Raw genomic sequence first — 288358 nt, 5'->3', positions numbered from 1 at the left:
CAACTGATGGAACGGCTTTATTTTATGTCTGAAGCAGAATTTTACTGATTTAGATTTTAGAATTTTTTTGGAATTTTTGGGAATTTTTTTGCAGAATTTTACTGATTTTTTACTGATTATTTATGATTTAGAATTTTACTTTACTTTGTAGAAATATAAACTGCTATTTGTGTGAAATTTTGAAGTTTGCGTAGCGAATTTCAATCTTCAAAATATGAACTTGAAACTTTTCTATCAAATTAAGTTGTAACCATCACGAATTAAACATAAGACGCTACTGTCATCCCACCCCGAAGGGAAGGACATTGAACAAACTGAATGACTCTGTGCGAGGATGAGATTGAAAAGTGAGAAAGTTTGGGTTAGTTATTTTCCCCAGCCGTCAATCTTAATGATAATAATTTATAGTATTTTTATGTTCTTTTTATTATTGACTTAAAATTACTGTCTTGATCGCGATTTTAATATACTTATGATTGTAGTAAAGAGATCACAATTTTTTTCCTTTTTCCTTTGATTTTATTTTTAAGTATTTAGAATTTTCTGCGAAGATATCTTGATTTAAAAATGATGCTATTGCGATTTCAGATTCAATGAAGACTCTGAGGTCAAGGAGCAGTTCCCCCGCCAAAGTCTGTAATCCAAGAGTAGAAGTGACATTATTTGCTAAAGCTTATAAAGGGTAACCCTTGTATGTACAGTAGTTTATTTGTTATTGTTTTTTATTTTTCATTATGCCAGATTTTAATGCTATAAAGTACCACTCTTTCTGTTACTATTACGTAAATGTTTTCGATGATTTTTTTTCACATAAAGCCCTGTTAGCTCCAAGTATATTTTTTATAGTGGCTTAAAATTTGCTGATTTTTTGGGTATGCTTTAGTTTAACCTTACTTTGATTTTTAGTATTATAAATGTTTTTCCTCGTAATATTAACAATCCTTACACGAGCCATCCGGGAAAATTTTCTTTTGGAAATGGGATCTGTCTGGTCTTTCCTATAATTAACTCTAGTTTCCTTTTTCTTCAACAATGCTTTCGAAATGACGAATTAAGGAAGGGTAAACCCAATAACTTGAATTTTGATAAATGAACTACTAAAGAGCATGTAAGGAAAAAAAATGGGCAGAAAATTTAAGTGCGTTTTTATAGATAATCCATTTTTGGATCAATGGCAATTGTTAGGAGCTTTTTTACAGAAGACGGTTACGATTGCTTCAACTGCGCTCCAGTGCAAATATTCGGTCGGGACAAAATGGTATTCACTTCGAAGAACATAAAAAGGAAAAAATATCATTTTCGGAAAACTCTTAACAGGTTAAATCTTTTTTCAGGCAAATATATATTTCATAAATACGCCAGATATTATAGATATTCTCCAAGAATAGTTTTTAAAATACTTCAAGAGGAGCACAATCCACGCGCTCGAAGCATTTTTATCGAAATTGGTTTAGGCTTTTTCAATTCTGTCAGCTTATCAAATTTCACTTTCTTATCCGATTTTATAATCGGGCTTTCGTTTCTTTTCTTTTATTTGTGCTTGACTTTAGAATTTAATTCTAGGATTTTTACACTCGATTAATATTCTTCAGTTGTTAAAAATTTTAAAAAAAAAGGTGCAAAACGCTGAGTATGAAAGGATATACCTTGCTTCTTTCTAAGTATTCTTTCTCAGTCATTCAATTATAAATCACCTGCAAATTAATAAGAAAAGAAGTTGAACCTAAACACTTACATCTCGCCTTCTTTATCCAGACATCATTATTTATTTTGTATAAGTGTCATAATACCAATTGAATGAAATGCACGCAGCATAATCCAATGCATTACTTGAAATCTAAAATACAACCCTTGAAATACCAACGTTCTAAAAATAGAGCATTAGATTTAAACTATTATTCTGACTTTAAAATTTTATAATAAAATCTCGAATTGGATGAGTATGAGAGAGTTATATTATACCTTTAAAAGCTTGTAAGTGTAGCGTCGTTTTCTAAAAATTAGATTTTTCGTAAATTATATAGTTAGAATAAAACTTTACAAATTATATCAAATTCATAAAAAAAGCAAATATGGAAGCGACACCAAACTAAATGTAAAAAAGTAATTTATAATGTAAATTTTTAATGCATAAAAAATAATATGATTAAATTCTAGCTCAAATTCCATTTTCCATTTTTGAAACATTGCTATGTAAACAGTTAATTATTCTTATAATTATAGCACCGCTGTTATTGAAAGAATATAGATTGCTTTTTTTTATTAAACAATAGTATGTAATCAGAAAATGCTAGTCATATTGATTCATCGAATAGTTGGTGATTGAAAGTAATCTTTATATTAATTTACCAGAAGATAGGCTCTATGAGTTAATTTTAATCAGTTTAATTTCTTCGGAGTAAGTGTTAATTGTTGTGTATTGTCTTTTCGAGTTAATTGAATTTCTTATTGTATTTAAAAAGCTTATTTCTAAGGTTTATATTATAAGACATTGCTTGAGGTGCATTTTGTTTTGGCAGCTTTTATTATAATGTGCTTCGAATTAGCACGGTTGAAGACATTTTTTTTCGATGTCAAGGTCACAAGATAGGCTCGAGATTTCGAATACGGCTTTCTAATGTGACAACATCAATACAGTTGACTAATTTAGAAATTGCTTTTGTCGTTAACTGATAAAACATTAAGCAAAAACGAATGTACTTACCATACAATATTCATCTGAATAGAACGTTTTATCTATGCAATTATGTGCAACTTTTAAAAACAAATGTAGCCATCGCAGTGTTTTGAACCTTTCAATGAAACACTACCTTTTCAGTGAAACGTTCTCAATTTACAAGAATCGTTTAATTAAAACAACACCAATAAAAATGAAGTGTAAAGTTTTAAACACCACAATAATTTATTTTGACAATTAAAAATACAAAAAAAAACGTTCAATTCAATCAAAATTTACAACGTGCAAATATAATGAAGAATTGTAGTCTTAATAGAACTTTGCTATGACCATTTACAATAAATCTTAGTTAAAATACAATTTCCGAATTAGTTAAAGTCCTATGAGATATTCTATATAACTTTGGTTTTTCTCAATTGAAATAAATAATGCAATTGCAAGTTAACTCGCCATCGGTAACAATGTTTGAGCATAAAAAAACTAGTTCCGGTCAACAATGTGTTAACAATAAAATATGGTTTGTTTAATACGTGAAAATATTCAGTTTATGTGGTAAAATTTAGTATTTTTATCATGATACCTTAGAGTATGGCATAAAAACCATGTATTCGTTTATATTTACTTTACAATATTGTATTTCTTACTAAATCTGCGGTAAGAAGAACTATGATTTTGTGAACAAGAATTTCAGGTGAACCATTACAATATGAACAAAAAAAATAACAAATGTTTTAAACACTGTGTAGTTTGCTTCTATTAATCACGATTATGTTTTCTCTACTAGAAATGTTACTACAGTGAAGTACATAATTTTAGCAGAGTTGTTTCCTCTGTGTGAGCTTTTAATATATATCTTCATGTTTTTTTTTCTTACATTTTCATTTGTTGCTATGCGTGTGGTTATGTTTTTTTTCGTGATACAAATGTTCCCATGCCTTAATTGAAAAGTTCTGCTTTAGTGGATTTTAACTATAATAATGATATTAAAGTGCCTTTATTGCAGCAGATAATTGATATACAAAGTGATTGCCAACATATGACTCCGTGGAGAGCATAACGGGCATGGGAGCATGAAAAAGAATAATGTGCTCAGTAATATTGTTAAAAACGACTGTTCAGCTTTTACGGTTACGCTTACAGTGACAGAAGATTCGAATTTCTAAATGACATGGCAACACCTATTTATTTATTTATATATATTATATTTTGTTGAAACTTGATCCTCACAAGGGAAATCTGAAAGAAGAGCAGAAATGATATTTCAGTATATAAAAGTAGCATCCCGCAAAGATGGAGTTTATTTTATAAATTTTTATCGAGCCAGAGATTAGGCTTTACTTAACACTTTTTAGATCGGAACAGTGGTTTATTGGGGCATGTTACTTTCTTCATCACTGTCTAGCTTTTCCAACTCCATTTTGAGTTCTTAAAAGTATCACTTTTCGATTACAAAGCGTTGGTGTTAAGAAATTTTAAAACTCTGCCACTTCAGCCTTAATCTTGAGGCTCGATAATCATATTAATAAAAACAGTTTTTTACACCATTGCTTAGTGCCTTATAATACTTTTATACTAAGCTTTATTCAGTGCTTTCGAATGTTATGCTTATTTGGAAATATGTTGACGAAGTCATTTACAATTATACTGTATTTACAGTACAATTATGTATATTTGCAAGCAAGGTATAAGTCCACATTCAATGGGCGTATGGCAAAGTACAAATGCATTAAAATTCAATTTTGTGGCAAATACTACAAATTGGAAGTTCTTCATTAACATTCAACTTGAAATTATTTTATTTTCTAAGTTTTTCATAGTACCAAAATATCTAACTAATAATTCTATTTAGTCAACAATATATATATATATATATATATATATATATATATATATATATATATATATATATATATATATATATATATATATATATATATATATATATATATATATATATATATATATATATATATATATATATATATATATATATATGACCGTATGAAAAATTCATAATTTGTGCAAAATCAGTTGGAAAAATGGTTATACATCTATAAACAATGTTCTTTTTTATTCCCATCTGGACTTGGTAAAGTTTATGATGTTTCATGAAGACCTAGTTTTATGAAATTTTTTTAATTAAAAGCCTAAATTTGCACGCATATTTTTGTTTTTCAAATTCTACATATAGCATTTTCTTAGAAAAAATCTATCTCCCTACAGGAAAATAATGTTTTCTAGTTATTACAGTAAGTTGAAATTGTGAAGGTTAATTTTTTTAATATTTTGAATGCAATTTATTCAATACATAATAAAAGCCCAATAAGTATAGCTAGGTATATTCAAAATATTAGCTAAAATGCTTTTAAGTGCTAATTAAAATCACCTATACCTTGAATATTATTCAATTTTTCGAATAATATTCAATTACGAATATTATGCTTTTTTGAGGGTGCAATTTATATGAGAGTATTGATAAAATAAAATACTAAATATTTTATCATTACTCTCATATTAATTACTAGCGAGAACTTCAGATATTTAGTTAATTAGAAAAGGAATAAAGTTTATCTGATTACAAATTAACTTAATTTTAATATAGAAAAGTAAATTTTGTTTATTCGTCAGGCTCCAGTTAATATTTCGTAATTTAATTATTGTGTAAGTTTCAAAATTTACATAATATCTTTAGTCTATATTTGTTTGGTTCATAAAATGTTACACAAATTCCTTGCTAAGTTTTGTTTGTGATAGTGCTATTTTAATAAATGCATATTTTTTAAGATTAATCGATTTTTTTTAAATAAATGAGAATGTGATAAAATAAAAAATAATTCGATATATGCTAAACTATACAGAATTAAAAATGTTTATAACATCTGAGAAATAACTTCAACTATATCTCGAGAAGGCATTTAAATATTTTTATTTTCCAGGAAGTAAGTAGTACTACAAAACTAAACATGAAAAAAGTTCAAACTATTCAGTATATGAAAAAAACAGGGTTTTTAATCAAGATTTTAGTAGTTTTATACATAAAAAAAGGTTTAGATTTAAAAAAAAATTTGCGAATAAAAAATTGATGGAAATAAAAGGATGCTGAGAGTGAAAATAAAAGGGAAAAACTGTAAAGATAGATTTCAAAGATAAGTATAAAGAACTACGAAAGAAGAAAAACACACGGGAATTAAAATTAAAGTTTAACTTTCAAAACAATGAAAGAAAAACTAACAGTCAGAATGATCTAATATTTTATCTCAGTATACATGACGATATGGGAATTTATTTTACAGAAAGAGAAAAATAGTTTAAAAGTGGATCGATATAAGATTCTCTACTCCTTAAACGATGCTTACGATATCTTCAGAACATGAAAAGATATGGAAACTTGTTTTACAGAAGAAAAAGCAGTTTAAAATATGATCGATAGATGTTACTCTACTCTTCAAACAATGCTTGAAAACGATGGTTTTGAAAGATATGCTAATTTTTAGCATATCTTTTAAATTATATTTCTTTTAAATACCGAAAATTACATTTCTGATTAAAAGGCGGGCAAGGTACATTTTCTGTTTTTATGCATGTGAGATATCATGAATATAATTGAAGGATCTGGCTCTACATATGAAGCTGTATTGTAAAAATGAATATTGGGTGACTAGGTTCCCCATCTTTTATCCATCCCATCTTTTCCCCATCCAGGTAATTTTCAAGACGCACGCCTATTCTTTATTAAACTTTTTGCAATTAATTTCTTTAAAAGCAGTAATTATTTAACATCTTAAGAGGAGTACAGCTCCATCTATCCGTAAATGTTTGAACTATTTTTCTATGCGAATGGAATTAAATTACTTCGTGTACACTCAATGGAAATATCTCGACATAACGACCAGTTCTCCTTTTTCATAACCTTTTAAAAATTAAACTTAAATTTGAATTACACTAAATATTGCACATATTTCTCATATTTTATAGTTTTAAAAGATAAAAGGTAGCAATAATTAAGGAAAATAATCATATGCTGTATAAAAATTGTTTTATGAGGAGTAATTAATCAACGACATATTTTTTTCCATAAGTTCCTTAAACTTTTTCCTTCATCAGCATGACAGTCTAGTACAGGCCATCAGAGCCGCCTGAACGAGTCATTTCCACTTGGCTCTATCAGACACTAGGTTTCTCCATCTATTGATGCCCATAGTTTGAAGATCTGATTCCACAAAATCAATTCATCTGGTGGTTGGTCTTCCCCTTTATCGGTTGCCTGTAAACTTTCCAAAATTCAGCTTCTAAACTGGGTCACTATTATCCTTTCTATAGATGTGACCTAGCCATCTTTTTCTAAATTTAATAACTTAAATTATGTTTCGTTGTTTAAATTTTAACTACACTTCCTTGAACTGTACTGTTAGAAACAGTGTCACAAAACTGTTTTCAAATTTTGCGCAAATTTGCTGCGTATTGTTTTAATTTGCTGCAACCATAACAGCATGAAACCATATTTTTTTAACCATATTCTTATAGAATCGAAACCATTTTCACTTGAATATAGCGATACTTGTTCTCAATTTTTAACTAGGAAAAGAAGACACCAATTTTACACCTGATTAAGGTTATAACAAATTTGCATTATCTATTTGTTCGATATTTCGATATTATGGTTCAATGTTGAACTTATTTTTCAGAGGTTGTGGAATGAATCAAACAGGGACATTTTATACTGAGTTTCACATCACATATAGTTTTATTAAAAAATAATACAATGTGAAAATAACCATTATTTGATTTGTGCGTTGTGTACTATTCAATATAACTTATGCATTTTGTTTTCAGATTTTCCTGCAGGTTTCAAGCTGGAAAATTCCCTGTCCAGTGGTAATCTTGTTATGGTTTTCTTAATCTTAGAATCCAGTTAAGGTTTTCTTAAGGTCTAAATCAAAAGGTTTTTTGTTCCATATTTATTATACAGATAATAAAGAAACACCAGATTTGTTTCTTAAATTTAAATTTTATCGATACCGTAATTATTAATACTCAAATAGTTAGATTAAAAACTATCAACAATGTCCTATATATCTTATAATTTCAGTTCTGACGATATTGCAATGAAACAGCATTGCAATATCTCGCTACATATTGCATTGCAATACGTAGCAAACTGTTAAGTAACACCCGCCATTTAGTAGTTTTGGGGAAAATGTATAAATTCGTAAGTTTAGTTTTGGAGGAGGAAGGAAAAAAGAGTTTCATGGGGGATAAGCTTAAATATTGCTATATGAGCAAATTATGTCTTGTTTTTTTTTCAATGCTTTTTTAAACATTAAATTGAACAAAATGAATGCATATATATTGGACTGAGAGTGTTAGAAGTTATCCACTATATATTGTAGATACCTTTTTTTCAAGATTGCTCAAAAACACATGCATTGTAAAACATTCGTGAATATTTTTCTGAAAAACTGTGAAATATGGGAAACAATGACGCGAAAACATTCGAATAGACTTCGGTACTCGGAACAAAAAATGTTCCGAAAACTAAACGCAGTAACCTCGAGCTGACAAAAGATTAATATCAAGATGCAGTTTTGTTTAACTATGTAATCCTACTAGTTGTAATAACTTTGTCTGGTATCATTCCATTTCAGCTTACTAGATGTGTTGGACCCGTTAATAGGTGAAATTTAAAAATAATTATTTTTATCTATGAAATCCTTATAACATCTAACTATTCTTTCAAATTGGGTTTATTTTTATTCAATTTAATGTAAAATAAAAAGAAATATATAGGAAGCTATACATCATTGAGAATGGCCTATGCTTTAGTTTCTCTCTATCAACCTAAATACTACCTAAAATGTTAAGCAATTTTTGACAAATTACTGAGAGGAAAGTACCTAAAAGTTTGCCACTTGGCGCAACTTTTTTTTAGATTATTTGAATTATTTTTACTGCATTATAACAATAATTACAGCATTTAGTTCAATGGTTTGATGCAGTTCAACTAATACGTTATAACATACAAAGTGACAACCTGGTTTAAATTTAGTAACAATTCCTATATTTTACTTACGTTTCATAAAAAAGGCAGCAAAGAGGTCAAAACAATATTTATTGGTCACAAAGAATTACAATTCGGTTTATATGGAATCAGTTTTTACACATATTTCTACCATTTACATCAATGAAAGTTTATAAATGGTATGAAAAAAACGATATTGATTTTACTTGACTTTCATTTTGACCACAAATTATGCAATACTTTGATCTTCCAAATCTCTTAGAGTTTACATAAAAATTACAGGAGGCTTCCAGCATAAACGAAAAATGTGTTTATATAGGCAGTTTCTTGAAACTTTGCTTTTCCTACTGAAAAAGTTTAATTTGGAATTACGATTCCATTGTTAAACTAGTAAAACGTTTTCTCTTTCCCATTATCTTAACCTTGTTCTTTATGACTTCATTATATTATCAAATCTCAGCGTATTTTTATAGATTTGGTTAAAAATAATTAAATTTGATTGTATTTATCTAGCAAAGGCAAAAACGACAAGATTTATTTACCTGCTTGTTTACTTACATCATTAAAATTATATAATTATTTTATGCTATTGTTCAAAAGTTATTTAATTTTAAACTATATATAATGCAAAACTTTCAAAGGATAAGTATAATATTGAAATATGCAGTAGTGTTCGTTATAAATATATTCAAATATACAATAAGAATTAATCAGATATCATTCAGCACTTTTTAAAAGTTTTATATTTTCCTAAAAGATGTACTATATTGAAATTCTATCTTGTTACAGATATAATATAGGCTAGAAAATATATTAATTATAATATATTTTAATGTAGACATGTTAATCTTGAGTTTAATTGCATTTTATTTTATTAGCGTCGTGGTATTTAAAGTAATTTGATAATTTTCAAAATACATTGGAAAATAAAAAAAATAAATTACTAACTCTATCTTAAGATATATAAGATGTAATATGAATCAAAAAACTTTTCATGGTTGCATACTTCAAACCTTAAGAAGGATACTTTTTAAATTGACTAGCTGAACATGTTCAGAAACAGAACATGTTCTTTAAAGCCAACCCTTCTTTGTCACATTAAAATACAATTCATCATTCATTATCACTCTCTTTAAATACTCAACTTTAATCGTGTTCACATTTAATATATGCATATTAGTCAGAGGATGTTAGGAATTTGCATAAATAAATTCACTTTTAATAAGAATATCAATAAGATGCTCATATTGTTCCCTTATATATATACATAGCATATTCTTTGAAGACAAATTTTGACAGTTTTAGGAATGTTCGTCAAATTTATCTACATTATAGGATGGAAAATAATTATCTGCACAATAGAATGACAACGAAACTTTTTCATTATTTTTTTTAAAGGAAATTGCATCTGCCATCTAGATTTTGACAGATTGGTCATCAGATTTTGAGCTATTTTAGTGACCTATAACTAATTCATTGTTTTCTTAATTATTCTAGCCAACATCAGTACGCTTTAAATATAAATTTTGATTCTAAAAATAAATTTAATTCGACTATTTGAATGACAAATCAAGTTGCAGTAAAGTTTTTTTTTTTTAATTTCTTCAAAGAAGTTTTAATTTTAAAACAAAAATGCATCTAATTACAACCGTTAAATTTTTAAAGCGATTCTTAAATTTTTTTTTTAAAGTTACCATGTGGAAAAAAAACATTTGATACCGTAATGATATTACCATGTACATAAATACAAAAAATAGAATACTTAAAAATGTTTATGTACCTCTTCATTGGGAATTTAGATACGATCATATTCTTTAGAGCAGTGTAACTCCTCTAATCTCAATTTTAGATACACTGTCAAAAATTCCGGCACTATGGGTGCATCATCTATAAAATATTATACCATAATTTTTACAGTAATTTTCCTATAATTAAAGTGATTCAGCAATATAACTGTAATCATTACTGTATATCAGGCTTTTTTTCTGTGGCTATTGTTTTTTTGTTTTGTTTCATCAAGTTTTTTATTTAGTGGCATTCCGCTAAAAATGGAGTTTATGTACAACGTACCAGCACCTTGAGTACCGGTACTATGATTGGGTTCGAAATTTTTACTGTATAGATGAACTGATAAGAATTTTTTGATGCTCAATGGACAGTAACATAATCTCCCCCAGTTCAATTTTTAAAAAAAGTATTGTTATTTTATGATAAGACATTTTCTCACTCAAGATATCTTTGAAAATATACACAGATAAATACTGAGATGTTTCGCTTAATACCTAGGTTTGGTTTGGTTTTGAACACTGCTCCATCACTATTGTTTTATATTGACATACCAGGCTTAGTATCCGCATTTTGTTGACCTGTTTTTGAGTAATGACATCCATGTCTCGATACATACTTTTTTTTTTCTTTTTCGAATAATGACATACTAGGTTTTGAAGCTACATTTCATTATTTATGTACTTATTACTTCATCACCTAATTTGGTAACTACATCTGGTCCATTCTTTTCGGATACTGTTTAAGTTCCGCTGTTCACATTGACATGCTGTTAAACACTGACATATCCTGAACAGTGACTACATTATGTTCACTTTTCTCATGTCTTATGTAGTATAGTTCTATTTCTGGCACATTCTGGTTACTTCCAAATGGGACATTAGGTGAACCATTAGTGTATTGTGTATGCTCTCCACTACTTTGTTAATTTCTTAAAGTGACGGAAACATTGTATACTTTGTATTTTAAAAATATCCAAAGTTGCGAAGATCGACATCAATTCTATCTAACAAACACAGAAACATGTAGTTAAAAATGTCATAAATATGGAAGGGTTTTTAAGTGGATGATTCAATAAATAACATATAAGCTCATTAGGAAGAGGGAACGTATTTCAGATATGGAATATAAATAGCAACCACACGAGGAAAAAGTGAATTACAATATAAATAGGAAACATTCTCAAGGGGCGGTCTCAAACTCTTACAAAATTACTTCAGGGAGAGTCGAACTACATAGCCATAGCCATTCTATTCACAGGTTTAATTGTGATCGCCCCCTTCAGCCATCAGGTGATGAAAGTAGATCTAGCATAGCTGACGGAAGTTGTACCTGTTCGACTCAGAGCTCTTTGTACCCTCTTCTTCTGGGTCTTACCGCACATGCAGGTGAGAAAGGCTGCCTTGAAGCTGTTTCTGAAGTTAGCACTCAGGAACCCATAGACGCAGGGATTTATGCAACTGTTGAAGTAAGATAAGAGATGGAAGGCTGTTCTCATGGGTTTTAAATAACCGTAATTGAGTCTATCGAGGATATCGAAGGAAGTGAGGACATTGGTGATGAGAATCGGTCCCCAACAGATGATGAAAAGAATCACAACAGCCACTAACATTTTTATAACCTGAAAATGATACAAATTTTTAAAAAATATTTATTCCAGTCAGTGACTTATGCTATGAAATATGATACATTGTATCCCATTCAATTTGTCTCTCCTAGTTCTCAACTATTTTATTTAAACTCGTCGTTATCATTCCTTGTTAGTGAATATTAGGTAATGAGTTTCATGCTTATAAGAAGATAATTACAGCAACCCATGCCCGGTGAGCCCATATAGATGCCTCATCACGCGAATCAGCCTCGCCCAGAGCGAGTGCTAAGCAATGCGTACTTACATTAGATACAGAGCCCAGAGTCACACCAGATATAAATAACCCCAATCACCTCGACAGGCTGAGAGGAGACCCATGAGCAGTCCAGCCCCAGATTCAGACCCACAGGGCGGTAGCACCAAACCGACAGCAGAGAGACAACTGCCACATCGCAATCCACTGAGCGCCGTCAGACTGGAAGGCCCAAGAACCTTCTTTATTAATAACAAAATAATTAAAAAGCAGTTGAAAATTATTATAAAATTGAAAAACATTAAGGCAATTGAGGAACCAATGGACTGCTCACAAAAGATGGAGAAAGTTTTACTTGTATTATAAGTTTATGTTTATAACATTGGAATCATAAGTCAGATTCATAAAACGAAAAACAAGGTTAATTAGGCTATACTTACTTAGATAACTTTGTTAATAAAATTAATCCGTATTTGCGATACATGGAAAGGAATATCATAAAGCCCTTTAATTGTTTGATCAATCACAGCCTCTCAAAAATGTGAATCAAAAATTTTGTGTTGATATTGTGATCTATACAATTTTGAAACAATAAGTAATTCAACCAATTAATATTGACTTGAGTTGTTTGAGCCAAAAGCAAATATTCTATTCACTAAAAATTTTACCTTTTGTAACAAATAATATGTTTTGCTTTTTTTTAACTAACAACATTATAAAATTAAGCGAGAAGCTGCTGGAAATAATCGAAATAACCTTGATTTATTTTCCTTTATTTATATTTATATTTCGGATGATACACATAGAGCTAAACTAATTGCAGAAATTTAATACTATAAATACTTGCTTTAACCTCAAATATTATTAAAGTTATTACTGGTAATACGAAAGAAAATAAGTTATTTAAATGAAACAACGCATTAAGTTGGTAGCTTTAACAAAAGAATTATATAAAATCCCAAGTTTTTAATTTAGGAGAATTTAATATCGAGGGGAAACATTGTTTCAAATTTATATAATTTAATTCATATATTTTATAATCATTTTTCTTTCGCTTGAATTAAATTAAATCAATGAATTAGGAAATAATTTCGTATCAATTAAAAATATACTGCGTATTATTAAAACTTGATATATTTTTAATTGATTTTTGATATTCCTTTTTTTTTTAAATTTTTTTTATACATTACCCTTAGCTTACCTGTTTGACAGTTGTGTTGTCCGCTTCTAACTTTTGAAGTTTTGGCTTTTTCATTTTAACGTTTGAATTGTTGTAAGTCAAAAATTGATTCCTTGGATGAGTTTCCTTTAGGGCTATTTCAGTACCAGGCCTATAATAAAACAGATTATGAAATCGCGAATTATGAATTCGAAAATTCAAATTGGAAAAAGTAACAAAAATTTAGTCTTTCAATAACTTATATTTTTTTAAGATATAATAACATTTATTCTGTTTTCATGAAATTACTTTGCTAGCATACCATACTATAATGTGGAGTTATATACTGGCTCTGTAGTAAGAAATTTATCAAAGGAAGATATGTTTTATTGAAAGGAACTAGTAATAACCTATAATAAATAAGTTTTTAATCATTGGAAAAATAAGTGGTTAATTGCTTAAAGCAAATGCAGAAATTTTCATTTTCAAAAACTTGCCTTTTAATGTTTAATGACTTTTCATAGTAGTAAAGTAAGGAGGCTCACTTTTTGTTTTTAAAAAACTGACCATTTATTTTAAATTTTAGGTATATATGCAGATTTATTTTTCATATGTATGTATATTTATATATAAATGTAAGTATAAAACTTAAAATAGACTAACAGTTTTCTAAAAATAAAAAATGTGCCCACCCTGATAATGAACCTGTGTTCGCACAAATATTTTTATATGAGAGATGAACAGAAAAGATCCTTGCAATTATTCCACTGTGACAAAAATACTTTTAATGAACAAGGCATTTTAAACAACTTTATAGGCTGTTAAGAAGTAATTTAAGCTATTAATTTAAGCTATTAATTAAGCAAGCAAAAGTAGTTTATATATATTTCTGATACATTTTTGATACTTGTTAGTCTTGGTGTAATTAGAAAATTAATGAAATATACTTGCACAATTATTTGAACCTAAAAGGGACATTATTGCAAAGTTTCTTTTATAAACATTTATACAGCACATATATAGAAATAAAATTTATTGTTATGCGTTTAGCTCTCTCTTCATCAATTTTTCTTAGATAGTAAAAAGCTTTATTAAATTACGCTTTTCTTCGAGCTTTCATTTATCAATTGAAAAAGAATTTGAAAATTTAAATGTTCAGTAACTAATATTAGGTAGACTGGAAAGTAATGTCGTTTCGGTGCATTTGATATTTGTAATCAAGATTTTATTTTTAATCTATAATCTATTCACCCTCGTTAGAAGCAACCTTTCAATGCCTGATCGAAAATAATCGAAATGGATCGAAAAAAAATTATTTGGTTTTTAGGACTAACGAATATTTAATGTGCCGAAACGACATTAATTTCCGGTTCCCCTAATGCTTTTTAATATACAGTCTTATATCAAAATTAGAATGGCAATTTAAATAAATATTATTTTTATGATAATTAAATTAGTTTTGAGATTACGCATGCGTAACTTACATTTCACCTGAGACCATGCTTGCTCTGTCTTTCATCACTATCCATAATTGGTGACATATTTTAGAATACGCGAAACCCATTATTAAAGAAGGAGCGATGAGAATTAGAAGCATCATATAGACTTCATAGCTTCGCCAAAGCCATGGTTGATGCCAATTACGAACACACCAGAATGCTTTGTATCGTTCTCCTACTTCTATATGAATCTACAAAAATAATTCAAAAAATTATCATCATTGCAATTTATATTTTTTTGATATTTTATTAGGGAGCCAGAAATGCATTCAGATAGAATGTGAAGAAAAAATTTAAAATAAAATAAGCATTTTATTAAATTTTACAGTAATAGCTTATAATAATAATTATTTTGCATAATAGTAATAGCCTAATGACTACATGACTAGTAGTTATGTAGTAATAGCCTATAATGATATAATTGTGTATACATGATAATTATTTTGCTTCTGAGAGATACTTTCTACACTGACCATGCTTTTAGATTCTATTCCACCTACTCCCTCTGTTAGTTTACCAGCTTATAGTGCTTGTTGATCGGACTTTATTTCTCTAATAATAGAGTCATATATTAACCCCTTCCTTCTCACTCCCGTGAAAATGACGGGGTGAGTTTTTGCTCTCTATTTCTCTCTCCCGTGATATTGACGGGCTGGAGTGTTCAGTAGTAAATCGGCAATAAGAATAAAACTAATTCATTTATTTTGCCCGGAAAATATTTTATTTCTCATTTTACTCACCAGAAAGCAGTACCAGGATAATTTTTAAGGTAGTTTATCAATAGTTTATTTTAAACTAGATTTCATCACTAATCGAATACGTAATACAAATACAAAAGCCAAAAAATAGGCACTTTTATGACTGTTTTCTTGAAAATTTACCGATCGCTAAGGGGTTAAAGAGATCTTTGTAACACGGTGAAAGTTTGCTTGCAGATTACTCTTGTACTTTTCAGAAATTATCTAAAGCAGGTTCTTTAACCACAATTATTAACTTCTTTGGCTTTCTAATCGTTTTATTGGCGAACACGACCAGTATATTTCAATGCTAATTTTAAAAGGTATTAAATATCCAAAATCTTTAAAAAAAATTTAGGTTTAAGTGTATTGTAAAAAAGGTTTTTAAGAATTGAAAAAAAAAGTTCCAAAATAGATTAGAAACTAACAATAGTCAAATTTAAAAATTCCATGTATTTAAAATTTGAACAGCATATACTCATCATTGAGCCCACTGCAAAGTCTCAAAAGGGATGTAGAGGCAGAAATATGTGAGAGAGATGTTCGTTGGCTGCCAGTAGGATTCGAACCAAGGACCTTCGTGTTCATAGTAGGAAGCTTTAATCATCATAGTTGTACACCTCAGTTCAGGACGAGTTATTGCATACATGTATCATTACATACATATCTTTCGTTTAAAAGTTTTTAAAATGAAGCAAAATAAAAAAAAAAATAAAAAAAGTAAAATTATCCAGATCATAATTTTCAAATTGCAATGGACCACTGAGATTGAAAATTAGCATACCATAAGATGTCACTGCGGCGGCCACAATATTAAGCTTCCTAACTCTCCCTGAACTAGACTGTATATCTACGGTATTTAAAGCATTCTTATAAGAACATGTCTCATACATATTTCTCTTCTCATCCCTTTTGAAACTGTGCTTTTTGCTCAAAAATGAGTATATGTTGTTTCGATTTTGAATACACAGGGTTTTCAAACTTGAATTTTATTTATTTCGATGCCATTTTGAAACATTTTGGCTCAATTTTGAGAAACCCTTTCTTACAGTGTAACTCCAATTTACGGTAAAATTTATCAGGTAATTCAAACATATTTTATTCATACTGAAGATATATTAATTACGAATTATAGATAATAATTCTCAATTAAATCTTTTGATTAAGTAACATAATTTATAATTTAAAAAAAAATGAAACATAAAAAATATTCAAAAATCAGCTTCGTGTAGCTTAAAAATCAACAAAACGAAAATAACTATGCTTAAATCAAAATTTTCGGAATTCTGACGATTTCAAAATTTAAGACTCTTATAAAAACTATCAATTTTAAAAACATTTTGAAAAATATGAAGGTAATAAAAATTACTGGTAGTATACGAATGATATAGTTTAATAAAAATTGCACGTGTTTCTTTAAATCATATGAAGAATTGCTGAATAATAAAGTGAATGTAATTAAGAGTATCTTCAGCCTTAGCATAATTCCTAACTATTTCAAACAAAGCTTATAATTTACTGTTTTCGTATTGTTTTCCATCTTGAAGTTCACTTGTTTTCGATGAATTGTTAAAAAACTCAGTCTCCAAACTTAATATCTCAATTTAAGACATAAATTCACTTTAAAAGAATTAAATAACGAGGACTTACTTTCAACATTATATAAAAAATTTAAGTTATGAAAAGCTAAAATCTTTTAAATAAAATATGATGCAAAATTAAAAAAAAAATAATCTTGAAGTAACCATAACCCAAAGCGTGGTTATTTTAGGATCATGCAATTACTTTTGCATTCGGGAAAAGAAATGTTTTCGAGAATCATCCTTCCCGAGTTTTAAAAATGCAAATTACTTTCTCTAAAGCAGCTCAACATAATAATGCAAAAATCGTACTTTATTTATTTCATCATAACAGAGAATTATTTTAGAGAACTATTGTTGTTTGCCGTGATATGGAATGAAAAATGCATGCTCGAAATTGGGAAAAAATACATTTTTGCACATAGAAATATTTTTGTCATTGTTATGGATCTTTTTAAAATTTGATGAACACAAACAAGAAATAAACATGCTGGGTGAATAGATACTATAAGAAGCTTTGAAACAGCTTTTATATTCGAGAATTTAGATTATACAATTATACATCACATGCCATAATAATTTATATCCTGGAAAAGAAACGAAAAATATAAGAAAACATTTCAATATATATATATATATATATACTAGTAGGCTGCCCCCCTGCTCGCTAACGCTCGCCAACCCCCAAAAAATGCTACGCAATCTTATATGGTTTGCTTCGCAAACCAAGCTCGCTTCGCTCGCTACTAACTTAGATACATTGCAAATGCACAAAATTCTAAGAATTCAAAAGAATCATTCAAATCCATATAAAAACTTTTTTTTTAAAAAAAATTACATCTTTTTAGTAAATACTAAGTCATTAAAATAAATTTGAATTCAAATAAATGACATGCAATTCGTTAAACCTATTAGAAATGTGCTATAGTATAATTTGTGATATAAATCAAAAATCGTCAAATAAATTCGTAATATATAAATTCGTGAAAAAAAGCGCTTTCGATAAAATAATAAAATAAAGATCTATCGACAAAGACTACTCATTTCTTCCTAGCTTAATAGTATGAGATTGCAGCAGCTGATGCTCTCTGGTTACTTCAGTTTCCGTTTTTAAAAGCGCTATATGTTGAGCCACCTCAACTAGATTTGTCATGTGACATTTTTAGCGGCAATCATTGGTCGATTTTTTAGCGTTGCCATTCGGCGAGTTGCAATGAGGTTTTTTTCGTCGAAGTGTAAGAGAAATAATAACGTAAACAAAACAAAGCAAACGTTGCCACCGACGGAAAAGAAATACAGCCAAAATTTGGGAGCCACGTAAGAGAATTATATATATTAGATTATTACATTATATTATTTAAACAAATTTGATGAGTTCACAACCGTGATTTAATATTTTCTTTTACGAAACGGGCGGATATATTAAATATTAATTTTGCTTGCATCCCATTGTCCACGAAACTGATAGCTAAGTTCTTAAGCATTTAATAGATCCCTTTAACTGTAATTTATAACAGTATATAAATGTTATTTTTACAAAGTAATAATTGTAAAAAGGTTAATAAGCCTGAGGTTAATAATGGCTGAGTAGTAGAACTTCGCGCTCCCGTGCCACAGGTCCTGGGTTCGATCCTCGGGCCGGGCAAGGTTGTCTCAGCCTTTCATCCCTTCAGTGGGTCGATAAACGAGTACCAAGCAAGCTTGGGAACTAAACACTGGGGGTTTTGCGTTAGGCTGACCATCTAACCGAAACATCTGCTCCTGCACCCCAGAGCCCAAGGGCAAGTAAACTGAGATGGGCACAGTAGGCCCTGGCCCTCTTTGGGCTGTCGTGCCACTGAGTTTAGTTTAGTAAGATTAGCCTACATTTCTAAATAACTTTATCTTAAAATGTAGCGGGGAATTACATAATAATAATAAAACAAAGCAATTCTCTTAGTTTTAAACTCTTGAATTAAAAACGTAACAGTAGCAGTACAGGAAAATAGCCTTAAATTAGGGATACAAAAATATTTACAGAAAGACAATACTTGTGTGACTTTTATTAATTTTGTACTGATGATAACTAAAATAATATGGAAATGAATGAAGGAAAAACTGGATCCTACCACGTGATTTTATGGCCAATAAAACTGCATGGACAACAATGGAAAACTGCGACACCATCATTAGATTTTTATATATAGTAAGATATATATATATATATATATATATATATATATATATATATATATATATATATATATATATATATATATATATATATATATATATATATATATATATATATATATATATATATATATATATATATATATATATATATATATATATATATATTATTGTTTTCGGAAGTAGTGTCATTTCAGGAGATTAAACTACGCATGCAGCACCAGTTTATTTAAGAAATGCAATTATTGCTAATATTATCAGGCAGTTTTGTTTCTTTACTGCCAGAAAGGGCAAAAATATGTCAAAATAGCTTTGAAACAAATATAATCGAATTCGAAAACTCCATGTACTTACTTTTGAGTACAGTATGAAATATAGTTATGAAAATTATTGTTATGAGCTTATAGTCACTTTTTAGCGAAATACAGACTCAAAAGTGATGTGGAGATAGAAATGTGTAAGAAAGATGTTCGTTAGCTGCCGGCGGGATTAGAAACAAGGACCTCATGGTTCATAGTAGAACGCTCAAACTACCATAGTTGCCTATCCCGGTCTAGGGAAAGTTGGGAAGCTTTAAATAGTGGCCCACCGCAATGAAACAACATATATTCCATTTGCTTGAATTTTTTTTTTAAATGAAGCAAAATAAGTAAAAAGTGAGATCGAAATTACCGATCTATTGTCTAAGCCAGTGGATTCCAATTTTTTTTCAGATACGGACCCCAAAATGATCGATCTTCTTTCAGCGGAATCTCGATATTTAGAAAAAAATTTATTAGTAAATGTTGAAAAGTACTAATCAACTGAAGAAAACTATTTTTTTTAATATTTAATAAATTAAAATTTTAATTATTATTTTTAAGACATTTAATGGCTGGATAAAGAATTAAATTTTTTCATGGTATAATTTTAACAATACTAGTCTCATTGGATTTTGTGTCAGACGGTTGAATTTGCAGACCTAAAGTGGCATCTAGTCCAGCTCATAATTTGATTTTATTGTATACATAAGCTGAATGTTGTTCTAGATCAAATAAAAATCAAAAAGGACGAAAATGAACGTTGAGAATAATAATCACATCAATATTAAATGACAAATGGAGAATTAATTGGACAAAAATTTCATTACAGAGTTTAGTAACTGATAATGCTATCCTAACTCTCGGTACCCGTGTAACCTCGCAAGGATTCCGCGGAGCACCATTTGGGAACAACTTGCCTTGAAATTGGAAATTACTATGTCATGATGTGTCATTGCGGCGGCCGTTGTATAATATTTCTTAACTCTCCCTGGACTGGGGTGGCTATGGCGGTCAAAACGGCGTACTGTGAACTCAGTGGTCCATGATTCGAACCCAAAAAAATATATATATATATACTAATTATTTTGATCTGTATTTGTTCTACTTCTTGTTTTGTTGATCCTACTATTTAGAACATTCCTAACATTTGTTGAAATCCATGCTTTGTACATAGCTCAAGAAGGTTGTCCTCACGTCATTGACGTATTACTTGTAAAAAATAAATAATATTTTGTGGAGCAACAATTAACTGTAATGATTTTAATTTTTAACGATTTTAATAAATGCCACGGGTGGGGCTTTGGTGGTTCCTCGACCAAGTGTTACTTTTTGGACCTGTGGTGTGGTGCTCTCCTGAGGGGCTTATCACGGCGGCAAGTTGATTTATTCCGTATACCTCACTCCGGGGTGGATCGATGCAGATTATCTTTGCTTCGAATCCCGCTCAAAGCTAACAAACATCCCTCTCACATATTTCTCCCTAGATATCATTTTTGAAATTATGCAATTTACTCAAAAACGAGTATATGATGTAACAATTTTCTAATCACGATGTTCAATAATGATAACATGAGCATAGCATTCAAACTCATCTTTATTTGACTTGGAGTTGCTTTGTCACATTTTTGCTCAAGTTTAACAAAACCTTTTTTACTGTGTAACTTTTCAAAAATACTGAATGGTTAAATAAAAGACAAAACTCTTAGAAAAGGTTGTAAAATTGAGATAAAATTATTTTACGATTTGACTTTTTAAGTGTAGAATGTATATTGAAAAATGGGGAAAAATTTAAAGGTAAAAATTTAAAAAAATTAAAGCTCTTTACCGTTTTATTTAAAAACATTATAACTCTAAAATATATTAATTTTTACATTTGTTTTTTAGATACAATATTTTGTTTATTATTAAATATCGTGTTTTATTCTCAGTAGATAAATATGCGCGTCTAAATTTCAAAGTATGCAAGGTAATTTAAAGAAAATTAATAATAATATTGATGATACAGTAAGTACCCATTGCAACCGTTTGTGAACATTAAAAATACTGGACATTACTGTATAACTAGAAAATGTAAAGGGGTCAGTTTGTCCTTTTCTAGAGCGTTTGTGCGTCGATCAATTAGACTTACATAAACCTACCTAGGGCTATTGGAGTACCTACCAAAATACCTTAAAGGCCTTAGACTTACCTTAAAAGCTTAAGACTAAAAAATTACGGTATAAAATATTGGCACTCAGGATGACAGTGTAATATACAATAAAGTCCGCACTATTGGAATGTTAAGGAAGAAAAAATCTGATGCTGCTTTTTTGATGTGATTTTTATACAGTCATATTTCCTGTAAAATCACTGAATCACTGTAATTAAATCGCTATCACTGTCAAAATAGAAAATATTACTTTACGAAAGAGATTTGCGAATGATGCACCCAAGAGATCATTAATTTTTTCCATAATTTGAACCGGAATTTTTTACAGAGCACTCATTTCCCCATCCGTCATTCTAGGAATAGGTTTCTAAATACAGTGCACAAAATATGGACCATCCTGAATAACTATTGATCTAATAATCAGATCTTCACGTTCTGGGAATCAATCTAAATGGCTCAAGAGGGTGATCTCAAATATGCCAATTAATAAGTGCAGACGATATTTTAAGCTACAAAATCAGAAATAAAAACATGATTTCTCTGAAAAAAGATAACTTTTTTGACATATTTAGATTTGTGACTCTCAAAATATAGGGGGTAGTCACCAACTAGGAAATATGGTCCAAATAGTTTGGTCAGGAGAGCAGTTCAAAGTTTTGACCCGTTAATGTTAATTTTACTTCTTGCATATTTCACTATACCTCGTAAACTTTTTAAGTGAAATTTGAAAATTTGTGAGACACAATTATAAAATTAATTTGTCTAAAGATAATTTCTTCGCTAAAATTAACATTCATTAAATATTTATTATTTCATTTAATAATGGTTGAAAAAAATTTGAATTGTAAGGTATACAATTTTTTGCATAATTTTAAAGAAAATAATTTTACATGGCAAAATACTAAATGTGAGCAAAACCGGTCGAATAGTTCCTGAGAAATGCAACTTTAAATATCAGACTTTTTTATTATAACGAAAATTTCTTATGATAATTTCTTTTCTAAATTCTATGATGATGTCATATCAGTAAAGCTGAGTATATACATAAACCAAAAGTGCTGAGCAATCATTCTCTTCACTGGAATGGAAGTTCGACTCCCAATGTGGACATCACTTTTTCCCTACATTCTATATAACAACAAGCAGCTTCAACTTCATACATTCTTAAATTAGTGAATCTAGACTACAGAAACTCGCAACTCTCTCAAGCAGGCATTAAGAGCAGCATCACAGCTCTGGTCATCACCATCTGACTCACTGGGGGACTCTAATACTATTAATTTCTCACATTAGATGGCACCACAAGTTTAACAAGCTGATGCAAATTCTATGACTGTATAATATTTGAAACATGATTCAGTCGCAATTGAAAGTTACTGACTTATTATGCAAATAATACTGTTCTCACGGGTATGGCTTATGAATTACTTAGAAAGGTTATTCCAGTTAATTCCTGAATGGTTACTGACTCTCAGGTGGGATAGTATTGATTTTTTTTTCACCAGAAAAGTTATCGGTATAAATTGAGCACTGCAGATAATATTATAGCAACATTTCTGAATTCTTTTAACAAGTAGTGTAGTAGACCTTTGCACCTCACTGCGCATTGTTAAAAAGTCTACTTTTAATAGAAGTAAGCACAAACTTTTCCTTTTGTTTTCAGGCTTAAAATATATTTTCCATGGGGAGCAAGCACAATTTCTGAAAGTTTTATGCATGGTTCTTCAAAGCATGCCAACAGTTTCCACATAATAGTTTTCAAAACTTTTGTTGTTAGATAACACAATGTTTCCTTAGTGTTTATTGTGTAGTAATTTGGTATACTATAGCCTACGTCGCAGGTTGTGTTATTCCTACTAAATTTAACCCATGAACGGCATTTTCTGCGAGCCTAACTTTAAGCCACAAATAAACAAACGAAGTGTTTGATCGCTTAAATAGCTGTTCGCCAGATTTTATTGCATTATAAAGAAAAGTAATTGATATTCGATTTTTGATTAATAATTGATTTATGTGGATAGTGGCATTTATGTGGATAGTGGCATAGAATTTAGCATTGCGTCATGGTAAATGTTATTCCTACTAAGTGGAAGTAGTTGTGTTTTTTTTTATATTATACCCAATTGCGTGTCTATTGCATAGAAAAAAAATTTGGAAGCAAAATAAACTTTGAAGAACAGCTTTGTGGTTTAGGAGTTCAATTTTATTATGAATTCAAAATAAAATAATGAATTTAGTTGAAATATATATTAATAAATAAAAAGTTACATTTAATAGGAAAAGTTAGTAGAAGCATGGTGACTAATTATATCTTGAAAATTAATGTTGAAGTTAGATCGTTTTTTTTAATATAATTCATGATAAAAACAATTTTTGTTTCTCATATCACACATTAAAAGATGTAATTTATATAAACGCATTTTATAGAAATATTTAAATTCGTATTTTAGTTAATAATAATTTCTTTAAAATTAATATTATGTTGTTCTTCTGTAAATAATAAAAACTCTCAGTCAGTTTTCGTTTATTTATTTTGCGCAGGAGATTCCAAAAAATGTAATATCTATAAACTACTTTTTTAAAAATTTGCTATTAATTATTGTTAACAATAAATGATAAACTTTACATTTTAAAAATTAACAAGTGTTCTTTTTACCAATCAAAATGAAAATGAGATACTAATTACTGAAGAGACTTCTGATTAGAATAAAAAAATACGTTGTGTACGAGATTTTTTTTACAATATTTATATAGAACAAAACAACTTAATTTTAAGATTGATGATATGTAACATGGTGAAAAATAATATTTAAGTTAAAAGTTAATAACCATTTGTAACTTAAAAAATGATAGACCAGTATATATTTGAAACTTATTATCTGTTAAGTCTTGGATCTATTTTACTAATGTTGAATGAGCAAAATAAAAAACGTGAACAACGCAATACTACTGGCATGCTTCTTCTAGTGACTGAAACTTTTGCTTCTCTGCTTCTCAACACTTTAATTTGATGTAAAGTTACTTATTTGCTTTCTACAAAACCCTTTCCAGTTCTAATCAGTATGTATTGTTAAACCCTGTGCATCTAAATAAAACTTTTTGTATAATTACCAGCATTTTTAGAGATAAGATAAACTAAGATTTTTCAAAGCGCATGTAGTTACATTTTGTATTTCCTTTCTCGCTGTGTTCTAGCTTTGTTAATTTATTTATAATCTTTTTTTCTATTGTTTACTGATAATATATATTTTCATGCGTATTAGAATTAATTTATAGGCTAATTGGGTTTATTGCAAAAACATTTCGTTTATGAAACAAGTGCATTTTTAGTAACATATTCGTGCTAATTCTTTCAAGCCATTATTAATTTTAGTTTTTTGCTTTCAGTTTTTGCCCGATAATTACAGTTCTGTTCCTAAAAATGTATTTAGTTTATTTCAACACTAATTATGATTGCAACTATGCAACAATGCTTTTACTCTGTATAAGAATATTATAAAAAAATAGAAATATCGATTTTAAAATAATTTGTGTGATATGAGTGTTTAAAGTAAAAAACATGCATTTGGAAACTAGGTGCCATTTAAAAAATATAGTGGACAGTCTTATCAGATACGTTTCTTCAAAAATTAAGCTTAATATAATGAAAACGTAGCAATTTGCTAAATAACAGTAGTGCTGACTTTTAAAAGTCAATAAATAATGAGTCTCTCCCCTGATTGCTAATTTTTATCTCTAACTATAGGAGAAATATACAGAAACATATTGAGTTTACAATTATTTAAATGATCATCCTCACAGATGTAAAACTATTTTCTTGTGAATAACGATAAACTGCTTACTTTCTCTGAAAAGCTACTCCTTGAATTTAAATATTTTTTGATACTTTGTTTGAAAGTTTCACGCCTCTGAATTGGGTTTGAAATGAGAAGGATAAAATTAAATAGCTTAAATCCATTACATACGTTGCGCTAAAATATTAATTTTTTCGACGGCTAACAAATAAAACAGACTTCAGAAAAAAGATTTAATAATCCTGGTTAAAGCTGAAATATTAGTTTTTAAAGTAATTCACTCTCTTTCAAACGCTCTACAAGTAAAGCTAGAACTTTAAAATCAAGGTAAATAACAGAAAACGTAAATCATCATTATTTTGAAAAACTGAGCTCCTACTATGTGTATGATTTAAAAGGCTATGCTACTAGACTTCTAGAATTCCAGAAAAATCATTTTTCTTCTTCCCTACTTAAAAGGAACCCTGATACTCTAAAAGAATATGTCGAATATTTTATGAGAAGAAAATACACAAGAACTTGAATTTGTAACTTTTGCAAAGCTTCTGAAAGTTTACTGCGTGCACCCAGGAAACTTTAAAAATGAATGGAAGAGTTACCTAAATCATTCCACTTTTCCAATTTAAATTTTTATCAGTCGCAAATCATTGATAATTACATTTAAAATTTTAAAAATAAAGTACAGTTTTTGTGCTACTTATATATTTCGTTTGGTAATAATATTTGTGTAATAAGTGCTGAAAATAAATTGTTTTCGCAACTTCTGCAAATGGTGCGATTTAGGAACCCGTTTTCAAAATTTGTACCATCTGCTATCCAAATAGTACCAGCCATAAAAATAATGAGTAATTATGATTACATAAATAATTAGACAGTGTGTAGCAAAACGAGTTGTTTAATAGCATAATAAGTATTACATTTTCGAGATGTTACAAGTGTAGTTACTTTTAAATAATTCCTTAGAACGTTAATGGTTCGTGCTGCTACGTACTACGAAGTTAAAGCATGGATTTAAAAAACGCTGCTTGTTAAAACTATCTCTTATTTGAGCCAAAAATCAAGTATATAATTCTTAGGTCTTAAGAAATGGAAGAAACTGGTTTGATTGAAGCTATTAAAATAAAAGGCTTTAATCGAGCAGATTGATCTATTAAATCACAATGAAAACCAAGAATTACCATATCGCTACTTGATTAAGAAAAAGTTTCATATTTTAGACGTTTTTCATCACGTATTTCTTCCTGCCAAAAAGAAAAATAGTTTAAATCAAAAGGTTTTTAAGACTCATTGAATTTAATGAAATAGTTTAATTTCTTTCTAACTGATTCACGCATAGATTGAGGTTTTCTTCTGTTGAAAAAGTAATTTTAATTAAAAATTGACTGAAAAGAATAGTTGTATTACTTATTATAGACCTCTCTTATTAATAAATTATATACTTCACTCAGGAGAACTAGTTATCGGGAGAAAATTTTTTCAAAAATTGTTCTAAGCCACTTTTAAACAGTTTGGAGAAGTACAGCTTTAATGACTTGAAAATCAACCTATTCAGTAGTTGAAGTTGATATGTAAATCCTAAATCGTTCCGGCACAATTTAGGACTGCACACAAGGCACAGTTTTTAAAACGTTAACAAAGTGTTATTCCAAAACTCTTAAAACAGTTATCCAGCAGAGAAAGAAGCAGACGATAACAGAATAAGTTGCTTCACAACTGTATAATACATTTAATAATCTATACAATACTTTAGTTCTGCTTGATCCTTACTCAGATTGCTGAAAAATTTCATAGAAAATTTGCAAAACCAATGAACTTAAATCAAAACTTAACACAAATATCCAGCGACTTGATTTTTCTGCTTGGAAATACATTCTGCTGGGAAAAAGCAGAATGTTTGAGCGATTTTTAAGATGCGGGACTGAAATTGCTCTTTTCACCCACAGTCCAAATTTTAGGACACTAGCTTAAATGGCTCTAGAGCGGAACATACACACAAAAACAAACTCATTATTTTATTATCATAAAGATTTGAAATTACAACATTGAAAATTTTACCTTTAATAGTATATTTTTAGCTATAAACAATCTTCTGGTGTTTTCTTTATTTATTATTTTTTGTTTCTGTTTCCCGCTTTGATTACTTTTTTTTTATTTTTAAAAAATGCACTTTTTTTTAAAAAAAAAAAGATATTAAAATATATATGCTACTGTAGCTACTCGAACACATAATCGAAAAATAAAATTTTATATTCATCTTAGTTTAAAAAAACTGCAGGAGATGTTGTTCAGTCATGTATGTACCTTAAAAAAAACTCAATCGGAAAAAAATTATAATTTGCTTCATCACTCAAGAAAAAATGATTTTTAATGGCCTTAATAGTTGCATAATAAATTACTTTTTTTAAAACCTTGACGTATTTAATTATTTTGAAGAAATTTTATTTCCGAATTTTACAATCTTTTTTCTGCTAGAGTGGTCTACGCTTTAAAACATTGCACTTTTCAAGTCATTTTATAAATGTTTCTATGATTCAGGATAAAAATAGCAATTAGGTAAAAAATGTATAAAAATTTAATCGCTTTTATGGAGAGGAAAAAAATAACTGCCAATACTGTTCACACATCTTTTTTTATATTCATTTGAAATGTATAAATAAATTGTCCTGAAGATTTCCTAACTGGTGAAAAAAATATTTTTTTTTCTGTGCATGCACAAATGTTTCATTTTTTGTTTTTATTAAGTTATTTTCCATTGAATAAGAGATACAGATCAGCCGGTACCATCTCGTCTGAAAAGCAAGAGTAGTTAGTACTCAATGCTGACGACACGCCCCACATCATACCGTTTGTCACAAAATCATGATCACAAACTGGGTTCTTGATGAAAAAATACCAAAATAAACTATTTGCATCGAATGTAAGAAAGAATGGATTGTTTCGAAAATGGAATGCTCGCCATCAATTTAAAATCATTCTGAATTTTAAACAAGGCTTAAATGTCTTATTCTAAAAATTATTAATTTCATAATTCAATACATTTGAAAACGAAGAAATGCATTCAAATTTCTTTCCTAAAGAACCCTATTTTTTGTCGAAAACCTAAAGATAAGTTAAAGTATCATTAAGCAAAAGACAGAAGTAAAACTTTCAGAATCTTTGAAAAATCTTTTTTGAGGAGGATATTGTTTGATCCGTAACTGATAAAAACAAAATAAAGTTCTACTTTAGGTGAAAGGAAGCGATGAAAAAAAAAAACTTCTTTCTCGTTAATGCGACATAGATAAAATGTATGTAAGATTATTCTGGGCATATATCTTACAACAAACATCAAGAAAATGATTGATCCTGAAAGAAATTAGCTGTCGTGTCCCAAACTTATAATCTCTATGTAATATGAACTATGCAAAATAAATTGTCTTCTCAAGAAATAAATTTCCCTTGGGAGATTTTTTTGTTCTCTGTAGTGATTTATTCTGTTTTGTACTCTTTACAAGGCCCTGTTTTATAAAAAACATATAACTTAATAAATCTTAAGTATTATCTTAAGTTATAGTGAAAAGGAATTTTCCTAGATTGTAGTGCAAATGTCATGCATTGGAATTTTGTGTATAAAAACATTTTACATATTCCATATTTGAGAAGATTTATAAGAGCATCATATAGGAGATCACTTTTTTTTTCCATTTCATCTTTATTATTGATTGATTCTTTAAAAAAAATATGCTTCTTAATAAATCTGCCGCATATGTATACATTTTATGTATTAGTTTAAATCTAATAACTGCTTTTTAATGCCAAATAAAGAAAAGTAACTATTGAATTTAAATTTTGCGTGACAGAATAACGAACAATAAATGTGCTTTTATCTGTTTAACCCATTTGCAGTTCTACAAAAATTGATTTCTTTTTTAACTTTTAGATTTATTGATATTAATTATATGCAAGGATAGGTGCATCTAAAGTGATTAATTTTAAGTAATTAATTATATTTTTATAGCTAGTTGCAGAAGGAGGAGCTAAGGTTGAAAAACACAAATTTTGTTTCCGTGATAATTACTTATCTCATCCACAGAGTATTGAAAAACATCTAGCTTGTTTCTACTATTATACATTTAAAATATTTTATGCACTCTCAGAAATAAATATCTCACTTTTGATTGTTCAGCAATCTTTGAGCTGTATTTCGTTAATTTTGAGAATTATTTCGTCACGTAATCACGAGATTCGTGACAATATCAATTCTACGAGTTTTTCTTCTTTTTTTTTTAAACAAGTGGAATGACAGAAAAATTCTTTAATTTTCACAAAATTCGTTATCTAGAGGAAGTTACAAAGAAATTACTGAGAGAATATACCAGGAAATGCATCCGTCAAAAACGAAGAAAGTTTCGGGAAATTTGAGCATACATTTTTTTTTGCAGTGTAGGCAAAAATTTAGCATATAAATAAATTTAATAATTTAATTTCTGAAAGTTTATTTGTCTTTTCCTCAAAACTTACTTATACTCGAAATCTAATTTCATGTGCATGTTATAAGTATGTATAAATAATATTCATGTTGGTTCATTTTGCATTTAATGAACCACAAGCAAGTAATTTTATTTTAAAACTTAAATCTTAATAAACCATAATCATTTTTATGAAAAAATACATATTCTCTTTTTATAAATCTAGGTAAAAAGCCATTTTGTTTTTTATGTAGATTTTTTTCGGTGCATGATTCTCTATCTGGATATAATGTATTTATGAAACTGTGGATCCTGCTTTACAAACACTGGCGAAGAAGGTCACAATAATATTTCTCCCTATACAAAACATCTGCAAGAAGACCAGCAGGAATCTCATTGTATTTAATGAAATTGTTAAACAGTGGCATGGGCATATAAATATATGACTATACTTAACACTAAAGCCCTTGGTATGGGAACATTCGATAGAGGAAACATTATCAATTAGCTGTAATGAATTTTTGAATTTGCCTTAGGCATGTATTGAAAATGATTTACTTATAAATCGTTACTGAAATCATAAGTCTCAACACAGCTCAAAATTTGGTTTGCAAAAATCTATACAACTCATAATGTGTTTTTAAAGAAAATTGAAACAGCTCGAAATGCGTGTTTAAGAAAGTGGATGTGGCTCAAAATGTATGCTTACGAAAATGTATAAAGTCAAAAAAATGAGTTTACAAAAGCCGACACAGCTAAAACTGATTGTATTACAAATTTATTTGGATCCATTAGTTTATTTTTGAAGTTTTTTTTTCTAAAACATGCATTTAAAACTGCTTCTTCTTTCCTTAACAGCATTTCAAGATGTGTCCATTTTCTTAAACACGTATCTTGAGATGTGTCCATTTTCTCAAATACACATTTTGAACTGTGAAAAGACTGAAAATCTCATCAATAAAATGTTTCCCGCTGTTTTAGGGAAATTATTTTTGATGATAATTATAATGATAAAAATAAAAAGTTCAAATCCGCCTATTTTCATCGCACTATTTGAAAAGTTTCGCAAGCAATTTTAATTTTCTTGAATATTATAAGGTTATTGATGTATATAATTAGTCTAATGGGTTACGATCTTTTCTCTTTTTGAGTATTTAGGGTATTTTGAGAATGATGGTTTTTCGTTATGATTATGTAACATTTTTATTGGTCCATAGAAAATATAATGTAAGGTTACATATGGAATGGAAAATTGGTCAAACGACCTCTAAGAGTTTGCTCTTCTTTCAAAATTTACAATGACTGTTTGTCATAAATCTGGTTGAATTTGACTAATGCAACGAATAAATTCCTTCTAAAAAAAGGAATATTTTTAGGCTTGTTGATATAAAACATTGACATAAACAATAAAAGGAAGCAAAATTTGATAATGGATTTGAAAAAAGATCTATTAAACTTGAAAAAAATTACGTGTAAACTGAAACTAAAGAACATACAGTACAATAAGAAACAATAAATTAGAAGTAGTTTTACTAGTTAACACGATATCACGATAACATCACATCCTAAAGCATTTCAAATTGGAAACGGCTCTTATCTCTCTAGACTGTTTTATATTTTTAAAATTCGATATAAATATATAACATTTATTTCTGACAACTTCTAATACTTCCCCCCACTTAAATTTTTCATTCATTTATTGAGTTTTTGTTACTTTTTTACATCGTTAAACGTAAGTTTTTAAAATTAGAATCTCGAGAGAGAAAAAAAATACAGCACTGGAAATAATTGTCATTAATTAAAGCAAAAAAACTGAATTAAAGTAACTGAACAAGCATCCTAAATTGCAGTAACTTTCCAATAAATTGTAATTTAATTAAGTATTTTTCAATTATTCATCAATTAATTATTCAATTATTTATTTAATTAGATAAATAATTTAATTTTTTATTTGATTTAGTATTTTTTGATTATGCATTAATTAAATTATGAATTGATGAAATTAATTCATTGAATTTAGTTATATTAAAAAATTAATTTACTTTAATGATGAATTTAATTAAATTAATGAAAATGACTGCACGTTAAATTCCAACTCTGTTGTTGCAATTTAGTGGTCAGTATGGCTTTGTTTGGACTGTATGGTTTTGTTTTTGAACGATATGTTTATAAGTTGATTATTCTTGAACAAATAATTGAAACTAAATTTATTTGTTCCATCGTACATCTTGTACATTTTTTAAAGTTTTACAGTTTTCAACATCAAGTTTTTAATAATCATTGTAATAAAGTTACGAATTGAATATCCGAAACAACAGCTGCGGTACTTAAGATTTCTAATTATATAGATAGGTATATTTAATAGTCTCTTGAACTCTTATACTCTTATACTAGTAATAAAAGATGTATGGCAATTGCTTAAAGTAACAAGTAAGAAAACTTTTCTGAAGAAACATATAAAATTGCAATAACTGTTGAACGGATTATAGTTTCGAAAAAAATACTTGTGTTATGTTCGCACACAAAAATGTTCCTTTTAGCACACCAAATTTCACCTCTGAAATTGCAATTTACTACGTGTTTGACAGTTGATAATTATCAAACTATTTAGTGAGCCCATTTTGCATCCTGTACATTTTTTGTACATCATATTTTTTAGTTTTTAAGTTACTAGTTTTCTTTTTTTTTTGCAACAAAGCAAAATTTACACAAATCTGGAAAATTATATATTATGAAACCATATTTCTTTGTTAACTTTATAAAAGTTATTACCAAAAAGCTTCGGTAAAAATTACCGAGCCTTATAGTGTTCCCATAGAGCCAAAAACGCAATTAGTTTTGCCTTATCCTGTTAGCTTAAAATATGCTTTTTTCCAGTGCTACGTATTGTTGAACACCCAAAACAGTGATATGGTAAAATATCTTATAAAGGTAAATAAATAGTGCTCACTTGTGCAAATATAATTGGTACAGCAGTAACGAACGAGAGAATCCATATAACTATGATCAGACGTCGTGCCTGACGCATTGTGCATTGGTATCTGGACTTTACAGGATGCATAATGGCATAATATCTGAAAAGGTAACAGAAACTTCCTAAAAAAATATTTGTAAACAAATTATTTGAATATTTACTTTATGCTGGATTGCATACCTCTATTACGGTTTAAATATATTTTTTGTGTAACACAATGTATGCGAAAACATAACTTGTGCCTAAAATTCTAACTAATGTATGATCTGAAATAATCCGTGATTACCACAATAAATAGTAGTTACTTTGCTGTTGTTGTTTCATATCATATACAACAGCTAGAATAGTTCTAGTTTGTTACAAACTTACATAAAGTTCTGAATCATTAAAAGAACTTGGGTTAAGAACTTTGGTTTGGTTTTTAAGATTTTCTGAAATTGAATATCATTTATAATAATTTGTTGGATAAATATTCATCTTTTATGGTTAACATGCACTATTTTAAAAAGATTTAATTAGGTAAGACAGAGGTAAAAAGAAGTGGGAAATAATTGTATACAATATTTTGTAATTATTTCTTTAATGAAAATATGACCATTCAATATAAATTGTGCAGGTAATAAAATTGATGAAAATTAAAAGAAAAATCTCAACTATGAAAATTAGGACACTTGATTTAAAGTTCAGAATCATCCAACAAACTGACATGAGTCATGAAAACTTCTTTTTTACTAAACTCCAATTCTGTTTTCTTCTTTAAAAATGTTATAAAGCATGGATTAATTCGAACAACGATATAAGAAAATTTATCTTAGGAATACTTTTGCTTTTATTTCTACTGTGTCACAACAAACTTTAACAGGAGGTAGGGAACATCACAGGGATTCAGATCAGATCTGCAATACTGCAGTTCTTTGAACTGTCAGGACTCGCAGAGGAGTATGGAAATGTTACGTTATAAATTTTACGTTCTATAATTAGGCAACATTATACAAACAGCGTGCTGGTAGATATGAAAATGATGTACGGATTGAAAGAGGGAAATGCACGAGCAGCAGATAGATTTTATCGTGGAAACTGCTCACAAAGAAATGCAACGGACACCCAGATGTTTATTAATTTGTATCAAATTTGTTTGAATATTGATCATTACGTAATGGCGGGTCGCAAGTGACTAGAACTCCCAGCATGGAACAAAATGTGTTCGATACCGTTCAAAGTAATCCGATTACCAGCTGGCGAGCGTTTGCAGTTGCTGTAGGAGGATCTCGAAATAATGTTCATCTTGCTTCGCAGCGTGAAGTATTACTCTTATACCATCTTCAATCCCTGATCCCCACAGATCATTCTGCTTGTGCGTTTTGCACAGTGGTATCTTGGCCAATGTTGCCAAAGCGTACCTTTCCCGTCCTTAGTACGTTTTATTTACGGAAGAGGCGTACTTCGCGCGATATGGTGTGCTCAATCATCACATTGCGCATTTATGGGCGTGATCTGATGTCGTCGGCGTCTTCTTAATTGGATCTTACTTGCTGCCATTACCTCTAACGTCAGCAAATTATCTAAACATTTTGCAATTGTTTAATCTTTTGCCATCTCCCCATTATGGCTGATGTGTTTTTGAACATTTGAACCAGGTGTTTGGTCACTGTAGGATTGGACATGGTCACCCGGTTTTCCTGGTCACCAAGATCTCGTGATTGAAGCAGCATGCATTTCTTTCTTTGATGTGCACTGAAAAATGGCTGTGTACGTAACACCTGTGGATTTCGAAATGGATCTGGTTGTAAGAATCATCTGTGCTGCTGAGGATATCCAACAAAATTCTGGTGTATTTGAGCGAGTCCGCCAAACCATGGTCCAATGGTGTAACTCATACATCGCTTGCAATGCTGGAAACGTTAAACTTTTTGTGATACTGTCACATATCAACTACCACAGCACTTGTAATATCTTTGACAAATAAATATTTCAGATCATCTCTGTCTTGTGTCTGTATAATCTACCTGCCATACCACTTTCCCATGACGTTTCCGACCATGGGTTGCTACACAATTCTTAATACATGTGATGACCTCTACCTCCCTTTAAAGTTTGTTCCAATAATCCAATTGTCCCAAAATCAATTATGCACCCTATACGCGTTGATAAATCGAGCATGACTTTCTTCAGTAATAATGAACTTTTGTATGCTCTTTATTGTTGGCCTCTAAAATAAAAGCTCTTTTTCTGGACTTCATTATTGTAAAACCAACTTTTATAGCGGTGTTTCAAGCATTTCTTTTTTGTTTTGCAGTCTATCGTAGCATAAGTAATTTTCAAAACAATATAAAATTAATATACAATTGCGGTTGTGTAAAAAAAAAGGAACCGTTCTCAGGGTTAAGCATTGACACTGAGAAATGTTATTGTTCATAGAACCATCTCCATTTCCATACTTAGATCATGTTTTTTAGCTTTATTCACCATCTAATCAATACTGTTTTGTATTTTTTGCACTTTTTATTATATTAAGTAGATTATTGACTATTCTCTGTTGTTTACTGTAATTCGTAGCTAAATTTGTACAAAGTTTATTCTTAACTTAAATAATTTATATTTACAATAAAAAATTGACCCACCTTTCGACACTCATAGATGTGAGAGTGAGAACGGAGCAAATTGCAGAGACGTTTTGCACGTAGTGGACAAATTTGCAACCAAATTCACCGAGTGCCCAAGAGTAAGAAAATAGTTGTCCAAACTGAAATATATGTAAAAAAAGCATTTTTATTTTAAGTTATGGCTTTTATAACAAGTTTATATAAGTTCGCTCTTAAGCTAAAGTAATTTGTGATCATTGATTAGCTTCTATACTTATCGTTAATAGCTTAATATGAATTACTTTTTTTATAGTTAGAGAATGTTGTTGTTCTCAATGCCACTTGCCATATATCAGTAAGCCTGCTCAGAGAAACCAGGAGACTTTAAGGCAGAGGATGCGTTTCTTGTTTTTCAGTGGTGCCATCTATGGTCAAGAATAGGATTTCAGCCACATACACAGCCTGTTTAAAGAGTGGGACCATTCATACTTCTAGTAATTCATCCACAGATCGCAATTTGGACCTGAACCAGAGAGCGATCAATCACCAATTCAGTACCCTCTGATGTATGATTTGTTATGGGAACATGAAGGACTTTGTGATCCTACAGATTTAATGTACAGACTTCCTCATTAACTACACAGGGTGTCTTCGGCTTTCAGGGATAAAACTCACAACCTATTGGACACGGGCCCAACGCTTTACTAACCAGGCTGTCCCAGTCTCATACTTAGGAAATGAAAGAAGAAAGGATCGATAGAAGAAAGGAAGCGATTCAGTCAGTGATTGGTTTAATGAAGGGGTGAATGAATGAATCAGAACTTTCGTGAATCAATGGATGAGTATCTTCGTTAACAGCCGAATAAATTCAGTAGAGAGCTACGTAATGAGTTAATAAAAAAATCATGTAATAGGTGCACGGAAGAAATTGGATGTAATTCAGAGCAGATATAATTAGGTACTTAGAAAAAACAGATAAAGATTAACAGAGCTCGTGATTTTAATTTTATATTAAAACAACTGAAAATCTGAGGGGCAAAAAAACTGTTAACAGATGTGATTAAAAAAGTTCTAATCTCATACCAGCTTCCATGAAATAAAATTTAAAAAAATGAACTGAATTAATTATTTTCTGGCGGAGAAAGTACATTAAAAATTCTTCACTCTTGGATAAAGTAAAGGATAAGAGTAAAATAAAGAATAAATCTTTTATCCTTTACTTTACTCTTTTTTTTTACTAAATGTGTGTTAAAGAGAACTATAGTCCTGAAAACCAGAATTTCAAGTAAACAGTCGCCATATGAGCGGAAAAATTACCAGATGAAGGGTATAAATATCGTATAATTTGATATTATTACCGAAATGTGTGGTTTTTTTAAAAATTTTATTTATTAATTTTTGCCAGAAATCTGACGAATATACTGATCTCTAATTTTACCAGAATTTTTCTTCATGCAGTTTCAAAAGCTTTTATAGTTTTAAGAGTTTTTCGTTACTAGGGCAGATAATTTTTTGTCCAAAAAGAATTAGGGCACTAACACGGACACAAAGATTCCTTTAATGTTTCGTCTTCTAAATTAGCTCTAAATTCAGAAGCTCATAAGTATGAGCAAAAAATAAAGCGTTTTTCATATATGACCTTATTGATCCTACCTTAAGGAAAACAGAAGCCTTAAAATAATATTTTCCTTGATGCAATACTTTCCTTTTCCGGCAAAATGGTTTCAGTTTCCAACCTCCTGATTTAAAAGTATTTTTTCTTCGTTTCAGCATGTATATAGTAAAAGAATTTATACAAGAAAAGAGAGCATAACAAAGAAAATTAAGAATAATAATTTTAAGATTTATTTACTGTGCATAAGCTGCAAGTACATGGACAAGTAATAACAAGTAAAAAATTTAAAGAAAATATGAAACAATATTTTAATATTTTTAGAAAAGAAGAAGAAAAAAATTATAGAAAGCACTCTTTTTTGAAGATATATTCGTGTGGGCTGATGATGAGATTGTATCCTTCCCCTAATTTGCTTTCTGACTTTAATTTTCTTATTTTCAAAAAAAATTAAATATATTTTAAAATAGCTTTGTTTTGGAGTTTTTTTTCTTCTTTTTTTTAAAAATATTTATATTTTTTCCCATGTCCTCTTTTTCTCTCGCTCTCTCTCTCTATATATATGTAAATATATATATATATATATATATATATATATATATATATATATATATATATATATATATATATATATATATATATATATATATATATATATATATATATATATATATATATATATATATATATATATATATATATATATATATATATATATATATATATATATATATATATATATATATATATATATATATATATATATATATATATATATATATATATATATTCCAATTTGTATTATTCAAGTATAGAAAAAACTTTTGAAGTTGAAATATTTTCATAATTTGCACATTTTTAAGGTAGATAGTTGTTTCTACTTATTTTAGAAAAAATAATGTTTTACAGTTTAAAAAACGTACTTGGATTTTATAAAAATATTCTTTTGTGAAATATATCTCTTGCACTTTTTGGAAAAATATTTCATACAAAAAAGTTCTATTTTGCTTTTAGCCTTAAGCAAAAATATGTTCTTTGGATTTTTAAATTAAATCTGCCAGAATATAGCATTTTGAATATAAAAGATATTATCGAAACCAATTGTAAGGGATAGGAAAAAGTATATACAGCTCAATTTTTATAAATATATCTTCCTTCTAAAGGTTTTTCTGCAAATTGATGTCAGAAGTGTATACATTAATCATGAAAAGAATCTTACATTATTTTCACCTTAAGTGTATTGATTAGATAAACCTTAGAAAGCGAAATATTTCAGAATATTTGAATGGGAAATAGTTGATTTAATTTATGAAACACTTATTATAAAAGTATTACGTAACTTTTCAGAAAAAAAAAACAATATTATAAATAATCTTTCGTGAAATATCATTCAAATATTATTTGAGATTTGGTCCCCAGATTCTATGTAAATAAAAATTGAACTTTGATGTAAATGAAAAATTCTAACACGTCAAATGAGATGATTGTATTGTTTTTCCTGAAGGAGATAATCACAACGATTCAGGGAATAGAGCAATTTCCTCCCATTTAGGTGAGCAGGTTCGAATCTCAGCGTTGGCTGGAGGATACGAATTCCTATATATATATATATATATATATATATATATATATATATATATATATATATATATATATATATATATATATATTCCAATTTGTATTATTCAAGTATAGAAAAAACTTTTGAAGTTGAAATATTTTCATAATTTGCACATTTTTAAGGTAGATAGTTGTTTCTACTTATTTTAGAAAAAATAATGTTTTACAGTTTAAAAAACGTACTTGGATTTTATAAAAATATTCTTTTGTGAAATATATCTCTTGCACTTTTTGGAAAAATATTTCATACAAAAAAGTTCTATTTTGCTTTTAGCCTTAAGCAAAAATATGTTCTTTGGATTTTTAAATTAAATCTGCCAGAATATAGCATTTTGAATATAAAAGATATTATCGAAACCAATTGTAAGGGATAGGAAAAAGTATATACAGCTCAATTTTTATAAATATATCTTCCTTCTAAAGGTTTTTCTGCAAATTGATGTCAGAAGTGTATACATTAATCATGAAAAGAATCTTACATTATTTTCACCTTAAGTGTATTGATTAGATAAACCTTAGAAAGCGAAATATTTCAGAATATTTGAATGGGAAATAGTTGATTTAATTTATGAAACTCTTATTATAAAAGTATTACGTAACTTTTCAGAAAAAAAAAACAATATTATAAATAATCTTTCGTGAAATATCATTCAAATATTATTTGAGATTTGGTCCCCAGATTCTATGTAAATAAAAATTGAACTTTGATGTAAATGAAAAATTCTAACACGTCAAATGAGATGATTGTATTGTTTTTCCTGAAGGAGATAATCACAACGATTCAGGGAATAGAGCAATTTCCTCCCATTTAGGTGAGCAGGTTCGAATCTCAGCGTTGGCTGGAGGATACGAATTCCTTTCCCGGTTCACACCGACCACAGTGCTGACATAAAATATACTCGGTGGTAGAGATATCAAAGTCTGGAATCCAATTGCCATCATGCTAACCACGGAATCTTTTTGTGGTTTTCAAGTGCATGTAACGCGAATGCGTGTTAGTTCCATGAAAAAGTCATCCACGAAGGTTAGTTTGTCTAAATTTTTGGCCCAGGATTTCGCTTGTGTTTTGGATAGGGTTCAAAATTACAAGGGTACGGAGTTAAATACTAATAATCACAAGCTTAGAATTCTGTTGATTTTTCAGCGCTGGTTATAAAATAAAATACATAAATTAGGGATCGGAAATTAATGTTGAAGTAAACATTAATTTCTGATCCCTAATTTATGTATTTGATTTTACTAATAACATCAATCCCTCTGATCCCTAATAACATTAATTGGGTGGAAAAAAAAACCTTTTAGATATCTAATAAATCACTGTTCAATAAGAAGGGCAAAAAATACCAATACCAGTTTAATTGTTAGGGAAACAAACGTGAAATTATAATGCGATTATAAGAAACACCTCCCAGTTTCATCAGGTAGACAAACAGCCGTTGATATTGTCAGTCTCATCTTTATCAATTGTGATTCATTGGATTCCGATAAAGTTTTCGCTTATTTCATCAATTAAAATCTAATTTACAATTCCTAATCATTGTTCAATTCTGAAATCATTTATGATGAATTTAAAAAATATCTGTTAAAGATGGACGTTTCGGAATATGTTGCAATTTTAAGATATTCTGAACAGTTTTTTAATTAAAATTCCTTATTTCATTCATGATTTTGTTAGATTATCATTAATCTTAGTTCAGCTCGCATCAAGGCAATAAACATAAATTTATTTACAAACTTTATAAAACACATAGCTTTCATGGGATAATTTGTACTTTTTCATGCGTTAAATAGATAAAAAATAACAATAGTTTTCTTATTATTATGCTATACGTAGGGGGGAGTGGGGTCAATTGTAGCAGGGTACGATTGTAATAGAGCGAAAATTTCGAGTGTCGGGTTCTAGATTTGGTTCCTAGGTGGCGCACAATGTGTATCTAATAAATCTACATGTACACCCCTGCAGGCAACCATTTTTATGTACTTTTAAAAGAGTTACGTCACAAAATATATTTTCACGCTACGTAAGTACTTTTTTGGTATTAGAATATTATATTGTAACAAAGTAATTTTGTTTAAACAAATAAAAATTATTAACCGACTATGTAAGTGGACACCTTAATTAACATTTCAGAAAAAAGATTAGTTTTTTTAATTAACTAGCATTGTTTTTAACAAATGAAGCTGAAATGGCGTCTTGGGGACGATTGTAACAATAAGTAAAGGGACGATTGTAACAGCTGAAAATAAATAATCTTATGTTTACAAACCATTACTTAACTCTTTAAGAACCACCAATAGTTTCCTATATCATTTATATTATGTTGCACGGGCATTATTTTATTTGTCACCTTTCACAGCATAAATTAAAATTTTTAACCCCTTAAAGTTAAAAGTTTAACCCTTTAGGTCTATGCTCATTATTAATTTTACGCCTAAAATATCACTACTATTTTGATCAATAAAAAAATATATCACAACTATAATAATATGGAAAATTAATTATGTTTCAGTTGAATTTATTAACTGTTACAATTGACCCCGTAAATGGGTACAATTGTAACAAGTGCACGACTGTCAGAAATTGTTAATAACTAATATAACAGCATTCTAAATAAGGTATATTTTTTTTTCTAGTAGAGGATAGTCTACTTTACTCGTCTGTCAATTAATGCTAACAATATATTGGATTTTTTGTTAGTTAATAGTTAAGTAAAAAATGTTACAATTGACCCCACTCCCCCTTACAGTGCGCAGAAAAAAATATGACCTGCAATACTTATGTTTTAATAATTAGATTTTCATAAACTAAGTGTCTATCTTAATCGTTCCTGGAGGTGACCTCTAATATGCAAATTAATCTGCTCTTATTATTAATTTAGTTCCGAAATTGGACACAAAGACGTTCTCTCTTTGAATCAGCATATATACCTATATATATGTAATATATTAACGCATATTTCATGTGTTACAAATAACATAATATATATTTCACAGATTTGGATTTTTAACTCTTGAAGTATGGGTGGGGGGAGTAGGCCACATTCTGGAAATTATGACCCTTAAAGCTTAATTCAGGAGAGCGAGTGAAAATTGGTTTAATGATAAATTCAATTTAAAAATTGCATTTACTGATGAAACCCATTTACCCACAGATAACTACACTCAAAAAATAATTATATTTAGTTTTTTATTGTTTAATTTAATAGTGGAGTAATGGGAAAAATTTACCTTGGTGTAGGTCTTTTTGATGCAGTTAGTCCACATATGTGCTACATGGAGCGGAAAACCATGAAAACCTCCCATCGGTAGGTAGGTGGCTTGGGTACTCTATCTAACCAATGATGAGTCAACTACTAGGGATATCTTACGTCAGCACTGTGCTCGGCATAAGTTGGTATGGACCAGCCATAGCTGGGATTCGAATCCGGGTTGCCTTCTGAGTCGCCATGGCTCGCACAGTTAGCTTATAGTTATCCTAAATTACTCTACATGCTGTAGCCATTGTTTGGAATTATGACCAAATATAGTTTCATTGTCCATAAATTTATGATCCAATTACTTCGAAATTTTATCAACTCCCATATTTTGAGGGAGAAGAGTCTAAATTTATAAAAGATATCTTTACATGTTTATTCAGAGAAAATACGTTTTTCGTGTCTGATTGAGAATCTTATTAATAGTTGGCGCAAATTATTTACCATATTTGAAGTCACCTCCTGTAACCACTAAGATTTTCGTTCATTATGAAATTCCCTGTAAAATGTTAGGATATCTTTACAACTTAAATTGTTTAAATAAATTTTATTCTCCAAAACAAAAACAAAATATTTTATTCAAAATTGCATGAATTTTATTTTTTAAATTTAAAAATTAAATGTGCATTTCAGTTATAAAAATTGCTTACCTTAACTGGTACGCATATAATAACCACCAAAAGATCTGCCGTTGCTAGAGAAGCTAAGAAGACATTGCTGATGGTTCTCATCCTACGGAAACTCACCACCGTGTATATAATTAAGATGTTTCCAATTAATCCCACGACCAGTGTTATTCCATACACAAGAGCCACTGGTATGAGCTCATCCAAGAAATACATGTTGAAAGACTCGTCTCGGTCATAATCCATGTAACCACTGGAATTCTTGAAATCACTCGCATTTTCGCCAAAGACGCTTAAGTTCATATCTGCAGGAGGAAATTCATAATGCAAATATTTATTAAATATTACTGAAAATACCTTTCTGGATATTTTCATCTTAATTATCCGGTAACTGTTATTTTGTCTTGTAAGTATAGACTAATATTATCAACGAAACACTCTGGTTCAGTTTTATTGCGTGATTAAGAAACAGATCCAAAACACCAAATTGTTTTTTTATTAACTGTGTTAATGATAAAAATGTTAAAAGTAGCTTCTTTTTCGATTTTTTTACAAAATTTGTCTTTTTTTATATAAATATGGTAGAACATTTATGCAGGTATTATAAATACTGATGTTTCTTGGATAAATAAATTACAAAAAATTTGAAACAAATGTGAAACTAAGGGAAAAATTAAGTGTAAATAATTTTAAAAAAGAACTGAAAAATTAAGTGGAGAAAAAGAGTAAAATTGTAACAAATCTGAAAAAGTAAACTTTCAAGTGTTGAAGATTAAAAATTTAAGCATTGACAATCGATAGATTTAAAAGGCTAACATAAAACTGAATTTCCAAATTCGATCATAATTCAAATCATAATTCGAAGAAATAATCCAGTTTTTTTCTTCTTTTTTCTCATTTTGCATTTGAAGAAAAGAAATGAAATGAAAAATTATTACCCTTACAAATTCGTTGGAATAAAATTCAACTTGGTACATTTGCAAAACGAAAGAATGTGCTTGAAGGTAAATAGAACGTTTCAAATTGTTAATTTTCTTTTATTTATTAACAAACTAATGCGAAGTAATTTGTTTAATACAGTGATTCAAATTTCATTTTCAGATATCAGCCATGTATTAGTTAATGATGGCAAACATAAGATCGACATTACTTATAATTAAAATAAGCTTACTTGTTCTAACTTAGTCCTGGGGAAAACGAATAATTACGTTGATCTTGTTTGATAAATTCAATTTATTTTAATATAAAATTGTGATTTTGGTATTTAAATATATTAAATATGCGTATTACTTTTCTCAATAATGTAGGACATTTATAGATGATAAACAAATAAGTTTGCTTGTCCGAATGCTGTGGAAATGTGACGCACTTTTGGTCTAAGTACGTGCACAATGAAATAAGAATACGAGACCGTTGTGTTTCAGCAAGACTGAACTCGTCTGTAACCATCACCTGATGTGAAATGTAACGCACTTTTGGTGTAAGTATGTGCACAAGGAAATAAGAATACTAGACAGTTGTGTTTTAGCAAGATTGAACTAATCCGTAACCACCACTGGTGTAAAGGCATGCTCATTACATTGAGAAAAAAATAAGGTTAAATTTACCATATGAATATGGTTAAATTTACTGTGTATCTGCCTCTATAGGAATTTTAAAATCTCGATAATTTTCACTGAAGCGCTTTGGTAATTACTTAGAAAAAATAACAATAACCATGGTCATACAATTTATAATTATCATGCCTTAGAGCAATGGTTCTCAAATAATGATCCGAGGAACTCTAGAGTTCCGTGAAAAGGTCATGGGGGTTCTGTAAGTTAGAACTTTTTTCTTAACCAGTAAGAATTTTTTGAAGCATGCAATAGGTCTGTATCCGGAAAATAATCCATTTTTTGTTTAATATTTTCGTAGAATTATTTACATAATATTGCAATAAACTTTAGATAGGAAATTTGAAAAGATATAATTTTTTTTTCAAAAAACAATACATTGAATTAGTTGCTGAATGATATGCTTTTTAAAATTATTGCATCAGTATTTCTCACTGAATTTTGAAATTCAAAATGAATTATCATAATTCAAGAATAAAGAATTATTTTTCGAGATAACCTTTCTCACAATTTATAAGTTCTTTTTCAAATATTATAATTCAGCTTAATTTTATACAATTTTAATTTAAACTGTAAAAGCTACTAGATTTATACAACAACAAAATAGAGTTTCGGCAAACTTGCAAATTCAACTGCCAAACATAACTGAACTTATTTATGAAACAATAAAATAATTCATTCACATTAAAAGTTTTCGAATTAATTTGAAGTTCTTCTTTTTGTTTAGCATATTTACATCTGCTTATAAACATTAATTCAAAGTCAGGGTTCCATCAAAAGAATTTTGATTAAGTGTTCCGTGGCCGTTAAAAAACTGGAACTTTAGAGTATGTAAAACCATTTATTCTACTAAATTAACGTTTCAGTTTTGTATTTTAACTGATGAGTGGAAATAAGAACTACAAGTTTGAAATCCAGAATTTCCGCTAAACTTTTCCCATATAAAAGAAAAAAATTACCAAACAAATGGTTTAAAATACCATGTATTTTGGTTTTATTAACAAAAATTACGATTTTTTTTACCACAAATATAGTACTGTAATTTTACCGGATATTTTTCTCCGAGTACCTATATTTAATCAAACGGATCATCTTAAATTTAGTGATACTGGGAAAGCTAGTTTCCTAGTAAAAAAACTTTTACAGACATGTTTTTTTTTTCATTTATGTTTCATATACAGATATATTGAAGAGACTTAAAAATCTAATTTAATATCCTTTAGTATTACGATATATCTTTGCCATGTTAAACCATTCACCATGTTACTTTGAAATATGTTAAAAAAAAGGTTATAAGCCTTAATATTAGCTAATGAAACGTTAAAAAAGGTTTTTTTTATTTTGGTGAGCCAACCCCTTCGACTTTTCTTAAAAAATAAGTATACTTATTTTTTATTAATATTTCTACTTTTTTCCATAATAACCTAGCTATTTTAACATTTTCTATGAGAGGAAAGAAAATATGCAAATTTGTTTTTATCATCCACCAGCATATCTTTTTTTCGTAAAAAGAGAGCTTTCATCAAGATCTCAAGAAAAGAGCTAATGTAAGGCTTTTACAAAACCCAATTTAATCATTTTTCTACTTTTTTTGCTTAATGACTAACTTTCGAGAAGGTTCTGCGTTTTAGGTAGTAAAATTTGCTCTCAAAAATTTCCTCATAATTATACTATCCTTCAAAGAAGTTATGTCACAATCTTCTTAATGTTGGAAGTTTTCATTTTTTGATATATTTAAAGTATCAGTTGAAATAAAAGCTTAATATTTGCTATTTGAGATTGTGTTTGTATTGTAATTTATTTTCCATGCATTTAGAAAAGGTATTATTTTAAATTTAGAAAGTAAACTTTGAAACTTCGATTTATTAAACGCAAGCAATTATTTTCACAAGCAATTAGTTTTATTTTTACATATATGTATTAACAACACTTTTCGTATGGGGACAATTGGATTTTTATATTTTCTCAATTTTTGATAATTTCCTGTTTGATGATATTTTTCTAATTATGGATTTCAGTTCCTGACAACGATTCTTTTCTTTTTTTCTTCGACTTCAAGACTTATTTCTGATAACAATTGTCTATGACATTTTGCACACAATTACAAAATCTGTTTATCTAAAGCTTGCAAAATTTATTTTTAAAATAATATTTACAATTATTGGATTTTTGGTTAAGATATTGAATACATTGTTTGTTAGAGATTGTTTTGTTTTCTTAATACTCCTGATTTAAAATCTATTATTATCACCGTTGGTGATGTAGTCGATTGGATGCAATAAGTAATCACTAACAATAATCCAGCCTAGAAGACTAATACTGAGTTAGTAGAAGAATACGATTTGATTTTCATAAAGAGGATATAAATTTTGATTATTAATGAATTTTCTCCATTTTTGCATTATAAAGAGAGGAAAACTCCATAATTAGGCCCTTATAGCCCCCAAATAGCCCTTTAGAAGTAAAATCAACTAACTCGTTTCGGGGAATTAGTGTCTCACTATTAAGCCTTTTTTTTTTCTAATCCATTTGCAATAGATTCTATGTTTCATGGTTTAAAACAATTTGAAACGTTTCTAAAATATTTACGAAATGTTTTAGAAGAATAGATAAATAAAAGTTTCAAATAAGTTTTGAGAAAAGCAGATTTTTCTAAATATTAGGAAAGTACTTTCTAGAAATCGGTATTGGTAATAAAATTTGAAAAACGGTATCTGTATAAAGTAAACATTTCCAAAACTCTATTTTCAAAATTAATCTAATGCTAATGATAAGTAGTTATATTAAGCAAAATGCACACTTTTGATTAAAATAAAATAATTACTTATACTGCTAAATAATTATTTTGTCGATGGTGATAAAACAACAGAATAATAAAACCCGAAAAGACTGAGAAAGGCAAATTAGCATAATATTTTGGACAATAAACATATTTTATATTACAAGAAAGGACAATACTCTACTATTGTCCTTTATACCCTTAGCTAGTATAGTTTTTGCGTTTTTTTTCTGTTTTTCGTCTTTTTTCCCTCTCGGCTACAGGGGTTTTTCTAGTTTTGTTTCTCATCTTCATTTTTTCCATTTTTTGTTGGAAACTTTCAGTTTTATATTTCTAACCACTAGTTTTTTCTTCGCATTTACAACTGGCAAGTCTTGAAAATGGGCACCTGTTTTATTACAGTTTGAAAAATATCGACTATTATAACCTATTTAAATTTTTTTTGTAGCGAATGAAGTTTTAATCTTTTAATATTTGCAAGTGTATTATAAAGAACCATTGGCAGCAAGATATCTCAAATTGCATGAAACGACCTTATTTTTTTATTTATTTCGTCAGTGTCGCATGTTGGCCATTTAAACTTGTTTTTAAGGAGCTATAAGAGTTTTGCACAATGGCCATTTTTTACTATCTTTGAAAGTTGCATACATTGTCCATTTTAGCTTGAAGTTTTTAAGTTACCAATGTTTCATACGTTGACATATTTATCATATTTTAGCTAAATTAAGAAATCTTAAAAGAGTTGGCTAACTTATTTCATTTTTGGTAAGTTATTTTCCTTGCTTTTGCTCACTTACTGTAGTTTCAAGCATTTGCAACTTTCATAAGCTTTTCTTTGTTGCAAAAGTATTACACACTTGTAATTTTATCATGCTCTTTATAACTTACGAAGGCAATGTTCAGAATTTATGGAAGTTCGAAGCTCGACAATTACTTCAGGAATCACTGATTATTTTTAAAGTACTATTGGTTTAAAAGAAACATTGAAAACGCTATTTTGTTTGAAAGAAACATCTATAAGAAGAAGTTTAAAAAACGTTTCACTACAAATTATATATTCTTCATGTACAAAAATATACAAAAAGAAAAAGATACATAATACACAGAAAAAAAGATAGAACATTTATAATTAGCATCATAGCAAAGAAACATTTATAAGTTTTAATTTCTAATTCCCTTAATCTATACTTATTATTACTAAGTTACATACATTACCCAAACAAAATTTTTTATTATTACACATTTTGCCTTAATTACATTTATTATTATATAATGTTATTATATAATGTAACTAAATAACATATATTATTATCACTTGCGATAAATAAACTGCTATATATTTATAACATAATATTATTAAAAATATAGGATGCATGAGAGATTACTAATAAGAAAATTAAACTAAGATTATATGAAAGAATTATAAGAAAAAAATAATTACCTTCGTAATCCATTTTCACTTATAGGTCTTATTCTCCAAACAACATTTATTGCCGTTATATTGGCGCAGAATATGCTGCAAAAATTATTTTGTATAGAAAAAAGAGAAAAAGATTGGTATATCTATCTATAATAAACATAGCATGATATGCATAGAATATCATACACATTTTATGACTAGCGTTGAACAGCAGACCTAATTCTGATTTTACGAATATCCCTAGCAGCAAAATAACTTGGGCCGATCTAAACGAATCTTGCCTTAGTAAGGGTTCATAGGGCCGTTATTTTCCGATATTGACCCTATATATCACCCGATATTTTACAGCGGCTTCACAACCAATATCGTCCCTATAAAGAATCGTAAAATTGACCCAATATTTTATATTCTTTATACTCCCCATATAAGTCCTATAAAGGCAGATATTGGCCCTATGTAGGATCAATATAAAAAAATCTAGACATCCCAATATTGGTCCCTTGGTACATTTTCATATGGAATCCATATAGGAAAAATTTTGTACCCAACTTGGGTCGGGACAAGGTAAAAATGTTGCTAAGGTCATCGAAGAAAAAAAATCAAATGCATAATAAAAAATTGCATCCTGCATAGAATATAAATTATTTATTTTACAATTCTTTGGTAGAATTCGCCAATATTTAATTTTCATGTGTTGCAGAGAAGGCTTTTTGTTAAAATATACGTGGTCAGAAACAGATAAATCAATTTGATATATTGAATAAGTTTGGCCTTTTGTACAATCTCTTTTTTTCAAACAAAACCTCTTCTTCATGCCATTCATGTTAAGAAAGGAGGGAAAGTTTCAGAAAAGAAAAGAAGGTCGATATGTCTTTCGAATGAAATGGATCTCTGTTTTGAACTTGTTGGTTGGCCACTGCTTGTCCGTGATTTTTTCCGGGAAAAAAACTGTGATACGGTTTTTGTTTTCAGAGTATTTTTTCTTTATTTTGATAGAGGCTATTGAAATTTCTTCGATATCCAAGAAATTTCAATAGCCTCTATATCAAAATAAAGAAAAAATACTATATATATATATATATATATATATATATATATATATATATATATATATATATATATATATATATATATATATATATATATATATATATATATATATATATATATATATATATATATATATATATATATATAATTAATAAATAAATATTACAATAAAAATAACAGTATAATATTTTAAGGAAAAAAGACATATTTTATGATAAATGGATTTTACTGACTATGAATCTACGTAATTTAATCTCTAAAATTTTACAGTACTTAAAAAATAATAAGAGGAATGCTTAACCCTTTGGGGACGGGTGATTCAGAAAAGCATTCTTACAAAATCAGGATCAGTACGTAATTAAATAAGAAACGGTAACTTAAATGTAGTCCTTTCTGATTTGACAGACTTACTTTGCTTTTACTTTAATTATTATTAGTTTAATCATATATATAATCAATGTTAATTCAAAGTATAACTAAATAGTTTTATTTTGAACAAAGTAATGGTGAATTAAATGAATCAAACAGTTATAACTCCGCCCACAAATAAACTGCGAAAGAATTACTTTGATTACCAGTTTTATCTTTTTACCCTGATTGATACGGTTTTACGCTGGCACGTATTTGTGACAGTCGGCGCGAAAGGGTTAAGAAAAGAACTACCCATAACAAGTAAAAGCATCAAAAAAATAATCTACCTAATTTGGTATGAATAGTACTAAGCTATTTGGAAAAAAAATACTATTATAAGATACAATAATTAAGTATAAAAATATGATCTGTATAGTAACTTATGTTGTTTTTTAATTTGTACTACTAAAGTAAAATCATATATTTTCTGAATTTTCTAGGCTTTTCTTTGCCAATTTTTTTAATGAAAATTATAGAAATCACATTATGACATAAAACAAATCTCTACACCTGGTAAGGAGATAATCCAAAATATTTTTAAACAACTGGTCCGTTAACTTAAATTTAATGGTATAAATATATGTTTACAATTTATTATGATTCTACATGATTTTAATATTACATTTAAAATTAAATTAATTTTTGAAGTTTAATTTGATTCTTTTCAACTAAAATAAAAACATTATTAATTCAAAAATTAATTCGAATCTTTAATTTTTTAAATCAGTTAATTTATATTAAAGTAACCTCTTGCTGTGCTAAAAGTACATTACTCTTTCGTCGTTGGTGATCAGGGTCAAAAATCTGAACTTTTTTTGAAATAAATCCTGAAATTAATGTCTCATGTGAATTCTACTCTATATTAATCAAGTTTTAAAACAAAAAAAAAATTAATGCTGAGTTTCATTAAACATATTTTTCTGTTTAATAAATACTGAAAAAGAATAGAAAATAAAAATTCCCACAACTCGATAAAAAAAACCTGTTTCCAGAGAAAAAGTAAAAATTCATGTATTAAAGATTTCGTACAATCCTTATCAATTATTTAAGAAATCAAAGCTAACGAAAAATTTCGAAATTTTCATCATAAGCTAGCAAAGAGTAGCACTTTGCAATAATTATGTTGAACAAATTAAATAGAAAATAAAAAGCAATTTATTGGAACTTTTCGAAGATTAAGAAATTTTTCCTTTATAATAATATCAAAAAGAAAAAAAGTAAAAGAAAAAAAATTGCATCTTAAAAATAAGGGAGAAATTCTTAACAAAAAGTTTTGAAAAAACTAATCGATATAATCAATTGATCAATAATCAATCGGCCCGATCGCAATCGAAAGTGTCAAAAAATGCAATTCAAATACTAGGTGGGGAATGAATAGCAATAACTTGCAAAAAGAAAAATCATCAAGACTTGTGTGAATTTAGAACTTCATAATCCCGAGTCAAAAAAGTGCCTACACTAATGCGAAATTCGAATTTCACATGTTGAAATAGTTATGTATAAGATTCAAAAATTTTTAATTTCAAATTATTTTGTTTAGTAAATCATATTATATCGAGCACGTCAAAAAGTAATTACTCAAATTCCTGAATTTAAATTCACATCATAATACTATCGTACAAGAAATACCTCACTAGAATCCGCAACAATAATTGCTAAAAATAAAAAATAAAAACAATCGATTTTTCAACAAAATAAACAGATAAACCAAGAATGAAAAATACTTTATAACGACATTTTCGAATGAATTTCATGGATTTTACTTTAAGTGAATTTTACTATTTTGCAATTAAAAAAGAACAAATTAATGCATTTTTATTAGTACTACTATAATTTTAAACTTGAACTGTTACACAAGCTCATGCTTTAAAAAACTTTTATTTTTGATATTATCTAACAAATAGGCAAAAGTTTGAAATTCAAACGTCGCAAATATTTTTTTTATCTCAAACTTAAAAAAGAATACAAATAAATTATTTAGATTAAAATAAATGAAAAATTAATTTTTATTGTAATTATCTGATATATGAAAAAACGGAAGCTGAGGGAAATAGTGGAACCCACAATAAAGCGGAATCCTTGTTTCTTAGGGTTAAATCCGGAATATTCAGACATAAAAATTAATTTATTCTTGTAAAATTTTAGCTTTTTAAATTTTGTGATAATATATAATACTATTTTGATAATGTAGAACAATAATTATTGTTATACATTATCAAAGAACTTGTTCGAGTATTGATAAAAGTATAAAACTAAAGTTCTTCAGTCAAAATAATTTCAAAAATTTGTATTTGGAAGTTTTAATATTTTCTAAGAATTATTCCTAAAATTAAATTGAATATATTGTATTAAATGCTATTCTCTTAAAAATAATAAGTTTTATATAATGTAATATATTATTACAATAAACAATGAGATGCAATGTTATATGATACAATACAATAAATTACATACAATATTAAGTTACTCATTTTAACAATACATAATATGTTCCGTAAAGAAATAAAGTCTGGTCACAATTGCTTCTTAAATTTAACGTATGATTCAAGACTTTCTTATACAGAATTTCTTTTTTCCTTTTTTCGACTCAATCCGCAGTCTCAAGGACTTACAGGTATGCTTTTTTTTTCTTCGATTGGAACTACTTTCGAGAGCAAAAAGTAATTTTGAAATAGTTCTGTTCTTTAAGCTTTCTTTAATCTTGTCCACCCAACTGCAGTCTGAATCTTTCCTAGCTAACTTTTATGTAATTTATAGACCTTAACAACAGGCTATAAAACAATTGGGTGTTTATTGTATTTATTGATGTTTGTAACTTCACTTGGTCTTTAACACTAGAAAGACTGAAATACCTATATTGCCTGTATTGAATGTATAAAAAAATTTGTTTAAAATAAATTTTTAATATTTTTTATATTATTTGCAGTTATATGACAAGCTATTAGCAAATATCAACAATAAAAAAAATTATATGTTGTACAAAAAGTCACAAAATTCTAGGAAATTGTGTCCTCACTGTTTTTCGAATTAAAAAGCAGTCAAAATGACTTCCTTGGGCAATTTAGTGTTAAACTATTATAAATTGCATCGTATTTTTTCCTCTTTTAAGTGGATGTTCTTACATTAGTAACGAAAATATTTACTATTTACACATAATTAATACTTTTCTTGAACGAAAAATGAACAAAAATCTTTAAATAAGTACAAACGAAACTGATGGTAAAAGAACCTTTACGCTAGCATTCAAATTATAAGAATTTACACGTTGAGTCGTTAACCTCCATAACCACAGTGCAGATTTAATAAAACGTGGTAAGGAGAAATAGAAATAAAATAACTGTTCAGCAATTATGATATATACGCATGCCACTTTTCACCTGTACAGAGTTCTAAAGTATGAAACAGTCGTTATTGCATCATAAAAAATGGATACTCAAATATTACGAAACTTCCTTCACTTTAGATTAAACAGTTTCCCGGTATATGATCCGAGCAAAAATTTCGTCAAAGTGACGAAATGACTATCATGCTGTGCACCATGTAGGCAGATCAACATCGCCCTAACAACGAAAGAAGAACAGATGGAACAAAGAGATTAATTACATCCATGCTAGAAACAGAACTCGAATCTTACTTGTATGACCACTCATTTACTTGAGTGTTCGCGTTTCGTTACAAATCAAGTGATTCACAAAATAAACGAAATACAGTACAAGGATTGCTGAATCGTCAAAAGTGAGAGTCTTATTTCTGAGAGAGGGAATCGAACAGAATATAAGTTATAAGGTCATATTGGTAAAAAGGCATTGAGATAACTCTACGACATATGATTCCCCTCCTTCAGAAATGTTGCTTTCTGGCCCTGGAAAATTTTTCTAAAAAGGATTATGAGTTCTAACTACCATTTTCATAGCATCTTAGATATACTCCATAAGTTTGAAGTATGAAGACTTATAATTGATCATCTGGTGAATATTTTCAATTTCTTGAAAATCATTTACCATATGTGGCCACGGCTTGTTATTTATTCAATCAGGATCAATTTTCCGCATGAGATGCAAACATCGATCTCCTAAAATGCATTTTCCATACCTTAGAGTCCCGCAGTGAACTGATCGTTAAGACACGGCTCCCAGAAGATCACCGAAGTCAAGCATCACTGGCTGCGTCAGTGTGTGGGTGGGTGACCACTTGAATCAGTCTGCGTAGGGACCGAGAGTGTGTGGTATTGGTCCTCTTTAAACTGTTCTACCGTAAAGTGCTCGACTTTGAGTGCAGATCGTTGGGCTACCGAAGCGGGGGTGCCATCCTCTCTGCAGAAGATCAAAATTGTGATGGCTTGTCTTCGGATCATCCTTAGGGATGTTTCCCAGACCGTCGCCAATAGCTCATTGTGCAGCTCTAGTGTGACGTAAATTAACTACTACTACCATACCTCAGACTAGGCAAAGTGCATCATTTAAAAACATGAAGGGGAGCTGGGTCATTCAATGTAAGACCAGCGCATACGTCTACAGTCAAAACGTTCAATTTTTCAGATTTTTCATGTTAACGGGTTTCTGTTTCAAAATGATTCATACGTTCATATGAAGATTATCAGGGATCCACTATTTGCAATACAATATTCAATAAATTGATACTTATGAAAGCAAAAATTTGATGGTCTGTTCGAGCTTCTCGTTGTCTCCCCTTACGACGGAAATTATGAGTCAAACCTTTTGCTAACATGCCCCAATTTCTTCTTTTAAATAGCTAAGGATGATATTAAAATGAAAATAGGAGCAATCATAAATAAATATTTTAAGGTGGATTAACTTAAATAATTTAACTCTGATGATATTTGAAGATACATTTGTGCTAGTTTTAATTTAATCTAAATGTCTTTAAGACATCTTAGCTTTTAAAATTAATTTTAATTATTTTGAAATGTAATTTATGTTTCATGTTACCATGTTCTTATTCCAAAATAATATTTCTGAATGTTACCTGCTCACTTTTATAACAGTCACTCATTTTTAATAACTTTTGCTCTAGGAAATACACAAACAATTCAGATGTACGAAATTAGTTTTCAACGGCGTTTGAAGTGTTTTCCAACACTGCGGCTCCTTAGGTAGATTAAAAAAGTGTCTTATTTAATGCGGATGTAGAGAATGTTTGGTTAGTTTTAAGCTGGAGCATATTAAATATTATTTAATGTAAAGATATGTTATATTTTTTTTCTTTTCTCAATTTAAAGACATTGATAAAACATAAATAAATTCTAAGTGATGGTACTTAATTCGTAGAAAATAAAAATGGGTATTAGAAAATGGGTGTACTTCTTGCAAAATGTTCGAAAATCTGATACTATTATTGAACACGTCTTCTTTTTAATGCATTAAGTATAAAAATACTTTTTAAAGCTATAGATGTATAGCTTTCCTCACAATTTTGATTAGTGATTAAATTATTTGTAATGAGCTTATTTACTATTATTAACGGTAACTTATTATTTACTTCTTTTAGCTATAAAACACTTACATGAAAAAAAGTGAAATCAAATTTAAGTCTTTTAATTGTTATATTTATAATATTGAATATTTCTTCGGAAAATGCCAAAGAAATTGCATGATTATTCGCAGTTAAAGAATTTTAATTTTAATTACCTGAAATATTTTTTAAATAATTAATATTAATTTCTCGAAAATTATATAATGATATCTTTTAAACTGATTTCAGTTTTATTTTCAAATTCCTCATAAACATATTATTTGATGAGGAACCTGTGTGGTATTTTTTTTATTTTCTAAAATGAAACAACATGCCATTTTATGCCGACAGGCACCAATTACAGTTCAATGAGTTTTCTAATTATTTTGTAATTAATATTTAAAGTCGCACGATTGAACACGTCCCCTAAAACGCAGTTAGTTTTCCCACCTTGGCTTATGACGTCAGAATATAGCACCAATGCGACTTCCATCACCTTTTGATACAGCAAAAGCACGTGTTGCACCTAGTAGAAGATTTGATAAGAATTATCGAAAAGAACTCCAAGTACTTACAAGTATTCTTTTATGCCACGTTGCATTAGCTTAATATTTAACACACCATATAAAATATTTTTATGTACCAAAAGGCGAAATATGAGAGGACTGATGCAAACATAAGTCAAAATTTTTGACGATTTTCTATTGATGGACCAACATAATCTTGATGGTAGCCATCAATAATTCCATCATAAAACATATTTTTTAAGGCGACAAACATTAGTAACCATCACTCTAATGTAGGAATTCGGACTGATTTATGATGGTCCAATATAAGAATAGCAACTTGTTTTGAGGGCTTACTTATGTTGAACCATTAAAAATTTCCATCATAGTTTCCTTGAAATCAAATGTTGGAATGATCATGAATCACCATTACCCCCATGTAGGAATTCGAACTGATTTATGGTGCTCCAACATTAAAAAAATCACATTGTTTTTTTGGTATATTCCTGAGAACCAACAAGATTTCCCATTAAACTGTCATGAAAATGTATTGTTGGAACCAGCATGGACCATCACAGATCATCATGGATTGTTGGTCCATGAGAATCAGACTTTTCTTGATGGTCAACCATCATGGTATTAAAGTAGAATTTTCCATCATGAAATGATGGAAGTTTGTTGGCATATCAAAAACCATGAACACAGAATGGAAAATATTGGATAATGGTGACCATCACATGATGTTAAACCATCAAAAATCTCACTGAAACCAACATAGACCATCAAAATGTTTTGATGGAACCATCAAGAATCATGACTTGGGAAGTCATCAAACGTGAGGACTAAAACGAAAAAAAAAATCACGAACTGTCCGAAACTTTATTATTTTGTTACGAAGATTATTCTACAGTACTCAGTTATATTTTAAATTTATAAGATTTCTGTCCTTTGAAGAAGCTTCTCTGAAGGAATCATTCATTATGCTGAATTAAAATGTTTATGAAACGCCCGTTAGGTAACTCCCTTTTTCTTTTTTTGTTCTTTGAAATGAAGGGATTTTATTCTTAAAGAGTAATCGTGTACAGGTTATTAATTTCTATCAATATTTTTTTCATTAAACAACCTATTTCATTTCGTTCAGCTTTAACTTAACCATCTAAAACATATGTACTTTTGTTTCCTACTTTATAGAGATCAAAATTTTAGAGTTAAAAATTATTCATCTTATTATTGTGCAGTTGGGAGGGGAAAAATTAAAGACAATTAAAATAAAAAATGAAAGGGGCTTAAAATTGATTGCAACTCTTCTAATAATAATTGAATAAAATATTTTCTAAGTGAATAATAAAAAAAAAAATAAGAGAGACATTTTTCCAAGACAATTATTGTAAATTAATTCAATCGAAACTTTTTGAAATCTTATTCATTTTCATTTCTTCTGTGTGCTATCAAACCAGCATGAAATTTTTTACTTTAACAATCCATACTTTAATGCATCTTATAAAAAATAAACGAACATTAATAAAAAAAATTATTTGCTTCAAAAGTTATTGAAGAAAAGTTAGAAAAGTAGCTCCATTTTTTTTTTCTTTCTGCATTTGCCAAATTATTTTATTTTGTCAAATGTTTGTACGTGCTGTACAGACATTTTCTCTGAAGGAGGGGAAGGAGAACGAAACGCGAAAAAAAAACAATCCTCAAAATATTTCAAAAATCTCGTTTCAAACTTGTTTATGTAATTTTTGAACTTTTTAAAAACAATTGAAAAACATTTTCCAAAATTTATTCACTGTTACTAAACCAACAAATTTCGAAACAAAATTTTCATTTTTAACAATATTTAAATTTTAAAAAGGAAATTTTAAAAATTATGCTTTATTTTTATTCTAAAAGAAAAAAACAGCACTTTATTTACGTCACACTTTAAATTCTTTAAACTTTCTATTTTATTGAACCTGCACACATAAAAATAATAAAACACAATAGCAATTTTTTCTTTAGTTTTTAATTTATTTATTTATTTTTTTTAAGTTTTGTATTATATTTATTTTGCGAATTGCATCTTGCAAACATATTTTAGCTTATAATAGCAAAAAATTTTAAAATACAACTTTCGTGTCCAGTTTATTACTTTAAATAAATTAAATATTACACCTAAGAAAAATTCTAAATCTTAAAAATGTCCATTTCCTATCTGGGATCAAACCATTAGGTAAAAAGTTTCAAAACAGTTCTTATTTCTATGTATAAACCAATTTTCTTGCAACACTTCACTATGATAAAATTGATATTTTTGAATAAAAAATTACATTCTCAAATTAAACAGCCTTATCTGTCTGTATGATATCAAAAAGTTAACAGAATTTTGTCAAAAATAAATTCCATTGTAAACAACATCACTTCACTCTACGACAAGCTTCGTTTCGGCTAATTCCGTTAAGCCAGGATGTGGATTCTGACGTCATCAGCAATCCCCGCCTCTTTTTGATTTACTTGAAGTTAGTTTCATTTTAAGCTAATTTTAAGTTACGATTACGAAAAATTCAGGTCGATTTTAAATATACTGAGTTGATTTCGAGAGTTTTAAGATATACACTATTCAAAATAATCAAGATTACGTGATGACCCTACACATGCAGATTCCTCATTATTTGCATTTTGTTTTGAATGATTCACCCCACACTCTCAGAAATGAAACTTTCAAATTTGACGATTCAGAAATTCTTAAACTTTATTAATTAATCGCTGATATTACATTAATTTCGAAAATTATTTCGCCACGAAATCACGTGATTTGTGACGAAGCGGGAATTCTCAAATATATGACGAAAATGAAACTCGAACTTTATCGTAGTGCATTGACAGAGATAAATTAGAATCGTGAAACTAGGATGATCGAAAATAATGTGGCGGGACAAGCTGACCGTTCTGTATGACGATCAAGAAGTTGGCTTCGTTCTAGAAAGATACAGAGTTCGAATCCCACTTCAGGCATGGGTGTAATTTATTCTATCTGTCTTGTGTTCTTAAGGCGACATTGATACAGTTATATGGTTACATGGTGCCAACGTTAAAGTGGTAAGATAAAGTTGGATAAACTAGGCATTACCGGTTTTTTTCTTACAAATAAAGTGGATTAACAAAATTTTTCGTTAAAATAGACAAAATTCATTCCCTCGAAGAAGGGACGATACTTATTTCGATTCTTTGACGAAATATTTGTTCAGAGCATATACCAAGAAACGGTTTTGTCAAGAAGAAGAAAGCTCCGTGAAATTCGAGAATCTTTTTTTTTTTTTTACAGTGCAAACCGCTTAATATTTTTTTTTCTAATGGCACAAATCTATCACTTAATGATAATTAATATATAGTGAAATAAATAAATATTTTTAATAAATTACTGCACTATTGCATTTCGGATTTACATACAACATATAATTTTTTCACTGTATAAAACGCAATGAAGAAATAGTAAAGAATCACCATTTTTTTAAATGGGATGAAAAGAAATAATTGATCGATATTATTGAGTCTTTACCAATAAAAATTATTTGTGGAAAATAATACTCCTAATATTATATACTACACGTAAAACTTTAAAAAAATTAGTATTGAAAAATTATATACTGTCATATAAATGTCATTAAAATGTTTCGATTTCTCAAAATTAATGCTAGTTATGCGCAATTTAAAATATAATTTTAACATATTTCTTATCAAAGCACTGAATAAAAAGCATATTTAAATTTTATTGTGGCAAATAGTATTTTCTTGTTGACAAATAGAACTTGTCGTCTCATATTTGGAAAATTTGCAGTGACATTGCAAAGTTGCAACCAAAACATTACTACACAAACTATTTAAAGCATACCTGCAACAGCCTGTTTGGAACCAGATCATTGAGATTAAGACTCCATAACTTCATGACCAACGGCAACACGGCGCACAAGTCTTCTTTATTCTCCATTTTTATGCTTTTTACTTTGAACTTTTTCCTTTAATTTGAAATATGCAAAGAAATATGCCAATATCAGTTATCGAGCCGTGGTGGCTCAGGGAATAGAGCGCTCATCTTCCAATAAGGTGAACCGGGTTCGAATCTCAGGTCTCACCGGCCACAGTGTTGATGTAAAATACCCTCAGTGGTAGACTGATCACAGGTTCGAGTTCCACTGCTATTAGGCTTATAATAGGAGGTTTTTGTGGTTTTTCTCACAGTGTGATGCAAATACTGGTTAGTTCCATCAAAAAGTTCTTCATGAAGGCAAATTTCTCCCCATATTTGAACCAGGAGTTCCTTTGTCTTTTTGATTGGGTTCAAAATTGCTGGGCTACGGAGTCGAACATTAGTAGTCGTGTACCCGAAAAATTGGGTCTGCAGTTTAACAATGATTATAAAATTAAAATAAAGTAAAATATTCAATATATAACAAATTTATAAATAAAAAGGCAAACTTAAATTATAACTTCAAATTAGATTGTTTTAGTTATATAAAGCAGCTATCCATTTATAATGACGTATTCAAATAAACAATGCTGTAATAAAATTTTAAAGAAAAATGTGATACTTGTGGACATTTAAAGTAGGATACAGAACATTTCGTGAAAATTGTGTTCGATTTTCAGATAAGGAGGTAGATATATTTCGATAAAATAAAATCCAAGTTTCGTGATATTTGAAAGAGAAAATAAATTACCATCATTAGTGTTTAGGCAGAACATTTTCCTTAATATGTTGCCCCTTATGTCAATGGCTTTAGTCAGCCAATTTGAGGGACAGTAATTACTCGCATTGTTACCTTAGTTGTATGAGTGGACACTACTGTTTGACTACATGCCACTTAAAATTCGACAAAAGGAAATGAGGCAGAAATCAAACAGAAGTTGATGCTGAAGATAATATTTAGGAGATTGACTTCGAATACAAGCATTTGTGTTAGGTTTTTACATTATTACTGCATTTTAGTTTATACATTTGTTTTTAACGAGAAAACGGGGAAATTAACATTCATACTTAATGAAAGTTTTAGCTGAGGATCTAATGAGGAGCTTTACAATTTGTCACATAATACAAAGTGTCACATGATACATCAGTGTCACATCATACAGTTTCACATCATACATTTGTCGCATCATCAGCCGACCGGCCCGTGTAGGTGGCAGGGAATTGTCCTTGCATCAGAAAGGTTCTGGGTTCGAATCCCGGGCAAGGCATGAAGGTTCTTTCCTTCTCTGTCCTATCTGCCCTCACTGTGGGAGCGAAGTTGCCTACCTAATATGGTGCCCCTAAGAAGAGAGGCCAACAAAATCGTTCTGTGTATGCCTGAATTGACGGATGTTAACACAGGTAGGCATTGGAAGAAAAAAAATATCACATCATCATACATCATAGCAGCCATCTTAATTTACTGTGAGGGTGCAAGGAAGAAACATTAATAATTGTTCAAGTATTGGGAGAATTTGCCTTCGTGGAGAACTTTTTTATGGAACTAACCCGCCTTTGCTTTAGATGGGCAGGAAAACCACAAAAACCTGCCACACATAGTCTGACTGAAAGGGGACTTTTACCCATGATCAGTCTACCACTGAGGTTATTTCACGTCAGCGCTGTGGTCAGTGCGAGCCAGGAGCGGAATTCGTATGGAACAACTATCGCTGGGATGCGAAAGCGGTTTACCTCAGTGGAAGTTGAATGCTCTATCCCCTGAGCTACCACGGCAAGCTGTGTACGGTTGTTGGAAGTAATGGTCAACTTGTCCTGTTGCCATTCCTATGCAGCATTCAAGGGCGTATTTTCCAACAAGATATCGCTCGTCCTTATACTGCTTTGTAATCCAACCTGACCTACAGAATGTACAGGATTTTCCTCTTAATTGCATTATCTTGTGATCTTGAAGTATTAATAAATTAAATATGTTAGTCAGAAAAACGCATCGTCAAAATTTCCGTACTCTACAATAGTTTTATTTGGGTTTTCTGAATTTTTTTCCTATATATATATATATGATCGTTATAATATATATATATATATATTTATTAATACTGATACATTTGAAATAATACATAGAGACAATCATATTATTTTCAATGTTTCAATGCAGACGTAGATGCTTTTTATCAGTTTCAAAATTGTTTTTTTTTAAAGAAATTCTTTTCTTTGCTTATTAAGTTTATTGAAAGAAAATTTAACGAAGATTTTTATGTAAATTTACTGACGAATTTAAAATTGATGATAATTTCATTGCGTATTTAAATTTGTCAATGATTTTTACGAGAAGTTCAAAACTATCTTGAATACGTAACAGTTGTATAAAATAAAGTATTTAAAAACTTAAAATATTAATTTTAATAATATTAGATTTTGAATCACAAGTAAAATGGGATGTAAAAATAACTTCTTACGTTTAACTTCTAATAACTTCTTTATAAAGGAGCATATTCTGAGATTATACGCTACTTTATAATTGCAGTGGTCACTGTTAAAAGTGGGTATGTTAGAAATCTACCCTTTTGAGAAGAGAGAAAAACTTTGTCAATTGTGAAAGATAGTTTTAATTGTTTCCAAATTTTCAGATTCTCTTCTTTAGGCAGTCTAGAAAATTACTCGGTATTATTTGGTAAAAAAAAACAAAAAACCTATTTTCATAAAAATGTTACATACACCCTTTTAACATTGACCGTATTAGTATTAGTAGGTATGTTGAAACTATTCTAGATTATTATCAGCTGTTTATTATCAAAAAACTATCAGCTGTTTTGATTTCGAGTAACCCAATCTATCTCATACTATATCTCAAAAACAAAAAATAGAATTTAAAATATTTTTTTAGAAGTAATTAAAAGTCAATTCAAATTGTTATTCCCCTTTAATTAAAAATCCCTCTCGACTTTCGACGCTTAAAGCTCCCGATAATTTATCTTTTCTCACAAATTCGTTCAAGGAAAATTTTCTAAGTGAACTACCATTTCGTCAAATACAAGAAATTGCTACCATTATTTGTTTGAGATTACGAATTTTGTCAAAACCATTGCACAGTTAGAATTTTCCTTCTAAAATTATCGTAAAATAACCGGCAGCAGTCTGTATTTCTAATTAACTGTAAAGTTAAAATTTTTTTGCCTTTAACGTTTTGAAACCGTTTACAACAAGTATAGTTAAAAATAACATGAATGCAAAATTATATAGTTTTTTTTACCATTTACAAATAGCACGGTTTCAAAACCACGGAAAAAGAAATTTAAATGGACATTGGAAACAGTTCAGCAGATTTATGGTTCTGCCATCTGTGCGTTATTGAGAATAACGTTTTCTAATAAACCATCGGGAATTGGAGAGTGCAGGACGTTGGAAACGCTTCATGTATAAAAGCATATGTGGAAATATTGTAGTGTCAAAGTTAGGAATCGAACATCCGTTGTCTCGGCTCAGAGATTCACAGATTAGCCCTCTCAGCTACAATATGTATCCAGCTGTTATGAACAGAGTGGCTTTATTGGTTGAGCCGAATTGGTGCGATAAAATTCTGGTTGCTAGTTATTGCTCTGGTTTATTAACTGTTCACCCTGTTAAGTGAAAACAGTTAATAAACGGTTTTTCCCATAGTTTGAAAAACATGTTATTTATGGTTATTTGACTGTTTTGTTAGAACGTGGAAAAACAGCAATTAAATAAATTAATATTTAACCATTTTCTCCGAAACATTTTTAACAGTGTAGATTAAATGTTATAAATTGACTAACACAAATAACAAGAGAATACAACAAAAAATTAAAAAAGTTGGGAAAATGAGTAATAATGAGATATTGTTAAACAATGAGAGATTTAGTTCAGAGCATACAAAATGGTAATCAGAGTTTAAAGGTCAAATTGGTAGACGAAAATTTCTTAAACTCACTTTATTAATAGATTGGAAAAGTCAATAAACATAATATTTCTCATGTGTATTGATGACGCAAAATATCACATTCTCTTAGATAAACAAACAATCAACAAAAGTTTATTTATTTTAAATAATTAATAATAAAATTTTATTTGTTTAATATTGAATAAAGGCATTTGAAGAGAGATTTTTTTCCTCGCATGTGTTAACCTACGGGGAATTTACATGAAAGCAATAACTAGATTTTCAATTGATAATTAAAAAAATATATGTCTTTTTGTTTCGGTTCTTAAATTGAATTATTCCTTCAAACCTACTAATCAAATCTTTAAGTAATGAGCATTTTTAAAAATATTAAATTTCTTCAAATTTAATTTTTTTTATCTTAGTTTAAAAAAAGTATTTCAATAAACAGAATGAACTAAAATTTGTTTTATAATATTTGTTAGTTAGTTATTTAACAAGACGTTATTCAAAGATTATTATCGAAAAAGTTGAATAGCTTCTCTTTCTTCACTGATAGGTCAGATTAGAAATTTATATACATTATCACGCATTCAAAACTATGCATTGAAAATTTCAAAACAGAAACATGTGTTATTTTTCCTGTATTTCCATATTTTTAGAAATAAAAAATTTTTTGAGGAAATATTTTACAGTATTTTATAAATTTGTTAATTTTTTATTTTTCTTAATAAAATAATATTTATGTATACAGCACAATAATCAAATGAGTGATAATTAATAGACGATCCCAATACAGTGGGCTTTTTTTATACTATTTTTCCGAAACGTCGATCCAATAAAAATATCAAAAAATTCACTGTTCTATCTTAACTTTAGAAAACACTTTGTCATTTCTTAATTGGTGGTACAACTTTCAAATTCTGCAATGCTTCAAATATATATATATATATATTTAGAAATATATTTTAAGGGAGTTTTATTATAGCATTTAATTTAAGAATTGTTATGTTATTTTAGTAAAAGTCAAAAAAAATCGGACTAGGCACGATTAAAAGCTTTTGTTAAACAAGATATTTCCAGATAAATCCTAGATTGAGAATGAGCATTAATATCTTTCGCTATAACAAAAGATAAGAATAACGCTGGTCATAAAACATTAATGGCCCTATCGGATTAACCATTGTTCTTTAGTTAAGATAAGTTTCGATTAAAAAACGTTCTATAGAACACTTAAATGCTATTATTTGATCCTCGAATGCTCCATGGATAAGGCAATGGCTTCAGCTTTGGACAAAAAAAGTAAGGCAAAGTTTTTGTAAAATATTTATTAAATTGTTTTTTTAAAGTTTTATAAATTGATATAAATTGTGAGAAAGAGTCAGTTAAAGCATAGTGGATGCAATAGAACGCTAGCATATATGCAATATTGCTTTTAGCATTATTGATGAAAAATTGAAAAGTTTTCACATAGTTGATTAGTTTGACGATGAATGTGCTATAACTTCGAAAACAAAATTTTTGCTTACAAATTTTTTTTTTAAATCAGCAGAATCTAAATCTAATCAAAACAATATAAAAAGAAAAAAACAAACTACATAAAATAAAGAAAAATGTTTTACGGGAGGACAATTTTGGAAGAAATTGAATAGCTGAATAGTATAAATAAAATCAAAGTTTTTCTACAAATGAATGATTAGAAAGCGTATAAATTAAATAAATATCCAACTTTTGCAAAAGAAAAAGCGAATTAACTTTGGCTAAAATAATCTTGGGCGTTTCGACAATGCAGCAATAATGATTTAGGTTTACAAAACAAAGTTTAAAAAAAATATAACCAACACATATGAGCATGCTCAATTACCAAACGAACATTTCGGTCTACACTGTCAAAAATTCCGGATCAAATTATGGTAAAAAATGAAAGCACTGTTGGTGTCGGTACATTTTTTTTACTGCAAATTTTTTTTCGCTATATTTTTCGGAATATGTTACGGAGCAAAAAATCTGATGTACTCTAATTTTTACAGTAAGTCACCGTAAAATCACTGAATCATTCTAATTAAATAAATATTGCTATAAAAATAACATATAATATTTCATGGTATAAATGAACTTTACGGTAAAATGGATTTTAGGGATGATGTACTCAAAGTGCTGGTAATCTACTTCATACCGTATTTTGATAGAGAATTCTTTGCAGTGTACAATGGTACATAAATGATATAAAGTGTAAAAAAAATAGTAAATTAGCCGGAATTATAAAAGAATAAAAATTTAATAAGACTTTGATTTTTAATGAAGGGGTAACACTATACATGAAAAATATAAGAAATGTGTGCTATTTAAAATTGCAAAGTGAAACAATATGTAAGGTAAAAGGTAAGTTTTTAAAAGGAATGATTACTGATTACTGATTACTGGTACTGATTCAATTAAAAATCAAACGTTTTGACGCTAAAAGAAATAAGAAAATATTTTCGAAAAATTGCTTTTTTTTCTTGATATAATTTGAAAAAAGCTAAAAAAAAACATCGCTAAATTAGCGAAAGATAATTTAACATATAATGCTGTATATTTACTTTAATTTTAATTATAAATTTAAAAAATCAATCATATTCTTCGATAAAAACTATTTACAAAATGTTTTAATAAAGAAATAAAATAATAAAGCTGTTCAAATTATTATTTCTGAATACATCTTTAAAAACAATTATATTATTACAGATAACCACCTAAAAACTGAAACTCATAAGTTAGTGAATATCACTTAACAGTGAAAATGGATTATATGAAATTATTCAAAGCTTTTTTTGATAAAATATTTTAGTACTCAAAACCAGAATATTTTTGTTATGTTTAAAAAAATTATAAATGTAATAGAATTTCTTATACACTGGTGTGCAAAACTTAAGCAACAACTTCGTTTTTTGTCATATTTCTACATGAAATCATCCGATTGACATGAAATTTGAATATGATGTACATTAGCTGATGGGTGTTACCAGGAGGATACTGTCGTGTCGCAAGACGTCTCCCTAATTCATCCCACACATGATCTATGGGATTTAGATCTGGAGAGTAAGCTGACCAGTCCATTCGTGTGATATCTCCACTTTCCAGTATCTCTTGAACATTAGCAGTACAGTGTGGCCGGGCATTGTCATCCATAAAAATGAAGTCTGGTCCAATGGCCCCTCGGAACAGACGCACATGGGGTAGGATTGCCTCATTGCAGTAGCGGTCTCCAGTTACAGAGCATCGGCCGAAGATCTGAAGCTCAGTCCGCCCGTTCAACATAATGCCATCCCAGACGACAACTCCAGGACCACCGTAACGATCTCTTTCCGCGATGTTATGGAAATGAAATTGAACTCCTACCTCTCTCCAGATCAACTGACGTTGAGAATCGCTTGTAGCACTAAAACGACTCTCATCTGTGAAGAGGACGCGACTCCATTGATGAGGTGTCCAGGTTTCGCGTTCTCTGCACCACTCAAAACGGTGCCGCCGATGGCTAACTTTTAAAGGTATGCAGCGTTCTGGACGTCTAGCAAATAAGCCACCCTTGTGGAGGCGTCTGGCGTCTTTCGTCCTGTGGCTGTGCACAGTTGCTGAGATATGGCGCTCGTTGACTGAAAACGGTTTCTTTACGCCTGGAGGACAATGTAATGGTCATCTCTTGGTGTTGTTTTCATTGGACGGCCACCACCAACCTTCCGAACAGCTGTACCAGTAGTTTTAAAGGCATTCCAAGCACGAGAAACAACACTCTTGTCGATCCCGAACTCTTCTGCGACACTGGTCACACTGCGCCCCTCCTCAAGCTTCCCAATCATTCTTCCGAGAGTAAAGTCGTCTAAATGATTTCTTCACAAAACAAGTCACTTGCGGCGAATGTCTTTAACTACGGTGCTCTTCATCCTTTTATCACAGCTTTGACCTGTGCGCGCCGACCCACAAGGTTTACGTGCTCTTACATCACCTACGACGTTTTATTTCTAAAATTTGCACACAAATAATCTTTCTACTGAATTACGTGCATATTATACTGCAATTTCACGGCTATCTTATACTTTGTTGGGGAGCTGTGGCCGTAAAACCACTTGTTGCTTAAGTTTTGCACACCAGTGTATGTATAATTGGCTGAATTTTTTTAATAAGAACTGTATGAATGCTTCAACAATTTCAAGGTTGATATACAAATGACCATTATTATACGAATGACCTAATAAAAATGGTTCTTGCTATTTCCTTTAATGAATTCTATGAGAATGCATTTATATTGTTTAACTTTATTTTTTCCAGTAAAAATGTCTCAGAGCATTTTTAGACTTGTAAAACCGTGATTTAGCACCCTATCGTCTGCTTTTATGATGATATTATGTAATTGAAAGTGGCATCACGTTTTGAGATTCTTGATAATGAAAACTTTCTAAACTGTCTATGAAATTTAAATCATTTAGGTATACATCTTCTAGATGTTTCTGATTAGTTTAAAAAAGACGGTACGTGTTCCATAACCAGCTGATTTCAGTAACCAGATTGACATTTATGCATTGTGTGCATGTGCGATGATTCAACTTGTATTAACAATTCAATGAGTTGATTAAAAAAATTGCAAATTAAACAATATAAATTATGCAGATTTGTGAATTCTGAGAAAATATAATTGGTGTAGAAATAAATTGTTAAATACGCCATTCCACAGGCAGTGAGGAAAGAAATAGACAAACAAAAACTCTCAACATACACTGCGCGAAAGAGACATAATTTAAAAATCAAAAATGTATTAGAGCTAAGTTTGGCAAAGATATTCATTTCAAAACATACATAACTGCCTCTCCTAAACTTTTATATTAAAAATGAAACAAGTTTTAAAGAAAGTTTCATATAACACTTAAAGCTCATTTTTCAGTTTTTTCTTATAAACACAAAGATTTCCTAAAATCCATAAATATTCGATTGTTTTATTGAAATAAACAAGTAAAAATTACATTATGAATTAACGTATAAAATAAAACATTTAATTGCAATTATAATATAATTCATTTTAACTCAAAAATAATCAAAATTTAGCACTTACCTATCCACAAAATTTGAGTTATAGAATGAAATTTTTCACAGAAAAGGAAAATTAAAAACTAAGTATAGCCTTCTAAAAATCACCTCTATATTACGATTAGTGAAAAGCATTAAAAATTTAAACTAAATTCATGCCCTTAAAGCTATTATATACGTAACAATGCAGGTTCGCTTGTAAATTATCTGTAATCAAATATATCGACTCTGATCATTAATAAACATTGCGCTCATGAAAGCTATCTTCAGTTCGGTCCCTATATTATTTCAGACCCAAGACGATTTTTTTTTTTTTGTCGAATCTATCAAATTCAACCGATTTCTGCCTTCTCTGTCTGTCAATATCTGACAATACCGGTCATCTATCGAAAGCAGAGAGGATTACGCATTCTTTGACTAAGGTCACCAGCCAAAAGTAGAGTAAAAAAGATTTTATTTGGCATTGGTCGAGATCAAGCCTGGAAAATTTGTGTCCGTAGCCTGATGTTGATATAACTAATATGTACCCGAAGTAAATAAAGAAGCATTTTTGTAATGGCTGTCACAAAGAGGACGGTTTTTGAAAGCCAACTTATAAAAAAAATAATTTATTTAATTATTAATTAATTAATAATTAAAATTAATTAATAATTAAAATTAATTAATAATTAAAATTAATTAATAATTTATTATTTTAATTAAAAATTAATTAAAATATTTAATTTATTAGAAATTAATATAAATAGATTTTTTAATGAATTAGTTTCAGTTAGCATGAATTTGAACAAAAAAATAATTTTATCAATTTACATTCTACTCTGATATTTCTTTTCATAATATTTTTAAGTAAAAGTATCTTTTCTTAAGGCAAAGAAAAAAAGAAAATAATTAAAAAACATATTTAGTTGAATTGAATAAAGGCCAAAGAAAGAATCTGACCATAAGAACTGACGGTTAAGTCTCTAAATTTTGCTAACATTTTTCAGAGTGTATAAATCAATGGAAAAAATCAATCTCGAAGTATATAACGTGTAAAAAAGAAATAAAATTTAGGCATTGGATTTAGGTACGTTAATAATATTGAAAAGAAATAATTATAAGACCATAACGAGTAATACTTATAAAATGACATTTTTCATCTCAAAATTAAAAGAAAGGTATAACTCATTTATACTCTGCAATTATAAAGTTTAAACTAAAATTATTTTAATAGAAAAATATAGAATTTATCAATTTTTTTAAAAAAAATCCCTGCAATTATATACTGGGAAAAAAAGTATCATCAAAAATACCGGAACCAGATAAAATTTACGAGTTTCTGACGCTATTGAAACACCAAAAAAGATTTGCTTCGCTTAATCACTTTGGTAATGATTTTGGTAAAATTGACAATGACATATGGTTTAATAATATGGAATTAAAATTGGTAAATGTGATAAAATTGGGTAATTTTATCATGATAGCTAGGAGCACGGCATAAAATCCATTTATATGGTCAAATAGGCTTTTTTTGTATTAAAAAATAAATATAGTTTTGTATTAAAAATACTAAAGGTGTAGTAATAATTGCCATAATTTTAAAAGCAAGTAAATTCATATTTTTTCCAAATTATTATTAAATATATTCCTCATTGCATTTAAATAGACCATAATATAATAATATGCATGTTTGTTCCTAGTTTAGGTGCAATTTAACATTTTAAATCTTTACATTATTTTACTTACTTAAGAACTAAGGTCCATCCATGTGATCCTAAAATTATTAGACTCCTGCCAGTATAATTCATTTTTTCTTTATTTTATTATTACTTATGGCAGCAAAATGGAAAATCGACTTTCAAATATTTTTTCGCTATATTCCTTCATACTTTAGCAATGAAAAGGTTAAAGTAATAATCTCAATAATTTTCAAAAAATTATAATGCAATAATAAATGTTTCAGACAAATTTTTTAATAAAAATAATTTATATATATATATATATATATATATATATATATATATATATATATATATATATATATATATATATATATATATATATATATATATATATATATATATATATATATATATATATATATATATATATATATATATATATATATATATATATATATATTCATATATATATATATATATATATATATATATATATATATATATATATATATAAAACAAATAAATCGAAGCACCAAAAAGGAGTTGTCCGATTGGAACGGAAATTGGTGGATAGGAGACAATGTAAAGAATAGTAAATAATTCAAATTTCAGAACAATTGAATAATTTATTTTAGAGTTACAGTAACAAGTTCAATAAGGTGTTGACCCGCCTCTAGCCTGGATACAAGCTGCCACACGGCGTGGCATAGACCGATAAAGCTCCCGGAGCGTCTCTTGCGGTATTTCCTGCTATATTCGATCCAATTGTCGAACTGAGGTCATCAACATTCCGTGCCAGATGCAATCTCCTTCCCATCATATCCCAGACATGCTCCATGGGAGAGAGATCTGGTGATCTGGCAGGCCAAGAAAGAGTTTGATTAGCTTGCAGACAGTTCATAGCAACACGTGCCGTATGTGGTCTGGCATTGTCTTGCTGAAAAACCAGACCTGGACGCTGCAAAAGGAACGGTAGCAAAACAGGTGTTAGGATGTCGTCGACGTACCACTGTGAAGTATGTGTACCTCTAAAGACGACCAAGGGGATCCGGCTGTCAAGGGAAATGGCACCCCAGACCATACTGCCTAGTTGAGGGCCGGTGTGGCGTGCAATAGTGAAGGCAGGATCCCCCCCCCTCTGCCCTGTGCGCCTCCAAACACGTCTTCGATGATCGTCAGGACACAGTTGGAAGCGGGATTCGTCGCTAAAGACTATACGTCCCCAGTCGGCATCATTCCAGCCTGATCTGTTCAAAACATTCATGCACGCGAAATTTCAAAGCAATCGGATGATTGCTTCTCGGTGCGTCGATTTTTTTGTATATATATATATACATATTTGAGACTTGAAAGGTGAAGCATTTGAAACGAAAATAAACTATATTTTGATTAAATTTCATGATGCATACAAAGTTTTTTTTACATCTCTAGATTGATGTTTTACAATTGATAGTTGAGTAATAGTATACTTTATCATTTCTCTCAATAGCCATTTGCATCAGATTCAGTAGTTAGAAGCACTTCATTAGTCAAATATATAAATTCAGTTTACTGCTGTAGCAAATCACCATTCTTCATTATGCAAACGCAAGATGATTCTGGATGTGTATCACCATTTCTATGTCGACAATTCAGTTCTTCATGCCATGAATATTCCTGATTAGTTCTGTTTCTACAAACATATTTCGTGGTACTTTCAACTTGACAGCTCAGTGCTGTGAGAATAAATATCGGCTTGCACAACTATGTTCTCAAGTAGCAAACGTTTTATCGCGAAGTCGACAAATTCTAAATATCCTTTGCGCATGCTTAAGAGCTGCATTTTTTTCTATTATCAAGCAATAGTAAAATTTTGTATTCAGTTTTGTTTTGTTTTGTTTGAATTAAATTGGCTGTAAAAATTATGTATTGCTCACTAAATATTGGCACAACTAATATTTTTTGCAAGTGATACTTAGCAAAAGATGATATTCAATAAGTTGGAAAAATATTTTTTTATCAAATATTAGTATCGTTTTCTAAAAAATTAAATAAATTTAAGCAAAAAACTTTGCCCATTTTTTTAAATAATGAAACTAAATGTCTAAATAAATTCTTTAATCATGCACATTATTATTTTTTGAATGTCAAAATACGTGAAAAATATACGACAAATAAAACATTTATTAAAAGTTTTAACTATCACATAAAATTAGGAAATAAGATGAGCTTTGCTAACTATTTTCTTCTACATTAACAAAGAAAAATAAAATAAAAACGTGGAAGCATCTAAGTGGTAATGCTTCCATTTTTTCTAAATGGTAGTTAAAGAAATTTGACAAACATACTAAATAAATGCACTGTCGAAAATTCCAGATCAAATTATGTCAAAATGTCTCAAAATCCGTTTTTAGTCACTCTCAGGGTTCATTTTCAACCCTCAAGGTCCATTTTTACCGAACAAAAAATGGAACATGCAGTAATTTTTACATCAATAGTTATTTTAAAATCATAGAATCACAATAATAAAATAAATATTACTGTAACATTTATGGTGCAAAACTTTACGATAAAATTGGATTTATGGATGCTACACTGAAGTACCAATACTGTTTATCGTAAAATCCAATTTTTGCAGTAAATATTCGCTGAACAGAAAATGGGAAATGCAGTGATTTGTTCTCAGTAATAATTATTGTAAATTCCTTGAATCCTTGTAATTAAACAAATATTACTGTAAAAATTGTGGTATAAGCACTGTGTCCAGAGAAGAAAAGTATTTACATTACTTTCGAGTACAGTATTTTTGACCTCGATCCTTGACACTCGATTTATAGAACTAGTAAATGTTGCAAGTTTAGCACTCGATTAACTTTTATAATAGTAGCAATCATTTTTCTTATTACCTTAACACAACTAATATAAAATAGCACTTCACTTTTGTGTATATTATGGTGGAGGAAAGTGTTGTTTATTAAATTTTCATTCATCTATAAGTTATGGGTTTGGCTATGGGTTTGATTTTGGTGAGATGAGTCTGCTTACTCTAGCTCCCTAGTTCATGCTCTTAACAAGACTTTTGTCCTTACTTTTTTCAAGTGCAGAATGAGGATGATGGCCTAGAAATAGGTTAACACAGCCGTAATTAGCCATTTATTTGTTTACTGTACTAGTAGATAATGTAGGTGCTTTCGAGAAATGGTCAAAGTTCGTATAAGCAAATTCAATGTTTTTATTATATTGAAAGATTTTCCAGATATATATTACAAGATACCTTTTTTAAAAAGAGCCAGCAGTTAAAGTTTTAACTTTGAACAAAGGTAACATAATCTTTAATTTAAATATATTTATATTTTTATCACTACCATTGCACATGTTTAGAGGGAAAAAATGGTAAACTGTTCAATGCCTCATCATTTGACTAAAGGTGTACCCAAAGAACACCATTAAATGCATTCTATAATCTTTAAAATTTTCATTGCTGTTTAAAAAATCATCTTTATGCAATGCACTTCTGCTGTTGGCTTACTTAAAAATTAACTTTTCCTATAATTTTTCAGCAAATAAATTAATAAAATAATTAAAACAAATCGAAACAGTAATGCAATGCAAAGATGTAAAATAATTGCTCGATTGAATAATTTGCTGTAAATGCTCTTCAAATTTTGGAAATATATCTGCTAACAACATAAAAATACTATTCTGCACACTTTTAAAATGTATTTGTACTGCCTTATGCCAATGTAAATTCAGTTTTATTTGGAAGAACTAAAGTTTTCCTTAACATGACTTCAGGCCAATCGCTGTCACTTATCTTAGAAACAGATTTTTTCTTAAAATTACATTTCATCGATTTTCGCTTTCATTATCAGATGGCCTGAATCTGCTAACGTTTCCGTTTAACTACATCCGTATAAAATTTTTATCGATAAATTCACATAATCGTTTTGCTTGTAGAAATGTTGCAATTTATGTTTCTACTTCAGAAGTTTTATCCCTTTTGAAGTAAATAAACTGCTTAAACAATACATAACTATTTTTATAAATATCAAATATAAATATTATTTGCCAATTATCAGAATGAAGGTATAACGTTGCTTTTAAAATCCGTGATAATTTTCCAACGGGGCAATTAAATTTATGCACCTTACACAGATTGATTTTTTTAGTTTGATGAAAAAATAATTCATTGGATAAAGCAATAGATTATTTTTTTTAAAAAAAGATTGTGAAATTGCATAAATTGTTTTACTGTTGAGTAGTATTTAGAAGTAATCAAAACTTTGAAAGCTTAAAAAAATAATGTATCAACTGAATCCCGGACTCCGAAAGGTTCGTTACTTTTTACCGAAGTACTTTGGTAATGAAAAAAAACTAGTACTTTGAAAAAAAAACTAGCAGGAAAATATTGTTTTATAACATGGGATTCAATTTTGTAATTTTCTCATGATACTTTAGATCTGGGCTTAAAAGCCATTTATTCGGTAAAATATACTTTTCAATGTAGTATTTTTTACTAAATTGTGGGTAAAAATAAGAATAATTTTGAAAACCAGTATTTTCGGTAAACTGATAGTATATGTACAGAAAAAAATTATCAAATGAGTGATTAAAATACCATATTTTCTTTTTCAATTCCAGATTTATGGTTTTTTGTCACCATATGGTTTGATTTAGGCTCATATAGTACTGTAATTTTACCAGAATGTTTATCTTTGTGTATAATTATATTGTTACAACAAGGAAAAGAAAAACAAAAATTAAATTGCTGAAATATTAATAATATTGATTTTAGTGATGAATGCTTTTCGATTGAGGAAAGATTGTAATAAAGTTGGAAAAAATAATCGAGTGTAACTATTTAAATACAACTTCAACTATAACTTAAAAAGTACTTAAATATAGTTGATTTAAAATATATAATTATTTTGCAGAGAAATAAAGTTTGAGAAATAAAGCCTGGAGAAATAAAGTTTCTACTACTTTCAGTTTATCTACACAATGTTTAATTTATTTAGGATGATAAAGCTCATATAGATTTAAACATAAAACAAAATCACGAAAAGAGTACAGGTTAATTAAAAAAAACTTATAAAACGCATTTTTCGATACACTAAGATAATACTTTCACACTTTCGATACATTAAGCATGTTATTTTCGTTACAATACAGTTTTTACGGGTAAACAATTAACACATTTCTATAACTAAACTTTTTAATTCAAAGTTTATTACCACAATCGTACATGTAATTGCATTCCGCATTTATTTTCAATTCAATATTGCAAATGTAGTTGTGTGGTAATTGCATTTGGCAAAAAGTGTAGAAAATACAGTACTATAAAGTAAATAGCACAGAAATCTAGTTAAAACTAAAGCTTTTACCAATCTTAGTCTACATTAGAAAATGGTATTTATTTTGCTAGTGTTATATTAGGAGAAATAGAAAAAAAAATTTCTTTAGCGTAAAAGTTCTTTTACAGTAAGAAATCCAAGAACACGTTGCTTGAGTAAATCTAATAAACAAAGAGAGAAGTTATTTCTTTGATTGATTTCCTCAGGTTTCTTTCTACTTTTATTTTCTTTCTTGAATAATTGATACAATGTCTACGGAAATTCTCAGGAACTTTAAGAAAGCTGATATATTATGTGGAAAACTCTGTTTTGGCAAACTTGCACTTTTTGATTTGAAGGTAGTAATTTAACCAGCAAGTAGTTAGAGCATTGACAAACACAATGTTTTTTAAAATGTACATTAAACCACATGATTCGGTTATCTGACGTAACACTATCACGTGCAGCGTAATATTTAGGCATTTGTTTCGTGTTATTTCATAAATTTGTCTGTTCTGCGAGTTTTGAGCCTTCCCAAATTTCTTCAATTTTGGAGAAAGTAATTGCTTTACAGTTGTTAATCGTTTAACAGTTGAGAAGCAATTATTTTTCGAATTAATAATAATTTTTACCAATATTCCATAGATTTCTTTCAGAAAATTAAACGATAACAAAAGAGTTAAAATCTTAAAGATTAGTATAATACAATTCACGATATTTACAAACGTACAGACTATGAATGTGATTAGATATTTCTACTTTAAAGGTATCAATCAATTTCTAATTTCTAAACCTATGTATTATGTAAATTTTTATTTGATGGAAAGTGACAAAAAATACTGTTTGTGTAACGTTGGGAAATAATTTGTCTTTAAATGAAATGTAAGTTTCTAAAACATTTGGATGCAACCAAAAATCGCTTATTCACAACAACAAGAGAAGAATTCTTCAACTCTTCCTTCAAGATGAAAACCAATTAAACTTTTCAGTTTGTTTTTGAACGGACAGAGCAGTAAGAAGCGGGCTTCGAAAGTTTTGGTTCTGGGAACCTACCGAATGGGTTGCGTCTTTGCATGTACTTCAATTTTGTGTTGTTTCTGTGTGGCCTCAATTTTGATGGGTCCCGCAGTGAACTGATCGTTAAGACACGGTTCCCAGCAGATCACCGAAGTCAAGCATCACTGGCTGTAGTCAGTGTGCGGGTGGGTGACCATTTAGATCAGTCTTCTTAAGGACCGAGGATGTGCGGTATGGGTCCTCATTAAACTTTTCTACCGTAAAGTGCTCGACTTCACGTCCAGGTCGTCGGGATACCGAAGCGGAGGTGCCATCCCCTCTGTAGAGGATCAAAATTGTGATGGTATGTCTTCGGATCATCCTCCGGGATGTTTCCCAGACCGTCGCCAATAGCCCATTGTGCCCTAGTGCGACGTAAATGAACTACAACTTCAACAACAACAATTTTTATGGTTGTTTCAAAGTTTTAATAAAAACACATGTTTTCATTTTAGACATAACACATGTTACAATAACTAAGTTTCGATTTCTCAATATTTCACAGCAAACATTTAACTAAAATGATAGTCTAAAAATAAGAAAACATAATTAAAGAAATAAAAAGCTTGTTAATGCATCATTTTATTAAAAAAAAAGAGAGAAAATATTAAAATCTTTAGGGTAGGACGAAAAATAGTAAAAGATAGGTGCTTCTTCATCGCGATATTACTCACCATTCTCCTAAAATTTCGATTCTAGCCTTCAGATTTTTGATTAAAAAGTTTTTTTTTTATCAATATGGCTGTAGTAAAAGAAATATATATGCAAAGATTCTTATTAACATTATTTTCATCTGAAATCCACTTTTTCAAACTCTATTTATTTATTTTTAAAAAAAGTAAAAATAAGATGCTAAACATTCTTAAACACTTAAAAATAATAATATTCTAAGGAATTGGTGTGCATTATTGCTTTTAAAATGCAAAAATGGTAAACAGGAAGATTAATCTAGTACAAAAACTTTATATTTAGTTAAACGTTGACAGTGACGTTGTAACAGCATTCTTTCTTGGATGCCTATTGAAGTAGAAAGTAATCTCGATTCCAAGTAAATGGTGAAGCCCCACAGTTGACAGTTTGACTGTTTACTAGGCTAAAAATAATCGAAGTAGCCAATGAAAAGGATTTTCTCTGAACTGTCGCTTTTTATTAGATGAGGAATTCAAACTTAAGACAAATAGACTAATGAGATAAGCTCACTAATATAGTTAATTTTAATTAAAATATACCACATAACGTGCTTTTTTGCTTGATAATTAAAAATATTCCTTTGAGGCCTTAAAGTTAAAAATATCTAGTTATTGTGTTTATAAATATATTCAAGAAAACGTTATTTAAACAATTTGTAATGCTATTAGAGTAAAAGCGCTTGAATAAGATGGTTATCATTTAGCAAAACAGTAGCCTAATTTCGACAGATGTGTTCAGAGTTCAAATGTGTCATATATAATGTGTTCAAATGTGTCATATATAATTTTTACCATTTTTCGCTCATTTTTGGGGTTTGGAAAATAAAAATATAGGAGTAGAATGGATTTTTTTAAGGATATAGTATATCCTTCGATTAAAACAAGAGATGGACTAACTTGGCACCTAAATTAATTAAATTTAGTTTTATTTGGTTGAATAATCTAATCTGTGAAATTGCCAGGACAGGTCATCAGCTAAAGAAATCTCTTCATGATGCTGCTGCCAGATGAAATAACTGTTAACCCCAGTTGTTCGCTCTAAGAGTGAAATCAGTTTGTAATATAAACATAGAAGTGCAGAGTTGCTAGACCAGAAGTTTACATCACTTCAAGATTTAGAGGGGTAATGAAATAACAATTAAATAATCCAATTTTTTTAAAATTTCGTTAACAAGCTAGAAAATCGTTACATCATTTATATTTTTAAATTATTTAAATGTAGTGGTGTTCAAAATTATTTTACGTAACATAAACTGAAATTCGCAGCTTACTCTTTGGATAAAATGCAGGAAAGCTTTATTCATTTTGATGTAATTCCTAAAAGTAAAAATAAAGTGAAATGAACGAAGAATAAGAATTGCTGATTCAAGAGAACTGAAATAAAGTTAATGAATGCTGAAAAGAAAAAGTGACTTTAGTATAAGAAGTGGCTGAAACACAACTTGTAATCACCCAATGTGCCTCGATTGTTGCAGATGTCATGGTTTATTAATTCGCTCAGAGAATAGATGAACCATGACGTTATACTATTAGAAAAAGTTAGTGAATTTATATTTTGAACAAAGGGAGCAAGGAGAAATCTCTACAGATTTCTAACAATCATTATATATTTTATACCATCTTATCATGTATCTAACAATAATTATTCATTTTGATTTAATAGATTTGGAACAAAAAGATAAGAAAAGTTATAAAATTTGTAAAATAAATGGGATACTCTTTTACGAAACCAATACGAAAAATAAATTTTAATAATTAAATAACATTTTATCACATAGAAAAAAAATTTAAAGACTGACATTAGATAAGATATCATTAAGGTAAGGCTTTTGCAGTTATCTTTTATTTGGCAGGTTTCTTTTATTTACAGATATTCTATATTAAAACAAAACATTTTTCAGTAAAGTGATTTTTTAGCTGCAGTTTAGCCTTCTTTCGAATAATTCATATGCTATCTGATATTTTCTGAAATTATAATACTTTTTTTTAATAAAAACAATTTACCAGGTGTCTTAATTAATTATTAACGAAAGGTACAAATACACGATCTGCCGTAACTAGACATCATTTCAAGAAACTACATATCTTACCAACATAACTACATGTTTAACGAAGTTTCAAAGCTAATAGCAAAGTTGCTCAACAGATGGCGCTGTTAACTAGATAAATACTATCAAACATTTTATTCAAAATAATCATTGTTTTAATTTTTTTACACCATAGAATCTGATAAAAAAAGACACACAGTAGCAAATATTTTAACTAAAATGGTCTGACCAACAAAGGAAAGTACTATTTCCCAGTTTTATTAGTGCTGTTTAAGACGCTTAATTTCCTATCTTATTGTGCAGCAAAAAAACTATAGCACTTTGAATTATGAAAAGGGGTTTTAAGAAAATTCTATCTCTTTAAAAAATATGATTCTCTACAAAATCATGAAAATTGCGATCGTCGCAAGACGATCACAGGATATCTATTAACAAAATGGTTGCTGTCCATTTTTTTCTTGGAAAAGAAACTTTATTGTGTTTTCATCTTGGACATCTTTAACTGTTAATCCTGAACTGCTCGATACAAAATTCTGCAGACATATTTAAATGCAGCTCATACACATTCTGTGTGAATTTTTTTGATGACTGAATAGACATTGAACAGCCAATCGAGATCAATATTAACATTTTCGGATTGGTTCAATGATGTTTAAAGGAGGTTGTAAGCTGCATCATACACCAGTTTCGGATTTACAAGTTCATACATGAAATATGATTTGAAAGCTAGCCTTTTTTTTTTAATTTTACATGAATAGTGAATGAATAATTTATGTTGCGTGGAAGACAGTCTATGGTCTTGTGCGAGTTATTGGGGACGTTGATAATGGATCATTTTATCCCTAACTGGTGATCAATACCTAGTTCTTGTATTTGCATGAAAGGGGTTCGGAGAGTCAACATTCATTCTTCGGTAGGGTTCAATTCTTTGAACTATCTTTGGTACTTTTGTGAGGGACGGGCTTCATGCCTGCGTTTGCGAACGGAATCTTTTCGTTTTTCCGTTTGTGTGTAACGCTTAAGGTATTCCCGTCTACGATCTTTGGTGTTTTCAGCCTTAACAGTTTAGGCCTTGACATCGTTTTTTTCTTATTTCAGTTCTAACTTTTGGGTCATGTCAATCAGTTTGGACCCTCTTTATTTGTCATATTCACCTGAATTAGTATTGAAAACGATCCAGTTTGAACTGTAGGTTAGAATTTCTGATTCTTAATTAAAACAATAAAAACAAAAAATCGTTCAAATGATGAAATTTTTTTTTTAATTCACAACTCAAGAAGTATTTATGGGATATCCTTGGTCCCATATTTCAAAAATAAACTCACCAACTTAATGCATAACAAAATTAAAAGTGAAAAAAAGGAATCCTAAAAAAAATTATGAAACAGCAACGGTCGCTATAGCAACGCATGCGCACTGTTTACTATTACTCTTGATTATTGTAGCTGAAAAGTGAGGACGCGATGAAATGCAAACCAAGACCTATTTTGCCAATTTGTTAATAATACTGGAAGCAGGATAAGATAAATTATTTTGGCCTTTGAAATTCAGTTCGAGAAATATTATCTCTTAAAATTTAAAGGAGCTAATAAATTTGACAATTTTAATTAAAAAACTGAAGCTGCACTTAAAACTGACATGTTTTTACAGGCTTGTTCATAACCTAAATTTAATCTGTAGGTGCAACCCAATTTCTGTAATACAAGTAATTATACTTGTCTTAAAAAACAATGAAATCATTGTTCGCGTTACATAACTTATTAAATTTAGACATTAAGAAACGTGTTCTATATAGTTTGGCGACAAAACAATAAAAGCAATCACATTTAGGAATTTAACTTAATTTATACTTTGATTTTGTAAAGTGTGTTGTTTTTATTGTATATGGAAAAAATACTGTCATTTTTTATTTTAAAAATATTGTCACTTTACAGAGTAATAGACAAATGGTTACTTTTTTCCCGGTATGGGACCCTAAAAGACCAACTTCATGAGACTTCATGACTAATGTTAAGCAATTGTGATTATTTAACCTATAAAATATTGTTAATTATTTTAAAAATATTTAATATGAAGAACACATATTTTGTATCGCATCATTTAATTAATACAAATCTTGAAACTAGATTGTTTGAATAGTAGAATTCAAAAATATGAAACAGAATCTACAATCGTTCTGATTTTGATTTTAGTATGTATATAAAAGTTGAAGATAAATAAACTGAATTATGGTTTTCGTTGAAATGAAAAAGAAAAAGTCGAAAATGTGTGCAACAATTTAGGAAATACATTTCTTCGTTTTAAAAAAAAAGGGTTATTTTATAGTAAATAGAAAGAATTTGATGCGAAATACTAATTGCAATGTTTTAGAAATGAGAATTCTTTTACGTACTTCCAAAAAAATTGTAATAAAATATACATTTTAAATTTTGGTACTTCTTTAAGAACTTTAAAAAACTGGTTAAAATACTTAATAAAAAATGTATAATTGATAGGGTATAAATTTTGAGCACGTTTCTAAAATTATAACTGGTTAAAAAAAAGCTCTAATTCTCGGAGTCTTATAATCCTTCCACAAAATAAAATATTTTACCGTAATAATGGATTTTATGGTAAAATGAATTTTATAAGTACTGCTTTCAGGGCGCCATTTCTTTCTTCGTAATTTTATCTGGATTTTTTTACAGTGCTTGGAACAGAAGGGTTTTACTGCATAGCTTTTAACTACGGATGTACTAGGCTCATTCAGTGAGTAAATTTCCCTATTTTTTTTTTAAAAAAAAGAACTCATACTTTCAGGAACATATTTATTGGCAACAAGTACAGCAACGTTTCAGCTATTTTTCCACATAGCCACCACCAGAATTGAGACACTTGTCGTATCATGGGATCAACTTTTGTATCCCTCTGTCGCCTGTAAATGGAACCAGCGTGTGACAGACGTCTTCAGCTCTTCATCGTTGCCAAAACGCTCACCGCAAACACATTTCTTGAGGTGCAAGAAAGCATAAAAATCGCTGGGAGCAAGATCAGGGCCGTAGGGTGGATGACCAAACAACTACAAGCCGAATTCCGTCAAAACAGCTGCTGTACGTCGAGCCGTATGTGAACGAGCATTGTCATGGAGGAGCACAACACCTGCAGTAAGCATTCCACGCCTCTTGTTTCGAATGGCACGTCGCACTTTCAGCAATGTTTCTCAGTAACGGTCAGCGTTTACTGTTTCACCACGTGGTTTCATTCACAGACGGCAGAGTTCTACTACAGAGGGATAAAAAAGTTGATCCCATGATACGACAAGTGTCTCATTTCTGGTGAGGGCTATGTTGAAAAATAGCTGAAACATTGCTGTACTTGTTACCAATAAATATGTTCCTGAAAGTATGAGTTCTTTAAAAAAAAAATAGGAAAACTTACTTTCTGGATGAGCCTCGTAACTAGGCTGAACCAGGAATATGAAGTATTATTAACAGTCTCGGAATGACAAAATTTATTTTTAAAGTTTTTTTTAATATTATAATTGTGAATGCATGAATGATTATTCAGAATGTTTCTGACTTATTAATATATATTTACAGTTTAATAAAATTATATGTTTTATTTTTACTAAATTGACAAACACTATTAGTTTTCAAGCGTAATAAATCATAGTCTATATTTTAAATAAAATATCTTACTTTATTAATTAGCTTTATCCCGCTAGAGCAAAAAGTATTAACTATAATAGACCATTAGTGACCCTAAAGGACGTTACCCGTCAATCAGGAGCAACGTTGCTATTGTGATACTCCATTCGTGTATAGTGAGGGAGCCTAATATGCAACAGTTTAGTTACTTATCTAGTTGAATCTTGGTTGAATTTATAATGGAATATTTTTTAAACTAAAATAAGTTTACATAATTTTAATAAGTCTGAATTCGCAATAGATATTCAAATTTTGAGAAATTTATATTTTCGTAAAAACTTAAAATAGAAATTCAAAATTCTATAATTTTGATTAATTATTATTTCAAAATACCTTTTAAAAATTAATAATAGTAAAATTTTATTTTTATAAGACATACGGTATATTTTCTTACAGGTTAAGTTGAATTTATAAGAAAATTACTTTCAAAAATGCACAAATACAAGGTAAAGGTTTAATGTAAATTAAACTTGAAAAATGCGTAGGTAAGTGTCCCCGCAAGGCTCAAACTTGATAAATGAAATAACATGACTTTAAATGCATTGAAATTCAAAACTCTATAATTCTAATTAAATTATTAATTCTTAATACATTTTAAAAATAAATAATATTATAATTTTATATTTATAACTCGTACGGAGTATTTCTTTGCAGCTCTAAAGGAATTTATAAGAAAACTAATAATAAAACTCTAATTTTATTTTTATAAGGAATGCGGAGTATTTGTTTGCAGATCAAATAGAATTCATACGCAAGCAATTTTCAAAAATCAGAAAAATACAAAATAGAAGTTTTATGTCATTTAAGCTTGAAAAAATGCAAAGGTAAACGACCCCAAAGATTCAAATTTGATAGATGAAAAAAAAATGACTTTGAATTAATTGAAGTTCAAAATTCCATAATTCGAATTAAATTATTAATTTTAAATACATTCCAAATAATAATATTGTAATTTCATTTTTATAAGACATACGGAGTATTTCTTTTCATATCAAATGGAATTTATAAGAAAACTATTTTCAAAAACAACATAAATGCAAAATAAAAGTTTAATGTCACTTAAACTAGAAAAATGTTAAGGTAAACATCCCCGTGGAATCAAATTTGATAGATGAAAAAAATGATAAATCGGAGGAGTGCATGTTCAAGAAAAAATATTATGTTTTTAGAAGTTTTAAGAATCGAGAACTTTTTAAACAAAAATTCTTCATCAATCATTCCTTCTAATGGGTACTTTCAAAAGTTTTAGAATGCTCCAACGATTCAGATTTATTTCTTAAGACTACCATAAAAAAATTTAAAACTTTAAAGATGTTACGCATCCAAATTAATATTAATCTTCAGTTGATAAAGGAATTAAAACGTAATAAGAGTAAAATAAAAAACGCAATAAGGAGTAAACTGAATAGTGAAATATCGTTTTTTAATAATCTTTAGTAAATAATGCAATTCCTTCCTCTAAATCCAACAATGTAATGCAGAAAGAAAAAATCAATTGCAATTAAAGTAAACCATTTATAACAATACTGAATATGCAATAGTTACAAGAAGAAAGAAACTGGTAAACTACCATATTATTTGGTAATGACATTTCTGGTAATAAAAAAACTGGTTAAAAAAACCAAAGTGTACGATACTTGAATCATTCATTTAGTAAATTATTTCTTTATGTGGCAATAATTCACCAGAAATTCTGGTTTTCAAAATTCTTATTATCTGATATTTCGTAAAAAATAGAAACTGAAAGTAAATCTGAAAGTCCATTGGCTTTATGCCTCGAAAGTCCACGAAATAAGTCCATTGGTTTTATGCCACTATCAAAGGATTCATGATAAAATTACCTATTACAAAATCATATATTATTGTTATTTGTAAAATCATATTAAAATCATTATCAAAGGCGCTTTAGTAAAAATTATTGAGATTTTAGGTATTTCCATAAAGCCAGAATCACGGAAAATTATTTCTTATTCTAGTAGCTTTGACCATTCTTTTTTTCTCAGTGTATGATTTTCAAATTTCTGAATGGACATTAGTAACATGAATCTCACTTAACCACTTAACGATCGGTTAATTTTCAAGAAAACGGTTATAAAAGTGTCTATTTTGCCAAATACACGTATTTGATTAGTGCTAGTATCTAGTTTAAAATAAACTAACTATTTACAATTACCTTAAAAATATCCTGGTACTGCTATATGGTATGTAAAATGAGAAATAAAATGTTTTCCAGGCAAAAGAAGTGAATTAGCTTTATTCTTATTGGCGCATTACTACTGAACACTCCAGTCCGTCAATATCACGGGAGCGAGAAATAGCGAGCGAAAACTCCCCCCGTCATTTTCACGGGAGCGAGAAGGAACGGGTTAATATTCTGAGAAAAACCTATATTCCTAAAACTCAATAACACTCTGTAAAAGGGCTGAATTAGTTATTTTTCAAAGGTAACTGCAATTATTCCATATGGGAAAATTTTTTTGATAAATTATTGCTGAAAGCAATACCATTCAAAAAAATGACTGAAGGACTGGTTTTTCAAGGATAAGGGCATAAGTTTCAGTCGCTTTTTCTCTCCACAGATACTTTAAAAAAAAATAGACAAAATGCTTTGGTACATTTTCGAAATTCAAATAAGCAACGAAATTTAATTCTTTACTTACACAGAAACAATAGCTAATCAAAATTCAGATGATTGACAAAACCGGTTACAAATTGCAATGTAAAATTTGAAACTTCTTGTATTAGTATTTGAGACAAAAGCAACAAAAAAAATCAATTAAAATTATTGCCCGTATCAATTTGAAATAAGAGATTTTCTGCAAATTCAAGGTGTAGAATTTGATAAATGTGTGAGCATAAGTAGTAAGTGCATTAGTTTCAAATTTCTAATTTTTATTTATTTACCAGCTATGCGCCCTTTCTTCGTAACTGGAAAAATGTCAGTAATCAAATCGGTTATAAAAAAACTACGAATCCGTGAAGGAAACTGAAAGGTACCTTTGGGTAAAATCCTAGAATAGCCCTCTTCTTCACAACTTTTGAAATATCGCCAAGTTGGCGATTATTACTGAGATCAACGTTGCTTTTTGATTCTTAAAAAAAATTAAATTATAACAAATTTATTAAAATACTTTTAATAGAATGAAAAAATAACTTACCTATCCTTTGAAAATTAAATAATACCGGTAATAAATGAAATAACGACTAAGGAATGAAATAATAACGATGATTCTAACAGCAAGAGATCAGATGCATAAATGGCGAAAAAATAAACCATTTTACCTCTTTTCTAGCTCTTTTCGCAAAATTAAATTCCTAGTGCACTTTAGCATCCAACTAGAGTCTCGGTGCTGCCATCTAGTGTGGCAGAAACCAGACGTCTAATATAGCATGGCCAACGGTATCTCACTCATTGTGTGGTCCTGAAAGAGTGGACACCACTTCCGGAGAACGCACTAGGTCTGCTCATCGGGAAGACTGATTGTGCAGCTCATAGGAAATAAAAAACAACAAAAAAAAACCTCTTTTCTAGCGAAATCCAACTTTCTCGTAGGTATACACTTCAAATAACCAATCAGGTTTAAGAATTTCGGTAGTTTAATCGGACGTTCAAAGTAATCAAATCCGAATACCTAGTTTGGCGCGATTTCAAAAATTTACTTGGCGAGATTTAAAAACATCGCAACAGGGTGAGCTATTCTATAATTCACTCTACCATTGCAATTAAAAATACTAAAATAAGTACATTTTGTATTCATTGTTGTTAAGGCCAGGTTTCTTAGGACAGGACGCCGTCAGCTGGAAATCAGCGCTAACCTCTGATTGATCCATTTGTGAGTTTGATAGTATACGGCATCGAACGCTCATCTTGAACTACAATTGCCGTCCAACTCAACTGCAGTTGGATTACAACGTGACGTTAACCACAGAAGCAATGGCGGACAACATCCAACAGCACATTGAAATCAGCAGGGGCGGATCTACTTAAGGGCTTTATGGGCTGCAGCCCAGGGCCCCGTGGATACAAAGGGCCCCAGTCCCCCCTGAAAGCAATAGGGGATATTTTGAATTTTAAAAAGTACCTAATATTAAAAAAAAAAAACTATTATAAGGTTGGCTACCCTGAGATCAATCAACCCAAGCATGCGCGTGTCTTTCGAACAGAACGGGGAATTCCCCGTCGCTAGTTTTTCCGCACTTCTGTTCTCGTCATTGAAGTGAAAAACTTGTTTAGTTTACTAATAAATGATAACTTGAAAGTTATAAAGATCGGACCTTTCTCTAAAAAGAATTATAAATCATGCCTTTTTTGTTTTTAATGTATTTTTTCAATACTAAATGAACTTTTTAATCGATTTTTAATGATAATTTGTGAATTACTACACTCATTACAAAGTATTAAAATTTGACGAAGAACAATATTACATCGATTATCTTGTTTCCTGCTAATTACCAGAAAATTATCAAGTTCATTGTTTATTTTCAGAAAAATATCTAAGTCTTATTTTACAATATGTCCGGTAGAAAATATAAAAGTGGAGCTGAGAAACTGACATTACAGCTAGATCGAGAAAAGAAAGAAAGAAATGCGCAAAAATTGAAACTTTTTTCAGATTAGAACATAAAAACGAGAATGAAATAGCCACAAATTTATTAATAAGCGAAAAGGAAGGGATCTTATCCGAAGACCCGAAGAGAATCTATTTGAAGGGAGCAGAAAATCGCAACACCAGGAAAAAAATACAAGTGATGAAAATGTACAAAGTCTTGACTACCAGCAACCCTCTGATCCCTCTGAAAACTATTTTGGTGTTCAGCAAGAGGACGGTAATACCGAGGTGGAAAGAAATTTAGAGAATATTAAGTTTGAGTTTGAGAAATATGTTGACGTGGGCTTGTGGCCAGAATTGTTAAATAATGATTTTATTAATGACATCCTCTCACATGAAAAAACTGACTTTCAAAATAAAGATCCGAAAAATATATATTCAACTTCAATAAAGAAATACAAAGAACAAAACAGAACATTTTCAAATAGGTATTTCATTAAGAAAATGAAAAATGGTCAATCTCTGGAAAGATCTTGGTAATATTATTCAACCAGGGATGGTACTGTCTTTTGTTTGACTTGCAAACTTTTTTCTAAAATCCCTTCTCAATACACAACCGGATTTACTGATGTGAAACACATAGGAACTTGTTTAGAAAATCATGAAAATTCTAATGAACATAAGAAATCAATCTTAGTGTGGTTGACACCAAAAGAAAATAGATCTGTCTTAGACAAGCGGCTTCAGAAGCAATTAAGAAAAGAAACGGAATATTATCACAATGTCCTAAAACGTGTTATTGCAGTGGTCAAATTTTTAAGTATAAGGGGCTTAGCATTTAGAGGTTCCGAGGAAGTATTTGGTTCTCCACATAATAGTAATTTTATGCGTGCTCTGGAGCTATTGGCAGAGTTCAATCCATTTATTCGTGAACACATTGAAAAACGAGAGCTGCGACCAAAACCGATAATATCGTATTTATCAAAAACAGTATATGAGGAAATAGTTGAGATTATGGGCCGACAGATTAAACAAATTATAACTCATATAAATAACGACGTCACAAAGTATTATTCAATTGTGATGGATTCTATTCCAGATCTATCTCACAATGATCAACTTGCTATTGTATTACGATACTGTTTTCGGGGAAAAGTGTATAAAAGATGTGTATCCTTCATTAAAATTAGTAGTCATACTGGCTTATATTTATTTAATATTCTACAAGACTTTTTAGAAGCAAATGGAATGCTACTGGATAATTGTAGGGGACAATCTTATGACAACGCTGCTAATATGGCGGGTCACAACAATGGTGTACGAGCACTACTAAAACAAAAAAATAAATCCGCGGATTATGTGTCATGTGCTGCGCATTCCCTTAACCTAGTTGGTGAAGAATCTGTTAAGGTTGCAACCGAAATTGTGAACTTTTTTGTAGTACAAAAAATTTACGTTTTCTTTTCTACTTAGATCCATAGGTGGGAACTGTTAAATCGTGAAACAAAACTCAAATTTACGTTAAAAAGTTTAAGCCAGACCAGATGAAAAATAATTATGATGACATTATGAAAATTTTCGAAAGTTTCAGCGAAAATGAGGATGAGAAAGTTGATTTCCGGAAAGAGGCACGAAATTTATTCAATAAAATGTAAATAGCGAAATTCGATACTGCAATTTTGATTATTTATTGGGAAGAAATTTTGGGGAGATTTAATTTAGTTAATAAAAAAATACAGAGTCCTGATTTAGATATTTGTGAAGGCAACAAGTTAATTGTGTCATTAAAAGACTTTGTGAACAGCATAAGGCACCATTCAGATCAGAAGCTAAAGGAATACGAAGAGAAAGCTGAAATGTTAAGTACTAGTGAGGAAATAGACTACAATGACAAAACAAGAGACGCATTACTCCAAAATTTTCAGATAAGTCTACAGATAAATTCTCAGTATACAGCTCAGAAAATTTAAAAGAGACACGCTAAACGCTGCGTTAGATAATTTGATTATAGATTTAATAAAAAGGAGTTAAGTCTATGAGATGTATAGCAAGAAATTCAAATTTTTATTGTATTTTCAAGACAAAAATATGGAAAACATAGATCTGGAAAGTGTACGTAATATTGTTGATTATTATCCAGAAGACGTAGACAAGCATTTAGTGAATGAGTGCATTCAGTTAAAATCTTATTTACTTCAGTCTAAGCCAGAGTCTTACACCTCTTGTAGTGAAATTTTTATGCTAATTTATGAAAAGAAACTCGTTGATGTTTTCCCAAATTGCTGTACTATCTTAAAGGTTTTTTTAACTTTGCCAATCACTAGCTGTGAAGCGGAGAACTCTTTTTCCAGGATGTCATATATAGAAAACAAATATAGGACAACAATGTCAAACCATGGACTAAATCATTTATCAGTTCTTTCCATAAATTGTGATTTAACGAAGGACTTACAATGTGATGAGCAAATAAAGGAATTTGCAGCACAAATATGCAGAAAGATTGCTTTATAATTTATATAACATAACTACTCACAACATGTCAATTTCTTTTACAATAATGTTGTACAGTTGCTGTTTGTATACACAAATAAAAATAAAAAATACACAAAATTATTTTATTGACCTATTTTTTTCTATATACTTATCTACATCACTATAGAAAACAGTTTTTTGACAAAATGGCTATTAGGGCCCCTAAGTAGTTTCAGCCCAGGGCTCCACAAATTCACGATCCGCCCATGGAAATCAGCCAAGATTTTGATTTTGACATTAAACATAGCTTTTTCATTAAACATAGCACTCTTCATTTAGCTCAGCTATAATGTGTTTTTTCTTGGACAAAGTCATTATTTGTTCTCTTAAACACTGGTCGGGAAAAACAAAATCAATACAAATTCAAAATAAATATTTGTTTACATTACTAACGCATGCACAATGAGAGATGTCTGCGTTGGACCGACTGCTCACGCTGAGCTAACAAAAAAATATTTTTTTGACGTCAGCTCTACGTCAACTTTTCGCTGACCCCCAGATAAGGCGCTTGTCCTAAGAAACCAGACCTTTAGTTGCCATTCTCGGTAACTTTGCATAAAAAGAATAAGCTTAACACGCATTTAAATATTCCTCCGATTTTAAGAGAAAGATTAACAATATTCAGTATCATTTGGCATGATGCTAATTTTCACCGTCAACCTATAGTAGCAAAATTTACCACAATAAAATAATTTTCCGTTGCTTGTTCCTTTCGAGAAAGGTAAAAATTCTATTACCATAGTACCTACATTAGTTCTTAATAAAACTGTACCTTTTAAAACAGCACCTTTAGTTCTAATCACAAATTAGAAAACTTATTTGGTTTCAATGTTAGTTTGGCAATTTTCTGCCATCCAAGAAATTAAAAATTACATTTTCTTTAATTTCACTTTGTTCCATAATTTCAATTGTCGTTGAATTTTAATTATGTAGTTTAACAGAAACGCCTTCAAAAAGCATCAATATAAAACAAAATAAGCACTTGTTATCAATTTAGGGAATCCAATTTTGGTGATTAACTCCCACAAGCTATAAACTTGATCATTGTGCTTGCATGTTATAAAGAACACTACTTTTCAGATTAAAAGAGCTGTAGGATAGCAAACAACAGTGATATTATCTATTAAATTTTAGATAAAAAAAAGACAAAACAGAATCGACTGGAGTTTAATTTATAACAATAGCTAATGCTAAACCAATGAAAAATGCATCTTTTCAAACGTCTCTTCTAAAGGATATAATAAGAAATTATAGTGAACAATTTTTTGGATCGACGGCTAAACTTCCCAATTTACCCACTGACGAAATCTTAGTAATCTAACAAAAGCGCGTTTCGTATTATAACAGACACATACACAAACACGATCAAGTATTTTCTTTTATTATTACAGACTAGTTGAAAGCTCGTTCTTCGTACTAGGTAAAATATGTGAATACTCAAAAAATCGTTATTTATCAGCTCCACAAAATAACACAAAAATTGAAAGAAAAAGATAATTTAAAAAAATAAAATAATTCTTTTTTTCTCCTTTATAGAGTCTATAGCCTTTACGATATTAGATTAAGCAAAATCACTTTAAAATCACATAAGCAAAATCACAAGTTCATGCTATCAAAATCAATCGAGATAAATATTAAATATATTCAGTTTAATTTGTAATTAAGCTTGCAGTTGCTCAAGACTACCTTATGATAGTCAAGAATAAAGTGGCGATTTTCTACCTTTTCGGGGAATGCGAAAGCATTCTTCCGCAGTATCTATACTAAAATTACACAATATTGGTTCAGTTTTAATGGTTTCAAACTATACTAATATAATACTTTGTACTTTGATTAGCATACTGGGTACCAATTAAAACTGCTGAGTTGGCGAGCAGGGGGCGCAGCCCACTAGTTTTTTATGTTACTCTAAAACTAATTAGTACTATTTATTCATCTATTGTGCTTTTTAGCTCATAGATTAATTTTTTATTCCATTTTACAACTATTGGCAAAATTAACTAAGCATCATTTTCGTTAATAAAGGATAAACAATATTGATTTTTAAATTTTATTTCAATTAGTAGACATAACTCCAATTGATCGACCATCATGGGCTTCAGTATTAACATGACGATATTTAAATTTTTTCTTGAAAAATTTGCATTATTTCTCAATTAGTTTTGCTTCTCAGTAGATAACTGAAACGTCCACGTTCATATTCATCCTTCAGTTTATCTGATGTAGCGAAGGAAAAATATTTATATATAACAGTACGGTTACTTCAAATATTTGATAAACTTGAACCATTTGTAGTTTCACTTGAAACGTTAATGGATAGTTCTATAGCAATGACAAATTCAAGTTTTTAAACGTCTCTCCTGAAATATCTCATTTAAATTTAGATTTTTTAGAAATGGGGGCTAAAGTTACCCTTTTCACTTACTGTCCTAATTTCAGCACGCTGGCACAAACAGAGTATATGTAGAATGCGAGAAACATTCACTCAGAAACAAAACTCTAAATCATGAATTATTTGACATAAAGCTATAGAAAATTACCCTTTACTAACTGTAAGAAAGAGATTATTCCCTCGACCTATTTAATGAACTAATTGCAATTACTCAGGTTTTCCTTTTCATACGTAGCATATTATAGGACAACTTTGCAAGATTTTTCCCAAATTTTTATTCGGGAGCATTTCGATTTTTTTGTCCCTTGGATGTTCGTTCTATGCTTATAGTGATTCAAGTAAGTTTAATTTGCTTTTTCAAAATCCAGTGCCTGTCTGCTCAGCTCAGCCGTTTATCATCCTTATATATATATATATATATATATATATATATATATATATATATATATATATATATATATATATATATATATATATATATATATATATATATATATATATATATATATATATATATATATATATATATATATATACCCGTCTACCCTTTCCTGTGAACTATCCGACGACCAAGTGAGATGAAATTTGGCGTGCTGATATTTCGAAGCACGGGAAAGGTCACTGTCAATTTTAGAACATTCTACTACAAATTATTCGAATGGGATGAGAGAAAAACGAGATTTATCAATGGATTAAAATTACGCTTTATTAAAAATCAATAACCTCACGATTCTTATTTTTGCTTACAGCTGCAAAGAATAGAAACTTAGTTCCAACGAGTAATGTGAGTAGTCTTCGTGGCTAATAATAGTGTCACCGAATTAATATCTTGAAAAGTATTTTCATATACAGTATTTTAAATGCTATGTATATTCATTCTAATATATATATATATATATATATATATATATATATATATATATATATATATATATATATATATATACGTATATATATATATATATATTATTCATCATTTAGAACAAATATGTGAATTTTTTGGTTTAGCAAGTCTACGACCTTCGTCAACATTGACATTTCTTTTTGTTAGTGAGGAGGAGTATTTGCAAAACTATCCAGCCTAATCACTATAAGTCAATCGACACCTCAAGTGTGCAAAAAAAGAGATATACGTGCTTCAGAAATATCCGGGCAAAGGAAAGAAAAACTGAGAACCGATAATCATTTGAGTACACACTACTCCAGCTCATTTCTTTGAAACATCTGAGCAGTGGGGAACAAGAATGCAAACCGATCGAGAACGCACTTCTCCATCCAGACGATGTCAATATGCTAATTTAAATCTTAGTGTCCAATTTATGATCCAATTTATTATTTATTCGATATAGTCTCCATCTAATCACCGGCATAGGAAAGATTGATAAATTATGTGCGAGTTGCAGTGCCCATAAATTTAAGAATGAAGCAAATGGAATTTGCTGTGCTAGAAGACAAGTGAAAATAGCAGAGTTAATTTCACCGATCGAGCGAAATAGGCGTAATAACAATGATTTAATTAAAATAATTAACAAAGTAGCACGAAATATTTAGGATGCAAAAGAAAGATGAATTAATGCATATATTTATTAAAAATATTTTGAAATTTTGGTTTTAATGCCATTTTCTTCTTAGTGCAAACAATAAATTTTAACAATGGTAACTGATTTAACTGTTTAATTTCTAAGTATTGTAGGCTATTTTCTTAACGTGAAAATAGAAAGGTATTTGTGTCAAAAACTTCAGCCCATCAAAGTTGGTATTGGTTGTGGTTTTGTTTCAATGGCTTTAGCGGTATCATTTTACTCTTCTTTTATTTCTTAAACTGACATTACTACAAGTTTAATCATTTTCACCAACTGATGCATACACGTCAAGCGCACCGTTTAAAACTTTTTTACCTAATTGTGACCCGTTTTGTTCTTTAGCTTCATGCGTTACTGTTTTTCTCTCTTAAATATCAACGTTATGTCTGAAGATTATAAGATATTTTAATTTTCGATCTATTATGGCCAACATCTAAATCAAATTAGACTTAGTTATCTACTTAAGCTTAGCAATACGTTTCAATCTTAGCAATACGTTCAACAAACTGATTATGTAAATTTTTATAAAAGGCATGTATGTTTTCAGTTGCATAATAAAATATTTACATTTTCGTAAACAAATTTATATAAATATCTCGATTGTATAAAATAATTTTATAATATTTAGCTTCTGACCACTTCAGTTTTGTTAAGCCTTGTTAGAATTCTTATCAATGTTATCTCTGTGATGTTTAAATGCTTGTTAACAAACTAATTTCATTTTAACTGCTTGAACTACACTAAACTTCGAGACAAGACGTGCCTAACTTATGCACCCGAATGTTCGCGAAAAGATCCTAAGACAAGAGAGACAGACAGAGAATTAGAGTATAAGAAATTAGCAGACAATAAATAAAATACCTATTCATATAAAGAAGAAACACAAGCCCATTCAGACGTTCTTGTTTAGCCCGAGATTAAGACCACGAGTACTGCTCGTGATGTTCATGTTTGGCCCGAAATGTCGATTACGAGCCAGATTCGTCATATTCATGTTTGACATGAAGTTAAACAACGAGCTTGACTTGTGATATTCAAGTTCGGCCTAAGATTTTCATCACGAGTCAGATTCGTGAAAATAGAGCAAAGGGTTTAGAAATATTGTGCATGTTCTAAATTTATAATTCTTGCTTTTCACCGAAAGTAATCTTACTGTAATTATAAATTATTTTTAATGTTACTAAATATGAAAAATAGTAGCAGCTGCTTTACACCAAGTAGTGTAAAGGAACTTTTTCAGGTGTTTCACTTCACCAGGAACTATCCTTTGTTTTGGTGCAGGTGAGCATTTAGTGAAGCACCATTTGGATGTAAAGTAGTTGCCACCTTTCTTGGTGTGGTACATGATTTTTTTTTTTTTACATTGGAAAGAAAAAACCACGCCCAGTTGCTAATGCAAATTATTTAAAAAAAAAACAATCAATAAGAAAAGATTATGATCAGTTTCATGGAAACGTGGAAAATATTGATAAAAAAAAATAGATAATCTATATACAAAATACAGATAATCATTTCTATAAAAATACTGTCGAATAAAATTGAGACGCTTTCAGTAGGATAAAACATGGTAGTTATTTTCCGCAACATCCTAAGCCAAAATTTCTGGAAGATTGAATGCATGGTCTTAAATATAAACGATGTAAACATGAAGCCTGTAGCTTTGCAGAGAAACATGATAGATGTTTTATTTGTGATTTTCTGTTCCAAAATATAATCAATTGACTTTACGATAAGTTCCAAAAAAACGCATCCCATTTGTTCATTGTTTAGACTTTTGTATTTTCTGCAGTGTAAGAGGTTATAATATTAGTTTGTTGCTAAAACTATATATTTCTGCTGGTAAATTTTTTCATAATATTTATTTGTATAAGCTCTTAGTAGACTTTCAAAAAAAACTTATTTATTCTCTAAAATATAGTTTTTTTAATCAAGTAATTTTTATTTTTGAAGCTAAATGGCTATTTTAGCAAACAAATAAATATTTAAGCAATTTTATTCACGGAGTTTTCATCGAAACTAAAAGATATCATAAAAAATCAGTTTCGACTTATTTTCCCAAAGAAAAAATAAAGCAAAGAAACACAAGTAGAGGTTTAAGGCTGAAATGGATCCCTGGTTTGAGCAATGATTATTCATAAAGATTTTTTCTTGTATAATTATTTATTTATTTAGAAAATTGATGACGGATGTTCAACTGAGTCGTTCATTAAGTTCACTAATTTAACAATATGAATATTAGGAAGAGGACAGTAACAAAGAAACTAAAAAAATAATATGAGCTTTAAGGGCATAAAAATCTACCAAAAAGCTTTAAACATATTACGTGGCGTTATTTATTTCGCTTTTTTAAAGACGTAAAAGTATTGCTCGTTGGAGCAGACTTATTAAAATGTCCAACGAAAAATGTAATAAAAGAAAGCAAATTTGATGAAATTTATTTTTCTTATAATTAAAATATTGGTACACTATTGGGATATACATATTTTATTCTACAAATCATAATTAAAAATACATTTCTATAATAAGAAAATTTTTAATTATCCTTTCGTAGAAGTTTTCATGTCAAGTTTTCTGAGAAAATTGAATTACTTTTGAAAGTGATGTTATCTTAATCGTCATATTTTATTAAAAAAATGCGTTTGCGTAAGATGGAAAGCTATCGAAAACAGAATTTTTATATTTACTTTATACTCATCGATGCCATCCTAAAGAGAGCATAATGTAATAAATATATACAAATAAGAAAAAATAATAATAATGAAGAGACGATTTACAATTGTCTATAAATAAGAATGTGCGTATATATAAAACATTTCATACATTTCTTCACAAAATTCTGATTAACAACTTTAATGACAAACTTATTATTAACTTATACAAAAATATTTTATGAAAAACAATGAACTATTATTATTCATGTATAATAACTGATACTGAATATATACTTCTTTCATTGCGTGTGCTCTATCAACATAAAATCCTAAACATATATTTCTTAAAAAATTTGCAATGAAGTTTAAGGATTTAACGTTTTATTTTTTACTTTTAAGGTCAAATATCACGAGCGAGAAATTTTTTTTTCCTGATGATATACTATAAATATGTTTTTTATTTTAAAAAATTAAGAAAGTATATTTAAAACAGTTTATAAATATAAACTGAAAAGTAAATTTAAAGCATTATTGCGAAATTCCATAAAATTTAATTTTCTGAATTCATAAGAATAAACAACTTGAGAATAATATAAAAAGTAAATTAAAAGACAATATTTTAAATCGAGAAAAATATTTCCGCCATTTAAACAAATAACAAATCATAACAGCGATTGAAGTAATATTACTTTTAGTTTCCTTATAATGAAGCAAACACGGAAGGATATATCACATATTTTTCCTAAAGGTAGTTTTATATATAAATGTAAGTATCAGTAACACAAAAATTAAAATAGCATATAAATTAGATTCTTACTATACATGAAAAAAAATTAAATTGAGTAAACATTCAATGAAATGTAATTCAGCATTTATGTACGCATTTTAAAAACAGCGTAACTTCCGCAAACTGTTAAAATGAATATCAAAAACAATAAGTAATTTACTTACACTTCAGTTGAAAAGAATAACAATGTCACTATTTTTACTAAAATTGATTTGCATAAATATTTAAAATAAGTCCGATAGCAAATAAGATTTATAAAAAAGCGATAAGAAGTAAAAAAGTATTAAAAAAATATAGTTCTATTTACATCATATTCAAATACAGTATAAATTTCAAAATGGCAGAAGAAAATGCATTCAATGTAATATTTAATTAGGTTAAGACATGATCAACCTTTGATCAGTATTATGATCAGTTTCATGGAAACGTAGAAAATATTGATAAAAAAAGAGATAATCTGTATAAAAAATATAGATAATCATGCATTGAAAGTGTACTAAAAGAAAAGGACTCAAACATTTAAATTGTGTCAAAAAACTAAAATAATTTGTACCTTAAATTTTGACAATTATATTTCTCGCTATAAAGTAACAAGCATTATTTGATATTAATTTTAAAAGAAAATTTAATTGAGTAAAAAACATCTGCACAAAAATTTTCTTCTTGCTTAATTAAATTGAATTTTGCAAAATTACTAAAATAATTTATGCCTTAAATTTTGAAAATGATACCTCTCTCTAGAAAAATAAGCATGATTTGACATTAATGATAAAATAAAATTTTATCTGGTTAAAAGGTGCAACACAAAAAATTGCTCCTTGTGAAATCAGAAAAATTGTATAGTAAAAATAATTATGCAATTTAATTGAATGTATACTTAAATGAAATGAATAACCAAAATTGAATTAATTAGAAATCAAAATAATTTTACAATAAAATTTATTGTATAATCAAATTGTTTTCTTTAATTTTATTATTCCATGAAAAATTCAGAAATTTTATAGTTTTAGCACAATTTTAAAGATTTTATTGCACATTTTTTAATACAAAATGCATTTGTAACTTGTAAAATTAATTCTTATAAACAAATAAACACTGAGTACATATTTTTTAAAAAATTAAAAATTTTTATTTTCATTAAAATTTTTCTGTTTTGTTTCGTTAAATATTTTTGCGCTTGCTATGGCTGCAAAATCTGTGTAGTTGAAATTTCGCTCTAAACACGTAATAAACAAATGAGTAATAGTTAAATAAAAGTGTACTATTAAATTGAAATAATTAAATAATAATTTTTAGTAAAATTAAACTTGATCAAATTATTCCTTTAGTTTTATTATTCCATTATAAAATTCAAAAATTGCATAATTTCAGTAATTTTAAAAGGTTTAATTACACATTTATTATTCAAATATATCTTTTCAATTTGTATATTTAATTTTATAAACAAACAAACATTAGAAAAAATTTATAAAAATTTTTTTAAATATTTTTTTTTAATATTTTTAATAAGCACTTCTGCTCTTGCTTTGGCTGTAAAATTAAGTCTATGCAATTAAAATTTTGCTTTAAACGCATAATCAACAGATTGAGGTTGTTCTTCAAATAACCTAATTTTTTTTTCTTCAAAAAATGGAATAAAATGTTTTCTCTTAAGCTTTATGAAATTTATGAAACTAGCAAAACTTACCAAATTTAGCAATAAATCTGCATTTAAACTAGGATTTTTTTTCTGAGGAGTTGATTTCAATTTTCAGAGAATAAATGCTTTTTTATCTTTTTTGGTGTCAACCCGCTGCCTGTTAACTCTAAAAGTTAACTGAAAACCGCGCACAGTTAACAGATGAAGCGCACAGTGGATGAATGAAAGGAAAAGCAAGAGCGCAGGATCTTAAGAGATGTGGACAGAGTGGGAAGCTTTTCGTCTCGTTTAGTCCACCCCCGCTTTTCCCACTCTTAGAAGTTCAGTTGAAAGCGCTGCCTGTCGTGCAAGGAAGACAACAAAAATATGTTTCCTTTTTATTCTTGTTTCGCTAAAACATTTTTAACATTTTTTCTCGGGTTTGTGGAAAATGCATTGTTGCTGTTAATGAGCGAAAGAAGAAAGCCGGAAGCAATTAATTTAAAAATTCTAGTAATTGTTGGGGAGATTGTAATTTTCCTGTGAGAAGTTTTGTTGGAATTGGATTTTTCCGTCCAAGATCATCATTCTTAAAATACTTTCAAATCAGTTTATTTTTCTTTATATGATTGATTTTCATTAAGATTTATTTAAATCTTTGAAGTTTGAGGACCATTTAATGAATTTTTTATTTCGATGCGTAATAAAAATGAATAATATTCAAAGTAAATTTCTTTTTAACCTTCTGAACTGTTTGAAGAATAATTAATGTCAGTGTTTCAGCACTTTCGTTCATTTTCATTTATTTATTTATTTATAGTAAAAAATTCATTGCGATTGAAAATTTCTAAAAAAAGGAAGCAGGCATGGCAGCTATTATAGAGGCAATAATTTTTTTAGAAAAGCTTTTTTAAAATCGGTTTTTCCCATTATAGAATGCTAATATTATGTTTTTTCAATCCCCTTTTTATTTTTAAATCAGTTTCAACTTTTTTAAGTAAGAAATGTTTATTTGTTAAAAGTTGAAATGCATTTCGAATAATTGTTTTAAATTTTAATTCTCAATAATATTTTCAAAGCATTTTATATTAGACTTCATCTTGTTGTCCTAAAAATTGAAAATAATTCTTGCTAAATTTCTTATTTACATTCTATATAATTCAAAGAATTTTAAAATGTCAATTTATTTTTAAAGTTTTTGTCGATACAAATTAGACAACACTTTACAAATTTACTGTTACAAATTCAAAAATAGTTTTAAAAAAGTCGTTGCTTATTGTAAAATGTGCATGAACTGCAGAAATATTGCAACTTTCATATGTTGAGTAGTTCTGAAAGATAATTATTATATTAAAGAACACCATATTTAAAAACATATTAATACTCTGAGAAAAAACATTTAAGTCAAAATTAACAGAATATGGTAAAATATACCATGTTTCTGGCTCTATGGAAACACCAAAAAGATCGACAATTTTTACCATTGCGTTTTGTTAATAATTTTGGTAAAACAAGCAATAAAATATGGCTTTATAATATGTGATAAAATTTAGTAATTTTATCATACCTTAGAACAGGGCATGAAAACAATTTATTCAGTTATTTTCAGCTTTGTAGTTTTCACTGAAGCAGTGGTAATAAAAACGATAAATTTGAAAACCAAAATTTTCGGTGAGCCATTGAACTGTCATAAGTAAACAATCTGTACAAATATATTATTTAATCTTTTTTTTTAATTTTCAATGCCTACCACATTTTGCAACTATATTATCATAAAACGAAATATATGCCATCGTAATACTTATAAATCGGTATTGTTGATCTCTTTTTCGTGTGTACCATATAGGTGGATCAACGTCACCCCAACAGCAGAAGAAAGACAGATAGAAAGGAGAGAAAGAAAGAAATTGCATCCATGCCCGAAGCGGGATTCAAACCCTGGAATTTCCTGTTATGAATCAGCTCCCTGGCACAACACAGCACGGCCGGCTGTTTTGTTTAATCTAATCTGTTCCATTTTATTTAATCTGATGATACATTTATCAGACTCTATTTAATTTAATGTCAAATCAAATCTTCAAATCAAATCAGTATCTTCGAATCAAATCAGTAAAAAATCAAATCTTTTAGGAAAGAATTCGTTTCTCTTGAAAAGTTTAAATAATGATATTATTTAAACTGTTATTTTGAGCTCTTTTCACTTTATCATTAGCCGATTTATCTGATCCCGAAACTTTGTTAGGTAAGCACAATAATCTGCGCTTTGTCATTCGTATGTATAGAAATATGCTTTAAGGCATTTATGCACTGTACAAGCAATATTTATGGAAAATGAAAGAGCTGTCAAATAAAGGGAAAGATAATTCCTAATTTAAATAATTTAAGCTTTCATCTTAAGCCAGAGACGTGTATAGAAAGGCCATATATCTATTTTAATAAATAGAGGATTAAATCTTACACAAAATATTTGAATCCCTTATTATTAAGACAGACCAAAGTTTAAAATTTTAGTTTGTGATGATTACTCATTTTTCGACTTGTTTAAATAAATTTACAATTCTTCTTAATAATTAAATTTTTATCAGGTTACATAGATTTATTTAAGAACATACCTTATCTAATTTTATTTTTCGATCTTAATGTCATAAGATATAAAAAGTCGATGTAGTTGGAATTTCAATCAGTGTAGTACGGGATTTAATCATGTTATTTTCTGTTTGGAGGCTTTTATTTTGATTTTAAACTGTAATTATATTGTCTTTAACTGTATTGCTGAAATGAAACTAGTTTTAGGTGTGGTATAACTAAACACATGGCTCCTGTGCCTGAAATTTATACCACTAATTTATGTACTGAACATTATTAACTAGAATAAATCATGGTGTTTTGTAGTTTTCAGCAATGAAATACCAGCTTGAATCCCATGATTTAATGTTTAAAATTTATTTCTCAAAATTTTCATGAAATATTTGGGATTAGTTATACTTTTTTAGTTCCTAATGACAGAAAGCTAAATTCAACAATAGAGGCACAAATATCATGAAAATCTTAAGATTTTCTTAAATTGTTTAAGAAGACGTTACGAAAATAATTATTTTACTTTAACTGGAACATTAAAGGGAATTGAGTTTCTTTTTTTCTTCATATTTAACACTAAGTGATGAAGAGATTATTATACTGTTAGTATATATATCGTAGACGAAGTTCTCATGGGAGACAGGAAAGTAATGTCAATTTCGGTGCATTTGACATTTGTTATCAATATTTTATTTTTAATCAATAATGTATTCACACTCGTTAGAAACAACCTTTCATGCCGAATCGAAAATGAATCGAAATAGATCGAAAAAAATTAGTTTTTAAGACTAACAACTATTTAATGGGCTGAAACGACATTACTTTTCGATCCCCCTAATATCACTGAAATTTTGCATCTCGCCTGGCTTAATGAGAAAGACTTCAGTATTTTCTAATATGCTAGATATTTTTGGTTCACTATAACCAGCCCCTTTGCTTTACGCTAATTACTGAATTTAGTTATGCTTATTGCAATACATGTTTAATAACGCAATTTAACGCAGACCTTCGTTACTTACGGTCGCAACGGTCATTTTCTTATCACAATCTGTCGGAAATATCTGAGCATAATAATATGATAAAGCGTAATGAGTGATTAATTGATAAATTTACGAAAGTTATAAGAGTTCTTTACAGAGCTGTTTGATAAATGTTTAAAAACTAATCAGTATCGTCCTGCAGTAGTAAAAGTTATAGGCTATCTTTGTAAGTTGTTGACTTTTTCTAGTAAATTTTCAATCGGTATAATAGTTCAGGAATAATTTGGATTTTCTTAAAACGACTTACTTTGTATTTTAAATTATGAAATATGCGCTTTATAAAAAACATTCTACAATCCTTAGTATAATAGCACTGATTCAAGTACTGAATTCGTATCATAAATCGGAATGTTTTTATTAAAATTTCTGTGTAAAATTTATAAAACAGATGATAAAGAAAAATTTTGAACGGAAAATAAAAGCAATAAAAATGTTTTTGTTTGAAAGTGAAAGAATAGAATTCTCGCAATTATAATTCGTTCAATGCATGTGAAATATCTTATGGCAGGTTTTTCTCAAATTTACGGTGCTTTAAAACTCACCTTTTAAAATTAAAATTCTTAATTTAGTGATCTTACTTACACTCTGTAGAACTAGAAGCTTTATTATATTGCTAAAAAAATCCAATTGTCATCATAGTGCTTTTTGTAATGAAATTGGAAGTCTTCAACCTTCATGACCGACCCCTTGACTGACTACAGGCTGCCACAGAAGAAGTTCTTCTTAACTTGAATGCAGCGATGTTTAACAAAATATCTTTAACACTTTCATGGCGGCAATGACGCTGCTTTGTCCCAACCGCTACGCTTAGAGTTGAAGCATAACGCAAATTCCTGTAAGACTTGTTTACTTTATTTTAAAAAATAATATTCAATTGCAAATAATAACCATATTTCTTTACATAATAATGGAGCACCTCGAATATACCTAGAAGAAGAGTTTACTTATCCGTCGCGATAAAAGAGCTAAATGTGGAAGTCACTGGAAAACAACTGCAGATGGTCCGTCACTGAAACTACGAAAACTGCTGAGATCTGAAGACATTTCGATGCTAGAAGTTGCAGAAGTCTCACTGGGAAATGAACGACCACCCAATTTACACCGAAGAGCCATTGCATTATGACCACCCTGCTAATATCATGTAGGACCACCTTTATCCCTCAAAACTGCTAGCACCCGCCGTGGCATTGATTCCACAAGGTGCTGATAGGTAGTCTGAGGTATCTGGTACCAAGCTCTCACCAACTTGTCCTGCAATTCCCTCACATTGCGAGGGGGTAGCGTGGCAGAACGAATTTGGTTTTCCAAGTAGGACAACAAATTCTCTATTGGGTTAAGGTCAGGTGAATTTGGGAGACAAAACATGACTTCAAAGTCACTGGAATGTTCCTCGACGATTCGACCCTTATGACATGGTGCATTATCCTGTTGGTAAGCACCATTCCCCGCAGGAACAACTGTTGCCCTGAATGGGTGAACCTAGTCTGCAAATATATTCAAGTAGCTCACAGACTCCAGGTACTGTTCACTGAGGATTATGGATCCTAATGTGCCCCATGAAAACACTGTTCCAGGGCGAGAGACCATGAAAATCAGGGCGAGCCCATTGTTATAGATGGAGGTTGTTCATAATGTAATGGCTCTTCGGTGTATATGTGTCAACCTATATCTTACTCCTAGTGACTTCCACCTGAATGAATGCTGTAAATTCATATCCAGGTTTCTCTTTCCAACAAACTGCTGTTGCAGCCTGATTCCATTCCTATGCAGCAGACATATGTGATAATAGTACAGAGAAGAAACTTTTTACATAACACATTATGTGTTATAATACCTGTGGTTCTAAAATTAAGAAGTAGCTTTGATTTTGCTAAATCCTTTTGCAATGTATCTTTTCAAGTAATTAGGCTTTTTTTAAACTTTCTTTCCGAATGTCATACATTAATGTTGAGTTGCTTATGTTGAACCAGCATCATTTAAAATCCACATTTTATTAAATTTAAACTGATCTTAATTTTGTGTTGATTTGACTAAAAGATTTTGCTAAGGACGCATGTAGTCATAGCATACATTTCTTTACAGGACATGCACACATGAGTGCCGGAATACATATTTTCAAAAATTAAGTAAATTGATTGAAATAGAGAGTCCGAAAATTATGCATTATAGTAATGTAATAGAAAGTACAGAATAGTACGAGATTAAAACAAAGACGTTAAAATCCGAAAAGTCATTTCCATTTAGAGAAAAGAGAATTAGTAAGCAGTTCGCAGTAAAGTAACTCAGTATATCGGAACTTGGAGAAATTCTTTTCAGAAGGTAGTCAAAATTCATGCCACAACTCTGCAATGTTCATAACACGAGATCTTTAATTTTTAAAATAAACTAATGGGGATTTTTTTTCAGACCTCTGTAAAAAGCATTCCTGAAATTTAAAGGTTAAAAGTATCGGTATTCAGGAAGTCCTGACTTTGCAATGATAATTCAATGTTTGCAGTAGAACTTTATGTTAGAAATTATGCTAGAAAAAGAGAGAAGGACCACTAGGTCGTCAATAGGAATTAAACTCAGGACGTGTTTAACAAACTAATGCACTAACTCCTAAAACATCCCCATCGCACAGTTTGCCTTCGTAATCGATAAAATTAAGCCGGAAAACAGATAGGGAAGAATATATTATCGTCTTTTTTCAATTTTGTCTGGTCTATTTTCTCTCTACATTTTATTGCAGAGGTCAAATACTGGAGACTATATTTTAAAATTATATTAACGTCAAACTTTTTCCAAATTTTTTTGTAAGGCAGTGCAAGTTATGATACACAGAGAAGAAAATTCCGGTAAAATTACTCTAAAGTAATTTTAACCTAATAAATGATTTTCATGCCATGCTCTAAGGTATGTTAAAATTAGCAAATTTTGCCATATTTGCTAAATTTAATTACCTTTTTTTCTAAAACCATATTTTGTTAAATTTATTAAAATCATTACCCAAAAGCTTCGCTAAAAATTACCTATTGTTTTAGTATTCTCGTAGAACTAGAAACACTGTAAAATGTACCATATATTGGTAGTTTTGAAAATACTTTTTTCTTAATATATGTCCAGCTGCTGCACGTTTATGCAATGTATGGTGCAAAAAATTAAAATAAATAGACTAGCTTAATATATTTCCATCAAATTATCAGATTTTCTTGTATTTAATGGTCTACATGATTTGAGTGTCCAACTTTAAAAATGCGTATCAATTTGTGTTGAAAAAATGATAAGCAGCGAAATAAGAAATAAAAACGCATTTCTCAAAATAAGCACTTCTTTACCTAATGGATTTGAATCTTCTACCACCAAAATATTGAGGATATCATTCTGAAAGATCCGATAGATTTGAAATGTTATATTAACATTAAGGGATCAAAACTTTAAAATGACCGCTCCTCTAACTAAACTATCTGTCGAGATTGAGGCTATCTCCTTTTATGTTGGAGGTCAAAAATCTGAATCCAATGATAAAAGATCTATTTATTCAGATAAAATACATCTTTATTAACGATTTAACTCTAAATAAATTCTGCTTTAATTCATTAACTTGATTAATGTCAAGACCCCAAACCAATACCATTGCATGATAGTACAAGAAAATTCATATAAAAAACTATTAAGGTGTTCCGTTTCCTTAAATGCGCAATATACTCTGTTGAGTTAGTGAGATTTTTTATCAAAGTTAATTACTTGCAATTACTACTCATTGAAAAAGGGATTTGGACTCGTACCAGCAGAGCCTTATAAGCTTAGAACAACAAAACAATCTTGAGACGAAACGGACAATAAACAAAAAGTATTAATGCTAACGAAGGATTTACGCGTCTAAAGTAGCATTTTTTATTTATGTATTATTAAATGTTTTCATTGCATACTCATTCACATGTAGACTGAAATCCCACATTGCAAAGGTGCTCCCTTTATTCCTTGAACAAAATATTTTCATTATATTGTGAAAAACGCTTCTATATCTTTGAAAGTAAAATAGCAAAAAAATCACCATCTATTTATTCGGTACCTTCAGATGTCCTTTCAACTCAAACAAAATTAAAACACACTTTTCTGCCACGAATTCCGCCAAAAAAAAATCTCTTTTAAGAGAATTCGTTGCAACTGAAAAATACAAAAGTTAAAATCCTTCACCCCATACATTTTCTTTTCATCTACTCAATGGAATAGAAAATTGATTTCCATATGTAGCTTTCACAGCTCATCATAGACGATTCACAATCTGAAACTATTCTAAACTCAGAGAATATAAGGAGACGGGGTTAAACAGACATTCAACATTCAAAATGTATGAATTGTTGTTACAAAAAGAAACGCAGTATTAAAGTGATATTACATAGAGATGCACACGAAGAAAAATATTAAAACTTGAATGAAAATGTATTCTTTTCTTTGACGTAAGAAAAGAACAGAATTGGTTTTTTTGTGAATAGGGACTCTGGTAGAAAATGCACGAAAATTATTAAAGAATTTTAAAATAAACATGTTTTTTTCATTTAGTATAAAAGGAACGAAAAACGAAATCTGGTACAGTTCTATAAATTTTGAGTCAATTTCTCTCCGTTTTTAATAGTTTTTAAACTGTTAGCACAAGAAAGACTGAAACTTAGTATATACTTATATTGCCCGAAAGCAGTCAAAATGACAGGATTGTAAAAGAATAACTAATGTGTACAGAAATTTGCTTAAAATTAATTTTTATTATTTTTTGTATTATTTACAGTTATATAACAAGTTATTAGTAAATATTAACAATAAAAAAATTATATTTTGTACAAAAAGTCACAAAATTCTAAGAAATTGTGTCATTATATGCATTATTGTTTTCCTGATTGAAATTTAAAAGCAGTCAAAATGACTTCCTTGGGCAATCTAATGTTAAAAATATTAAATTTCATTTGCTGTATCTCATTTTGCCAACATAACCTAGTATAACAGAGATATTCATTGGTTATAGTGCATTTCTCCGTTTTGTCTGGGTTACGTAAGAGTTTAATTAAATATTTAATAAATAGATGGCAGCACAATTTTTCATAACATTAAACATTTTGGCGCAGGTCGAAAAGCTACATTGTGTATATTTTTTACAATCGTAATACGACTAATTGTTGAACATACAATTGTGCAAAATGAATTACCTTAAACTCTATTACAGATACTGTGGGAACACCTGAACGTCATTTGGACCAATTTAAAGCTTCATTGTAGTTGTAATAAATTTGCATGATATTATGAATCAAGGATTCAATTTTATGATTCATTTCGAACTTTTTATTCTAGTAATACGCGTAGCAATTGCAACTATTTGAAACGCTTCTGAAATTGCTGTGAGATCTTGAAGTGAAATGTCATAATTTGCAGCTACAATACAGTGAATTATTATATGAATCTTAATGTCCTTTTTTTTTATCCAATTTCAAAAACACTTATGTTGCTTTGGAGTTAGAATTGTATATGTTTACATAAAAATTCCATCCAGTCATAAAAAAACTCTGAAATAAAAAAAGACATAGCGTCGATTTTACAAAATAGTACCATTTTTCATACTTTTTATGCAATTAAAGACATTTCCTCATTTAAACAATCCTTAATATATTTTTTGGGGTTTGCCATAGAATTGCCGATTCACAACAAACCAATTCTGTTGATTTCTTGCGTTAAAGAAAAGAATACATTTCCATTCATGTTCAAATATTTTTTCATATGCATCACCATATAATACCACTTTAATAAGACGTTTTCTTTGGCATATCTACAATTCTTCCATTTTGAATGTTGGACGTCTGTTTCACCCCCCCCCTTCTATACTCTGAGTTTAAAATAGTTTCAGATAGTGAATCGTCTATGATGAGCTGTGAAAGCAACATATGGAAATAAATTTTCTATTCCATTGAGTAGATGAAAAGAAAATGTTTAGGGCGAAGGATTTTAACTCTTCTATTTTCTAGTCACAACGAATTCTCCTAAAATGGATGTTTTTTGCTGAACTAGGGGCATCAAGGAGTGCTTTAATTTTGTTTGAGTTGGGAGAATATCTCAAGCTGCTGAATAAATTGCTGGCATTTTTTTTCTTCTTATTATTCTGCTTTTAGTGGGATAGAAGCTTTTTTTTATTATTGAATGAAAATATTTTGCTAAAAGGAATAAGAAGAAAGCACCTTCGCAACGTGTGAATCATTTCTACATACAAATGAGTATACAATGAAAGCATTTAATAATGCGTAAATAATGAATGCTAATTTAGACGTATAATATTTTGCTGTAAGTAAAATATTTTTTCTAACTCTCTTTCTTCCCCTTCAAATAAATGTTTAACAAATGCTTTTTTCCGTATTTCTTTTCAGTGTCTGATATAATAAATTGTTTTTGATTTTAACGATAATGATAATAATTGCTCGATGTTTAATACGTCTATGTTTTACTTTCTTTCTATAGTTAGAACTTCAGGAAGAACGTGTTTTTGAGCTTTCTTACTTAAAATTCGTCTCGAGGTGTGACTGTCATTATCAAGAGGTGTAATTTTTTTTCAGTGTATCTTTATTAAATGGTACCGTGATAATTATCAAGTAGGTATAGGTGTTGAGTTCTACTTTCTTAGATTATGTCATCGTTAGATTAGTAATGATTCTTTCGTTTTATTGTTCTTGATCAAAAATTTTATTTAGCATATTTAGTGATTGTCATAGCATTGATTACGGATGTAAATATTTATAGACGAGAGTTTTTTTTTCATTTGGCGTGATCGTAGATCTTCATTGGATCATCTTTTCATCGTAGATTTTTTTCGTCAAAAATTATAATCAGATTTACAATCTAATTGCAATATTTAAGTGCTCAAACATTTTCTTTTATAATGCATTTTTCAAAAATAAAAGTGCTTTTCTCAGCCATTAAATATAATCTATTATGCTTAAAATTTAATTATTTCGCAATGTAAACTGTCTCAGCGAAAACTCTATTGCTGTTGCTTGGGACATACCTCATGCTACAATCAGCAATCACATATTTGAATGAATTTTAACTCAAAAACATTGCATGTTATTTTAAGAAACGAAGGTAAAAAGATACACATTGCAAATGTGTAACACAAAAATTCAAAGCTTTCTGTTTAAACTTGATACATGCAAACATTATTGACTCAAGTCTTCATGGAATGTTTTCATATTCGATGTAGACTTCTACATTGAATTTGCAAACATGAATTTGAGAGACTCATAGTATTCCTAGTATAGTATTTATTGCAATAATAATCGTAATATTCAGAGGAATTTCACTGTTGTGTCCCGTAAGTGGTGTTTGAAATTAATTAGTATATTCTTCTAAAAATCTTTTGTAATTATGTCTGTGCGCTTAAATATTTTTAACAAATGTTAATTCATAAAACAAATAATTCATAATGTAAAATTCATAAAACAAATAATTCATAATGCAAAATTCATAAAACAAAAATTGAAAATTTTATAAATGATTTTTTAATAAGAAAGTTTATTAAAAATTACTTGAATGATTTTTTTTTAAAATTACGATAGTCGGAAGTTAGCTCTTTTTGAAAAGCAAGAAAAGAAAATATCTTTTCCACCAAAATATATGCATCAAATTGGGATGCCATAGTTTAAGTTTCCAATTTTTAACATGTAAATTGGAATAAATAATAAAAGTATTCTAATAAATTAAAATAAAATATTTTTATCAAATATGAAATTTCCCATATTTACAAGAATGTAACAGAAAATATATCAAGATTATTAAAAATGCCTATTCCGTACCTTAGCACATGTCCTGAGGTACCTAAAATTACAACCACAACTAGGTTTGAACAAAATTAATGAGCTTTGAAAATGAAACGTTTTTCTTCAATAGGCTGTAGAGACTTACCTCTACATTCTGCTATATTAGAAATAGAGCGAAATTTTAAGCAATCTTGCACTGTATGGCCAACGATCTGCCGGGAAAAAAACCATAGCGTGAGCTTTGTGGATTTGGTAGTGGTCCGGAAGCTAATTTACAATAAAGCAACTTTTAAAGACTTTTTTTTTTTAAGATTACTCCTCTTTTCTGTAGTTGTTCGCATTTGTAATTCAAGCTTTTATTTCTTTTCAAATTTGTTACCTGAACTATACAAGATCAAAAATCAAGCTTCTTTTCTTATTTAAAAAAATGCCAAACAGGTGACAATGAACAGGTCATTAAACACAGTTGAATTGAGAAATGGAAGCTGGGAAATCCCCCCTCTTGGGTTGCAGCTGTGACCACATTTAAACATTCAGATATTACTGCGTTTGCACACCTACACTGTTAGAAATTTCTTGGAAAAATTGTTAAATAACAATGTTTAATTTCTATTTTAGTATATTCAAACAAAACAATCAAAAAATTATAAATAAGATGGTATTCAAACTGTTTAGTAATAAATTGTTTATTAACTGCATTCACTTATTAGGGTTAAACAACCAGAATTTTATCACATCAACTAGGCCAACCTAATTCCATGCAGTTCATTTTGCATGGAATTCCACTTAATTCCATGCAGCTGGGTACATATTATTGCCGACTGAATGGGAGTTTCAGTCCCAGCGTTGGCACCGCAATATTTCCGCTTGATAACCCAAAGCCCATTACCTAACGGAAAACCTAGCTAGAATGTCCAATTAAATTTCTTTATCTCTGTTTTGAAACCATGCTAGTTATAAATGGTTAAAAAAATTCCTATAGTTTCGTATTCACTGTTTTTTAACCATACTAGTTATAAACGTTTTTAAAACCTTAAAAGTAAAAAAATTTCTTCTCAGTAAACATTACGGTTGATTGGAAGGAGAAACTTATACCTGTTATTTTACCATAATTTTAGAATGGAAATTATAACAGTGTTTTAATTTGATTAATTTGGCATTGAAAGTTCATTTCAATGGTTCTGCTAAAGTTTTAGAGTGCAAGTACTTACATTGTATTACAAGACCTTTTACTTTTTACTATTTTTAATTAATGTAATGTTTCAGTTGTTGACTTTTGCCCCAATCTCTTCTACTTTTAAAAGGCGAAATTGCTTAAATTAATGCTAATTTTGCTATTAAGTTTTTAGGAGTCGTCTTTGTCCCGAGGTACAATAGTCTTAATGAATTTTAATTTGTTGAATAATTTATTGAGATCCTTTGCACGAGAAAAAATACTGAACTAGCTTTCATTTGTTATTGTAAAACTTTAAATTGGTTTAATATTGAAAATGTCATTATCAATGCGTTTTCAAAGACTGCAATGATATATAAATACATAATTGAGGTTTTTTAAAAAAGTATATTTAAGGTATTAGGTGAATTGATATCCAGATAGTCACTTAAAAGTGCAATATTATCAGATGATAATTGCAATATCATTCAATAAAGCACGAAAACTAAAATTAAAGAAATAAAAGCTTTATTTTAGACAAATAATCTTTACTGGTATTTTTTCATAATAAATACTAGACATGGATTCGTAAGTATATTTTAGATAAAATATAAGAAAATCAAAATTTTAAAAAATTGCATTTTTAATTTTTTCTCAAAATCAATATTTATTATTCTTTGATTTACCATTAAAAAGTTTAAATAATGTACTATTGTCTCTAATTAAAATTTTAAAATACAAACTTTAATGAGGTAGTTAAAGAAATAAATAACTTATTATTAACTATGAAGAATGCTATTTATTTGTATGATCCGAAATTTAATCTATAAACTGAGGCAATCCTCAGAAAAAATTCTGTGATATTATCTCTGAGACCGTTTAATGATTGTCTAATTATATACTTTCCACCTTTGAAATTACATTTTTAATCTTAAATTATTATTAAGAGATAAAACTTCTTATCAGTTAAATAAAAAATTTACCCATACTACTTAATCATTAACGAGAGAAAAAAAGCCTTATCTCCTCTTATTATCAGAAACCAAATTTTTTTCCTTCATCCTTATTTTTAAAAACAAAAATATAACTTGATTTTCAGAAATGCTGAAAAATAGATTTTATAGGGAAATATTTTATGAGGTAAAGTGAGAACCGTAATATACTTTGTTTGCTGATTATAAAAGTAAGCGTCATATTACTCTACTCCACATTTAGAGATTTATGGCTCTGGCTTTATAATAAATTCGATTCGAAAAGAAAGTACTTAGTAGATAGAGAAAACTATTAAATGTTCGTTTGGACTATTTCTTAACTATGGCAAACTATTAAAATTCCTTATTTCAGAGGAATTCTAAATCATAAGTCGAGTTTAAATAAAATATACTTTTTCGTTCAAACAATTTCGAATTAGTTTTCTTATTTTAATATTATTATTTATGTTTATAGAAAGCACAGTTATATTTATGTAATTGCATAATATTTTAAAAGTTATTTTTTCTTAAAAACGATATATTTTTTTTAAAATCGTAAAAGCATTTAATTTACTTTACTATTTTCTCAAATACATTTATTATTATATTTAAATATGCATTTATTATGCTCGGATGCACTTTTTAAAATACAATAATTTGAAAATAGTTGTAACTTTTTAAAAATTAGTTTTTCAAATATATTGCTTTTTTTTCTTGTTGCAAGAGGAATTTTCTTAAGCTTTTTTCTTTATAGTATTATTTTCTCAAAATTAGAAATATAATAGAGGTTCGATTTATGATATTAATATAAATATTAAATGCTGAATTTTATAAATGTGCATGTTGTTATAGTGAGCTTGATGAATATATTCTGCTTTATTTTAGATGCCTTTAATCACAATTTTTTTTTTTAAAAAAGTGTATAAAAAATTATTTAACTCTTCTTTATAAGAACCAAAACAATCTTCTAATAAGGTAAAGATACTTTGAATGAATTATAACTTTAGCGACACGCAAATATTGACATAATTAAAAACTCAAGTACTTCATGAAACTGTACTCGTGCGTTTACATAAAATATTTAATTTTTTAAGTGGCACGGTAAAAATCATTCTTATGAAAGAAAAAAACTTTGCAATATAATATTTCCAAGCAATATTTTGCAAAGCTATTGTTTGTTATTACTCAAACTTTGCATTGAATTTCTTTTGATAAATGATTGTATACGTGCTATTCAAAGAATATAATTTGTAGAGAAAATAAATGCATGAAAAACATTATCGAAAGTAAACAAAAGTTTATAAAAGATATTAAGATTGATTTAATCAAATATAATAACTTAAGAAAATTCAGAGAAAAACCTTCAAATTTCTGCTGAAACTTATTTATAGTTTCTTCATGAATTTTAATAAAATTAAATTATAAATAATATTTCATTTAGTCAACAGTTTATCATATTTAAACTGTTCAAAAGAAAAAATATAGATAATAAGCAAAAATTTGAGCTACGTTTTCCATTTATCTATTTCCTATGTACTCTTCTCTAACTATCTTCTATATAGATCTATATTAAGTCCTATGTATCCGTCTTGTGCCGATTACATGACTCCATCTGTACTCTGAATACATTACTTGTGCTTATCAAGTAACTCTGGATATACTCTAAGTCAGGATTAATCATATCAAATGTGTTTACTGATAATGTACTAGCTTACAGGGGGTGCTCACGGATTATTTCATTGTACCATATTAACATTTGCCGTTATTACTTACTATTTGTCGTTATTGAGAACTTAATCTGAGTTTGCATAACGCAGATTAAAATAATATGCGATATTCTATGATATGTGTTATAGCAATCAAATTCAATTTGATTAATTCAATCTAGTTTAAATATTCTTGATCGCTGGATAATATCCAGCATTAAATAATTTCAATTATAAAATCATTTTAGTAAAAAGCAGTATCAATTTTGTTTGAAGTATTCACTTTTAAAAGAAAAAACTGCAAAATATTTATTTTGTATCCTATATCAGGCCAAATAATCATTTTCCACGTATCATGAGTGTTTTTAATTTATTTTTGATATTATATTGGATTACTGCCAGCTTGTATAGTTTAAATCTGCTAATGTAATTACAAGATATTTTACATAAAAGTGAAAAAGACAAATTGTTAAATATTAATTTATATAATATAGTAAATAATGATTCTTTTCATATTTTATGTCAAATATTAACAGATTCTAGGATAACAGTAATTTTTTTGATGTTATCCCGTATTCATACAAACACTGACCTTTTATCCTGCAACGTTTAACATTTTACGTATGCAATTAGTATGTTTGAACTGTCTTATTATTTTGAGTAAATTCGTATTGAATACATATTATTTTTTTCGGATTAAAGCTATTATAAAAAACTGCCTCCTAAAATTTTAATTACCCAGAGAAAAAATTTTCTGGTAAATTTACGGTAATGTATAGTAATTACATTTCTATTAAAGGAAACAAACATAATTCTCGTTAATAAAACCACTACATACGGTATTTAAGCCATTCATTTGGTACTTTTTTTTCGTTCTTGTGGTAACGGTTTACTGAAAATTCCAGTTTTCGAAATTATAGATCTTTTCATTGCACACTTAATAAAATTTACGAAACTGAAAAGTAAATAATGGTTTAATCAAATAAATGGTTTTTATTCTACTCTCTTAGATATCATCATAAGATTACCAAATTTTATCAAGCATTAGAAAAATGTTTTTTATTGTTAATTTTACCAAATTCATTACTAATGCACTTCAGTAAAAATTACCGAGTTTTTGGCATACCCATAGAGTGAAAAACGTGGTTAATTTTACCCTATTCTGGTAGTTTTAACCATACAATTTTTTTCAGAAAACGAAATTTAACGATTTAAAACTCACATTGCATGAAATGTTATTACTGCAAGAATAAGGCAAGGTTCTTCCAACAAGCAAGCCATATCACTCCTCATTACTTTATTATGGACCACAGTTTGTTTTACTTTCTTAAAATTATAGAAAATGATTCTACGTAACCCTGAGGATAATACTGTAGTGCAGCATTAAAACTCGTATGATTAAAATATTTTAGTATAATACTAGGGAATCCCATCCTTTCTCGCTAACGCTCACTAATCCTCGAAATTGATTACGCAGTTTCACTCAAACAGATTCTTGATCTAAACTCGCTTCACCCACTTTTTACTCCATAATCGCATTTAAAAACTTAATTTTTATAGCATTGCATATTTTATAGTTTATTGTATTACATACTAACAACCACACAATAGTTTGAACTTAAGAAATGCTGCCCAAATTTACCAAAAATTATAATACTGTTAAGTACTACTTATCCGTGAATATTTATAAAAGTATGAAAAAAAATTATAACATAATTCATTAACTTATTATATTCCGAAAAATATAATATATAATTATATTATATATATAATAAATAATTATATTATATGTATAATATATAATTATATTATATGTATAATATATAATTATATTCTAAATTTTATTGTCAGTATTATCCATATAAAATGGATAAAAATTTCCAGTATCTGGAAAAAGGCATTCAGTTTTCACTTCGAGCACTTGTTACTTCCGAAGTGTTAATTGTAATGCGCAAGCGCTTATGTTATGCGGGCGGTTTTGTTCAGTTTTTTTATTCATTGTTTACGCGCCAAAATGCCATAATAAATTTCAGATAATATATGTATTGCAGTTAAATATCAACTTTAAAATATACCCAATAGCAACAAAATATAATTTTTTGAATTAATATTTATGATTAGTTAGACACATTCAATTTTTAGCACTTTAACGCAAATATTGGATATTGGATCAGTCATTTTGAATTCTAGAATTTTGAACTCAAACCTTAAAGTATTAATCAGTCATACATGAAACTCTTATTTTATTTTATTTTATAACTGGCGTGTAACAGTCAACACAATTCATAGTTTTCGACTATCAATATTCAACTTCGCTGCCTTATAATTTTGAACACAACCCAGAAGACAAAGGAATTCCTGGATCACACATTGGGACAAACAAGCATTCGTGGATGACTTTTTGATAGAACTAACCTGCATTTGTTTTACACGAAAACCTCCCATGATTTGCTCGATAGCAATGAGATTCGAACCCATGATCCGTCTCCCACTGAGGATATTTTACGTCAGAACTTCGCTTGGTGCGAGCCGGTAGCAAAGTTTGTACCAACCAGCCACAGATGGGATTCGAACCTGGGGCACATTATTGGGAGGAGAACATCTCTGCCCCCTGAGACACTGTGGCTCAAGAAACTCTTATCGTGATAATTTTTAGAAAATATTCCTGAATATATATACATATAAGTATGTTTCAGACAGATTTCCTTGACGAGTTGGGATTTTATTTTATAACCAACATTGTACAGCCACCACAATTCTTAGTTTACGACTATCAATGTTCTATTCCGTAGTCTTGAAATTTTGAACCCAACCTAGAACACACGGAAATTTCTGAATCAAGCATTTTGAGAAACTAGCCTTCGTGGACGATTTTTCGATGGAATTAGTCAGCATGGAGAGAAAAATTTTGAAACATATGTTACAAGGAGAGAACATTTTTGAAAACCTCCCACGGTTAGCCCGGATACAAGAGAATTCTATCCCATGATCCGTCTAATACTGAGGATATTTTGCTTCAGCACTGTGGTTGGTGCGAGCCGGGATCAGAGTTCTGTCTCCAGTCGGTCCTGGAATTGAGACCTAGGTCATGGCATTGAGAGGGTAATGTTCTACTACCTGAGCCACCGCGGCTCCAGTAACACTTATTGTGACAATTTTTAAAAAATATACTTGAAGCTGAGCATATAAATATGTCTCAGCCAGATTTACTAGTGGAGTTTCGATCACTGTGACCCCTCTACCTCTTATCGCTTGCCAACCTTCTGAATTTCTAACACTGTTTTAGTCAAGACTCTCACTCTTTTAACGTGTAATCGGCCCACTATGGGACAGATTACAGATAACGCAAGCAGCTAGATATTGGAGTGGATTGATATTCGATTTTCAGAAAATATAACTTCACAAACTTAATCAGTCAAAACTAAATTGGAAATTTAAATAAAATGTGAAGGATTGTTCATAATCAGATGGATAATCAATTGAAGAAACTTTTATTTCCGTGATAATGATTTTCTATAAACGAAATTAAGCGTTTTGATAAAAATCCTCAATTTTGACATAAAAAATCTTATACAAACTATTGTTTCATTATATTTGTATTAGTGGGTATGATCCAGGGGGTATGATATGATTCGCCAATCCTCGGAACTGCATGGATTCTTTTTAAATTATTTTGCGATCTTAGCAAGCTTTGCTTGTTCTTTATCAATCCTAAAATTAAATTCATAAAAATATGTTTAAAAAATTCAGAAACAAATTTAAATTACATAAATATGTTTCGATATCAAAAATTTTAATTTAAACCGAATGAGAGTTATTTCTTTTTTCATTTCTACTTATTCATTCTCTTAATTTTCTTCTGGCATTAATTAATTTTAATGCCAGAGTAAAAATATTAATTGCCATCAAGAAAAAAGTGTTACTGAAATCTGCATATGTTTAGAATAAAAATTCAAGTTCAAATCGAAAATAAAATGAAAATTCAAAGCGAAGCATTTTAAAGGTTGAGTTGTGCTTTTACTCTTTACTCAGTTAAAAATATGTTTAAACTCTGAAATTCAACCTGGAGAAAAATAGACTTTAGAATTACATATATTTATCATGAAATTCATATCTTAAATATTAAAAATGGAGAAATGATTCCTTGCATATAGAAAGGAGGAAATTTCTCTGCTAGTAGTATTTGCTAAACTGAATTACGGGATTTAAAATAAATATAAATATTTTACTATGATTTAGAATAACCCAAAAACTAATGACTGCACAAAAAAATTAACCTCAGAATGATCCTCAAAAAACTCGCCGGAAACTTGCAAGATTTCATATTGTTTTAGCAGCAAATAGTTAAAAGCATTCTTGACGAAAGTTCCTGAAATAAAGGTGATGGTGACTAGAACCTTTTCTTAACATAAAAAGATATTTAATTAATTTTTATGCTAATTTTTGATTTTCATTATCATCAAATTTTCAAAAATAAGGCACTCACTTGGTCGTTAACAGAAAATCGATAATCCAACTGGTTACAAAATAGTTTAAACTTTTTTTTTAATGGCGGGAACTTGGAACTATTGTCCATTGGCCACAGAAAGTGTCAGAACTGCTAACTCTCTTTTCATCACCCAGTGGGCACCCGTGGCCAAGCCACGGCGATGGAGCAGCGTCGCCCACGTCACGCTACCACAACCCGTTTATAGGGCGGGTCACATTCACACATTCACACACAAAGGAGAAAGGACGTAGAGCACAGATAGAGAGAAAGAAACATCCATGCCTTGACCGGGATTCGAACCCAGAGCCTTTCTGATGCAAGGACAGTTCCTTGCCCCCTACACAGGCCGGTCGGCTAAATAGTTTAAACTTCAAAACGTTATATTCATTTGAAAATCGTATAGCCAAGCAGATTTCTCAAAATTAAAGAAACTTGTTCAGCTCACTATTGCCCGGCAAAATAACTGAGTTTTTTTGTTTTCCACTGACCCTACGATTTTTGTTGCTGATATTTCTCTATGAGTGAACTAAAAATTACTAGCTATTGTGGATAATTCTCCCTTTTCCATCTATAAAGAAGCATTCTATTTGATAAAAGGAGAATTCCCCCAAACATTTCAGGCTACAGTTTTACAGTGCTGCGTCTACACGTATCATGATACATTGGCACGTATGGTGTACGTGCTGCTATGTAAAAAAGTAGATTCGGATTCGTATAGTTACTTAATATAACTAGTTCTATATCTACACTGTATTTTATCAAATTTATTTTTCTACATTTAATTGTCCTCAAATACAAGAAAATAATTTTTGTGACGACACATGAGATGAAAAATTTTTGTTTTTAACTCAAAAATTCAAACTATTCTCTATTTTTATCATAGAAATAAATAAAATGTTTTCAAACATTTCTAATATCAATAAAATTTTCAAAAATATGCATTACTTCAAAAATATTAAGAAAATATTTAAAAATCTGGAAAATTAATAATAAATCCTCTAGTCAAGCGAGTTGTAAATCCTCTTTATATCTATTTAAATTATTCACGTTCGGTATTATTCAATATTATTTTACGCCAGCGTAATAAGAACAAGAATTAAATAAGTTTTGTTTCTCATTTATAATATTTAAATTAATTTTAAGAAATTGTGCTCAAAAATGGATAAAAATAATTGTTTATTTTATAATTAGTGAAAATTGTTCTTGGATTTTATAAGAACTTCAATAAATTTATCTCAAATACTCGTGCTTAATGATAGTTTTGTGATAGTCATTCTTTTTTATTTTAAAGTAGTCCTTTCTTTTGAAATAGTCATTTTTATTCTAAAATTTTCAATAAGAATATTTTTTTCTTTCAAGAAACTTAAAAAATTTACAAACATTTACACAATTTCAAAATTTTACCCTGTTAATGCAAACTAAAAAAATAGAATACTTATATATATATATATATATATATATATATATATATATATATATATATATATATATATATATATATATATATATATATATATATATATATATATATATATATATATATATATATATATATATATATATATATATATATATATATATATATATATATATATATATATATATATATATATACAGGGTGGTCCCGAATTCATGGTACAAACTTTAATGGTAGGTACAGGACATTGTAACAATGATTTATTGTATAGGAATGTATAGTCGCAAGTGACGTGGTGAGGCGTAAACAGGGGAAATAAAAGGAAAGATAAATGGAGTGATAGGTTGGTATCATTGCCGGTAGAGGGTAGTAGATGTCTAGCCGCTGTTGAAAATGATGCATCGCAGTAGGGAAAAGCGCCATTCACAATTGTGCTGCCGTAGACGATGGGTGACTTTACGTATGCAGAAAAAGCAGACATGCATTACATGTACGGCAGTGCAAATGGTAACGGCAGAGCTGCGTTACGAATGTATCGCGCGGAGTATTCTCTTCGACGGATGCCGGATCATAGAATTTTTCAACGGTTACATCGTCAACTTTGTGAAACAGGTGCGTTCGACGTCAACAGACATTACGCTGGTCGATTAAGAGCTGTACGCACTCCAAGGCTGGAAGAAAGCATCTTGAACATTGTGGCTGATAGACCCGAGTCAAGCACAAGAACTGTTGCGCGTGACGTAGGTGTGAGTCATCAGACTGTATGCAGAGTGTTAAACGAAAATCGCTTACACCCCTTCCATTTTCAGAAAGTACAAGCATTGAATCCGGCAGATTATCCTCTCCGCGTGAACTTCTGCCTGTGGGTGATGCAGCAATGTGCGTTGCAGCCGGATTTCGTAGGTGATGTGCTATTTACAGATGAAGCGACATTTACACGCAAGGGTGTCTTTAATGCCCACAATTCCCATGTGTGGGCAACCGATAATCCACATGCAACGCGTCCACATGTGTTTCAACAACGTTTCTGTATTAATGTGTGGGCTGGTATTGTGAACGACTTTTTGATTGGCCCATACTTACTACCCACGCGACTCAGTGGCGGGAGCTATCTTATTTTTCTGAAAGAAGTGTTACCACAACTGCTGCATGATGTTCCGATCACCATTCGTAACCGCATGTGGTTTCAGCACGATGGGGCGCCAGCACACTTCAGCATTGATGTACGGAATTACCTGAATGCCACGTTTGGTGCTCGATGGATTGGGCGTGGTGGACCAATCCCTTAGCTACTCCGATCTTCCGATTTATCGAGCCTCGATTAATTTTTATGGGGACATCTAAAGCATCTTGTTTATGAGACTCCAGTTGACTCAGATCAGGATCTCGTCGCTCGCATATCTGTAGCTGCTGCAGGTGTGCGTGAAATACCAGGCATCTTTGAACGTGTACGCCAATCGCTCCACCGTCGCTGTCAAGCATGTATCGCTTCTAGTGGATGCAATTTTGAACACTTACTGTAAACATGACACTTGTCAACAACGCTTTCCATAAAATCTTTGTTTTTCCTTTCGTCCGTTATTTCTCCTGTTTACGCCTCACCGCGTCACTTGCGACTATACATTCCTATACAATAAATCATTGTTACAATGTCCTGTACCTACCATTAAAGTTTGTACCATGAATTCGGGACCACCCTGTATATATATATATATATATATATATATATATGTGTGTGTGTGTGTGTGTGTATGTGTAAAGTGGTAACAGAGCATGTCAAAATGGTATGAAAAATATTTCGTGTTCCAGAACTTAACCTTCATAAATATCCAACATAGAACAAAATTTGTTTCATTTAACCTATAGCTTTTTACTAAGATATTTTCCTAAGCAGATTTTAATTTATCTAAAAAAACATGTTTCATTTTAATTAAATTAAGCTATTCTAAACACAGTAAACTGAATTAAATTTCAGAACTTTTAAGGATGTTTTCTTGTGTTGTTTGCACTCAATGAATAATAAATAGACACGAACAAATGGTCTCAATTTGAAATGCAACAGTGTAAACAAATAAAAGTTTTCAACATTTCGATTTTTAGAAGCTGAATGTTATTTAATGTAACGAGAAAACTTGTCTGTAGAAGTTACGGTTGAATTCATAGAAATTGCTTAAATATGCGCAGATGATTGTTTCGTAAAAGGAATTCTTAAATATACATTTGTAAATGACAAATTAATTTTAGTTAGTGTTAGGCAATAGAATGACTTTATATTTGCCATGGAAATGTTCAATTGAGAAATAGTTAAATTAGTAATAGTCAGCAGTAAACAAATCAAAGATCATTTTACAATAGTTAAAGAACATTTATAATAGTTTGTCAACGAAAAAATTATAACTAATGTTATGTGTTAACTTATTTAGATGATTTATGGAAATATACAAGCATAAATCGAAATAATATTTTCTAAATATTTATAATACATATAATTGTATAGTTTACTACAGATATTTAATACTCGCTGCGTCATCCAAACAATACGTTAAATCAATATTTCTTGAAAGTTAAGTAAAATTTTGGATTATTTAATTCTCATTGTTTTCCACGTAATGCAAATGTGATCAAAAATGGAAAGAAAAATATTTTCCAGAAATATAATATACTTCTCATACTGTTTCTATTTAGAAGCAATATAGTGAGCATATTATATTTTGATGTAAAATAAAATAAACGAAGCACTCTGAATGACTTTTGATCGAATGATCTGATTTTCACGAACTGAGACTTAACACCTTAACGATCGGTTAATTTTCAAGAAAACGGTTATAAAAGTGCCTATTTTTTTCTGACATCCAAACATCTTGTCCTGGCATCTAGTTTAAAATAAACTAACTATCTGAAATTACCTTAAAAATATCCTGGTTCAGCCATCTGGTGAGAAAAATGAGAAATAAAATTTTTTCCGGGCAAAAGAAATAAATTAGTTTTATTCTTATTGGCGTGTTACTACTGAACACTCCAGACGGAAATTTCTCGGGAGCGAGATATGGAGGGCAAAACCTCACCCTGTCATTTTCACGGGAGCAGGCAAATTTGTTCAAAACCATCTCAACCAATCTAAGATCTTTCACTTACAGAAATAAAACTCTCACTTTTGACGATTCTGCTATTCTTGAACTATATTTCATTAATTTTGAGAAAAATTTCTTCACGAAACCACTTGATTAGTGACGAAACGGGAACTCTCAAATATACGACACGAAATGCATCCTAAACTCGAAACTTCCTCATAGCTCATTGCGGAAGACTTTTAACTAAAATAACGAAATTAGATTAAATACTAGACGATTGAAAATAAATTGAGGAAGTAAGCCGACTGGCAGGTATGGTGGTTAAGGAGATGGCTGATACCAGGAAGATCCTGGCATCGAATCTTACTTCTGGTTTGGGTGTAATTTATCTCTCTCTTCTGTGTTTCTGTGTTCTTGTTTTGTTAGGGCTTTGTCTTTGTTTTGTTAGGAAGACATTGATTGATGTGTATGGTGCCCGCAATAAAATGGTAATTAGAGAAATAAAATACTTTAGACACGGCAAGGTTTTTTTTTCTTTGTAAAAAATAAAATGATGAAATATTTTTTTAAAATTTTGATGAAATTCGTTTCCTCAGAAAAGAGACAATAGTTATTTGATCATTTTGACGAAATATTCGCTTCGTGCAGATACCGGGAAATAGGGGTTTCGTCAAAAACGTGAAAATGACATTTGAGCATCCATCTCTTACAATATGTTTACAGAATGGTGGTTGGAATATGTTGGTGATGTTATTGTTTACAGAATAAAGCATTGCCATCATATTTTAATCCTTTCGTTTTTTATTTCAAAAATATTTTATTGAAAAAAAATTCGCGATAAATGTATTTCGGGGGGGAAATAAAAATTTACTTTCCATGTGGCGTGCAAATTACCAGTTAAAACAATGCTTTCCTACTAGTTTTTAAAAGTAGAAATTGATTTAAATTATTTGCGTATCATTCAAGTGTTGCCAACTTGGTAGAGAAATATCTGTAATTTTTGATCCCCATAAAACAACTGCGCATATAGATAACAGCGGGATTTGTGTGTACCTATAGCAGTTACAGTTGTATTTACTTTAACTGCGTGTTGTATAGATGTATCATAAGAAAATTAATCATTTTAATGTCATTTAAGAATTAAACACATACTGCTAAGCAAACGTGAAGGCATAAAGTTTCAAAATAACTCGACAAACATATTGCATCAAGATTGTTTTCACGAAACTTTAGTAAATGCTTGAATTTATTAAAAGTCACGTTTAGAATTCAAAGTGTTCCATTATTTTCTAAAGAGCTTTAGTAAAAGGCAATAAGAGGGCATGTTCACTTTGGCGTCACTTTTAAACAAATGAATTTATTGATGCGCGGAATTGAGCCAACAAATTTAATTTTCAAGATAGATCCCAAACCTTCAGAGTTTTAGTTCTTTCCACTTCGTATAAATAAAATATAAAAAAATACTCGTAGCGTTGAAAATATTCTAATGTCAGAAAGTATTGCATGACTGAAGATGCATGTTTAAAAATTTATTTCTTTTAAAAAAAATCTTTTTCTCTCTAAATAGATTCAGTATGTGACAGTCTGACTTAAAAAAAGTTGTCTCAAAATTTGTATTTTCCAAAAAATGAGGCTTTATTTTGAAGAAAGAATAAAAATTTTAAATTTGGGAGAATTGCATATATTATTCATTGATAATATGTTTCAAATAGGATGTATAAATGTTGCGACTCTAATTACAAATATTTCTTATTTTCTAAAATGGCTTTTTGTTCAATTTTTATACTTAAAATGTATTTCAATTTGCTATAGTATTTTCTATTCATTAATTATTATTCTGCGCAATAATACTATTCGTAAGATAAACTACTTTCTATCTTTACGTTTCATTTACTCAGTTTCATATAAGTAGAGGGTTTATCCTGCAATCCGAATTCTTATTATGTTTCACCTAGCTTAATCACTTAAATTTCTACAAATCGTTTCCTGATCTACACAAGAGAATATTTTCCTCTAAAATATTATTTCACCTAAGATATCATAGCCAATAACATTGCAGTGATGAGAACAATGTTCAATTAATTTTTAAGTAGCTAGTGCAATAAAATGAAAATGAAAATCAGAGCTGAATGAAATCACAACTTTTATTTATTTTTGGAATGCTGCAGATTACCATCATATTATCACCAGAGAAAATTTATCATAAATTGAAATTTTAACAATTGACCCTCTAGCTGAAATGCTCAAATTTTAACTGAAATATATGTGGTAATAATACAAGTTCAAATTGTTTCTTGGCAGGGAAAAGCAGAGTTTATCGTAATTTTATTGACAAATGAAATATTTTGGAAATCATACTTCCTAATGCTTTCTGCCAAAGTACAGTGCTGAAACCATAACTGGACACAGGATACTGAAACTTTAACTGCACAGTACACATTAAAACCATACTCCACGATGTGCCTTATGAGTGCCATATAGATATCTCTTAAAAGGACAGCATCGGCTCCCCAGTCTTTTCCCACAATATATTTAAGTATATTTAAACGTTTTCTACGCTTTGAGAAAATATGTTCTTAGTGCTTGTGGCTTGTCCATTCAGGATCTGAAATATATCCGAGATGTTTTAGGTGTTTTTCATAAGCTAGGTTTTTGCTATCCATCTTTAATTTTGACTGATTGTTGTACAATATTTTATTGGTGGTAAAGAAAGTGACAATGTACTTGACAGGATTGAAGCAAAGTTTGAACTCCGAAGCATAGTCTGAAAGTCCAAAGCAAAGTCTGAAAAAGCACAAATATTTTTGATAGATTCCCCTCCATTTTAATCAAATCATTTCCAGAAATCCATTGAATGATTTCATCAGCAAGCAGGCCCCCATTCTCCTCAGTAGGAGACGTTTTCTCTATGTCTTCTAAATATAAAGATAAGAGCGTAGGACTGAGGACTCCCTGTCCTTGCTCAATTGATCCAAAAGTTCTTATTAAGCTTTACTTTGATATATCTGTGATCTGGGAAGACTGAAATTCACGCCAGGGTATTACCACGAATATTGGAAGTGCCATGTAGCTTAATTAACAACTTGTGCTTCCATGCTCTGTCAGACGCTTTCGTAAGATCTGAGAGAGCATCAATTGTTAAATCTAACAGAGCGAAATGTTCTGGAAGAAAAAAAGAATTTTATCGACAGTATTATGGCCCCTCCTGTAGCCAAATTCACATGGCATCAAGTTCTTGCTAGTAAAAAAATATTGAATTCTAAGTTGTATTAGTTTCGCTATGGTTATCGCTAATAATTAATAAATATTTCAACTATTATTAGTACAAATAACTTAAATAATCATAAAACAATTACAAACTATAGTTATAATACCCAAAGTATGATTTGTCAGTGTTTACTCTATTGTTTGAGTTTTTATATGTTGCTAATTAACTTTCATTTCTAAAAAAATTTTTTAAGAAATTCCTATGCAATAATTAAGTATTATTTTACGAAACATTTAATTAAGATCTTTATCAAATGAGTAAAAAAAGTTTTTTTCTACTGAAGCCTGTTATTATATTATATCACGTTATGGAATAGATTATTTTCTAAAAAAAAACTTTTTTTTACATAATTCTTTAAGATAGGATCATTTATAAGTAAAGCCTATTCTTCTTAAAATGTTCAAAAATATTTCTTTCATCACCTAATTCCTTTCATTAATTACGAACAACATCACAATAATTGATTTCTTCAGACGAAATAGAAAACTTCAAACCAAGTTTCTGCACTGCAATAGCAGCAGTAACAATAGCTGATTATCCAGCAGAATACATTTATTGTTTCACATTCCTTTACAGAACTTTTATTTCATTTGAAAAGCAATTCCTTTAAAAATACCATTACAAGACAGTCAATCAGGAGGATAGTTACAGGAAATTAAAAATAGGAATAATTAATTGACAACACTTCTAGCTCATTTAGGTAGTTTTCAGATTATTTTAGTCTATTCTATCACAAGTAAAATCCAACGTTCTAAAAGGAATAATACTTAATTTATACAATTTATTGGTTTCGAATTTTATAAGCTGGGAATATGGTTAATTTGTCTAATTACTTTGCGTAACCTTTGTATAACTCATATTTAAACAAGAAAATTCCAATTCAATGGTAAAATGGGAATTTATTATAACAAGTAATATTTGTTTAGTTTCTAAACTAAATGAGGAAATTTTCGTTTTTTAAAAAATAAAATTTTAAACTGTTTTGTGAATTAAAATGAAAGGTTTATTTGCGGTGTTTGCTAGATAATTTGCACATTTATCATTCTTTTGAATGTTTCCTATAATATTTTCTGTTTGCAAGGAAATAACAAATCATGTTTGAATTCTAAACCAGATTCTCACATCTGCTATGTATGTGTTAACAATATCAAAATTTAACTGTCTTATTTTGAATTTAATGCATTTTTAAGGAAATATGAAATGATATTATGGCCTTAATATTAATTTAATTAATTAATTTATTTATGTATTTTATCTTTTTGGTTTGGGATAATTTTGTGCCCCATACGCATTTCATAGTTACGTGGTTACATTGGTAGTTGACGTTTGGCTCAGAAACAGTTTTAAGTTGCTATACAGTTCCTCTAAAATTAATCTGAAAATTTCCTTAAAAAATGTTATGAAGGTATTTTACCTTATTTTTAAGCACATTATTTAAAATTATTCGAAATAAATTGTTTTTAACAAAAAATTTGACTTTAATCTTTAATCAAGTTACTGGCTTAAAAATTGGGGGAAATAATGTTTAGTTTTTCTTAATTTATTTTCTTTACAAGGCTTTAGAATTCAACTCATGTATCCTTTATCGTTCCTTTATTCTTTCTTTACTTTCAAGTAAGAAATTTGTACTTTTATTTTAAATTTTAAATCCAGTAAAATGACGCCTTTTTCGTGACCGATCGGTCAGATTGACAGCGTTGCTGACTGTTGAAGTATAATTTTTCTCCGCTTTTGGAAAATTTGGGAAATTTTGTTGAATTTCTCAGACCAGAGTCTATTTGTCCTCCACCACGACTTTCTCTAAGAATATGTTCCAATGTTTTATTTTAATTTAATTGAAACTGTAATTCCATTTTCTTGTTTATATTTTGCTCCCTATTGGGTCATAATTTATTTAATGTAAATTCTCCAAAAAAGAAGCAATATTGACTGAAACTTGTCTTCTTTGGGAATTAAAAGAATATTATTTTATTAATATCCTCTTCTATACATTAATATTATTCTTAGAAATGAAAAGATTGCTTTTTTTTTAATTATTTTTCTTCCATTTGGCACTTGAAATGGTAAGGATGATCGAATGCCAAAACTTGTAGCATAAATAATATTTCCTACGATGGTGAATCAATAGTTTGATTTTTGTGAAATTACTGTTTGTTTAATTAGATAAATTTGAATCCTTTGTCGGCTGGAGGAACAAATGTAAATTATTTGCCTATTTGGAATATCCTAGGTATAAAGTACTGTTTTTTCTTATAAATTAAAATTAACTATTGAATTTCACAATTTTGAATATATGTGATACTTTTATTAAATTAATTATGTTGAATAAGATTTAAAATACATTTTAAAGACCAGTTTACTCACAGGTCTACCATCCGTGATTTTTCAGCCTTCAATGTGACTATGAAATTTTTACATAAATTCTATCGATACTTAAAAAAAAGTTTAGTCTTCAAATATTGTAAAATTTTGAAAGAAAGTCTTAAAGTATTTAAGGGGAAAAAATAAAGTTCCAACGCTGTATGAAATGTTTACGTAAGATTTGAAGTTATTTAAGAAAATGCAAGTTTTCAAAATAAATTCGTATTTTATTAAGAAATATGAAGAAAATTATTTTTTAATATCCATAGAGACAAAGACTCAAATGGGAGCCTGTATTTTTCATTGCGGATTCGGATTTTCCAGAAAAGTTTCTTGGTTCCCAGAATTGCAAAATGAAAATTGAGTAAAAAATTTTTAAAATAGAGATATTTTTTTATTTGATATGTATTTTTCAAGATAATTATAGCAAAAAAAAAGACTTGTTAAATGTTTAGAAAAATTTCTTTAATGACACCAAAATGAACCGACTCCTCATAGAAAGGAGAAAGTCATCAGAAGGATTAGTTTAGTAGTTCAACGTAACGAAACATATAGTATGAATAATGGTTGAGGAGGGAAATAAATATGTGTAACTAAAAGGGTTTGATCATCAAATATATTTTCCATATAAGTGCATACGTATATGATACCATTTAATTTTGATCATTTTAATTCTAAATACACTCAATCTAATACATGCATAGAAATAAGCAGAATTTTGCTCAAGAATTATTTTTTAATATACCATAAGGATTTAAATAACGAAGCATTCACTTAAAATACAAATTTGCATAATTGACAAGGGAATTATATCATTCTTACAAACGATCATTATAAAGTTTAAACAGCAATTAATTGCATTCAAGACCACTGCACATTTGACACAAATATTATTTATAAACACAATGATACCTAAACTAATTGTTCCATGGTTTTCTTGTCATTATTGTGCTCTAGGGACCAATCATTGCATAACAAGTGATTCGTAATATAAATAGCTCTTCAAGGAATTTTATTTCAAATGCTGATACTTAGCATGAGATATATTGCCTCATTAGTAAATTATTATTTCCATTTTTCTTTAAGTTCAGCATAAAAAGCACATTGCAAGCTCATCGTCATACATGCTTTTTGCTAGCTACTGTTTATTAAATTGTGATTTCCTATTTATTTTTCTCTCTTGGGCTATTAGAAACCAATCATTTTATTGCATTGTGATAGTCAGATTCATGATTAAAATAAGTTTTATTTTTACAAAAAAAGATGTATAAAATCTTTGGTAAATAGCAAAAGGAAGAGAATGCTTCGGGGTAAAATTTTTAAACTAGTATAATTGAATCAAAATGGAGCATTGGAAATCGAATAAAATATTAATTTTTATTATGACAATCGTGACTTTTCCCCCATGTAAATATTTTCTTTCCTGCCGATTCCATGCCATGTGTGCATAATGTATTCATTCAGTGTATATAATGTGTGTGAAATGCACTCATGTATAATGTAAGCATCAATAATCACTTTTAATAGTATATTTGTCAAAAAGGAAGTCAATTGATTTTTTTCATTATGGGTCGCATAAAAAAGTTATTTCAAAAAACAGTTGCTTCAAAATCTAATTGATATTGATGCAACATCAAAGCTAAAATTGAATCATTTGAAATTTGCCACTGGAACTAGCATTTAGACTCGTTGAATAACATCAAATGAAATTCAGTAGTACGCTGCTACAAAACGATAGAATTTTTCTTAGAAATACAGCAATTTTGAGGCAGGCACTGAATATTCGTTCCTCACCTCGTGTTGCTCATTTAACGTTACCCAGTGGGCACCTGTGAATCTAAGTCACGGAGGGGAGCAACATTACCCACTCCGCACTGCCACAGATACCCATTTATAGAGTGGGCCACATTCACACTTCACACAAAAGAGAACAGCACACACACAGAGAAAAATCCAATCCATTCAAACCCACAACCATTGGCCTCAAAGTTGGGCACGCTGACCGCTCGTATATCTGCCCGCCGCAATTTTGAGTCTTGGAAGTTTAAAATTTCTTACTTAACTATTCGAATTTTCTAACTACCCTTTTATCGATTAAATTTAATCAAACATGATAATATTTACATCTTTGATAATTAGTTTATAAATTATTATATTATACTTGATATGATTGCTTTAATGCAGACATATGAATGTATATAGCAATATTTATTTCTATTTTTTTTTGAGACAATAGTTGCATGCAAAAGTAATATGTTATTAAAAAAAATGGGCACCAATCATTAGTTCCTGTAGTTTTCGATATCTTGAGCAAAACTTTTTCTTGTGTTTTGGTTATTCCCGACAAGAACTATTTAATATTTGAACTTGTTGCTTATGATTCAAATGCAGATTAATCTCATGTTAACTGGTATTGATCATTAATAAGTGACATAAGCAAGGATTTCCATTTTTATTCACAGTTAGGTAACGCCCTCGTTTTTAATACATATTGCTATAAAACTTTCATGCGCATTGTAAACATGGAAGAATCACTTTAATTGGGAACAAAACTCAAAGCAATGAAATCGGCAGTCACGAGAAGTAAAATGATTTTTAAAAAAAAACTCAAAGACACGTAGGGCCATTCTATGACCCTAGTAACTGATAAAACATCTATTAGAGGCTTGAAAATTCTAGAAATTCCTTCCAATTATTCACATCAAGCAGATAGGAATGAAAATTCAGCTACCAATAAAAAGTGATAACCATGTGTCTAATTTTTATCAATCAAGACTTTAAGGAATGCACGAAGTCAAAAATTGACTCTCACGCACCTTCCGGGTTGAATCAATATTATTCTATGAGTAGGGATTAAGACGAAGGGGAACGACGCTTAATTTTAATGTAAATTTATGTGTTTGATGTGCTTTCTTTTTCTTTTCAAATTTTGCTAAAATTGAAATTGTCCTTCTTGGATCAGATAAACGTATCTACTTATACAACTCAATTCATAAATTTTCAGAGTTTATATAAGCTTTGTACTGATTCTTTCTTAAAGAAAATCTCTCATGTTAAAATTTCCACTCGATTTTTTGTCAGATTTCAATAATATTAGAAATTTCGCCGAATGCATGGCTCAAGTTTTGCTCACATTGATCCAAGGTATTTGTCAAACAATAATATGACTTGATCAAATAAGAATTTGAAGAGCAAGAACTCTAAGACTTTAAACATAGAATTCTTTTCGATCTAGCCCTGCATTATCTATTTCATTTTTTGAATCCTCTCATTGGTATAAAACAAATCAAATTCTTTCATTTGAACTTAAGCATGCTTAATGTGCCTGCCGTCTGATTCTCCACATATTTTGTCATTGTGACATTAGACAAGGAGATAGTCAAGACATTTTTACTTGGGAAAAGTACATTAAATGCACACAACGCATTTTTTCGAAAATTTTCTATAATTGAAAGGCATTTCAGAGTTTTTAGAATTTTTATCTATCATGCAGTTAATCTGAATATTATCTTTAGATTTTTTACTTATTGTTGAAAAATCTCGATTGTTGGCAATTTAGGTTTGATTTTGATGTTATTTTTATGTCCATTCAATTCCAAAATACTTTGAACTATGCAAGTAAAATAACTTATTCTATATCTTTTAATTTGGTGCATGGAAATATTTGCTGACCATTCATGTAACTACCTTCACACAGAGGACAGGCTGCTGAAGGTAATCATGACCTGTCAACATTTAAAAAGCAAGCAAATCTTTTTCTCGGCAAATTGGGGCAATTTCTATTTTCCATTTGAAGAAGACACTCCTTACTTTTTTCAGCATCTATATTGCCATAATGAAGATTGGTAATTGTTTCTGTCAGTGCTTTATAATTTCTTACGGGAAGAGGAGATTAGTTTTGTGGCAAACTCAGAGCTGATTTAGCAAGTGGGTCTGCTTCCTCGATACCAGGAATCCCGACATGGCATGGGATCCATTGAATAACTCCTTTTTCCCTTTTCAGTAAGATTCCTAATAGGATTTTTACACAGAATTTTTTCAAAGGAGGAAGAGGTTGAAAATTTCAATTTATCAAGGCCTATTTTCCCATATTTTTTTCTTAATGCCTCAGCAGTAAGAACCACTTCAGAAATTTCCAAAATCAAAGTTGAATAATACCTCTACGAAATACCTCCATACGAAATACCTACTAATACTATACGAAATATCTCTACTGGATTTTTAAGTTGAAAGAACTGACAATTAGTGCCCTCATTTCTTAAAGCGGGATCAGCTGACCCATCGGTATAGACATGGGGTCACTCAGGTAGTGGGTACCTTTCATGGATAGCTGCAACAGCAAATGATTTAAGTTCCATCTTCGAAAAAAGTAATTTTATTACAAAGGAGAATCAGCTCAAGATTTATCGCATCAGATTTAAAATGGTTAGTTAAAAAAATGTCATTGAGGGGTTATCTAACAACAAGGAATAAACTCAAGCCTTCACTGATTTCAACCACATCGTGAAAAAAGTAGATTGAGACTTTTATCTTGAAAAGAACTGTCTTAGAATTGTTTCAATAATGATCATTACTTAAGAGCAACTTTCTTTTGAATATCAGAACTGGCGTTTACATTGGAGTTCAATTTTAGTCTGAAGCTCCATTGATTTTATAGGAGACAATTTCACTGCTCCAGTAATGAAACAAACCAAACAATTTTGTGTAATGTCAAGTTTGAACAGAACGTTTTTCGATGTGATAGTTATGTGCTTAGAACCACATTCAAAGATGGGTCTAACCTAAGAAATGTAAGAATTAGGGAGAACATCTTGAGACGCACCCCAGGTAACACCAGAATACCTCTTCTGCAACTTAATTCTATTAAAAACGTTCTCTTTTGTCTTTTTGAAAAGGTTATTCCAAATTAGTTCGGAGTCTAAAACAATATTGAAATTAGTGGTATATTCCGTTCCAAACAGAGGATGATTCCTAAAATTTAAATAAAAGGAATTCTTTTTTGTATCATCGTAAAAATCTCAAAGGTAGATTTCTTAGGATTGACCAGTATTCTATCTGCTCACTTTGAAAGTTTGATTAGGGCCTTATTTACTGATATTTCAAGTTTTTGTGTATCTGAGACTGTTGTCCACATGACAAGATCATCTACCTAAAGCCAAACCTGGATCCCTTTCCTTCTACCAAACTCTCCTAAAACATCATTAATAATATTTTACAAATGAAAACTTTAGAAAATACCTTGTTGGAGACCATTTCTTGTGCGTCCAAAACCAGATTTTACATTTCCATTCTAAACTCCAATAAATCTTTCGATGAGAAAAAAAAATTAAGGCAATTAAACAGGCAGCCAGTGACACCCAGATTAAGTAGTGCATTAAGCAACATGTTTTTCCAATTTTAATTCTTCTCAATATTTGAAAGAAAAAAACACGGCCATCGTGCTTTGTTTTAGATGGAAACCATTTTTCACTTCTCAAAAAATGCTCAGTGATGCTGCTATTGTTTTTAAGCCCAACTTGCTTCTCAGACATGTAACTCTTTTTCTCGAAATAAAGTTTTACCCTATCAACCACTCTTCTCTTAAACACTTTACAAAAGTGGCTTAATCGAAAATAATACTGAAACACCTCTTAACTCAGATAGCACTTAGAAGCCCTTGCGTCGTCTTTTAATTACATTTGTTAACATCAAAACAACTACTCATGAAAGCGCTCCATTTGCGAAAAACCTTAAAAGTACAGTACGTAAAGCCATAATACACTTTTGACAGGTAAATGATCAAATGTGAACATGACTTGATGGGCATACAGTATAGCAGTATCAGTCGAGGAGAAACTTAATCGTTTATTTTGTTAGTTATTACTCTTTTCGGTCTTAATAAAACATTAAATAGACAAATCTGTCAAACTTTATTTTCATATTATGTTTTTATAATATATTTCATATTATATATTTATAATAGTCTTGGTGTTCGAAAAAATTTTTTATTAAATATTTTTATGGCAAAAATGTTACGCCAGATGAATTTGGCTTGTGTTAACAGAATTGAGCTCAATAATACTTAAAAATATGTAAAGATGAGTGTAAATTTCATCACTTATTAGTAAAATATTAAAAAAGGATGAAATATTCTTAAATGTTACCTCTTTTTGATTTTTAACTTTGAAAAATCAGCGTAAGTAAAAAAAAATTCTGCTACATATTACAAAAATTGTTTTTTAAAAAATACATTTAGTCTTATAATTTTTTTTTTTGAAATTCTATTTCAGCATTCATAGCATTAGCAATCGATGGAAAATAGTTTTCCAGCCACTTTTCTCTAAATAAATCGGTAGAAAACATAGCGCAAGAGCACGTCAGTGCTGTTTCGCTATGTTTTCTTTTAAATGTTAAATGTTTAGCAAAATTTGTACCAGACACTTGTATAATTCATTTTATTTTGAGAGATCAATCTTGACTATAATTTCTCAGGTTCTGCTATTGCTTTTTCTATTTTTATGTTAAGATTACATACAAAAGTGATACTTCTTAAAAGTTTCAAACACTTTGCGTTTTGATTTTATAACGGAAGAATATCCTTACATATTTCAACGTTATCCCAAATTAATTTTGTTTACGCAGTCAATGTTTAGCTTTGAAAAATTGAATGTATTTTATTTTATTTAACGAAAAATTATACATATTGTTAAATCTTCGAATTTTTTTTTTTTTGAAAAATACTGAGCAAGAGCGAAAACACGTTTGAAAGATAATTAAATTTCAAAATCATCTTAGTTAAAAAATATTGGTTGTGTTTATAATACACATTACAAACATAAGAAAACAAAACACAATGTAAGAAACTTAACAATTACGCTGAGAGATTTTCCCATGTGATTTTTCTCTCTTTAGTTGTGATGATTATTTTGCCTAACTTTTCCATTAGTTTATTGCATTGGAAGCGTGGGCATCATAGTGGAAACTTCAATATACTGTCTCTATGGGATTTATAACCAAAGGGAAAAGGCTTTTACCAATAAAAAAAGTTTTTGAAAAATATAATTTTGAGCAATTTAACAGAAACAGGACCATTTTAAAATTATTCAGTTTTAAATAGCTGGTTATTTTATCTACAACAAGAGAAAAAACATTCAATCGCTTCTGCTCATCAATTCCCTGATGACTTCGCGAATTTGTTTTCTTTTCTTTGCACAAAACAGCAAATTTCCTTCAAAAGTAAATAATCATTTACATTTTTTAAAATTTGTAAAGTTGATTGTGAACTTTTGTCACGCTCACTCTTTCCGTCCCTAAACATTTGTTTTACGATAGCGATAGGATCCCTTTGCAAATTTATGTAATTAATTTATTATTATTTAAAAAAAACACTTTTGTGTCTGTCTTTTTGAACAAATTTTGGAAATAAATACATCCGTAGTTTGATCGTTTAACTTTCGAAATAGGCATACTATAATGATATTTCTCATAATTTTGCGTTTCCGTACGTAAAGTTCAGCGTTTAACATTGAATTTTTTGTCTCTCATTCTGACACCAAGCTTGATCAGTTTTGTCCAAAAGTTTTTATGGCAAATATTCCGAATAAAAATGCTCAATATAGAGTTGTATTGTTAAGTACTTATTTTATATTCCCTTTGTAAATTGAATTTGTTAAGAAAACACAGCTTAAAATATATTAAAATGTATAAGTAGTTCATTTTTTAATGAAGATTATCCTGCTTGCGTTTAGATGCTTAATAATTGTAAACCACCTAGTTCCAAGTAAAATCCTTCACAAAATATCGCATTTAACAACTAGTAATTCAAATGTCACATCTTTATTTAACAAAAAAAGGAAAATTTAAGCATCACTTATCGTCCAAATTTATTAAGGCAATCGTTAATGAATGAATAAAAAATAATGCTGGTAAATGCGGTAATAATAATTAAAAGAGTCACTACTTTTGATCATTTTTTTTTTTTTTTTTTTAATTTTCACACTTATTCAAAATCTAAAATTTGACATTAACGGAAAATAAACAAAATTATCTGAATCTTCAGATGATTTATAGACTTATGTAGAGAGAACAACGGTTTCAAACACTTAAAAAATCGACTATTATAGTTAGGTCAGGTTTGTTGGTCAGGGTCATCATGATGGATGATTTGATCTACCATTTACGTCCCTGAAAAAGGAACTGTGGCTGATTTAAGCATAGGAGTTAGATCTTGGGACCTCTTCTGCCTTTTTTCGTTAGCCTACCCAATAAAAAAAGCTATTTTGGAAGCAAGTTTTAGCTAATTTTTGACAAAAAAATCAAAATTTTGAAGTTTAACTCGCAACGTTATCCCATTGCAGGAATTCGTTAGCCCATCAAAAATTTTGGTTGCCTAGCATAAAAAAAAATACTATAGCAAAAACAAACTTTAACACACCAACTCACGCACCAAAAATTATGGCCAAAGCAAGTTTTAGCTCATTTTTGACCTAAACACCAAAATCTTGAATTTTGCTTTTAAACGTTAACCCGTTATAGAAAATCGCTAGCCCAACAAGATCTCAACGTAGTCAACCATACTCTATCCCAAGATCTGACAGTCAAATCTCACCGTCAGTTATTGTTGATCTTACTTCTGCATATGACCAAACTCCGATGGTACCTAACGATTGCATCACTGCTGGTACTTCAATTTCTCCCAACGTAAATGTTACAAGTATGCCTCAGACAAAGTTAGATATCGAACGCTTTCTTCAAATTATCCAAAGAAAACATAAATTGCAGCAATCGCAATAAAATCATTCTCCCTCATGAACCAAGAATGGCCTGTGTAAATGCTATCCGACAAATAAGGAAAATAACATCTGAGCAAGACACACATGGCGTGACAACTTCTACAAAATCTCTAGCATCCATAGAGAAAATTGATCCCAACAGAAAATTGATGACATCAGACGAAAACTTGACAATGACTCAACTAACGATCAATCCTACAATTCATTAAACCAAATTGATGAGAAATTAAAAATCATCAACACAAGACTTGAGAAATTAGAGACGTGCTCAATGGTTAAAGTTGACGTTACAAAGACAAAATTACCACCCAAACCTATAATCGTTAAACCACAAGAAGATTGCACCACTAACGAGATTATAGAGAAGCTCATCCAGGAACAACCAAAATTACCAATCAAAAAAGTATATAAAAACAGCAAGATGCTAGAGTTCAAATTCCATAATACTCAACAAAGAGAAAAAGTTCTAACAACGTTACATAAAACTGGTTTACAATATCAAGAGAAGGATGTAAAGCTTTTCTCACTAATCCTACTAAACACTCCCACGACTTTCACAGATAACGAGATAATTGACGTAAAGATAAATGGAGATTTTAATCCAAACTACGATGTCATAAAACTAACTAAACACATACCCCATGAAAGAGACAGCACAAAGCGTCACATCATCATCAGAGTCAACCACAGACTTTCCACAACACTTCTAAAGCTTCAAACTTTTTTCACTGGACTTCATAGGGGCACCATCAAAAAAAGACTAGCATTACTCAGGTGCAGAAAATGCCAAACAATTGGACACCATCAAAACTCCTGTACAGAGTCTCATTGTTATTTAGAGAAATGCGGCTACGAAGGCCATAGTGTTGAAAACTGCACAGAAAGGGAAGAATATTGCATAAATTGCCATTCATCTAACCAAGACTTCAACCTAAATTTGAACTGTCACCACAGAGCCTCCTCATCATCCTGCCCAACTTACCTACATGAATTGAAGGAGTTTTGTCAATCCATTCAGAGTTGAGATTCCACTTTTTAACCGTCGTCAAGCATCTAGCAAACCAGGCAAACGCTTGGAAATATACTTTATAAAGCTAAGAACAGATTTCTAACATCTTCGCCCTTGTTTCAAGGAATTTATTATAATTTTTCGCCTTATTATTAGATAGTTCTAAATTTTTTTTCTTTCATTCTTTCTTTACGCATTAGACAGGGAAAATTCATTCTTTCAAGCCGAACAGTTGGTAATCCTTGAATGCATTAAATATATTAAGAGCACTGAAAACTTCAATAACAATGATAGTTATATCATCTGGTCAGACTCAAAAGCATCAATATCATCAATACTTGATTTTGGCACAAATAAAACGAATTTCTATTGATATTCAACAAGAACTTCAACACACATCAACACAAATTTCCTGGATTAAAGCACACAGCGATAGAGTAGGTACCCGTTATTAGGCTGGAGAGATCAGGACTAGTGACCAAATCCTGGGCTACATGGTTAAGGGTTTTTCATAACCTAGATACATGCTTAGGACTTGGAGGAAAGAAAAAAAAAGCCCAAAAAATTTTCGTCAGCCCACTCAGCGAAAAAAGTTATGACCAGAACAAGCTTTAGCTAGTTTTTGATCTAAAGACTACACGTTTTAATTTCTTTGCCTAGCTTTCGTAGTGCTAAAGTTGGCCCAGATTATATTTTAACGGATATCATGTCGACAATTTTCTAGATTTTCCAGATCTCCTGTTTACATTAATTAGTTTTATTTTGAAAATTACACTCACAAAGAGAAAATATTAAAAAAAAATTCCTTACAAATTACATTTATGATTTTTTTCCCCATTAAATATTTTGAAATCAAATAAGTAGGTAGGTAAAAAAGATGGTAAAAATATAAAAAAAAATTAGTAACAACGCCATAACGACATCTGATTTGAGTAGATTTCAAATAAAATTATAAAAGAGTTAATAAATTCCTTGTGGAAAAGTATCAGGTATATTTTTATAATTATTTGTAATTATTTTGTTGTCATATTTAAACTTGAAATCAAAGTAATTTATCCGAACACATTTCACTACAGTTAAATTTTTGTAGAAAGCATCTGGTTCATACGAAAACTCTTTTAGTTGTTACAAAATCAATAAAATATATCAGCAAATTTTTTCCAATTTTATGAATTTCTACAAGATTAACGAAATGAGACCATAAAATAAATGTTGCTTGAAAAAGAGTTAATAATTAAACCTACTTTTATTACTTCTTTATAATTTTTTTTCCACATCGCATTCGTTGCACAAATAAATATCCCACAAACGGTCAGCCACTTAATTTGGAAGTGAACCGCTCCTAAATTTATCTTGTTTCCATCACCTAATGGCGAACCCAAGTTAATCAGAGAAGTTGAGCAAGAATGATTGGACAATCCTTAATTGATACGCTTTTTTTTTCGTTTTTTTATTTGTATTACTAAAAGGTGTTTCAGTGAAGGGAGGATCCACTAGGAGTAGAATACCAACCTAATACATTACTCGTAGAAAATGGTGAGATAAACAATCTTCTTTATTTTGATTGTATGTTAACCTACAGATAAAGGCAAAAAATCTTAATGTATGGAACAAGAATAAGTAAATAAACTAGATGTGTTTTTTTCTCATAAAATTAGGCAATTTTATGAAAGTTGTCGCAATGCCTAATCTGTAAAACTATGTTAAGTGAAGGTGAAGGCCATTTCCATGGTCATACGGCAAAATTTGAGATTTTTTAAAACTTAAAAACAATGTATTTGCTTTTTCTTACATAGGAATGTTTGAAGTAAAAGATGGCTGTTTATTGACGATAATAAAATAAAATCCTAACAGAATGAGCCTTGGTGGCTCAGCGAATAAAGCACTCGCCTCCGAATGAGGTGAATTGGGTTCGAATCCCAGTGATGGAATAACAGGATTCCGCACCCGGCACACACCGACAACAATACTGGTATAAAATATCTTCAGTGGTAGACGGGTCATGGGTTAGAATCCCTTTGTCATCAGGCTAACCGTGGGAGGTTCTCGTGGTCTTCCTCACCATGTAACACAAACGTGGATTAGTTCCATCAAAAAGTCTTCCACGAAAGCAAATTTCTCCCAATACTTAATCCAGGAATTCCCTTCTCTTCTGGATTGAGCTCAAAATTACAACACTACGAAGTTGAACATTGGTAGTCGTAAACTTAGAATTGGGTTAACTGTTCAACGACGTGGGTTGAAATAAAATAAAATCCTAATAGAATAGACTAGAGAGTGGTAGAATGTTTGAACTCTTAATATTAATTTCACTTCTTTTATATTTTATCATATTCGAATTTTTAAAATCAAATATTTTCTGCTAAGAGATATTAAAATCATTTATTCAAAGAAGTTACGCGCAAAAAAAATCTAAGTAAAAAATCTATTGTTTTTAATCATTTATAATTATTTACTTTATAATTATTATTTTCTAATTACTTATATTTCAATAACGCTCAAAAATATTTTTTATTGTGACATATAACATTTTTGATATCATTTTTAATTTTACTTAAATGAAAAATTTGAAAGCTAAAACGGAATCAGTGAAATAGTTCAATAGTCCATGATTAAGAAAATCAAATTGAAGTACATTATTTTTAGCAATTGCCAGCGCGTTGAAGGGAAATTAGGATGGAGCCTAAACTTTCAACTACTCGTTTTGCCCAGAATTTTCAAATCATATTTTCTAGGTAGAGCACTGTACATTTAATATTATGTATGTACATAAATCACTTAAAAATAATAAATTGCACCGCAGAGTAGAAAATTAAGGAACATTTTGGCATTAATACTACCTTAAAACGCAGTCTTAATATTTTAGAAAGGTGCTATAAATTCTTAAAATGAACTTGTGATATTTTTGATCATTATCAAACATGAAATATGTATTAAACTTTTTTTTAAATAAAGTACCTATAGAAGCATAACTATTTAAAATACTTCACACTTAAAATATTTTATTTAATTTCCATTGATTTCAGTTCTTATAAAGATATCCTGAACAAACATTTTCAATTCTTCAACTTCTCAATCATTAAACCCCAAACATTTTTATTTCCCAATCATAAACATAGCTTATTTTGCTGTCAAACATCTAAAAGTAACTTTCCATCATATTTAGTGATTATTAAACATCATTCATCATCTCCTCTGTCATCACGGGAAGCTTTTTAATTTCCCCTTTCATTTAATGAACTGATCTTGTTGCAAATATTTCGTTTACATTTTAAATTTATATTAATTTTTAGAATCTTATGAAAACAATCAATCACATATTGTTTCATTCTATTTTATAACGTTGAACGACGTTTCCAGATGCGGAATTCGTATCCACCCGCCATCACTGAGATTCGAACCCGGTTCACCTCATTGGAAGGCGAACTCTCTATCCCCTGAGCCTTCACAGCTCAATCATATATTTTATTTTACTTTATAGCCATCGTTGAACAGCCGACCCAATTTGATGGGTTTACGACTACTAATGTTCAACTCCGCAGCCTTGTAATTTTGAACCCAATCCAGAAGACAAGAGAATTCCTGGATCGAGCATTGGAAGAAATTTACCTTCGTAGAGGACTTTTTGATGGAGCTAACCCGCATTTGCCCTACATGGAGAAGAAGACCACAAGAACCTCCCACGGTTAGCCTGACGGCAAGGGGACTCAAACCCATGATCCGTCTACCACTGAGAATATTTCACGTCAGCACTGTGGTCGGTGCAAGCCGGATGCGGAATTCGTATCGTCTGGGATTCGAACCTGGTTCGCCGCATTGGAAGGCGAACGATCTATCCCCTAAGCCATCGCTGCTCAATTACATATCATTGTAATAATTTGCTTTTATTTCATTTAATTGGAACAAGAGAAGAATTACTTTGATATTTTTATTTTATGATATAAGTTTTAGAAAGCAGTATTAAGACCGTTTACATATTGAATAGAACTACATTCTGCGTCTAAAGAAAATCGATAAAAATTTAAGTCGAGGACATTCTTCAAACATTTTTCTTCTTCCGAACTTGTTACAGAACTGCAATTTTTTATTTCAGTTTATTTTGCTCCATTTAACGACCAAACAATTTCATTCATTGTGTGCTTGTTTCGTTGAAAAGCAACAATGTGTGCATTTTCACTCGGATTCGAGAAAGCTCTTACGATTGAAGTTCTTTAAATCGAATTCTGTTTTTTTTTTCGCTTCTTGAAAATGACACGGTTGAAGTTTTAGAATTATAGAGCGTATGCTACCATCTTCCAGTGTAAAAGGAAAGTAGATTCATTTATAGACAGTTAAATCTATTACTTCCGTTGATCATTATTATTTTTTGTAAAAGTTTACGAAATGTTAACAATATTAGCTCAAAATAAATAATATCTCTATGGTAGGAAACAGTTCATGATGTTGGTGATCTATGACAAAATAAAATTTAAAAATTTAAATAAACTTTACACAAAATTGTAGTCCATAAATATTTTTTTTTGGTATTGTACAAAAAATATTTGCAGCATACCAAAAACTTATAAATAAAATTTTAAATTTTTACCTTACATTTAAAAAAAGTACTTCAAAAAAAATTCCGTAACGTTACACATTATTTCCATCGCCTTTCCGAGTTTTTATTATATTTCTCTAAAAAACATTTTTCTTTGCAAAAAATTTCCTAAATTCAGTATTGAACTGTAGTGATGCTGTGTGGCCATACCTCTGCATTATTATTTTATACTAGTGGGTTGCGCCCCCTGCTCTCTAACGCTCGCCAATCCCCGAAAATTGCTAAGCAATCTTATATCGTTTGCTTAGCAAACCAAGCTCGCTTCGCTCGCTGCTAACTTAGGTACATTGCAAATGTACAAAATTCTAAAAATTCCAAACAGTCATTCAAATCCATATAACAACTTTTTCTTAAAAATTTTTTTAGTAAATACTAAGTCATTAAAATAAATTTGAATTCAAATAAATGACAAGTAATTCGTTAAACCTATTAGAAATGTGCTATAGTATAAAATCTTAAGATAAAATTTCTAAAGCGCTTTCGACAAAATACTAAAATAGAGATCTATCGACAAAGACTACTCACTTCTGCCTAGCTTAATAGTATGATATTGCCGAAGCTGATAGTGTGGATTTCGGAAGAGATAACATTTAGTGAGAATGCTCTCTCTTGTTATTTCCGTTTCCGTTTTCAAAAGCGCTATATGTTGAGCCATCTCAGCTAGATTTGGCATGTGACATTTTTAGCGGCAATCATTGGTCGATTTTCTAGCGTTGCCATTCGGTGAGTTGCAATGTGGCTTTTTTAGGTCGCCGTGGAAGAGAAATATATATATAGATTTTTTTTTAATATCTTAAACTTTATATTGCATTTTTCATACATTAGTAAATAAACCATTGACATCAATAATTTTGTTTGTTAATTACATCTCTAGGTTTTGTGGTATTGTATGAAGCCACTTTGCTCCTTGAATCAGGCAAAACACTATAGTCAGTGGTTTTCAAGTATCATCCTCATGACAAGCTGATTGGATGTTCGACTCTTACAATCTTTTAATACAGAGAGATATGAACAGAGCGACAATATTTAGATGAATATTAACTAAGAAACATCAAGAAAATTTCGGTCAATGCCACGAAACTTAATGACTAACCTCATTTGTGTATTTTTTGAGAGGTATGTTATGCGATTTTATAATTTGCCATACTAGCGTCACTTTTTATATTCATAATAGTCAAGTGTAAAGTAGTCAAAAAGCCTAAACTATAAAATTTCATGATGGATCTACATACCTTCAGTCTGATGGCAGGTTAAATATTACAGAAACGTAGAAAATGTAGATTAATTTAAAAATTAGCATTGTCAATTTCAGCTATGCATAATTTTTCTGCTGCTAATTATTTTGATTAAAAAAGAAATTATGATGATATTTTAACTAAAGCTTAATACTAGATAGCAATATGAAAAATATTTCTTTCAATTTTATATTCATATTCCCAAAACTATTATCGTTCCCTATTACATTTATATGACTTTTAATTAAGTATTATATTTAAAGTATGTTTAAATTGTTTCAATAAATAGTAACAGGAGGGAAATATTTTAATAAAAATGTAATAATGTCACCATGATAATAAATGTAATAATATAGAAAAGTAAATGATACTACCTATTGGTAACAACAATGTAAGTGCTAAAAATGTGATGATATAAAATAACTATTCGTTGTTGTACCTTTGACTTACGGCTGGTACATCTGATGATCCAGAATATCATGCACCATTAAGTAAAGGCAAATGGTTAAACATGTTTCAACCTTGGTAACAAAGGGAAGGTGATGCAGATTTAGTCATATATTTTATTCTTTTTTATTTTATGCTCCATATGAAAAAGTGCTTAGCTAATATAAAGTTATTGCGCAATAAATATTCTAATTGCAGCGTTTACAAAAAATTATTTTGATTGTTTGAGTTAAGTCAATGAAAAAAAAAAATTTTTTTTACTAATAAGAAATACCCTTTATTATGTAAGCATTTTTTTACCTTCGATTCAATACATCACGTGTTAGAGAACTCTATAAATTTTCGCCATTTGGTGTGAATCCTTTATTTTATGAATAACAACTGTAAAATTTATCCAACTGCACCCGTTTTACAGTTTTAATTTTATTGCATTTTCATAATTTCACGATTTCAGAAAGAAAAATTGGAACATGAAATCGAATAAACAGTTTCATTTTCTTTTTTAAAAAAATTGTAACTTCTAGTGTATCTTATGTATGCTCGTAAAATTTTATTTCAAATGTTCGAAAAAACATAAGGCTATATTTATTCGCAAGATGAGAAGATGAGCCATAGATTCCTCCAAAAATATATGATTTTAAAACTTCATAGATTTTTCCGTCTTTTTTTAGGTAAAAACAGAACAGAACCGTTTTTGATCCTTTGTGCATATTCCAAATATGCTCAAAAAAGGTATTTCATCGAATGTTTGAACATTTTTGTATCAGAAAAGCTTCAGCAAAAGTCCTATATATTTGTTTTAGACATTTCCTTGGAATATCCTTATTGGAAAAGTTCTTGCATTTGGTATAACATCCTTGAATAAAATGAGAACTATGTATTTGAGAAAAGAATTACAGCAGAAAGAGAAGATGAAATGAAGTTTTGTTTGAAAAAAAATTGAGCCAGTCCTGGGGGTGATTCGTCTTTTTCATTCTTTCACAAAAGATTCTATATCTATATAATAGTACTATATCCCATACATAAAAGAGCATTTCATACACCCTTTACTGGGTAATCTCATATAAAGGACTGGAGTGAAAGTTTTTCGTCTTCCTACTGTCTAACCTAAATTTAGTATTGAGCAAAAAAAACTACATAAGCCAAGACAATATTTTTATTTTTCAAAACATATTTTTTGAAATAAATATAAATGTCAAAGTCTCCTAGGTTTTTAACACATTTTTTTTCATTCGAAAGGTATATTCATAATAGACAACAGTAGCTGAACAATTCTTGACATTTAAACGTAGTTTAGACGGTGAATACATGCAGGTAATATTCTGTGATTAATTAAAAGCTAAGAATTGTCAAAACTAAATTAAACGAAAATTTCTCCAGTCAGTTAACAAAATGGAGAGTCTATGCCTATGTAAGGTTGTTATCTAAGTTTCGACCCCGTCAGGGCCCCAACTCATTCGTCTCAGTGGTGAAATATTAAAATAGCCGAAGCTCATATCAATTTAGGTATAATAAAAAGGAGCAATGCAATATTAAGATAAACAAGAAAAATATGTACAAGAAAGTATGTATAAGATATTTACAGAAAATAATCTCAGCTCCCTCTCTGCCTCACCTCTCCCCTTATCGACTTCACTGGTGCACAGACAGGAACCTTGATTAAATAGAAAAGAAAAATATTTGCAAATTAAGAGGTAAATCGTTGGTACCTATAAGTTATGGATGTAGAGTGCCAATTATCCGAACCAATTAGGTCAATGCCGATTTGGATAACGAAAAATCGATATATGTTTTTAAAAATAGCTATGAGAATGCTAATGTCTAACTTCTTTTTGCTCTTTTTTCAGGATTATGATTGGGAATTATCATACTAAATACTATTAATATGACTATCGTGTATTAGTATTATACTATCGGGATTATTATATCATACTAAACTAGGCCCATTTAAAATTATTTTTCATAATTTTTTTTTTGCAAAAACTAGGAAAAGGAGTAATTCCTTACTAGAAACCACTTGTCAGTCGCTATCTACGCTATCATTGAAACTAGAGAACAATTGAGACTTTTTTTCCAAGTTTACCCAAGGACAAAAAGAAGCTACTTTTGACCCCTTTCAGATATTCAAGAAATAAAGATGCATTTTTGCGAAAAAAATTTTCGTTTTGGAAAGGTAGGAAGAAACACATGATCCTTGACCGATCCGGATAATTGTACAATCAGATAAATCGGTATTCGGATAATCAGAGCTCTACTGTATATGTATTTATTTTTTTGCTCCTTTTAAAACTAAATATTTGTTAAACATTTTATGAACTAGCTGATTATTAAAAAAATGTATTGCTGTACTTAGCATTTATTCACATTCATTATTTGTATACCCATTTTTAATGCATATGTTACCGGCAAAGTATGGAACGCCGGCATTCAATAAAATGCCTAGGCATTGTATATAATGCCGGATGCTTTTAGGCAAAGGTATGAAATATGAGAAATATTAGATACTTTCCCTAGGCATTGTATATAATACCTAGGCATTCTATCGAATGACAAATGCTATTTAGGCAAAGTACGAAAAAAACGCCCTGATGAGGTTATTATGTAAATGATGTGCATTTCTCAAAAATAAAAATGTTATTCTGAAAAAGTAATGAGAGTGCCATTAAAAAAATTTATTCAAAATGCGTGAAGAAAAATGAAAGTTGTACAAAACATAATTTATGCCTTTATTATTAAGGGAAACAAAATTTTCGTATAAAAAATTCGCATTTAAGTCACAATTATTTTCAGTTTCGAAATAAATATTGCACAAAATATCCATTTCATCACCTTTACTAGCGTGGCCACAGAAGATTTTATACTTTGCCGGTTTCTCATTTTGCATTCGATAGAATGCCTATGAAATGTGTGAAATATAAATCATTTCATACATTGACGGGTAGTTTTAGGCATTATATACAATGTCTAGGCATTATATACAATGCCGGATTTCAAACTTTGCCGGTAACTTATACATTAAATAATGCTTGCTTAAAAGTCATTTCTAGTAGATAGTTTTGAATACAAAGGAAAAATAATGTTTAATTTAAAATTTATAAGCACAATTTTGGCTTTTATGTGTCTTGTTTCATTTGCTTGCTTAAAGAAATTAAAAAAATAGCAGCTCTATAGATTTACTATGAGGAGAAAGCCTGATTTTGAGGGACCCGCGACAAGTGAAGAAATGGAATTTCCCTATGATCTCCTTCCCCAATAATAATCTTAGCAGTTTAAGCTGATTATCCCTTATCTATAAGGATTCCAGTTAATATGGTATAAAGTTTAGACCTTTTAAATGATGGAATGCTTTTAAAAACTACAAAAAGTTTTAATTTCTCCGGACTTAATAATTGTTGATCTGATGATTGGATTTTCATTTGCTAGGATGCAACCTTACTGATATAATGGAATGACCGAAAAGCTGAAAAAATATTTAGTCAGTATATATATGGGTCATTCTCACAAAAACAGTCATTTTTATGTCCCCAGTATATTTTATATTTGTTTTACAGCTTACGAAAAAAAAAATTCACGGAAAGTGTCCTTCAGAATGCAAGCTAACAAAAGAATAAAAATAAAATTATCAATTTTTATTTTTTATTTATTTTAGGCAATTAAAATATACCAATATGTCATACCCTCACTTGTCCCCACTGCTGATTTAAAAAAAGAAAAAAATTGTTTCTGAAATGAAAATTTTTTTTTTACAAATTCGTGTTTTTTATTTCAGAATACTAAAATATAGAATTCAGAAAATCAATTTTAAATTTAATTTCTGATAAAAATATTAACACAGCACTATTTTAAACTTTGTCCCCAGTGTTTCGCGTCATTCCCTCACAACAATGTTCTTATCACCTGCAATCTTCTTAGAATAAAAATATTTTAATAAAAACTTCATAAGTTAACAACTGGCATCATAGAACAAAATTGCAGTATGTTTCCATCTTCAACTTAAAGAAGCTTTGCTGTGGAATAAATTTGAATAAATCAAACCAGGTAAAATTTTTTACATTTGTCATTCCCTCATGTCATTTTTTAGAGTAAAATAAAATACAACTTCATCGAGAAAGTGGATAATTATATGTTGCTTTCTTGTATGAATATAATTGTATGTGATTGACTTCAGAAATTAATTAGGCCTAACTGTTATTTTTAAATTTTATTGAATTCGTCATTCCCTCACTAGTGTATAAAGTGAGGGAATGACGCTGAAGTGAGGGAATGATTCAAGATGAGTATATTATCAAATTTTTCTTTGTTCAATCGTGCCAGCCAATTTTATTTCCCAAACCTGTAAAAACTATTAAATATATAAGACTAAATTATAATAAATATTAGATATACTTAGTATGTTATCATTTTCAAACTTTAGGTAGATGTAACTTAGATAAAAACATGTATTAAAATAAAATATCATTCCCTCACTATTAGTGTCATTCCCTCACTTTTTAAATAGTGAAAATAATTAATTTACTTATTAATTAATTTGAAAAATAAATTAAAAAATTAATAAATTAATTTATTAAATTAATTAATTTATTTATTAAATTAATTAATTTATTTATTAAATTAATTAATTAATTATTAATTATTATAAATTAATTATTAAAAATTAATTAATTTAAATATTAAGTATAATTTATAGGATATATACTTTCTTTATAACGCGATTACATATTTCTATTAATATAAAAAGTTTCAGAGCTTTTTATTCACTTTACTTTTTTGGGATTTTATGAACTGAAAAATGACAGTTTTCGTGAGAATGACCCATATATATATATATATATATATATATATATATATATATATATATATATATATATATATATATATATATATATATATATATATATATATATATATATATATATATATAAACTTTATATATATATATATATATATATATATATATATATATATAAACTTTATATATATATATATATATAAACTTAATATTTATAGTTAATATTTATATAATATATAAAAATATTAATTATTTTAAGTTACGGAATACGGCGAAAAAAAGCTATTTCTCTAAACAAATACGCCTTTTTATTAACAGCTTCGGTTTCTTGTGAGACAAAACATCGAAGTAACCACAATCCCGACAGAATGAGCCTTGGTAGCTCAGGGAATAGAGCTCTTGCTCTCAGGATGTATTTGAATAGTGACACGACCCATCCTATTTGTGTAGGGTTTACGTCAAGCAGAAATTGTACAATAAATAGAAATAAAAGTTACAGAAGCACCCAAAGGGGCAAGCAGACAGTCAAAAGACCATAGTAATAAAATCAAACACAATAAAATCACAATGTAATAAAATCGAACACAAAAAGGTTAAAATTACTGAGATTACATCGTAATGGAAAAATGCAGGTAAACCGATAAAAGGAAATTGTAAACAGTTGACAGTGATAAAAAACCCCTATGAAAGCATAAAATCAAGCCCCAGTAGAAAAGATGAATGGCAAATAATGAGTTACATAAAATCATCAAAGAAAAAACATTGAAAATGGAATAATGTAAAACAATAAGTTAAAAGCCGATGAAATGCCTGAGACACCCAAGAAGTAGGGAGCGCAGGTTCCGGGTCCTATTGCCTGTCTCCGAGTACATCTTCCAGTGTTTGTTTAATAATAGAGATGATAATTTTTCTGCAGGCCAAACTGGCAAAACATTGGTGTTGATTAAAATTGGTAAAAATATTGTCACGAAGTGTCCGGAATCGGGGACAATTAAAAATTAAGTGATCGATTGTCTGTTGTTCCCCACAGTAATTGCATTGAATGTTTTTATTAAAAAGTCTAATTTGATGTTCTCCGAACACTCCATGACCCGTTAAAAATTGGTTAAAATAAAAATTTGCCTGCAGTCTGTTTAGTTTTGGATCCTTGAAGAATTTAAAAGTTCGCCTGTCCTTCCCAGAACTCTGCCACTCCCGCTTCCAGCGACTCATATTGTGTGATTTGACCGCGGTTTTAATTTGGGCATTGGAACTGGGGACTTCAATTGAGATGTTGCAGTCACTCGTGGCTTCTTTTGCTGCCCGATCCGCCTCCTCGTTGCCTTGAATGCCCACATGGGCTTTGACCCAATTGCAATCAATGTTGTCATGCCAAAGAAGTTTTATCTCTTCCACAAGTTTCGAAATAGGCTTTGGATTGCTTAGTGCTTGCAACGAGGACAGCGAATTGGAGTAGACGGTTGCCCTAGGATAATCCATGTCAGAAAGCCATGAAATTGCCTTTTTAAATGCCACGAGCTCTGCAACATAAACGCTAGAGTTATAAATACTTTTTACCGTATGCACTGTAATTTTTACAGTAATAATTATTTTAAAATCACTGAATCATTATAAGTAAATAAATATTAGTGTAGAAATTACTATATGGAAATTTACAGTAAAAATGGGTTTTATGGATACTGCCCTCTGAGCGTCAATCAGGACTCATTATTTTCGAATTTAATCCAGAGATTTTTAAAATGCAGATTTTAGACTACTAAACGTTAAAAGGTTTTTAACTCTTCTCTGTGAGTTTTTACAGATTAAAAACGGCTTTAAAATTGGTCTGCCCATACAGCATAATTTTAAATGATCTCCACATTTAACACAATGATTCAGTAATTTAAACAAGTCGTAAAGCCTTTTTAGTTTTATTTTAACTAGACTTTTTGAAATAAGTCTTAGCTAAACACTTGTTATAACATTAAAAACTTATATACTTCGTGTTAAATGTTGAAAATATAAGTAGTCTGAAAATCCGATATCTTGATTGCTAAATAAATATCTTTAGAGGAATAGTTTCAAATAAAAAGAAAGCGGTAAATCTAAGAAGAAACGTGACTTTCTCTTCCCCGCTTTTGTATCGACACCTCATTAAAGTGTTGAGGACTCTAGTTAAAACTATAACAGAGAACATAACGATCTTTCGGATAAAGTTTCTTACAAAATCGAACACAGAATAAACAGTTTAGGGAACAATTTTAGAAATAAAAGATATCTTTTGAAAAGAAACAGTTCCTCCCATTTTCCTTTGTTATAATAGTCCATTTTTGTTTTATTGGAAATTACCTCGATAACAATATTAGTTATAAATTAGTGTACATAACGGTAATAGTTTGAAGAAAATATTTAAAAAAGGAACAGAGATAGAAATTGCTTTAAAATTATATGCACTATAAAAATTGATGAAAGTGCTTATTGGAATATGCTCCGAACAAAAATTTCATCAAAGTGACGAAATAACTGTCATCACTTCTTGGAGGAAACAAATTTCGTCAAAACTAAAGAAATATTTTGTCACTCTATTTTTTTCAGAAAAATAATAATAATAATAAAAAAAAATAAAAAAATAGCGCCTAATGTATCTAAATATTCATAATAATCCCTTTATCGTGGACACCATATAGGTGAAACTATGAAGCCAAAACAACGCAAGAAGTACAGATAGAACAAAGAGATAAATTATATTCATGCCTGCAGCAGAATTCGGACCCGTGATCTTCCTGTTACGAGGCCATCTCCTTAATTACCATACAGGCAGGTCGGCTGGTTAGACTTTATTTTCAATCGTCTAGTCATTTTAGCTTCATCCTTCGAGTTAACAATCTCCCACAATGCACTACGATGAGGTTCCAAGTTGAGGAAACATTTTCGTCATTTATTTGTGAGTTCGCGCTTCGTCACAAATCACGTAGTTTCGTGATGTAATGATTCTCAAAATTAATGAATTACAGCTCAAAGATTTCTGAATCGTCAAAAGTGAGAGTTTTATTTCCAAGAATGCAATCTGAGTGTAATTGATTCGAAAAATATTCAGTAAAATCAATAGACTCGTCGGCTCTACCTCCTATTCGCTTCGCTCGACTTCCCCCGTGATCGCTTCTCATTCAAGAAGAAAGAGCTGTTAATGTCCATTTTTTACACAAATTACGATTGGATTACCATTTGTTTCAGCTTGAGGAAGACTTAAGTGTGTGCAAATAACATGGAAAATTGGTAACTCCTCTTAAGCTTGTAAACTCTGTCAGTAAAGATAGGTCATTCTGTGGGAAAACAGTACCATGCACGAATGAATTTTTTTCTCAGAATGAGCTTTCAATGAACATAAACTGTTTCCTCCCTTGATCTTCTTAAACGTTTTTTTTGTTTTAAAAGTCGACAAAAATAATTTTGTTTAGAAAATATGTAATTATTATAATATCATGTAAGTACATTATATATATATGTTAATTGTAACGAAACGAAGGGATAGCTGGATCTGAAAACAAACAACATGAAAACAAACCTTAGAAATACGGAATAAGAGATACAATACACAGTAATAAATAAGGAGTAACTTTACTTGTTAGTACTATAGAACGATAACTTTGTATAACAGTGCGCATTGGAAACTCTTTTATCTCTTGTTTTAAAAGTTTTGATTTAAATGTTAAGATTTATATAAGGCAAGATATAACCTCTCTTTTTTTATTTATTCATAATTTTTGTTACTTTTAACATCAAGTCAAGTATAAGTTTATGAAAATTGTGGGCGAGATAAATTTTTCCACAACAATTTATTAATTAAATAATAATAATAATTAATTAATTGTTATTTAAAGAAAACAATTGCAAAAACACTCAAAAATGCAGTATCTATTAAACAAGTAAGAATTTCGAAAAAAAAACTTTCGTTAAAGTTACAACTCAAAATGGTCCATCAACACTTCAAATTTTAACTCTGAAGTTGCATTTCAGCAGACAGTATTTTGACCAACATTTGTGTGCTAGAAGTTTATCGGTTAATAATCATCGAAATAATCAGATCGAATTTTTTTATTTCCTCGAACTCTTTGTAGATTTTTCTACAGAGCTTCGTACTTTTAAGATTTCGTAATTTTAAGTTTTATAGATTTTGAGCAGCACAAAATGTAAAGCAAAAGAATTTCAATTGAGAAAAAAGTTATAAAAAAAGCAATTAAAATTGCAATAAATTTCGAACAAATTAAAATTTTGAAAAAAAAGCTCTATGCTAAGCTCATAACTATCTAATTGACATTGCAGCATTCAATATTAACCATCTTCATGATAAAATTATGCAGAATGAGGCATAATTTTCAAAATCCGAAATTACCTAAAAAAATACGAAGAAGATAGCTAACTAAATAAATGTTACAAGTAGAAAGAGCTAAATAAAAAATAAACGAATAATTTGCAGGTAAATACCATTGTAACTTTCACTAATTTTATTCCGATAACAGCCGAAAATAACTAGATGTTATTTATTGATTCATGACCTTTTTATTGGCCATTATGCTTTATAAGAATTCCCGAAGCAATAAGTCAGAAATTACCTTTTTATGATACATAGATAAACAACGTAATTGTAAACAATGTACATTTTTCCTGCTCTCCAATGAAGAATCCTTTTTGTAATAATTGCGAATAGTAAAGAAGCAAATAAAAAAAATAATAAGACTTGATCTCAATTTAATTTTGCTCAAAAAGCTGTACAATTATTTGCCTAATAACATCTAACGTGTAATACAGGAAAAACTGTTTAAAAAGTATATATATTTTTTAATTCAAAGCATTGTTTAGTATTTATTTTTCCAAATAGGATTCATTTTCCCTAGGTTTCTTCAATTACTTCACAGATTCTAATATGCATAATTTGCATTAAGTTTAGGAAAAAGACTTAAAAATGCAACACAGTTAACTATGCATATATTTAAAATAATGTGATTGTGTGAACTTAGTTCGGGAAATAGATCAATTCAGGGCTTTGCCATGGGTTTCTTTGTCTTATAACGTCGTGTTAAATATCTTTTTACAATCAAAATAGTAAATGACTAAATTGTTTAAAAAAAATTATTAATAGTAAAAAAATCATCTCAGTGTATTGTGGTACCCTAAGATTTGCAAGCTAAGGTATTAAAAATTGCTCACATCACTCACCTCGGTCTGAAAAAGACTTACGTGCTTATAACTGCTAAATATGTTTGGACAAACATGTATCGAGACACTAAAAATTGTGTTCTCTGTGTGAAGTGTGACCGTAAAAAAATTACAGTGTACACCAACCACCTCTTAAGTCTTAACCTATTCCTAAAGCGATATTGTTGGGCCCATAAGAAACTGTGGCTATGTTTTTACTATTCCGGATCATTTTACTAAATTTGTAAAATTATATCCCTTAAATAACTCAACTGCTGAGACTGTATCTCACCACATGATTGATTACATTTCTAACAATGTAACCTGCTATGATCTTGTTTGATTTGGGAACACAGTTTAACTGTGAAATATTTCATTGCGTAAATAAGGCTCTTGGTATTCATTTGGCCCATACTATTCCCAAAAATTCCCAGTGTATTAGAGCTACCGAAAGAATTAACTTATCTATTAAAACATCTTTTATTACTTTGAATAAAGCAGTTGTATCATTTAACAATTCCATATTAATTCATCAAAATTTGTATAATGGCATAGTACATCCTTCTACAAATTTTACCCCTAATCTTTTACATTTTAGAAGAGAATTAAGTTTGTTATTCGATACTTTTAATCCTAAAATCCAACCACTACAGTTGGATAAAACCCATTATGTCAAAAACCTGTTAGACGATTTAAGTAATGTATACAAAGAAATATATAGTAATTTGGAGAAACAACAGCAACGGCAAAATGAAGTTCAAGAAAGTAAAACATAGAATATTTAATGTAAAAGATATTATTTATTTACATTCCGGTTGTATTTTTAAAACAAAATTTTTAGGTCCTTTTATTTTTATCTTTATTTTATAACCATCGCTGAACAGCGAACCGAATTTTTGGGTTTACGACAGCTAATGTTCAACTTCGTAGCCTCGTAATTTTGAACTAATCCAGAAGACAAGGCCCCCCAGAGGTATTGATTTGTTATGGGAACATGGAGGACTTTGCGACTCGACAGATTTAACGTGCATCAGTCACCACTGACTACACGGGGAGTGTTCGAAAGGTGGGGATCGAACCCACGAACTCCTGGACATGGGCCCATATGTCCTTTTATAGTAACTGAGGTTCATAACGATATTCATGTTTCAATTAAACGATTAGACTCTCCTTTATAAAAAGCTTTTAAGGTTAATATTAGCCACGACTTCCACATTTAATTTTTTGGAAGCCTCAAAGTAAATTTAAAAGAAAAGTAATTTAGATATAAATTTAGTTTTTTCTTCCTTTTGATTTTCCAAGTTAGAAAATTTAGTCCAAAATTTGGACACACAGTCTGGAAGACTACACGTGCTTCCCCTTTTTCATTCTGGCTATCATCATTTTTAGACACAGAAACATGTGTAGTATTTATAACAGCATTGTGGAACTTTTAATAAACTTGTTCATCAAATGCTTAAAGAAAAAAAAAATTTGTCCTTTTATCTTCCATGAGACTGGCTTAACAACTGAGCTTAACCTATTCAGAGATCCTCCTGCTTCTCCTCGTATCTGATACTGAATGTCAAGTGAAAGAAGAATAAAACTCTGAAGAAACTTTTATGCCATGTATCTTCGATCCTAAATCAAAAACACTAACACTGATCTGGTGAACCTGGAATTAATCCTTCTAGGACGAAGGATTTCTGTAGTATTAAATATTTTCATTTAAATCAATGTCATCTTTAACGAACTTTAAACGCAATGTATTTATTGTTTATTTTGAACTCAATCATCACGCCATTACAAATAATTTTAATCGTTTAATCCCTTTAAATATACGACTAAAGCTCTAGCTGAAATCTGATTGAAGATATTTAAAAAAAATTGTCCTTTTTTTTCAAATATCTACCGGAAATGAAAGGAAATAAATGTAGTCTAACATATTCAAATTTATTCAAATCAATTATTCAAAGACATTTCGAAACGGTTTTTTTTATAAAATACCTAGATAGACTTTAGTTACATTTTCAATTACATTAAAATTATCTCATTCCTGATACAAAATCTTACGTTGTTTTCAATTCATGTTTTAAGTTCATTTGTTCTTTTTAGAAACAAAAAAAATATTTCAAAGTAGCTGCATGCAAAGCCAGCAGTCTATATTGTGTATCAATTCCTAGTTGGATAAGATAATTTAATTTGTTTCTAAATTTGATCGAGGTTGAATTTAAATATTCAGCAAGTTTTATGTAAGTCTGTTTTATGACTACATCTAGGCAAAAACAATTTTATTTGTAAATCTTACAGAAATATAAGTAAATCATTCATTATGTACTAAGATTTTCTTTAATGATTTTCAGAAATATTCATTATATTTTAATAGTTGTAAGGTATCCTTACAAAAAACTGCATTGAATTTATATGCATATATAAATTAAAAGTGCTACTTAAAAAACTTTTAATTTTTTTATAAGTTTTTGTATTAATGAATTTTCTAATTTTAAGCATACAAAATTTCAAGAATTGAACTAATTTTTTTAATTGTTTTTTAGGTATAAGCGTGTTAAACAAAGTCTAAAACACGTCTGAAACAAAATTTTATTTTATTTTCTCGGCAAAGGACATTTTATTCTTATTCCCCGTTGTGAGGCGTTGAAAATACAATCAAGTACGAAAAATATCCTATGTAAAACTATTTCCTGTATGTAGAGCTTTGAAAAGACAGTTTAACATAATGTGGTGCCTTGAATTGCTTAAAAAGTGTTAAAGAAACTCTTACTGTATGATTTAAATAATGCTGATTAACTTTAACCGCAGCTCACCAGACGTAAACCTTTAGAGAACTTCTTTAAGACAACGTTAATTTTCGGCGAATCAAACTAAAAAAAATTTTTTCTAAACTTTTTTACAAGCTAAGGGAAACAATAGAAACGAGATTGAAATTTAATTTGCAAGTGTGTATTAGTAATGTCTTCTCCATATTTTCAGATTTCACCGTATTTTTAAAGGCTTCTAAAAGTGCTTTACCTAAGTGGCATTTTGGTTAGTAATCATGTACTTTCATGAAATCAGAGGAACGTAAAAATTTTCAGTGTGAATCTAATGATATCAGTCCTCAAAACTATAAAAAATTTGCAATCTTAAGGATTATATTTGATCTTTATGAATCTATTAATCTAAATTTTAAATCTTAATATTCTATATCTTTTTTTAGTAGTAATTCTACAGTTTCTTCCCTAAAGATTCTAAAAATTCTTTAGGCATTGCTAATAAATTTATTTAAAACTTTCATGCATTTCTCTCAATTATTCTTCGATAATTTGCTTATCTATTTTAAAATTTATAATGAATACTTCTGAGCCCATTTAAAAATTAATATTATATCATATTATATTATATCATTAATATTATAATAATAATTAAGGAGAAAAGGTGTAAAATAGCAGACCTATTTTAAAAATCTAATTATTTTCAGGTTTTTAGATTCCATTAAAAAAAACTCATTTTTACTTAATCGAAATTTAAATGCAGTTTATTTCACTAGATTGAATATTTCTCCCTCGCATTAGTTATACTTCAATAAAATTAAAAAGGAAGTTGAATACTATGCTGAGAATTTATAATCATTTTCTAATTTTTCTCGTAATATTGCCCATTACTAAAGGATAAAAATTCCTAGATTTACTCATGTTGCAGCATGTGATAATAAACGTTTATAATCTTTGAAAAAATATTACTCGAATTTCTTTTATACCTATGTTTCAATTTATTAACTGTAAATTCAAACTTTCCTTTTTTTTTAAAAAAAAAGTTAGGAATTATAACTTTGAAATTTTATTTCCAATACAAAGCACACAAAAAAAAATAACTAAGAAAAAACTATCCAGTTTTGAATTTAAAAAAAGACATTCTTCACATTAATTAGAAGTTTAAAGTCTTACTGTGATAATTAAATAACACATGACGCCTTTTCATTTTTTCTATAATTTAACAAAAAATTATGTTTTCTTAGCTTTTTTTCTTTCACCGACATTGCCCAGAAAAAAATATTTTACAGCAGTACCAAAACTTTTTAAACATTTTTTTTTAATTATAAGCTAATAGCACAAGTATTTTTTCTTTTATAAAAATAAGTTAATTGAGGATTGCTTAGGATAAATCTCTTTTGTCAGAATAATTATTTGAAAAAAAGTATTACGTTTTAAATTCTAAAAGACAAAAAGGTTTAAATTATATACTAAAAAACCCAATTGCAGTTATTTAATTAACGTATTGATTTACGTTGAAATAGCTGTGAAACAAATTGAATCTTAAAGAAATGTATGATAATGGGAATTCAAGTGCAAATTCATCACATCACATAAACTATGTTTTTTATAGATATATTTATGAAATAAACATGATAAAATTTATCGCCTTCGTCGGTTTTCGAAACAGGCTTACCTCAATAGGAGATACTTACATGAATATGTCTTGTAATATAGTTTCATATTAATTCCTAAAAGAATCTTTGCTGCAAACGTATGGCTTGAAGAGATATCTAGAGCTATTAAAGTGCATATTTACAAATGTCATATTAAATTTTGAACCGAATTATGCATAAGAATTGTGAAGCTCAGACTGTATGCCATGAGAACATTCTGAGTAAAGCCTTTAGAAGAAGATCAAGGCCCACCTAATCCTATCGAGCCTGAAAAAATTGATGTCTAATGCACTTTAACTTGGAGGCTCTTGAATTTTTTTTAAAAATTTAATAACAAATGTAAACATTTAGAGGTTTTTCCCTCTTTTGCAATTATGACCAAGAATTAATCGAAATAGAATATATTTTAATGTATAAACTAAGCTGAACAGACAAATTTTTGTTTACCAATATTAAACGTCTCTCAGCCTTGTAATTTAAAACCCAGCAAAGAATATTGACTTCCGAATTAAGCATTGAAACAAATTCGCTTTCGAAGAGTATTTTTTTAAATTTTAGAAATTGAAACCTACGTCCTTTTGCCAGAGAGACTCGCATTGACTCGCAAAACTCGAAATTCGAAAAAAATAGCATAATTCTCAAACTCATCACCAGCACTGCCGTCGTTTTACTCTGAGAGTGGTACGTGGATTGACTATGACATAGCAAGGATTCGAAGCTAGACTTTAAAAACTGCTGCAATTATTGCAGCATATTTTGTTGTATTTTTTACTGCATAAATGTCGTAATCATAAATGAAATCATTTTTTGCTTTGAAATCGTTTGTTTTCAGTCACGTGAGCCAGATAACCAATCTAAACGATTTCTTCCGAATAAAATCGTTTGCTGCCATTTTAAGTTGGTTTCAGAACATATGGCGTAGTTTTATATTATGAGATCAGTGCTGGTTAGAAATCAATTGAATTTCGTTGAAGCCGATGGAATTCTCTGGTTTTGAAGCAAAAATTTACAGTATACAAAATAGTATTACAAAAGACAAGATTTGTCAATTGTCCAAGAAAATTGAGCTGGTTGATATTATTTATTATTAGATATTAGATATTATTTCCACATATATTTTTTACTATTAATTGCATATTATGTAGTACTTATAATTTCAATGAGTTAATTAAAATTATTAAAATGGTTGAGTTTCTTTGCTGAAAACAAATAATGCGATGGAATAAAAAGCGTGTACATTATATTTAACTCTAATATTATTCATACGGGTAAACAACATAGAAAAAAATTTACATGTCTGTTATATACGCTTAATTTATTGAATTTTTATCATAATGAGTTATCCCAGCTTCCATCTGGTTCGGTTGGTTGGTTGCTTGGATTTTATTGGCGCAAGAGCCAGAAATGGCTATACTGCGCCAGGCACTAGGTTAAAATTTGGTCACAAGGTTAAACTACGATTTTATTTTTTAAAGCAGAGAATAAAGTTCTATGACTTTGATAAATTTTAAAAGATTGTGATGTATAGGGTCACCAAGTAAAGATTGAAGATCAGGGTTAAAACTGCCAAAAAAAAATTTCTCAAGTATTTGAATCGTCTGCAGTCAGTAAAAATATGCTTAATGGTGATAACAACTTGACAGAATGAACAAACAGGTGCAGGTTCGTTTTTCAATAAATGCATATGGGTATATCGTGAGTGGCCAATGCGTAGCCTGTTTATTAAAACATGAGTTTTAGGGTCAATAGGCATTATTTTACTGTTATCAATAGAAGGGAAAATTCCATGTAATTTATTATCATTTTGTGTATTCCAGTGTTCTTTCCAGGCTTGATAAACTGATAATTTACAAATTCGCTTGATGTCCAATGGTGCCATCTGGTTCGATTTCTGCAGCACTCTGATTGTAAGATTTCCAGCTTATACTCAAAATAATTTGTATAATAATTTGCATTTTATGAGAATTCGCGTAAGGCATTGGATCTATACCCTAACTATTATCTTCGACAATCAATGATAACGGGATATATTTGACACCGTTATTTGTTTAAAAAAAATAAGTTTATTTTTATGGCAAATTTCACTTGCAACAACCATTAGCATATCCAAGGCAAGAATAACTTGCCCTGTATGTTTGACAAGATTTAAAAAATAAATGTAAAATTAATTAGAATTTTTTTACTATCAAAATGTTCAGATCAATCTGTATTGTTGCAGTTTTTATTCGAATTCAAGCTGATGGTACTGAGTTTTGGAAATAAAACAATCCTTTAGACATAATATTAATTTTTAAATATTTGCAGCTAATATCGCAACGCAAAAACAATAAAGATGCAATTATCATTATTATTTGATTTGTCAGTAAAGCATAAAATAATACTTTGAATAGTTTGTTCCTTACACATCTATGGATTTATGCAGTAATTTAAGGAAATAGTAAAAAAGATTTCATGATACAAATATTAAGCAATAAAAATAATATTAAATATTTTTTGATAAACATTTTCGCTCCCTCTGATAAGATCAAAACAATGCATTAAATATTCAAAACTGAATTTTAAATCAGAGTAATTTATAAACATATTTGTCGAGCAAAAGTTATATAACATTTGCTTGCAACTCTTATACCTCTCTGTGGGAAACAAAAGTAATTAGAAATTTAAATTGAGTTTGATAAGGAAGATACATAGTTTGTTTAAATATTCACAAATTGTTTTAACTTTTGCATTACATTTAGAAAAGAATCATTACTGTTTAGCTGAACTGATAAAATTTCGTAATCTTTTCAAAATAATGCGCACAATAAAATAATTGAACTTTTTTCTGCAGGCTAACACTGTTAAGGAAGTTATATGTTAAGTGCGAGAAATGCTTGTAAGTAATACTTTAGAATATTTATTGCTAATTTGGATCAATATAACAAAGAATAAGTGCTATTTAGGATCAAACTATGCAAAAATCTCCACTTACATGTTATTTCTCTTCAGAAATTTATTTGTGTTTTTTTTCATCCACCGTTGTATGAAACACATAGAATATCAAGAAATAAAATGAGCTTGCTATTTTGAGTACTTACATGAAATTCAGTCGACCAGGAATAGTGTCACAAATATCGCCAAATTCACAACAAATCGTTTCATATTGTAACCAGCACCTACTTTAGGGGAACTGAAACAATAAGTTAATTAAAAAAAAATCTTGATATTAATATTTTGAACACACGATTAGAAAATGTGGCACAGTTTATTTGCAAAATTACCTAAACATAATGTTACTTTAAATTCATTATATTTTAACAACATTAGAAAAAGCTATTTTCATGAAAAACTTTAAAGTAATAGCCACGCATTTGGTATATAGTTTTCGATTGCTGGCAAAGAATCGGGTTGTTTGGCGGAATTTTTGGAATTTGCCTAAAATGATCGACGGGATTTGACAGAAACAACCAAATTTTAGATCAATCATCAACAATTCCTTTATTGTTAACATAATTATTCCGTTATTCTTAACATGATTATTCCTTTATCCTTAACATATTTATTCCTTAACTTCAAATTCCATTGAACTTTATACTTGGGCGCTTTAACGTTACTCACTATAAGTTTTACAGAATGAAAAGTAATATATTTGTAATAAAATAATAACTAGCAATAAAATTAGGACTTAAAGTAAGTTGTCTCTATTTTGAAAGGACTCAGAGTTCAGAACGATTAACCTGATTGGAACGATTAACGTATTCTAAAATTTATGTATCTTAATACAGTTTAAATACATACAGAAAATAGTTTAAATACAAAATAAAACCATTCTTATGGATTAAAACGCACTCTATCATGGAAGCTGCACTTTATAAAATGTTTAAGAAAAATACAAGCAGATGAAACCACTAGAAAAAAATATCCTAAAAGCTCGCTCAACTCGCAGCTTGAGTATAGAAATAAAACCTTCTAAGGGACAAATAGGCAGCTTAGCGTAAATTACCGAAAAATGAATAAATATAATATTTTGGCGTCAGTGATAATGTTAAACATTAATAGGTTTATTCTTACTATTCCAAACGGCATTTCAACTTAAAGACTTTTAAATGTATTAAGTTCTAATACTGTAACATTTTGGTTTCAAATAATAATACTACTAATAATAAATTGCTTACATCTTTTCTGATCAGGAATTTTAAAATTTTATATTATTTTCCTTCAAATGAAAGTATTATAAACTCTATAAAAAAATAAGTACTAAGCGATTATTGGTACCATGAAGAAAATTTAACCAACAAGTACAACAACGCCAGGTTCTGATTTGCACATGTCAGAGACTACCAATAATGCACATAGAAGAATCGAATGCGACAATGTCTTGAAGTATCAGAATCGGAGTTAAACAAAAATGAAGACCAAAATTTAAATGAAATAAGCACTGGGAAGATTTAATTTCACTTAGATGTTTTAAAGAACTGACAATTAATTTTTTCGGCAATTTTAGCTGTAACTTTCTATTTGTAGATCTTATAAGTTGAAGTGTTATCCTCAGAGAACTTTTGGCTTGTGTGTTTTTAGATATAGTTGTGTTCCTATGGATTTTTCTCTTTATTTTAATCTTTGAATTTTTGAGGTTTTTTGTATTTATTCTTATTTTGTCTTCCATTATGGGGCCTTGGGGGGCGCAATCTGTTTTTGGTTAGACCATTGGCTACAGAAATTCTCCAGCATGTTAGCAGGACAGTATGTCCCCAAAAGAAGCACTGTTTTTGCTGACATAATTTTTGAAAGTTCGTTCGGTTTTTATTTAAGTTCTCCCATATTTATTTAAAATACCTTGAATATAATACAAAGTAATAATTACTGAAAATATTGTGAATATTTTTTTATTTGCGAAACGTAAATATTTTATTTTATTTTGTAACCGTCATTGAGCAGCCGACCCAGTTTTTTGGGCTTACGACTACCATTGTTCAACCCCGTAGTCTTGTAATTTTGAACCTAATCCAGAAGACAAGGGAACTCCTGGATTAAGTATTGGGAAACATTTGTCTTCGAGGAGCACTTTTTGATTGAACTCGCATTTACATTACATGGAAAGGAAAACCACGAAAACTTCCCAAGGTAGCCTGAAGAAAAGGGAACTATAACCTCTGATCCATATATCTCTGAGCATATTTTACGTCAGCACTGTTGTCGGTGCAAGCTGGATGCAGAATTCGTATCGACCAGCCATCGCCAGGGATTCAAACCCGGTTCACCTCATTGGAAGGCGAACACACTCCCCTCTGAGACATCAGGGCTCTAACAAAATAATTTACACTAATGAAGAAAGTAGATTTATTGAGAAATTTTTGGGATATATATATATTTTTGACAATATATCGCGTATTAAAAAAAATTGCCCTAGTTAATTATGAGGGTTAATGCTTGTGTGAGTGACAACTCGAAAAAGCAGTCAACATCGACACCAACACATGGTCTTTAAAACAATAAGCAAAAGATGAGAAAATGAAAGTCAACAGCGGATAGATGCACGAAACACACATAAGTTATACATTTGAGTTCTTACATTTAAGGATTACATCAGTTAAGTGTCTCAATGTTAAGAAAAGTTATTTAAACAAAAATATTTCGTCTAAGCTCAAAAAATTTAACTAAAACTGGTTAGCAAGCTTAAGTCCATTTTAATTTCCAGCTGCAGGTGTCAATAAATGCGAAGACAAATTTTAACATTTTAATGTAAATCCTCATTTACTTGGTTATGCTGTCTTTTAGTTCTTGAACAGCGCCATTCATTTAAATTACTTTTCTTTTAATGTATGTTTTGCTTTAGAATGTATTATTTACTACTTTTGATCTGTGCATTCACTGAGCTTAAATTTATAACAGCTAAATTTTGCTTAGTTTATGCGAAAATATCATTACAACTGAAATATATTGGCTCACCTAATTAAAAATAGCGAATAAGTGCACAGTATGTTTTTAAAAAAAAGTTTCTGATTTTATTACACATTAATAGTGCCTTCGCGATAGCTAGCATATATGTATTTTTTGAATCCAAGCATGTTATAGTGAACATTTAAATAACCAATTTAACGCGTTACCCGAGATATAATTCAAGTTTGCAAGATACAAAAATTAAATTCCTTCTCTCTTGCGTAATATGAGTTAATACTTACATATTGTCTTTAATTCAGATTGCATCTTCTTAAATCTCAAAATACTTGAAATTCTACTTATCTAAAAAGACGAACCGGCTGATCGCCAGAGGCGGCAGGCGTTACGAAATTAGCTTATTAAAATTTTTAATAAGTAATTATTAAATTTAATAGTGACAAAAGCCGACCGGCCTGTGTAGGGGGCAGGGAACTGTCCTTGCATCAGAAAGGTCCTGGGTTCGAATCAAGTTCCGGGCAAGGCATGGATGCTTCTTTCTCTCTCTGTGTATTCTATGTCTTTGCTCCTTTGTGTGTATGGCCTATAAACGGGTTGTGGTTGTGTGAATGGCGTGGCAGAAGTCGAATTCCTGGTTATAAATGGCGCCACTGAAAAACAGGAACAATTGCTCCCCCACTGCCTAAACAGGCATACGAGAACAAAAAACTAGTGACAAAAAACGATTTTGATGCTAATAAATTTCTTAAATATTTTAAACTATATATTTTATCATGAGTAGATAGGCAGGTACTTTATTTACGTTGCACTAGAGCTGAACAATGGGCTATTGGCAACAGTCTGGGAAGCATTCCCGAGGATAATCCGAAGACATGTCATCGAAATTTTGATCCCCTGCAGAGTCTTCCCTGCTTTGGCAGCCCGACGATCAGGGTGCGAAGTCGAGCACTTAACGATAAAAGAGTTTAACGAGGACCGATACCGAGCACCCTCGTTACCTATTTAGCGTGAATAGTAATCGCTCTAATAGTCACTGTAAGGAACGTTTTACAATATCTTTGGCAATTTTTCTATGCATCAGTCACATTATAAATTATTGCTTTATAGCTTTTAAAAATTTTACAATGCAGTTATACTCAACATGAATACAGCATTTATTTAAGAAATACCGAGTAAAGAAATGCAGAAATTCCGAATCACTTAAGAACTGTTTTGGAGAGGTGAAGAAAAGTGCATACTACTTAAGAAAAGCTTTTTGTGTGCTTCTTTTCGTTTTCTTGAAAAAAGGTGATTTTCAAATGGCTCCTGACTCTGAATTGCAGATGATGAGACTCGAAGACATCACATGGGAGCCAATTTTCCAATTCACGGAAAAAAAATAAAATGAAATGTTCTCAGTAAGAGGCTTTGTTCCACTTTTTCCTCTCCGCTATACGAATAGATATGAGTCTTGGGACAGTTTTAGCAAAGTCGACTGAGAATCAAAGTTCTTTAATTTATTCAATAAAAAGCTTAGAATTTTCGGAGAAAACAATTTGTATGCATAATTTATTTGATAATTTTTCTTTGTATAGAACTGCCTTCTTCTAAAACAAATTTAAGATTGATCATTTTAAATTTTAAAAAAGAACTAAGTATTATTCCTTTATGGTATTGTTTTAGTACTTAACGATGTTCTATAATAAAATATTTTTCTGTGGTAATCTAAAATAAATGGAGTATTAAATGTATTGTATTAATAAATAAGTAATTTCATATTTCTAATTTTGATACTATTGAAAACAAAACTGTCATATGCCTTAAAATATGTACTAAAAGCATTTATAAATGAATTTAAAGTACGTAGTTAGAAGGCATTTTTTTTTTTAAAAAAAAGTGCATTTCAGTTTTGTTGTAAAATATTTTAATATTTTATTATACATCCTTTCCTTTCAAATAAAATCTTTTCAATGCTCAAATTAATACAGATAATTGCAAAAATAACTTTATTTTACTAATTTAGAACTTAAAAATTTACATTATTGTAGACGGAGAAAATTCTCCATGTCCGAAAATTTGTTCATTACCTTAAGAACATTTCCGATTAAAAGAAAAACAATTCTTGTGTATAAACCCAAAATATACGGTCTTTAAACCATTCATTTGGTAATTTTACCATTCGCAAGATACCTGTTAAGCAGAAATTCTGGTTTTCAAAATTACAGTTCTTATTTCAACCCATTTAGTAAAAATTACAAAACTGAAAAGCAAATTTAACCGAATAAATGTTTTTTTACCATGCTCTAAGTCATGATAAAATTACCAAATCTTACCACAGTTACCAAATTTCATCACTTATTATTAAATCATATTTTATTGTAAGTTTAACTGACTGAGATCATTAACAAAGTGCTTCGATAAAATTACCACGGTTTTTAGTTTTCCTACAGAGCCAAAAACATGTTAAATGTTACCGTATTCTGTTAGTTTTGATAATTTTTTTCATTGCAGTGTGTTATATCAACACACTGCAATAATGTAGATTTTTGTATATACAATAATTACTTTGATTCGACCAGGTATTGACCACCTTAATTGTGTAATTTTAGATTAAATGAAGTCAAAAAGATATACATACCAGAAGTCAATAGTTAACATTTAAGGGGAAAATAAACGTAAAATACGTCAAAATCTAGCAAGTCACTACTGAAGAAGGCAGAACTGAATGTATAGAAAACAGTTTGATTGCCAGATTTAAATTAAAGGTGCCTCCAATAATGCCTTTTATGTGCGACCTGCTTCTTCCAGCAATCAAGCAAGTTTCTCAAAGTTTCAATCATGATTTCTTCAGTAGTAGTTATTTAAAATCCACTAACGTTTTGATAATTCCTTGCTTAAATATTAATTTGGGCTCTAATTGCGCATTACTTGATTAAAAATTCATTCGCTTCAAACACATGAAATTGGAAATAACAGTCAGCATGCTTCAAGCACTCAAGGCCCCCCATTTTCAAGAATTGCATTCTCTTTTTATTTTCTTCTTAACAAGGATTCAAAAAATACTTACTATTGGTGGTCATTTTGAAACAAATGAGGTTTTGAAACAAATTAAATACTTGTTGCATTTTATTATTCATTTTTTTCTCGTAAAAAAGATTTTGTCTTTTATTGAGTTTTTAAAACTAATATACTTATTTCTTATGTTTTAAATAATATTTTAAAGATTCTATAAGCATTTCAAAGATGAGAAAGATATGGGGGGAAAGCTAGCTTGGACATGTGGTTCCTATGGACAGATAGAATCATTCTGTCATTGATAATTCATTATTATTTTATATTTTTTTTGCAGATTTACATCATTTTCTTAAAACTTCACATGCAGTTACATAAAAATAACGCAAATGTTTAGTGATCATTTATTAAACAATTTTAATGAGGTGGAGATTTAATTCTCAATTTACGTTGATGGTTTCTGCTGGCGAAAACAAGGTTTGTTAAGAAATCATGTGTTCCAACTAGCATATGCCTCATTCAAAATTAAGACAAGAACTAAGTTTTTAGCTATAAAAAATATTTAATACGTTCCAAATGAATCTTGATAATTTTTTTAAAAAAAGTTAACCCACTAACTCCTACATTAATAATTATTAATTTTCAAAATAGCAAATATATTAAAACAAAATATGTGATTGCTCTGAAAGATTTATATTAGTAAAATACATATAAAAAGTTGTTTTCCTCGTAAAAGAATTCAATTAGTTTTCAAATAATAATTATTACAATGGATTTTAAATCCCTCTAAAACGCCATTTACCAACGACACGCATTAGACTTTAAGGCATTATTCTGAACAGATGGGTTCAACACTAATGGTTTGCTTCATTAGGTTGATCGTCGGTCCATTAATGAAGCGGTAAAGCAGATGATACTGCAATCAATCTCTAATTGACGCATTATGAACTAGTTTGGAAGCAAATAGGATAAAATTTATATCTTATTAATCTGCATAAGATTTCCAAGTTACTGCCATTTACTATGAGACTAAGGATATTAATTCGTGACTATTTAAAGAAAGTGAAATATACAATTTACAACAATATACAACTGTAAACTCCTTAAAAATATCACAAAGCAACTTACCAACTTTAATGATGTATTTTAGAGTTCAATTAGTAGAAAAGAATTTTTTGAACTAATGTTGTTGTTGGCGTTTGCCTGTAAAGCAGAGGAGTGTGATTGTTCTTGTCTTCCAATGGCGCCATCTATGGCCAAGAATTTGGCTTCTGCCACACCCATACGTCACACCCGTTTATAGGGTGCTTCCATTCATACATCCATTCATTCATCGACAGATCGTAATTTTGACCTGAATCAGAGAATGCTCAATCTCCAATTCGGTACCCCCAGAGGTATTGATTTGTTATGAGAACATGGAGGACTTTGCAACTCGACAGATTTAACGTGCATCTGTCACCATTTTACTACACGGGGAGTTTTCGGTCGGCAGGGTTCGAACCCTCGAGTTCTCGAACATGAGCCCAGCGCCCTACCGAAAAGGCTATCCCGGCCCTGAACTAATATTCATATTATTTATTCATTGCCATAAGAATTAGAATCCCAATAAGAAAGAGTGTTGCTATTGCTTCCAATGCCACTTGCTAATACCAGAAAGACTGCTTGGTCAAACCAATCGAATTTAAGGCAGGTTACGCATTTCTTGCTTTTCAGTGGCTACATATATGGCTAAGAATACAACTTCAGCCACACACGCGTCACATCCCGTTTATATGGTAGACCCATTCATACATCCATTTATTACTGCACAGATCGTAATTTTTACCTGAACCAGAGAATTATCAATCCTCAATTCAGTAACCCCTGAGGTATTGATTTGTAATGGGAACATGCAAAATTTTGGGACATGACAGATTTAACGAACACCAGTCACCATTTAATGAACGGGAAATCTTCGGGCGCCGGAGATTAATCTCCCGATCTCTTGGATATGGGTCAAACTCATTACCAGCCAGGTTATTCCGGCCCCAAAGAAGAATTTAAGAATAAAGCAAAATTTTATATACATAATTTTAACATTGATCTTAATAAATGTCTAAAAAATTAAAGCAAAATTGTCATTTAATACAGAAGAAAATTCAAAGGAATGGAGGTTTTAGTGCCCTCTTGGGCCACTTGTAGCACAAAAACATAATACCATACATACTGACACTGAGACATGACACTGAGGCATATTATGATGTCCAGTGGCATCGCATTCCCCAGTTGCAGTAGAAACACTACGAAATCGATTAAATTCGGAGGCCGTCCAAATTGTCTTTCAAGTGGTCACACATGTGCTCGTTAGGTGACAAATCTGCAGATTCAGCAAGCCAGAAAGAGTTATAATGTGGTGAAGGTATTCATGTGACACTCTTGATGTGTATGACTGAGCATTGTCTTTAAAAATGGCTCCCGGCAACCTAACACATGTGGCTGAAGGATGTTACGAACGCTGTGCTGTCTTGGCGTCATAAATTAAAATTAAGGGTCATCTTTTATCGTTGGCGATGGTAGCATATACCATCACATCGGCTACAGTCGCAATTTGCTACTGTACAGCGTAGGCTGGATTGACACCCACCCACTCTAGCCTTCGTTTGGAGTGATATAATTCTCGTTGGTATTTAACTGCAGCTGAATGGAGCCAGGACATTTTCAGTGATGAGTCCAGATTTAATTTAAGCAGTGATGACCATCTGGAACGATTGTGGAAGCCCTGTGGTGAAAGCCTCAACTTGTTTGAGTACAACAGTACACCACTTATACAGCTGGTGCGATGATCTGAAGTACCATCGGGTATGACACACGATCAATTTTAATATTGATCCACAGTGCCATAATAGCCCAGTAGCACGTCGTTCGAAATAGTCTTCTGCCATATGTGTTACAAACGTGTGGCAAGAATTCTATTACCCATTGTAATCTATGTTCTATTACCTATGTCACTATTAGCATTGTGACAGGGCTGCCAGTAACGAAATTGACACCCACTCACTCTTTCCTCCGTTTGGATTGGTATCTCTCTTGACGGGATTAGAATGCAACTGAATGGAGTCAAAACATCTTTAATGATGAATCCAGATTTAATTTAGACCGTGATGAACATCGTGAAAGATTGAGAAGGCTCTGTGGTGAACGTATCAATCCTGCCTGGGTTCAACAGCACACCACTTCTTCAGCTGGTGTGATGGTCTGAAGTGCCATTGCATATGAGGCACAATCACTCTTAATATTGATTCACTGCACCATGATAGCGCAGCGGAACATTTGTGACATCCTTCAACCACATGGGTTGTCACTTGTGGCAGACCTCCTAGTAGCTAGATAATGTTTCACTTTTTAGCAAGATAATGTTCTTCAACACGCACCAAGTGTGTCACATGAATCCCGTGGATGAGATGGGACTTGTATGCCTTAATATCCAACCGTATCGTATTATGCAGTCGCTCCAGAAGCAGCCCAAGAATATACTAAGCCCCCCCCCCCATCCCATTCATTCGTTTTTTTTTTTCCTGCAATAAATGAACTTTTTGATTTGAGTTTTTATCATTTACTTATATCAACGCTAGACTTGCATATCGCTTCATTTTGATTGCTTTTTTTAGGTGTGCTTATTTTTATGGCAAATCAGTGTACAGGTAGTATGATAATGAAAGCTTTGCTGCTTCCTTCATTAGGCGTATCGTTGATAGTGGTATATATGAATGTTCATTTAGGCCAATATTAAATGAATAAAACAATAACAGTTGAGTTTCCAGGAAATAATGTGCAAATCATTGAATGTAAATTTAGATTTTATTAAGTATAATTTGAATCAGATAGTGGCCATATCTTGAAAAAAATAAGAAATCCCTTAAAGGGATGAAATAATAATACTCTCTATTGAGAGATCATAAAGCCAGAACAACATTTCTTATCGTTAGAAAATTAAGACTGGGAGGCCCCCGAAGGGGTCCCAGCCTCTCCAATTTAGAAATTCAAAGTGAATATATTTATTCTCAACGGACAGAGAAAGAGTATGGGTAGGAGATCCAAAATTTGGCGATTTATCATAATATATCTTAGCCAAAAACAAAGCCAACTAGTATATCCACATGGGTTTAAAAGAACACCTTGGCGATCACGAGTCGCCAACAAATTTATGTGAATTATTATAACCATGCAACCGAAACATTTAGCCGTTGGAAAATTAGAATAAAAAGTTATAAATAGATTTATGTTTTCGATTAGAGGCGACATTGAATTAATATGTCTGCTTAATAATGAAATAAAAAGAAAGTATCCGTTACATTGATCTGGAAGAGAAGAAATAAATATTTTATGTTCGTTTAAAAAGATTAAGTTTTTGATTTATTTTAAAAGTAATTCTATTAATAAAAATAAGCTTAAGTAATGAAGGATATTTTAAAAGATAGAAAATAAATATGTGTATGCCAATTCTGGCATCACAGGTAGGATCTTTTCCAAACCATAAAATCATGCGACAATTATTTTTGTTCATACATAAATGTCAAATAAATTGGTTTCTACCTTTTATTTCCTTTTTTTTGTATTTATCATTTACAGAACTAATCAAGCATTGGTTTGATATTTCACATCTTCTTTAGTAAATAATCTTAAACGAAGACGGTTTCATTTTATTTTCACGAAGAATTTAGCTGTTTATCAATTTATATGCATGCAACAATAAAATTCTACTTTTTTTCAAATAAAACAAAAGTTTTTATGGTCTATTTGCTTAAGAATCTCTCTTAATTAATGTGCAGTTAAAAATATTACTACAAAAACCACAATGATGTTTACTCATTCCTGCCATGATGATTACAATATTTAGAAAGTAACGATGTAAAATTTATTTTATTAGAAAATTATAATATTAGGGAATCAAATTATAATACTTAAGTAAACAAAAGTAACAGTAAATTTTATATCATTTTTTAAAGAGAATCTTATGTTATTGTGAAGGTGTTACATTATTAAAAAGTCATGATTACCTGACAAATCATCCAGTGTTTAATAAATAATGTAAGAAGAATAATTAATTTTTTTTCTTTATCTCTTGACATCATAAATATTAATAAAAAGTTTTAAGTATGTTACAGAGTTAGTTAAATTGTGTACAAATGATGAAAATGTATTCCATCGTGTTAGCATATACATAATTAAATTCTTTACCAAATAAGAAAAAGCCTTCAGATTAATTCTGCTTTGGCAGATCACGTCATATCATACATACATTGCACATAAAAACCAAAATTTAATCAACAAAATTTAATTTATAAATAACATAACATAATATAAATAATATAAATTAATATAAAATATTTTTTTAATTAAAGAAAAAACCAATAAGCTGTAGCAAACTCAAATTTCTAGTTTATTTAAAATATTCAGGATCAATTATATTAAATATTGAAGACTAAAATATATTAAATATTCCCGACTAAATTACATTAAATATTCAATTACCTAACTAAAGAATATACAAACAATTTAAACACAATTTAAATAAAAGGTAACACATTGATTACAAAAAAATAAAATATTCCTCACCAACTCTCTTTTTTGGGGGGAATCACTTTTTACTTGGTTTTGCTAATTACTTATCCAAAATGTTTTTTGAGATCACAGTATTTAAAATAACACATCAAAGAATGCATTTAAAACTATAATCACTTTAAAAACTGAATACTCAAATAACGCGAAGCTTTCTTCCTTCTTGACGAAACCAGTCCCTGCTACAAGCTACGACCAGAACTTTCATCAAAGTGAAGAAAAAACTCTCGTCACTTCTTGACGAAAGATTAAAAGATTCAAGATTTTAAAAAAAATATAGTCATTTTATTTTTTCCAAAAAGAAAAAAAAAATTGGATATTCGGTAGTGTGTGCCTAAGACAGGGATGGCGAACCAATGAACCGCGTGCCATTTATGGCACGCGACACACTATTCCGGGCACGCCACCAATTAAAAAGTTCACTATGAAGCGTGTTAACAATTAAAATAAATTTACAAGAAGCAAACAAAATAAATAGACTATTATTAACAAAAAAAATTAACAATTAACGCCAACAAAACAATTTATGGCCATAAAAACCAAGATAACAAATAAATAACAGATAAAAAAAATTTAGCAGTCCTGCTTAAACTAACATCTTACAACCTAATATAAGTTATTTGTCATCTAATCTGCAACAGAAGTCGCACTGATGTTACTTTAAGTTGAATTACGCTGATAACTGACACATTGCAAAATGTTTTTTTTTTTTTCATAGTAAATAAAGAGGTTTGAGTTGATAGTATTTAGTATTATTATTTTCCCAATAATCACGAAGTCAAAATTATTTGACGGCACGTCTATGATCTCATTAAACAATTTTTTGAAAAAATGGCACGTTGACATAATGGCATAAAGGTTCGCCATCCCTGGCCTAAGGTATCTAAATTTTCTAATACTATAACTTTATCGTGGGCACTATATAGCTGGTTTAATGTCACCCTAACCTCACAAAGAAAGACACACAGAATAGAGGAATAAATTAATCGTATACCAGAAGCGGGATCTTCCTGATACGAGGTCAACTCTTTGTCCACTATACAGAGGGTCGACTGATTTCGTCATTATATTTGCGATTGTCTAGTCTTCATCCTAGTTAACAATTTCCCACAATGCACTACGATGAGGTTTCGAGTTGAGAAAACGTTTTCATCATATATTTGAGAGTTTGCGAGAGTCACAAATCTCGTGATTTCTTTAAGAAATGATTCTCAAAATTAACAAAATACAGTTCAAGGATTGCTGAATAATCAAAAGTGAGGGTTTTAAATTCTGAGAATATAGTTAAAACCATTTAAACAACTATCAAAAGGTGACTAAGCACTTCTGTAAAAATTATCGAGCTTTTGGAATTTCCATACAGTCAGAATTACGATCATTTTTACAATATTTTGGTAGTTTTAACCATATTTTTTTTCGAAGTGAGATTTCATCGTCTTTATTAAACAAACCTCTAAGAAAGCATTTTTCTCAGAAAGTAACATCAATATTTTTAAGTTTACAACAAAAACGATATTCTTTTACCAAGACATTTTTAAAACTGTTATGTATGTAATAAATAATGGAATTTTTTTTCTTGACGATACATGGACTTCACAGAGCTTTTACTTTAATTGGATTTCCAGGCAATTTATTTTATTTAGTGAACTGTTTATTTGAAACACATTCCTTCAGTTATTACTAGTAGAAAAACACAGCTAAGGAAAAAAGGTCGAAAAATATATGTACTTAGTTTTTTTTTTATTATTATCATAAACTCTAAAAGAATAATTTACGGTTTATGTGCTCTATTTCTTATTTTTGTTTTTTAGATGTAATAGAAAGCGTTTTCCAGATTCTACCGATTTCTAAAAGATAGTATTGTTATGATTTAATTAAGTGGAACATTAAAGGAATTAATTAAATAGTATTATACTTCTTTGAATCTGTACACTTTATACGTCAAAGTTTAAATTAGCGTTGTCAATGATTCAAAATATCAATTACAGAAAAAAGAGAAGATGATAAAATGCAGCAAACAAACCATAGAGTTCACGAACTAATTTCTTAAGGACAATAAACTGATTTTTCTAAACCATGGTCTGGAATTCCTTTGAGTACGGGTTGACCATCGAAGGTTTTCGTGGTTCTCCTCCCCACGCAACGCAAATGCTGGTTAGTTCAATCACAAAGTCCTCCTCAAAGGCTAATTAATACAAATGCTTTTTCCAGAAGTTTCCCTGTCATCTGGGTTGGGTTCAAAATTACAAACACACGGAGATTTATATTGATGGCTGTAAATTCAGAATTGGGTCAACTACTCAATTGGCTATAAAATAAAATAAAATGTCCAATAAGGTCCATAAAATTAAGTATGGCGCAAGTGATAAGAATTTTTAAACAAAATGTGTCACTTTTTTTAATTAAAAAAATTACGTCATTTGATTTTTTATGAATTTCAATTGAAAATGATTGATTGATAGAAGCAATATGTGATACTGATTGATATCATGCTGCTTTATGTTTTTATACTAAAAAAATGAAAGAGTTGCTTAAAAATAGGGTCGCCCGCAAAGGTTGTCTACGCGGTTAACTTACTACCTTTTCACTATTGCAAGAAAATATAAAGCTTCGACACTGTTTTTTTTATAAAAGTTTTGTTATTAAACTTTTGGAATAATATCAGTTTTCTTGGGCCACCTTGTTGTACACATATTTTTTTGTTAAAAATACTTAAAAATATTTATTTCGTTTTGCTGCAATACGATTTTATGCAAGACGTATTTATATTGAATTAATAACAATAATAATAATAAAACTCAAACTACGAGAACTAAATAAAAAATAATCCGAAAATAAAAGGACAGCTATATGATTCACTTAAAAACAATTCTATGGACAACTGAGGTCACTTTTTCCCAAATAACAATAGATTTATTTAGCCTTATCTCATTGATACGTCTTAAAGTGAATACGTTTCTGGTTGAAATAATAGTTTTATCTTTATTTTTAAAACACTTTCCAACAATTACAAACTGAACTTTTGTAAACAACAAAACAACAAAGCTACAATTTCTATACAACGTTAGGAAATAAAAAAAAGCAATTTAATCTGAGATGCTTCAATTTTTCAACGTTTTAGTTAAAGCTTCAATAAATCTTATTCTTTGCTCAAAATCCTTTTTTAATCAGTAAGATAGGGTTTTTTTTTACTGTGAAAAGTATAGCTATATTTTATTTCAGCTTCCAACAGCTTATAATATAGCAACAAAAGATAAATAATTATCTTTTTTTTTGTAGAATATCATGATTTTTTTGTTAATAAATATAATAGTCTATAGTAAAACAACGTGAATAAGCAAAAATAATGGTACAAAATGAATATACTATTTTCGTACAATTATTTGCCCTTAATGTGTATTGCTTAATTCATACATGGCATGAGTAGTCGATATAGACCTCGCTAAGAGCTGCCTAGTTTTGTTAAATAGTATAGTTATAGTAGAGTTATGTTTAGTTAACCCCTTGCTTTTCAGTTCCTTCAAAATGATAGGCCTAAGGTTCACTTTATATTTTTGTACCCGTGGTATTTCTAGGCTAAATTGTTAAAAATAACAGGCTGAAAAGATTAAACAATCAATTTATGATACACAGAATCATGTTTATTAATTAGATATATACATCAGATGGCATTACCAGATTATTTGTAATGTGTTTAGAGATGTAGTTTGCTTAAACTATATCTCAGAACTCATCAAGCAAGCATATTTGAATTTAACCAACTATTTAAAAATAAATATATGTAGTGTGTGTACACTTAATTTGATATAATTTTCTTAAATAAAAAATTGGATCTTTAATGACCGTTTTCTTCAAAAATATTCATTTTTTAGTCTACCATTATATTATTAGTAAATGAATGCAATATTTCAAACGTAGCATTTATTTCTAAACAAAATCTCGTTGCATTGTCTAAAGTTTAGCTGGAAATAGTGTTCAAATATTTTTCTTTTAGTCATTTAGATCGAAACAAATGTAAAAAATTCTTTTTGGAGAAAATAGAATCGAGATAGTTTTAATACGAATCGATACTTAATCATTTAGTTACATTTGGTTGAAGAAAACGAAAAGGGTCTGTTTTTATTTGTAGTTGAAACTTCATTTTTTTAATAAAAAAAAACCGACAGAAAGGAATTATTTTGCAATTTTCACTAAAACAGGCCTTTTTAACGCTTCAAGTTTGTTTTAAATGCAAATCTATTTCAATTCTCTATCATTTAATTATGTGTGTGATTGATAGGTAAAAGATCCTGTTTAATTTGCAATTTAGTCGTATTTACCAAATAAAAAACTTTACTACCACCCATTTCCGCGTATAATTAACGTAAGAAATTGAAAAAATTAATAAGCGTGAGACATTTGGATCTTAAACATTATTTTTTTATCGGAGCTAAAGAAATCGATTATAGAAAATAATGCAAAATAAGTAACATAACTCTAAGCTTCGAAAAATACAATGAAGTAATTTCATTATTTATTTCCTAATTTTATCCAATCACAACTAATAAAATTATATTAGTTTAATTAATGACATCTTTAAGAACAAAAGATGTGTGTTACCTTTCATTTCAGATAGTAATTACACGCACGAAGGACTTAGTTTGAGAACGTAAGGAAATAAAAATACTAAGGAGTCATAAATTAACTGTGGTGTTAATGCATTGAAAAGGTAAAAATAATTTACTATGAACTGCATTTAGAAAATTAAGGGAGGAGAAAATAATAAAACAAGTTATGGAAATAAATCGCTGAAAATCATTTACAATCGTTAAAAAAAAACTTGTATAAGTTTTACATCGCTATGACTTGTTGCGATATAATATTTATTAGATGTTTAGTGGATTTTATTGCCATAAATATATTAAGTAAACGTCTGATTTCAACGAAATAACCTGAATTACATTAGTAAACAATTATGAGGTAACTCAAATATAAGTACACTCATTTACAGGGCTCGCTCTAAGTATATAAAAGTATTTTCCAGTAAATTAGCCAAATATCAAAAGTATTTGCTAATTTTCGAGAGTCTTCGAGAGTTGCAAATCTTAATAATTTTTGTGGTTAGTTTTTTCCGCTTAGAAAACTATTTTACGGTAGTTTGTATCAGGCTTATATTATTTGGATCCGATTCGAATTGGTTATGCTGCGCATCTACCGAAAATTACTGTAATCGAATGAAACATTCTGATATGTTTAGAAAATTCATTATGACGTAATTTTAATTTATTTCCAGTGGAAAAAAAATTATTCACCAATATTTTTGCTAAAAAACAATTCTATTCGCCAAATTTACGATTTTATCGCATTTGGAGAGGTGGCGAATGCTCAGAGTGGGCCTTGCGTTTAACAAAATTTGATTTTGATTTGATTATTGACTTAATGTACTAAAAGTTTCAAATGGCCTAAATTCAAAATTACTTATGTTCCTTGACATTCAAATTCCTGTATTTTTTCTCAATGCAGTAAGGTCATTGAATTGTAATTACCTTAAACAGTTTATTGCTATAAACAATTTATTGTCATTAGAAAATATTTCAATAACGATATGCACACGATAAGATGATAATGTTAGATAAAAGTTAGTTACATTAGACACTACAATATTTTTTTTTACTGGGGAATAAATTAAAGGAGAAAAATTTATTTTTGATGAAATTTGTTTACTTAAAGAAGTGTTGATAGTTATTTCGACAATTTGAAATTTCTGCTCAGGACACATACAAGGAAATGGTTTTAACAAAAACAAAGGAATTTTCGCGATTTTTGAATATCAATGTTTTTGCAGTGTAGCTGATTAGGAAAAACGAAACCACCTTAGGACTTGATTTTGTCCACCTTCTTCTACGTTAAACCATTCCACTTAAAAACATCATTTTTTCCTTTACTTTTTGATTCGCAAAGTTTCTCCTTAAAAATTGCTAAATATCAATTTATTTTAGTTGTTATTTTACCATATCCAACCAAAAAAGTCGCCCCACCATAAAATAATAAAGATATTCAAACTGAAAAAGAATTGATTCATGAAATGATTGTAAGAAAAAATATTGTTTTACCTAATTATATAATTGATTATTTTTACCTCATATGCAATAACAGCAAGGATTTTATACGTGTTATCTAGGCCCACTTTATGAAGCTATTTTGTTCCACAGCTGCGTATATACTATAGCTGAGACGGCTGATAAATCCATCTCATGAGAGGGATTTGAATCCTAGCGTTGATATCAGGACAATTCCATGAAAGTGTCAACTTTTAAGCAAAAATTGTTTTTCATGAATTGCATATTTTGATTTTAAAAATATGTTCAGAAATAGCCAAAGTCTACTTATTCATGTTTCATTTTTGATAATTTTAAGTTTTTTGAATCTAGCAGTATTCTAAAGTAATCACATAGCTGACAAGAGAATTGTTCACATTTGTGCTGAAATTGTTTTCTTGAAAAACACTTATAAAATAAAATAAATGTATCTTTCATTTGCAATATTTTGATAAAATTATGCATATAGTACGAAATTTAAACATTTAAAACATAGTCTTTAAGTCATTTTAAGTTTAATATATAAAATAAAAGTAACTTTTTTTTGTGTCATGCCGTCACATGTTTTAGTATTTTTTTTAAAACTGCAATTAAATTTCAAAATGAAAATGTGTATATTTTGGAATATAAAGCAGATATGGCATAAGAATCAATGAGAGATTATAAAATTTTATGCATTTGATTATTAACTTCCAATAATTAATTTGACGGAATGACACATCCTCGGCGATAGAATGACAAAACGAGTCTTTGAAAAGCCTATTTAAAAATTAGAGAATTATTTATTTTTCAATTAACCAATTGGCTAAAACAACTGTTGGAAGACAGATAGAATATTGAAAAGGAACAAGATCCCCATAATACGATGGAAAAAAAAAGCCAGAGACAGAAAAGCAGATAAGAAGGCTTCCGCCACAAAAGCTGAACTTAAAAGCTTAGATGTTGTGCAGAGATAGTGCAAACAAAGAAAAAATCTGATTCTACCAACCTCTTCACATACAAATAATTTAAATTCCCCCTACAAATCTTGGTAAAGCCGTAAAAAAAGTTGTACACTCACTTCCAAAATCAACAATAAAGTTAAAAAAAATTAATTCAGTCTTAATGTGAGAAGTATTTAACATTCAAGTCAAAAGAAACTAAATTAAGTGAATGTCGATAAGCTGTTTATTTTGGTTAAAAAATTTAACTGTCAAGATGATGTTAGTTACAAGCCCTCAGGTGGTATGAAGGATTCAGTCATAATACAAACTCAAAGTAACGAAGAGTGCACTAAAAGAGGCTTTTCATTTGTTTAAAGAAGCAGATAATGATGTAAAGTGTGTTTCATTTTTGTTAAGTGTGTTTCATTAATACCTCGCAACACATGCACCTATAAATACCACGTAAATGTGAGGTTGTTTTAAAAAGCCAAACAAGGCGTTGTATGCTTTAAAACGGCACCTAATATGCAGAAGAATTTTATGATTTCATAAAGTCGAAGCAACAAATTGTTGAAGTTTTGTTTTTGTTCAGCTATTCTATTTAACCCTTTCGCGCCGACTGTCACAAATACGTGCCAGTATAAAACCGTATCGATCAGGACAAAAAGATAAAACTGGTAATCAAACTAATTTTTTAGCAGTTTATTTGTGGGCGGAGTTATAATTGTTTGATTTATTTAATTCACCATTACTTTGTTCAAAATAAAACTATTTAGTTATACCTTGAATTAACATTGATTATATATGTGATTAAACTAACAATAATTAAAGTAAACGCAAAGTAAGTCTGTCAAATTAGAAACGACTGCATTTAAGTTACCGTTTTTTATTTAATTACATCCTGATTCTGATTTTGTACGAATGCTTTTCTGAATCACCCGTCCCCAAGGGGTTAAGAGAGGGCAAAAGAGAATGACTTCAGCTGGTCACTTGTTACAGCAGCATTGCCAGAGACAAGAGACGTGCACTAGACGTTCATGTAGTTGAGAAGAGAATCATCAAACTTAGAATGTTTTCTAATTTTAGCCAAAACCAAGTGTATGATTTGAAAGAAGGCCACTGTTTTGAAGAGGAAAACATGACTGAGGAGACTCTTTAATCACTGTCCCATATTTCAGAAAAGGAACATTTATATGTGGCTCAAATTACTTTGATGGACCATTTAGATGTTAAAGTACTAAAAAGAAGACGGGACAAAAATTGATTTATGCATAAGTTTCCTGAGAAAGAAGATAAGATGCGTCATTGGCAAGTTAGATATAAAACCTCTTCAGAGACAAGCTAATTTTCAAATTGTTCAAATTTTTACTAATTCTGTTTATCGGTTACATACACATTAATCATGTTTATCTGTTACATTCTTTTTATCATTTACATATTAATAAAACATTTTTTAAGTGAAAAATTTCTTCCACTAAACTTTTTGTCATTCTGTCACGGTCGTTCCGTCACAGCAAATAGATGCAAATAACTGCTAGCCAACCTGAGGTTAATTTTCCAAATTCAGATTTTACATTGCATACACATTATACTAAAAGTAAAAAACAGTTCAGAAAAATAATAGCTGCAAAATTCGCAGAAACTACCAGTTTTAAGCAGCATGCCAAAAGCTTGGTTGCCAAAATGTCATTCTATCACACAAATAAAAAGATCGTAAAATAAAAAATAAAAAAGATTGAAAATCCTTTTTTTTTAGTTTATGAATCGCATTATGCCAATAATAATGATATGCATGAGAAAAAGCAATGCTCACTTGAAATTAGATGCATAGAAACTTAAATGAAATGTTATTTTTCAAGTCGAAATGTCATTCCGTCACATATGGAATTGCCCATCACAAAATTTCTTCCATTCTATCAATGCATGAAAATACATTTCTTCAATACTTTCAATACATGTGTCCTGTACTGTTGTATCGGTGACCCTAAACTATTAGAATACGAAGCTATCATTCATGTATTAATAAGCACAGCACCGACAGATCACCTAAATTTTAAGTTTCATTTGTATTGTTAGGAAACTATGATAATTGTAACCGGTTACAAAACCGTGCAGTTTTGTATTCACTGTTTTCTAACTGCTCCAATTGTAAATGGTTTAAAAATTGTAAAGGAAAAGAAACGTTCCCAATCTTTAATATTACGGTTAATTGGTAGAAGAGTTTGCTTAAATTCAGAAAGAAGTCAGTCAATTTTTTTTTTAAATTCAAAAAGGAAATTCTAACTGCTGTTTTACTTTTCTGCACTTCAGAAGATCTTTAATTTTAGACTGAAATTTGTTGACATTATTACATTGCGAGCAATTTCGAATGCTAGTTAGCTAGTTAACTGGTTTTATTGAAATTGAAAGGACTAAAATTATTTTTTGGTCTTTCTGCAAATAAATTAACAAAAAATTTTGCTTAAAATATTAAAACATTTCACTAAATCTACTTCTCGAAATAGTTTTGTATAATTTATTTTGCAATTATCTTTTATCAGAATTGTTTTTGTTTTCATTTTTATTCCCTAATTCTAATTAATTGTTTTTATTTTTATTCCCTAAGTTTATTCCCTAAATTGGAAACTTAAGCAACAGAAACAATAAATAAGATCAATTATCGAAACCAAAGTCACTTAATAATCAATGAATAAATGTTCTCGCCCGAAAATTAATGTTGGCAATTCATTATTCACCCTTAATGAAGCAGGAAGAATTGAGTGAATGTTAGCTCGACATTCACTTCCTCTTTTCACCTAGATTTCAGATAACACCTTTGGAAGTTGCAATTTGTTTGGGTTGAAGTGCAATTTCATCCTTGTAGAGAGTAGCTGACTTCTAACATAATTAACATGTTTTCAAGAATTTATTGCTGATAAAACAATAAAGCTTGTAAACAGAAGAGTAAAATGAGAATTTAAGATTCTCGCTTTCGAAAAGCTTTTTTTTAGATGCTATATATGACATGACACTCTAGATGGTGAGAAGAAAAAAAATCTGTAATTAGTAACATGAAATAAACTTTTAATTCACAAAAAAAACTTTGCTCTTGAAGAGCGAAATTACATTATGTGTAATTTTAAGTCAAAGTTGAAATAATATTTTCTTTATTACCTTACGTATAATTGCTTTTTTTTATTTTTGTTCAAATAAAAAATTAAAATAAAAACTGATCAAGATTATTTTAACTGATAAAAATTGGATAAACAAACCATAATATCGTTCAAAATTGCTTCAACCTCTAAACGATGGTAAGTTGCAACAATTCATTTTATTTCATTGCCATCATTGAACAGCCTTCCCAATTTAGGGTTCACGACCTCTAATGTTCAACTCCGCAGCCTTGTAGTTTTGAACCCAATCAGGAAGACTCCTGGATTCGATCCCGATGCACCTTATTGGGAGGTCAACGCTCTATCCATTGAGTGACCACGGCTTCTACATGATGTTTGATAGTAACAGATTTATTCGAAAAAGGCTTTCTTTCTAAAGATATAATCAACAAAAATGTATGTGGCTGCGTAATTAACATGCACGCCCCCTTGTAGTGAGAAATTATAAACACACATATGCGTGCCAATATTTTTTTTTCAACATAAACATGTAAAGAAATGCTTTGTAATAATTGCTTATAATTCTTAAGGAGTTATTAAATGTGTAAAATCTTTCCATATCTTCATGTTATTTCAAAAAATTTGCTTATACTCATATGAGTTTTAAAATCATTTACGACTTTAAATTTATATTCGGAAGAAAAAATAATAATTTATATAAATGAGTACTCCGAGAAGAATTAAAATTGTCAATAAAAATAAATGCTTACTTTTAATTTCATGAAAGAAAAAAACATTTCTTTTTCTTATAAAAACTAATTAAGGTATCAAAGACACGCAAATTTGATAATATAAGGTACTTAAAATTTGTACGGAATACTTCTCTATTTTTTGAAATGACGTTTAAATTACACGATTTTGCAATAGTTTTTTTTAAAAAAAAACAATAGGATGGAAAACTCCCATACGTTTTTTGAAACAATTAATCTTATCTTTGATTTAAAAAATCAATGCACAAAAAATGAAACAAAATAAAACGAGAGATTCGTAATTAATATATTTGTTTTATTGAGGAAAACATTTTTTTTAATACAATGGAAGAATGGTACAACGAAGTGTAATTTAAGATAAAGAGAAAACAAATGACTTTTATGAAAGGATTTCTTTGTTCTTTAAATACGTATGTACATTCTAATTTATTTTGTTCCTTTGGTAATAAAAAGCTAGTTATATTGTTAAACTCTGCAATATATCATTAAATGTAATTCCATCTATAACTAGAATAAACGTAATCAAAAAAACCATGCACTAATTTATCGGTAATGCTTAAAGGATATTACCAAATAAAAAGTTAATTTTTTAAAAGATAATGAGCTATTATGTATTGTTCTTTTTTAATGAAATATATTTACAATGATAAGTGTTTTGAAAAGAATGCATTTTTATAGCTTTATTCTGTGTTGAAATAAAATGTTAATTCATGAAAATCATGTCTGAAAAGAAATTAAAGTTATTATACGAAGCTTAATGTAAGGGTGAAAAGTTAGAAATCTCAAAATTAAATTTTAAAAAATTGCTTTAAGTACGCTCTTTAAATAAATTTTGCAGTTTCCTCAATAGTTTTTTGGCGTAAATTAATAAAGGGAAGTAATAGATACATTGAGAAAAAAAATATGGTTAAAATTACCAAACTATGGTAAAGTATGGTTCTACGGGAACACTAGAAAACTTAATAGTTTTCACCAATAAATTATACATTAAATTACGGATTTATTTTTTTAAATTTTCTTTTATGTCTAATGGCAAAAGAAAATGATAAATTCTTACAAAAACAGTAAACAAAAAGGTGAACAACAAGTAAGAGAAAAAAGTCACTATCTCATTAATAGATTTCGGGCACTCCAGTAGCGCCTCACCTCAGAGTCCCCACGCAGAGCAGAGCATCTCAATAGATGATTCCTGTCCATAAGTTCATTATTCGAGCATAACGGGCAATTTGGGTCAGCGAGAATGCCGATGCGGCTGAGGTGGTTCGCCAGGCAATCATGGCCCACCGCAAGTCTGAATTCTGCAACAGCTTTATTGCGGGGCTTATAGGCAATACTCTGTTCTAAGCTGTTCCTCCAACTTCTTGAAGAAATACGAGAAGTGAGCAACGCTTTCCAGTTTTGTCTCATAAAATGTTTGATATAGAGTTTTGCCGAATGAAAGGATTTAAGAGTGCTTGGCTGTTGAATTATTTGAGTGCCTTTCTTAGCCAGCATATCGGCCTGTTCCTTGTCGTAGATATCGCAATGTCCTGGGATCCATTGGAGTGTTTTTTGTCACCCTTCTATCCTCAAACTCTCCTGGAGAACCTGGCAATTCTGGATAGTCCTAGAGATAGGCATTCCACGAGATTTAATAGCATGAATGGCAACTTTGGAGTCAGACAGTATGACTACCCTCTGGGGGCATTTTGTTTCAGTGCAACATAAGTAACCATAACCTCGCCATCAAAGGCAGTTTTCTGTTTTCCAACTGGCACATAAAAAGAAAAGATGGAAGAAAATATCCCAGCTTCCACATTCGAGGATAGTTCGGTCAAGGAGCCATCTGTATATACACGTAACCATTCAGGCTCTGGGTAGAGAGTGCCGATAGTTTCAAGTGCAAGGATCTTTAAGCTGCTTTGAGGCATTTGACTCTTTAAGAAATGGTTGTGAGAGGTCCAGATTGGTGGATATCTCAACGTGGTTTACAGGGTTAGGGAGAATTATGGTTTTATAATATGCGAAAAAACTTGTTAAATCTTTTAATTTTGTATTGATATTTTAGATCATGACATAAAAACCATTTATTCGGTTAAATTCTCTTTTTTTTTTGTAAAATATGTGGTAATAAGAATAATAATTTAGAAAAGCAAAATTTTCGGTAAACCGTTATCATATTACCAAATGAATGGTTTAAATGCCATTTATTTTGCTTGTATCAGAAGTATGATTATTCGTACCATTAATATCATAACCATGCAGTACGGTAATTTTACCTGAATTTTTGTGCACAAGATGCAATTTTTAAATGCATATATTAAAGCGCTTGAAAAATATCAATTTTAAGCCATGATCAATTGAATTAATATAAAATAAAAATATCAACTAACGAAAATGACTTTTTTTTAAATTATCAAAAAGCGTAAACTATTTTAAGTTATGATGAGTCAATGTCTAATAAAAATGTGATTAAAATAAAAGTGTTGTTTACAAAGTTGGTGACAAAAAGTTTTTAAGAAAAAATTTTCAGTCCTTCAAAATTTCGTTTTCAAAAACAACATTTGTGTGAAGAACAGCAGTTCAAGCAATATTAATTTCATATTATTTAAGCAATATTTAAATCAATTCTGAACATTTAATCTCTTTTTAATTCGTTATATGCATTAATCGTTCCATGAAATCCAAATGACAATGAGAAAAAATAACGATGGTAGTGACATTCTAATACTAATAATAATCAAGAATTGTATTTACATATGTATGTAAAACAGACTTATTTTTACGTTTGTATTAAATAGCAGAAGGTGACGCATATATATACAGGTTCAGTTTTTATTACAAAGTGTGGTTTTAGCCCTAGTCAATTCACGAACAGACAGTTCATGGTAGAGAAAGACTATACAAATATGTATCTAGTGTTACGGTGGGATTTGAACTAGCTACCTCCATTTTAGAAAGCGTTAACGGAACAAAAAGGTATCACAAGAGAATGATTGGACTAAAGATCATTGTCTTTCAAAGTCGAGCATTACTCACAGCAGAAATTGAGCGGGTAAGAGATACCTTGCATGATCATGGACCAGCAAAGAAACTGAAGGTGTGCAGTATCTGTACTCACTAAACTCTTCTAATCTAAATGCTCAACTTCTTGCGCAAATCCTCGGACTATGAAAGCGAGGGTGACATCAACTTTGCTGAGTATCAAAATTATGCTAATATTTCTTTGGATCATTCTCCAGCGATGTTTCCCGAGACCGTCGTCAACTGCCCATTCAGCAGCTCTTGTGCAACATAAATAAAGTGGAGTGAAAGTCTAGACCATTATACTAGAACCCAAAGAACTAATAACAAACTAAAGAAATATTACTATTCGAAGTATTTATTAAATTGCTACGCCTGCACATCCAGACTTATGTGTTCATCATAATATACAGTAAATAAGCCTTTGTTTATTTGATGAATAGATTGCCTAAGTTAAAGAAGGATATTAATGAAATTAGTCCATTGCAGCTTGAAGATAACGTGTTTAAATTCCACCGCAATCTTGGATATATCTTTGTGATATCTTTTTCTATATTTTTCTCATAAACTTCATAAACATGAGCACATGTCATATATCATCACATGTCATAATGTGAGCATCCATTTTTACAACTGTATACATAAAGAACGACGAAACCATATTTTCTGCTGATGTTCACCGTTATTTAATCACTGTTGATAAAACCTATCACACGGTAAAAAAACCCGGATCTACTGGCACTTTGAGTGCAGCATACGTAAAATCAATTTTACCATAAAATCAGTTTTTACCGTAAAATCCATTTCTTTCGCAAAATTTTATACGGCAAACTTACAGCAATATTTGTTTCATTATAATGATTTTGCAGTAAATATTTCTGCGAATATTACATGTTGCAGTGAACTATTGCTTAAAATCTTCTTAAATATTTGGCATAAATGAAAAATTACACTAAAAAAGAAAACTTGAGATTTCTAACATTTTTAATTTAAAAAATATACTACAGCTAAATGCTCAACCAGGTTTACTAGTTCAGGAGTGTACCCCACTATAACAAGGCATCGTGTCCAACTCCATAATGATAAATATTCTTCATTAACAGAAGTTAAATAAAATTAAAGATAGTAAATAAATTACGAATATCCGAATCTTCCAAAATAGAAGGTCCCAACTATCCAGCTTCCTCAAACAAACAATGTTTAATGTGACATAAAAATAAAGAACACCCAGAAAAAAGGATTCTTTTTATAATTTGAAACTTTTTGTAATAATGCAGCAAAACTTTAAATAGAAAATTTTTGTAACAATGCAGGGTTAGAAATGACTCGGATTTCCGTTCTGCAGATTGGAATAGAACGCCTGAATTAGACAGGCCGACTCATAATCTATTTTTGGAGCAAAGAGCTAACATAAGCACAATACTAACATAACGTTAACTTGCGAACTTGTTTGCTCCAATATTGCTTGATAGGTGAGCTCTGATAGTATAGGAGCCTTAGGTTGGAAGACTATGTATTCTTATTCAGTTTATCTCATGTTGTCATTTTTGATACATAACTCCTTTCTATAAAAATTTAAAATTCTTTCCTCACTATAACGAGAGACATTACTTTCTTTTATTCTATATATGAGGGGCATTCAAATGAAATCCAGTCACTAGAGCAAAGTAATGGTAACGATTTTATTAACCCACAAATGTAGTTATACACAGTACACATACTCAAAAATAGTCGTCAAAACTGTTGGCACATTTATCCCATTGCGACACTAGCCAGTCAATTCCATCTTTGAAGAAGCTAGTAGGCTGCTTTTGGATTCAGGCCTGGACCCAGTCACACACTTCGTCGTCAGTTGGGAATAAATATCCGTGAATCGCTTGTTTTAGAGATCTAAAAACATGAAAGTCACAAGGTGTAGGATCTGGACTTTAAGGTGAATGTTCCGGCGTTTCCCACCGAAACTACTACAATGTTGTCTTCACCGCATTGGTAGTGTGAACGATAACTTGTGTGACCACTAGGACTGGGCGATATAAGAAATTTTATATCGTGATGCATGCATCGTCAGTTTTGCATCGCGATATAGCGATGTATCGCGATATAGTATTTTTGTAATTCATTTACTTGTAAGGAGCAGAAAGTCAGATTTCTATCAAAACTTCATACTCAGATTGATTTAAATCAATTTATGAATTTGATGTACATGTATTGCTTAAGAAAGATATTAATGTTATATTTTCTAAAAATGATCGCGCAAATAACGAAAGATTTCTTATTTTAAAAATAAATAATAAAAAAATAAATAAAATTGAAATTTATCAATATATTTACCTAACAATATAGAAGGAAATTTAAAAAATAAGTTCGTTAAAAATTATTCGTATGCTTAAAAAAGTGCTAAATAAATTAAACAAAAAAAAAACACTTTTAAAACACTATTTTTTATCATTATTATTTAACATAAATAATAAAGTTAAACTGAAAAATTACCGAATTCTGAACGAAAAAACAAAGTAAGATTTAATTTCTTAAAAATAAAAACAAAAGAATTATGATATTCTATAATATATTCAACTGACAATATTGAAAGAAAATTAAAAAACACGATTATACTCTTTAATAAAACGAAGTGCTAAATGATTTTAAAAAAAGAAGTCGCAATCGCAAACATTACTAATTTTTTTGAATAAATAAAATTGATTGACTTATGTCCAAATCCAAAAGAGGAAAAATAAGTTTTGTTATAATTTTATTTATAAAAATGAGAACAACTAAAGATTTATAAATTTAAAATCAGTAATAAAAACCCATTAAATTATTATTTTATCCAAAAAGTTTTTAATAAATTAAAATAAAGTAAAAAATAGCCTAACAAATTTAATTACTTTTTAATTTAATTCTTTATAGGCACCTTAAATTAGATTTCCGTTTGTAATAAGTTCAATAATGTAAAATAATACTTAAACATATAATATCAAAATTAATCTTCACATTTAAAAATAAAAAAGAAAGTTTTGTTTCAAAAAACAAATTTACCTAATTAATTAAGAAACAAGCGATCACAAAGTCAGTCCCACTGAAAATAATCTGCAAGAAACGATATCAAATCGCGACAAAGTAGAAAAAATAACTAAGAGGTGCGGAAACGAACATGCGAGATCACGATATATGTTCTCAAAACTGATTCTGATTCTACCTCTCATCAATCAAGGCCGTTTCAATATAACGATACGTACATCGTCTTCCCCAGCGCGAGTTGGCATCCTTGCGTGTCTTGTATCGCTATATCGTTATATCGTATATCGTTCGTCTTCGTTACTCGACGGCTTAAATCAGATTTCTGATGCATCGCTTGGAACGAAAGTCGCTGTATCGGCCTACCGATACAGGCGTTAAATCGATATGTCGCGATATATCGATTTATAGCCCAGTCCTAGTGACCACCTTTACTTTGGCGTGCAACCATACTGTCGTTATGCAACGTCAAACGTTGCGCATGCGTCAGTCTCTCTACCAAGTCGCCATACACGTGGCCCCCATTACGTATAATGCAAAGTTAGATGACCTGTCCAGGTTTCATTTGAATGACCCTCATAATACAATAATTTTGATAATATGATGAAATTTATGCAATGTCGAAACACAGAATGAAAGTGAGAAACATATAAGGTAATTTCACGTAAGTTACCAAAAAAAAATTCAAGTAATCGAGTTTAAGTTGGATAAATATGCAAGGTAACAGGGTTTACCTTGGCATCTTAATAAGGTTATCAAATAATAGAAATAATAAAAACAATCGAAATACAAATAATGGAACAAAAATCTTCAAAATTTCTAACAATATGTTAAAAGAATTTCGGCATGCATATTCCAAAACCTTCTAAACATCAAAGCTAATTAAATTTGAAACAGTAAAATATATAAAAATATCATAACAATAGAAAAGCAATATTTTTGAACAAATGAATTTTTAAAGATTAATGTAATGTTTTGAATTGACATTTATAAAATTTAACAACAAAAAACTATTTTAATTAGGAATTCAGGATCTAGTATTCTTGAAAAATAATTTACAATCATTTAATTCATCTTAAATTAGGGACGTATCGCATTCTTTCAAAATATATGCATACATATATACAATTATATACCTTTTTTTTAAAATTAAAACATGTTTTCCCTTTTCCTCCGCTTCCTTGTTTGTTAAATTTGAATAAATTTTGAAATTAATTTTCATAGTTATTATTATTAAAACTTTCAGCGAACATTTTTTTTACCTCAAATTAAAGTAGATATTGATAAACATCATCTAGAATTTTAAATTAAATGGCTCAATAATTGTTTTTAAAAATGTTATCTCAAATCTCAAAATTCAAGTAGTATGATTATATTTTGAAGTCATTAACTTTTCAGAAAATAAAATCAGTTTGAAAAATTCTTGACTAACAAACACTTCTTTTCAAAAGTATTTTTTAAGACAGAGACTTAATTTTCACTTAAAATTCTTCCACTTCATATTATATTTTGAAAGAAGTCAAATAGGACCAATTAAATGTTTAGAAGAGAGAATACTGATTGAGAGTTAATAGAAAAAAACTTGTGAAGCATTATAAAAGTTTATTGAAAACTATTTTGTGACATTCCTACATTCAAAAATAATTTGCTTCTCAATAAGATAAAACCACGTTTTCTTATTAAGGAATCAGAACTTTATGGACAGCGTAAGCATGACATATTTTCAAAATATTATATATCTTGTATAGATAGTTTTGTTTAATGCAATATATTATCTCGTGTAGAAAGTATAACTTAACATTTTGATGAAAGAAAATCTATTTTGTTCGAAAATGCTAAAACATCACATTTACTGCATTATATAGTAATAATATTTTTTAAAAAAAACATAATTCAGTTTAATAAAATTAAATTATGCATTTTTTAAACCTTTCATTTGTTAATCTTTCTTTTCTATAACGGTTGCCATAAATTCTGGTTTTGAAATTTATAGTTCTTATTACAGCATATTTAGTAAAATATAAAACTGAAAAGTAAATTTAACCGAATAAATGGTTTTTCTAAGGTATCATGTTAAAATAGCCAAATTTTACCCCATTTCCCAAAAGTAATCACATATATTACAAAATCATATTTTATTGTTAATTTTACCAAATTCATTACCAGTGCACTTCGGTAAAAATTATTGAGCTTTTCGGAGTTCCTGTATAGCCAAAAATACGTGATACAGTAAATTTCACAACATTCTGGTGGTTTTGACCATGCATTTTTTTCTTTTCAGAGCTCCGATACGTTATTTAGTGCAGCATATTTATATCTATAATAGCGAAATAAAGAGTGTGTGTGCTAAACGTGGAAACCGAGGACACTTACTAGGAGGTTCTTTTACATCTTATCAGGAACACACATACCGCTTAAGACCTCGGTTTCGTTGGATTTCAAATACGCAAAGTCAGATAATTAAACTATTACAGCTTGGTCACAGTCAATAAATGAGAATAATAGATGCCTAAAATTCTTCAATTCTTCTTTGGAAAGGAAACGCGTTTAGTACATTTTCTAAACGAAGATGAAACTCTGAACCGGTTAAAAAATCAAACTTGAACTCCAAAGACTGAATAAATAGAGCTCTAATCTCCCAATAGTTCGAATCCCAGCAGTGGCTGGTTGATACGAATTCTGCTTCCGGCTTGCACGGATCACAGTCTGACGTAATATATCCTCAGTGGTAGGCGGATCATACGTTAAAACCCTTTTGCCGGTGGTCCAATCGTGGCACTTTTTCCTCAACTTCTTCTTAGCGCATATTCTGCTTGACTCTATTAAAAGGCACTACACACTTGCTAGTTTGCTCTTATGCTTTATCCGGAAGTTCACTTGTCTTCTGGATTAGGTTCAAAGTTATAAGGACATAAAGTTGAACATTAATAGCCGTTAACGCGAAAAGTGAATGATGTTGAACAGCGTTTATGAAGTAAGAGATACATTTAAATGATTTAAATGAGATGTTACGTCTGAGAAATTTCTCTCCACATTAACGCTAGTTTAAACGTAATACTATGCACTGGCCTTGTAAATACTGTTTATTATCTTTACTTAGTTATAAAACATTAAATTAAATTTAATTCAATAGCAATTTTAGCAATATCGAAGCATTCTTTTAATATTTACCAAATCAAAATAACACCGCATAATGTTAGTTAATGTTACTTTTAAAACAATACTGCTCATAAGAATATTTACGAAAAATAAATTTTCATCAAGAATTTTCTATTTTGCAGATATGAAAGAAGTTTTTGCAGAATAAATATGTGACCATACATTTCAAGGAAATAATCAGGAAATCAATGAACAAATCTGATCTTGTTTCATTTTTATTATTTTTGTTTAAAATATTAAATATATAATTTTGTGTATTTATGCATTCAATTTGTCTTACTTCATGATTTTATAAAAATACACTTTATACTGCAAATTTCCAACAAAAAAAATTTATAATTCTGTGTGTATGTCTGTGTGTTTGTGTCCTGAAATCATTCGTACAAATGTTCTGAAATTTGAACAGTGGGTGAGAGGGGGTAATTTTATTCCAAGATCCTAAGAAAAGTTTAAAAATTTCAATTGGATCCTCTGAGAGAGATGTTTAAAACATGGAATTTTCTCACTGGTAAAGTAAAAAAAAAATAAATAAATATATTTTTAAACTGTACCTTTGTCTTTTGTGTTGGGTTTAAAATTACGAAGCTATGTATTCGTACATTAATAGTCATAAAATTAAAAATGGGTTGGCTATTCAATGCCGGGTATAAAATAAAATTCTCATGGAATATTAACCACAAACATGTCATTTTCTGCTGAGGATCTTAATAAATAAATAATACATTGACTTCGAGGATTTTAAAAGGTAAAATATAAGGATTTAAAGCAGTAAAAATAGTTAACTGTGTCTTTAGAAATTACAGTTTCATATAAAATTTTTATGCATTTATATTTCAAGCATGCAAAATATTATCAAACTCAGTTGTTTATATTTTAGCTAGGTAACAAATGAAAATCCCTAACTTCTTAACCACTTCCTTCTCGCTCCCGTGAAAATGACGGGGTGAGGTTTCGCCCTCTATTTCTCGCTCCCGTGATATTGACTGGTTGGAGTGTTCAGTAGTAACTTGCCAATAAGAATAAAACTAATTTATTTCTTTAGCCCGGAAAACATTTTATTTCTCATTTGACACACCAGACTGCAGTGCCAGGATATTAAGGTAATTGTAAATAGTTAGTTTATTTTGAACTGGATATCAGTACTAATCAAATACGTAATACAAATACAAAAGCAAAAAAATAGGAACTTTTATGACAGTTTTCTTGGAGGTTCGTTAGGGGGATCGTTAGGGAGTTAAAGCGTTAAAAATACATTTGCACTTATTTATAGTAATTTTAAAAGAATTTTGCAGTTCCGTGTCCTCTGTGTAAATTTAATATGTAATTACTATGCTGATTTTCGTTAGTTTCTTATTTTACTGAATTACTGTAATAAAATAAAACTTCACCTCTCACAAAGTTTCACAAGTGAATTATCAGTCAATGCATTGGTGACACATTGATTTCGTTTGGCATAAGGTAAGACGTAACTACCCAAATTATTATTAAAATATACTATGAGCATTTTCTTAGTACCATTCATTTACTGAGAGATGCTTAACAAAGATCCTTAATTTAGGTTGACGTTCGATTTGGACCGAAATCAACATTCCAAATTTCTTTGATTGATATGAGAATATGTTATGGTACATGAAGTCTTTTATTAAATCAATTGAATGAAGTGAGCTAATACAATTCCAAATGCTAAAATTGTTCAGAATTTTTTTTTTTTTTTTTGCATTTCGAATTAAACCATATAAAGCCTAAATTATCGTAGTGAATGTTCAAAGTTTTATGATATTTTAATGACATTTTTGGTTACATTATATTTTGCTATTCATTATTATTACAAATACTATTCTGGTTGTGCATGTTAGAACATTATATAATTAAAATTTAATGTGTGAATATGTGTAAATGGAGTAGTTTTACCTAAAAAATGCGTTTACAACTAAAGATTGGCAAAAGAAAATCAGTTTAAAAAACCATACCATAAAAAAACAAGCAAAAACCCATTTCTCACTCTAAGAACATAGTTGTATCATTTACTTTCTCGAGAATAAAAAATTAAAAACACTTATTTTATATCTTATTCCACAGAAATCAGTTGAATATTTTTTTTTCTTCTGAAAACACTTAAGCTTGTGGAAAAAACTTTGCCTCATAATTTGTCAAATTGATTTGTATTTTTTTCCGTAATCTTTCTTTTTTTCTTTTATTGAGAATTCTCAATGTATTACATTTAACGAAAAAGAAAGATACTTGTAGCAGTAAATAAATTAGATTTGCATAATATATTATCTTACACAAAACTATTTATTAAGTCAATTTTTTTATATATATATTTTTAGTTTTGTACTAAATAAATTTTCTTCAATCGTTTTTCCCCTTATAAGAGTTTATAGTTAAATGTTAAATTAAATATTTGGGATATTTTCAAAAACTTAATGAATTTACTAATTTATACATCTTTGGTAATACATTCAATTATACAGATTTTAAAATAGCAATTAAGCTACTTGCTGCTAGAAATAAATGAAAAGTTTAAGTTTTTTATAGTAGCTTTTACATGCATTTTTCGTTGAACGCACTTAAAATGCAATTGCATTTTATAAACAGGAATGTTTTATGCTTTCAATCCAACAACGCTAACTTACGTCTGATATCGGGTAATTTAACACGCTATTAAAATCAAATGGAATTGAAAGAAGAATGTAAACTATTAACTGCTAAGATTATGTTAAGGCAAAATCAAAGATTTGGTCAGTTGAATAGTCAATATTTTTAAGTTAATCAAAAATTTAATAAAACGTCTTTGTTTAAATGCAACGTATATAGATAATTTATTTGGACACTAAATTTTCATTTCATTTTACATTTTGCTGTAATATGTTACGTAATACCCATAGTTTCAAAAGACTGTTAGGCGGGCCACACACGAAAGAAGTAAAGAAACAAGAAAGAGATAAACAGGTGACGCTAGCATAAGCATTAGAGTGTCCAGAGGTGAGGTGTGCATGCTAATGCAAAAGTTTTGGAATCTGCCTCTCGTATGCCTTTTTCTTACCACTTGCTTTCTAAATGGTCCCTCAGTGGACTGATCATTAAGACATGGTTACCAGCAGATCACGGAAGTCAAGCATCACTGACTGTGGTCAGTGTGTGGATGGGTGACCACTTTGATTAGCCTGTGAAGGGACCAAGGATACGTGGCATTGTTCTCGTCAAAATATTGTGCTAACTAAAGAGCTTGTCTTCGTACGCAGGTCATCATGCCACTATTACGGGCGTACCATCCATCTGCAGAGGATCAAAATTGTAATGGTGCGTCTTCGGATCATCCTCAGCAATGTTTCCCAGAGCAATAGTCCATTGTGCAGCTTAAGTGCAATGTAAATAAACTACAACAACAACAGTCTCCTCAATTAGCTGTCTGTCTAAGGCTGTTAAAATTGATAATCAATTAATCATTTCGAGCCGTGATGGCACAGGGAATAGAGCATTCAACTTCCTATAAAGTGAACCGGGTTTGAATTCTCGTCGGTGACTGGTTGATACAAATTCCGCATTCTGCTTGTACCGACCACAGGGCTGACGTAAAATATCCTCTGTGGTAGGCTGGTCATAAGTTAGAGACCCATTGCCGTCAGGCGGACAGTGAGATATTTAATTTTTCTTTCTCTGTGTAACTCAAATGCGTTCTAGTTCCATCAAAAAGTCCTCCATGAAGGGAAATTTCTTCCAGTATTTGATTCGGGAGTTCCCTTGTCTTCTGGATTATATTCAGAATTATAAGGCTACGGAGTTGAACATTAGTGGTCATAAACCTGAAAAATTAGGTCGGCTCTTCAACGACGGTTATAAAATGTATAATCGATTACCCAGATTCCGAGGAAAAATTAATCAGCTACTTCCATTTGATAATTTTTTTTTCTTTGAAATTTTATGTTAAACATGATGACGAAGACAAAATTCTACCTGGTACATATACGTTCCGACATTACGTCTATATCCGTATAAGCTTTTGCGAACCAGGCTCTAATCTTTTTCGATACAAAATCAGATGCTCCATCTCTTCAGATTTGTCATACGCGATGACTTTTTATACAATCTTTGTTTAGGAGTTGGTACCGGGGGTTCAAAAATGACCCAAATCGGAAATATCATTTAAAGAAAAATGAGAGACGGAAAAACATGGTTTGCTGCGTTTCGCTTAGGAAGGCAGTTTTTTTTCTCACCAAGTTTCAAAATTAGTTTATAATAAGCGCTGCTAACCGAAATAAACTAAAACATATTGCTTAAAAAAATAACTTTAATTTGAAGAAATCGTACGTTGCAGTTCTAGAACATAATTATCAGATATTCAAACAAGTTGTTCTGTTGAAATGATCTGAGTGATCGATGTTTTATATCCTGACTAATTCAGTTTAATTTTAAATTGCAGTATATTGGTATCATTAGCTAACAACAGGGTTGGCAGGTTTTTGACATGTGACAGTTTTTGACAGTTTAAACCATGGTTTAAACCGTCACGTCAAAAACCTCACTGTCAAAAATGTCGAAAATGTCAAAAACCTATATTCATATGTGAAATTTAATTAATACATAAAATTTATATATTTTTTATAAAGGATAGTGTTTCTAAATATGTTCTAGAAAAAATAAATTTAAAATTTTAAAGAAACACTTATAGTTTGAATAGTAACCAAAATCTTGTACTTTTGAAAGCTCACATCTTTTGTAATATTATGTATTCATTTTCATGTGTTATTGAAAATCTGCAGTGATATTATTAAGAAATTTATTTATAACCAAATTTAGTGTATAGTATAGATTATACTAAAAATTAGACATTTTTAAAGATAAACATTAGCAGTTTTGTACATTAGACATCTTTTAAAGAAAAATCTTTTTAATATTCTTTTAAATCTTCTTAATAATCTTTTTAACATAAGACAATACAAATTTAAGTGCTTTCTGTTAAATACACAGAGTAGTTAGTGTCGATTTACAGTATATTCAGCCTATTCATTTACTATGCTGAAAATTTAGTTTATCCAAATACTTGTGAATTTCATTTTGCTGAATACTATATACATAGTTTTGTTGAATATCTAAATATTCAGCTGTTGAATAATTACTTTTTGCTTTCAAGATATGCATTATTTGTATTCTTAATACAAGTGGGGGGAAAAAATTAAGAGGTAAAAATTGTTTTAAAATGATAAGTGTAATAATTATAAATAAATATAATAAACAATATGAATTATATTTATCATTATTCCCAAATATAACTACTTTTAAATTCAAATTAACATACTGGATAATAAAGATATTCGGTATAACATTAAAAAAATTTTTCATACACTTGTATCAAGTTTGTATTTATACAACATAACTTGTAAGTTCCTTATAAATATTAGTTATATGTTCCTTATATGTCAAAAATGCATAGCAATAAACTTTTAATTTTCTTAAGTATCAAAAAAAAATTTTTTTTTTCAAAATATAAATATTTAAAAAAATTTTGTGCAAAATTTTTCTGCACATGCATTTGAATATAAATTTCTGAGAATTTAAATCTGTTATTTTACCTTAATTTTAATTAAAAAATATTTTAAAACCTGCTGATTACCTATAGTATAATTAAATTTCAATATAATGCATGGCAACTGTTGGTAGTTTTGAAGTTTATATATTTTTTTGGCAAACTTTAGTTTTTGACATTTTTGACGGGTTTTTGACGGTTTAAACCAGTATTATACCCTTGTCATGTCAAATACCACTTTTTGACGTCAAAAACCCAACCCTGGCTAACAAGTGTGAAAATGAGTCGTAATAGAGAAATGTCTGAATAGAGGGTTGATAAGAGAATCAGGATGACCTTGTAAAAGCTCCAAATAGTTCCAAAGCGGGGAAAAAATAACAGATTTTAAATTTCTAAAGGCAGGACAATAGTTTATCTCCTTTTTCAAATGATTAGATCCAGTTAGATCTTGGCCTTAGGAGCTAAGTAGAAAAGTCAGTGTAGCTTTTAGACTAAAAACTTCATAGATCTTTGATCTATGACTTTGGAAATGAAATTCTCACGAGAATAAAATCAGTTTCGTGAGTATTGATAGCAATACTTATGAATTGTTGGAAATTATCATAAATCTTACAGAAAATTGTTGAAATAATATCGATAAATATTGTGTTAGACGTATTTAAATATTTAATTGCGCAATTAAAAGAATCTCTAATTTGTTTTGGAAAGAATCTCTAATTCTTTCTAATTCGATTTGGTATTTTATATTGCAGAAAATAACAACTTGTTACACAACCACCTTATTTTAGTTTTCAATTGTAAGTAGTAAGTTCTTAGTATGTTTTCAAAATTTGGTTTTATAAACTGGTCAACAACTTTATAATTAAAAGAAAAATTTCTCTTTGTTTTTTCAGCACAGGCCTTGAAACCCTGAAATGAAAAACCCAACTGACAGCATCTGTTATTAACTAAATATATGAATTTCAGCTCTAGAGGGCATAAATATAACACTGGTACAAAATACATGTGGTGCAAAGTTCAATATTTTTTCCTATTTTCCAAAGTATCTCTTAGTTGTTTTTTGTATTCTTCTAGCACAAATTCTGCGTGATTTACATTTACCTCGAACTCATTTAGCTGATACTCGTAAGAGATAGGTCTTCATCAGTTTTATCAATCAGTTACATTCCCACCCGTATCGAGAATTCAATACGATTTCTTTTCACCAATTGATACCAAAGTTTAATTTAGTGAGAACAGCAAAAAAATCGTGTTTAATTTAAGAGGTTCAAAATTTTTTTAAAATGTTTTTAAATGCAAAGTTTATTGCTAAACATTTTATTACTCGTTCTGTAATTATTTTAAAAGTTTACGAACAGTAATAAAACGTTTTATTTTTAAATATTGAAATTCTTTTCACTTTTTAAATTAAATCTTTCTTGCGATTTTTCAGCTCAAAAGTAAAAAAGATACAATTAATTTTTTTTTAACATCAACCAAAGAGCTTCGCAAATTTAAAAAATAAATTTCCGAACTACATGCTTCCCAGAAAACATATTTAAAGCAGAAATATCACTTTTTTTAAGAAATTTCAAAACAAATTTCTGTTTGTAAAGATTAGGTTACATACTTTTGTTAGGAAAAAATTATAACACCTTACTGCATCAAGAAATAATCTTTTCGTTTAGTTTTTTTTCTCCTCAAAGTTCACAATAAAAAAAGGTTAGAAGGCAGAATGCTTTCTTCATAAACATTGTGCGGAAAGGAAATAGGGAATTCATTGTTTAAAGAAATGAAACATTTTCAATTCTGATTATTATTCCTACTATTTTTTGCAATATGAACAAATAAAAATGTTGAGATGGAATGAATAAACATAAAGTTAGTTCGAAGACTATCTACTCTCATTGTAACAGTGACTTTTTTCAATCACTCATTAAGATAATTTTTTAGTCTTGGCTCAGTGATTTAAAAATCTTGTTGAAGACTGCGAAAGGAAGTAAAAAATGGATATGTTATTTTAAGTATATTTTTAAATTATATGAAAAAAAAATTTAAGCAATGTTTACCGTTATTTGGTTTTGTAAAATTTAGTTAATATATCTGTTGTACAAGAAGGGGAGGGCAATCAATATCGAAAACAATAACAAATATTTATTTAAACAAAACAACGTTCCATATTATTAGGGTGGAACCCTTCAGATTATAAAGTTATACATTAGAAGACAATTAATTCAAGCCAATGCTTACTGCTTGGTGGTTCAATGTAGACTGACTATCAGCCCTCTGGTGGGGAGATTTCAAATTAATTAAATTTACATCTACATTTCTCAGCACTCCCCACCTGATAATTTTAAAGTAAAAATTATCACAAAACAATATGCAATAGCAAAACAATAATTCTACATTATATCAAACATTATTTAAACACATTACATATTAAAACTAAAATATAAAAATAAACACTAATCAATTATAAGAGAGTAAAATATAAAAATAAACACTAATCAATTATAAGAGAGTAAAATATAAAAATAAACTCTAATCAATTATAAGACAGTAAAATATAATTTGAAGCATCAAATTTAAAAGAATAGAAAATTATTAAAATATCATTAGAATGTTAATTATCTTTTTAAGAGGTTCTTTAATGCTTCTCATCAACCGTTCATAAAATCCTCCCCACCATGGGGCAAGCTCAACAATAAACTTCCATGCAATACCTTCAGAAGAAATGAAATTTTGAAATTCATCTCCTCTAATAATAGAAAAGAAGTACCTTATATCTCTTGAAGCAGCCTTAAAAGTTGCTGCGTTATCAGAATAAATAGTTTTACAGTTATTTCTTCTTGACATGAAGGGTCGTAAAGCTAAGATAAATTTATTCGTAGACAAATCGGAAATCAGTTCTAAATGTACAGCCCGTGTGACTGCACAAGTAAACACAGTAATATAAGATTTCAAAATTTCATCTTTATGTTTTACATAAATAAGCCCAGTAAAATCAATTCCAACCACTGAGAAAGGTGGAGATTGTGAAATTCTATCTTTAGGCAGTTCTCCAGTACGCTGATTGGCTGGTTTCGCAAAGTGTTTTCTGCAAATCACGCATCTTCCAATTATTCTTTTCACAAGTTGTCTGGCTTGTGGAATCCAATAACTTTTTCTAATCTGCGAAAGAGTGACATTAACTCCACTATGAAGCAACTTTTTATGTTTTTCAGTGATCAAAAGCTCGGAAAATTTCGAATTCTTGGGTAGCAGTATAGGATTAACTGCTTCAGGATCCACTTCAGATTGAAACAGTCTACTGCAAATTCTTAACATCTGTTTTTCATCTAGGTATGGACGAAGACAAAATATGCTGGAGCTATTTTTAATATCTTCCTTCTTCATCAAAGTTTTAATTTCTTCTTCATAATAGTTACTTTGCGCCTCCTTTATTAAAATAACTTCGGCTTCTTTCAATTCTTCAGTAGTTAATGGACCTTTCAGTTTGTCATAATTTCGACAGTTTTGGATAAACCGCTTTGACCAAGCCACAATTCTTTTCACCTTTAATAAAGAACTGTAATTTTTTAAAATCAGTAAAGTCTCTTTAGAATCTGTGAGGCAACTGTGTTGAGAAATAACGCTGTTTCTAAGTTCTAAATCAACTGAATGCTGCTGATGATTAATTTCAGTACTTTCTTGAGGCCACTTACTTTCATCCTCTATGAGCCAAGATGGCCCGAATTTCCATAAGTTATCATCAACAAGGCTTTTTAGTGATTCTCCTCGAGTTAATTTATCAGCAGGATTTGAACTTCCTGGACAGTGTTGCCAAAGTTTAGGATCTGTCAGAGTTTGAATTTCAGACACTCTGTTTTGCACAAAGGGTTTCAAAGAGTTGTTATTCTTTATCCAAAAATATGTAATTTGTGAATCTGTCCACAAATAAAAATGTTGGCAAATGTCACTAAACAATTTGTGTAAATAATCATAGATTCTAGCACCAATAACCGCTGAGATAAGCTCTAATCGGGGCAATGTTAAAGTCTTGATTGGTGCTACCCTACTTTTGGACATAATGAATGAGGTCTTAACTTCGTTCGAAATATTTGCATATCTGAAATACGCTACAGCACCATAGGCCTTTGTGCTAGCATCAGTAAAAATATGAACGGCAATTTCTTTCTTATTATCACAGTTATCAAAATACTTCCGTTCCATAAAAAAGTTCTTTAAATAAGGAGCTTCAGAAATCCAATTGTTAAAGTCTGTTTCAATATCTAAAGGCAGAGGGTCATCCCAATCGAGTCCAGCCTTCCAAATGTTTTGCAGCAAAATTTTCATCTTAATGACAAAGGGAGAAATTAAACCGATAGGATCATAAATTTGAGCAGCAAATTTTAAAACAGTACGCTTGGTGCACTGAATTGAATTAGATGATGACTGCTCTAAATTTTTATATTCAATCAACAGTACATCACTTTCTGTATCCCATCGAAGACCTAACACCTTTGCATGTGCAATTGATTCATTAATGGCAATACCATTTTGAATCCATAATTTCTTTAATTCGTTTGAATTAGAATTAAATTTCCGTAAATTCATACTCGCGGATTGCAAAATATTTACAGCATCAGATGACAGTCGATATGCATCATTAACTGTATCAGTTCCCCAGTACAGATCGTCCACGTATAACGAAGAATTTAACATTTTAACGCAATCGGGTTTGTCACTAGCATATTTTTTAATGCGGTACTTTATTATTGCCTTCAAAATGAAAGGGGAAGTGGTAACTCCGAACGGTAACCTTTTCATATTCATAATTTTAAAACCTTCGCAATTATCATAATCAATCCAAAGAAATTTTAAATATTTGCCCTCATTTTCATCTATCTCTATCATTAAAAACGCCTTCTCAATATCACCAGAAAATGCGATTTCATGCTTTCGAAAATTTAGTAAGACATCCAAAATATTCGGGTTCAAATTTGGACCTGACAATAACATATCATTGAGGGATTTTAAACCAATATCCTTCGAACTAGCATCGAAAACGATACGAACACGAGATGTTTCTTTATCGGGTCTTAAAACAGCTGTATGCGGCATGAAATAACCAGAATTTATGGATTTATCCTTACATTCCTCAATGATTCCATCTTTCATCTGATCCTCAATAATATTTGCATACATGTCAAAAATATTCTTATTTTTACTTAATTTTATCATTAAATTATCAAACCGTCTTTTGTCAATAGAGAAATTACTATCAAGATCATCGGGATTTGAATTCCAAAGTAATCCGGTTTTATAACGATTGTTTTCATATTTTAAATAGCTTTCAAATTTATCAATTGTTTCTTTATCTTTTAGAGATAAAATTTCACACTCCTTGGTGATACCTAAGTAATCGAGTGACCAGAATTTTCTTAAATCAAACATATCACCTGATTCAATTACACTTTTCATAACCGCTATGTTTTGGGACAATGTATGCTCCCGTTTATAACTACTTCCACTAATCACCCATCCAAGAACAGTTTTTATTGCACACAGGCGATTATTTATAGTTATCTTTTCATACAAAAGAAATTCCCAGAATAAATCTGAACCAATCAAAAGTTCTATACTCAGCAAATTATCATTATCTTCCAAATAAGAATCAGCCATATCAATTTTATTTTTATTCATAAATTCAATTACTTTGGGGTCGGGGGGTTCAACTTTAACTCCAGTAATGCATGGTATGACAAGAGTTCTAATTTTAGTTCTAAAATTCGTATTCTTTTTGAAAATTTCAAATTCAACAACAGGATAAGCCTTTTCTGTTGCTCTTTGCATTCCAAATGAATAAACTGACAAAACTTCGTAAGCAACCGGTTTTAAATTTAAGTTATTTGCAACTCGTTCAGACAAAAACGAACGCTGACTGCCATTATCTAAAAGAATTCTTGTCAATTGAGACGAAGAATCTGATTTAACTTCAGCAGTACAAGTCTGCAAATAAACCCTTTTGGAACATTCAACTTTTTTATTATTACATTGGGAAACAGAACTAATAACTTCCTCATTGGAAATGCTTGATGGTGGAGTTTCATTAGAAACTGCAGCCAAATCAGAAGATTCATTTAACTTTTCCTCAGCGTTTTGAATTTTACTAACTTTAGCATTATTTATCCCCTTATTACCTCCCAAACAAATAGACCCATGATGACTTAATCCCTTACATTTATAACAAGGTAATTTATTTACACGACAATTCTTGCTTACATGAAACAATTTAAAACACTTGAAACAACGATTAGAATTTTTCAATAATTTTACCTTGTTTTGGGAAGACATATTACATTTGAAAGCGTCATGGGGTTCAGAGCAAAAATTGCATATTGACTGCGTCATCTGTGCATTAAGCGCAGTAGCTGAGGGTGTGCCTTTATTAAAATTTCTGTTTATATACCTATTTTGCTCGTTACGCAAATTATAGCTACCTCGATTATAGTTAGTCTTTTTATCATTTAAAAATGCAACCGATTCACGACATTCTATCTCATTCTTTAAAAACAGCAATAATTCATTAACATCGGTTTCATCTTTAGACTTCCGTTTTCGTTGAAAATCTAAAACAAAATCTTCAGGCAATAATTGTAAAATTATTGGTATTAAAAGTATACCATAAGATTCAGACTGAACTTTCATTGAATATAAATTTCTAACTGCGATGTCTAAGTCATCGTACAATTTGCGTAATGCTGTAATATTAGAGGTATGTTTAACACTCGGAAAACTAAGTATTTTACTAACAAATGAATTCAAAATTAAATCTCTACGACCATATATCTCATGTAATAATTTAATACAATTATCATAATTATCATTCGTTAAATCAAAACCTGATACAACATTACCTGCCTGACCAGTAAGATAAGATTTCAAATAAATGAATTTTTCAATTTTAGAAAGTGATTCATTCTTATGGATAGTATTTTCAAAAGAATCCCAAAAAGAATTAAAATATTTCGGATCTCCCGAAAAAGGAACAATTTGAATTTTTGGCAATTTAATACTGGAATTGTTATTAACTACTCTTTTCTGCTCAATTATAACCGAATCATTTTTTACAGTTTCAACTGTTTGTTCATTAACCGAAACCTTTATTCCTTTACATTTTATCAATTGCTTTAATTTAGCTACATACGTCAAATATTTATCCTGATATTCTTCACTAGAAGCTAAATCTTCATCCAACAAATTAATATCAATTATATTTTCAATTTCCTTATTCAAAGCTATTAAATTTTGATTCCTTTCAATTAACACATTAAGATTCTCATCTAATACATTTGTTTCAACATTTTGCTCAGTTAATAATTTATCAATTTTATTTATTAATTTAGTAAAACTACTTCTCTCACTAGACCGTTTTCTTTTAATTCTCTCTAAATAATCTGTTTCAGCCATAATAAAAGTCTAACACAAAGTCACACCCTTAGCAATATAAAAAACAATAAATTTTCAATAACCAAAACCTCAAGACGAAAACGAATTCTTCAACAAAGAAAGATATAAAAACGCTTACTTTGCACATACAAAGAATTAGACTAGCTGTCTCCTTGAAGTGATCATGTACCTTTAACTGTCATTTTCGATTTTGCCCTTGAAATTAAAAATAACACTTTATTTTCTCTTGCTTTAAATTCCTCTAGTTCGTAAAATACTTCCCGTGGCCTATTGCACCATGTACAAGAAGGGGAGGGCAATCAATTTCGAAAACAATAACAAATATTTATTTAAACAAAACAACGTTCCATATTATTAGGGTGGAACCCTTCAGATTATAAAGTTATACATTAGAAGACAATTAATTCAAGCCAATGCTTACTGCTTGGTGGTTCAATGTAGACTGACTATCAGCCCTCTGGTGGGGAGATTTCAAATTAATTAAATTTACATCTACATTTCTCAACATCTGTAGATAGAAGTGATCACTTAGAATATAATGCCGTTTTTGCATTCAATGTTTCACCAATGAAATGCTTAATTATAATAATTCACACAGACATGGGTTACCTTTGAACACTAAGAACTAGGTAACACCTAGTACTAGTATTAGTAGTAACACCTAGTACTTTTAGGTGTTCAAAGGAGTATCAGAAAAGAATGTATCAGTAATTTTTGCTCAACTGTTCATTTTACTAACTGTTAATTTAAAAGTTTTATGAGTTAAATAAATGAATAAGTTTTTTTAATACACTAACACCCGTATTCACCACGCCGAGTTAAATTCAAGAGTAACTCGGGGATCGGAATATCCACGGTTCAGAGTTACTCTGGGATTAACCCTCGCTTTTTATTCTCCAACCGTTTTCAACAGAGGATTTCACAACTCGAGTTTAATTCTTGCAGGAAATATAACGAGGCCTTTGATTGGGCAAGGTGAAACCATGTGACTTTGTATATAATATAAACACGTGCTGTTATATAATATAAACATGTTATTTGCTGGTTTCCAAATGCATAAAATCTTACAGCAGTTAAAACTTTTTTCCGTTGGAGTTAAGGCATTGTTCCGATCTGTATCAGATTCCAACTTACTGCCAATTTTGGAGATCAGTTCCTCAATCGTCGGTTTTAAGAAACGATATCTTTCAAAAAAGTCTATTTCATCTAACTCTTCTAGGTCATTATTTCTGATAGTTGGGACATATCTTACCCTTCTTTCAACAATTTCAAGATCTTCAAGCTCAAACGCAGCGATAGAATCCTCCATCTTTTTTGTTAAGCTCCTCGTGAATAGGTTACCCTCCGATAACTCGGCAAAAATGGAGGGTTACACGGAGAGTCAGAACTGTCGATGAAATCTGCGAGTTTGGCGAAATTTCGGCTGGAGAATAACGTTTCGCACTAAAATCGTGATTTTACTCTTACCCAAAGATTACCCGGAGGTAATCCGTGTTGGTCAATACGGGCGTAAATAAATATGAATAAGTTGTTTAACACACTATTTAACTTACACTAAATTAATTTCAAATTTGTAAAATATGGATTCAAATATGTATATGCTTCTTGTCCCCTGAAATCTTAAAAAATTCTAACGTATGATGTTTGAGTTTTATTGATATTTGACTAAGCATCTTTTGATCCGAAAACTGAGATTTTCCCAATGCAAATCGAACCATAAGTGTGTTTAAACTTAGACGTACATATCTGTATCAAAAGTGTGTTTACAGGCTTGCATGGTAGGTCATATACGGTATGTATTTATAACTGTTTCATTAATTTTCCTATTTCGATAACTAAAACTATAAAAAAAATTCAGTTGATCTAACACTAAAAAGAATGAATTGATTTTTATTCTTATTTTTTTGCATTGTTATACAGTATTTCGAGAGCGACTTCAAAATATCAAAAACTTTCAAGAAGATTAGTAACTTTCTGAGAAGACATAAATCAACGTGACACATTGATCTTTTTGGATTTTTCTCTGTGTATAATTTAAAAGATGATGTTAAAAAAAATCTGATAAAAAGTTTACATTTACACAGGAATCAAGATATCAAATCAATCAATCATATATTTTCTAACACGGGTTGAGACAACTTTATTTAGGATTTTAAGTTTCAAAATGATATGGGGTTTCCACTTTACAAATGACCTCTTGGCTCAATGCATCCTAACTGCAGAACTGCTTTTGTACGTGATGTATTTGATGAATGGTTAAAACACCAACAAAAAAGTTGAATTAATATATTTCTTAAGCTAGTATATTACCTAAAAATGTAGAGAAATTTTTTAAAAAAAAGTGTTAGGCGAATTTGAAAAGATATTCAAATTGCTGCTTCTATTGTTTTCTACGTAGGAAAACGACGGAACTATTTTATCCATTATTTTACTACTTAAGGATTTTGAGGTTAATTTTTTTTTTTTAAATTGCAATTTTTTTCTATATAGTATAAAGTAACCACGACTTATTATACATTTAAATTAATTTTTATTAATTTCTAACATCAAAATCACTTTTGCAAATAAATAATAGTCTTTCCGAAACTCGTAACAACTAATTATTGTTATGATTACATTTTTTGTTAAAATGTTAGTTTAATAAATGTAAATAAGTATACCATCTTTAAATTTATACCTTGTACAGGCTGAGATCAATGGATACATATTTTGTGATTCCTGACATTCAGACTTCAGACACGATTCACTTAAATACAGAAAAATAATGCAAAATATTTAACCACAACTCTGATTTTTACTTCTCAGTTTAATAGCATTTGAATATAATTTTGAGTGTCCAGGTCTTTTTATTAGAATTAGAAAAAGATTGACTTTATTTACGGATGCACTATTTACGGATGCAAACTTTGAATCATTTCGCTTAAGAAATTTCTTAACTTCTGGCAATTATCGTCAAAATTATTTTTATTTATCTAAATATTTATTTTATTTATGTTAATTTAATAAGACTTCATAATTATTCTTAGATTATATTTAATAAAATATTACCCGGATTTTGGTTAATTTTCTTAAGTATTTAAAAAGTTGGTTTCCTGTTTATTATCCCTTAACGAGATTAAAAAATCTAGATTGATCTGAAATTTCAGAAGGAAAAAAATTTGAATGCCTCATAAAGCTAAACTTAAATGGATATTGAAAGTTCAAAATGTTTCATTGTAGATTTTGAAAGTTCAAATTGATTAAAACCTAGACAGGATTTAAACACTTAGACTGATTTGACTTACGTAAAACGTGAATGTTCAAAATGCAGTAAATTGAGACTTTAAGCAGTCTTTTATGCAGAAGTTCATATTTATGTGAACTTAAACAGGGTTTGAAAGTTAAGATTTACCTAAACTTGTGAAAAATATTAAACTGCAGATTATCCAGAACCTAATAAAAATAACTACTGATATTAATTTACTTGAAATGTGACATAATTACAATTCTGCAATTCCCCGAAAATATATTTAAGATTACAACTTGAAAACTTTTCAGTTATAAAATATTAAAAATAAATTTTCTCTTCCTCTGCCTTAATACTTAGGTAAAATAGTTCATATTTGAATTAGATTTCTTTATAGTTCCTTATGTACTTTTTTGCAAAATCATATTTTAACTCAGAAGGATATATTTAATTTACGTTAAATAGAGCAGACTAACATTGCTTAAATCAAAACCAAAAAATGCAATACAATTATAATACAAATACAATTACAAAATCATACAATATGCTTTGACTCAAAGTTAGAATGTTATTACTTTAGTTTTAGTTCCGTCATGCAAACAGTCCTTGTGTGTCGTGAAATTTATCATCTAATAAGAAAAACGTCAAGAGTGGAATTTATTAAATATTTTACGAGAAGAATAAAAAAAGGTAAACTTCAAGAGATTTTCAAAATATTACTGAGTTTTAAATTTAAATTCCAAGAAAAATGTGCGAAAAATTGGCTTTAGGAATAAAAACATGCCGTATCAATACACGCATTAAAAATGTAATAGTGCAGTGAATTTATGTTAATTCTAGAAAAAATTTAATCCTTTTAAATACTACTTTCACAATTGAAAGATTGCTAGGAGAGAGCATATAATTCTGTGCACAGATGTATTAACACATTAAGTATTGATGTTCTCATTTTCGGAAAATGTCTTTTTCTTCAAACAATATAAAATTTGATTGTTTAATTATTTCTGTTTAAGAATTTATTTTTCAAATTTAAGATGTCCATACATACCTATACATTAAAATACTTTAAATCAATTTCAAATCATTTTGTTGCGAATCTTTTAAACAAATGAGGATAGTAGTTGATTGAAAATATCTATTTTGATCGAGTTATTGTCTCCTATCAATTTCTAATAAAAAAGCATCTTTCTTGTAACTACAATATATTGTACTTACAGCCATCTGGCTGTAAGTACAATAGTTCCTTGCATCTCCACGCAAAAGAATAATTTTCCCAATCAAGAAATTCAATCTTCTTCAAAACACTCAAAATGATACAATCAAACGAACTGAAATTTATAGTGCAAAAGAAGGTGCATTACACGACTCTTTTTATTTCCGAATAATATTTTATAAAAACACACACACAATCATAGAAATTAAAATGCCCAAAAAATTTTAATGTTTCCCCTGGTGACGAAACCTCAACTTAATTGAGGAAACCTCACTGCCAGACCACGAGCTGATCTCTACTGACATTTTCTAATAAGAGACATTTAAACTATCAAAACCAAAGTATCTTTGGGTACGGAAAATTAAACTTATCAGACCTCAGAGTCCTTCGACATCATCAACCGCAGGCGTTCAGAAGTACAGATCAGCTGGCGCTGCAGGCGATCAGGTACGGAGACTGAATCTTCCCAAATAATTGTTCATAATTGTTCTATAACAATGCCACCAATAATATCAAAGCTTAATAATTGCCATTCAAATTGTTTTACTAGTTTTCAGAACTTTCATTTGAAGTTAAAAAATTAAAATCAACAGTTTAATTCTCATAATTTAATTTAATTTATTAATTAAAGACCCTAAAGCTATTTTCTTTCTTTTTCTGAAATATCTTTCTTTTAAAATGATAATAGGTAAAAATATATCCCGTCATATCAAATATTTTTATAGGTGCTTAGTTGCATTAAAGTGTATAAGTTTTAAAGTGTTATCGTGAAAGGTATTACGTTTTTATTTACTTACTTTTGTGTTCGTAAAAATGGAATCTTAAGATTTGAATTTCAACAACTTTCAGACTAACTAGGTCACTTAAAACTTTACAAGAGTTCAGCTCCTGATGTCTAGTCAGTGTTCAGGTTTAACTGACGCATTGTGTTTATCGACAATACAATACAAGCTATAATTATATCCTGAACACTGCCAGCAAAGCTTTAACCACGTGTCAATGATTTTCAGAACTTAGAGAAACAGCGTTTAGAGAAATATTACCTCGAAATACAGTGAAACGTCATAAATGGTAATGCAATTTAAAGTAGTGAAATGTCGACATTTAACTAATCATATTTCAGACACCAGGATTAAGATATGCTAAAACTTTCGATTCGTCTCCACTATAAACGTTACCACTCAACGAGAGGACCTATTTGTTCGAGAGTCACAGCATAGCTCCAGAGAACCACACTGCGAAAAAAATATGGTCAAAATAACCAAATCAAGATAAAATTTGCCGTGTTTCTGGCTTTATGGGAACATCGAAAAACTAGATAATTTTTACGAAAGCACTTCAGACCTTAATCTTACCGAAATCATTTCCTTTGGAAATGATTTTGGTAAGATTAACTATACAAAATAGTTTTATAAAATGCGATAAAATTTTATAAATGTGGTAAATTTTGGTAATTTTTATCACATTACTTTTGAGCATGGCATAAAAACAATTTATTCGGTTAATATTTACTTTGCAGTTTTCTATTTTTTTATTAAAAGGGGGTACTAAGAACCATAATTTTGATAATCAAACAAATTTTACTGCAAACCGTTACGAATGAATATTTTAAGTGCCATATATTTTGGTTTTATTAACAATAATCATGTTTTTGTTTGCTTGTTTCCCCAGAAATCTCATTACCACACCGTACAATAATTTCACCAGGATGTTTTTTTCCATGCACCAGGCCACAATCCATTCATTTGTTTAAAAACATTTTTATATTTCAGTTAAACAGAGGAGGTGCTGATCACCCAATAGAAAAATCCTTTGACAGGAAAAATAATATCTCTGCGTGAAATGAAAAATAGCATTTCCTTTGTTTTATTTCGTAAATTGATAACAGTAATGTCGATAATTAACTTCTTGCATAGGTATTTTTTAAATATTTGTTATCCTTGGAGAGGATATTATCTTGCTTCAATTTAAATGCTGTTCCAAATTAAGCCATTTTATCTTTCCTGAACACGATTATTTGATAATATAGAAATATATTTCGTTTCAACGTTTCAACGTTTTACGTTTACAGCAAATACTCACAATACTACAAAGTACCACACTGTAAATAATTCCGCATCAAATTACCCTTAATAGTACCTGAAATTCAGGGCGGAGTTTCTATTTATCGTTAATTTTTTTTTCCGGAACATGTTTCAGAACAAAAAAACTCTGATTCACTGTAATATTTTTAGCAGTGATTACTATAAAACCACTCTGATTAAATAAATATTACTGTAAAATTACGGTAAAATAGATTTTATGGGAAAAGGGATTTTACGGATGATGCACCTAAAGTGCCGATAATTTATACCATAATTCGATCCGGAATTTTTTAAAGTGCATCAATATCGTTCAATGGTAAAATGTTGCATTTAAATGTGTATGCATATACAATTAAACGATATTCTTAGATTTAACCAATTTTAAGACACGCTTTCTAAGTTCAATAATTTATGAGAATGCTTTTTGTTTGCAAACTCTTTCTTACTTTACTTAGCATAATATTAAATTTGGAATCATAACACTCAATTATATTTAAAGTAAGAGTACGGTGAATTAAACAGAAGTAATGGTAGAAAAAAATTACGATATGCTTTTTTTATTTACGTTCTTTTCTTTTACGTAGCACATAATGTACCCCACTTGGATAAAATTATATGCTAATATTAAATAAAACTAAGTTATGCATAATGATAAAACTCAAAGTTAAAATCTTTTTAGATAGTTAAGATATGTTTTGGATATTCAGTACCTAAACATTCTCGTATACTTGTAAAAAATTACGGATCAAATTACGGTAAAAAAATACCTGAACTTAGGATGCCGGTATTATTCACTGTAAAATCTATTTTTACAGGAACATGCTACGGAGCAAAAAATCTGGTATACTGAAAATTTTACAGTTATAATTACCATGAAGTCACTGAATCACTCTAATAAATATTATTGCAAAAATTACCGTATAATATTTCACGGTAATAATAAGCCTTACAGATGATGCATCCAAAATGACAGTACTTTATACTGTGATTTGATCGGGAATGTTTTCATTATTTGCATTTTTAATTATGATCTAAAGATCATATTTATCTTTTCTCTAGCAGATGATCTGGCATACTTATACAAGTATGAAATTGGCATATTCTTAGTTATGTTACAACAAAGCAGATTTTTTTTTATCAATAAATATCTTTGAAGCAAACCATTGAGTTAAAAACTCCTATTCTGTTAAGGAAATAAATTGCGTAATGTTTGGCAGTATTTTTCATTCTAATAATTTTTATAAAATTCGATCAGTTGTGTATGATTGTCGAGATCATATCTGACTCATCATTAAGTACTTTAAATTGAAAGAATTGAATCCTTTATTTTTAATTATAAAATAACAAAAGTCCCGTTAACTATTTTAATTAGGGTATTAAAAACGATAAAAACAATGCTTTCTTTTAAACGAAAAAATGATTTCCTTAAATCTTAAAATATTTATTTTTGTTTTCCCTACAGATCTCATTAGTGAACGTTTCTGAAACAACTGTATATTTGAGATTTAGCTTTTTTATAGCATTAAAATATCATTCTCTATCTAATGTAACATAAAACTTACATAAAAATTTCTTTGTTAATAATTTACATAGCTTTCAAAAAAGTATTTTTGTTATTCACATTTATTTCCATAGGTGAGAATGTTTTACAGACGAAATTTTACGAAATAAAGTTTGGTGCGTAAGATGAGAAAATCAAATTGCCCAACTAATATTTGTGGGTTACTTTTAATTAATGAATAATTTACATCGTTATAAATTTTTATTGCAAAGTTCTTCTCATTTTAACTATTTTAAGAGCTCAAAAGAGCCACATGCATTGACGTTTCGTAAATACAGTAAATTTACTAAATTTCGTGCTATCGAATAGGTAATATTCATATACATTGTACAATAAACATAATATATCTTTATATAACGTAAATATATAAATGTCTAAAACAGCTTCTTGTTGTTGTAAAAATCCTAAAAATTAATATCTAACAAACTTTAATAGAAAACTACTACAACGAAACCAACTTCGAGATAAAAAAATTTAAAGGATTTTTTGGAACGTCGGAGAGTTAGTTGGCATTTGTTCAGATTATTTTATTTTTGTATTATAGGTTTATACTATTTTCTCATCCTGATCAATGGTACAAACCATTGCCAGTGAACCATTGGAAACAGATATATTGACCAAATACAACAACTGGTCATCGAGACTGTTTTTTCTGTTTAGTTTTAAGAAGACCAAAGCAACCGTTTTCCCAAAAGGGTAAAGAACCATCAGATAACCATCAATCAAACTACAAGAGCAAATAGTCAACATCCAGCAAACAATCAATCATCAAGTCTTCAAACTAAACTATCAGCTTTCCTAGTTGCCCCTTCCGAACAACCTATATGTCAAAATCACTAAATTTCAACAGATTCAATAGACTTTCAGGAATCGACTGGGGACTCAGTCCAAACATCAAGAAATTCATCTATTTGAAATGTACACAAAGAATTATTTTATATGGTTGTGAAATTTGGTGCAGTGAGCACACCCGCATCAGAGAATTAAGAAGTTCGAAAGAACTGCACTACTATCTATCAAGCATATAAAACCACCTCTGACGAAGCTCTACAGATAATATCCGCTGCCCTTCTTCTAGACCTTACCCAGAGGATGGTGGTCAAACTGATCAACAGTTACAAATTTCAGGAATTGGAACTAGAATATATTCCCACCCAGACTCTTCCGTCACCCACTCATTATAAGCTAAAATTATTCTTCAATAATTCTCTTCACCAACTGACACTGGAATGGAAATCTTTACAGGTGGCTCCAAACAAGAAGTTAACAACAGAAAACAAATAGGATGCCCTTCCATAGTTTATTTCAAAGGAGAACTGATACATCACAGACAATGTAAAATCTCTGACCATACCTCTTTCTTCAGGGCTGAACTATGGGCTTTGCTCCAGTCGATAATCTAGATCAATGATCTCAGTATCAAACAAATAGTCAACATAGAAAGTGACCCGTGTCTGGATTGCAAGCACTTAATTTAACAGCAAATGAAAATTACATTACCTTATCTATCAAAAAGCATCTTACAGATAATATCAAATTAAACTGAATAAGGCATATACAGGAAATAGGTGTAACGGGAGTCTGACAGACTGGGTAAACTAGCTTGCTGAGAAAACCACATTGACTTGGAAGAAACTACTACCAAAAGAACAATAAAACACCGGCTCCTGCAGGAAACTATAAAAGAATGGCAGAATTGGTAGGAAGATCCAGACTCAAAATTGTGACTTACTTTTAGTTTAATTCCAACTATAAATGCAAAGAGAATCATCGCAATTTTTATCTAAACCAATTTCTTACAGATCATGGTGCACGCGCTACCTATAAACATAGATTCCATGAATACACAAGAGGGCGACCTTTGTGTTTTATGCTTTTTTTGTGCTCTTTAACGTTGTTTACCTTAGTTTGTACAGATTCCATGGTAAAGACAGATTTTGCCAGACTTGTATGATACCTGAAGATCTGTAACATATCCTCTTAAACTCCCTTAACCTCTCAACACATAGATTAAAGTTTTTCTCAGCAATTACCACTATAACAATCTTAAAACTCACTGGCGAAACAAAGAAATCTCTATTGATATTACTTCTATCTTCTATCATCGAAGAAGTATTTAAAACATCCTCCAGATAAACTAATGTCTGGACGAACTTAACCAAACAGCTAAACACTGACCGAAACAGCAAACACCCAGATATATTCATTAAACAACAGGCACAGCTACATGCTCTCCAATAAAATCAATTTCAAACATCGCTAAAGGCGACAAATTTCTTAGCAACAAAACGTACTGTTTTCTTTGTTCTCTCTAATAGGATCCTGACAAGACAGCACAATACCTACCTCAGAACTCATGCTCCAACCCTAGGGTAGCAAATAATACATCATTTGATAGCAGATCCCATCCATTAAAATGATTTCTCAGCATACTTCACATTTGTCCAAACCTAGGTCTGCCTCAGGGCTCGAAAAACGCCAGTCCGCCCGTCCTCGGCGGTCAAAAATTCCCCGCGGACATCAAATTTCTCGAATCCAACGTCCGCGCGGACGGCCATTTTCCGTTAATGTTCGTGATATATTTTCAATTTTTGTTATCTTACAAGAGTCTAGCTCCTCACATCTAAAATGACCCTCTAATCTCGAAATACAGCAACATACTGGGCATGGTGGAATTGATGTTTTCTCTGTCTGGGAGTACTGCAGTGGTGGAAAGGGGCATTTCAGCAACGAACTTACAAAAAAACACATTACGTACTGGTCTTAAACAAGAAGCGTCAACCGCAATTATGAACATCTACCTAAATGAAAAACCTCCTTGTGCAGAAAACTCTGTAAATCATTGGCTTGATTGTGGAACTGGCAAACGTCGAATTTGATTCATTTAAAAAACGCAGTACCATCGGATAAATTGACATGATAATTGACAGATAACTTGACCTTTGTTATTTAAATTGTTTCATTAAAGAAATAAATTATTTCAATAAAGAAATACTAGGTTTTACTATTAGTAACCTAGTATTTCTTTTATTACCGTATAATGTTATCCTAGTATTTGTAATCCTAGTAACTACTAATTGATTGTGCAATTTATTTAATTGTTAGTAATAAATAAGAGAAAATTATATTTTTATTTATTTAGAAGCGACGGGTTAGTTTCAAAGGAGGACGGGTACATCGTTGGACAAGCCGTCCTCGGGGACGGGTAAAATTTCTGAGTTTTTTCGAGCCCTGGTCTGCCTCTACCAGCCTACGGAAACAACGCAGTACTACTGGACGTAGACACTGGGGTATACATCCAAATCTGCGAACAACGTCACAACAGGATGATTCATGACCTACATTTCGACAATTCTTATGTACTTATCAGACAACAGAGTTCCTGCTTAAAGTTCAAATGATGTATTTAACCTAGCCCCGATTCTTGTCAACCCTCGGAGGACTATGTACACCTTATAAAACCACACTGTAAACATATACAGGACTACACTGTAAACATAATTTTGCAACAACTCATTCCTCACTAGCTCACATCATGTTCTTGTTCATAATTATGTACATTTTTTTAGCCTGTTATGTTTTAGCAAAGGCCACTAAGTTCAATTAATTGTTTGTTAATGAGCTTTGTTGTTACTTTATCAAATTGAAAATGTTTGATTTGGAATTTAATAAAATTTGCTATCGGCATAAAGGAGGAGCTCGTTCAGTACCATTTAACACCTTTACGTGCCAACCCACCTCTCCTTACGGCTCCTTTGCTCACGATGCTATGTGTTGCCATTGATCGTCGGTAAGCCCACACTCAAGTGTCTCTCTCTCCTATTTGCCAGTCATGAACTCGCACTTCGGCCATTCAGTATCCCCTGAATGATCTCAGCGGGGGTGGATATATATATATATATATATATATATATATAGATGGCGGGTTAAACTTCTCTTACGTTTATACTAACCCGTTACGGACATTTAAATTTATATTTGCTTATTGATGCAAAGTTGGTGAATAAATAAATTTTATAAAAACTGTCTCGTCTCTTTGGTACAGTTTCATTCAGAACATTGTTGCTAGCTCTTTCTAATTGGCCCGACAACTATATGCTCGTAAATGTCCCCAAAAAATCTAAATTTTTTAGTAATCAGAGAAAAAATTTTAAATTGTTACAAAGATATTTTACCTGTTAAATATTCTTTTATTAATAGCTAAATGTAGTGTCTGCTTGTCTTAATTCTAAATTAACAGTCAAAAATTTCAATTCAAGTAGACAAAGAACAGCTGTTTTATCGTAATTTAATGATTTGATATCAAATTTATTAAGCTTATCGTTTTTTTAAAAAAACCGTTTAAGCAAAATTACTTGCAGGCTACCAAAAATTTGGCAAACTAAACGTTTTGGTGACGACTTCTAATAGATCAATACTTCATTAACTATGATAAAATAAATACAATGCTTTGATAACACTTTTGCAAAATTATCAAATATATAATTTCATGCTTTTGTTTTGTTATTAAAATTGTGAATCTTGCTAGTAATGTGCATTTTTTACCTTTACTAAACTTGTTAGAGGAATAAATTTGAGCATTTAAAAAAAGGTAAGTTCTAAAAACAGCCAATAAATATATTTACTATTTTTCGTAAGTAAATGAAACAAAAAATTCCCTTTAAAAAGCCTCAAGCCATTCTTCATTAAATAGCAAGCTTTGCTTTCACTCATTAAAAACACAAAAACGTTTTTTTTTTTATTTTTTATTAAATTTGTCGCAAAGCTTTGTAATATTTTATGTTATTATCCTCATTGAAAGAATTCATAAGAAATGTTAATGATTCTAGTTGATTTTTAAAGGGGGATTTTTAAGTCTAGATACTTTTTCAAAAAATTATTTTTATAAAAATTGCATAAAAATTTTTTTTTTAATCTACGTCATTTAAGTCAACAAAAATAAAATATTCAGTGGCGTAGCAGAATTTGTTACTTAATTACTCTTTTTTAGTTCGATTAATATTTTTTATCGTTATTAAACTTTTTTTATTATAAACTAATTTGTTTGAAATAACCTGATTTATTTTTCCTATTACAAGCAGATTCCACCTACATCACTTCCCCACACTTTTCTCGCGTCTAATTAAATACTCCAGCTTTCATACATTAACATTAGAACGACCTACATTTTGTCTAGGAAAACAAATATTTGACTTCTAATCAAAATATAACATTAAAAATCTAGAATAGGTTCTTTTTTATGAGTTTCAACGTTCTTCTGAATTTTTCAGTTCGTTCTGCAGTTATTTTTTATTTGCACAAAAAACAACTTCTTAACTATTTTCAGGAAGATGAAAACAGTTATGGCCGTTGCAGTCATGTCACAGATTGGCATGAAAACTTTCTGTAGAAAAGCCTTTAATTAAAAACGATTAAAATAATTTTTTCCTGACGATTTTGCGCAGCAACACAAAATAAAACTTAAAGCAAAACAAAAATATTGCGAAGAAGTTTGAAGAAGTACTTAGAAATAAATATAAATTGGATTGTTATATGGCTATCTGAAAACTGAAAATGAGGTTATCTGAAAGTTCAAAATGAAGATAAAACGAAGGAAAATTACAGAAATATGAAGAAGGAAAAAAAAAGGGGGGGGGAGAAAAATAATCTATCTATTATATATAATTCTCTTACGTGGCTCCCAAATTTTGGCTGTATTTCTTTTCCGCCGGTGGCAACGTTTGCTTTGTTTTGAAAACACCAAAACATTCTGCCTTTTAATGATGTGTTTCTGATCTAATATATATAATTCTCTTACGTGGCTCCCAAATTTTGGCTGAAGTACTTTGTGCAACTAAATAAGATTCTTTTCGCAACAGTTAAATATTTACTTTATTTTCTTCACATATACAGAGAACAGTCGGCAAAGAATTCTGTTAGGTTAAAAAACATTTCGATAAAAAAATAACGAATTCTAAAAGAAATAAAAATAAACAACTTAAAAAATAAAAATGCTGTTGCCAGCCATAGAATTATTTGAAAGTTAACTTAGTAACATAATTCAAAATGACATAAAAGCGCAACTGGATCAAAATTATGATACCTGAGCGCTTGACGTAACAAATCCTTCAATTCTAAAAGTGTTGTATCGCCAAATGCCCAAATTAACAATTGTGTTCTTAAAGAAATTCCATAAAAAGTTTTAAATAAACAACCTACTTCTACAACTGCTTCTTGAAGAACTTGGCTCATTGTTTAAAAATATTGTTTTAATTTTACAGTACTAACTTTACTTCTACTTTCATTATTGCTATGACCCTCTTTCATTACATTTTACAACCTCATTCTAAATTTGAGAACTTTAAGTTGTTTTGTGGTTGAATACTGACATTTAGAAATGTGTACATAAAAAAATTTATATTTAGAGGTTAAGAGTTGCCTCAGAAAAATTTTAATTGTTGACATTGAACTTAACAATGGAAACAATAATTTTTGTGAAGAACTGAATTGTATTGTTGACATCAAAACTAAAAATATTGTGTTTCAACTTAACAATACTACCTTAACTTATACTTTAGAATTGCCTCGGAGAAATTTGAATTGTTAGCAATGGCTTAAACAAAAAGTTTTATTTTAACTGACATATACTATATTATAATTTTAACTTTTTCTATGACTATACTCATTTTCTTACTCTTTTCTTTGTTTTTTATACATCTTTTCTTTAGTTTTATGATAAAATAAAAAACTTATAGTTGTTCTGCTTCTGAACACTGATGAAAACACAAAATGATGGGCTTCATCAACAATTAAAAATATATACATTTATTTTACAAATTCCATATTATTAAGGTGGCGCCCTTCAGAGAATTAAAAATACAAAATTTTCTTCATCAAAGCCGATGCTTTGCATCCGGCGTTCAGTGGCAGACTACTATTTCATATTGTTTTACAACACATGGCTTTAGCCCTCTGGTGGGAAAGACTTTAAAACAAAACTTACAATAGTTACTTTTCTCAACAACTAAAATTTAGAATACTGTGATTAAGAAAAATATGTGAACTGTTTGCAATTTCAAATTAATATTGAAATGTGCAGGTTTAGAATTTTCTACAGTGAAAAGTTTTCGGAACTTCAGTATTCAAAAAAGTATACAAAAGCTAGACGTTAAGAACGTATCCAATGAGCGAGCAAATCGAGCATTGGATTGCGAAGAAATCCGAAATGAACTGCGAAGTCAGTTCCGGGAGTTGGCGAGCGCCAGCGAGCAGGGGGCGAAGCCTCCTAGTAAATAATAATTTATTAAACTAGTTATATATAATTCTCTTACGTGGCTCCCAAATTTTGACTGTATTTTTTTTCCGCTGGTGGCAACAGTATATATATATATATATATATATATATATATATATATATATATATATATATATATATATATATATATATATATATATATATATATATATATATATATATATATATATATATATATATATATATATATATATATATATATATATACATTTTACAACTTCATATTAAACTTTTGTTGTGTGTCTGAATGCTGACATTTAGAACAAAATTAAGGTTTAGAATTGACTCGGAGAAATTTGATTTGTTAACAATGACTTAAACAAAAAGTTTTATTTTAACTGACAAATACTATACTATAATTTTAACTCTTTTTATAACTATACTCTCATTTTCTTACTCTTTTCTTTGTTTTTTATACATTTTATATTTTAGTGATAAAATAAAAAACTTATAGAAATTTTTTACTAAGATTACAACAAATAAAATAGAACACAATAAGTAAAAATAACACGAAAAAACAGAAAAAAAATTAAAAAAACAGAAAAAACAGAATAAAACAAAATCTATAAAGCGAGTAGCGAATTCAAATGTACCTACATGAATGTGAAATTTTTTAAGAAGGATTTAAAAAATATTTTCGTAACAGGATTGCCAGATTGCAAAATATGAAAACAAAAGCGCAAATTGAGCTTAATTAGAGGAGTTTGGTTTTAAAATGCCGTTCTTACTGCATTGCTGAAGTGCGTTTGATTTGTTAGTTACTAAGGATGGGCCCAAAATAGATTTGCACTTGGGAAAATCGTATAAATTAACAAGGAAAATTTTTAGTAAATATATCCACAAAAATTTACAATTAATTCAATGATTTTATGTAGAATTTTATTGCTTTAGTTGGGTATCCATTGTATCCATTTTATCAAATTTTGAAAGAGTTTATCGATTTGTTTTTTGGATAAATAAATATTACTACACATTCCTTTAAATCTATTCATCTCATTAAAAATGGTATTTAAATAGATGCTCCTAGAAACATTAGAATTCCAAGTAATTAGTTTATTTATATTAAAATTAAAATCATTTCTTTTATCGTATAAATCAACAAAGCAAATATTTTCTTTTTTTATAATACCCAAATCCAAAAAATTTAAATTATTATTGTCAACATGATTACGAAGCAATATTAATTCCTCGGGGTAAATATCATCTATTATATATAATTCTCTTACGTGGCTCCCAAATTTTGGTTGTATTTCTTTTCCGCCGGTGGCAACGTTGGATTTGCTTTGTTTATGTTTTGAAAACACCAAAGCATTCTGCCTTTTAATGATGTGTTTCTGATCTAATATATACAATTCTCTTACGTGGCTCATAAATTTTGGCTGAGGTACTTTGTACAACTAAATAAAATTCTCTTCACAGCACTTAAATATTTACTTTATTTTCTTCATTTATGGAGAAAACAGTCGGCAAAGAATTCTGTTAGGTTAAAAAACATTTCGCTAAAAAAATAACGAATTCTAAAAGAAATAAAAATAAGCAACTTATAAAATAAAAATGCTGTGGCCAGCCATAGAATTTTTTGAAAGTTAACTTAGCAACATAAATCAAAATGACTTAGAAGCGCAACTAGATCAAAATTATGATACCTGAGCGCTTGACGTAGCAAATCCTTCAATTCTATAAGTGTTGTATCGCAAAATGCCCAAATTAACAATTGAGTTTTTAAAGAAATTCTATAAACAGTTTTAATTAAACAACCTACTTCTACAACTGCTTCTTGAAGAACTTGGCTCATTGATTAAAAATATTGTTTTAATTTTACAGTACTAACTTTACTTCTACTTTCATTATTGCTATGACCCTCTTTCATTACATTTTACAACTTCATGCTAAATTTGAGGACTTAAAGTTGTTTTGTGGTTGAATACTGGCATTATTAAATGTGTACATAAAAGAAAATAATATTTAGAGGTTAAGAGTTGCTTCAGAAAAATTTGAATTGTTGACATTGAATTTAACAATGTAAACAATCGTTTTTGTGAAAAATTGAATTGTATTGTTGATATCAAAACTAAAAATATTGTGTTTCAACTTAACAATACTAACTTAATTTACACTTTAGAATTGCCTCGGAGAAATTTGAATTGTTAGCAATGACTTAAACAAAAAGTTTTATTTTAACTGACAATTACTATACTATAATTTTAACTTTTTCTATGACTATACTCCTTTTCTTACTCTTTCCTTCGTTTTTTATACATTTTATATTTTTGTTATAAAATAAAAAAACTTATAGTTGTTCTGCTTCTGAACACAGATGAAAAAACAAAATAATGGGCTTCATTAACAATCAAAAATATATACATTCATTTTACAAATTCCACATTATTAGGGTGGCGTCCTTCAGAGAATTAAAAATACAAAATTATCTTCATCAAAGCCGATGCTTTACATCCGGCGTTCAGTGGTAGACTACTATTTCATATTGTCTTACAACAAATGGCTTTAGCCCTCTGTTGGGAAAGACTTTAAAACAAAACTTACAACAGTTACTTTTCTCAACAACTGAAATTTAGAATAGTGTGATTAAGAAAAATATGTGAACTGTTTGCAATTTCAAATTAATATTGAAATGCACAGGTTTAGAATTTTCTACAGTGAAAAGTTTTCGGAACTTCAGTATTCAAAAAAGTATACAGAAGCTAGACGTTAAGAACGTATCCAATGAGCGAGCAAAGCGAGCATTGGATTGCGAAGCAATCCGAAATGAACTGCGAAAGCAGTTCCGGGGGTTGGCGAGGGCCAACGAGCAGGGGGTGAAGCCTCCTAGTTTAATAAAATAGTATAATCTTGAAAATTAAAGATAACTAAGTCATCAATATATCTAAAAACCAATTTAATACGAAGTATAATTTTTTCATAATAATGCAAAAATTAGTTAGCTAAGAGAGATGAATAATTATAACCTTGTGGTATTCCATTAATTTGAAGAAAAATATCCTTTCCATAGTAAAGATAATTATTAAAAAGGCATAAATTAATCAGAATTTCCCAATAATCAAAATCGCAACAAAGGACATTTGAAAATCATAGTAATAATTCAAAAGGACATCTTTTAGTTTAGAAAGGGGAATGCTATTGAAAAGATTCTGGAAATCAAAAGTCGCAATAAAATTAAATTTATTACGTTTAATGAATTCTAAAATCGGTTGATTATTAGTGATAATCCAAGAGAAACCTTCTATAGAAATATTGTTAATAATTTTATTTAAGTAGTTAATTTTTTTTAATTATTATTTTTCTTTTCCCCCACTTTTTTCATATGTCTGTAATTTTCCTTTGTTTTAAATTTATATATATATATATTTATATATATATATATATATATATATATATATATATATATATATATATATATATATATATATATATATATATATATATATATATATATATATATATATATATATATATATATATATATATATATATATATATATATATATATATATATATATATGAACTTTCTAGTACATATTAACCTTAACAACAATTATATTCTTTTCAATGACCACCTTTTTCAACAAATTAATGGTATTCCCATGGGAAATAATTTTAGCACTAACATCTGCAATATTTTTCTTTTTCTACAAGAATATAGATTTGTAAAATCACATGTTAATCTTCCAATTGATTCTCTCTTTCTCAGATTCATTAATGATCTATTAGTTATTAATTTTAATGATTTCGATATTCTAGCAAAACATATTTATCCAAATGAATTAATTCTTAATAAAACAAATAATAATAATTCTTCAGCAAATTTTTTAGATTTGACTCTTAATATTAGTGCAGATAAACATATTACATTTAAACCTTTTGACAAAAGAAATGATTTTAAATTTCCAGTTAAAAAATGCATAGATTTTAACTCTAACTTAGCCAATAAGGTTTTTTCTAATATTATTGCCAATCAAATTCATAGATTTTACAGGAATAATTCTAACTATAGCGAGTTTTTATTAGATACTGATATATCTAAAAACGATTTAATTAATAGCCATTTTCCTAGTTCATTTCTTAAATTCTATTTTAAAAATATCTTAAAAAACTTGGTGCATTAATTTTTTATTTTTATTTATTTTTTCTGTTTTAAGAATAAGCTCTGATTTTTTCAAGGTAGGAACTAACTATGATAAACTATTCCTAAAGCCACTGGACGGAATAGTTTGGATGTATGACCTTTTATACTGTATTAGTTAAATATTTTTTAGTTACTTTTTAATTTTTGTAGCCTCTTAAAATTAATTTAATTTTAATTGTCCAGTATAATAAACAGTTTATTTATTTATTTATTTATTTATTACTTTTGTATAAGTGGAATGGGCTCTGGTTCGTAAAGAACCACCCCAAATGAATGCAGATGATACGTGTATACTTTAAAATTATGTAAGGTTGTATGAATGAAGAATAAAACCTATAAACGGTTTTCTATTCCTGTATGCAGGCTCTGATTTTTAAATAAGTCACCCTATGAAAGATGGATATGTGTATTCGGTAAAATTATGTAAGAATTTATGAATGAAGGATAAGTCTATAAACGGCTTTCTATCCTGACAGACTGACCTTTTAAATTATTTCCCTATTAATGATTTTTTTCTGCTAATTTAATCAATCCGTTAAACAATTTTTTTATTATTTTTTCAATTTTATTACATTTTTACTAATCGTTTCTCATAGATGGCAGCACTAACATTTTATCTAAAAAATTTTTTTCTTCTTCTTCGATCAAACATATATTTTTTAAATTTTATTTTATTCGATTCAAGCTATAAGCACAACTTCCAATATTTTACATCTTCGCGATTTTTGTTAACTGTTTTATTATTGTACTTTTAAACCTAAACCGCGTTTTAATTCACGCCGGTAAGTTTGATTTCCTTTTACATTTTTCTTTTATTTCATGATTTTTTACCACATATGGTTTTTTGCGATATCGACACATATAAGAAATAACTTTTATCTTAGGATAATTATTCTTTATTCAGAAATATCGCATTTATAGCAAATAGATGTGTCTTGAAAACGACTATTTGCCTTTACCATTCTTATTTCTTTACAATTTAGTTTTTATTTTATTCATGTTTTTCATGTTAATTTGTGTATTTATATATATATATATATATATATATATATATATATATATATATATATATATATATATATATATATATATATATATATATATATATATAAATACACAAATTAACATGAAAAACATATATATATATATATATTAATTATAGGAATTATCTTAATCTCTAAACAAAATTTCAATTCTAATTCGGTGATTAAAATTTGTTACAAAAATCATTGTTATTATTTCTATTGGTTACTGTTGTAATAACCAAAAAGAAGATAGTGTAAATAAAACTAACTGAAGCAGCGTGAGGAAGTTCTCAAAGTATGCGTCTTGCATCCTGTTCTCCATTGTTAAAAGATGATTCTTCCATTTCAAATATGAGATTATAAATATTCATTCTCTGAAAGCAAAAGTAATGTGAGGCACATGAATTGTTAATATTTCCTGAAATGTCTATGTAATGGAATAAAAATACGTTTTGGAAACAACGAACCTTTCTTCAGGTTTTAGAAATGAATCCTCTTTAACGGAAAATTCATTCTGTTATAAACTCGGAATTGTGTTTTCCTGCAATTGATACCCAAAAAGTGTTAAAAAATATTCATACAAAATATTTATTCATTATAATATTTATGCATATATATTTATTCTATTTTTATGTGTATTTTATATTACAAAAAGTATACAAAAATGATGAATAAAAGCAGCTTTTCAAACAAATAAACTGAAATTTTATGGTTAAATAAAATAAAGCAATTTTACTACAATAAGGCTTCTACGTATAATTTTTTTTCTGATAAAACAATGTCGAGCATTAACATGCTGTCGACCTTGTGCCATAGTGTATTAACTACAGCCTTATTAAGTTTCTAAATTGAACTACGTTTCTGTTAAAAGTTTAATCACAGAGTCATTCATTAAGTTTAAGAAATACAATAATGCTTGTCAATGTAATTAGATTACTGATATTATAGTTTAACACTTTTTAAAATTTCTAAAAATGTATCACATTCATATTTATCTGGACAGCCCAGAGTGAGCCATTGCCTTTTTCAGAATTCTGTTGCATTGCATTCTATTTTTGTCACTTGTATCCCAGTAGTTTCTTTTCTGGATAGCAAGAAAGTTATCCTCCACCAACTCAATCCATCTCAATTTAAGTCTACCTCTTTTCCTGCTTGTTAGCTTTCATAAAGAAAATGTGGGATCCTCATTCATTCTAAATATATGAACTCAGCAGTTCATCCGGTTTATCTTTATGAATTTTACAATATTTGGCTTATTATAGATTTTATGTAGCTGTAAGCTATATCTTCTCTCACAAACATTGTAGATTTTTTTCTCTATCCTGCAAAGAATGACTCGTAAAACTCTTTTCTCAAAAGTAGCTATTTCATTTTCTCCAGCTTTTGTTAGGATCCAGATTTCTGATCCATAAGTAAATATCAGTCGAAATAATGTTTTATATAGCAGAAAAGTATTTCTTGATAGAAGTGAAAATTTAAAAAATACGCTTTAGTCCATAAAAAGTTTCCTTTTTTTTTGCCTACGTTTAACGACTCAATTTCTTTGACTTAGCTATTTTCAGCTGTAAATATAGAGCCAAGATTAGTAAAACAGGACAACCTGAAATATGTGGTAATCAGTTTCCGGATAGGATTCTTGGGAGTTTCCATTTTTTAGAACAGGCATATATTTGGTCTTTTCGTTCTTTATGATTAGTTCCTTATTATCATCAGTACGCTCTAAAGAAAGGAAAGACTCTTTTAATGCTGGAGAAGTTTTTGAAATGATGTCAATAATGTCCGCATACGCAAATATTTGTATTTATTTTGTAAATATGTTGTCTCTGGCGTTAATTCTTGCATCTGTTACGACATTTTTTAAAGCAAAGTTTAAAAGAAGACATCGTAAAGAATCATCCAGTCTGACTCCATTGTTGACTTTTTCAGATAAATATTATATCCCAAGAATTTGCCCTGCATGTAGCATTAGACATGCTTGCAAATACAAGTTTAATTAGTTTAAACGGTATTTTAAATTCAACCAGAGTTGACTCTGTATTATTTAAGAGTAAATACCAAAATATTTCAAGCAATATCTTGAATATTTGAGTTATAACTTTTCAACGTATTAAAATTTCATTTATTTCTCCTTTTTTAATACGATATCATCAGGAAAATTGAAATTTTAAGCTTAGCTTCAAGAAAGTTATAAAAATAGTCCTAAATTCGTAGCTGTGAGACGTAACATTGTAAGACTTGAGTCCCATGAAATTTTGTCCTTATTCTCATGTTTTTTTTTTTACTGTACAGGTTGAAAAATTGGAACAAATATATTCTATTTCCCCACATAAAACTGTTTGAAAATAAAATAAAGAGGAAAGAAAGAAGGAAATAAGAGTATGAAGTTCTGTATTTTTTAAGCAGTTAGGTAATAGTATACCTTCAAGCTTCATATAATTGATTCATTACGTATTTTACAAACATTACTGAAAAAATTCACATTATTTAAAATTTCAGCAAAATATGTTATGAAGTTTTAGGAAGAATATTAAAAACAAAAGTTCTAATAAAGCATAAATATATATATAGTTGGATTAAGTGTGGTATTAGAATTTGACTGAGTAGATAATATTTATTATGACGAATATTTTAGCCACTAATTTAGATAAATTCCGAAAAATCAATAAACTAATTTTATGGCTACTCCAATATTTTACTGAGTTCTATTTTGCAAAACACTATTTCCATCTTATAAAATACTTTCTTGACAATCAACTGTGCTTTGAAATAAATGACTAGTAAAAATTACTGAGTTGCAATAAATTATATAGAAGAAGACATACTTGTAAACTTCCGTAACAACAAAGAAACAATGAACTTATATTTGACGTTTGGAACATAGTTAATATAAATAATGAAGTTTCAGAAAAAATAGCTTATTCTTGAAACTGCAATAGTCCTTTAGATAGTGTATACTCTTTGTGTTAAATGCGTATGAATGTTCCTTTTTTAAACTGTACTGATACTTAAACTTAGAGTATTCTGGATTTCAAAAAGAAAACATTGTTTAATATCATATTGCTAATTTTTATTAACCCTTTCAGAACGGTAATTTTATATTAATCCTTCTCCCTTTACGGTCCATGGTATCATATATTAAAGGAGCATTTCTGACTCTAGCACTCCAATATCGCACATTCGTGATCTCATATTATAACGTATACGTGCTCTTTAGTACGTATAAACTCGAAATGTGTAGTTCTGGGGAAGCTACTTTTTCTCCATCTGCAGATCTCTAAAGGTTTAAAACTTATACACGATTCTGCTTTTCAGAAGTACAACCTCATTAATAGTGTAAAAATATTTTTTTCCTAAGTTCATTTATACTGGTGCGCCATTGTGTCACTGAAAAGAGAACATGTTTTAATGAAAAAAAATACCGTTTGCAATTTTAAACAGTGCTTTTAAGACAGAGAATATTGTCACAAAGAAGTGCTTTCGTAAATTTATAGTATTCTATATTTCTTTTTCTAACAGTCACAAAAAATTTAAATTAAGTATTCTTCGAAACTAAATTATTCTTTGATGTTCCTTCCACGTTTTATATTTTCAACAGTAACTGTTTATTAATTTTGAAAACCCTAAATAAAAATATGATAGCAACCATACTAATAACCTACTCAGTGTTTATCTCGTATTGAATAGAGAGTAGTGATTTTTTCATATTTTTTTTTATCTCGAATGAATAAATGTATTTATGCCATTTTCAATAGTGTAATTTTGCTTTATTTCAATTTGCAACAGAAAACGTATTCAATCTGAGTAAACATTAATGGAAAAAAATATCCCGTTTTTAGACACTTGAGCAAGCTAAGATCATCAGCCAGTGGCCTTCTGCGAATTAAGTTAAGGAGTGACTTTCATTTGAAAATAGAGCACCACAAGGATAAAAGTACGTTTTAGCTCAGAGCCCCCACATTCGTGAGACATCTTCCTCAATTTTGACATGGAAGAATATTTTCACCACGTTGTTTTCACGTTAAACACAAAATTTCATGTTGAAAGGGAAGAAAATTTTCACCAGATCCCTATTTCTATTGAACTGCTCAGTGATCGACCACATGATTCTCATATTATATATCGCATGCACTCGGTGGGTCTTAGCGGAGTCGAGGATCGAACCCCGAACCCTCCAGACCGGAGTCCGGTTCTGTAACCACTGGACAACCGCGTCCCAAAAATATCGTGACCATTTTAAAGTTCTGTCCTTATACTGTGACCTTACAAAATTGCCTAGTTATCAGAAGCTTTGATGTGAGGGTTAAAAGTTTTATTTTTATATCTCATATAATTTTATTTTCGTGAATTTGATGTTTTGTGCCAAAAACTAAACTATATTCAGTTACAGTTAAATAATAAATTATATGGCATTTTTTTTTGTTTCTGAAGAGGTTACAAAAACAAATTTTCAAGACAATTGATACTTTTTTTGCAAAAGCCTTAAGTTGGGCAAAATGATTGCACAGAGATCTATCGATCTCGTGCTACCCCGTAGTAGAGTGGCATTTTGTATTTGTCAATAGCGAAAACTTGGAAGATAACTAATTTCTTAAATTAATATTTGAAGAGTGATCTAATTGTTATGATGATCAAATCAAAATTTTTGCGGAGATATAATTTATAATTATCTTACTGTTGATAAAAAAAACAATTATATACTTTATTGAATGACAGTTAATACGAAAAAGTAAAAATAAACGTAAGCAAAAACATACTTTAACATAAATAGGACGAAATACTCAAAAATAAAATTACGCACATTACTTTAAAACAGTGCATAACCTTTAAATTAATGTGTATTTCTTGCCTGCATATATTACAAACTTATAATTCATATTTAATAGGATTTTCTGTATAAATTTTATGATTCAAAATTACTTTTATGATTAAGGATAAGATCCTATCAGAGCTCTAAGGTTCCCTAGACCTTTAAAAGGGGCTCCACAAGTTATCACTATTTGCTTAAGAGAAGCTTGAAAAATTTTGTAACGTTTTAATTTTTATAGGATATTTAACTCGTACAGGCAGTTTGTTTTCAAAAATAAATATTTCGTGAACAAAATAAAATGTTTAATTTTATTTTATTATTTTATTACCGTTGCTGAGCAATCTACCCAATATTTGAATTTTCATTAATAATGTTCAACTCTATATCTATCTTATTTTCAAACCAAACCAGAATGCCAGGGAGCTTCTGGATCAAGTATTAGAGGAAATTTGCTTTTTGTTGGATCTTACCCGCATTTGCGTTACATGGAGAGAAAAACCACGAAGACTTCCCATGGTATTCCTAACGGTAAGAGAGCTCTAACCCGTGATCCATCTACCTCTGAGGATATTTTACGTCAGCACTGTAGTATGTGCGAGTCGGGGCCAATATTTTAATGGACAGTAACGCAAATTTCGATAACAATATAAAAGTTATTTTGGTAAAACAATAATCAGCTCTGTAAAAGATATTTTCTGAATATCGTCAAAAGGAAATATATATTGGATTCAAAATCCTTTCAAGAGAATTTCCAAGTTTTGAATTTCCAATAAAAGAAAAAGAACAAACTGATATATCGACCGACGCTCAATTGAAACTAAAATTTAGTCACGTTGATAGTAAGAATTTTTTTATTGAAGCTGGAAAAGAATATCCTGAAATTACCCCAAAAAAGCTATGAAGCATCTAATGTCAATTATTTTAACTTATGTGTATGAAAAATCGTTCTCTTTGTACTCCGCGGCTAAAACAAAATACAATGATATATTAAAATGCTGCAAAGGACATAAGGTTTCATATTTTAACATTTATTCCCGATTTAAAAATATTGTAATAAGTTATATAAAATAAAATTACTGCCACGACATTAAAAATTTATCATTTTATTAATTTGTTTTAATTTAAAATATTGTTGCCTATATTCATAGAATATATTTTAGATCTTGAAAAAAATTATATTAATTTTTCGAATATATATTAGATAATAAATATCACTACTCACCTAACCATTCAATATCTTATGAATATGTTTGTATTAGGATAAAATAAAGATGCAATAAAAATTTCGAAAATTTGAGTAAGATAAAGGTTTGATATTCTGTTTTTTTTTCTGCTTTATGATCAAAAAGTCCTTTAGGGTAAGAAGGTAAACTCGAAGGGTTTTAAGGTTGAATACCCTAGTTGTATACGTAACTTACAGACAATATACACAACTGACTGCGTAAAATATAAAGGTTATCCGAGATACACTACCCTACAATAATAGAACCGACACTTTCAGTTTTTAAAATTTTTTAAATTTCTCAAAAAATATACTGGGGATTGTTTTATAACTTTGAAAGTGTTTATATAATGCTATTTTTCATACTTAATATTTCCGGTTCCTTAAAGATCTGAAAGCTTTAAAATTGATTGTTAAGTATGAAAAATAGCATTATCTAATCAACTGTAAAGTAATAAAATAATCTTCAAAGCATTTCTTGTAAAATGCAAAAAAATGTCAAAAACTTAAAGTGTTTCTTTCATTATTACGGGGTAGTGTATAGTTCGCAAAATAATTTCATTTTATTTCTAAAGCTTGCAGTATTTCTACTATCCATGCTATAATTTATTTCACCCACATAAATAAAGTAGTAGGTTTGAAACTCATTTAGCATTTAATTTTAAGATACGTTTTTTTTACTCACATAATTCAATTAGTTTTAATAATTGTATGTCGTATTTTTCTTATGAAATATAAAATACTCAGAATGTGAGTTTACTTTGATATGTTAAATATGTTGGATATGTATTCATCTCAAAGCAATATTCTTAAGAGAATGCGACATAATTGTCAAATAATAATCATAGTTTAACGTTTCATACTTTCAAAGTTTGAGCCTCATAACATTTTAATATTTGTCACATGTTCTGTTTAAACTTTCTTACGTAAGCGTCACTCCCTATATACTATGTCACTCTATTTCCTGATAGGCAGAACAATATTTTTATTTAAAGAAACGGAGATAAAGAGTGAATTTTAGAGAATTTCCTTAAACTTATCAAGAATGGTTAAAAAAACAATCTTTATTAATATAAGGATAGATGTGTCTTTTGATATGGAAAAGCTCATTCTGACTGCAATTCTTTTGAAACGGAAATGATTTCAATTTTGATAGACAATTTTAGCTCCTCCAGAAAAGATTAAATTTTCAATTATTCAAAAATTTATTGAAGTCTCTGTTTTGATAAGAGTTGAAAGATAACTTAATATCTTTCGTTCACGAAAAGGCAATCTCTGAATAAATACATACAATAGAAAGCACTTAGAAAAGAAATTTTTTTCTATTTTACGGTTTAAAAGAAGAACTTGAGAAATAGAAGAATCTGTACTATTATAATCAAAAATCAATGAATAAGATTAAATACCTGTATTAAGAAATTATTATTTCTAACTATTGATACCAGTAATAAATGTATTTACTATATGCGTGTAATATATTTTATTGGTAATTCATGCGTTAATATTTCAAATGCTTTTTTGTTTTTTGCATAAATCAGTTGTTCAAATTCAAAGCAGATAATACCCATTGTTACAGATATAAACAACATATTCAGAATAAAAAATTCTTCAAGTGGTAAAGGTGTGACAAAAATTATTTTTAATTATATTCTTATGCATACAACTAATACATCAAACTTATAATTTTTGCAGTATCTCAAATTATACAAATTACAGTAGAACTGTTAAAAACTAAATTTAAATTAGATTAAGCTTTTAAAATAGCCTAATTTCACCATAAACTACCAAAGAGCATGGCAATTAGATAATATTTTGTTTGTAATTTTACCAAAAGTTATTACTAAAGCACCAAGTACTGAAGAAAAATTTCTTTACTCTTTTGGTGTTTCCATAGTGACAGATAACACAGAAAAATTTTTATCATATTTAGGGAGTTTTGGCCAGATTTTTTTGAATGCAAATTCTGGTTTTTATAAAATTACCGTAGCAATAAACTCATTGCAGATATTTAGCTTCAAAGTAAAATATCAGATAAGCTTTTTTCGTCATTACCACTTTTACACTTATTTTGTTTTCAAACAACGCATTTTTGATTATTTTTTTTTAATAAAAAAGATTTATAATCTGTTGATGTATTAATTCACTTAAATAAATGTAGTGAAATATGCAAAAAATGTAATCAAAATTCCAAAGTTTTGACCACTGTCCGAAATAAGCTATTAGGAAGTGTAATAAACTATTAATCATGAAATTCATTCGAAAGCTTTAAATGTTAAATGATATTTAAACATTCATTTTTTTATTATTATCGGCTTTTGGTGTTTTACATATGAATTCGCATATTTAAAATTATCATGTAATTGCAAACGGTATAAAAAAAGTTTTAAACATAAATTATCTTTTTTAATAATCATACTAACCCTTAAGAATTTTCAAACAAAATTTTCAAATAAAAACAAAGATAACTTGCAATTATGAAATACTTTACTTCTATTAAGATAGGAGTAATTAAAACAACAAAGTAAATTCTGGATAGAATTCCTTAAAATTAATAAAATACTAATTCTTTTCTTAATTCTTTTTATTATTCAACTTCAAATATGTTTTTATGTATTAAGACATTTTTAGCTTAAAATAAATAAACATCTTACTTAGTTAAATACTCATTTACTGCAACGTAAAAACTTTAGAAACGTCACAATATTGATATTTAATGACGAAATGGAAATGATAAAATATGAAAGTCAAGTCGTAATACTGAAACGGAAATACATAGTTAATAAAGGAAAAAAATGAAATTATTATTGCTGAATAGAATACGAATATAGCTTTTTCTCAGAATAAGGATCATACATTCATTATCAGTGAAATAATAATGTATTCATAAAAACAAATCTGTTGCGCAGAGATATAGTAAACTATAATTAGCTTTTCCTTTCGTTCTATAAAATTTGAAATAGCCATTATCAAAAAGCATATTTGAATATAGAATAAAATGCGAATTTAAAATTCATTATTTGTAAGCACTTAGCTACAATTTAAGCAAGTCCTCGAAGATATTTTTAAAAAATGCAAATGCTTTGCATTTATGGGTGATAGTTTTCATTGGTAACAGTTTTTTCCATTTTAATTTGTTTTGATTTTCTGAAGTTAAAAGTGTCTCCTTTTTTTTCGAATAGTGACCGACTAAATTGTGAAAAAGAATGAAAACAAAACGAGAGTATTTTATTTTAAGTTAATGAAAACAGTAATGAAAGTTTAATTTTTTTGTTGATGATTTATTTTTCAGAAAAAAAAGTAATGGATGATTTTTCCATTAAATTTTGTATTTATTTCATTTCTGGATTTTTTTTCCTCAGTTTTTATTCATCACAGTAGATATCTAAAACTACATACATAGCTTGATATAGTTTCTAACATTATGCAACTGTTACAAAAAAAAACTACTCTTATCTATGTATTTAAATATAAGAAAACATTTAAAATATTTCTTGATTTTCGAAAAAAAAGTACCAAGATTCATAATTATTTTAAACTAGTTTCGGTTCTAAAACTATTGATAAGCTTCATGTAGATTGGAAAAAAATACTTAAAAACTAAGTTTGATACGATATGTTAGTCAGAAAATTATTCAATATTTTGTCAAGTGGATTAAGTATTAATGCGTTTGTATCTTTAGGGTCCCTTTCATACACATAGTAGATTCTATTTCATGCATGTTAACCTACGGGGGATTATATATCCTTATACATTCAGTAATTTACAAATATTTGAATTTTTTTGCTTCATTTCACTCATTTACATGCGGGGAAATATGTGGGAAGGTTCTAAATTTCAAAGAATATTTAAAAAGCTTGAAGTATTAAAAAAATTTAAAAATTAATTTTCAGAATCATTAATGTTTGCAAAATTTTGATTTCCTTATATTAAGCTTCAGCAAAAAGTCTTAAAAATATTTACATCTTGAAAATTTAAAACTGTCTAAGTTCAATTAACACATTTTAATGAATTAAAGAAAATCATTACTTAAAAACATTAATTTGTTAACTTAATCAGTTGACCTTTTATCGTTTGTTAATAATTTTTTTATTATTTAAGAATGTGTCGTTGTAGCTCAGGGGACAGAGAGCTCGCCTTCCAATGAGGTGACCGGAGCTCAAACTACAGCAACGCCTGAGCGATTCAAATTCTGACCAGATCACACTAGCCCCAGTAATGACGTAAAATGTCAACAGTGGCTGACGAATCATGGGTAAGAATTCCCTTGACGTCGCTCTAACCGTGGTAGGGTTTTCGTGGTTTTTCATTCCGCGTAACCTCAAATGGGTGTTAATTCTATTAAAAATTGGTCTACGAAAGTTAGTTAACTTCAATGATTTATCCGGGAGTCTCCTTTTCTTCCGGTTTGTGCTCAAAATTACCTGGTTTCTGAGTTGAACAATGATAGTCGCAAACCCAAAAAAGGATCTGTTGTTCAACATCATTTATGAAATAAAAAACAAACAATAATTATAAATATCACTATAAGTCCATAAAAGTTCAGCAATTTTTTACAGCCACTAGAAACGGAAAAGTATTTATTCTAACTGAAATTGTATAAAAACTCAAAAGAGAATGGTTAGAAAATGAGTTTAAAAAAAACATTAAAACGTTTGACACATAAATTTATTAAAATTTTAATAATTGAACAGTGTTATTCAAGATCTATCATATAATACCAGGCTATTTTGGAAGTTTACAAACACAATTATACACTTAGAAGTTTGAAGATACACGAGGAATTAATTTAAATTAAATAACATCCAGAAAGTAAACCTAGAAAGACATGGCAAAAAAGCTTAATTAATGGTAATTGAAAACGTATACTAAATTAAAGTAATTTCTGCTAAAGCTTCAGAGGCATATTAAATGTTTTTCTTTTCATACTCGTGACAGCTCACTCACCTGATATTTTAGTTTTCATTTCGTTGTTTTCAACGCGAAAAAGAAATTTCATATGAATGATGATGCTTAAATTCTTTGTGACGTCATAACATTTTTTTAATCATTTTCCCCTACCAATCACAGTGCCTTCTAACAACACTTTCAGTAAAAAGCTTCTTGACACTGTAGATTTGAGTGGTAGAGTAGAAATTTATATACTATAGGGCCACCCTTATTTGCGTATTTTTCTATGAATTGTAGTTCTGAAGTTGAGGTTATTTTAAATTCATTTCAAAAACATATTCTTGAATCAAATATGGATTGAATGCATTTCAGTTAAATTTGAATTTTATTTTTCATAAAATACATTTGTAATGCAGCATAAATTATCTAATATTTAGATTTTATTTCGATTGTTTATTCAAAAAATAAGTGTTTCTGTGATATTTTATTTTCTGTTGCTCATTTCATTATGTTAAATGATAAATTTCACTTGAAACAGTTACAAGAAAAGTTTATAGATCTATAGTTTATCGAAAAGATTTTAATACGTAGTAATTATGAGCAGTAGCACTTATTTTCATTAGTGTCATCATACTAGCATGTATTTATTCAGCATTGAAATAATTTTTTAAAAAAAAGGAGAAATGAGAAAATTTCAAATATTTAAATTATATCAAATTTACTTTAGGTGCTAAGACAACCCTGCAAAAAGGATCAATAGAAATCAATAAAAAAAATTTATTGATCTGTACGGGGAAATGGAACACTGATATCAGTAGAGTAGATTAGTACAGTATACTGGTCATAAAGTACTGATATCAGTAGAGTAGGTCCATACACTGTATTGGTCTATATCAGTAGAATGGTCTCATATCAGTAGAACGTACTGGTCAGTACGGGGAAATGGAACATTGATATCAGTAGAATGGACAGGTCTGTACGGGGAAATGCAACACTGATATCAGTACAATGGACTGGTATGTGCGGGTAAATGGAAGACTGATCTCAGTACAATGGACTGGTATGTGCGGGTAAATGGAAGACTGATATCAGTACAATGGACTAGTATGTGCGGGGAAATGGAAGACTGATATCAGTTTGTTTTTATAAACAAACAAAATCTTTAAAAAAATCCGAGCATTTAATAAAATTAATATAAAACAAATAATTGACCGATTAAAGAGAATTTCATTAATTCAACTAAAATACATATAATACAAAATAAAAATAATACAGAAACAAATCAGTTTTTCTTTCCTTTGGTAATAGTTAACTTACTAAATTGCGATGTCGTAAAGTCATGAAAATAAAATTTTAAGAGGGATAACTATTTACGAAAAATACTGAATTATTTACTGAAATTCTGTCTTTTAAACTATTTTATTCCCCCGAGTTGATTATTATTATGACGTTGTTAAAAGTACTTAGTTTTTTTAAATTCAGTACAGTTTTTACCGATTTATAAATTAATGTGTTTTTTTTAAAAGTGAAAAGTCGCGTATAACAATTTGTGCGTTTGATATTTATTTTTTACAAACAAAATCAAAATATTTTCTCATCAAAGCAGTTATTTTTGGAAATAAATACGAAACTTACAAAAGAGGCAATCTATTTGGTAATTTGAAAAATTTCTGAATGTTAGCAAATAAATTCTTCGAATAGAAGATAAATATTTTTGTGATGTAAAAAAATTCCTTTCCTCGATTCTAGAATAAATTGCTAGTACATCTGTTACAACTTCAGAAGAAACGTTTAGAAATGTGAGACTTTTCTGGTGTATAATAACTTGCCCGTGTAAATAGTGTTCAGATCGATACTGTTTAATTTTCACGTCAAGACATTATTTTAGAATCTTCAGGAAAATACTGAATATTCTATAATAACAGTTCTGTAATGTTAATGTCATGAAACATGCTATATTTAACTCTTTTTATCTTTATATTTAATTCCCTAAAGTAATTTAAAAATTGAGTTTCTTAATGCAATTGTAGAAAGTACCTTAAGAAAAAAGTATGGTCATGCCAACCAGAAAATGTTAAAATATACAGTGTTTCTGGTTCTATGGAAACAAAATACTCGAACATTATCACTGAAGTGATTTGTTAATGATTTTGGTAAAATGAGCAATAAAATAAGGTTTTTTAATATGTGATAAGATTTGATAAATGTGGTAAAATTTGGAAATGTTATCCCGATATCTTAGAACAAGGCATAAAACCATTTTTTCGGTTAAATTTAATTTTCAGTTTTGTATTTTTATTAGTACTACTGTATTGTAGTTTTTATTGTGCGCTAATAACAACTGTAATTTTGAAAACCAGAATATCCGGTAAACTGTTTAACGGTAAAAATACCATATGAATGGTTTAAACTCCGTATATTTCGGTTTTATTAACCAGAATTATGTATTTTTTAACCAGAAATGCCAATACCATAAAGAACGGTGATTTTACCAGAATTTGTTTCTCCGTGTATGAGAGCAGGAAGAAAAATTTAACTCAAAAAATTTAATTGTTTTAAATGATGAAAAATTGAACATTTTAAGCCTTTCCTAAATAATTTCATAGTATCTTAAGCCAAACTTTAGAGTTAAAAAATGCAGTCATGTTTTTTTTTAATTTGAGAATCGGCTGATAAATATTATTAAAAATTGCATCTCCTCTTTGATTCACTCTTTAATCTCTTCGAAAACTTTCAGATCAAGTTCAGAAAATATCGCTTAAACTTACTTCCGGAAAATAAAGATTGTTATTCAGCATTTAAAATTTAATGATCTCATGTAATTGATTTAAAATATATAACGTAATTTTTTGTAAATTTTCTTCCTTAAATAACTTTGTTAATTTTTTTATTTAAAACTATTTGAGACTCATCGAATAAAAGTAATGTGATGCGGTACATCGAAATATAAAATAGACACCCCAAATGACTTTTGATCTAATGATAAATTGTTTCTTATTGAGCAATTTCTTATTTGGCCGTAAATCTGGGCCATACGAAAAGCGGTATGAAACTACAGCGATGCATAATTCTGTGCAAAAAAACATAAATAAATAAATATTTATTTCATTATTTCATTGAAGGGCACACGAAATTTTACGTTATCATAATCTCTGCTATTTAAAACATAAAGCCCTTAATTAGATTTATTAGGTTTAGGTCGGGAGATATTTTCATTCCCTTGAAGTGTTTAATCCTCAATCTAGCTATGGCTGTGGAAATGGCTCGATCACAGTTTAGGGCAGGGATGGAGTGCGTCAGAGAGGTAGTAGAAAGTAGTCTGCGGCTGTCATCAGCATCAAATAGGGTCAGGCTGTTGGAAAGTTGGAAGTTATCTCGGGCCTCCTTGGCCAAGATATCAGCGTTCTCATTACCATCGATATCGACGTGTGCTGGTATCCATTGAAGGATACAAGTTCTTTAGGTCGTGGTTATTTCGTTTAAGAGCAGGATGATATTTTGAGTGAGTTGGAAGTCTCCTCTTAAAATGGCCTGGAGGGCAGAGCGCAGAAGTCCGAGAGTCCGAGAATAACAAAAATCCATTAGAATTTTGGATTGCCTTGGAATAGTAGGGGTTCAAAGCCTCCTTTATAGCTACCAGCTCGCAGGTGTAGTTTGAAGCTATTTTACCAACAGAAATTTTGTATGATTCAGATTTGTCATTAGCATAGGTCAAAAAGATACCAGCTCCACCTCGGTCAAGACTAGAGTATGAAGAGCCATCTGTAAAAGTGATGGTAATATTTTGAGTCGAATTTGAGAGCTCGTGGATGGTGTGCAGACCTTTCTCCTTAATCACTGCAGATGGTTCTTTTTTCGTGCAGGGCTGAAGAAGGTTTAAATTTATTGTTACCTGAGGTGAAGGACTGATGAGAAAAAGGGGTTCTTGAACATATGTAAGATCCTCGTCCTGTAACTTGATTTCCATTCTAGATATTTTGTCAAACTGAAGGGTAGAAGACCGTTTTAGTCTGGTTTTACCATTCCATGCCCTAAAAGTTTTATTTGAGATATAGAAATCTGTTACGCTTCTAATTTTACTTGTGAACTTCATGGTGACTAGATTTCTTCTACTTTCTAGAGGAGTTAAGCCGCACTCAGATTCAGCTTTACAATTATTTGTGGATGAGACAGCACCAATAATAATTTTTGATGCCTGTACTATACAGTGTCAATTTTGCCTTTTCAAGAAGATGAGGCCGGTGCCCAAATGGGAGCAACATATTCAAGAACTGGTCTAACGAGTGAGGTATAAGTATTAAGAAAATATAATGGTAATAAATTTAAAATAATATATTTCTACTTTTTTTCATTTAAAAGATGAAAACTCCTCATGCACCACAAAATATAGCTTGAGGCTTACAGAAGTAAGTAGAAAACAAACAAGAAAATTCAAGAATTTACATTACAAGCAAAATTGCGCAAGGCAGCAGGACTTTCGATACTTTTGACCAGTTCTGAAAAAACAGGAAACCAACAATTAGAAAGACGCTTCAAATCAGTTTTTAATTTAATTCAGGTACTCGCATACAGTTTGCAATGAAGAATGTGCTCAGCATCTTCATCAGCATCGCCGCAACCACAAAGTCCACTGGTCACCAGATGGAAACGAAATAAATATCTCTTAAAATTTCCATGGTTTGTTAAAATTTGGGTTGATTTAAAATCAGTTGCAAAGAATATACTTTGCAAAAGGTGAAAAATGGATGGAAAGAACCTTTTCGTCTAAAGCGACCCAGACGAAGCAAGAAATTCAGCATTCCAGTTCGAAAAGTTTTTCTCTCGCGATACGCTTCCAGTGAGAAGCAGGAACAACCTTCAAGTCTATTTCCCCACACGTAGCTTCTCTAGCCAATTGGTCTGCTCTTTCATTGCTAAAATACCGCTATGACCACGAACATAAGAAAAATCAATAGTTACGTTCTCAAGAGCGTTCTAAATCGAGTGAATTTCCACCACAATTTCCACCTTCTCAGTAGAAGCCGGGCCGCGTAAAAGAAAAAGTGAAGAAAGAGAATCAGTGCAAATAAGATACATAAAAATTTCGTTTTCGCTAAAAGAATCTTGTATCCATTTAACAACCAGGTTCATGCACAAAAGTTCAGGCTGGAAAACAGTACATTCATTAAGTAGTATGTGCTTAGCAGTAACCTTCTCTGTTCCATTTTCATAAATGACAAAAGCAAGAGCAACCCTTCCATCAAGCTTACTACCATCCGGAAAACAGATAGTTTTATATTCCTGAAAAACATCATTTATATAAGAAATTCTTATAACAGGTTTCCTACATGCTAGGTGTGGCAAACATGAAACGGGAAGCTTCCCGCCCAGGGTAAGACAATCGTTGTCTTTTATCCTCTCCTTAACTTCAAGATTATTTAAGATAATTAAATCAATGAGCGGAAGACCAGAGATAACAAAGACAGCATCATAACTAACGGTCCTATAGCCCCGAATAATACGAAGGAGAATTCTAAAATAATATATTAATGGAAATAAAAAAAATTTATAGTATTGTCATGTGAAGTATTTTTGTTTTGCTAAATTGTTCTAGAGATTTGGTGAAAAACATATGCAAGATTGAAATACAGAGGCTCAATATTTTGACATTCTAGATCCTGATTTATCTAAAATACATTGTTATACAGATTGTGGCTACGCTTCTTCATATTTTGAAAGCAAAAAATTCAAATCCTTTAACAACAAAAAAAGTATGTGGTTATCCTACATTGTGTTTAATTTAGTAAATATAGTCTTCACTACTGTTTGTTTTACTAAAGAGCTGCTGTAATCATTTTCTAGAGCATTGGCAGTTACTGCTGTTACAAGGTAAATTATTTTACTTTATAACCATCACTGAACAGCTTACCCAATTTTGAGTTTACAACCATCAATGTTCAACAATGTCACCTTGTAATTTTGAACCCAATCCAGAAGACGAAGAACATCCTGGATCAAGTATTGGGAGAGATTTTGCCTTGGTTGATGAAACGTTCGATTTTTAGATGGAACTAGTAAAAAACCACATGAGCTTAATACGGTTAGTTTGACGGCAAGGGGACTCTAACCCATGATCCGTTCGAGAGTAGTTCTGTTTGAAATGCTCCTTTTATTTTTTCCTTACAGAAGATGGACTCAAACTTAAATACAGGAGGAGTTCTTGTTTCAGACAGTCAGTAATTGATAAGCATATTGAATGTCTACCTCCCAAAATATAAGGATGTATTTTATTCAAGGTTTATGCAATTTTTATTACATGCTATGCATATTAGTAGTAAAAAATACATCGAATATTTTTAATGTAGTATTAGTGATTTTTAAAATAAAACTGCTTAGGAACATTTTTAATACTCAGCAGTTGATTATTTTTATGCTAACTCGCCTTTTAAGGTTCGGAAACTAAACACGTTACTAATCAATAAACACTATATGTTGCATCACATTTCACGCTCGGTTATCTTAGTTTCAACTATCAAAATGCATTTCTGAGTTGAACGTCGAATTACTGTTTTATGCTAAGCCATTAGCTTTTGTTGAACATAAATACGTTTTCAAGACTGAACCATTCTTGATATTTTGAAAGGATATATTTTGCAAATACTGCTTTTAGAGCAAGAAAGGGGACCAATTTATTGAAAAAGGAGCTAAATAAGAAAAGAACTTAAAGGGGCGAAAGAAAATGGTATAAAATAAATTGCGCATGAATAATACCATTTTAGAATAAAGACCGATAAAAATATTTCGAGGAATGTCAGAATAAATTTTGTATGCATCATGAAAAGATTGGTTTATTTTTGCTCTAATTTCATTTCGAAAATTACATCAGGAGAATCATAAAATTGAAAATAAGTTAAGAAATGTGTTTATTTTAACAAAAGAAACTGTTTATTTAAAGAAAGGTTACCATTTCTCTGCGCATTAAAATCCTAAATATTTTCTCTCAGATAGTAAAGCTTATGTCAATTTTTATATCAATTTAAGGAAATAATAAAAACTAAATTTCACTTAAGAATTTTTTAAATTGAATATTGATCTTAGAGAAAATTGAACCTTTCTCAGTTTTACTGCAAATGCATTCTTACTTTATTTTTAAATTATTTTTTAGATTTGAAGCTTTCTTTAACTATACTTATTAGGGTAAACGAACCAGTGAAGGAACACTACCCAGTGAAGGAACATTTCATATATATTGATTAAAAATAAGAATTTGAAAGTTTTTCTTTAGATTGATTGGTAACAATAGCTTACTGCCGAACAATAGGAAGTCATATAGCAATGTTTTAGATTACCTGATCAAATAGACTTCTCTGGAAAAATTTTTGAATTTGTTATTATCTCAGCAACGCCTTGTTTCGTTTAAAAAATTATAAGGTGAATGTTTGTATTTATATGTTTGAAGTGGAATTAATTGCATGTAATAGTTTTATTTTTCTCACTGTGAAAAAGAGAATTCAAAATATAGTTATTGAAGTTACGTTTTATTTCTTTTAAGCATCATAGCATAATAAAGTACTGAGATCTGGGGGTGCTTATTCACTGGATCACCAAACGATGAAAAACCAGTGAAGGAACAAGTGTTCCTTTACTGGTTTTTTTTTCTAAGTTAATGAAAATAAAAGATAAACTTTAATTTTCTTGTACCTTTAGTGATGTTCCGCATGAAAAGTATGCTAAAAATACGAAAAACAACAACTAACCAGTAAGGGAACAGGCATGTTCCTTTACTGGGCATAGATTTCCCAGTAAATGAACAATATGTGTCAATATGTTGACACTTTACTTTTCAATTCATGATTACAAAAAAAAGTTAACATTTTCCAAGTAGTTGTATGTTATAATTTTAAGAATAGGCTTGTTTTTAGATATTTGTATGGCATATAAATTCATAAAGAGCATTAAAAAATAACCGAAAGTAAGTGTTCCTTCACTGGGAAATTTTGTGTTCCTTCATTGGTAATAGCTGTTCCTTCACTTGGTCTTCTTACTACTTGTTATTTAAACCTCCAAAACTTTAAAACAATATTATGCAAGTTCTCTAAAAAAATTTTACGTAATTTGCAATTAGTAACAAATCTGTTGACACTGTCATTTAACTAAAATTACGAATTTTGAAGTAAATATGATTTTTTAAAAGGCAAGCGAAGCTTAAGTGTTCCTTCACTGGTTAGTTTACCCTATATTTGACGGTTCGAAATAAATGATTATTCGGCTATAAGATAAAATCTTGAGAGTTGTTATAATAAAATACCCTGGATTAACTGCACTAAAATTATCGATTGAACATTAATGAGTGATTGTAATGAAATTTTCATTAAAATAATTTTAATTGATTCGTTAAATAAAATTATGTTAGTGAAAAAATTTAAATAACTGCGTATTAATTTGTCTTATGTGGTTAAAAAATAACAAACTTACTAAAAAAAGGAATTGAAAAATAAAGTTAGAAAGAATAAAATTAGTTTCCAGTGAGAGGAAAAACAAAGCTCATAAAGCTATGATACTAGGACATAGTACTAGCCCTTTCCGAGTAAAAGTATTAAGAACTGAGAAGATAGGAAAAGCGAGTGCATTTAAAGAAAAAGAAAGGTTTCTTTGAAGAACAGTTTAAAGAGACTTAAGTTAAAGAGACTTAACAGTTTAAATCACTTAAGACACAGAAAGAAGCAAGGAAATACTACCAATTAATTAATAATATCAGAAAAGAGTGTTACCGTAGAGTAATTACTTGCAGAAAAAAGAATGGAGAACTTGCAGGAGAAAAAAAAAGCAGAAATACTTGAGAGATGGAGAGAACATTTTAAGAACCTTTTATTTGACGGTGAGTTCACCAAACCTGGCTGATCGTATATCTCATGGGACTACCAGTAGTCAGGAGGAGGAGACTGATTTGTCTACTCTAGGTGAGATTCAACAGGCAATTAAGAAGTTGAACAACAATAGATCTGCTGGACCAGATGGAATAAAAGCTGAGCCTTTCAAAAATAAGGAACCAGCATTGATCAGGGCAATCTAAGATATTATATGCTGGAAATGGGAATTGGAACAGATGCCAATGCATTGAAGGGTATGATGGTTCTATCGGCCCAATCTACAAAAAGGGAGACAAGATGGATTGTAAAAATTATAGGGGGATCACCTTATTGAATACTGCATATCAGATTTTCTCCAATGTACTATATAAAAGACTTTTACCACATGTGGGGAAGGTGGTTGAAAATTACCAGTATGGTTTTCAAAGAGGAAAATCTGCAATTGATCAAATACAAATTTTAAGACAAATTATTCAGAAAACAAAAGAATTTAATATTGAGACTTTCCGTCTTTTTATTGACTTTAAGGCAGCATACGACAGTATCAAGAAAAATAAGTTGTATGAAGCAATGGAAGAATTGGATATTCCCCTGAAGCTTATTAACTTGACAAAAGCAACTCTCAGAAGAGTAAAGTGCAGAGTTAAGTTGCAAAACGAACTGTCCGCGCCCTTCTCCACTGATAGAGGCCTGAGGCAGGGAGTTGCACTTGCCTGCCTTCTATTTCTCTTGAAAAAGTAATCAGAGCATCTGGAATCAATGCAAGAGGCACTATTTTTCAAAGGTCTACACATATTCTTGATTATGCAGATGATGTTGATATTAACTTTAAAAGGAAATTTCTTAAACAAAAAAACAAAAATTAACATATAGAAAACACTCCTACGGCCAATGATCTTCATGGTAGTGAGTGCTGGACTCTTAATAAAAAAGAGGTGAACAAATTGCTGATTTTTGAGAGAGGTATAATTAGAAGAATTTTTGGTGCAGTCTATGAGAATAAGAAATGACGCACCCTTTATAATCATGAGTCATGTAAAAAATATAAACAACCAGACATAGTTCATGCTATTAAGACCTATCGCATTCGATGGCTGGGACACCTTTATAGATCTGGAGATCAAAACCCGGCAAAAAAAATATCTTTTTTCAAACCAGAAGGTACAAGAAAAAGGGGTCGTCCACCGACTAGGTGGCTGGACGCAGTTGAGAGGGACCTAAAGATAATAGGAATAACTATCTGGAAGGCCACGGCACAGAATAGTCAAGAAGGCAAAAACTTATTGGGACAGCCTTGGCCTGTCGTAGGCTGCAGTGCCCAAGAAGAAGAAGAAGAAGTTTCAAAATTAGTCACTAACGATGTGAGGTAACAATAAATCAATGTAACGAGGTAACAATAAATCAATATTTTAAACATAACCGCCATTTGCAGCAACTACGTAATGCAATTTGTGAAAAAAACTAATAGACGTATGTACAAAATTGCCAATTTTTTTCCTACATTTTTTACAAATTGTTCGATAAACATTTATAAGACCTAAAGAAACAAAATGCAACTAATCTCATAACCAAAACCAAACCAAATAACCTGAAAAGGTCTGCTAGAACTTTCAAAATTTTGTTTTAAAGTCAGTCAAGATTTTTTTTTCGTTCGGAGCATAATCATTAGATATTACTAATATTCATAATCTGTGATTATTTTGAAAAATTGTTGCGCACACTCGGTTAAATTTTATTAGTATCATGCTCCTGTTTTGTAAGAACAATAATCTAGAGCACCTACAACTAATTCTTCTCGTTGGCAACAATTAAATTTGACTGGAAAAAGTTTGACAGAAATTACAGGTATTTAAATAAAATTTATGATTTTTTTTATTGATTCAGATAGTTCACAGTTCTTAGGGTTCCATATCGGATAAATAATTTTCACGGTTTTGTTGTAACATGCGTATTTTTTCGTTGAATTATCTATATCCACCTTGCGCGAAAATGGGTGAACTTCATTTATACATTTATGGACTACGCCTTTCAGGGGGCTTCTAGTTGTTACTTGTTGTCACTAACTTAAGGGAAAGTTATTTTTGCGGGTTTGATGACCCATACGTATTTTTTCGTTGTCAATTTGAACCCAATCCAGAAGAAAGAGGAACTCCTGGATCAAGTATTGAGAGAAATTTGCCTCTATGGAGGAACTTTTCAATGGAACTAACCAGCATTTGCGTTATATGGTGAGGAAAACCACTGAAACCTCCGACGGATCGTCTGAAGTCAAGGAGACTAAGCCGTGATCCGTCTACCACTGAGGATATCTTACGTCAGCACTGTGGTCGCTTCAAGCTGTTCGTAACTGGAATTCTTGACTACCTGTCATCGCTGGGATTGGAACCCGGTTCACCTCATTGAAAGTCGAACGCTCAGTCCCCTGAGCCATCACTGCTTCATATTATAAAATATTTATCAAATTTTATGGACGACTCTTTCTTTGAGATGTAGCATCCGAATCGGTGGTCGAAATGAGTTTTAAAATAAACATTTAAATTCGATGCATCTTCCAAATTTGGTACGGATCAGTTCAGAATTGCGGATTTTTATAAGGTACATACATACGCACTTATATTCTGTTTTTTTTCACATAGATTTTTTTTTCAATTTTTATTATGAGTGTAGAGTAAAATTTAATTACGAAACAACGTCTTTAAAGTCCTTGCTATTTGTCAAACTGGTGAAAGCGTACCAATGTTCTTCCAAACGCATATAAGTTTAAATAAAAATTTTATTATTTGCTATTTTTAAATAGTTTTTAGAGGATTTTAATTTTAATCTTAAAAGATTACTCTTTTAATTATGTGAGTTTGTAAAATTCCGTTTGTAAAGTTTAAAATTACCCTTTAATCTGACACAGAACTTCATTTATTTAATGTTTATTAAGTATGATTGAATAATCATTATAATTCTTACTAACATTTTTCCATTGATAAGGTTTTGTAATTGAAAACCGGCGTAGTATTGCCTAATAATCAAATTGAAGTATTATTTAAATTTTCCTGATTTGGAGTTTCAAATTAAATGAAGGTAAATGAAAGTCTTAGATCATTGACAGAAAATAATTATTTTTAATTGAAACGCTTCTAACTTAATGCATTTAAAATTAGTGGATTCGGTGACTTTTCAATTCTTTGTGTAATTAAATATCAGCATGAGAAAATGCCTTATTTGACAAGAAATATGCGTCAAAAGATGTTAATTTCCAACTTTTACAAACTCAAATATTTTTTTAAACAGAAAATTACAAATTAGTAAGGAATTGTACAATATTATTTTGACAAATAAAAATATGCTTTATTTAAAATTTTTATCAAAGCAATGAAAACTCATTAAAGAATGTTTTTAAAAATAAAATACATTTTCGACATACTTCTGAAATTCATAACTTTTTTATCAAGTACGTTTTGAATTAAAGTTAAATAAACTTAACATTCAATTGCACATTTTGACTAATTAAAATATATCATTTCAATATTTTCCTCTTAAGTAAGTTTAAGAATTTTTTAAATAAATGAAATAATTTGGAGAACTCTTTCATTTACAGAAAGTATTGAGCAATTTAAAAATAAAATACTTTTGTTTTAAGCTAATTTTGTGTTTCAAACAGTAAATTTTAATTTCAGCGGAAAATTATTATAAATCTATTAACTGTAGTTAATGAATGCAGAAAACTGTTCAATTTGAATATTTATTAAAAATCTGAAAATTTATAGTGCTTATCTGAATCAAGAAAACTTTGCTATCAGAAATCTAATTAAACGTAATTCGAGTGAGCCAAATATATATAACATGCAAATATCCTATTTTTACTTACGTGATTGAATTACAAAATTTGCTTCAATTATAAAACATGAACTTTTATTCCTAGGAGTCTTATTATGCTTAAAATAAATTTTTTCTTATTTCTTTTTCATCATAAACTTGAGAAAAAGAACGCAAATAATTTTTACTCATAAAAGTGAAATTAAATTAGTAAAACTCTTATAATGATATTTAAAGTGCTTTTCTTGATATATATTCTCCATGGTATTTTTTTGTATTAAATTTTAAAGTTATTTTGTTGATGTATATAAACAATGGCTTATAAATAGTTCGAGGTTTTAATCGAGTTATTTATAACTATCTATTTATCATAATTTATTTATAGATTGCATAAAGATAACTCAGTTTCAAAGTTACCAATTAGTTTCAAAATTTTGTAGTGCTTCATAAGCAGATAAATACCAAGGTTTAAAAACCATCTTTGTCCGCTATAATTCATAATTTTTATGTTTTACTTATTTTTCGTTTTTTCTTGCAAAGAAAAAATCAATCTATTACTTACATTAATGGCAGGGTAAATTATCGATAAAAAAACCATAACCGTTAAAGTTCTTACAGTACAAACATTGCATTGAAATAAAGAAGACCTTGACTTAGAGCTCTCATCTTTCAGGTAAAGAGTTTTTTACGAAGAAGAATTGAACAGCTGAGAGTTTGTTCCAATAGTAGAAGTTGAACATTTTTTGCCCCTTATGAAATGAAAAAAAAATATAATTATTTCATCTTGAAATGTTTTTTGAAGTGTGATAACATACCACGTGAATAACGCTAAGACATTCTCCCTCCTTGAAAATAATTTTTGGTCTAATATCCTTAGAGCCGGGTTTTTAAGTTTCTTAAAAAAGTAAAATTAATTTTTTTTTAATTTCATATACTTTTTCTGTACATTATCTAAAATATGTTTTTGATATATAATCATCGTTCAGTTGGTATATTAGACAGAGTCGACAATTTTCGACATTGTTACCAACAATGTCGAAGTAGTTCGGAATCCATTCCAGTATTATTATCCGAAAGTTTCTCTTATATTCACAAGTCAATCATTTTTTCACATTACATCATAATGGCAAGTGAAGTTTTATTGTATTTACTGTAACATGAATTGAATGCGAACCATAAATCGTAAGATTGTATATCATTGCAGGTGAAGCAATATTTTTAAAGGCCGGGCCGAGTTTTGTTCAATTTAATTGGATTTTATTTCGTTTTTCTTATTGCGCATATTAACTTAATAAGAAATTAAGTAATATACAAAGAAAGCACGTGTACAAAATTGAGGAAAAATCCACAAAAGGAAATTTCATGAGTGTAATAAAATTAAATATAAGATAGACATAAAATAATTTTTAAGCAAATTTTAGTTCAAATATTTTTTTTTTTTTGTGAAAGGTAAACAGCAAATTAAAAAAGTAAGCAAATAATGAATGATTTTTATTATTTTAATATTAGTCGAATTATCAGACTTATTGTTAATCAAATATTATATTAGATTATTATCAGACAACAATGTTCAAAAATATATTTATTTAAAATATATTTATTGTATATCCCTTAAAAATATGTTTGTAATAAAATTTAAAAATAAACTTAAAAATACATTTATATAGCAACGTCTTTAGAGCAAAAAAAGTTACAAATTTAAATTATACAATTTCAACTTCTTAATTTATTATTATTGCTTACAAAATTGATAAATTGTAACTGTTAGCAATATGAACTTATTAAATGACATCAAATTATTTTTCGCTTAAGCACCATTTATATATCATGTTATTAATAATTTTATGAACTCTTTGTTTTCTTACATCTTGGTCGAGAAACGAAAGTTATTATATATATATATATATATATATTTAAATAACCAATTTAGAATATCAGGAGAAAGTCTGATCCAAGGTGAAAATTAGTTTTTGATGGATGGGAGGATGGAGGGAAAAAATAATTACTTCACGTGAGCATTACGTTCATTATAATCTTAAATTGTCGCTAAAAATGAAAAGGGGCGATTCTTTCGTTACGTGTGTTACTTTTACACGACATATTTCAACTTTAACACTTATTATAATAAACTTGTTAGTTATTTTTTATGTTTTTCTTAATTTGTTGTTAAATCTATATGTGTTGTAAGTTTACAAAACAAAGATTGAAGGCGCAAATTAATTTGATGTTGAAAAAAAAAAATTCTGAAATTTTGTTACGTGTGTTACCCTTTATAATGCTAGATATTTGAAACTTTGAATATATTCATTTAATTCTGTGAAGTATAAAGGCAAAAAATTAAGATATTTTCTTTTATAGAGAGATACAATATCGAAGCTGTGTTTAGTGATTTTTAAAAATTTCTTGCAACAGTAAAAACTTCTTTATTTTGGTGAAATTGGTGCGTTACGTGTGTTAACTGAACGTTACGTGTGTTACCCTCTGTGAATATTTCAACTGAGAAGTCATAAATGTTGCACTAAAACATTTATTTATTTTAATTTAGCAGAAGAAAAACAATTTATTTTAGCAAATAAAATAGTTAATGGTCAGGAAAGATGGTTGTAGCCCTTCTTTATACTGGTTTAGAGAGTAAAACATAGCAAATCTTAGGCACATCTATTCCTTCAAAATCATTTCTGTTTGGAAACAAAAATATGCATATTTTCCAACTATTTTAAGCAAATATTGCATTTTAAGTTTACAAGCATGTGCATTTGCGTCAATAATGTTCCCGAGATAGAGCATATGTCGTTTTAATTTCAGTTATGGGCGCACTTCTGATCAGGAGGGAACAGAAATTGACTTACTGGCTATTTGTGTGCCACAATGTGCATCTATGCATCTTATTCAAGTATCTAATGATACTTATGCATAGATTTTATGCTTTGTATTACAGTTGCCATGTATTGATCTTTTCAATTAATATCTTTATTTCCTTTTGGCTAATATATAATACTGTTGTATTAGGCATGAGTTGATTGGTTAGCTTTGCAAACAACACTGGATAGCAAATAAATTTTTTGTATAACAACACAATGATATAAATAACTTTGCTTTTTGCTTCGCTTTCAAGATTTTGTACTACACACCTATCCCATAGAAGGAACTTCTGCATGTGATATCGTAAAATATTTCCAAATTAATTTCTTTTTTTATATTTTGATTGACAAAATATGAAATAATTCAACCATATATTTATTTTTAAATTCTTAACTTGACTTATTACTATAGAAGGTTTCTGTTAGCTCATCTTCTGAAGTAGAATCGTTTTTAAACAGTCTTAAAATAAAAGTGTAGACATTGTTTCACCTTTGTCTTTGCCTTAGGAAAATACTGTAAAGGACTCTATTTTAAACTCTTTAGGAGAGTATCGTCTAAGACAACAGCTGCTGTGAATAACGGAACTGTGGCTGGATAGCATAATGCTGATTGAAATTCGTTTTGATATTCAAAAGAATATATCTCTGCAAAGTCAACTTGAATTTCCCTGGTTTTAATGCTAGATATGTTTGTTTGGAAAGTATCACCTCGGATTCTTTCAACTCTTACGTATTATTGAAAGTTAGTCCAATTTTCAAGAGTTATTTCAAAACATTCTTCTTGCACATTTGCCATTATATATTTTTTATTGTGAGCTATTGTCATCTTTTTCTCATCGTTACCAAACTACAATAAATGATGGTTAAAAACCTATAACAAGCAATGAGAAATTTTTGTAAGTATCAGAAGCCCCCTTCCAACAATTAGATCCAAAATTTCTTTTACTTTATATACATAAATACTTCTACCATCACCATGTATTGTCATAAACTTAATTTTAGCCTTCCAATTAAAGAATAAAAATTTCATGATATTTGTTTTGATTCTAAGTTTTACAGTAGCAATAAATTTTTTAGTCATAAAGCACTAAATATGGAAAATTAAACAATGTTTAGGATGCAACTGACAAAAATCAGTATAAGCCTCTCTTAGAAACATTGTTGGATAGTTCTTTCGTTTTATTGCCCGTTTTTCCCCGTAATAATCCAGAGAACCAGCTCTTGTTTCAATACAAGCATAGTATAAACAATCTAACTTTTGAAGAAAATCCATTTATTAATAATTAAGTTCATCTGAAATACTTAGTGGTGAACCTTTTACATCATTATCAATCTGTTTTGAAAGTTCAAGTCTAACTTTCATTATTTCCTTATTTTCTTTCCTTTGAAGTGCAGAGTCTTATGCTCTTTTCTTTTTTCCTTCATCTTCTTATTCTTTTAAATCCAGATAAGGACACTATTTTAAGCTTATCCATTTTATAATAATCTAGTAAATGCAGTCGAAATATTCTACTTAAACATAAACGTATAACAAATAGAAGTTTGGGAAAACAATTTCCAAAAGTTTCAAAATTATCGTCTTATTATGCTGTTTTTTTATTAATGCTTATACCGACCTGATTTTACAAAAAACCACAATCTTACAATTCCGTATTTGTGGCATTGAAGTTGCGCGGCGGTTATAAAAAATGTCCGAATATGATTTAAATCTTTTATTGCAAATAAATAAATAATTAAAGTGCATAAGTACCTCTAACACACATAACAGTAACGCGCGTAACTTTTCGTTACGTGTGTTACCTTGAATAAAATTAATTATAAAATTTTAACTATTGGCAGTTTTAATTTGAGAATTTTTTCCGTTGCATATCTTGCCTTCTTAATTTATAAAACAAGAAATTTTTAAATTTTCCTTTTTACTAAAGTTTTTACAGAAAAAAATGCAAAATTATGTTACGTGTGTTACTGGGAAATTAGACTATCTTGATTAATCGACTTTCAAACAAGCAAAAAAATTTAGGCCAAATTAAAAAAATACATTAAACAATGATAAAAGAGTAAAATAGTTATATTTATTACTAAAAACTATTTTATTGCTCTTTAATATTTAAAGAACTCCATTGGAATATAACATAACAAAGAAGAGAACTCCTGTTAAAATTCATAGTGTTCCACCTTTTGTTAGAATTCACATAAATAATTTTTGTAATTCAAAAAACTATCTTAACTATTGAAAAATGTACATCTTCTAGATTCCGAAATTGTGTAATTTTTGATTTTACGATAATTTTGAAAATTTAGTCACTCAGGACCACTTTTCGTGGAATCGCCCAAAGTCTGCTACTTTTTTATTGCATTTCTGAATTTCTCATAGAGGTTACATAACACTAGTGAGATGAAAACGGATGATATGACTTTTTCTAGAAAAAAAATCATACATGAAAAGAAAAGGGAATGATATATTTTATTTTATATTATAACCGTTTTATTTTATATTTAAACAGCCGACCCAATTTTTGGATATATGACTAATGAAGTTCAACTACGTAGCCTTGTTATTTTCAATCCAATACAGAAAACAAGGGAACTCCAGGATCAAGTAATGGGAGAGATTTGCTTTACGACAGGACTTTTTGATTCAACTAACCCGCATTTGCGTTACATGGAGAAGAAAACCACGAGAACCTCCGACGGCTAGCCTGATGGCAATGGGACTCTAACCCATGATCCGTCTACCACAGAGGATATTTTACGTCAGCAATGTGGTCGGTGCAAACCGGATACGGAATTCGTATCGACAAGCCATCGCCGGGACTCGAGCCCGGTTCGCCTTATTATGAGATGACCGCTCTATCCCCTGAGCCATTGCGACGCAGTGAATGATATACTGGACACAACTAAATAAATATCTTGATTGATAAAATCCAACAATTTTTGGCCAGAACAGTTTAGCTGTAACAGGCCTTCGAATCTTAGCTGTCCGGTCTAACCCCACTTTCCCTTAATTATTTCTAAAACATTTTCACAAGATACAGTGTTAAGGACATTAGCAAGTAATTCACAAATTGAATCAAATTTACTTTTTTATGTCTGAAAACTTTAAAATAAAGAATAGTGTTACAGTGGCTCAGTAAAATGCATAAATTTGCAAAATCAGTCTTTTTCGTTAGAAATTTTTTTAAGGTATTCATAGAAAACGTTGCAATAATTTATCTTATGTCGCTAGACAGAATTATCAATTTACTTTAAAACTTTTACTATGAATTAAAAGTAATCTTGAATGTTTTTTGAGCTTCAAGTTCAGACTTGCTTTATACTCTCACCTTTTAAAAACTAACCTATAACAACGCGTATAAACGAAACAAAAAATTAATGTGTTATTTCTTAAAAGATAAAATTGACCAAATTCTTTCAAAAAAATGAACTCATAGCCTCAGGAGAATACTTAAGTTTCATTTTTCATTTTGTAAGACAGCTTTATTTCGATTATCTGATTCAATTGAGTGTAATAAATTGAGTTAGAAAACTAAAACTTCAACAGTTTTGTTCAAAACCTTGAAAACAATTTTTACTTAATTGAATAGAAACTAAAAGGTTGAGGAAACTTGTATCACACAAAACTATCACGTTTGTTCCAAATATTCCAAACTTTCATAAAAGTAAAAGAATCAATCGCTTTGAAGAACTGACAACTAATTACAGATCAATTAAATGCTTAAGAGAAAGTTGAAAATACTTCTTTAGTGAATAAAAAGATTTTTAGAATAAATGAGAAACTATTCTCAAAGAGATTCAACTGTCATTTTATAAGTAATTTTGTCAATTGGTGGAACAGAAGAATTTAATTAATTAGATTAAACAAGGCTTTACTACATGAACGAAATGGAACATGTGTAAACAAATATAAATAAGCTATTGTGTCATGTAAATTTTAATAATGCTTTATTGATATTTTTAAAGCACTTGATGAGTTGCTTGTGACTTAAAACTCAGAATTGTTTAAGATAAATTATAAATAAAAACCTTATTTTAAACTCACTTGTATTCTCATTTTAGAACTTTAAATCAAAATACGTACTCATTTATAGAAAGCAAAAAAGGTTTTTTTAAAAAGTTTTTTTTTAAACTCACTTGTATTCTTATTTTGGAACTTTGAATCAAAATACGTACTCATTTATAGAAAGCAAAAAATAGTTTTTTTAAAACCTTATTTTAAACTCACTTTTATTCTTATTTCAAAACTTTAAATCAAAATACGTACTCATTTATAGAAAGCAAAAAATAGTTTTTTTAAAACCTTATTTTAAACTCACTTGTATTCTTATTTCAAAACTTTGAATCAAAATACGTACTCATTTATAGAAAGCAAAAAATAGTTTTTTTAAAACCTTATTTTAAACTCACTTGTATTCTTATTTTAGAACTTTAAATCAAAATACGTACTCATTTATAGAAAGCAAAAAAGGTTTTTTTAAAAAGTTTTTTTTTAAACTCACTTGTATTCTTATTTTGGAACTTTGAATCAAAATACGTACTTATTTATAGAAAGCAAAAAATAGTTTTTTTAAAACCTTATTTTAAACTCACTTTTATTCTTATTTCAAAACTTTGAATCAAAATACGTACTCATTTATAGAAAGCAAAAAATAGTTTTTTTAAAACCTTATTTTAAACTCACTTGTATTCTTATTTCAAAACTTTGAATCAAAATACGTACTCATTTATAGAAAGCAAAAAATAGTTTTTTTAAAACCGTATTTTAAACTCACTTGTATTCTTATTTTAGAACTTTAAATCAAAATACGTACTCATTTATAGAAAGCAAAAAAGTTTTTTTCACTTAACTAAAATATTTACTTCTAACTTTAATACTTGACTTCGGTGTTCTAGCGGGAACGTTGTCCTTACTATCAGTCCACTGCAGGTCAATTTTAAAAGAGAAATTAAATAAACATCCACTTTTTAATTATGCAAAACAAAGTATACTATAAAAATTACAACTAAAACAGTAAAGCACAAACTGCTTTTTTGCTACTATCAATCAAAAAAATTCTTAAGTTTATCAAACGTAAAAAGTTCGAAAAACGTTAGAAATTATCGACATTCTGAATAAAATTTTAACAATTATTTACTGAATATTGAATTTAGTATTATAAAATATATTGGCTGAAAAGATGGAAGGGAAAATAATTATTAAAGAAAGGAAATACTTAAGAGAATTTTTTTTTAAAAATTTAGAACTAATGCGAATAATCCGTGATCTGTCATTCGTCGATCAGGAAACTGCCCGTGATACATTCGTAGCTCAGCTCTGCCGTTTCATTTATTTGCACGGTCGTAGATGTAATGTCTTTTTTCTGTCATGTCTGATTTTTCGGTATACGTAAAGTCTCCCATCGTAGACGTCAGCACAATTGCGAATGGCATTTTCCTCTACTGAGATTGGACGTCATGTTGATCGGCTGCTAGACATCTACGGCCCTCTATCGACAATGTAACCAACATATAACTCCATTTCTCATTTTCTCACATTCTTCTCACCGCGTCACTTGTGCTATCCTTAAAGTTAGTACCATGAATTCGGGACCACCCTGTGCGTACAAATATATACATATATATACAGTGAAACCCCGATTTTACGTTTTCCGTCGGACTAGCGATAAAAAACGCACGAAGCGGAATAACGTAAAATCGGGGTTAAGAAAAATCTATGCATATTTTTAAAAATTGACACCTACCAGTTAAATTAATGGAAAAAATGAGTAATCTTAACTTGCTTTCGTTTCTAGCTACAATTTCGTATACAGCTCGTTCAATACTAACAATTTTTTGCAAATTTGCTTCTTGATTTACATTTGCAAGTAAAAATTGTTTTAGAGTTTTTATGCTTTGTATCGCTTGTTCAGCTGTTGGCACGTCTACTGTTATTGCATCTTCATCGTTATCAGCACTATCGTCGTAATCAGGCATTAAATCACTTATGAAAGGGATTTCTGAAGTAATGATATCTGTGTCACAGTCATCATCGACTTCCGGAAGGTCCTCAACTTCAGGCACGCTACCTTCTTCTTCTTCCAAAACAACAGCGCTCTCCTCCGATATTGAAAATCCTGCTTTATTGAATCCATTGATAATGTACTTTCGGTCGACACTGTCCCAAGCTAAAGATATCAAATTAAGAGCCCCAAGAACAATAATTTTCGCCTTAGGAGTATCCTGAAAGCCACCAGAATCAAGAAACATAAGAGATTTTCTAACCAGTTGCTTCCGGCAACTCTCTTTAAATGATCGTATAATTTCTAAATCCGGTGGTTGAAGTTTGCTCATACAGTTAGCTGGAAAAAACTCTATTCGCACGTTTTTCAATTTAAGGTTTAAATGAGCAGTGCATTGGTCTAGGAATAAAATTATGTTGCGCTTTTGAAAATTCATTTTCTTATCCAGTTTTCGAAGAAAATTTTTAAATAGTGCTTGCGTCATCCATGCTTTTTTGAAGTGTAATCGGTAGGAAAACTTTTGATATTTTTGAAACACCGTGGTTTCTCTGCTCTACCGATCACAAGAGGCGTTAACTTTTGACTTCCATCGGCATTTGCACAGAGCAAAACAGTAAAGAGCATTTTTGAAAGCTTTCCTCCATGGCAATTTTCACCTTTAATTGTCAATGTCTTGTTTGGCAATAGGTTGAAAATCAATCCCGTTTCGTCCGCATTAAATATGTCACTTGGATTACAGCCCTTTAATAAATTTGGCAGAGTTTCTTCTTTCCACTGTTACACAATTGTCATATCCACACTATCGGATTCGCAACGGATAGATTTGAAGCATACATTGTTCCTTTTTTTTAAATCGATCGATCCAGCCATTTGATGCACTGAAGCCTTGGAGTTTAAGTCTTTCAGCAATTTCAAGCCCCTTTTCTCTCAGGATGGATCCATTTATAGGAATCTTTGTTGCTCTGGCTTCCTTGAACCAGTTCATTAAAATGTTTCCTAACTCATCATACGGAGATGTTTCAAGTGTTTTTCTCTTCTTGGCATATTTTCCGAGTTTTTCAGCGTGTAGTTCTACTGAAACTTCTTGCTTTAAAATCATTTGCAAAGTTGAATAAGCAATACCCAAAGATTTAGCAAGATCAACTTTAGTGCCATGAAATTCTTTAGCTTTTTCGATGATTTCAGCCTTTTCGGCCAGAGAAAAGCATTTTCGTTTCGACATCTTCTTTCGAGAAAAGAACACGATGACTAATGTTTCGAAAATGAGAAAAAATGCTATAGCTTTCAAACTCAAACAAAACCGACTGAAAATCTCATTTTGTATGCTAGCACGGAAAAATAAGTAAAACCATTTCGAATAAAATAAAAAAAAATTTTTGATCTGTTAGTAGAAAAACGCATCAAGCGGGATTTTCATAAAAGGGGTAGCGCAAAATCCGGGATTTTTTAACATTATCGGTATAGGCAATTTTTACGGATCAGCAGAAAATGACGTAGGAAGCGGAATAACGTACGAAACGGACAACGTAAAATCGGGGTTCCACTGTATATACAAATATATATATATATATACAAATATATATATATACAAATATATATATATACAAATATATATATATATATATATATATATATATATATATATATATATATATATATATATATATATATATATATATATATATATATATATATATACAAATATATATATATACAAATATATATATATACAAATATATATATATATATATATATAAATATATATATATATATATATATAAATATATATATATATATATATATATATATATATATATATATATATATATATATATATATATATATATATATATATATATATATATATATATATATATATATATATATATATATATATATATATATATATATATATATATATATATATATATATATATATATATATATATATATATATATATATATATATATATATATATATATATATATATATATATATATGTTATGCTTCGCAATTAGTGTTTTTTTCCTGGCAGAAAAACAGTTTTTCTACGCATTTTAAAATTATTCACTTAACATATATGTACTAAAAGGAATTCTGTTTGCTGACGCTTGTGCCTCTACTTCTCACGTCCAAATATTGCTATCTATTCGTATTATAAACAATTTTATCTCTCGGGGAACAGAAGTGATTTTTCGAATTAGTCATTTTTTTAAAATAACATTTACATTCTTATAACATTATATTGTTCAAACAAATTTGATGTGTTCACCACCATTATTTAATATTCTCGTTAATAATAGCAGTAATGAAAAATAACTTTAAAATAGTAATACAAAAATACTTAAAGGAAAGCAATACCTTTATGACTTTTGTTAATTTCAAAATAGTATTGAAATTAATGAGGAAAAACTGGATCCACTCAGCTTTAGATGGTAAGTTTAGTTGTAACATTTTAGCAAGCAGCATTATTAAAATTAATTACCTTTTCTCACACATGCGCTCTCAATTTTAATTGGCTGCTTTGTGTACTACTAATCGCAAGTGTTCTGTGATTGGCTATTTGTTATCATTTCACTCTCTTCTTATATTATATAAAAATATGTATGCATATAATGAGTTAGCACATCAACATTACAAAATTAAAAACAAAACACTTAAACTCAAAAAAATGTGATATAAGGCAATAAGGCTTAAGATTGAGTACTGGAATGACGGTAATTCATTCTTGACTGAACTAGATTTTGTAAGAACAAATAACTTTTTTCCGTTAGCACAAATAGTTATTAAAGTAAAAAATAAAGGGTAACGTGAACCAGACGTTTAAGGACCAGCTTCGCCGAAGAAAATTAAACATTTCCGTAAACTAGCCTTAGCCAAAGAAAATGAAATAGTTTGAAATAAAATGTCTTAGCGTGAGTTTTGTCATATTTAATGTACTTTATTCTCTTATTTAATTTGTTTTTATGATTCGGCAGCATTTTGAACACTCCTCTCGAGAAAAATAAAAGTACTCCTTATTTTTTAACATGACTACTTAATGAAAAATTAGTTAGGTCTTAGATTTAATCATCTCTTAAGCTTGTCCATCAATCTACTAAATAACTTAATTAATATTCAACCCAGCGGAAATATTCATTATCTGCTCAAATGCTTCTTTAAACGAACATTTTAATGTAAAAAGGAAAAAAAGTCCATTTATCACGCAAATTAAAAGAAAATTGAAAGAAATGTTTCATTCTAATGCTTTATTTGAGCAAAATGATACCAGTAAGTATACATAAAGGGTACTTATTCAACAACAGATATTATAAAAGAAATCTGGAAAAAAAACTAAGCAATAATCAATACATCTAATTCTTTTTGTTTAGCAAAAAAATTTAAATAAATGGAGAGTAACTTCTAAAATTCTTCATAATTTTATATATTCATTTTATTAATTCTTTGTAATTTTATTTATTCTTCATATTTTTAACGAAAATATTTTGATTGTTTTTAAAATCCAACTATTATTTTGGTATCTAACTAATTATACATCATTTTTTTTTCCTTTTCAAAAAAAAATGATTTGATCTGAAATCTATTTTAATATAATTTTAAGGCTAAACTTTATTTGCAACAGAAAATAAAAAAAAATAATGAATTTCTTTTTTTTTAAATATTCTTTCTTTCTGGCATTTTTAAATAACTTAAGGCACTATGTGTTATAAAAAAGGAGGAAAAAATTAAATAACAAGCAAATCCAAAGTCACAGATAAAGTTAACAGCATTCTAATAAACTTTTTGATTGGTTGGTTCTAATGCCACTTGCCACACGGGCAAGCCTGCTTGAAACAGAGGAAATTTAAGGCAGAGTGAGCGATTCTTGTTTTTCAGTGGCGCCATCTATGGCCATGAATTCGACTTCTGCCGCACCATACGTCACACCTGTTTATAAGGCGGACCCATTCATACATTCCATTCATTCGAGAACGATCGATCTACAATCCAGTACCTCCAGAGGTATTGATTTGTTATGGGAACATGAAGGACTTTGTGACTCGACAGAATTTTAACGTCACCAACTACCCGGGGAGTCTTCGGCCGACGGGGTTCGAACCCGAGAACTCTCGGACATGGGCCCAGCGCCCTACCGACCAGGCTACCCCGGCCTTTAATCAACTTTTTAACAAGATTAGATGGTTTTAGCAGCAACATAAAATGACTGAAACTCAAACATCCACTTTCCTCATTTTAATTGAAAAAAAACTTAGTAAACTAACAAAGTGGACTTCAACAAACTAATACATTTGAAGTTGATTTACCTATCATTTTATATCAATATATATACACCGTCAATATATGTATATATTGCCAGCCAGGCCCTTTTTTCCCCCTTTTTTAATTGTTAAAAAAATACGCAACTTAAATGAATTAATATTGTAAAACATAAAATTACGAAATAGCATGAAGGTGAAAACTTAAATTTAATTTAGTTTTAAGATCATTTCAAGAATCCTAAAATATTCAGTATCCGTTGAGTAGTATGGAATGAAAAATGGTGACTTTTCTGTTTTGTTTGATTTTCATCATTAAGGCAATCCAGTTGCTAAAATTATTTTTCCAAGAGTTATATATTTTCTATATTTCAAACACAAAAAAACTCATGAATTTTAAACTTTTTTCCACAGAAAATTTTCAGCATTGGAATAAAGATTAAGAATCTTTTTATGTAGAAAATTTTAAAAAAATAACCTTTCTCTACGTTCTATTAAAGTACACAAGCTTTGATATTTTGGAAAGTGAACGGCATTTCAAGCATTTATATTAATACTTAAGGCTTGTCTGCTAAAAATGAACTCTATCTCTGTCCATAATTTTCATTTAAATTTTCGAACTGTAAGTGATATTTTTACAAACCGTTATACTTTGTGTATGACTTAACTCTCTCCGAATAAACAAAAGGAATAAATAGTTTCAAATTGACATAGTCCCGACATCTTTCTATTTAGACAAAGCAGATTTAAAGAATCAATGTAAACAAATTTAATGAACGTATAATAAAATCCTAGTGAAAAACATTTCTCATCTAATAAAAATTATATCTGCAACTGATATTGTCTTTCAAGTATTTGAAAAAATTGAATCATCTACATTGTATTTTGAAATGTATTCATTGTCTACATTGTATTCCTTCCGGGCTACCCACCTGTTTCTGTCATTTCCCAGAAGTAATGTTATTCTTTTTTAATACAGATATTTTTCTTTTTTTAAAAAAAAACATTTTCACATTTGTTTTCCTTTCATTATAAAGATATTTAATATTACACTAATTTAATACGTAAATTTACAGTTTTTTTTCGAAGATTTTCCGTTTTTAATACGGATATTTTAAGTTTTTAATATGAATATTTTCCGCTTTTATTATGGATATTTCCAGTTTTTAATATGGACATTTTCCGTTTAAAAACTGCAGTTTTCCGTTTTTATGTTTTTTGTTTTACAAATTGATGCCTTCCATTTTTAATATGGATATTTTTCATGTTAAGCACCAATATTTTCTGTTAAAAGACTGATATTCTTTTGATATTACAGCTGGGCAATTTCATCATGATGGACAAATAATTTGTAGTCTTAAACTACACATAACTTAGTTAAAGAAAATTCAAGCAGTTTTAAAACAATTCCTGATCATTTAGACTAACACAAATCTTTATTAATTTTCAACAATTTATAAAATTGACTGTTATATATATATAATTCATGTGTTGCTTACATAACAGCATTTTTCATTTATAACAGCAATTTTTTTAAAATTTTAATCTGGAAACTCTAATACAAATTGGAATAAGTAAATAGATACTTAAGATACTTAAACGAAAAATAATAAAACTGATTTTTTTTGAGGTTATAAGAATTTAATGTTTGCAAATGTTACATCTGTAATACAGAATTGCCCAATATATACTTATACACTATTGTATTATTTCACCCTGTAATAATTTTAAGTCTTTCAGGGAAGAGGGAGATGTGTGATATTACTACCACCTTGTTTTGTTAGTTTCTTTGCATTGAAAAATAAATTTTCGTAATTTTAAAACAGTAGAATTTATGTTAAAATGATTACATGATGTATATTCTTTGATTAATTATTATACCAAATAACATATCATACATATGGAATTGACTATACCTGTGCAAAACAAAATACTATTTTATACAAGATTTCGCAATTTTTTTTCGATTGATTTTATCGAAAGTATTTCAATAATTCAGGTACTTTTTTTTACTTTACAGTTCAGTAAAACTTACTTTTTTACACGGTTCTTCGAAACTTAACCTCGTCATCTTGATTTGCACCTTTGGAAAACAGCAGAAAAATGTTTCATGTTATTTATATCGAAGTACTAATGTTTTTCATCACTAAAATAAATAACAAATTTAATTTTGACAAGTAATGTTAGTCGATTGACACTTTTGAATTCAAAGATCGACGAAATTGTACTTTTTTCCAATCCTAAAATAAAATTTTCGCAAAAATCTTCAACCTCTTCCCTCTGAAAACAAAAATTTACTTGGCAATGCCTCTCCTATTTCCGGAGGATGAAAGCCTACATATAAAAATAATAATAAAACTAAGTTTAAACCCAACAGAGCAAACCAGAGTAATCCAAGTAAGTCGACTAAATACACAAAGCTTGCAATTCGAAAAAAATGGCGAAGTCGAAAAATTATCCGTGCGGCAAAAGTAAGAAAAAGATACAAATCCAAAAATTTTAATCTAAGATAGATGAAGACGCAGGAAATCTCAAAACCCAAACTTTAGAACACTAAAAAAATGAAATTACACAGCCTCACAACAACTTGTAAAAAAAATAATTTTAAAAAAAACGATATTTGGGAAGAAAAAAAAAGTAGGTAATACAAAAAACTCTTGCAAAATATAAAAATAAATTTGAAAGAAAACCCAGCACTCTCATAAATTTTAGTTAAAGCGAAATTCACAATTACCGAACTCTGAACCCTCCACACTAAAAACTTTATATATCAAATCAACTCAACTGGAAGCCGTCGTATACCCGAAACTACCTAACACAAATCTAGGGGCCTCCCTGGCCGAGCGGTATCGCCGGTCCAAACGCTCTGTTAAACGTGGAGGTAGCGGGTTCGAATCCCACCGTAACCCTGGATGTATTCTTTGTGATGTCTTTCTCTGAATTGTTCTATCTGTATTTTCTACTTGACAATGACTTATAAGCCTATATTGAGCACACAAGTCAGCAAATGTATGTAATTTCAATAAATCAATCAAATCTAAGCAGCACCACTCGTGGTATAGTTTGCACTCCAGGAGCAACATTTAAGATACCACATCTTCCTAGCAGTGACAAACTAACAGTTAAAGCTAAAGACCAAGTTTTAAGCTAAACCATTTAAAAGTGTGCAGATCTTACCTAAAAAGAAAATCCGAACCAAAATGTTTTTTCAAATTTTTCATTGAGTATTTAAGTTTCAGATTTCAATAATCACGATAGAAATTCCACAAAGAAAACTGGCGAACCCATGTGTGCAAATTCCTCAACAAACTATCCCCTCGTAGCTACTACTACAACTTACGAACCCTTGTTTGGATTCAATCCAATCCTAGAACAGTCAAAGAAAACGCCCAACCAAAACGCACAAACAAGTGCTGACGTAGATGCCCGGGTATGTCAAAAGCACAAGGTCTCAAACTTAAAAATAAAGAATATACCTAGAGGAAGAAGGCTATCTTTTATAAACATAATGTAAACCAGTTCCTCGAAGTTTAGTGCTATCCCTGTGTATAAAGCAAAAAACAGCATTTAGGGACTCAGCATCAGAGATTCTTGAAAAGGTTTTGCACCCACCTCTCCTCCCACTGCTGAGGTAGGGAAAGGATTGGAGAGGAGAAGAAAACTTTTCTTTTTATTTATAGTTGCTTCGTTCTTCATTTTTACACTGATAAACAGCACTGTACTTTTAATTAAGATATTTCTTTAATATTGCATTTATATCCTCCATGTTGATTAAATCTGCAAACACGTTCTGACAAAGAAAGGAAGAATAAAATTGCCGTAGGCGGCATATCCAACCATACATGTAGAGTTGTCCAACAACCTGTTCACAGGTGACGTACCTCCTGGCTAACATTTTCTCATACGCTGGGTCTTAGTATACATGGTGCTTTGCTAAATCTAAGAATGCTGCTCGCCCTGTAAGTTGTATTTTTGGTATAGCATACCGCACCGAGCAGTTCTCTGAGTTAGTTACGTATTCGAAGTGCTAGGCTTCTTCTCCTTTCTACATTACTCGCTTGAGAACTCCGAACCAGATGGAACTAAGACTCTGAAACCAAACAGCTACCGAAAATGCAAAAAAAAAGTTCCTCTACCTAAGAAAAAAGCATCCATTCTCCAAAACTAGCCTAACATTTAAAAAAAAGTAGTTCCCTAAAGTATTTACTATATACCTCTTCCCCATTGCTAATTGCCTGCATTTCTTCTACGCTGTGACAAAGCAATTTCAGTGTATTCAAGAAAAACTTTTTAATTGAAATCCTATCATTCGCATCCATATTAAAAATGCTAATCAGCTTCAGCTTTCATAAGCATTAAACTTATTATTTAAAATACATATTTCACAATATAAAGTAAACAATCTTAAAACCAAGTGACATTTTAACTTCTGCTATTTAAAATCCTAACTTCTTTAATTTAAGTTAAAAAATAATAACCATAATAAAACACCATAATAGAAAAATTTAATTTTACTTAAGCTTTCTATTCAAATTTTTAAATATTCTAACTTCCAATCCTTTTATCTTTTCATAATGAAAGCAGTTAAAAATTCAATTCATCATATTCATACTTTATTTCACAACACTAAATGTTCAGAACTTTTAAAACAAGAACTACAATTTCATGACCTGAAAAAAATTTAAAATTTAGAATATAAATGCGTCACTAAATCATGAAACTGCAATTCAAATACTCAAATACTTAACTGAAAAGAATTTATTTAAACTTTAACTTCTTTGAAAAAATTCAATCTCAAATTCCTTTAGGACAAAATTTTGATTTGAATTCCAATATAACTTATCACACAATAGCTACAATTGAAGCAAATCTAAATAAATATGCATAAAATATTGTCTTTTAAGTTATTCACATTTGTAACTTGTAATGAAACATGGTAGAAAATTATATTTACTTAAAAGTTTGTATGTATTAGTATTGAATCCTTGGTAACAGAAACCATTCTGTAATTAATATATTCCATTCAATTTAAAAATTACTGAAAAAATGAATAAGTTACACATTATTATAAAAGATATAATCATATGAACAAGTTTAGTTGTTTAAAATTTAAAACAGAGCTATTGAAGGAAATATTCCTTAAATTGTAAAACTTATGAACAAAAAAATTTATTTTTTTAAAAATTTAAATTTGATTAATTTGAAAACAAAATTTAATTTATGACATCCTCTTGATCGTCCCTTTAGGGATTTCTTTTAAAGTTATATTTTATTTAATAGTCAGAGGTATAATATTTCACTTTTCAGTTAAAAAAGAACCGCCATAAGCAATCCAGCTTCGATCTTACTCAAAAGATTCACTTAAGGTATAAGTCATTGACAATAGAAAAATACAAATAAATAATATTGGATAACTTACTTGTATTAAATCACTGTCCTCAAATTAATATTAAGTTGAATCCTTGCAGAACTGAGAATCTGATGCAGAGCACGAAAGTTAAAGCATTAAACGAACAATGGTAACTATTTCTTCACTAAAAATTCCAAAATAGAGTTGTTTCGCTTTTCACTGACTGGTGCTCCATCAACGGCTACTTTCTGTTCGTTCGCTTGCAATTAATAGAAAATTTCCTGCATTTCCATGGAAAGTTCTATTTTCCATCTAGAACGGAACTTTTCCTTTAATAAAGAGAAAATGTACTGTGAAATCACAGAAAACACTAGTAAATTTCAGAATAGAATTTTACAGTTTACAACTTGTATTTTTAACACATATCGTTAAATAAAATTCATTTTTGAATGATTTTTAAGAGTCGGGTCTAAGATTACCCTTTTGGACGAATATCTCCGAGATAAAGGAAGGCCTCTGCGTGGATCAATTTAGTATTCCGACGTAACGAACATTAACTGCGCTGTGGAGTGATATACAAAATATGCCACTACGTTCCGGCCACTTAACTGCGCAGTGAAGAAAAAATACGAAAGATGTTACTACGCTCGGACTATAAAGGGATCGTATGTGTCGTATATGGGTAACCGGTGCAGAGGCCTTCTCTTATCTAGGAGTTCTTGTTTGAACCTGCTTTCCGAATTTCCAGATCCTAACACGAGTGATTCTGCGATTAATGGAGAAACTTAGAGTTATATAGATACACATAGTTTCTCTTTTATTGTAATTCCGAAATTCCCTTCCAAATTACCAGACTCTGACACAAACGGTGAAACTCATAGGCAGATAGGCAACAGATATTTGCTTTTGATGTAATAGAATACCAAAAAAAGAGTTCCAATGTGTTTCGTAAGTAATATAATTTGTAGACTACTATTTTTTTTTTGACAGAAAATCGATTTTAAAACTCGCTCTTGCTATTTTTTTTTTGTCATTAATAAATTTTTGATGATTGTGTACATTAAAGGCTTCTAATAAAACGGATTTCTTATGCCGAGAAGGGAATGAATAAAAAATATTTCTGGAAATTTCGGCGGAATTTTTCCTCAACCAAACGTTTTACAGCCATGTTATTTGGAAAATTATATTTTCTTTAACACTTAATAGCTGCTCATATGTCAAAATGACTTGAGTATACAATACAATTGGGTCTATACAATTAGTTGAGTTGACATTAAGGGTTACTGTGACTAAGGTGGAGTGCATTTTAAAATTTTCGATTTTATATCGTTATGGTATGTATTATGGGGATGGATTCCATCGTATATTTATCCTGAAAATGATGATTATCACTAGTGGAAGAAGAATCAGTTGTTCGAGGAAAATGATGCCTAAAGAAACATTAATCACTGTAGTAAATTATTGTTATTCAATTTCCCAATTATTCTATTGTCCAGAGTAGTGATAATAAGCAATTATTTATTAAAAATTATAAATTGTTTTAGGAAGAATCAAATATGATAAATAATAAAAATCCATTATTTCTGAAAATATGGAGTTCTATCAAAGTAAAAAGTACTCCTCATTATTTAAAGTGCATACTAATTAATGAAATAACAAGTTTTTAAAATAGTCCGGAGGGTGTGACTAAGAGTCAAGCTCCACAGGACGCCGACGTCCATCAAGAAATCAAAAATGCGAGTGATATATATATACGTTAGCCATGTTTTGCTAAGGAAAATTAAAGAATTCATGCATTGGTTATTAATAGCTTTAATTTATTGTCAAGGTTGTTTTTCTTAGCGTTGGGTATTCGAATGAGTTGGTGGGAAATGAAACGTGTTAAATAATAACAAATTTTAAGGAAATCAAAACAGTTAATTATCAAATAACGATTTTCGAATTTTACGCTAATGTATTAGGCAATCCAATCACGGGTTATAGTTCGCTTGCCGTCAGGCTGGGAAGTTTTCGTGACTTTCCTCTACATGTAACGCGAATGCGGGCTCGTTCTATAAAAAGTCCTCCACGAAGGCAAATTTATCCCAATACTTAAACCAGTAGTTCTCTTGTCTTCTGAATTGAGTTCAAAATTGCAAGGCTGCTGAGTTTAACATTAGTAGCCATAAACCCAAAACATGGGTCAGCTGTTCAACGACGGTTATAAAATATGTTAGGCAAGAACCATGGTGGCTCAATGGATAGAGCGTTCAACTTTCAATGAGGTGAACCGGGTATGTATCTCAGCGATGGGTGCTCGAAACGAAATCTACACCCTCCTCGCTCCGACCACAGTGCTAGCGAAAAATATCCACAGTTGTAGACGGATCATAGGTTAAAGTCCCCTTGCCGTCAGGCTAACCGTGGTAGGTTTTCGTAGGCTTTCTCTCTGTGCAACACAAATGCTGGTTAGTTCCATCAAAAAGTTCTCCACGAAGGCAAATCTCTCCCAATAGTTGACTTAGGAGTTCCCTTGTCTTCTGGATTGAGTTCAAGACTACAAGGTTACGGAGTTGAGCATTACAAGTCGTAAACCCAATAATTGGGTCGGCTGCTCAACGACGGTTATAAAATAAAATAGAATGTGTTAGGAAGATGTAAGGGGAATCTCAAAAACTAGATTTTATTCTGCACTTACATTTCAAGATTTTGGCAGAAAAATATTACCGATTATAATTATGATTTTTATTTATTTTATTGAGAAAAGAATCTAATAGTAATATTAATTATATTTTTAAATATTAGGAAATATGTTATTCATATTTCAGCATGACAATCAGTTTCGTTAGTCGAACAACTTTAGCTCTCAAACAAACTATATCAATTTACTCCACGAATGACGTCCCCCTCCTCCTCACAAATAGTCATCTTATAAATTTAAGCCATTGCGACCATATTAAGTTTATACATGGGTGTCATGCTGGTCTGAATTAAATTTTGTTGAAAGAATAGTAATGCATAATGTGCAAGATTATGTAAGAAAAATAAAATTTATTAAATCTTTTTTAAACTTTAGATATATTTAACACAATAATTTTTAATTTTATCTACAAATTATATTTTATAGTTCTCCATCGTATGATATCTCTCAACGCAGTATCCAATCAAGCCCGGTTTTCGAGAACATGTCTCGTAAAAACAATTAGTTTGGCATTTTTCGACCTTAATTTTTCTGCTCGAACATACAGACCAATCTTTACTCTTTGCATTTCCACAGTTCCGCATGTAGGAAGTTTGCCATTAAGCTGTGACTAACTTCTTTGCTGTGGTGGCTGAGAGTAGGCATGCGACCGCAAAAGGGTTAATACCATATTTTACATTCCTAATGCATTGTTGACTAAAATGCTATTTCTTTGCAGCAATTTAACAGATATTTTTGAGAAGATTATTTTTACTTATGATCCGTGCGACTTAATAAATGTCTGGATAAACCGGAATTTCGGATTACCGAGATTTGGATTCGAGACATTCAATTGTACCATAAATAATCCAAATTTAAAGATTAGAGTCTTTTTTCTTAAAAGAAAAAATGTTTCATAGCAAGGGTTTAATGCTTTTACTTGAAAAGCTATTTTGTTCAAGTAAAATTTACTGACTTGAAACTTTCTGAAAATGGAATTTAAATGTTTGAGAGAAAGTTCTTAAACTTTCTTCAAATTTCTAAACCTAGTTTCGATTTGAGTTTAGTGAATCTAAAGACATCGATAGTATTCAGAATGTAGAAGTAAATAAAAGATACAAAGAATCTCGTTATTTTCAAAATGGTAGGCATACATGTACTGATATACAGTTCTTTGACGATTTTGTAAAATTGTAAATTTGAAAGAACGTTATTTTTTTCGTTTGCAGGGGAGAATAGCGAGGGATGAAGCGTTTTTGATAAAAATATTTCTTACAGATTCTTTTCTACTGGTACATTACTGCAAGTACCAGCAGGTCCCAGAAAATACTAGAATATTTTTTTATATTAATTAATTGAAAGAAAAGTGTCTTCCTCTATCATTATGTGCCATGAAGGTGTGTTAAATTCATTTACAATTTTTTCAAAAAGGCTTTTTGCGAAGACGAGAGAGAGAAAAACGGTAGTTAAAATTTTTTGAACTCGATACGAAGCTTTAATTTAAAATATATAGTAACAATTTCGCTAAAAATCATAAATTGCCTACTTTTTAAGTATTTGAATATTTTATATTTATATATGAAATATATAAGTAACACAATATGTTAAGTATTTGAAAAATTATTAATTCTTTAAGGAAATCGCCAGCTTTGAAGAAAATTATTAATATTATTGAATAATTCTAATTTCGTCTATATATTTTTGTGAGACCACAAATTAAGGTATTTTTTTTGTAAGAAGGAGGATCCACTCCCTACTCTCAGGCATTTTTTTAATTTAAAATTCTAATTCCTTTTTTAAAAATTTTATTTTGCTTTTAAATAAATTATTACTTTTAATTTTATGTAAGGAGCTGTGGTGGCTCAAAAGATATAGTATTCGCCTTCCAATAAGGTAAAACGGGTTCAAAACCCAGCAATGGCTGGTCGATAAAAAATCCGCACCCGGCTTGCAACAACAAGCCTGACGTAAATTATCCTCAGTAGTAGACGGATCATGATTAAGAGTCCCCTTGTCGTGAGACAGGGAGGTTTTACAGGTTTTCCTCTCATTGTAACGTAAATGCGGGTTAGTTCTATCAAAATGTCCTCCACGAAGGCAAATTTCTCCCAATACTTGATCCAGTTGTTCTCTTGTTTTCTGGATTGGATTCAAACTACAAGGCTATGGAGTTGAACATTAATAGTCGGAAACCCAAAATCGGGTCGGTTCTTTAACGACGGTTATAAAATAAAATTAAAAAAACTTTTTGTAAGAATATTTTGTTGAAATGTTGCATGTAGGAAAATGAAAGATTATTTGGACTAGAAAGAGAATCGACTATACTAGGAAAAAAATTCTTAAACTTAGAAACATAAAATGAAGGACATAAGTAAAAGTAATAAATGAGATAACGATAATGTTACATACAAACATCATAACGCATGTAACAGTTCAAATTGCAAACATTTTCTTATATCACTTGAGACATACGTATATTTTTAAAGAATTTTGATACAAATGTTAGGATTTATTTATGGAGACATCTGATTATTTTCTCTTATTTCTTCGGATTTATTTGACCAATTCTTTGCTACATTCGGTATCAAGTCTAGCTTAATTTGAAAAAATAAGGATATCAAAAGAAATAAATTGTTCGCAAACAATTGATATATAATCATTATTTAATGCAATACAAGTGAAAGAAAATTATGAGACACGAACTTAAAATGCCATAACTTTCGAAGAAATTGAAATTTAGGTAAAAACTGACATTAAGTTTAAAATTTAAGACAGTCTTTTCAGAACGCAGAATTTCATTTCTGTAGTTGCATTTCAGCGGGCTGTCATTAAGGTAATTTTGTTTCAAAATGGTTCTCAAGATAATTTTTTGTTTTTCATAATTCTCTAACTTATCTAACTTAAATGAAATCTTAAATTTTTGCAGCAAAACAATAATATATATATATATATATATATATATATATATATATATATATATATATATATATATATATATATATATATATATATATATATATATATATATATATATATATATATATATATATATATGATATATTCTACTAGAATAAAAGATTACCTGGATATTAAAAATTACAGTTAAATTTATTTATTTTGAAAAAATTTCAAACTTACTAATCAATGTGATGCGATACAAGGAAATGCGTGAAAAATTAAATTTATTTGTGAAAGAAATATATCTGGAGGACCGGAAAGTAATGTCGTTTCGGTGCATTTGATATTTGTTATCAAGTATTTCTTTTTAATCTATAGTGTATTCACCCTCGTTAGAACAACCTTTCAATGCCGGATCGAAATTGAAGGAAAAAAATTTTAAGACTCCCCTAATAGTAACATCGTTAATCTATATAGACCACCATGCGAATAGTAAACGGTTCCTACCTTGATTAAATTGAGTTTTTTGTCATACTTTTATAAATTTCAATAAAATTTATAATTTATTTTTTATTATCTTACAACATCTAGTTTTATAAATGACATTAAAAGTTAGAATTTTTCTTTTATTATAAAACAAGATTTAATCTATATCGTTTATTACTTCTAACTTCAAGTCAAGCCCGAGCTAATAACACGATTGTCTCCAGAGAGATAAATTTTTCTCCAACAACGAATTAATAGTCATTTATTAACGCAAATAAACCGAAAAACAACACAAGAAAAACACTAGCAATAAGTTTCAAACAAATTGAAAATTCGGAAGAAAATTTTTTTTTGTTAAAATAAAAATTTAAAATTGTCCTCTCAGTACCCCAAGTGGCCGGTATAACCTGGTTGGTAGGGTGATGGACTCAGGTTTCTGAGAACGGGAGTTCAAATCCTGCCGATCGAATACTCCCCGAGTAGTAAATGGTGACTGATGCCCGGTTACTCTGTCGGTTTACAAAATACTTTACGTTCCTCATTTCAAAATTATGATCTGTGGAGGAATGAATGAACGTTCCAATGGGTCCGCCCTATAAACGGGTGTGACGTACGGCTGTGTCAGAAGTCGAATTCAGCGCCACTGGAAAGCAAGAATCGCACTCTCTCTGCTATAATGGCAGACGACAACAACAACAGTACCCCTAGTTTCAGTTTTGTAGTTACATTTCAATGGTTTTTGTCTCATTCCTACGTCCAACAATTACAAGTTTAACAGTTGGTAATTATCAAACTATTCATAGAATCTAATTTTTTCTGCATATTTTTTGATACACCCGAGTAATTTCTAAGTCTTAAAGGTTTTGCGCAGCAAAATAAAACGTAACATTAATCTGCACTCAGCCTAGGACTGAATTAAACAGTTTCAATGAGTTTAAACAGCGTCGGGGCTTACGATATTCTATTATAGCTAGATTTTTAAATCTAGAAAAAACAAGTCTTAAGCACTTCCTTGTTTTGCTAAGCCCTTTCTTTGTATTTATTTTTTTGTATCATTGTATTAATCAGCATAGAAAATGCATGTTGAAGATTGTCAAAATGTAACCTAACAGTTAAAAATTACTGTTACGAAATAACAACCAGGGCTGAAAACCCATTTATACCAAGACGTAAAATAGCAAAAACTGGTATGAAAGGCATCTCATTCTAGCATTTTTTTCGAGAAACATTAAATTTCTGTAACTACCGAGATTTTTTTAACAATTATGGAATAGATATAAAACTTCTTCTTGTCGAAGAAAAAGTAGATATTGTTAAATAGTTTGAAAGAGAATAGATTTACTCTCCCAAAAACAAGTTATATCTGATATGGTATTAATATGCCAGCTTTTCCTCTTTTCCGTCTCGCTTTCACCCATGCTAATAACAGCTGTAATGTAGCATGTCATTTATAACAAGCGTACGTGTCAAGGGCGAAAAATACTTCGAAAAACAAACTTGAAAATTTTCTTTACATCAAATGTTTCTTACGCATGGATAATTTTTTCGTAAAGTTTAACACAAAAAAATGTTTGATTTAATGCGCTTATACCTCGAGCTGTCATCTTTCAACTATGTCTGCTATGCTGCCTTAATTTACTTTTCCCGCAATTTTCATTAGCCAATCAAAGTAATTATATGTACTCTTAATGATATTAATTATAATAAATAGAAGATCCAACTTTGTGAGCAATATTATAAAAAGTTGTAAAAAAACGTATGGTATTTAAGCATAACTAATAATTTAAAAAAGTTATTAGATCCTGAAAACATCAAAAAAGTATTGTCGATTATATTAAACAGAACTTAAAATGGAAAGTGTAACAGAAATTGTATTGAAAAAAATTTGATGAGATGAATATCTCTACCTTACTATTGATATAAGTTTACCAGTCACTATTACATAGCTGCCAACTCTTCCTGTTTTCCAGAAGGATTTTATTTTCATATTTAAAGTGGTAGCGAAACTAGTTATTCCATTGAACTTTTTAAATTATAATAATAATTATAAATGAGTTTGATCACCACTTCAAATAAATAATTATGACTTATATATAAAAGTATAATAGTATTTACGAAAGCGAATTTCAACCTTGTCAAAATATAAATATTTTTGAGTAAAATTATTTATTTGGTAATTGTTTTACTATCACTTGGAAAAATCATTCTCGGAAAGAATGAAAATTGGTAAATATGCTATTATTTATCTTTTCAATTTAATAAGTAGTAATTAATAATAAAAATTTAAATTTTCAATGCAGCTGATCTAAACAATTCCAAACAATCATCGGCAAAATATTTATAACAACGGTAAGTTTGCTTTGAAATAAATGAAAAATTCCGTCTTAAAATTTAAATTTAAAAATAGGAATCAGCTAGTAGCTTACGAAAGCAAATAAAAAGTTTTATTTTTAATTGTAAATCATTGAAAAGTAAGAAGTATTTTTTTCAAAATTCTTACATTAGTTAAATAATCTTAAATATTTAAACATATTTTTTTCAAAACATAAACAATGATTATTTATTTTTCTTTATTTTCAATTTATAAAAAGACTTTTAGAGCAATGAAATACTGAAGAAAAAAATCTCTGGAGCAAATGAAGAATAATTAATATTCTTGTAAAATATGTTAAATGAATTTATCGTTTTATTACTTAATGCTTAATTAAACCGTTTTCGGTTTTTTTTCTTTAATTTTAAGATAATTGATTGTTTTTTGAAAATTATTAATGGTTTGATCGTAATCATGAAACACACGTCTTAAACAACGAAAAAAATATGTTTTACTTTATTTCTTTTTTGCTTTTAAAATTTATTGCGCTGTTAAATATATTTTGCAGAAAACTGAGAGCCATAAATATTAATCTTAAAAGAACTAATAATTTAAAAATTATTTTTTTGAGTCTTTTACATTTTCTAAAAGGAATAAAACTGGATATTCTAAAATAAATTTTCAGAAATTTGTTGAAACTCATTCAAATGTAGTATTTAGCTTAAACTAATTTTTCTAACAAAAAATATTATATTAATTTAAAAATATACTTTTAATTTAGATAGATTATATGTAAATGATAATTAATTTGTACAATGCTCAGCAATAACAAAAATAAAAACGCATATATGTTACCGGCAAAGTATAGAATGCCTAAAATTAGCCGCAAAGTGTGAAATGATTTATATTTCACACATTTCCAATGTATACCGGGCAGTGGCACTTAACTAGACCTCGTATATATTTCGGACATTTATCAAAGGTCTAGTCATACAAGGTCTAGTTAAGTGCCACTGCCCGGTACACATTTGCCCGGTATACCCTGCACTGATGTCTTTTTAAGGTCAAGTGCCATTGCCCAGTATACCCTACACTGATGTTTTTTTAAAGTCAAGTGCCATTGCACGGTATATATTTGCCCGATACTCCTAACACTGATTTTTCTTCTAATCTATCGTCAGTAAGTATTAAAATAAATGTAATATATCCACGAATAAATGTAATTATATCCACGAATAAATTAATATCAAATCGGAAGTAATAAATATTTCGGACATTCACCAAAGCGACTATGTGATTGTCAACATTCACCGGTGAAAGCCAACAACCAACGACTTCGGTCATTCAAAGTAACATGAACATCATTTACATAATAACCTCATCAGGACGTTTATTTCATACTTTGCCTAAATAGCATTTGTCATTCTATAGATTGCCTAGGCATTATATACAATGCCTAAGGAAAGTATGTAATAATTCTCACATTTCATACCTTGCCCAAAAACGTCCGGCTTTCTATACAATGCCTAGGCATTCTGTACAATGCCTAGGTATTCTGTACAATGCCAGCGTTTCATACTTTGCCGGTAACACATAATAGTAAAAAAAAAAAAAAAAAAATTATCATGCATTTTTAATGACCATTTTTAGAATATGTTTATAAAATCTTCGAGGCAAAAAAAATTTTACATAAAGAATAAAATATTTATATTTAAGTGACAACAAAAATCGAAATCTAATAAACAATAATTAATTTCTATTAAACGGGACTGAAAACATCAAAACTATTGTAAATGCGGCAAAAGTAATCAGGAGTAAATAGTAATTTGTTAGAAAAACTTTCAGGTTTAATCAGGCGATTAAATTGGTTTTGATGTTTTTCATCTCGTGTCCTTAATTGGTGATCGAAATGTACCACCCTCAAAGCGTATACTCTTTTTTTATTTCATCTCTGATTCGAAAAATATATATTTATTGTAGGTATAACGGAGCCAGAACAATAAATAGTAAATTAATTTGACTATTCAATGCATCGTTGCAATAAAAAACAATAATTTTGCCTCTCTTTTGAATTACACAATCTATTGATAATTTATATTGTTACGGGAACTTTAGGAGCTAATTATACAATGTTCTCTTATGCAATGATCTTGAAATGGAAAAATAATATGTATACTTCTGATGCATAAAATTATTATCTTTTATTCTTACTACATCATATGTTGTTATACAATTCATATATAATTCAAAAATATATATAATATTCATTGATGGAATATATTGTTACAAGAATATCAAGAGCTAAATCATGAATTTTTTGATGCATTAATTTGTACAAACCTTGAGTATAAAAAATGATTTGCGTATCTCTGATTTATAAAATTACTGGTTGGGATAACCAGGTTGTTAGGGTGTTGGGCCCATGTCCAAGATGTCGCGATTACGATCCCCACCTGCCGGATACACCCCATATAGGAAATGGTGACTGGTGCTTGTTAAATCTGTCGAGTTATGAAGTCCTCCATGTTTCTTTAACTGATCAATACCTCTGGGGAAATTGAGTTGGATATTGATCGTTATACGGTTTAGGTCAAAATTACGATCTGTGGATGAATGAATGGCTGTATGAATGGGTCCGCCCATAAACGGGATGTGAAGTGTGAGGGGCTAGAGTGGTATTCGTGGCCATAGGTAGCGCCACTGAAATACAATAATCGCGTCATCTTTCTTAAAATCGCATGGTTTCACCAAGCAGGCCTTCGGATATTCGCAAGTGGCATTAAAAACAAATCAACACGAAATTACTTCTGGTTTATCCTTACTATAACATATGTTCTAACAATATATGACATCCATTAATAACATATATTGTTACAAAAACATCAAGAGCTAAATTATGATTTTTTTTCAAAAAGTGGAGCACACTGAATAACTTTTGGTCTAATGATCAAATCATCACGTTCTAGAACACAATCTTAAAGGTTCGAGGGGGTGACCTCAAATTTGCTAATTAATTAGAGCAGATGATATTTTAAGTTACAAAATCAGACACAAACGTACTTTCTATAGAAAAGTATAATTTCTTTTTGGTGGAATTGCAAAAATGTTCCCACTAGGTTGGTCAGAACAGCGGTCCAAAGTCTGTACCCCTTAATGTTAATCTTACTTTTTACGTATTACATCATATCTCGCTAACTTCTTAGGCAAGTTGAAAAATTTTTGAACACATTTTTCACGTTTCTCGTTTATCCATGCAAAATATAGCATTTAGCAAATATTTATTATTTTTCATAATTTTCTTCAATAATGTTTATGTTTGCTTTATGTTTCGCTGTAACTGATTTGAACATCTAAAACTAACATATTAGTCAGCAGCAAACACATTTAATTCAGTTATTTTTATAAATTTCTGCTTATTGATTTTGTTTATAAATTTTTTACTTATTCAATTATTTATTTATTTTTTTACTATTTTTCCTTTGCTATCTACACGTGGTTACAGAATTTGGTTTCGAAATTTTGTTATTTGAATAGCAAAAGTAATATTTGCATTAGAATATAAATTTATTTTAAATTCAAATATGTTTATGCTCAAAAGATTTCTCATTTTAATAAATAAGTAAATGATTAGAAACAAACTGGCGAAAAATTATAAAAGAAACAAAATTTCGTATATTTAAAAATTATACCAACAGTCGAAATAACTAATCTTACCGGTCCGCGGGGTAAATCAGTGAAATATTTTACCAGTTCTTTGCTCAAATCCGGTTGAGAAACACAGGTGACATAAAAAACACTTGTTTAATATGGAAAAAACTAAAGTTAAAAAGCATCAGTAACTAACTCACTTTAGTTAACTGTTTTTAAAGCTAAAAACTCATAGCATAAAAATATCAAAATATTTGCTGCAAAGTGCCTTCGATAATGACAACAGAGCCTTCAATAATGTAAATAAGAATCAGAAAATGGAATTTTCTAAACACATCCTTATTGACACAAAATAGTTTTTTTTTTTAAAGTGAAAAAAAATTATTTTACGTAAGCAATAATAAATATTTTTAATTGTTATAAGTGCTTACAATATCTTTATTTTACGAAGGTTATTTTCATGATTTTTTTCTTTAATCTAAGGAATCTAGAAGCTGTTAAAATATCTTTGAAATCAAATTTTAAAAAAAAAACTGCTATACAACAAATATACTAAAGACGCAGCACATCATTTTAATTCTTTAGATTATTTCCTTTGAGACAGAAATAAAACAAAAGTCTAAGCGTAGCTGTTTTTTGTTTGCAAAATTCTAACAAATATAAATAAAAGCAGCATGGCACTTTTCAGCTCAGAAAATAATTTAAATTCACTTCAATGTCACTGAGCAGTTTAAAAGAATTCGCAATTTTAACTGACGGTAGGTTTATCGTGTCACGTATACTAGACTCCCTGGTGTGACTTTTGAGTTACGTGGAAATTCGACAAATTTAAGGTAGAAAATCCTGCATTTATTGTCTCCACGGAACCCAGATGTTCTGTAAATAAATATTTTAGCAGATCTTGCACGCATCATCTTATTGAAAATGTAGAATTTAGAAAATCCGCATTTTCTTATCATGAAACTTTAATAACTGAAGTCGAAAAATGCATCTATATTTTATTGCTGTTATATTATTAGTTTCAAAGGAATGGAATTCATGAATCATGAATGTAAATAATTTTCAGGTATATCTGCTTATTCTAAGCATATAAAGAATATGATATCACTGGAATTCTCTGAATATATCAAATTATCGCATGTTTTTATTATTAACAAAAAAAATAAAAATTTTGTAGGAAGATTAATTGTTATAATTAGTTTCATAATAACCCATATGGCACAGATTGTCACAGTGAGATCATAAAAAAGTTAAAAACGGTTACAGCAGTCATACTCAAAGATGAGATCGTTTTAAACTGTGCCAAAGAGTTTACCGTGTGACATAGGTGTTATTTTGCCTTATATCACACTAAAGTCTCACTGACTTTTTGTTACGACTTTTGTTAGTTGGTAGTCACAACTATATTTTCCTAGAACTAAAGTCACCTAGAAACTTTGTTGCCACTTTTTTGCAACTTTGATATTCTCCCTTTGATAGAAAATAGTTGTTCTAACTTTACCAGCACTTATAGAAGAATTCCAAAGACACAAAAAAGGAATGTTTGAGACGTGCCTATTTTATAGATCCAGTGTGGCTTGAAGAGATTAATTTTCATGCTTATATTACAATATTTATCTCCTTTATACAAAAAAAAAGGCTCTCGATATAATGTTTAAAAATTCAAAAAATACGATAACTAATCTTGACATGTTAGTTAAATGTAATATCTCCGTTCATTTCAAATCGGTTACATTTTCGTAAACACTGTAGTAAACTATAGACTCATAATAATTAGGCTTTTTTCGCTACATGCCAGTGTAGTTTTAAATTGGCTGGATCTCGAAAGATTTTCCATTTCTGAGGCTTTGTGTTCATAGAAATTTTTTACCAGCATGAAATAAGCCACGACATAACAAAATTTTAAAAGACTCCTAAATTTCAATTTTTATAAATTTTGTGGTACATTTTTTGAACAATATTAGTCGCATTGTTCTAAAACAAAGCAAAATAATTAAAGAAATTGGGTTTTATAAAAACGTTTATTACTCGAGAAACACTAAATATATTGTGTTCAAATTACTTATCACATAAAATGACATAGTTTAAGTTCTTGTAATACGAACTTTTTCAATGATTTTCAAAGAGCTTGAGAAAATCTAAAACAGCAACTGACTATTAAAGAAAATATAAATTAGTTTTATTAAATAATTATCTTCTGTCTGTCGTGTTTCGCAAATTTAGTGCAGATGGTTTCCCTTTTTCATTTACTGTTCGAAAAATAATTACAAAACACAACATATCATCGAGGATTTCAGGCATTCGACAACCCTCCAGACTAAATTGCAAAAATCATATTTTACAGATTGCTCATATTTCAAGAGTCAAAAGTCCTTCCTAACCTATCAAAGTAAAATATAGTTATTCAGCGAAAGTGCATTTTCGTGACTGATTTCGTAACTTAAAATATATTACCTGCATGAACTAATTTCCGTATTTAAAGTCGCTTCCTCTAAACAATAACATACAAAATATCTTCTTGTTGTACTTAAAAATTTGCCACTTGAATTTTAAAATAGTAAGTCATAATTTTTGCCTAAACTCAGTGTTTAACAAGATAATAAGTGAAATATCATAATTATTTTACTTTTACAGATTTTATCTGTTATTCTGAAGACAATAAAATGCAAAAATATATATTATATAAAAAAGTATGTATAAATAAATATATATAGATAAATATATATAAGTAAACATATGTAAATAAATATATATAAGGTAATAAATATAAGAAAATGTATATGAAATAATAATTGTTTACAGTATTTGGCTTACTAGGTATATTCTATAAACCAAATAAATATTAGAAGCAATTATAACAATTATAAATTAAGCTTAATCTGCACAGCAGTAATAGCAAATATAATTGTTATTTCCACATGATGAACAATTAACAATTACAAGTTTCAACCAGATGACAATTACAAGTTGATGCAATTTCAAGTGCAAATGAATTTAAAAGGTTTTCCTCGCATAATTTTTTAAAAGCATTCTTCGCCTATAAGGGCAGACTCACTCACACGATTTGTTTACTTAAATTACAAAACAGGACTGTTAGTACTTTGGAAGAGATAAAGTGACTGTTAGTAAAACAATTTTATTTTGTTTTCGGAAGAAAAAGAAATTTGTAAATAAGAAGATAAATTTACAATTATTTTCAGTCATGAGAAAAGTTCAGCACTTATAATAACTGTTATAAGTGCTGGCAGCACTTATAACAGCAGCGTTATAATAACTGTTAGTGATTCTTGGTAACCAGGTTTCACTTTGCCTACCAGAAACAAAGCTAAATTTGAAATGAATTTATTATCAATCTCTTTTCCTGGGATGCAAACAAACCTGACAAAAAGGCTGCATGCTGATATGCCTAAAATATTATTAAATACCATAATAGGCCAATGATTTCTCTCTCTCTCTTTGTATTATAGGCGGCAATTACCATTGTGTTCAACGCATCGACTATTTCCTTAATTTTCTTACAATTAGTAACGATTCTTTTATTCAGTTTCTTTTATTGATTTTTCTTTTAAATTTTTATGCAATGTGCTTAAGAGAACGAAGCGTTCATTATTTTTTTTTTTTGGAAAATAAGACGTGAGAGTATTTAGAGAGGCAAATGTTCGAGTATGCCCCCCCCCCCAATATTCTTTTTCCCTCCAAATTGGAGCACTATCTATGACAGCTATATGTCTATTATAACTAATTCTATTATAGCTTTCTATTTCACTCTATTTGCGGCCTGATATTTTGCCTCTTTCAATTTGCTTCCAATTGATTTTCACAAACAGGATTCATACTATCTTGAGGGAACGTATTTGGTAGAGAGCTTTCATTCATTTCAGAGAGATGGATCTGCATGATTTCAGTTTCTGTAACAGGCAAGTTTTTATGAGATAGGGGGTTTACCCTATGCTGAACCAGGAGAGCCAACAGTTTAATTAGTTTGTCTCCTCATTGACTAGTTCGGCTTGGGAAACGCTACCAATAGATACGATGCCGCTGGCATAGTTAAGTGGGTCCTTGACACATGTAAGCCCACAGATCACGACAAGATAGTAACAACAAACGGCCGATAATATATTTTATTCCATCTTTTTTTCCCTAAATTCTTTTACGGAATGATGAATTTTGTTATTGTGTCAAACATTCTTTTGATAAGCAACTGAACTGAATCCGAAAAAGTAGACATTTTCACAAAGTAAGATTAACCTCCACACTACTCTCATTTCTCATTATTTCCTTTTGAAGATGCAATTTTTACTAAATATGAATGGATACTCTATACATTAAAAATACCATTGTTGCAAAAAACCTAGAATTTTATGCCATGTTAACAGGATTATTAAGCATAAATTTCCTTTATACATACTTCCACTAACAACAATGTGTTATTATTCGAATTTTACGCATACTGAAGTTAAAATATATGAAAAAAATCTAATCTCTATCTATTTAGCACATTAATGTTTCGTACGGAAAACTTTGCCATTAGGTTTTCTTTTTGTTGAGTTTAAAAGTCTTAAAAAACAACTGTCGAAATTTTTTTTAAAATTTTTTAAGGTATTGTATTACTAAGCAGTTTTCTTTGATTTCCATGATAAAAGGCTACTCCTATTCTATGATAAATGGTTATGGCAAAAAGAAAAATAAATTTGGAATGCAAATGCATTCGAATTAATTAACGAGAATTCTGGAAATGAGTAGCACACTTTACAGAATTTATATGATTTATTTAGAAATGTACGCTATTTTTCCTATCTTTTATAGTAATGGTTTATCTGAAATTTCAAAATTATAGTTCTTATTATTACACTTTTAGTAAAAATAGAACACTTGAAAGTAAATGTAACGAAAAAAAAATTACGTTTACACCATGCTCTAAAGAATTGCTATAAAATAATTGGAATATTTTTCAAACTTAACATTTCATTTTGCCATTCATTAGGTAATTTTATGAACTTTTACAAAACTGAATAGTAACAGACTTTATATTCCAATGAACCTGCTATAGTTTGCTTAAGATGGATTCGTTTGTAAGAATTAGAGGACAATGAACAATTAATTTTCTTAGTGTATTATAACAGAGGGAAAAGGGGAATAAGTGATACTCACAAATGTGTAAAAAAAATTTTTTATATCTATATTAAACTTGGATAGATAAAGCAATGGTGTTCATTTTAAACCCCTTTGAAAGAGATTGTGAGATTTATTTATATGTTCAAATAATGTTTAAAAATTTAATGTAAATTTGAAGAGCAGATAGTACCCGTTTCAAACAGAAAACATGAAGACGCACCCAGCGTTATAATGGAATTCTGTCCTGTTATCTCCTAGTTTGAGAGTGTTTAGAGAAACAGCACTTCAGCACAGTGAGTATGACACCTGGGATTTATTGCAAGTAAAACAACTTATTAATAAACATTATTGGGGTCACCAAGACTGGGATTATTATCGAAATATCGGGCCATTTAACATACACGTAAATAGGAATAAAATATTGTATCTCTGAATGTAAACATAGTATCTAAAAATCTGATGTATTTATATGTTTTAAGGCGTAACTCAGAAAGTTTATTTTAAAAAAAGTATCAATAAACTTTTAGCTCAGAATGCAAATAAGGTTCAAAATAATAAGTACTGAAAAGAACTCTGTGATTTATCAATTCGAATTGAATACACAAAGTGCAATGTCAATCTTCAATCCCACTTACCTTTTAAAAAACCATATAATCTATGAATAATTTTGCATGTTTACATGACTTCATTACACACTTTTTACAAGAATACATCTGTTATTTAATTTCATATTTTTCAAAAATAATTCATCGAATTCTATCAATTACCTAAATTTACTGAGCTAAGTTCCTGAATATTGTGGCTTCAATAGAAATATATCATTTGCCAAAATCTTTTTGATATTTATTCCAAAGTTGATATTCACAAGCTTTCTAAAATGCCACTTCAAATGCTTTTCCGTTGATAGTAAATTGATAAAGCTATGTATTTTTGTAACAAAGGTTTTAATAAAGTTTATCAGAGCTGGGACGTTATTGTAACCATATTTCTCCAGGGAAACATTTAAATATAGCGTGACATCTTTATAAGCTAATAGTAAAGAATAAATCCTATTAGAAGAATCTTTCTAAGACCTAAACAAAGAGTACAAAGACTCCGTTAGCTGTTGCCATAGAGATAAGAGAAATGTGACGGTCTTGAATGAAATAGAAAGAATATATTGATACGCGATATAAAGATGATACAACAAATATATTTTGTTTGTAGTCTCGTATTTTAATAGGCATGTAATTTCAATTAGAAATTTATAGAGATGATTATTTGATAAACGATATTATGACACTGCTAAGGACAAAAAAAATATTGAGGATGATATTATGATAATGATGCTTATTTTTTCGTGTTAAAGAGTTGAGAGTTCAATATCAACAAGCAATATGAAAAAA

General features: G+C 29.4%; 1 protein-coding gene and 1 long non-coding RNA gene across 3 annotated transcripts; both read right to left on the bottom strand.

The window, feature by feature from the left end:
- Window positions 1-10072: 10072 nt before the first annotated feature.
- LOC107451260 (QRFP-like peptide receptor) lies at window positions 10073-99851 on the bottom strand. The gene is made up of 8 exons (XM_016067306.4): window positions 99624-99851; window positions 48667-48741; window positions 42858-43138; window positions 35761-35882; window positions 33116-33239; window positions 14969-15174; window positions 13527-13656; window positions 10073-12102 (listed from the first exon to the last, which is right to left on the bottom strand). Exons 2-8 carry the CDS (start codon window positions 48677-48679, stop codon window positions 11770-11772), a joined length of 1209 nt encoding a protein of 402 aa, XP_015922792.1. The 5' UTR covers window positions 48680-48741; window positions 99624-99851; the 3' UTR covers window positions 10073-11769.
- Window positions 99852-146625: 46774 nt separating this feature from the next.
- LOC139425957 (uncharacterized) lies at window positions 146626-270456 on the bottom strand. Of its 2 annotated transcripts, XR_011637128.2 has the most exons (5): window positions 270336-270456; window positions 269926-270185; window positions 266542-266589; window positions 162885-162976; window positions 146626-147092 (listed from the first exon to the last, which is right to left on the bottom strand). It is a non-coding gene; the product is annotated as an uncharacterized LOC139425957 (long non-coding RNA). The 2 variants fall into 2 exon arrangements; XR_011637127.2 differs by having other exon boundaries at window positions 269926-270405.
- Window positions 270457-288358: the final 17902 nt, after the last annotated feature.

Source organism: Parasteatoda tepidariorum, chromosome 7 (genome assembly GCF_982258835.1).
Source record: "Parasteatoda tepidariorum strain Cologne lab strain chromosome 7, Ptep-v5.0, whole genome shotgun sequence".
In the NCBI taxonomy this organism is placed as follows: Eukaryota; Metazoa; Arthropoda; class Arachnida; order Araneae; family Theridiidae; genus Parasteatoda; species Parasteatoda tepidariorum.
The sequence above is the reverse complement of the archived record's forward strand: the minus strand, read 5'-3'. Positions and strand labels throughout refer to the sequence as shown.

Coding starts and splice junctions, on each gene's coding strand:
- LOC107451260 (XM_016067306.4), bottom strand. Junction 35,883..42,857: donor TTATATGCGTACCAGTTAAG/GTAAGCAATTTT, acceptor CATATATTTCAG/TTTGGACAACTATTTTCTTA. Junction 12,103..13,526: donor ACAACACAACTGTCAAACAG/GTAAGCTAAGGG, acceptor TATCATTTTCAG/GTTATAAAAATGTTAGTGGC.